We start from the raw sequence: 208075 nt of genomic DNA on the forward strand, positions 1-208075 counted from the left end.
TCCCAAAGGGTGCAGTGCTTCTCAATCCTCCTTGGAAGCTTTTGGGATGAGTAGGATGAGTCTGTTCCTCATGCTGTCCTAAGGAGGGTTTGGCCAGTGCAATAGTCAGCTTTGAGTTGTAGGACCATGTCCCTGTTCAGGTTGTTCACATCTCCTCAGAGGAACCCTTGGTTTTGCTTCTAGCTGACACTGGTGATAAGAGAGCAGATTTGTCAGGGGTTGGAGTGACTAGGCGAAAGCCTGGTCACTTTGTGGTGGGTCTTTGTGCTTGTGCCAATTCCACCTTAGTCAAGGGTGCCCTGGCTCAGGGAACAGCCATAGGGGTGATCTCTGTTTATCCCATGAATCAATATCCTCCTCACAGAGCAACGTGTGTGGAGTGTGAGGAGCAGCTTTGTCAGCCAGCCAGATCTCTGCAGGTGGGTGAGAACAAAGTCCTTCAAACCAAAATAAACATCAGAAAGAAACCCTGGAAAGATTCCTTCAGAACATGGGCCGGGTGCATCCCTGTGCATCTTTTTCTGCAGTGATGAGAGCCTGGAAGTTTTCTCCCCAGTTCAAGCACGTGGATCACAGGTAGCAGTGCTTAGCAGAATGTTGTTTATATCTTTATTTAAAGACTGAATATAAAATGGGTATTTGCTTGAAACAGTATTGAACTTAAGATAAATACCATAAAATGTTTCCATTTCTGACATTTCAGGTATGAACAAAATATCTTTAAACTAGAAATTTCCTTTCCTGGTCAAAATACAAATGAGCTACTGAGTGAATGGGGACAGATCCACCAGTTACCACCTGCTGCATTAAAGAAGTCAAATATAACCAAAATCATGCTGCTGTGTTAGTACAACTGCTTTCTTCATTTTTGAAGCCAGGTCCAGCTGTACCTGTGAGCTCTCCAGAAGGGTTTGGCTGGCTGGGTGTTGTATATCTGGATACAGAAACATAGAATTCAATATATAGAATTACATGATTCTATAAATCACCTGTGTGTTTGGCCCTGAGAGTTAAACTTTTACCACCTCTGGATTCTGTAGCTTCTAAACTTTAAAAGAGTTCAATTAAAATGAGGGCAATCCTTTGTAAAGGTTGTCTCTACTTCAGAAAGGGAGAAAAGAGCAGCAAAACCCAACTCTGTGGGTTTTTTATAGAATCATTAAAAAAATGCATCTTGATGTGTACAAAGGAGTAATAAATTCCAGCACAGGTGCAAGTTCAGTGATAACTAGAGCATCCACCATGTTCTACAAAAGAAATTATATTCAAAGCAGCTAAACAAGGGTATTTATAGCAGCATCTGTTTCAGCTCTTATCTGTCAGCTAAGAACAGTCTGACACAGCTTAGGGGAGGTGGGGGAGGGATTTATCAATGAAGTGTTTACATAATGCAGGCAGGCATTGTATACTCAAGGTGATACCAGCTATAACAGGATAACAAATATCTAAAGACACTTTTATTCTCAGAGGCCTTTGCTCCAGGAGTCACTCTACAAAATTGCCTCCATGTTCCTCTGTGCTCGACTGTAAACACGCTCATAGCAGATGACATTTTATAGTGTCATCGCTGCCTTCTGATTAAGGCTTTTAATGCTGGGGGCATTTTTGCTTTTAATTTTTTTCCTTCCTCACAGGTTTTATTCCAAGGTGTCACTGACTAAAATTTAGAATTGTTTCAGGTTTCCAATTGTTTCAGGGTTTCAAAGTGTTCTTCCTGTCCTGGTGATGGAAATGCAGCTCCTTCTTGGGACAGAGTGGGGCTGTTGCTGTGTGCAGTTAGCTAAAAACCACAATCCCCAGGAACCCTTTTTGCCCAGATCCCATGGACTTGGAGCTGACTTTAATGCTTAAAACATTTCCATGGAGGTGGTGGTGGTAGCAGCCCTGCTTCTGGGAGCTGCTTTTAGAGCTTTGAGGAAAGAAGTTGCAAAGACATCTCAGTGAGCTGGGTTAATGTTGTGAGACTCAGAAGGATGGCCCCTGGAATTTGTAAGTCAATCTCTACAGCTTGTTCAATGATCTGGTCACAGTTTTATCTAGCTGGGATGCTGAGGAATTTTTCTTCCCCGTGTAAAATGACCTTTAAAAACTGAGATGTGTCTCATTTTCATTTTTTATGTGTTTCTGCAGCTACTATTCACCTAAGGAATGATAAGAGGTAAGAGAAAATCTTCAGAATAGGGAAAGTGAAGAAAGGTGCCTTTGCAGAACTCAGTGTATCCCTGGATGCAGCTGGGGGTTCTTTATGTGGAGTAATCCAGTCTCTACCACATAAATCCTGTGTGTGTAACACAGTGAAGGCTCAGCTCATCTCTGTTTTTAAAAATGTCTTTACTCCTCACAAATTTCCAATTTTTTTTTTTCTTAAATCGTGCCATAAGGTACTGGCTCAGTAATTAACTGGTTCTTTAATCGAGCTACAATTACTTTCTTTCACGAGAAGGGAAAAAAAAGAATGTATACCAAGACAGAGCTACTTTCGACATCTGGGAACCTCCTAACAGCTGGCTATCTAATGAATATGCATCTGCTTAAGAGGCTGTAGGCCATTAATAAACCAATAGATATAAAACAGAAACAATCTTTGTCAGCTTCAAATGAGATTGGATGCAATGTGCTGTGAAGTGTCACTGTCACATTGAATCGAGCCGGGGAGGTTAACGGCGGCTCCGCGGCGAAGGCGGAAAAAGCGGCTCCAGCGCCAGGGCAGGGACAGGGCTGGGCCGAGCTCTGCGGGTGGCTGCTGCTGCCTTTCACCTCCTCATTTCTCCTGGTACCACTTGGGTTTGTGGCCTTTTATTTGCCACTCCAGCAGTTGTGTCTTTTTGGGTCTGAGGAGGATGTGGGGCTTCCCACGCTTATTGGAGCAATGCAGGAATCGCTCACATGAATAAATGACTGGGGAGAAGTTACAGGAATGTGATAAAAATGCACCTATTTGACTGAGACCTGGGGCTTTGTAAGGAGGCTCAGAACAGCATGTGTTGCTGTGTTGTACAACAGCATTGTTGTAGGGTGAAATAAATCCCCTTAAAACAGTGACAGCAACCTCATGGGACTGTACAGGTATCTCTGACCCCTCAAGAGTTGTATCTGCACTAGTTGGAACATAGTTGTTCCAAGGAGGGAAGCTCATGTTGTCCCGATCTGTACCACATTTGGTACCTTACAGTTGTTCTGTGCCTTTGTTTCCTGTGGCAGTTCCCATAAGATGTGAGATGGATTTATTTTAGGGCTCTCTATCCCTTCTGCACAGCCTATGGTAGTCCAGTATGTCCTTCCTTTCAAGGGATGGTCACTCCATGCAGTGGCCTCTCGCAGCAGTGAGGAATGGTACCAAGGTGGCATTTTCCTAGGAGAAAATCCATTATTTCAGCTCAAGCCCCACTACTGGAACAGGGCACTGTCAGCTGCAGTAGAGCTGGGCTGCAGGCACCCCTGGGATGGGGGCAGGAGCAGCATTTATTTTTGGGTTTGGGGTCCTGGAGTAACAGTCTGATACCTCACCTGGACTCTGCTTTAGAGCCAGACTTACAGCACATATGTTTCAGTTCCCAGGAAACTCTATAAATTGAGATCTGGAAATTTGGAGTTTTCTTTGCAGCTCAATTGTAAAGGGCAGCCTTCAATTTAGCAGAAATTGTAACATGAAGCTTTTTGCCCACGGATTTACAGGTTTTTGTTACAAGAAAATGGAAGCAAGAGAAGTTAAAATGGGAAGATGAGTGCTCTATAATTACTGCAGATCTTACTAGCAGCTTCTCAAGAGAGAAAATTTGCACTTTGTATCATCACATCAATATAATTTAAACCAAAATCTGTTAATAAGATTGACTTAATTCCTAGAATAGTGTTTGTCTTACCCTTAGTTTTAAGACAGCAGATTACTCAGTCTCTTTCAGAGTTGCAGCCGCACTGGTGACAAGTTTAACTTCTGAGACCTGAAGTTTTACTTCAAGGTTTGGTGTAAAGGGGAGGTGTAAACCTCTGCACTAGAGCTGAGCTGGCTTCTGCAGGGCTGGAAATTTCTCTCCTTGCATCTCTGCTGCGCTACCCCCTGTGAGGAGAGCAGGTTGGTCAGTGAGAGCCGCCCACTGCCCTCCCCGGAGCTCTCCCTTCCAGCCCAGCAGCAGCAGCGCTCTCAGATGCCACGGTTTTATCTTTTTTGAGGCAGACAAAAGAGCACGAGGAAAAGGAGGGCTGTCCTTTTAAGTACTTTCACTTTTCAAGGTCATTTGTGGAGCTGTTATCAATCAGAAAGCTAAATCCATACAAAAAGCATCTATAATGAACCAAGCATATCTCCAACCTTATCCCTTCAGCTGAATACGAATTATCCAGGAAGGTGCTGCAGTAGCCACGTTCACCAAGTTCAACATATCATTTAAAAAGTAAGCAGAGAAGCCAGTACTATTGTGATTTGGCATCTATCTATTTCTTGTCTTTTTTTCTGTAATTGATTTATTAATTACAGCATCTTAATGATCTATTTAAAATAAATAAACCATTTACACCATTTCAAAGGTATTTTGTGATGTTCGGCTGATATTAAAATAGCACCAGCCTTATGTGCTTTTTCAGCAAGTGACCTAATTAGTTAATAAAGTAATTGAATATTAAAAAGGATGTTGCAAGTGATTAAAATTTAAGAGCCTTCAGAACATTATTAAAGCTATAAATCATACATCACTGTTTTAATTTGCATAGCTACAGAATTACTAATGGTCCCACATGCATAAGCTACTTGGCAATTAGTCTTTTAACAAACTGTTGGTGATACTATAGGGTTACCAGAATCTTTCCCCATTTTTGATTTGCAAACAAAATCCGGGATTGGAGAACACTAAGGGTTAAATTCCTAAAAGCCAGGAAATTCGGTTCTTTCAGTTTTCTTTCTACCTGCCCCTTTTCCCTCCACTTTCCGGACAGGAGAGCACATCCTCCCAAGTCCCCCCGAGGTGTGTAAAGGAGATGAGGAAGTGTTTGCTCCCACCTTGGGCTTCCTGAACTGGCCTCCAAGTGGTTTTCCAGCCCAGTCTGATGTGCAGAAATTTCCCTACCTGGTGCTGGGCCATTTTCCATCTTCCTCTCATATACACACAACTGTCACTGAGCCACTTTCCTTCCCAGGAAGGCGGCACTGGGCAGCCGAAGGGAGCTGCTGACAGCCAGCGGTCATACCCGAGCTTTGTCCCACGGACATTGCCTTTGGGATGTGGGAGAACCACACCAGGTGCTCGTCACCTTCCATTCCCTGTGCTGGGGCTTGCAGCTCATAGGAAACCTCAAATATCTGCAAACAAAAAAAACAACAAAAAAAAAAAAATTGGAAAAATGATGGGAGCTTCTCGCCCTGCACCACGGGGCAGCCGTGGCGATGAGGGTCATCTGCCCACGGCCCCTGGCCGAGGCCTCGGGCTGGCTGCAGGCAGGAAGAGAGACAGGATGACAGTTTTCAACTTAATTAGACACAAACTGTACTGGCCGGATGAGCTGCCCCGGTTTCCCCTCTCTCAGCGTTCAGCATCTAGGCAGCGGCGGCTCCCGGGCTCGGCAATGACGGCCGGCAGAGCACGGTCCAGCGCACAGGCAGAGAGCGGCTCTGCCTCTGCCTTCAGCGCTCCAGCCTGACAAGAGGCGAACGGTGCTGGGGCAAAGGGAGCGACCCGGTGTGCGGCGGAGCACAGCCCGGCACCGGCAGCTCCGCTTGCCTCCGGAGAGGGAAAGCGCCGGAGCTCCGGCACAGCCGCGGTGTCGGTCCCGCAGCCGCTCCCCCGGAGCAGCCCTGGGGCTTGGATCGCACTGTCACCTCCTACCCGGGCTCCTGGAACGGCTGCTCTGCTCCTGTCCCAGGGCCAGACTCACAGCAAATGTGGGTGCCCGAGCAGCTGCTGATTATCCCACCGTTCTGTTTGAGGCAGGGCCTTCATAGAATCACAGAATCATGGAATGGTTTGGGTTGGAAAAGATCTTAAATATCATCTAATTCCAACCCTCCTGCTACCCAACCAACTTTCCACTAGACCAGATTGCTCAGAGTCCCATCCAGCCTGGCCTTGAACACTTCCAGGGATGGGGCAGCCACAACTTCCCTGGGCAACCTGTTCCAAGGCTTCAACACCCTCACAGCCAAGAATTTCTCTCTAATACCTAACCTTAACTTACTCTCTTTTCAGCGTGGAGACATTTCTCTCTTGTCCTGTCACTACACGCTCTTGTCCTCTCTCTCCCTGGGAGCTGGGATTTCAGCATCCCAGGATCAGGATCACAGGGACTGTGTGGCTCTTGCTCCCTGCTCCTTCCCTAGCCCCCTGCCCAGCTGGGTCGCTGCAGGTGGTTGCCTGAGTAAGCTGATACCCCTTCATCATATAAGCCTCAAGTCTTCTATTTTTTTTTATAAGTGGAAAAAGAAAAGACTTTACAGAACAGCATTCACAAGCGAAACAAGTTTCACCCAGTCAGCAGAAGCCTTGGCGTAGTTTTGGCTATTAAAGTGCTACACTACCAGAAGAATTTCCTTTTTGGGCAGCAAAAACTTTCCAGGAGTTTCCTTTGAAGCCTTTATTGAGGTCAGGGGCTGCAGTCTTTTGTAATCTCTCCATGTCAGCCTACAGCAGTTTTGAGGAGCCCTTACACTGGATATTGTGACCACCAGCAGCTCTTTGTTCATTAGTTTACACTTGCTAATAGATGTGAGACCAGGGAGGAGGATGCTCTGGGCGAGTGATCCACACTCTGCAGCACTAACACTTGCCATGATTGCAATAGCTGGAGACAGAACCACCCTCTTTTAAGGGTCTCTTTAATTAAAACACCAAGCTGAGGAATGGATGACTTCAGAGCATTTTGACCCAACAAGGAATGACAAGCATATGGCTGCTTTTAAAATAAACTAATTAATAGCCACTATCTTATCAGTATAAAACTGTCAGCACATGAGGAGGGTGGGCAAACCCAGATGCAAAGCATTTGTAAATGAGGCTACACACACACACAAATGTTACTGCAATACCAGCAACACACCAAGGAGCACACTTTGGAATATCCAGCTCCAAAGACAAACAGGAGGGGTCTGGAGTTAATTCCAATTCACACCTCTGGGCTGATTTTAGGGAAAGTTACCCACCTTGACTCCACCACCCAGTTTCTCTTCAATGTTGCAACATCACCTGCCAGCCCTCACAATGTGGGAAGGGGACCAGAGCCCACCTGGGGTGACACACCTGCCTTTGGACCAGCATACTCTGCCCAGTTGAGATAGTACCTTTTTAAATGCCTGGTTTTCAAAATACTACAACACAGGCAATTTCAGAAGTAAACACAGCCGGTGCTCCTCACCCAAACACCCTTTCCTGACACACAGTTGGTAACTGTCCCACATACACTAACTGCTCCTTATTCCACAGGGGATCCCTTCCCTGTGAGACACTCCTCACAAACACAACTAAAAGCCATTTCCTTGCTCTCACAATTACACTCTGGATGCAAAGAAGTCCTGCCAAGAGTATCCCCCACACCTTTTTTCAGCTTCTCACTGCTCTCATTTCCAAGCCTCCAAGGAAACTATAAGTAAGTTTTTCTCCAGTTGGTTTTTCCACCAGCTTTGGGATGGTGCCTAACAGTTGCTCACTTTCCCCCAAAAGAATCAGCAAGCAGCCCTTGTTCCCAGCAGAGGAGTGTAAGATCAGGAACGTTCTGCTTTCTGGTCCAGCTTGTCCCAGCTCACAGAATGGACCCTGGCTGACTCCAGCCCTGCAGCCCCAGCATCGCTCCGAACTCTTTCCTCTGAGCGTGGTGAGTATCCTGTTTGCCATCCTTCCTGCTGCTCTCTGCCATTAGCACGATAGCATCAGCTTTTCCACTTAAGCTCCCACATCCTTTTCCTGATCAACACTTTGTGCAATTGTTCCATTGACCACGCTCTGATGGAAAAAACGTACCAAGATTGAGCCTCATCCTCCGAAGGGCAGGACAGCAAGGGGCTAGTTTCCTTCTTCCAGCCTATTCTGGTGAATTTACCCAAAACTCTACCACATTCTCAAACAACAGCATTTTATAGGATTTACTTCACTGCATCATTGTGTATAAATGATTTGCGATTTCTGCCTGTAAATATGTGACAAGGTAGGGATACCCACAGAGTCTTGTTTTACAGCCTGGACAGCTATGCCAGCAGTCGCTGTTTCCTGATGTGTTCTAGCAGACCCAACACCAGCTCATGCACTCCTCCCACAGCCAGTGATTCCTCCAGCCACATCCTCATCCCTGCTGGACAGCTACAGGGCTCCTCTGCTCCTACACAAAAGACACCCACAGGAGTTCCCTGGCAGAGCTGTGCTGTCGCTCCTGCCTGGCCTGGCTGTGGTTTCCTCCACCAAGTGCTGCCTCCCTGCAGCACAGATTTGTGTCTGCACACTCCCTGTGACAAATCCATTGTTTTGCACATCATGGAGTTCCCTTTGCAGGCTGTGGTGCAAAGCAGAAGTCAACTTGCAGACATACACCTAAGCCAACACACAGGGACTAGGTCTTGACCAATGTGTGCCATCAGCCCCTGCTGTCAGCCCTGACCGGGAGGTGAGGGCTGCCCAGGGAGGTGGTGGAGTCACTGTCCTGGAGGTGTTCAAGGAATGACAGATACGGTGCTCCATGCTCTAGTCTAGCTGTCAAAGTGGGGATCAGCCACAGGTTGGGTTCAGTGATCCTGGAGGTCTTTTCCAACCTCAGTGGTTCTGTGACTGTGTGAGGACTCTGTCCCAGCGACTCCAGCCATGCCACCACTCCAGAAGGGCTGGTTTTAGTGGGGAACTTTGGCCTCTTGCGAAGGGACAGATGATGCTGTGCAAACACTGCTCACATGGCGGGGAGACACAGCACCCGGGGCCTGACCTGGGCCGCGTGCAGCATCGGGGAGCACAGACAGACACAAAGGCACAGATGGACACACACGGACACACACAGGCACAGACAGACACACACGGACACAGAGTCACACACGGATATACATACACACACACACACACACACACACACACACACACACACACACACACACACACACACACACACACACGGTGCCCCAGGAGGGCTCCAGGCCGTGTTTGGGGTCCCGCTGCCCCGCCGTCCCCTCACGGCCGCCGCGGGGTTTCCCTGCCCGCTGCTGCCCCCTGGCGGGGCGCGGGCCCTGTGGCGCCGCGGCTCTTACAGGCCGGGAGCGGGGAGGACGCGGGATCGGAACCGGGATCGGGATGGGCCCGGCCCGGCCCCGCAGCCCCCACACCGCACGGCTGGGGGTACCTCCGGTGAGCCCGAATCTCCCGTTTTTCCCGGAGGGAGCATCAGTGGACTCCTGCTCGTTAGAGCCCGCCTGGCGCTTCCATAGCTGCACAGCCCGGACCTAGGGAGAGGCTCTGGCTGAGATTCCCAGTGGAATAAAGAGAAGCCTGAAGGGCTGTAGCACACAGGGGAGTGTTTGGACAACCTTTCTGGAGCATTTAGTGCCCATGGAAGGGAAAAATCCAGAGCCCTGAAATTCTCCCCCATCCTCTTGCAGAAAGAGGCTCCTGAGTGGGAGCATCCCTCCAGCCTCTGCCTCCTGTCTGGGATGGGGTTGCCAGGCTGCAATGGCAATTACTCCTTCTAGCCATGGGCAGGGACACCTTCCACTGTCCCAGGTTGTTCCAAGCCCTGTCAAACCTGGCCTTGGATACTCCCAGGGATGGGGCAGCCACAGCTTTTCCGAGCAACATGTGCCAGGGCCTCCCCACCCGCAGAAGGGAGAATTTCTCCCTAAAAAGGCATCTCTGACCCAAACGTATCAGCATCACTTACCATGGGATTAGAAAAGTTCCTGGAAGTCAGGTTCCCCACTGCATATGCACACACTGGAGCAGATGTACATGGATGCTGGCTCTGGATCTCCCCAGTTCCTGGAAAACCATCTCCTGATGGCATTGTGGAAGACCACACACTAAGGTAACAGACATTTGAGTGAGCAGGCCACTGGTGGTTACATTTATCAACATAAAGTTCACTTCCCTTCTGCATCTCTAAGAGACAAGTATCATGGTATTGTTATTTTGTAGATTAATACCCTTTTGAACACACAAATTACTGGTTTGTCCCCAGTTATGTGACTAGATAGCAGTGCTTTATTCACACCTGGGAGTCTCCACATCCAGCATCTGTCCTAACCACAGCATTCCCAGCTCCTTCACTGACACAATGCACATCACTGTATTGGTAGAACACAAAAAAAACATGCTTTGAGGCAAACTGTAACATGGAGATATTTATTGCATTGCAGTCTTAGCAATTTTAAATATAAACATTTATATCTGGAAAGCAGAATATTGCAAATTCAGTATTATCCAATATGTTTATAGCAGCATCAGCTTCCTAAGAAACAAAATGTTTAGGAAGACAGAGAAGGAATTGTTACAAACAAGTTACACCCTCATTTATCACCATCTGACCCAAACATGGAACTGCAGCTGTGAAACAGATATTGAAGTCACCAAATGTGACCTTGAAGACATCAGTGATTTCAAGACTGAAGAGTGTTTTTGTACCTGATTCCCCACATGGTTTTTGTGTGCCAAGGTGAGGTTAACTAACAGTCACGAGCCTGGAGAGGGCAGAGGGTTGATGTGTCTGCATTTCCTGACAGACGGAGTTTTGATAACAACGCTTGGCACTTGTATAGCGTTTACCACTTCCCCAGCTCCTCACAAGACAGGCAAGGAGTGCCCTTGGATGTGTTACAGCTGTGGAGTGTCAGGGAGAGGGATGGAAGTGACTTGCCAAGGCCGTTCAGTGAGAGGCAGTGAAAAGAGCAGAATTTGTCAGCCCCTGACTTCCACATCAGTCTGGTGGCTCATGCTGCTCCTCTGCGGCTCCCTAAGGAAGCTTTATGGGTGACTGATTGGTTAACAAGTCCCAGTCCGTGCAACTACAGTGGGTGTGTGCACCACCTGAAAAGAGGTCAACCCATCTGCTCCCCTTGTAATGCCCATTTTAGTTTTAGGGAAACCAAACATTTCTCTCATCTCGTCCTCTCAGAATAATGTGTCAGCTGAAGACACCTTGGCACAGCTGCACTTTGCTCTGAAGCAGTGGAAATCAGAAGCAATTGCTATAGGAGCAGCTTTCATTTCTTTCCTGAGGGAGAGCACTGATCTTTTGAGAGGAAAAAAGGATGGATATGTTTTCACACAAACTGATCAAACTACTTTTCATTCTAAACGAATAGAAGACTGACTAAAAGTCTCAGGTGTACTAATTTTTTTCAACAAAGTCATCCAGGTATACACCAGAAAGCTTAAAGCTAATAAAATAGTTATCCAGGAACATCAGGAGGCATTTCCCTTCCCTGACAGGCCTTCAGATTCCACCAGCTAAGAGCAAGAGCACTTACAGTGACATCTGAAAGGACTTACAAACATCATGACTCAAGCACCTCTGCTATTTCCCCATTAAAGTAGTCCTTTCTCCTGCATCCCAGGAGGCCAACAAGGAAAGCCAAGCCTCCTCCATCCGCACCTCAAAAGGGCAAATTTGTTTACTTCCATCTTCTCCCCCTGGGTTTCCCCTACAAAATGTTAAGAGGCTCAATCATTAGGGGTGGAACCTGGCAGAGATTCCAGGGGCAGTTCAGGTGCTCTGAAAGGCTCACAGCAAAAGGGAGGCTGCACTCAAGAGCTGGCTCAGCATCCTCCCCTTCATCTACAGAGTTCAGCTGCACAGTGCTGCCAGGACTGTGCCCAAGGCACAGGCTAGAAAGCCTCTTCCCATGTCAAGGAGTTATCACCACCTGAGTAATTCCTCTCCCCTCCTTTGCCTTTGCCTAATATCCCATCTAACGCTACTCTCTGTCAGTGTGAAGCCATTCCCTCATGTCCTGGCACTCCAGGCCCTTGTCAATAGTCTCTCTCCATCTTTCTTGTAAGCTCCCTTCAGGTACTCGAAGGCTGCAGTTAGGTCACCCCAAAGCTTCTCTTCTCCAGGCTGAACAATCCCAACCCTCTCAACCTTTCCTGGTTTGCAATACTTTAATTACAATCAGAATTTCACAAATTCCATAAAAACTTATTTTCCAACACTATTTCTAGTCAGCAGCAGCCTTTCCTAAAGTTCTAATGAACTGTCTTAGGATTGCTACTTGTACAAACTTGAATTTTTTTAAGCCAATGTCAAGAAGCTAAAGCATGAACTGAAGTAGTCCTGGGCTGCAGATGCTGCAGACCTCAGCATTCATATTTTACACTTGGCAGTGCAGGCAGGAGAGAAAACATCCTCATATTAATTGGCAGTATTTGCAGATATGCTCTGAGGCAGACACCGGTATATACCTGAGCAGTTTCTCAGGCAAGAGCTGTCCTGGCTGAGGGAGTCACTGCATCACCTCTGATAAGGTGCAGGGCTGTGCCTTCCAATTTTATTCAGTGGCACAGCTTGCAGTGTAAATTGGTGCTTATAACTCTGATCTTTTTAATGAAAGACGGAATTTTACCTGGAGATAAACATCTTCATAAACTGTGTTTTCAGTCCGCTGTCCCTGCTCCATTTTCCTTCAAGATTCTGGATGAAATACTTTCCACCTGTCTCAGTTAGGTCAGTGCTATTAAGAAACAGGGTGAGTGTGAGCAGAATGTTGGACAGAATGTCAAATTCAATAAAAATTAGACACTTTCTTTCTGTTTTTTTTTATCCTGCACACCTCTTCACCCAGTGATTCACATGTGCAAGTGGGTGACTGCAGCAACAAACTAGGAAAACCTAACACTTTGTGAAAGAAAATAAATAACAAAATTATTTTTAAAAGTATTCAAAAAATCAGTTTACTCCAAAAAGTAATGTTATCCAAGATAAATAATTCTTCTGACCAAATAATTCCAAAAATCTAAAGAGAACAGTATGAAAATCAACAATAGCCAAAGGCTCTCTGGACTCAAAACTGGATGGGGTAACATTCCTTAGGGAAGGGTAAAAATCAGTGGGCACTCAGACCTGTTCCTGCTGAGACACTGCCATGCTGAGGGGGAATGCTGCAAAAGAAACAATGAATCCAAATACTGAAGGAGAAGAAGCAGATGGAAAACAGCACTCACTGATTAATTCAGTAATCACCTGCCGAGGACATGCTAAGTACTTCACTGTAGGTCAGAAAAAAATCTTCCAGACAATTAACAATCTGGACAAGTCAGTTGAGAGAAGGAACCAAACCCACACTTTTTTATAAGCCTTTTCTCCCCTTTGGCCTTACCTTCTTTACTACCACAGCCAAAGAAGTGTTTGATAAAAATGAAGCACCTGTGCAAAAACATTTCCTAAGAAATAATCCCAGAAATGAGAGGTTATTTTAAAACTTTCTCAAATTATCCCAGTGCTTCTTCAAAGTTATTGCAGAAAACTTCTCCCTGCAGTAACTGGGTACCTCACCCCAAACACGCTTTAAGAGCCTCTGCTGAGCACCAGGCTGAGTAAAGTCCTAGAGATACAGGACAGGTGGCAACCTGTGGATCCTTTCAGGGAGGATTTCACATCTGCCCAAAGCTTTTGCACTCTCACATTGCTCTCTGTTTCTTACTCTTCCTTAGCACAAAGATTTTGGTGTGTCTGTGCTCACAGCATCACTGCAGCAAGAGAGAAAGGGCTGGGAGCAAAGAACTTTTTGAACAAAAAATTTTATGTTGAGTTTGGAAAAGGAAAACCATAGAAAGAAACAACCAGAAACAATTAAGAAAAACACTGGAAACCAAAGCTCATTTGTTTCCAAAGCTTGTTTTCTTTTTAAAACAGATTTAGGAGGATACTTAATTGAGGTAGAAGAATTAATTTCTGAACATGACATTCAACTTTAAATAAACTTTAAATTATCTGAAGTATTGAACAAGCAAGTGACAACACACCCACAGGATCACTTGCTTCATCACGATCGCAATGCTTTAAAGAGACTAAATCTGTAAGATAGCATTTTATTAATGCATTTTAAAAATATACAATGCCAGAAAAAGTGGGAAAAGGAAGATGTTTTGGAAGATCTGAAGTTGTAGAAAAGGAAGCAGCAGTAATTAGGAAGCAGCTCAGAAATAATGAGAAAGGTGGATAGGAAAGTAGGAAACAAACAAAGAATAAGTAATTAATTAAATCTAAATTGGAAGAGAGCAGTTTAACCAACTTCACAGATGAGAGGAGGAAACTTTTAACAATGAGGTAGTACAAAAAAAGCAGGTAAACTATTATCCTTAACCAGGTTTGCTCACCATGGTGATGATTCTGGAAGAACAGGTCAGGGATGATATAAAAATCAAGGCACAAACTTAAGTTAACTTAAACTTAAGTTAAGCACCAGCATTTTTCATAGAATGTAAACAAAGAAACTCGTAGATGTGAAGCAACAAACATCTGTAAGGTTTCAGGGAAAAACCCACTATGAAAGGAAACACTGAGACTTCCAGCAGCAACTGAGAACTTGGGGAAGTGTCAATGGACAAAGAAGGGCAGCACAGCCACAAAAACACTCATAGTAGTTGTATCTTAGTTAATGTCCAAGACTTAATCTAGGCAGACAAACAGAATTAAGAATATGAAGTGAAGAGAAGCATGAATTCAATGAGTTGTCACTGTATATCAGCCTGGGGGTGATCTGACACCCTTTGGTCAAATATGAAAGAAAGAGGAGAGATCAAAACCAGAGGCCTTTGGTACTAACAGAAAAGGCAGAGAGGAGTCATCCCAAGCAGCTGAAATAAAAACAAAGCTGCCAGACAACAGAGAGGAAATCCCCACAACCAAAACATAAGGAAGAAAATATTCACTTGCAATAAAAGCTGCTGGGAAGTCAGGAGCAGAGATAAGCACCTTGTTTCTAGCTTCACATGTTTCTAGTAATTTGTGAGGGTTCTGGTTAATACATAGAAAGCCAACCAGGAAAAAGTGCAGAAAGCCAGGACAACAAGAACAGTCTTTGTAAACCAGAGTTTAGAATGTCCTCAGGAGACAAAGTACTGACAGGAGAAGGGGGGGGGGGGGGGAGGAAAAATGAAGAAAGAAAAAAAGGGAGAACCTGCAGAGTACATTAGAGAACAGTAGAGAAGGGAGGGGAAACAAGAACCTCCATGAGAAGAATCTTTTCAGTGCCTAGTCTCAGTTCACAGAGGAATGGGATTACAGCAGTAAAGCAATGTTTCAGAAGAAGCTGTGGAGAATGTTTATTTTTTTTTCTTTTCTTTTTTACCCTTGATGAAACTATTTTGCCTCAACAGTACTTTTTACTCTGTCCCAGGCTGAACTTGGCTTTGAGCTCTGTAGCTGAGCTCATCAAACCCCGTGTCATGTGAAATGTTGACATAAATTTCAAGCTCCCCCAGAGGCAAACAGCTGCTTTGTGTGTCCAGAATGCCTGCTAAATGATTTCTGTGATTCACCCAAACACCAGACATATCCCTAATGACCAAGCAAGCAGAATGCTGCACCTGCAGCAACAGAAATCCATGTCACCTACATGTACAGCCACTCAATTTGAGAACTCAGGGCATCTATATGCAATGTAAGTCCTGCTATAAAGCAATTTCCCATCTTCAGCTTAAACACACAGAGTTGCTGCAAAGCACAAGGCAGTTGAGATGAATACAGAATAGCAGCATGAAATCTCCTTTGACAACAAAGGGGACAGGCTACATAATGGAACAGCTTCATTTACTTCTGCAGGTAGGTTTTTTTGGAAAGCAGTTTATACCTGCAGAACCCTGGCCTGGCCTGCAATAATTTAACACCCTTGCAAAATGACACACTGATGAGTTGAGTTTAACTTCTATACTTCAAAACCTTGTCAGGCACATCTCCAAAGATGGAATTAGATGATGCATGCCTCACATGGACAGAAAAGACCCATGAAGATTCCTGTTCCATGAGAACTGCTAGAGACACAGCACCTCTGGTTTCAATAGAGGGAGCCTTGGAAGGTGTTTAAATACAGGACAGGTATGCTCAGCACAAACACACCTGAGAAAAACCCAATCTTTGCCAGCTTCACTGCTACACTAAGTAGCAAATAGGTGAAATATAAAAGGATAGTTTTCCATCTTCACCCACAGATAAACTCCAAACAGGGATGTCTCTGGATCAGCTACATCATCTGCTTGCTGGTGACACAGGGCCAAAGCACAGCATTACAAAGAGAGCTTAAGCTTTGTTACTGGAAACAAGTTACAGTCCTGCCATCACCCACATTAAAAGAGCAGTTTAAAATTAAGAGGTTTTCTATCACACATTACAGAGCTAACTATGGCAAAGAGGCCAGTAGCCATCAGCAGGATGACTCCAAAGTTTTATAAACTATTTCAAAATGGCTGTCAGAATTCTTCCTGGAAAAGAGGACATCCATGTAACAGCAGCAGATAAACTGTTGGTTCCATTAGCAATTTCCTCGTGATATTATTCAGAATGTGCAAAAGAGCATTTCTGATTTATTGCAGGTCCAGATCTTATCCTTAAATGTGTGTCATAAGTAGCTCCTGTAACAGAGTACACCAAAATTCTCTTACAACCCTCCCCATTTAGCTCCTTTTTAAGAAACAGTGGGATCTCTGCTTAACTCCCTCATATCACAGAAACAACTGCTTTGCTGACCTTCTCCTGAGACCCCCAACAGGGATCTAAGGAGGCTGCTTTGGCATCAAGCCCAGGATGCTCAAGTTACAATTCTTTCCCCTACCTTGTGGTGGCAATGGGAAACCAGCCACAGTACCATCCTACTCAATGACAACTCTAAATAGCAATGGGAGCTGCAGCAGCAAGTCATGCTATCAAATAAATACTCTGACAAAGGCTCAGCCAAGTCAATGTGCTAAATGGACAAGCAAGACATTCTCTCCTCGAATAAAGATCTGGTTTATGTGGCGTGTGAACACCTGCTGATAATCCACCTTGGGCCGCCTTCTCCTCCGGGACTGGCTCCTTGCTCGGGCCCCAGCAGCACTGGCCCCCTCTGTGTGGGCAGTCCTGCTGCCCACATCAGCTTCACTTCTGTCACCTGGGGTCTTCTTCTCTCCAGCTCTGCCCAAGTGTTTCTGCCTCTCATGCTCCTCTTCTGCTCTCCCTCGTCCAGATCCAACTTTCAAACTCAGCGTCTGAGAGTCATTTGTCAGGGCCAGCTCCTCTGAGACAGTCTTTGATTCAGCTCCCTTCTTCCTCGAGGATTCCTGCAGCTTGAGTCTGTCAAACAGCTGTAAAAGAACAATTGTATCTATGACCACACTCTAAAAACAAGAGAGGACACTTGCTCCACACTTCTACATTGTATTTTCATGTACCATCCCAAATCAGCTCACAAGACACAGTGACAAATCTCCACCAGCAATAAAGACCATGTTTTCTTACCAAAGTCAAACAGTGAGAGAAGGTGAATAAGTCTCTTGCATGGTCATGACTGTCTTAATGTGAGCACCAAGGAATTTAATTTGGGGCGCAACACTGCTTTGTGGTAGCCTTTAACTTTGGTCAGGAGAAACAGAGATACCAGCTCACTTTTCCCCATGTTCTTTTAATGTTGTCAGACAGTTTTAGAGAGATCTCCATCCTTGTGACATGAATCCCTAAGATAAGGGGCCTCTATTAGCAAAGTCTGTACACTGAAAAACTGAGGGATCTTTTGTGTTCCCCAAAACAAACTAAAAGATGACATGTGGGTATTTCGGGAGGTGAGCAGACCACAAACAACAGAAAAATAATAAAAGCTACAGCAGCAGACCCAAAGCACTGCATGAACTCATTAATCTAAGAATACATGGTGCTGAAACTGGAAAAGAAATTGCTTTTAATCTGGCAACAGACAAGCTTTTATGAAATAATGACAAATGAGATTTTTGGTTAGCTTCTCTCTTCCCAGCAACAGGATGGAAAGCCAACGCCTGTGAGAGTGAGCTAAGGGAACAATGACAACTTGATTATTTTTAGCTAGTCTTTAAAAAAAGGAAGGGTGGGATCTATCAGAAAACAGATTTAAATGGCAGGAATTTGAAAGCAAACTCCTCACAATGAAACAGTTTAAATGTTTTTGTGATGCTTCTCTGATGTTCAAAAAGCCTGGAGCTGCTGCCATTCAACGGGCACTGCCCTGTCACTTTTTTTTCCCTTCATTGTTCAGAAGTTCATCTATCATCTCTTCAGTTGTCAACGTGATAAACAATTCTATTTGCAGTTGGATCCTAGAGAATGGACAGCTTTGGAGATCTTGAGCTTCACAGTACCCAGGCTGGAAGCTCAAGTTACCAAAGAGCTGTGTTGTTTCTCTGGTTGCAGACATAGACTGTGCCATGAGAAACTTCAGTACCAGAGGGATGCTCTGCCATGTTCCCTGGCAAGACAAACACGGACCTGATCAGTCACAGGTGCAATAAAACACAGAGAAAAAATCACACTTCAAAACCCAGAGTGAGCTTCTAGAAGCTCAGCATGTTACATTAAGAAGTAATCTGATCTGATTCTAAAGTGGGGCTTCAGTAACACCGAACTCCCAAAGTACTTTCAGAAAGATCAGAAAACATTTTGGGTATTTTTTTTCTCAGTTCAAATTATTTTATCTGTCATCTGTAATAAAAGGAGGTAAAATATTTCAAATGTAAACATGGGTTCCAAATCAGTGCTCCCCTTTTATTTCTTTGAAAAAGGGGCTCCTAATAAGAAACAAAACAGGAGATGTCACCTACTCGGGTCAGTGAGAGCTGAGGTTCTGCATAGAAGGCTTTGCCCATTACTGGTTTCCTGTAAGTCTCATCCACATCTGTCAGGGCCTAAAAAAAGATAAAAGAAATTAAAAGATTGAAATTAAAATAAAACATGAAGCAGCTTTGGACCAGCTTTGTGTCAAAGCATTATGAAATTACGTTCTGAGAGAAAATCCATCCCAGGAACAAGCTGTGCTTTGGAGCTGGTTTGTTAATCATCTAAATTGTACTGAGGTACAAAAGCAGCAGCAAAGTTCATTCTGAATTACTTGCAAAATCTCTGTGATCCTTGCCTGCAAAATCCTTCCCTCCTTCCCACTTCCAAGCTTTCACACCTCCAGGCTCGCAAATATTTAATAGCTTCTTTTCCATCTATTTCTTTAAGATCTTCACAAGGTAGAAAACAAGGAAAAGCTTTTGTCACTGGCAGCTCAGTGATGTTGTGAAAGAAAACAGAGAAGCACCCAACCCTATAGAAAGATTGGGTTTTGCAGAGAAAGCTTTGGAAGCTTCTGATATTCCTCATATTCCATCTTCCTGTGTTCTTATACAAAACCTCTGAAGATGGTGGGAACTCTTCAAAGCTTCTCTCTCAGCTAAAACCTCTCTGAGATGGTTGGGCACCTCCCAGACGTACCAGTCCAACACCAAGTACCACTTCAGTTTGAAACCCAGCACTTGGTACCGGAGCAAATTCATTTGTGAACCACAAAACCACCTTAACCTTCCCCATATGTCATTTGCTTAAACCTGTTGCAAATTTCAAGATTTCAATATAACAGTTACAAATCAAGGGCTAGAACAGTAATTACCATATTCCAGAATTTGTCAAATGCAACCAAAAACCCTGTGCAGACTCCACGAAGACCTTTGAAAGTGCGGATGTGGACATTAATTCTGACACCGTCTCGGACACAGCGATGAAGCTCCCCCAGTGGGCTCCCTTCATGGACTAGAACAGAAAGAGAACATCACCAGTCTTCACTAAAATATACAGAATCACAGAATAGAATCATGGAATGGCCTGAGTTGGAAGACTGATTAAGGATCATCCTCTTTCAACTCCCTGCCACAGGCAGGGACAGCTTTCACTAGACCAAGGTTGATCAGAGCCCCATCCAGCCTGGCCTTGAACACTTCCAGGGCTGAGGCAGCCACAGCTTCTCTGGACAACCTGTGCAAGGGCCTCATCACCCTCACAGGCAAGAATTTTTCTCTCATATCTAATCTAAAGCTACTTTTTTTCAGTTTGAAACTATTCCTGCTTTTCTTGTCACTACATATTCTTGTAAAAACTCTCTCTTCAATATCCATCTATCTAAAAACCATGTAGAAATACACTCTATGTAGAAGTATGGCAGAGCTTGGCACAACACTTGTGTTCACAACAATAGCAATGACAAAGCCCCAAGCGCTGTAGCACACTGTGGTTGCCATTACCAGACCACCAAAACTCTTCTTACAATGGGGAGAGCCAAGACCTCAGAAAACAAGAAGGTTTTGCTTTACATAGCCCACAGCCAAATCAGTCTTAGCTGAAAATCTTTTTGCTACATTTCAAAAACATGCCAAGTAATCTGAACTGTAAATAAAAGTGGTTGAGAGAGAACAGAAAGCTCATGGGGGCAGAGTCAGTTCCACAGAAAAGACAAAAGCCTGGTTAAAGCTACCTCAGATTAGTTATGAGCTGCAAATAAAGAATTGTAGCAGATTTGTTCCTTTTCTTTACAAGGAGATTTCTGAAACAATGAATGACTCAAAATCCTTCAACTTACTAAACTGGATCAGTTTAAACTGATGAAAATGCATTGTTTCAGTTAAGATTTTAGCAGCCAGCTGAACATCCTTCAAAGCTGTACAAGTCCTTGGCAAGGAAATAAAATTACTCTAAGGAGCAGCCAGCAAACCATGCTAAACCCCAGGGCAATAATGCTTTAACCAGGGCAAAAGTGAAGGAATTCAGTAAAATGTACAGCTTGCCTGGCTCACACAAGCCTTGTCTGCACACCAGAAATCTTTGCAAGTTTAACTTATCTAGAGGGATAGAAAATATTTATGACTTCCACCCATACCTTGGTACCCCTTAGCTTGTGCAAACATGGTCCCAGGACTGCTGTACAATTTCTACTAAGAGTCAGAGAAAAGACTTGGTCTAAAATCTTCCACAGTTCTTCATATTAATAAAATATGTGAGCCAGAGATGATCTCTCACCTTGTGCCTTAGGGATTGTGCATTTAAGGTTTGATTTGCACACCAGAAAATGCTTCCTGTGAGTGTAAAGTGACTGTGTAAAACAGCTGATCTGCAGGACAGGGCTGCAGGGTAATTCATGGCCACAGCAGGGAAATCTAAATCAGTTTCCTCTGAATTAACGTAATCACATTTATTTTTTAGGATCCATTGTCTTCTTGCCAGACCTCTCCAGCTGGATAACTGCAGGAAATTGGTTTCACACAAGGCATAAGCTGTCTCAGCACCTCCCAGCCTTGCTTAGGGGGTCTTTCCATGAGCCTCTGTGTCTCCTTCAGCTGAACTGATAACAAACATGTTCTGGATTGCCAGATCCATCACAGGAACCACAGATGACACCATCACAATATCAAATTGATGCTTCCAATCACAAATCAGTGTTTTTTTCTAACCAACCCTGAGAACTTACATAGTAATTTAAAATCCAGACTTATTTTTAGGTTTTAAGTTCCAGTATTCCCTTTAAGTAGGAACTCTATCTACAACTTTTTACAGAATTCTACATCACTTATTTCCAACTATGCCTCTGCCTCTCAGCACCCAGGACAACACTACACAGCTCTACCAAATCTGCACTCTGCCCACTTTTCTTTGCTGTGTAAGGTTCTGGTTCCTCCACAGCAAACCTCCAGCTTCATCTGAGCAAAAAGGCAGAACACAACACCCAAAAACCCTTCAACAACCTTCACCATTCTCAGAAAAAATAACACAAAGCATTTGTTTTTAGAACACACCTCCTCTGCAAGCACCAAGGGCTGCAAAGAGCAGCCTCTGCTCACAACTAAATCTGCCTGTGCCTTCTGTGTTGTTAAGGTCTGGCATGAACAAGGTTTCGATACATAGGAAAAAAAGTACCCTAGTTGGAACTCAAAATCCAACCCCTACCTGTACAAAATAAGCACATGCTTAATACCAGGACTCTGAAAAATTACTCCAAAACTACTGTAAGTAGAGGGCAAGCACCCCAAAAGGGTGAAAATAAAGATCTAAACTCTGGTTAAGTTCAAGTCCTTGTCCTCAGGGCAGAATCTATTAAGAGGCAAAGTTAGAAAAACCTCAAGAGAAAAGTTGAAATAACTCAGAACACTGTCAAAAGCCTTTCCACCTGCCTTGCACATGAATTCTCTGCCCCTTGGTGAATGCAAAGTAATAATAAATAGCTCCTCCTGAACTGATCTAACACAGTCCAAGTTCCAAACACCTGTTTTGCAGACATACTCCCAGTTACAGGGAAAGCACACAATTTTGGCTGTAAATCACTCTTAAAACACCCCAGGCTGCTGAATAGCACTTTCTGTTACAGATGTGCCAGTCTTCTTTGAAGTCCAGACATGGATGTGTGGATATTAAGTATGTGTTTTTAATGGTTCTTAATAAAAAATATCTCAGTTTGTACTAGTGATAAAAATTGAAGAAAAAAACTGTGTAAAAATTAAGATCTGAAATCAATATTTAAGGTCAGTTTTCTGGAAATCCTGTGCCAACAGAACCTCTGAATTTGTCCAGAGCACTAAGTGTGATACTTAAGGTCATGCAGAACCTATAGCAATGAATACATTGCGTTTTAGTGTCTAAGCAAAAGGTTTTTGCCTTGGGTATTCAAAATTGAACATTTTGGGCTTTGCCTTTTTAGAAAAAAAAATTGAGGTGATGGTGAAAAGATAACTTGATTCCAAAATGAACCCCAGAAGTTTTAATTAAGTGCACTGAAGTTACACCTCACCTGACAGCAATGACATTTAATTCTTGGTGGGGGCACAAGTAGCATAGGGGATGTTTACCCTGACTGCATTTTTACAAGAAATATATATCATCATCACAGCTAATGAATTTACATCACAACTGTCTCTCACCTCAATCCTTTTACCAGAAATGCCACTATTTCTGCCTGCAGGATGTTTGGTTAGCAACCAAGTAACAGCAGTGTGTTACACACTTACCCTGTGGTTATGGTTCAACTACACCCTGGACTGACCCAAACATGACCCTGATATTATCTCAGAGAGCAACGTGCTAATACCAGTCCTGGTTCAAAATAGTACTTTTGAGAATACAGCACTGTCTCATCCTTTTTCTCCTTAAAACCAAGAGGATGTACGGCATGTAATTCACCAATTAACAGAACAGAACATCACCACAACAAAGTCAGTGTCATCTCTGTGTGAGCAGCTCTGTGAAATGCTGTTCCTCATTCCTGCACACCATTTCAGAGAATCAGTGAATGGTCTGGGTTGGGAGGAACCTGAAAGCCCATCTCGTTTCAATTCCCCTGCCATGTGCAGGGACACCTTCCACTACACCAGGTTACTCCAAGCCCCATCCAGCCTGGCCTTGGACACTCCCAGGGACGGGGCAGCCACAGCTTCTCTGGGCACCCTGTGCCAGTGCCTCTGCATTGGGAGATGTCATTTCTCATCAAACTAAATCATTCCCCACAGCACCCACCCACACCCCGTTGTCACCCAACCCTTCTGCCAGCCACCGCTCTCTCCTCACCCCCAAATTCCCCAAACTCCACGCCGGGCCCAGCCGCAACCCTTGACCCACCTCAGCATGACCCCGACCCTCACACCCTCCGCTTCCCCCTCAGCCCTGCCTCCCTTTGCCCGCCCAGCCCGGGCCCGCGCCCTTACGGGGCATCCTGGTGAGGACATTGCGCGGTGCCCGCCGCCGCCGGGTCGCCGTTCCGCCTTCAGCCGCGTCCTGCTCGGGGCCCGCGTTGACCATGAGGCTGCGGAGGCGCTGGATGCGCTCGGGGTCGGCGGCGGGCGGGCCCCGGCGGGACGCGCGGCCGGCGGGGGCACCGCGGCGGGCGGGGGCGGCGCGGCGGCAGCCCGGGCGGCGCAGGCCGCGCTGGAAGCTCTCGTACTCGGCGAGGTTGTTGAAGCAAGGCGCGGCGGGGAAGGGCAGCGGCGTGCGCGGCGAGTAGAGCGCCAGCAGCGGGTCGAAGCGGCTGGAGCTCACGTCCAAGCAGCCAGGGCTGGGCGAGCGGCGGCGGGAGCCCCGCGGCTCCGCACCCGCCGCGCCCGCCTCGTCCTCCTCCATGGCGGGCTGCGGGCGGCCGCACCGCCCAGCGCGGCCGCCAGGGGGCGCTGCCGCGCAACGCCGCGGGCCTGAGGGCGGAGCGGCCGCCATGGGCGGGAGGAGCCCGGAGGGGCTCGGGAGGGCCGCGGGTACCCGCACGGACACCTCCCTGCTCCACCCGGCAGCGGAGAGCGTCCAGCAAAGGCCGCAAAGATGGTCAAGGGTCTGGAGCATCTCTCTTTCCTAAGAGACACTGCGAGAGCTGGGCCTGCTTAGCCAAAAGACTCACAGAGGGGTATCAAAATGATGGCTCTTCGTGGTGACAGGATGAGGAGCAGTGCACGTAAAATAAAACACAAGAAATTTCACCTCAGCATGAGGAAAAGCTTCTTTACGTTGAGGGTGGCAGAGCACTGGAACAGCTGCCCAGGGAGCAGCTCTCCCTCTCTGGAGACATCCCAGACCCAGCTGAACACATCCCTGGATTACCTGTTACAGGTGTCCCTGCCCTGGCAGGGTGGCTGGACTGGATCATTTCCAGTCCCTTCCAACCTTAACAAATCCATGATTATTTTCAGTTCCCCCCACTTGTGCAGCCCTCCTCCTGCCCACTCTGGGGACCATCCCTGGATCGGGGACCAAACCCTCCCTGCCCCAGGCCATGAAATGCCACCGGGGTAACAGGCAGCTGCAATGTTATTTGAAGTTTAGTGCATAAAAGAATACACAGGGCAGAGATCATCTCTTCATTAACAACTGGCCAAGTGCAAGTCACTGTTCTGGGATGTTTCTGGCCAGCTTGGTTAGAAGCAGTAATAGCCATATAAACACCTATAATTATAGCTGTATTTCTACACTGAAATAGGTTATTTCCTTCAAATTCCAATTACACTGGGACAAGCCCCTATCCATGAGAAGAAGTATTTCTGCTCTGAGAGGTCGATTTTGACAAAGGGTCTTAAGTGATAGTTAAACCAGAACAGAACTGTGCATAGAGCAGGGAACATACACTCCTCTCTTCTAACAAACGTGGATTGGCAGCACTGCCCTGTATCATTCCCAGGGAGATCAAAAAACAGCAGCACAAATTGTTGGCTCCCTCTTTGCAGGCACCTGGAATGTTCTATGTTGTGCTGTATTTTTTTTTTAAATATGCTGTTTTATGCACAATAGGAGACAGGTGAATTCCCAGTCCAGGGAATATGAGGAAAGATGTCTTTCCATGTCCTAACAGAATTCCAGCCTGCACAGTATCTTTATTATTAACTTTGCTGCTTGGAACTGTCACCACTTACAAGTCCCAAGAATGAGAAAGGCCACATAATACAACACAGCAGGGAAGGTACTATTATTTATATTTTTTAAAAGTATAAAAATCCTGTACACTTGACAAATACTTTAAAATCAACCATAGAAAACTGCTGGGCTACTCCAGTGCATTTCAGTAAAAATCAGACATCAGACAGTTGAATAGTTTGTCTCTCATCTGACTAAACACACCAGCCTTGAAATTTAATACTAAATCCCAATTGAAGTATTCTGGTCCATCTCAGGCAAAAACAAAAATCAAAATAATTATTTTCTGTTCAAATATGCAGGCTTTTTTATAGTTCAGCAGCTCAATAAAATACCTTATTGTTTTAATCCTATAGAAATACAGGACATTTCTACATACTTTTTTTTTAGAAATACACATGTACAAGACAGGAACAGTCTTAATTCATGATGAGTTCTTAATATTCAAAATATAGTATGATTTTAGCTTTCCATATGGGCATATCCTCATATGTCAGACAGCACCAGTGTCGTCTTTTCAGGCAGCAACAGTGCTAAACCCAATGTAGTTGATGAAGAGGGTTACAGGTCAAACTCTGCCAGCCACCACTTGTATTCCTCACTTGCCAACAACCCAAGCAGAGCAAAATGTAAACTAACAGTTATGGTCATCAGAGATATCAACTATCCTCAGCCAGAATCTCGGGATATTCCTCCCAGAACTGGTCCCCAATGATGTCACAGTGCAAGGGAACAACTTTACTCCTAGTTCGGGTCACTTCCACTTCTTTTTCTTCCTCTTCCTTTGGCAGTTTTATTTTCTTAGTGATGACTTCATTAACCTGAAAATACAGTTGACACATTACCAAACATAAAAGGCTCCAGAGAGTGGATTCAAAAATTCTAATACAAAAAAAAATTAATAAAAAACCACAGGACAGGAATTACTCCCACTAAATCAATGATGCAATTGTAGAATAATGAACATTTCCTTACTACTTACCTTAAAACACAAAAGGACTAAGCCAACTACAAGCTGAGCTACCTTATTGAACAGAAATTTTTAATCACTTTTCCATGGACATACCTGGGACCTAATCCTGGGAAGGGCCTGGCACCAGTGAGACACACATTGTCATCTGCTGACACATGTTTCATCTCAATGATTACAATTTGTATCTAAACCAGACTTCAGAGACTGGCTTTTATATTATGCTCATAGAAACAGCTCTCAAAAACATCTCCAAAACAATAAGTCATTATACACATAATTATATGGCAAATATAGCTAACATTAAAATATATTTATTCCTAGACATACACTGGAGACACATGTGGTGCTCTTACAGTGCAGTCTGTCTGCCACAGTGTATTTAAAATATGAGCCCAAAGGTATTTTACCTTCTGCCATATTAGAACAGTTCCTTTTCTATATATCAAAGGCTCATTGTTGTAGTTGATGTTGAATTCAGAAAATAAGATTTCATTCTTATCTCCAGCCAAAGTTCCCTGAGAGGAAAAGAAAAGAAAAATACTCTTAGAGAAAAACAAATTGTATCTCTAGGGTAAAGGAGGGGTGAATATCTGAAGCAAGACAGACATTTGTAAAGGTTTTTCACCTTTAAATCACGAGGTTTAATTGCTTCTCTCAACAGAGGAATTAATTCCAACTGCCAGATAAGTACTAAAACAGAGGATTTTTATTACATTTTCAAGAAAAATGGAAGACAGTCAACAGATTCCAGGAGAAAATAGGAATAACCTGCTGAAGTCTGCACAAGGAGACAAAACACAACAGAAGGGACTAGCAATCAACAGGACCCGAATTCTGCCACTGCTCCTCGTGTTTGGATATAGAACATTTTGTGACATTTCTGAGATTTCTGAAATTGCTAACTAAGAACTTAAAACACTGCTAATACTTGACCAAAATTACATTATTTGCTAGTGGTATTGATATCTGCACGATGGAAGAAGTTGTTGACTACACCCACAGAATTATTACAGTAAGAATTGGCTGCTGGGCAGGCAAGACACTTTGCAAATCTTAGCATTTAATTTTTAGCTGTAAAAACCCATGACTTCAGCAGACTCTTACCTGGAGCCTCTCCTGTGCTTGCACCGGTGTCAAACCACTTCGCTGTACAAGCATCCAGAACACTGTATTATAAAGGTTATTAATATGGCCTAGAGAAAACACAGAAATGAGTGTGAGGAAGATTTTTACCAAACCTGAGTGACTACTTAGGAAAAACAAGCTTTATTTCCAGAGCTGTATCCAAGAAACAGCCAAGAGTAATGGGGAATTACTAGAATCAGTTTCTAAAGAAGATACAGTGTTTTTACTGTATTTTTAAGGTACTGCATATCATGAGTAGAAGACAAATTTCATAAGTGAAAAGGGCACAGCAAAGGCTGAAGGGTGTTTATGTATCATGTAAATTATTTTCATTTGACAATAGGGACTAGGTAGTGACAAAGATCTAGAGACAAATTCAGTGCTCTGTTCTAACATGGAGTATTCAGCACTTTTGATTACTACCTCCTGTAAATTTGAATATTCACATCTCTTCATTAAAGATTACCTCCACTAAGCCAACTCTGAACATCAAAATTAATTTATTAATTCTATTAGGAGTTGTAATATTTCTTCTGCTGAACTCAATCTCAGGATGCAATAAATTCAGTTGTAGCCTGAACACTTCAAATTTCAGCCAGTACACATACAAAGCCCAGAAGAAGTGTAATATTATTGAAAACTATCACCCTATCTGCTGTTCATTCACTGACAACTGTATATACAAATACACTGGCAGAAAGGACATTTCAGAGGAAGTGAACTCAAGTGCACAAATCTCTCTTTTCTAGGAACACTTACAATCTGCTTGCCTCCAGCTGAGGTAGTCCTTCAAATTCTGGTTGCTGGGATACAACACAATTCGTCCATCAAATCCTGGTGGGTACAGAAGCTGCTGGTCCTTAAAGTAATCCTTCCAATAGAACACGTAACTTGAGGAAAACTGGGAGACCACATGAGTCATGAACTTACTTGCAAACACAGAACAAGAGAAAAAAAGAAATAAATACATGAGTGTGATTATATATCTGTGGTTATCTGAGGTATCAGTAGTGATAGGTAGCAGAGAGCAGCATTTCTTAAATCATGGCCAAACAGATGAGGGATGGCACAGACACTTCTGAACAACAGAGGTACTGAGAATTGTAACATTATCTTAAAAGAATGTCTGTTCATAATGTTTTGATTGTTTATACAGTAAGTTGTTCATATAAACTTTTTACAAGCTCTGTATTATTGAACATATTTTCCTGAAATATCACATGTAAAGAATCCATATGAAAAACTTCAACTAATTGCAGTGTAAGCACCAGCCCTCCTCCTAACCTCTGTGTGTAGGTAAAGTCAAATCTGTGGAAGAATTATAAAGAGATGTTAAAAACATGTTCACTTCAGTATCAAAGCAGCTGTTACCTTGCTCTTCTTTTAAACCACCTGCTCTTCTTTTTGAAAACAAAACTATATTCATCACTCTGTCCATAAGCAATAGCAATATCCTCCAGTTCTTGCATCACTGTCTGGGCACACTTGGTCATCAGCTGCAGAGCACGGTCATCATTTGGCTTTTTGAATTCATGCTGTTCAGAAAACCTTCAAAGCAAAAATGGTTGCATAAGAATCCCTCAAAAAGCCACTAAAAATGCTAAGCCATTCATTTTCCTCATATTTGCTTTAGCTGAATATTGATTTCCAGTATCCTGTCAATACTTACAAAAGAATTCCCTTCTTCAAAAATCCTTGTTATCCACTCTGGATAACCTATTCTCTTTCCCACCAGTATCTGATCCTAACCAGTCTTTCAAAGCAGCTGGCTTACGTATTTTAATTAGAAATGGATAACAAATACTACTTTCTGTAAACTCCCTTTCTCACTTCAATATTCAGTCCAATATTCAATATTCTTCAATATTCCAATGTCTTCAATATTCAGTCCAATAAGGGCAACATTATCAATGAACTTGTCAAAACTCAAGAGCTTTACCAAAACCAGAGATAATATCCCAACAAGAACCTGTGTCATCTACCAGCTGAGGGAACTGTGCCCTATTTATGCCTAGGGAAGGCGAATACCACACAAACACTGACTCCAAACACCAATACGCATCCCTGCATAGCAGCTGCTGTCCCTCCCCAGCACACCCAAGGCGCTGGAACCATTTCCCTACCGGGACCATTCCCTACCACCTGGCGTGGAGCCGCCCGTGAAAACAAAATCCCGGTGGAATTCTGTGCCCTGGAGAGGCCGGGTGGGGAACACGAGGATCTGTAACCCCGCACCCGCAGGACTCACACAGGCCGGACAGGAACAGCCCAGCGCAACCCGGGCACCACCCCGGAGCCTGCTCCCGGCTCTCAGCCCGCACCCGCGGTGTGCCCTCAGCGCCCGGCCCGGCCCGGCCCGCCCTGCCCGCACCTGTGGAAGTTGCGGCCATCCAGCCGCACCACGATCCAGCAGTTGGGCAGGACCGTGTCGTCCGCCTCGAAATCCCGCACGTACTCGAACTTGCTCTTGGCCATGGCGAGGCCGCGGCGGCAGCGCAGGGAGCCCGGGGCGCGGCCGGCAGCGATGGCCGCGGCCGCCCGGCAGCAGCGCAGCATGACCGCCGCGGAAGCGGAAAGAGCAGCGCTGAGCCCTTCTGGGCGGCCCGGAGCAGCGCTCGGTGGTGCCGGGGGAGGGCGGGCGGAGCCGGCGGGCGGAGCGCGGGGCGGCTCCGGCAACGGCGTCCGTGGCGGCTGGGGGGCGCGGGGCCGGGGTGCCGTGCGCCCCGGCCCGGGCGCCCCGAGCAACGAGCACGGGATGGGCGGTCGGGGCGGGCCCAGCTGTGGGCGCGGGACCGGGGGACAGCGCGCCCGAGCTGGCGGGGCTGGGGCTCGGTGCGCGCCCCGCGGTTGGTGCGGGATGCGGGGTCGGTGCGCGCCGGGGCCGCGGGGCCGCGGGGAGCGTTGGCACAACGGTGGCGGCGGCCGAGGAGCGGCAGCGGAGCGATGGAGCGCAGGGTCAGGCACTGCCGCTTCCGCGCCCGAGGGAGCCCCGCCTCGCCCCCCAGGCACAGAGAGGTCGTGGACCACCTCGGAGGGCTGCGCGTCCAAGTTGAGGAGCATCCGAACCGGCCCGGGCCCAGCGAAGGAGCAGCGAAAAAGAGCAGGTGCATCTCGGCTCAGGCGGCGGTTGAGAAGGAGGCCCAGAGTGCTACCAGGAGAGAAAGGGACCATGAAAGGGGCAGCGGTGACCGCCAGAACGAGGAGAAGGTCCTGGAACAAACTGGGAATAAGACCTGGAGAAGAGCTACAGTCCAAACAGAGCGACCCAATGTAACCTATGAGGCCCGCCCACTGAAGATGGACAAGAGCGATGCCCCGGCTGCATCCTTGTGCGAGCTTGGGAACCCTCCTCAAGATCAGAATATTCCGGTCTTGTTTCAGCCCTTACCTCCCAGGTCCCAAGTACAGCTCCAAGGCCCTCTGCCCTCGCAGCTGATGCATGTGACTCCAGTGCCGGTAAACCAAGTGCCAGTTCAATTGCAGCCTCTACTGCAGCGGCCAAAGATTGACACAAGAAACGTTCCCCTCACAGTTCTGCCCTCGGATTCAGGTATTCTGGTCAGAGAGCTTGCAGGGTGGCACGCCGGTGACACTCAGTGGCACGCAGGTGACCGGTCATCAGGCAGGAGAACACAAGTGGAAAGGACATGTTAGAAAACCATCCCTTTGTACAGGCTGGGTTTAGCACAGCTCTTGCACAGCGTAAGACTCAAAAACTTGACGGGAGCACAGAGTTCTGTAGTGGCTTGTTACAATCAAGGCAGTTTTGTAACATTGTTCCCTATCTGCATTGAAACCCTTAGGACAGTGTTTAGAATTACACTGAGTTGTGATTGCAGTTTTAAGGTCAGGAATCTGCTTGATTTTTAAAACTATAAAGTACTCGTATACCTCTCTGAAAAAACCTGGACATGTTAAATGTTGAGCATTTTGAAACATCTCTATTAGAAGCTATTTTTTTTTAATATTTAGACTTTCAAAATTAATTACTTAAGTAAGGTCTTAAAGACTTCTTCCCTTTATCAGTCATGTGAAAAGAGTTAATTTCTAAACATTTTCCAGGAGGAAATTGCTTGCTCAGGGATTGGTTTTAAGGGGCCAGCTCAGTTTAAATGCAGCCTGTGTTTACAAAGAGCCAAAGCCAGGTATCATGTAACAAACGTTTGGGAACGCAGGATCTTCCAACCAAACAAGTGTCTAAATCCAAAAAAAAAGAAAAAAAAATAATCATATATAGAAATATATATCTCAAAAACCACTCAACAGAACCCAAGCAGAAGCCTAAAGCAGCAACAACCGTGGTTGAGAAGGCAGGGACTGCATAGGTGTGGGACTCACATCCTTAGTCCTAGTCCCTGCATCCTTAGGGCTTTGGTTACATAGTTCTGGTGGTGCTAATCAATTTGCAGTAGTGTGGTGTGTGCTATATACTGATTAGTTTATAAATTCATAAGAAAACAAGCCAACTGAAATCCAAACTATTGTGTTAGCAGTCCCTCTTTCTTTTTTTTTTTTTTTTTTTTTAATTATACCTAACGAAAGCCAGGTAACTGCTCCTTGTGCAGTGACTCAGTGAAGGGCACTGGAGGATTTTGTAGGAACTGCTCTCCAAATGTGCACTGAGTTTCATCTGTTCCAAAGCTCCGCTGATGCTGTTGCCAAATATCCTCTGGGTGTAATAGTGAGTGTGACCTGCTGTATTCCCTGGAAGGTGATATCTTTCCTTGCCTTGTTGCACAGGGATGCCAGACACTCCATTCAGCAAGACCAAAAGTGGCCGTGTGAAGCGTCCCATGAATGCATTCATGGTGTGGGCCCGGATCCACAGGGGTCCTGTGGCCAAAGCCAACCCAGGTGCCAACAATGCAGAAATCAGTATTCAGCTCGGCCTGGAGTGGAGCAGACTCACTGAAGAGCAGAAGCAGCCATACTATGAGGAAGCTAACAAAATAAAAATGAGGCACAGGGAGGAATTTCCTGGTAAACATCTTAGCTTTTACCTCAATGCTTTAGAAGTGCAGGGATTTTTGGAAAATTGATCTCTTGCATTATAGCAATTAATAGAGATAGAAAAAAAATGAAAGATACTTCAAGAACAGAATCCTTCTGTGTGCTTGAAACAATGAATTTGTTAAAGCATCCAAAATGCTGCTGCTTAGAACACTGCAACTACAGCAGCTCTTCTGAATGCTTTAGTAGTCTAATGGCCAGAGAGTGATTTTGTTGTGAATGTGGCCTGCTGCATCAGTTTCCTTGCTCCAGGAACAGCTGCCCAGGTGGCCTGTGATGACACATGCATCCATTCCTTAAAAGCAGGAAAGGGAAATGTTACAGGAAGCACAAACAGCGTTGTGTTCTGTGGGATTCTTCAGCATGTAGACTTGAGGTTCCCACATAATGGTGTGGAACACGTTTCTCAGCCCTTTGTCAAGTGTTAAAATTTGTATCCTTCACAAATTCATTTATCCAGAAGATAATGGAGCATAAGTACTTTGAACACTTTTAAAAAGCTGTTGAGATACCAGGTGTTGTGATCCTTTCTTTCTATGTATGCTACTTGTTCATGATCCTGCCTAAGGTGTCATAAACAAGGAGAGGAGCATCACTCTCCCTCTCTCCTTGCATCTTTCAAAAAAAAAAAAAAAAAAAAAGGCATTTCTTTAAAGTTGCTTTAGGAGTTAACCTGTGTAAGAAACCAAGCAGCTCAGTGTAAATTCATAATATATTCTTATGTCTGTTAGTGTTTGGTTAATGTTGTTAGGCAAAGGCAAATGTGCTCTTCCAAAATCTATCCAGGGTTCCCAGTAGGTCATATTTTCTGTTATGTCTTGTAACCTGCAGATATGTGTGAGACTTAAGGGGTTAAGGAAACAATGAGGAAAGACCACATTTTGAATAGTTATGATTTTCCTCCACACTGAAAGCCCATGGTACAGTGAGCGTCATGTTCTCCTCAATGTGGTTTCCTTAGGGCCACATCACTCCTCAATGTTCAGTATTTCTTTGTCTCACAAGCAGCTACTACTTGGTAACTTCTAAACAATACCCAAATATTTCTATTTCATTTCCATTTCCAGTAAAATTCCCCATTTCCAGCTCACCAAAACAAGTGGAGCATTACCATTGCCTAGAGAAGCAGGTATTGGATTTGTCTTACCAGATCCTTCAGAATTACAAATAACATAGGTTTAGGTAAATAATGAAACCATCCAGAACATTGGATGTCTGCATCTTTTTTTCATCTCTGACAGGTTGGGTTTATCAGCCGAACAAAAAGAAATGTTCTCCACCGCCTGGCTCTACTGCATTTCCGGGCACTTCCCAGAGTACCATGACTACAAATCCAGCTGGCACCCTTCCCTTCTCATCACCTACTTGCTCTTTTGTCAACTCCAATGTTAAGAACAGTATTGGACATCCAGTCTGTGAGTTTTCAGCAGTGAATTATTTTAAAAATTCAGAATTTACTTGTTCCAGTGAGAGTTTGTATTTACAAGAGCAGGTAGTGACAGGGCTTCAAAGTGAAAGAGAGTAGGTTTAGATTAGATATTGGGAAGAAACTTTGCTGTGACAGTGGTGAAGCTCTGGCACAGGTTGCCCAGAGAAGCTGTGATTATTTACCAACACTTCCTTTCTACTTAATATGTTAAGCTACAGCCGCTTCTTTCGCTCCTTTGGTCTCCACCTCACAGACACCCTGGAAGGATTTTTCTTTTTACAAAAGATCCACACTGGCAGTGAAATAATGTGAGAGCCCCCAGACCAGTGTAAGAGCTGATCTGCATATCATATTCCTTAGAGAAGGAGCTGTGGCTCTGTCAGTGCCTGGATAGTGGATTTCAACAGCAAATAGCTCATATCCAGGCAATGGCATTTTCCTCTTTAAGCATCCTGGAAAGGGCTGCTTTCTTTGCAATGAGACAGGAAAATTAAATGCCTGATTATGCTGTGTGGCAACACTTAGAGATATTAAAATAAAAGAATACTCATCTTTGTTCTGGTGAAGTTCTGAGTGATGTTTGAAAATTCCTATGCAATGTGTTTTGAAATCTTTCCCTATAAAGGCAGCCCTGTTGATGAAGTGTGATTTGAAAGTGTACACAGAAGTTTGTGCTCTGCAGAGCATTTCAAAGTAGAATTTTTCTAGTGGGTACATTCATGGAGGAAATAGGGAAACATATTGGAGATTAGGGTGCTTTAGGCTCCTCAGCACACAGATTTGTTATCGATTTGGCTCACTTCACATCAGTAGACTTGTGAGGTCTTCTGAGATGAAGGCACACTCCACCCCATATAATTACCAGGGCAAGGCATAGCCTCACCAGAGGCCAGACCCTCACTAGCCACTTCCTCCCGCCCCAGGTTTCTGTGGAACGAAGCTTTAATTTTGGGGTCCAAACCCATCTGTCAGAATGGTGTCACATTAGGTATGATATGAGTTGCTGGGAAATGTTTCAGGGGGGAATTACTCTGTCTGTACCCGGAAATGCTGTGGCTTGCTATGATGCTGTTTATCAGAACTCTGTGTTCATGTCTGATAAATAACTGTTTTATTTCCTGAAGGTGAATCTCCTGCCATCCACCTGCCAGCTTCTTCCATCCAACACGCTGGGCCCATGACTGTTTTCCAGACCACAGCTGCAAGCACCACATCAGTGGCTGTTGCAGTTCCGACCTTGCCCCTGCGCTCTGGGGTCTCATCACAGCACTTTGCTGAACCTGCTCAGACAGAAGCTTTTGTGTCACCTGGGCTCAGTTTCTCCCTGAAGAGACCTGCACCTGTTTTCGCTGAGAGCTTCAGCAGCAGAAACCCAAATAATATCAGCAGCACTAGTGGCAGGTTTTCTGTCTCAAACAGTGAGATCCCTGGGATTTCTGGTTTTCCTAGGGGCATAGCTCTTCCCCAGGCTACCCCTTTTATTCCTTCACCTGCCTATGTGTCTGCTCCCGTTGGACAACCAGCCAATTTGTTTGGAGGAACTCCTCAGTTTCCATTTTGCCACCCCTCCTTTATACCTGGACCTCGCTGTTTCCCCTCAAGGTAATGAAACCATTTCAATACCAGTAAAAAAACATGCTGAAAGGCAGAGAGTCTTTTGACTTGCAGACAGCAGGTGGAGCATTCAGAGTGAAAGGAGCTCTTACCTTCCTGTAGCTGCTGTGTGATGGGACCCCTTGGCCTCAGTCTGCTCATAATACGTGCTCCTTTATTGAAGGCTCCATTGAACTATTGCAGTAATTGGCACTCCCAAGGCCATGGAAAACAGAAGTATCTTCTTTCCACTTCATGGGTCTAAGTGCAGCTGATTTTGTCAGAAGAACATTAGGTAGAGATAATGCAAATATACTTTGAAAACGGTCAGATAGAATTAAAGTAGGTGTGTCCTGAAGATGTCTCCTGGGTACACTATGGTTGCATTAAGTGCTAATGTTTTTGAAACCCAGCCTGGTGGGAAGTGTCTGCAGAATTCTGGTGTAAGTAGCAATTCCTAGTTCTTCCTTTTCAGTCAATCAGAAGTCCCCTAATCAAAGCATTTCCAAGCTAACATATGTAATGTCCTGTGGGTATTTGCTGGGCTGAGCATGCACGGGAAGCACCAGTGCCCTGGTGCAGGGGGCAGCTCAAACACCAGTCACCTGATGCTTATTCTTTACAGGGCATCATTTTTCTTTCATCACTGTGCAGTAGCAAACCTAACAAACTATTATGATTATTAGACTTAAATTTTACCTGTCTATACACTGCTTATTCCCACTAGGAGCAGCAACCAATATGTTCCTTTGGCAATAAGACCACCTGGTCTTTAGTTAGGGCTAATGATGAGCCATCACACTCAGGAGAACTTTAGGAGCTGATAAATGCAATAGAAGAAATTTTTGGTTTTGAGGTCCTTTAAAGAAACACAGGACACATATTTGCAAAATTGCTAAAAATGATCTTTGCACAGGCTTGGTGTCTGAAATGAGATGGTTTTGTGAGGCCTCTGAGAGAGAAGAGGATTCTTGTAGCATAAAAGACTGTTCTGATTTTACACATTAAAGGACTGCTGAAGACTGACAGCTTTACTAATGCCAGGGTCTTTCTAATACAATGGTTTGTAAGTCCTCTGTCCTATAAACTAATTTATTGCATACAAGAGTCATGATTTCTGAACTGAAAGTGCAGATCTATGCACTGAAAATTTAAATATTAGATTGGAATGATGAATTGTCCCCTTGAAGCCTCAGTAGATATTGTATCAATGTCTTCACAATGCCTGCACTGTAGAGCTGTATTACTTCTTAGTATATTTTGTTTTCTTCACAATACAGTAAATTTCTCTAAAACAACTGTAAATTACAATCCCTGTGTCATTCTGCATCAGAATAAAAATTCAAGAATCTGCCACTGGAGGACTACAGTTCCATTTGACATAGTAACTTCCTGCAATTTACTATGTGGTTACTTTTTAAAAATGTATCACTATGAGTTCTTTAAATATTAACATTGAGAACCACATATTGGGCACAAGGATTCTCTGTCCTGTTTGATAACAGTATAACAGATGAAAGGACTCACTAAAATTTATAAATAAGAGCGTTTTGCCCCAAGTCTGTCACAAATTTTGGCATACAGAAATTACACAAATTGGCTTTTGATGCTTTGTTTTATTAATCCACGTATGTTGGTTAACTAACTGCATGCTGGTTTATCCATGGTATTATTTGATTGAAAAATACAGTGGGGTTTATGTTTGTTCTCAGAGCAACCTCGTGTGTGCACGAGGTTGGAGAGATGCTTATGCAAAGAAATGGAATCTGAATGATTCTTGTTATGGCCCTAGTGCTGAAATTAGGCATGGTTTTAAATTTATATGTTTTTAAAAACAGAATAAGCTGAGTAGCACAGAACATCAGTGTCATCGTGCAGCCTTGCATTTCTGAAAGCCAACCTTGAATCTCTTCCCTTGCAGCACATTCCCACTCAGAGCTCCATTTGGCTACGGGAATTTCTCCACCTCAATGCCTCAGTGCTTTGGCTTTTATGAAGAGAGGAACCAGAGGCAGGAGGTGATATTTTCCACTGTGGATGAAGACTATCGTTTCAGGGCATACTCAGAAGAGAGGCTACATGAGAACCAGCATGTCTGTGGGACCCCTGAAATTGTTCCCTGTCAGAGCACCTGCAGTGAGGAGCGGGTTCTGAGCCCCCTGCCACAGCTGGACGTGGAAGTGGTAGAGAAGGTTTTGCCATCCCCTCCATCTACTCCTTCCAGCAGTTACATTGTCAATGTAACTGACAGTGATGAGGAAGAGGAAGTAAAGTTTTTTCAAGTATTGTAATTTTTAAAACGAATAATAATCCAGAGAAATATTATAGAATGGGAAATAAATGTTTTCCTCAACACCACCTTTTCAGTCAGTGTGTTCAATGGGAAACCCATGTAGCTTTAGTAAGTGCCACAGGCCATTTTGAAGAGTCAGATGAGCTGTTTGGATAAGTGCAAAGTCTTATAAATAGCAGAAAATGCCTGTTCATTTCTAAATTCTCATTGAAAGCTGGTCTGGCCTGCAGGAATGCACATGGCCAAATGTATAAATTCCTCCACAAGTATCTTTCAGGGTATAAACCAGCTGTTTGTGAGATTATTCTCTAGATCTAGATCTTTCTTTTTATAGCCTGTGGGGTAGGATATTAGACATATTTCAATGCACCAGAACTAAAATGATACAAAACTGTTGTGATTAATTCTACCAAGCTCAGAGAAAGGGAAGACTGGTTTAACACATCCTGGACATACTAATGGGAAACTACATGTGAGGGTGATCCCTCTTCCCCTCCCAGCTCGAGCTGATATCCTGGAGAGTTTGTTGGGGGTTTGTGTCTGCAGGTTGGTGTCACTGCAGCCAGCCCTCAGCTGAGCTCTCTTGAAGGCTCTCCTGTCTTGTCTACAACAGAAGTGGAAGTTATACAAACACCCCACTCAAACCTGGCTTCCTCTGCACGTCTGGCAGCCCTGCAGCTGGGAAAACATGATCAAAGAGGTTTTTAGTTCCCATTTCTAGATAATTTTCAGCTCACCCACAAACATTCCCTTAATGCAGATTTTCTGAAGTGCCAACTAACTATGTGCTGTTACTTCTCCTGAAATGTGTGGCTGCCAGGGTAGGCAGGGCCAGTGCCTTGGTGACTGTGTGCCCTCCTGCAAACCTTCATGGCAGTGCAGAGGGTAACTGGGACAAAAGAGGAACATGTTCTACTCTCTTATAATTATTTTCTTCCTTACTGTTTACCTTAAACACCTTGCATCCTTCTCAGCTTGAAAAACAGATGAAGATTTTCTGTACAAAAAACATTTTCTGTTTTCCTCCTTCTACTGTAAAAGTGTAAAGACACTCATTGCTGCCCAGTGCATCATTGCTATCCATTTACAGAGACAACTTTTTCCTCCAAAATTAATTACTGGACACTTTTATGGACTGGATGTTATTAAAAAGCCCTTGTGCTGTTGTGCCTGTTTCTCTTATTAGAATTAACTATTTCAGTCACAATCACTGTTGTGTTGGAGAAGTTTGCAGGCAGCACAGAAAGGATTGTAAGTGTTTCACATGTGGAAATAGAGTTAAAAAGATGTCTCTGCAGATATAATCATCTTCTAGTTCACTTTCCTGTAGGAATGAGACAAAAGGCATAGCAGAAAGTGGTAGCAGTGACCCACCCTTAAAAAGAAGCACAGGGAGTGCTTTGATACCCTTTTGCTATCAGCACATCGGGACAAGCCCTTGTCTAGCTCCTGATCATCTTACAGCACTTCTCCCTCTTTGGCAGGACAGCTGCTCCAGGGCCTTCCAAATATTCCTGCTGTCCTACATGGGTGGTGGAAAAGCAAAGCTAAACAGAATATTCTGGGTCAGCTGAAGCTGCTCTCAACTGTTAAGACACTGGAAAAAGGAGTTAATTCTTGAATATCCAGTTTCCTTCATGGATTCACAGCCTCCTTCCTTTGATCATTTCAAATGATCTGAACCAGAAGAATGTTCTGTAAAATGGGAGATTTCACATTCCGCTCAAGTCAGCCAAAGTTGTAACATTTCTCTCATCAGTGAGAGTGTCTGTAATGCAGAGGTCAGGCAGGACAGTCCTCTCCCTTCTCCTGCTATGACTTTGATTCTGGGTAATGTTTCCTTCAGCATCAGCAGGAGTCTTCTCAGAGCACTGTGTTCCACAGCTTTCCCTAAGAGAGGGTCCCAGTGAAATATTACTGAGCTCTGATACACGTCTCAGTCATTCTCTGCTTCTTGAATGTGCACTTTCCTCTCACTGGGTCCATTTCTTTCTAGGTGCCTAATTCCTGATTTACTATGAACAAAGGGAGAATGGTCATCTTTTGCTCTCCAGCTAAAAACAATAGCATTAAATCATCTTGAAAAGTGTCGAGCAAGTGCAGAACCCCTTTTGCAAAAGTTCTGTCATCAGCTTTGCCCTGGGGAGGCTGAAACTGAGCTTAATGAGGGACCCTTGCTCAGAGGCTGCTGCTCCGTGCCTTGGCCACGGCGGATGTGACAGATGAGGGAACAGAGCAGACTTGAAATCCTCAGCTGATACTCTTAATCAGGCACTTTGGATCCTGGAGGAAATGAGTCTGAGCCTGTGTAATTCTTAGACAACCAGAAGTCTGACCTTGTTCTGTGAAATCCAGCAAATGTCCGGCTGACTTTGGGGAAGAGGTTTTGAAGAGGTGGGCACAGGCAGGATCTGACTCACCCTGTGCCAGAAGCAGCATTATAACACCTGAACCCTGTTAATCAGGCTAAAATACCTTGAATTTTTCCATGCAAAAATGTCTCAGTAATGTAAATGATATATGATAGATAGATAGATAGATAGATAGATAGATAGATAGATAGATAGATAGATAAATAGATTAACCTATATATAACCACAGGCTGTTATATTTTTATACAGGGAGTTTCTGGTGGTTTTAAAGTGAGATATCCGTTCTCATATTACCAAGATCCAAAGGTAAAAATATCACTATATAACAAATGCAAATATTACACATATTATATTTTTATGATACTTGAACGCTGAAAACAATCACAAGCAAATAGTTGTTGGCCTAAATATCTTAATATTCTTAAAATAAAGCTCATTTTATTACATTTTGTGCTTTTTTGAGCTGATCTTCTTTTAGAGAAGTGTATCAAGCAGTCCCTGTGAAGATTTGTTATACTGAGAAGATTTGTGACAATCTTTTAGTACAAGTATACATATTCCTCATCAAAGCGTTGTTTTTTTCCCTTTGGGTAGGCAGAAATTTTATGCAGGGATGAAAGCAGAGTAGCTAAATTTGTGTCTAAATTTGGCTTGCATTTTTACTTATTTATAATATAGACATGCACAATAGTGCCATTGTTTTCGTCTATATTACAGGCATCTATAAATAAGTAGGGGAATTCACAGGAAAATAAAAATCAAGAATTCCCTTCAGGATATTCCATATGACTAGGAAAGAGCTGAAATTTTGCCCCCATATTTTTTGCTCTTCAAAACAAGAAGATTTAGTTGTGCCATGAAAATTCGTGACTTCTCCATGGGTCAGCTAAAATGTCACTATAAGCCCTCTCACCCTGATTATTCCCTCTAGGTATCCCTATAGTGCCTGACTTTCCTCTGTCAGGGTGATAGCAGGAATAAACTGACCTTCACAAGATCAGAGAGATTCAGTTTGTGAAGTGCTGGGGGACAAAGGGGACACATGTCAGATACAAACCAAAATGGTATCTGCAAATGGGAACAGTCACATTTCCTTTGGGCAGCTGTGGCAGGAGCCTGCAGAGTCCTTCAGTTCAAAAGAGATAAATAATCCTCTGGACAAGAGATAAAATCATTACTGTTATCTGGCAAACCTTTATTTTGAAGGGAGTATTCACTTCCTACCAGCCTGATTTACTTACACACTCTGAAAACCTACCCACATGCAAATTCCCCCCATTTCTCATTTCCCCGGTGGTTCACCTACACAGAGACTTTAAGTACAGAGATGAATGGAAAGGGTTGAATGGATAATGCAGATCAATGTCTGTCTGAAGGCTGTGGCTAAGAGGTAATGGCTCTTCCTGCCACTCGGAGCTGACCCCATAGAAATCCATGTCAGCCAAGCCTTGCAGCCTCGAGTGGGGCTGCAGTTGAGCTGGCAGTCACACAGGGGATGCAGCTGCTCTCTGTGGGCTCAGCATGTGCAAGGAGCTCCTACAGCACCACAGATTTCCCCAGTGTTTGCAACTGGTAACCTCAGCGTGGCCCCACTAACCTGGACTCTCCTGTCCTGGTGTGACCCCGACCCCACGGGCTAATTCAGCAGTGAGACACAGTCGTGCAGTCCCCCAGGTGCTCAGCTCCCTGAAGGGCAGAGATCCAGCAAAGAGATGATGTGTGGACTTCAACCCTTGGCTCAGCTCTGGAGGATGCAGGAGAAGACAGGGATGCTCCTTTGGGAGCCTCATGGCGATGATTGGATATCCCTGATGGGCAGCACCGGGAGTATGAGCTGTGGATGTTCCCAAATCCTTCCTCAAGCCTGGCCCTCCCATCGACCACAAGGGGAGAGAGGCAGTGAACATCCTTTTGTTTCTGCCCTTTCATAAATAAAAATCTATCCTGCATCCCTTCAGCTGTCCAGGAGTAATGTATTTCCCAGGAAAGGAGAAATTTAGGGCATCTCTAGAACCGCGGGATCAGCTATGGTAAGATTACACATAAATATAGCAAACAAATAAATAAACAACTCTCGAGCTCTTTCCTTCCCCAGCTCTCCCCTTCTTCCTAGCTTTGGAGGCACAATGGATTTCCGTGCTGGCGAAGGCGCTGGAGGGGAGGTTTTGCAGAGAAAGCCCCAGGGAGGTGCTCAGAGCCCAGCGCAGCCCCCACGGCAGGGCAGAGCCGCCGGAGCACCGGGAGCATCCCGGGCTGTGCGGAGGGAGAAGAAGAGAGGAGGGGGCTGCCGGGCGGAGCCGTGGCGTGCTGGGAGGGGACAAGCGGCGCCGGGCGGGTTTATAGGGCGGCGGAGGAGGGAGCGGTCCCTGCCCGGAGCCATGCGGGGCCGGGGGCTGCTCTGCGGCATCGCCCTCTCGCTGCTGCTGCGGCCGCCGCCCCGTGAGTGCGGGGTGCCCGGCCCGACAGCCCCGCGCCAGGGCTCCGGCTGCGGGAGGGAGGGAGGGAGGGAGGATGGATGGATGGGTGCGTGGGAGGCTTGGGGGATCCTTCTCCTACAACCAGCACAGAGCTCCCTCTCCTCTCCCGGCCCGGCTTCGCGCTGCCTGGGCGCGGGGTGCGGAAGGGCCGGGGATGCTGAGGCGCTGCTCTTGTCTCCGCAGCCGCGGCCGCTGAGGTGCGGCTCCAGCCCGAGGTGGTGCTGCCGCGCTGGGCAGCCCCGGGTGGCCCCGGCAGCCCCAAGGTAGGTCGCGCCTGGTTCCTCTTTTGCTTTGTTTTGTTTGCAGACCTGCCTGTGCGGGGGCCGGGGGGATGTCGCGGGTAGCACAGCGCCTGGCAGGGCGCGTTTTGGGTTTGTGAAGCTGCCGGGATGAGCCAGGAGCTGCCATAGCTCCTGCAGATCGCAGGAAAGGCTGTGTGAGCTGGCTGGCACATCTGGGAGCTGCGTTCACCCTGCCCTCTGCCATGCCTTAAAGCCTCGATCGGTATTACCTGATCGGTGTCTGTGAAACGGGAGCCACACAATCGGTGGCGTTTGGGGAACAGCTGGATAGAAGAACCTGCTGTAGAAGATTAGCTCAGAAAGCCATCTGTGTCCTGGACTGAAAAAAAAAAAGTGTGCCCGGCAGGTCAAGGGAGGGGATTCTGACCCTCTACTCCGGTCAGCTGATACCCCACCTACAGCTCTGTGTCTGGGATCCCCAGCACAAGAAAGATATCGAGCCAGGCCAGGGTTGGGCAGGGAGGATGCTCCAAGATCTGTAACACCTCTCCTATGAAGACAGACTTGAGAGAATTTGTGTTGTTCATCCTGGAGAGCTCTCTGGAAAGACCTTGTAGCACTTTACCTAAAAGAGCAACAAGAGAGAGGGACCTTTTACAAGGGTGTGGAGTGACAGAACAAGGGAGAATGGCTTTAAGCTGAAAAAGGGCAGGTTTAGATTAGCTATTTGGCAGAATTTTTTGATTGGGAGGCAGTGAGGCACTGGGAGAGGCTGCCCAGAGAAGCTGTGGATGCACCATCCCCAGATATGTCCAAGGCCAGGCTGGATGGGGCATGGAGCCATCTTCCCTAGTGGAAGGTGCTCCAGCCCAATAGCATGGGGATGGAACAAAATGATCTTTAAGAGCCCTTTCAGCCCAAACTATTTTCTGGTTCTGTGAATCCCAGCTGTGAGGGTGCTTCACTAGGTATGAAAAGCCAGCCAGCAGCTCAGGTGGGTTTGGCTGTGTCTCAGACACTGTGTTAGTACAGATCTCACCCCTGCTGCTGTTCCACGGGTGCATGAAGGGATGTGTCCATAGTCTCCAGACTAACAATCACTGAGGTCCAGACAACATCGAACACAAACCACAGGTCAGTTTCCCAGACTTGGTGTTGTTGCAACCAAGAAGTAATTGCAGTTGCGTGATCAAGAGAAAGAGGAAAGTCCACAGGGTGTTTTTTACATTGTGAACCAAAAAAAGGGAAGTTCAGCATTATAGAGACATGCAGTTTCTCTTGAATGTAGTGGTGTTATTTGGGAATTTATTAATGGGTGTTTTCCATATGATGAGACTTTCTAAAACTTTTCATCATGTCTTATTACACACAAAAAACTCTGCAATGACTCTCTTGTGATCTTTTAGTTTTAAAATGCCCTTGCGATACTGCCTGCAAGTTTTGGTTCCATTATTGATAGTGATGCAAATACATCTGGAGAACATTTCCCCTTATATAAATTTGCTGGGTCTCAGGGGTTGCACTTGGTTTGTTTCAGGCAAGTTCCCACTGGCTCTGGAACGAGTGTTAGAAAAGCTTTTATACAGCTGGGCTATTTCATTTGCACAGCAATTGATGGGCTGAAGCAGTGGGATTACTAAAGGAGAAGGGAGGGGGGTATTAGTAATAATGATATTTGCACAACCTTTGTGAAGAGATTTTATGGTGATGGAGACCCTCAGCTATGGGCAAGGCAACCTTACACTGCTTTCATGTTAGTGAGTGAAGCATAGACCTACCCTGAGATGAACTGAGCACCTGTGATTTAGTAAAAGAAGCTCTTGCCTCTTGCAATTATCCCTTTCTGTATGTCCTAAATGTATTAACTTGTTTTGCATCATCTGCATGGGCCTGATGCCACGTCCTGGAAACTGAAGGAAGGATGAGCAAAACCCAAAATATGAACAGGGAACTGATTAAAAGAGATATTTGTATTTGCAGAAATTGCAAGTGAGCATATCTCCGGGCTGACAGAACATCCCATTCAGTCAGCCTTGCTTTCTTTCACTTTCAATGTTCTGTTCTGCAAAGTCTCCTCCAACAGTGATTTAGAAAATACTATAGATTAATGACTTCATCAACCCTCATGATTTCTTTTTTTCTTCCAGCTGAATAAAGTGCATTGTTATATTAATATGAGCTATTTCTCTTCTGGGAAATTTGTTCATCCATTTTCTCTACAAGAAAGCATTCAGACTTGGAAAACCCAACCTGACTTTACATAGTGGTTCTGCTTTGAAGGAGGCAACACTGCAGACCTCAGAGCCTCTTCTAGCTGCTCCTCTAAAAGTCTTTCTCTGTGCTTTATGTCTCAGGAATGATCCTTTTTTTAAAAAAATGTTGCAGTTAGTGTATGCATTTGCCATTGCACTAAGAAATTGGGGTGCATTCTGTTCAAACCAGCAGGCCCTGGGGAGAAGGGCTGAAATACTCTGTGCAATGGCTGGAGTCTGAATCCAAGGGTCCCTCTTTGTTCCCTGCCTTTTACTGGCACTTTCTGCAAGTAAAGGAACAATGTGAAAATCTCTGGAAGAGGCGTGATTCCTCTCGTCCTGAAATGGGCTCCTAAAAATGTCTTTCTGCTGTGCCAACAAAGGAAGCTTTGGTTAACTAGCTCAGATATTTGACTCTTCAACCTCTGGGGCAAGCTGGGATGTCCTGCGATGGTGTTCTGAGCACAGCCTAGGGCAGAGGGAGGCGCAGGGAGCTCTTCCCATCCAACTGCACCTCCAAGCACTCCAGCACCAGGACTTGTTGCCTTGCCTGAGCATTTTATTCCTCCTGAGACACCAGGTGGTGTCTCTAGCTCAGGTACAGCATCCCAGCAGATGCCTGTGCTGCTTCCTGGCTCTGCATGGCTGTGCTGTGGGATGCAGCAGTGTGCCTGGAGCTGGGAGCCACTGGTGCATCCCTTCCCTTCCTCATCACTCCAGGTCTGAAGCAGGAGGAAGGCAGAGGGTGGTTTAAGGTCAGCTGCAATTTCCAGTTTGTATTTGTGGATGTGTTCATAATTATGATGTATGAGTAATTGGCACCCTCTCTCCTGCACGCAGCATCCACTCCGAGCTGAAGTTACATTAAAGGCAGAAGGTCAGGAGCTCGTCTTGGAACTGGAGAAAAATAGGTAAGTGTGCCCTGCACTGTGATCCCACTTAAATAATGAGTAAGGATTACAGTGAGATCAACAGGAAAACCTCCACTGACTTCAACAGGGTTTTGAAAAAGACAGGATGTGGAAGTCCTTCACTTTTTTCAAGGTTATTGCGAGTCCCCTCAGATGTTAATCAGCCAAGCAGCACACTATAGCAGAGCTTTGTCAGCAAAAAAAACAGATGGTGACCTGGCCCTCAGTGTGTAAACTTATTTTTGCATCATAATTCTTCCTACATTAACTGGAAAATGTTGCTGATATGAAGCTCCCTATTTACCAAGTGGCTCAGCGCTTTAGTCACTGTGACTCTAACGAGGATTTTGTTTGCTGTGATCCAAAGAGGTCTTGCTCTGCTTCCTAGGAGAAATGATCCGACAGTTTCAATTCCATTAGTGCCCTTCATGATAAAGCAGACTGAAAAATTGTTTTTGCATTAACTGAAATGCAGAGCAATGCTGTGTGCTATCATAAGGTGTGATTCATACTGAATTCTGCTGAAGCTGCAGGAGATTAAGGCAGGGAGAAGGATTCTGGTGTGGAGGCCACCCCAGAGCTCCTCTGCCCTGTGAGTACTTTAGTTTCCAGTAGTGGAATAGCAGCTGGAAATTTAGCTGCAAGAAGTTTGTCTTTGCTCAGCAGTCCACTTGCACTGTTGGTGTTTTATTTATTTTTAAATGGGTTTGAAGATTTATGTCTGGAAATACAACCAAAAGTTTGTCTGCTAGAATCAGAATAATCACCCTGTTTATATTTTAAATGTATTTTATGGACATCCCAATCACAGAGATTGAGGGCTCAGCTTTCCTCCTGAAAGAGTGAAGTGTCAGAAGATCTTACTGCTCTGATGGCAGTGCATATACCTAAATGATACTCAGGGTGTTTTGAAGAAAAAGCAGATTTTTTTTGTCACTGTCAGCAGTAAAACCTGAAATGTGATGGCTGATGGAAGATGTGTACCTCCTGTGAGGTGTTTTCTGTAAAAAGTCACAAAACCCACTGAGAGTTCCAGTGCTGCAAAAACAGGATGCTTTCATGCACCTGTGTAGAGCTAAACAGAAACAGCTATAAATTCTGTGGTTTTTAGCATGTTTCAGCTGGGAAAATAAGACCAGGTCCCTGAGCACTGCTAAGCCAGTCCTGTGTGGGGGAACAGCGGCTGCTGATGGCAGTGGTACTGTGCCAGGTCTGAACTGAGCCTGGAAGCAGCACAACCTTTGATGCTGCTGGGGGCCTCCTTCCAGGACTGCCAGGGCTCGTTGAGTCTGCACTTGCTATGCAAAGGTGAATTTTTCTGGCACAGCAGAAGCTGGCCAGAGAAAGGATCCTTGCTGAGTTGATCAGTTTGAGCTCCAAGCACAGTGATGTAAGCTCCAGGTGCTCGCGGGAGCGGTGCCGTGCTATTTTCAGCACAGAAAAACCCTCTGCTGCTGTTAGTAAACAGAGTTATAATAATAGAAGTTTCCTATTGTGTTTATTTCCTGAAATGCATTTTCATTCATTGAGATGTATACACACAGGCTTGGAAGTGTGTGTACATACTTCCACTGCAGGATGGATCTCCTTCACAAGTTCTGATGAAATACAGCAACTGGTTTGGAGCTTTTAATTTTTATTTTCTGTGGAAAATTCAGGCGATTCATAGTCAGCAGTGCTTCATGTGGGAGTCTTGCCAGGCCTCAAGTCCTTGCTCAAGAAAGGTGATGGTACAATCACAAAATGCAGTTAGTGGAAAGGCTCCTCTTCTCAGAGACTTGTGAAAGCTGAAGTAGTTTAGAGACTTAAATTAAAAGAGGAATGAAGAAGACCCTGGGAACCCTGTGTATTTATCAGTATCCACAGAGCACTTTTAAGTGAAGGCAAACCTCTTCTCCTTATTGAAGAGTGTGGCAAGGCAGAGCCCAGCCTGGCCCATCAGGTTCCCAGCCTGGGGTTGTTTCACAGCGCCCAGGAACTCATCACTGCTTGTTTTTCAGGGGAAGCTGAGGTTCTGGGTGAGGTTTGGGGTGCTGAGTAGCTGCAGCATCCAGCACTTCTTCTGAGAATAGTTTGTTTCCCAGGCAGCAGGTGAGAAAGTGAAATTCCCCAAGGGAGAGGTGTTCCTTCAAAGCTGTACAAAACCTGTAAGCTCCAGGCTGCAGATGCACATGGAAATGGGCATAAGAGAACTGCAACTTAAAGGAAGGTACCTGAGGCTTTTTAAACTAAAATAAGCCTCAGAGTACTGGGCCATTTAATTGCTCCAGTTTAGATGAGCCTTTGGAAACCAGTTTTGCTGCTGAGGTTGGTGCTGTGCTCCCCCTCTGTCCCTGGGCTCAGCACAGGGATGTGAATGCACCCACCTGGCCCACATTTTACTCTTGTATCCACATCCCAGACTCCCATCATTCAAGGAAAGCACAAAAAGGTTGGCATCATTTGGGTTTGGCTGGGACATGATTTACCCAGTGGTTCCCAAAACTAGAAAGAAGATATGCCAAGCCACTGAAACTGCTTCAGGTGATGTTCTTGGTGGATCAGGCAGCCTTATTGCACACTCCCCACTCTCCTTCTGGAGAGATAGCTAATAAAATTACTTTGAAAAGTGGGGCAAGTGTCATAATCTGTATAGGGATGCACTAGCTTTGGAAGAAACATTCTAGTTTTGATATGTGGAAGAAATGTTCACACCATCCAGTTTCATATTCCATATGAAAAGGACATCATGTTCATCCACAGAGGTGAAATACAGGAATTACTGCATATCTTGCTTCAGAGCTGTGCCCAGCTCAGTGTTTTGTAATAAACTCATCACACATCTGCATTTGGGCTTCATATATTTGTGAATACAATTATTGCATTAGCAGTTAACATAATATTGCATTATTTCCTGTCCAGGCATTTGATAAGAAGTCAGAAGCACACTGGAGTTTCAAGCAGAGTTCAGACACACTAGCATTTCAGGATAATGACAAAATATATTGCTCAAATGACTCTGGCTTGTTTTAAATGACTCAAATCCATGTCCTGCAGCTGTGGGATTGGAAAGCTCAAAGCTACACAAACAACAAATATATGGAGAGCTGCCTATAAAGCAGCTTTAAATTTGGCTGGGGCTTAGGAGCGGAAGAATCTGAGTTGCAAACCTTGGATGAAAAGTGACTTTTTTTTCAAAAGGCATTTGCAGTTGTTAATAAAAAGCAGCTTTGAGCCAAGCAGGGACAGGCTGAGAGCCTCTCACTGTGTGTGGCAGCACTGTCTGGTGTGAGCCTTGTGTTAGTGAAGACGAGAGCAGAAACCTGCATGGAATTTGTCTTCTCACCTCAGTGAAGGAAAGGGAGCAAAAAGAACCCTCTTCATGTCTCTCATGGGAAGAACAGACTTGGGAAAGGCCCTCTCAGCTGCCAGGGGTATTGGAGGTTCTCCAGGGGGTGTCCCTGCCTGTGGGTGGATCCCTGGGACAGCCTGGGGCTGTTTGTTTCAGCTCCTTATTCTGGCCACTGCACAGGCTGGCAGAGCTCCAGGGGAGATGTGCAGGGGCTGCCTGAGGACGCAGCAAAGGAGGTTCAGAGCTCATCTGGTCTGACCTCAGGAGCCAACAGAAAGTTGGTTTTAGGCCACTCTGATAGGGAGCAATATCATTTCCAAGCTCTGCTGGCCCCACCTGGGTTGGTGACAAGCGCTCCCACCCAGCCTGATGCTCTCAGTGGTGCAGTAGAAGATCTGTGTGTTGCCTGTATTCCTTTGTTTCCTTCTTTTGCACACTTCCAGGGCCTCTCCTACTGAGTGAGTGAGGAAGCTGCTGCCTGTTTCTGAGCAGGAAGGATATATGAGATTATTCCACTGATGGGCTATACATCATCAGTGTCTGATGGGCTTCCTTCATGGGCAGGGGTTAAGGGTTATGCAAAGGGGATAAATTGAGTTTATCCTGCTCTACTGTATCTTGGAATCATCAGAAAAACAGGGGTGGGACCTGGAAAGCCATAGCTGCTTTTCAGCTTCCTGATTCCCTCAGGATATTCAGTGATTCCTCTGTGTAGGGCAGAGAGGAAGAGACCAGGAAATGAAGCCTTTTAAATCTTTTGTGCACTGACTCATTATCAGCCAGTTTTCCATTTATTTCATTTCCTTTTTCCTCTCCAGGCAACCTTTATGGTTCCTATTGGTAAGCTGAGGGTCTGTGTGACAAATCTTGCTTGGGTCCTGCAACATAATTTACACAGTAAATGTCACAGATGATGTGGGTGGGAGAAGTGGATGGAGAGTCTTTAGTCTGTGATGCTTTCCCAAGCCTTACAAATGCCTTGTTTAGTTCCACCTGAATAGTTGGGAAGCCACTTTTTCCTTCCAAACTGCTGTGTTTACACAATAAACATGTTCTTAGCAAAAGCTCTAGAGGAAGGGAGCTTAAGCTTAAGCTCCAGGATTCATCTGGATGGAACTCACCAAGAAAAAAAAAATAATTTTGATTTCATTGGTTTTAAGGAGTGCCAGGTTTTGACTGCAATATTCCAGAGGTTTGAAATCTCCCATTTCCCACTAGTGGTGGATATGGAAAGCAGGCCTGCCTGCTTGTGTTGTCATGAGTCATGTGCTGGTGGTGTTCAAGATGGGGCCACTTCAGGTTTTGATAATAAATTCTGGCTTTAGAGAACATTTAAATGACTGAGAGGCAAGAGTTCACATTCCCCTTCTTACCCTACTTGGATCCTGTTGAGAGGCAATGGAGTGGGACCACAAATTGTAGATGGAAATCTCATGTCTAAAGTTTCTTGGGAAAATCAATTCCCTCCACCCCCAGATGCTGGCAGCCTGGCTGGACAGATTTATTGTGATTTGAGGAAAGGGACAGGGAAGGAGATGTAAGAGACTGCAGGCTTCACTTTTCTTAGTCCCATGACTGAAAAATCAATGTCGATGTTTCTCACGAGAGCTTCATGGACCATTTGGCTTTTGTTTTTTGGGAGGAAATAAAAACCATGTCCATCTCCTAGATACTGCTGGGTGTTTCTAAACTGGCAGCTGTCCATGTAGACTAGCCCCTCTGTAAAATGAACCCAAACAAAGTTGCTGATGGGACCAAATTGTTTAAAGTCCTTCTTGCTCTAATGAGTAAGAACATCAGAATGCTGCTGGGGCACTCTGGGCACCTGTGGGTGATCTCAGGCTGGTGCAACTGAGTGTGGTCATAGCAGCCCTGAGCTCCTCTTAGGCTTGTGCTGACAAGTGATGTTTTATATCTGGGGAGCAAAACTGCTCCCATTTATCAGGAAAATAGGAAAATAGCTGTTCTCTCGAGCAGCTGGGAAATGTGCACTCCCTCAAGAGGACATGGCCATGCGAGCAGGGCCCCAGATTTCCTTCTGCTGTTTTTGGGAGTGTTTGGGTGTGCCATGGAGCCCCTCTTCCCCCAGCTGCTCCTCAGCAGTGGCCACATGAACTGAAAGCCATGTCCTTTCCCCATCCCCAAGTGCCACAGAGGCAGCTGCCTGCCAAGAGAGCTGGATTTGCCCCGTGCCAGCCTGCCTCTCCTGGTGAGAACCACCTCAGTTGATGAGTGAAGGATGTGACCCTCTGGCAGTGCATCCCAGCAGAGCCAGGCTGCCCTGTGTCAGGGCAGGGAGCAGCCCAGGGAGGAGGGCTTTGTGTCAAACAATGATATCATTGACAGGCTAGAGCGGGACCAGGATGGCTCCACGACAGCCATCAGCAGGAACCAGCTCAGGCCATCTGTACATTATGGCACCGAGCCACTCTCCCTCTGTTTGGCTTCCTCACTTGTATTCAGCCTGCCTCCCAAGGCTTTCCGGGGAACAAATCCTGCCAAGAGCATGCTATTCCACCCTGAGCTTGGAGGCTGAGCTGGATCTTGGGGACTGACTGATCTTGCTGAAAGCTGGTCCCTGTTGGAAAGGTGAGGCTCTTTTAGAACATCCCAAGTGCTCGTGTGCAGCTTCCCCTGGCCCCAAACTGACTGCAGCTGCTATCGAGCTTCAGCAAAGGAGAGTGCTCCCATCCCAAACCAGCTTTTTCTCTGACTTCATCAATTCTTCATGCTGATAACTCCTCTAATGGGAGACTCTGTGCTGCCTTTTAGGAAGATGATGTGAGCTAGCGATCTGCCAGCTGCCTGACTGGATCTCAAAAGCCTTTAAGTAATGTTATTTTGCATCCAGGCTTTTGCAGCTTCAGTGTGAGCTGATGGAGAAATGGTCACTGAGGCAAGTAATGTAACTGAGAAGAAAAAATCAAACTGTGCCTTTTTTACAGACTTTCCTTCTCCAGGAAGGAGGCGATCTGTGCTCTTCTGGAAACTTCCATTAGTGCTTTGCCTGGCTGAGCTCCCCTGGAATCAGCTGTTCACCCTGGCAGGGATATTGTCCTGAAATTATGGCAGAGAAGGTTTTGGAGTGTGTGTGTTTCTCTGCTGTTTATCCTACAACTGGTACACGTGGAAAAGAGTCAAGACTGGCTGATAACTCTGGTGCACTCCTACTGACAAGAAGGTTTATTTGCTGTTTATTTACAAGTTGGTGGAAGGCTTGGTGCTTGCTAAAGAAGTGAGTTGGGCTGGGAATGAAATTTTACAGGCTCTAAATAAGACACCAAGGGTGTTGCAAGATGTCCTGTTGTTTTTCCTCTTTCCTCACTGCCCTCCCCACCACACCCTGTGCAATCCCCTGTGATAGCCCTTTCTGGCAGTGCTGCAAGAGCCCCAGGGCCCCCCTGCATTAAGGCTGGGAACTGTCTTCAAAATAGGACTGTTTCAAGCTCAGAATAAGAACCTGGCCTTTTCTTAGGGATGCTGTGGTGTAGAGTAGGAGTCTTGGAAGTTGCAACGTGGAGATGACACAAGCTTTCAGCTGAGCAGCTGTAGAAGTGTCCCTGAAAATTCAGGCAAAGCTCCTCAATCCACTCTAGGAGGGGCTGGAACCTGAGTGTGCAAGTAGGAAGGGATGTGCACACCCCTTGTGCTGTGTGGCCTCATGCTGTGCCCTGGGCTCTGGTGCTCAGCAGCGGGGCTGGGCAGGAGCCACAGCTCTGAGGAGCTTCCTGGGCCATGCTGAAGGGGAGATCAAGTGGCTATTCATGGCTAATGCTTTCCAAGGATAAAGGAGCAGGGGGAAAACACAAGCGTGCTTGTTTGGGAATGAAACAAGCAGGCTGTGCAAAGCCTCAGCTACTGGAAATCCACGGGCTGGTGTCTGGCTTTAATAGCATAGGGCAGATCACACTGCTTTACTGTCTGCCCCTGACACAGACCAGATACCTGCCAGAGCATTGCTCAAGGCAATTTCCTTTGAGTTAATGCAATCTGTTGATTAAATATTTGTTTCATGCATCCTTGCTGAGCAAGCTGCTGCAGTCAGGGAGATGAAGGGAGTTATGTCTTGTGGGATGTTGCTTATCTTGGGTTTACAGACCTAGGACAGCTGAAGGCAGCAGCCTTGCCTTCAGATCACTGACAGCATCTGGTGATAAGAATTAACACATCAGAAAGACACAAAATGAGCTTTTCTGGGCTATGCTGAATTTTAAAAGTAGAGATAAAAGCTGCTGTTTTCCTGACATCAGATGCTATCAAACACAACAGTGGCACAGTTGTCTGTTGTTAAGCTGTGGGTTTAGCTGTCTGGGCCTTTGGACCAGGTGGGTGAAGCACTTTCAAACACTGATAAAAGGTTTGGTTTCCTGTTGTTCTGGCATAATTTAATTAGATATCACAGGGCACCCAGTCCCTTTTTTAAACAGAGATGCTTTCAAGGTTGATAAGATCTGACTGACTGGTACCAAAAGCTGAGATGGAAAAATCTTTGTGCTTGCTTGTGATACAGCTTTCTTCATCCAGCTTAAAGAAATCAGGCAAAGAAAAGAAGAAAACTTTTTTCCTACTTTCTAGCAGTTTATTTCTAAATCCTGGAGCATGACATGCTTTAAACAGGGGTGCAAAGGGGTTGAGCTGCAGCTGCATCTGGCAACACATTGCCCAGGATGCATGTGGCATCCTCATGGATGGCAAATGTGACACTTTGGTGGCCTGACAGCACTGTGGGCTGCTGCAGGAGTGTGTTTCATCAATAGGCCATGTTCTGTGATCCTTCTCCAAATTTTTGCATGACAAACTATTGTTTTTAAAAACTGCTTTAAACCTACATTTTATGGCTGCTGAGATGGACACAGGATATGACCTTCTTGGTTTGGCCCAGATTTTGACTTGCTGTACTTTTTACATCACTGTTTAGCAAATGCAGATGTTTAAAAAGAAGGAGAAGACTATTTCCTCTGGAACAAAATCAAAATGCTTTCTATTCAGTGCACAGGAGCTCCTTTTATAGACTTTTGGTCTGATTCTGGGTTGAAGACAGGGAGAATATTGTGTACATGGGGATGACATGAACAAATTCAAATTGGGGAATCAGCATTTTCCTGTAACAAAGATGTGAAACAGCTTCTGGGCAGCAGTTGAAATGCAGATACAGATTGATTTATGATCGTACTCAGATTTGGGCAGTGGAGACAGTCTAGGTTTGAGCTGAGGACTCACACCAGCACTCAGATGTCCTGAACTGACCTGTGTTGTGTTTGCTATGCTGGACTTGGTGCTTTGAATTTAATCCCAGTATATCTGGGGCATAATTTGGCAATAGAAAGAAAACTCTGCACAGAGAGTTGTACCCATTAAGGGCCAGTGATTAGGTTGGGATGCTGGGTCTTTAAAAGTCCTCATGTAAAAATTGAGTTGTCCACTTGCAGCAGTTGGAATTGGATCTTGGTGCTTAATTGAACTCAGGGACAGGTTCTCTGTTATTTTTTATTTTAATAAATGGCTTGAAAGAGCACTTAGATGGCTTGTGGGGCCCTTCCAGGAGTGGATGTGCTCCTTGAGACATGCTCGGCTCCTGCCAGGGCAGCAGAGAGATGGAAGTGGCAAGGTGAGCTGTGCTCCCACCTTCTGACCCTCTGCCATCACAGCGTGGTCTGCACAGGTAGCACAGCCCATGGTGATGGTCCTGCCATGGATCCCATGGCTCCTGGGCCACCAGGAGCTGTCACTGCTCCCTGAACAAGTGCCTGGCAGGAGGGCTAAGAGCAGAGTGCAGAGACAGAGCACAGGTGGTGTGCTGTGAATCCCTGTCTCTCATCTGCTCTCTCAGGTGGTTTCATGCTGTGAAACCAGTGAACTGCCCCAAATCCACAAATCCACAACAGTGGTTCACAGCAGCAGGAATATTTACACTGACTTCAGAAAGAGCTGCATCTAACTGATTTTCCAGCACCCTTAAGAAGCAGAAATCCAGGTAAAAAAAAAAAGTGATACCATCTTGATTTTTAAATTGACTTTTCTTTCACCCTCTCCACTGTGTCTGCAGAAACCTCTTTGCACCAGGCTACACCGAGACCCACTACAGCCAGACTGGCCAAGCCCAGAGCACCCCCCTGACCCACACGGTGAGTGCAGAGATCCTTCCCTCCTGTGCCTGCATGGGACACCAGGCTGGGGCTTGGAGAAGTAGGTGAACCTCTTCCTCCTGAGCCTTTTTTTTTTTTTTTGAGGGCATGGATCCCCACAGCTTTAAGCTAAAAGGGACGGCATTCCAGCTTTCTGATCTGGGAGGTTCCAGTGGGAAAGCTGCTCCATCCCCCAAAAATGGTAAAAACATCTTTCTGTTTTGCCTGAGCTCTGTTATGAGAGCCAAGGTCAGCCGCCAGCATTGCTCCCCTCTCTCTGGGTGCTGGGGAATTGTTTATTCCTCACACTACTCACCCTCTTGCTTTTAGTTTTGCTGGGGACCTTCCCAGCCTTTGGGGAAAACAGGCCCTATAGCGAGCTCCCGTTCAGTAAAAGCCCCATAAATTACTGATCTCACACAGGCTTGGCTGGCTCTGCTGCAGCAACACAAAGCTATGCATTGGTCACAAAGCAAAAATAAGAGATAAAATCCCCATGAGATCATCTTTCCCACTGCTGCCCCAGGGTGAGGGCAAGGGATATAATGAATATGTTGGCGTTTCTGCCCCAAAGGCTCCTTGTCCCAGCCAGAGGCTGCCTTTGTCTCACCAGCAGCCCTGAGACCAGGGCTTCCCCACTGCCCACAGTGTCACTCTCTCTGCCACATCCCTTGGGACCCGACCCAGAGCCAGCTGCCATCGATGGGCAGCTCCTGTTACAGGCAGAAAACTTTGCAGCCATCCCAGTCTTTTCTTGGGATTCAGAGCTCTCAGTTTTTGCTGGCGACAAGGAGCTGCTTGATGCTCTGGCCCAGGCGGCTGGGATGCCCTGGAATGGCAGCTGAGAGGCCAAATTTCACTCTGGAGTCACAGAGATTTTGTGGTGATAATCAGCTGCCAGAGGCAGTGGAAAGGGAACAATTACTGGAGCTTCAGCAGCGCATGCACGGGGCTCAGAGACGCCTGAACAGGGCCCGTGAGCCATGGCCTGAACAGGGCCCGTGAGCCATGGCCTGAACAGGGCCCGTGAGCCATGGCCTGAACAGGGTCTGTGAACCATGGCCTGAACAGGGTCTGTGAGCCACGGCCTGAACAGGGTCTGTGAGCCACGGCCTGAACAGGGTCTGTGAGCCACGGCCTGAACAGGGTCTGTGAGCCATGGCCTGAACTGGGCCCATGAGCCATGGCCTGAACAGGGTCTGTGAGCCACGGCCTGAACACGGTCTGTGAGCCACGGCCTGAACAGGGTCTGTGAGCCACGGCCTGAACAGGGTCTGTGAGCCACGGCCTGAACAGGGTCTGTGAGCCACGGCCTGAACAGGGCCTGTGAGCTGTGCCTGTGGCGTTTCTATAGCACCAGCCCTGCCTCCCTCTGCCTTGCAGGAGCACTGCTTCTACCACGGGGTCGTGCGCGGCTGGGAGCGCTCCAGCGTCACCCTCAGCACCTGCGGGGGGCTGCGGTGAGTGCCTGGAGATGGGGATGTGGGAATGTCCCTGGGAATGCCCTTGGGAATGCGCCTGCCCAGGTGCTGCCACCCGAGCTCTGCCCCCAGCAGCCTGGCTGCCCTCTTTCTCTCTGAGTGCTCTCAAAGGCCACCCAGCCTGGGCATAAAAAGGGGCGTGTTGGGGAAAATCCAGGAATTGGGGTATCATTAGTAGCCATGGCCTCCTAACCAGCTCCAGGATCCTTTCCCTGTGTGCTGCCAGTGTGGACTGGTGCAATGACCGAGTTTCACTTGAGTCTGCTGCAGCAAGACTCCTGTCAGTGGCTCTGGGCTGCAGCTGTCACAGGCAGGGACAGGATTCACCACGTCCCAGCCCAGCGCTCTACACTTGTAAAGAAACCTTCTCCCAGCCTTTCACAGCTGGCAATTCTCTGTGTGTTTTGGGGCAAAATCTTCAAGTCTGAGCTCCCTCCTGGGTTGTCAGCCCTTCTCTCTGCTTTCTCCCTGGGTGGTGTCAGGGCTGTGTGTGTGAAACCTTTGCTTTGGGAGTAATGGAGACTTTGGCTGAAAAAGGGGGTCTGTATCCTCAGCCAGGAATAAATGCAGCAGTTTGTTGTGACCAAGGAGCTGCATTCATTTACACCAGCTCAGAGTTTGTTTCCAAAACATCACACAGGCTTTATTGACATTAGTGGTCATGGGCTCGGGAGCCCAGCTGGAAGCTGTGCTGATGGGACTGGCTCCAGCCAGGAAATAGCCTCTGCCAAAGCAAACCTGAGACATCCTAGTGAGTGTAGCACAGGCCAAAGGGCCTGGTGAGATAAACAGGACAGTGCAGACACCTGTGGCTTGCAATAAATACTCCAAATGCAAAAGCAGTGGCAGGTGTGCCGTGCTTCTGTCAGCCTGTGTTTTCCTAGGCTCTGCTTTCCAGCTCCAGAGAGACAGAGATGCTCAGTGTGCCTGTGCAGGAACTTCCTGCATCCCTGAGCTGTCAGTGTCTGCTGGCAACTCCTTGGTGTCTTTTTCTAACTGCTGGGGAGGCACAGGAGCTGAGCACACGTGGCTCTTCTCACTCTGAGCCTGCACAGCGTGGGTGGTGCCCATGAAGCCATACATCTTCTAGAGGGCATCACACACAGATTTCCAGCTCTCCTGGCTGTAAGATGCTCATTGAGAAAACTAGAACCATCTGGCTATGTGCATGACCCAGAGGGAGCTCCACTTTTCCTGCTGACAAAGAGAGTCTTTGCATTTTTCAGGTTAATTCTGTTAAAGGCAAATTTCTTCTATTGATAGGAAAGCTTCCACTGCCCCTAAAGAAAAAAACTGTAAGTTAAACTTCTCATGTTGCAGCACATGCTCCAATAGCCTCTCAGTGTCTGAGGCCCACTGAATGGATTTTAATATATGGAAGCTCAGGGATTTCCCCCTCTGAACTCAAAATATTCCCATCCTTTTTATTAATGAGCTGACTGGCCTGGTAAGGATAAGTGTCTTTCCAGAGTCAGATGGGAACTCAGGAGCAGCAGAAGGATTTGTCTCGAGTTGCTGTGATAGTAATTAACTTCTCCTTTTATCGCTTCCCGTTTCAACAGAGGACTTATCGTATTGAACAGCAATTCCAGTTATGTCTTGGAGCCAGCTCCCGACAGCCCAAACCAGCACCTGATTTACAGGGTGGACAACCTGAGGCTGCAGAGAGGAGCCTGTGGCTACCAGGGCACTGGGGATGCAGCTGAAGATTGGCTCAGGGACTTCACAGCTGGGATGAAATCACCAGGCCAGAGGGTGAGCAGAGCTCAGCCCGAGTCCATGCATGATGCTCCAAATATCACACCTGTTCCCAGCCCTGCTGTTCCCTAGGAGCATAGCTGAGAAAGTGAAATGAAGAACATTCAGCAGGGTTTGCAACAAGCTGGTTGTGAAATAGTGGCTCCAGCAGGGAAATAAATGAGTGTTGGGGGCTGCAGTGGGCTGTAGCTGTTCCTACACCCGATACAGGAACAAAAGGTGGGCTGAGGCTTGTGGACACCTGCTGTAGCTGTACTGACCTTGGTTGCCCTAAATGAATCACATTTGGAGGTCCCTGGGTATGATGGGGTGGGGTGAATGGCCAGTGAGAAACAAACTGGGAAAAATGACCTCTACACATATTTTGTGAAGAGTTTCTTGGGGAATACTGGGGAAGTAACCCAATAACCCAGTGTTGCTGCTGCTGCAGGTAAAACGGGAGACTCTGCAGGCTACGAAGTACGTGGAGCTCCTGCTCGTGGCTGATTATGCGGAGGTAAGAAATGGGATTTTTATACCCACAGAGCACTGGGCACAGAACATACCCTGGGGCAGTGAGGGCTGCTGGGGCTCAGCAAGTTTTCTCTTGCAATCCCAATGGTTCTCAGTAGACAGGGAGAGATGTCTTGGTCACTTTTGTCCTGGCAGCCACCACTGGCCCAGAAACAGATGCAGATTTGGATGAGGCCTGAGGGTCAGCTCTGGTCTCCCAGGGTAGCAATGGCCAGTCCTAGTTATGGCTGGGAGAGTCTGCCTTCAGAATAGAGAAATTTGGGGGTTTCCAGGAGTGATGTGCTTCTCACTGCAGTACACTTAATCTCTAGAGAAGATAATCATGATTATGCTCTGCTCTGAGCTGCTAGCAGATATATAAATAGACATTTTTAAGGCTCCAGATCACAGAACAGGTCTGGCAGAAGCCGAGTGAAGTCAGCAATCCCTCCCCCATCCCCAGCCTGGACGGCAGGGCAGACACACTGACAGTGCAAACCACACAGTGTTTTACTGATTGTTTAATCTCCAGCGCAGACGGGAGCCAGCCTGGTCCTATCCATAATTTACAATTTGAAACTCCAGTAGGGAAAACCACACAGTGCTCTGGGCTATAATTTATTCTGAACAAAGCTAAAGAGGCAGAACTTATTTTGGTTTCTCTATTAGGCAGCAGGACACCAGGGAAGCTGAGAAAACACATAATACCCAGGAAGTGCCATATGTTGTTCACCATTTGATCAGACAAACTGGGACAGTCTCATGGTGTTGTGCTAGCTGCCTGCTCTTTGCTGTGTCCCTCATCAGAAGAAAAGTTCAAGGTTTTGTCATCTGTTAAACAAATATCTGAACATTTTGACCCTTTAACTCTTTGAACCAAACAGTTTGCTAAAATTAACTCATTAATTGCCAGGTGGTTTAAATAGGCAAATTGGTTGGATAAGTGAGATGTGATGAGAGGCCCAGCAGCCTTGACCTCAGACATGAAGTCCTGTTACCACACGTTTTACCTGGCATGTTTGCCAGTTCTTTGTCAGCCCCTGGCTCTGGGGGCACTGGTAAGTTTAGGTTGCTGCGCTGTGCCACCACTTGAGTAGCATCACTGCCACAGGGTGCTAGGGATGAATTCTGAATATACATGTACAGGTGAGTTTAAAGTCAAATGTGCAGTGCAGGAGACTTGGCTTCATAGTTACCTTCTTATTTCCAGAATAACGTGGCTTGTTTTAACACATTTCAGCTCTTTGTAGTTGCCTTTGTGCTGCCTGATGTATTCATTTTGTTCAGTTTCAGAAACATCGCTTCAGCATTGAAGCAACAAGGAACAAATTAGTGGAGGCTGCTAATTACGTAGATAAGGTGAGATTGAGTGTGTGTGAAAGGAGGAAAGCAAGGCCCAGATCATGAAATATGAGATTTAATTGGGTCAGAAGAAGGCTGGATTTTTGGGAGAGAGAATAATATTTTGGCAGTTCTTCCCAGTGACTTAGGGGGAACATCTGCCAAACAATTATCTTGTTCCAAATCCAGGACAGGGTGGGGGGATCTCCATTCCTTACCTTGGAGCAACATGAGCATCTTGTGTTTTGCTGCACCTCTGTAAAAACTGTTGCCTAAGTAAAGCTTTTTGAAAAGGGACTGAAGTATTCACTTGAAATGGTAGAAAACCTGGGAAGTAGAGCTGGAAGGAGCCTTCAGAAGTCATCTGTGCAGTGGTATCTAGTGCTGCTGAAGTAAAACTTCCTTGCTTTTCAGATCTACTCCCTTTCTGCTCCCCTTAAACTCCTTCCACCCTCCCTTCACCCCACTACCCATGAATGCTCCTCCTGTTTGTACTTGACATGGGCAGAAGATTATTTCCTTACACTTTTGAAGAATTTTGACATACTGGAAGATGAAATATGATGTCAATCTCCAGTCTTTGTTTCTTCAGATTATGTCTTTGCCATTCATTAAAAAATGAAAGTTCAATGTCTCTTTTTCAGTCAAGTTCAGATTTTTGGGTGGTTGCACATTTCTGTCTGCAGAGCTTAGCCCTAAGCTGAAATGCATTTCCAGAGGCAGCATCTTCTCTGAACATGTGGATCTCTGGTAGCAATTAGCAGTATATATTCAAGATTTAAAACACAGTAAAATAACTTTGTGGTGCTCATTTTATCATCTTTCTTTTCCATATCTTAGTTTTACAGGGCCTTGAATATCCGGATTGCCTTGGTGGGGCTGGAGATCTGGAATTACGGGGATAAATGTGATGTAACAGAGAATCCCTACTCCACCCTAAAGTCCTTTCTGGCCTGGAGTAGCAAAGAGAGGCTGCACAGAAAACATGATAATGCCCAATTAGTCACGTAAGCTCCTTTCTCCTGTTTCGGACAAGCAGGTTGAGTTGGGTGGGAAATCAGTTTGTACCACGATACCCTTCCAGGACACAAAGTGGCTTTGTGGGAAGAGCTCATTCCTAACCCATCCCCCTGACACACAGAGCCCCAGTACTGGGAGCCAGCTGATGATGGCCTGTGACCGATGGGCCACTGATCTCACCAGGGCCAGTAGCCTGGCCAGCAGTGCAGGTGGCGTTGGAAGAACAATTAGCAGCAGCTCTCAGATCTCCTTACCTCTTCCATGGAAATTCATCCACCAGGATGAGTCAGAGGACCTGTAGGGTTGAAATGCCTTTTCCACAGCCTTTTCCCTTGGTTTCTTTGGTTGGGTTTTTTTCCCCTTTAACATTACTGTATTTTCTCTCCATCTGGTCATGTCCTGAGAACAATTTCCAGGGCTCCCATTTCAAAGATGCTGTCAGGGTGGTGCAGAATTCCTGCTCAGAGGCAGGAGCAGAGCATGGCTGCACCTCAGAGGTGTTACCTACTACTCTCTCAAGTCCCTATATCCCCAAGCTGGCAAATATCAGGCTTATGGTAAATTAAGTATTCACAAACAGTACTCAGCTAAGGATCCAGAAATAGTATTTTCTGTGCTTGTTGCAAAGCTCAGCAGGAGCAGTTTTTGGAACCAAACCATTATGAAAAATAGGATTGTCTGGCTGGCCTATAAAACAGAGTAGCAGTCCAAGATAAACAGACCTCAAGGCTTTGTAGTTCTGCTATGATGTCCTGCACTGGAAGACACTACAAAGACAATGTGTCCCCCTGACACTGTGTAAGGAGCACTGCAGGGTGAATTTCTCTGCCTGCCTCCTCCAGTACCTCAGTGCCATTTCATGCTCTTTCTGGGTTGATTTTAGGGGTGTGCCCTTCAAAGGTACCACAGTAGGCTTGGCTCCCGTGATGGCCATGTGCTCTGATTTCCAGTCAGGAGGAGTAAACATGGTAAGTAATTGCCAATACCCAATCTAAAGCTTCTTGCCAGCAGTGAATACATAGGACAGATGCCTCCTAAAGCCCAGGGAGAAAATATGTCCTGTGAAGTTCTCCATTCACCTGCTTTTAGGCAGGAATACCTTCAGTAGATATTTTCTGCATGTACAAATGAGAAGTTCCCCTCACCCCACTGACCCAGAGGTGCACAGGACAGGCACAGGTAAAATGCTGACGTGCCTCTTTGACCTTGCACAGGACCACTCTGATAATGCCATTGGTGTTGCCGCTACCATTGCCCACGAGATGGGACACAATTTTGGCATGAATCATGATTCTGCTGGCTGCTGTACCACACCAGCAGCAGATGGGGGCTGCATCATGGCTTCTGCAACTGGGTGAGTTCAACGTGCATGGGCTCAGGGAGGAATGCAAAGCACTTTGTTACAAGAGTCTTGGTGGAGTAAGAACTAGGAATGTAGAGTGAAGATGGGTTTGTTTCTGCCTGCTGGAGTCAGTGTTTATAGACAAAAAATTGCTGGACAAACCCTGGGCCATGGAGCAGTAGCAATTTGCTAACTCCCAAGGAACAGATTCCTGTCTGAGACTGGCCTTTGGTAATGGCAGCATTTAAAACTGGAGCTCTGAACTGTCTGGCAAAAAAGAAAATTTTTGTGTTCCCTTTTCTTAAGAATACTCCTTGGTTCTGAGAGCCTGTGTTTAACAGGAAAGAAGTCTTTGAGAGAAAGGGGAAGCAAGAGTAGATCTAGAAGCTCATAGGAATTCCAACTTTGATTTTGGATGAGGAAACATAAAGATTACTACAATTCAGTCACGAAACATGCCAGAAGGACCCTTACACTTAAAGCTACATTCACCATTTCCTCAAGCCTTCCTCTGTTTAAACAGATTTTATTTTATTTTTTTTTTCATAGGCATCTTCTTTCATGTGCATCATTTCCTCCAAAACTATTTGGGTGAGAAGTGAAAGCACAGTAGCACGCAAAGTAGAGCACACAAAATCCCATCCATACACATGCACAGCCACACATGGAGTGCACAGGCATTGTAGCAACAGAAATTAATAATTGATGTCACAAAAAATATTCACATTCTTCAAAATGAGATGGTAGATAGGAAAAATTAAAGATTATTTTTAGCAGTTAGGCTCACAGGAAGTTATTCACAGGCCGAGTGCTGGAGTCTCAGGCTTGTTCAAGCAGGAATAAGCTACAGCTCCAGTACTGAGGAGGAGAGGACAGCCATGCTTATCAGCAATAACAGTCAAATGTAACTCAACATATTTTGGTTCTATAAAGTTTCTTTTGTAAGGCAATTATATTATTAAGCCATCTTGCAGTGCAGTCTCACCTTGTCTTCAAGTGTAATGCAGGCACAGGAAATCAATCTGCTTTAGCACAACTCCAAGAATTTCATGGAGAGACCTGTGTCCTTTGGCACTTGCCAGGATTTGCATGTGCTCCTTTTCGCTTCTCTAAAGCACTATCCAGACCTGTCTTCATGTTTTTCCATCCTCTCTGTATTCAGGCACCCATTCCCCAAGGTGTTCAACCAGTGCAACAAACAGGAGCTGGAGAAGTACCTGCAGTCTGGTGGAGGGATGTGTCTCTCCAATATGCCAGACACCAAAAGAATGTATGGTGGCGGGAAATGTGGAAATGGCTACTTGGAAGAAGGGGAGGAGTGTGACTGTGGAGAGGTGGAGGTAACAATTGTTCAGATGCAACCATTTGGGGTTTAGTGGGACACAGTGTTTTTATTATGTATTTTGCAAATATGGTTATGTGATCTGTAATCAGCTTTTCTTTGTGCAGGAGACAAAAATATCTTCCCTGTATGTAAATGTAAATCAAGGTTCTAAAATATGACATCTGACTTCACAGTATGTAGTACAATCCACCCCAGAAATCAGGGATGGAGTGGTCCAGGGCTGAACAGAGGTGATCAAAACTTTGTTTAAAAAGGAGATGAGAAAATGATTTTAGGTCACAGATTCACAGATTCATTTAAATTGGAAAGGACCTCCAAGACCATCAAGTCCAACCTGTGACCCAACAAGATTGAACGCCACATCCAGTCATTTCATGAATATCTCCAGGGTCAGTGACTTCACTGCCTCCCTGGGCAGCCCATCCCAATGCTTAACAGCCCTTTCAGTGGAAAAATCCTTCCAGATGTTCCACTTTCTTATATAAATTCACTTTACCTATGGCTCTGCTTGTTAAGGATGGGGCTTCTCTCAGCAAATCCACTCTGCATCTCACTTCTGCAAATGCATCCTTTGCCTCAGAGAAACAGAAATTAATAATTAATAACAATTAATAAAATTAATAATAATTAATAAAAGAGAAGAGGGAGCTGGAGCCAGCAGCCCAGACTCCCAGATGTGATAAGCACAGCAGCTGTATCCCATCAGCCCATCAGAGGCTGGCTGTGCAGTGCTGGCATTCAGCTTGTGCTGTGTGCCACAAGAGAATGTGGGAGGGAGGATGTTACTTTGTGTGTGAGAACACGTCAGTGCCAGCCTCAGATCTGCCCTGTGAGCTCTGCTGCATCTCACTGTCTTCCAGGACTGCAGGAACCCCTGCTGTGACCCCAGGACCTGCTCCCTGAAACCTGGTGCTCAATGTGCCCATGGCAGCTGCTGCCATCAGTGCAAGGTGGGATCTCTGGGTTTCCCTAAGAGGAAAGGAAATAACAGGGGAGCAAGTGTGAGGCTGAAAACTGGAGGGGAAAGGGGAGAAAACACAGCCAAGTGTGGAGTTTGAGTTCTCATCTGGTTTGATTTTTCTTTAGGTGCAACAGCTATAAGTGTAATCAGACTAGTGGGGTCCTTTCTTCTGGCTGATTAAATTTACTCCTATGATATTTTAAGATGAGCTGTGAATGCTGCTGGAGTGAAGTCACACTGCCTCTCTTAAACACTGAGGGATAAATCAGAGCTGATATTTCTCTCATTGGCTCTAGAAGAAATCTAGACAGAGCTCCTGGAGCAAACATTTCCTCCAGGGATTAGGCTGGATGCTGTGTTTGGTCTTTTCTGGGGTGCAATTGAAGTCCTTCAGGTGTTTGCTGAAGAACTGTTGGCAAATAGTATCATTTTAAATCTCAGCTTTCCTTACACTGACTGGTTAAAATGTGTTTCTGGTTTTGGAGCCAAAGATCTCAAATTTGACTACAAGTTAACTCAAAAACGAACACAGGCAAACATTTCTCTTAAGCTCATCTTTCTGTTTGCACATTGACTGCATGCTCTTACTGACCTATCCCAAGCATGGGGAAAACTATTTCCAGAAATCCACCTGGACTCACTTGGAGCAACCTCCCAAATGCAACTTTGCCAGATGTGAATGCCCTTTGTTCTCCATGTGTGTGGTGGACAAGAGAAGAAAGAACTGAGTAAACTCATGAGCAAGGGAGACATAAGTTATACATCAGGAAAATGTCTCCAGCAGAAATGATAGGCCAACACAGAATCAAACTTCCCAGGGAGGTTTTGAGAACAGATTACACAAACATCTGTCAGAAATGATTCAGGTAAATTGGATCCTACTCTAGGGTAGAGTGAGATGGATCAGTGTCCCCATGAGATCTGACAGTGTTCAGTGTTCTGTTCTGTGCATGATCTCATTGCTGCCTGGGGAAGGGATCCAGTCTTTAATTTTATTCTACACAGTTCACCCAGCTAATGAAGTCCCTGAGGCACGAGTCACTGCTGATCTCAAAAAACCTTAGACAAGGAGGACAAAGTGACACATGCAAGGTTCTGCCTTATCTACAGACATGAAACCACAGAGGAGCCAAGAGATAATTCTGGGTTTTCCCACTGCCTCTTTTCAGCTGATGTCTCCAGGAACTCCCTGCAGGAAGAGATCAGGACTCTGTGACCTCCCAGAATATTGCACTGGCGAGTCCCCATTCTGCCCCCTCAACTCTTACCAGATCGATGGGGCTCCCTGTGACGGAGGAAAGGCCTATTGCTACAGTGGCATGTGCCTCACCTACAGGGACCAGTGTGTGCAGCTCTGGGGGCCTGGTAAGGACACTGCCTGCAGCAAAATGTGCTGTCCTTTGAGCCAGCAAATGTTCTACTCCTGCTGCTCCTCACCCTGCTGTTCCTCACCCTGTGCAAGGCAGGAGTACCTTCCATCCCTGCTGTCAGTAGCAGAGTCTGAGGAGCCTTTTCTCCTGCCTTACTCACGTGGAGGAGACAGCAAAAAATTTCCTATGCTCCAACCATTCTAGAAAAAGGAGAAGTGAGTGGTTGCCATGGGGTGAGATGAAGCAGCCACTTGAGTCTCTTCCATGCAGGAGCACAGCCAGCACCAGATGCCTGCTTTGAGAAGGTCAATGCTGCTGGAGACATCTACGGGAACTGTGGGAAAGACATCTACGGGAATTACAGGAAGTGTGAGATGAGGTACAGAGTGGCAGCCCAGAGTTGCTCACTGGAGAAGACGTTTTTATATGTTGCAAAATTATGGGCCAGGAGATGAAAGTGATCCATGCATTGGTTCACTCCCTCCCTCTGCCTCCTGAGAAAGCAGCTGCATCCTTGTGGGACTTGCAGCCCTTAAAGCTGAAGCTTTCAGTTCACCATTTTCAAACATCTAGTTGGTATTCTTCCAAATCAACAGAAGAGGGGGGATTTTTTTTTAATCTCTAAGATAAATGTGACTTTCTAACTGAGACAAAAAAATTCTTAGTCTTACTTCTGATTTTGTTGAGGTTGGCCATCCATGGGGACATCCCTCATCCATGGGGACTGTGGGGTGGTACCATCACTATCCATCAGACACTGTTGCTTGGGATAATTCATGGGAGGTGCCTGCTCATTTAACAATGACTCAGCACTGCTGCTTTAATTTACATTTAGAGCTCATGTCTGCAAAGCATTCAGCAAGCCAGGCATAACCACTTTAACCTTTTTTTTGAAATCAGAGATGCTAAATGCGGGAAGATCCAGTGCCAGAGCTCTGCTTTCAAGCCCCTGCAGCCCAATGCAGTGCCCATAGACACCACTGTGAACACTCAGCGGTGCCGGGGGACACACGTGTACAGATCCGACAGTGAAGAGAAGGAGATGCTGGACCCTGGCTTGGTGTTGACAGGAACAAAGTGTGGGAGCCATCATGTAGGTACAGTTCTGCCTAGAGTGGCTTGGGGGAGGTTCAGAGTATCACTTTTCCAGCCAGAATGTGCTTTGTGGTTATCAAGCTATTAATCTTTTATGTCTAATGCTTTTCTAGGAGATTTCTGTATTTTTTTGAAAAATAATTCCTTAGAGGCTTTGGAGAAGTGATGGAAGGACACACCCCAAAGGCTTTATGTCTTTGCCAGATGAAGTTCAAGGCCAGTGCTAAATCTGGGATTTGCTAGTTGGTTGAAGTTGTCTCACTTAAAGATGAGACACAGCTGGAAACCAAGACATGTGAGAGCTCCTACAGGGACTTGCCACATGGACATGGCCAAGCTGATGCCAGCTGAGCTCCCACTTCTCTCTGATTCACATTGACTGGGATTTAGGGTAGTGATTAACTGTTTGCTTGGGAACCAGGTTAACTTCATTTCCTGTTCTGCCCAGGGAATTAATTAGTTGTATTTCCAAGGTGTCTGGGACCTACAAGTCACAAAATAGCACGAGGCAGTGACATGGTAGACAGCTCAGAGAGCTAACTCTGAGTTTTTTGGGTGCTTTTTGTGCAGGTTTGCTTCGAGGGGCGCTGCCAGAACACGTCCATCATCTTTGATTCTGAGAGCTGTAGCAAGAAGTGCCACGGGCATGGAGTAAGTGTCTTCTTTTTCATCTCCATTCCAGACTGAAGCAGGATGGGCATCCATTCTTCTGTGGCTGCTTGTTCAGCTCAGTTCTGATACCTTCCTTAGGTTTGCTCTGGACTTTGGCTTCTTGGCTATCAATTTGCATATTTATTTCCTGTTTGATGCATTTTCTGGTCCATGAATGTCCCTTTGACACAGGATTTAAGGAGGTCTGTTGCAGGGATATGAATTGCAATAAATGAAAAACAAGGAGTAATCTTAAAGAAAAATATCCTGGGCTGAGTTTAGGTTGAGTAAAAAGTATCAGACTTACTAAAGAAAAAAACATAGCAAAAAGTAATATTTAGGGCAGTTTATCCCAAATTGCTTTGGGATAAAGCCCCCAGGGGATGGAAAAAAAAGACAAATACCAATGGGCCAAGCTCTTAAGCCTAAAAAATAATAAATCTTAATTTGATGAAAGGGAAAAATCATGTCCTTCAGTTTAGAGATAAGAGAAAGGCATTTCTAAATGCTCCTTTTCTGCTGAATTCGGGTTATTGGCACTTCAGCTGAAGAACCCTTGTATTTTGGAGAAAGGGAGAATTTTTGAGGAAATTAAAGGCACTTCCACTCCCTGAAGAAAAGAATTTCCAGGCACTCAGCTCCCACTGGAGCCTCTCCTGTAGTGTTTAATTCAGCAAGGGCTTAATTTGTTTTCACCTGCAGGTTTCTTAGTAGCTTCCACTTGAATCTCTGAATCTCCCCACTCCAGGTGTGCAACAACAACAAGAACTGCCACTGCAACCCAGGGTGGGCCCCCCCATTCTGCAACAAGGAGGGGACAGGAGGAAGCTTGGACAGTGGTCCTCCTCTGCCTGAAGGTGAGAGGGACCAGCTCTGCTATGGGGCCACTTCAGAAAGATTTGAGTTGGTTGCCAGCAGAGAGTTTTCCTTTTAAAAAACTTCTCCTTTCTTGCCCTCAGGCTCTTCAGCGGTTGTGATAGCTCTGGCAATCCTGGCTCCCATTCTCCTTCTCAAAGGAATCTTGTTTTTATTCTATTATCTGAAATGCTGGAGTAAATTTTCCATCTGTTCTCTGAAGAAAACACCTCAATTCAGGTAAGTTGTCAGTGTCAGTAGCCTTGTCTGTTTGGCCCCCCTCCTGCCAGGACAGAAGGGACATTGCAAGTGCTGTGAGGAATGTCACTAAATTGATTTGTTACAGTCACTATTGGCTTCTCATTTTTCACTCCAGTGAAGACAAAGTAGTAAATACAGGAAAATAAAGGAGGAAACATATCTAGACATTAACACTCTTTTCTTTCTCTCATTGTCAGTGACACCTCTGGAACTGGGCATGCAAACCCTGCCTTCAAGCTGAGAACCCCCCAGCAGCAGAGGAAGGTAGGGGCAGGGGCAGCTTCCACCTGCAGCGCAGAGAGGCAGCTGCCCCAAGGTGTGGGATGTGGTTTCCCCCACGCTGGAGTTAGGGAGTGGTTTTATCAAAGGATGGGAAAAGAGATTGACATCACACATGGCTGAAACTCAGTGCAAGCTGAGTGTAGCACCTGTTCCTAGTGATTTCCTCAAATCCCTGGCTGGGATTTGGCCAGGCCTGTGTGGCTGCTTGTCTCTCCTGATGGATCCTCTATTGTCACATCCTCCATCTCAAAACTGGAGAAATGGCAAACCCTGGGTTTGTTTGCAAGTGTCACACTGATGCCTGGATTATCTGTTCTCTTGATTTCCATTTCGGCCTTATGATCCCAAGTTGTCCCAGCCCATCTAATCAACACCAACCAGACATACACAACACATCCTGGTGTTTCAGGCAATATTTTCTACTCTGTCTCAGACCTCACAGAGATCCTCAGAAGTGTCGCAGCGAGTATAAAGGGTGGTTTGAAGTGGAAATACATGAGGATTTGTGTCTTCTCTGCACAGGTGATTGGCTTCCCTGAAATCCCACCCAAACCTCCTTCTCATCAAGCTCCAGGGCTCCAGATGAACAGACAGCAGCCACCCACCTTCTCTGGCAGCCACAGCTGCAGTGTGGGGCAGCCCATGGGACCGGTGCAGCCGGCACTTCCAAGGGACATTCCCAGGAGGACACCCCCAAGCAGGCCAGCACCTCCTGCTCCCAAACCTCCAACCTCTCAGGTATGGAGTCCTGCTGCTGTCCTGTGGATGCTGTTTAGTGGGAGGTTTGTTCTGGTGAAGCCTCTCGCCCAAGGGGAACTGTTAGTCTTGATCCAGACTGGCCCCATCTGATGTGAGCTTCCTCTCCATGAGGTTATTTTGAGGGTTAAAATGAAAGATTTATTTCTTTCCCTGGCAGCTCTGTTCTAAACTTACTATGGACCTCACATTCTTATTGGGAAGATGGTAAATCACTCAGACTGACTTAAACCCATTTTGCAAAATAGTATTATTATATTGGGTCCCTCAAAGAACAAAGGGCCCAGTTACAGCAGGAGGCTGGCTCCAAGGCAGTCTCTCTGTGAAGGACATGGAGGAAAACAAACACTGTGAAGGAAAATCTTAGCGAATGTTTCTAGCTCCATTGTTCCTGTGAACAGCCAGCACTTCAGCAGGAAAGAAAACTAAAACAAAAGCAGGAAGCTGAGTGTTGTTAATAAGGAATAGGTATCCTTCCCAGCTGCTTGTTGACAAGTTCCCCTTGATCTCCTTTTTGTTCCTTCCCCATCCAGTCTCTTTATCTCAGTCAGCCTTATGAGATGGAACACTTTTCATAGGATTTCCAGGAGAAGCCTTGCTGTTTCTGGGTTAGTGGAGAGCCATGAGTTGGGGAAGACACAGGGGAAATAATTCATGTCACTTTTTGCTAGTTGCAGTGTCCTTCCTAGATGTTTGCAGCATCTGCCAGATTTGCTCTCTTGCTATTCCTATAGGAGCTCTTCAGACTCGGCAGTCAGTGGAATTTAGTCTGCCTTGTCCTTCCTGGAGTCACAGGGCAAGATCCTTGGAGAGCAATACATCCCCAAGCCATCAAGCATTGCATTTATGTATAGTCTGACGAGGCTGCAGGGGTTTTGGGTGCCCTCCAGGTCGTGAGTGCAGCTGTGTTTGTTCATTCAACACCTGTAAGGCAGCAGCTTAGCACAGAGCCTGAGCAATAACAGGCAATTGGCTCTTGTGGGGGTAACTTCTCCCCATGGGACATGCTTTCCACTGAAATTCGTTAGATGAATGGAAAATACAATGCTCTGAGCATCCTATTAGGGACAGCTGTGTGAACAAGCAAATAATAGCTGCTTGTGGGTCTGTGTGTGTTTGTATGGGCACAAGAGCATGCACATACATAGTGTTTACAGGTATTGTATAGGCAAACAAACAGTGAATGTATGTGTGTGGAACTTGCTTCCAGCCATGAAGTGCATCAGTTAATGTGGCTAATTAAAAAGGTTCTAGAACACAGATCACCTATTACTTCCAAAAGTTAAGGCTTAAATTCAAAACTCTTTCTTCCGTAGGATATTTCAAGGCCCCGGCCACCACAGAGAGCTCTGCCAGCAAATCCCATCCCATCCCGATCCAGAGGCTGGCAGGGGAGCAGCCCAGCTGTCCCACTGCCTCCTGGGCACTCCAGAGCCCCAGCACGCCTCCAGCCTGAGGCAGAGGTAGGCACTGAGAGGGTGGTGGGAAGCACCACTCACCCCTGGGCTCTGAAATGCTCTGAAGGGAATATCAGCCTGCAAAACACCTTCGTGCACAGCCCAGGTGGGTGGAGACAGAGAGGCTGTGGGTTGGTCACCTTTGTTGCAGGGGGTCTCTATTTTTACTTGTTTCATATTAAGAATTTATTGAGTTGAGCAAAACAGTGAATTCAGTCCTCCCATGTCCCTGAACACTTCCTCAGGCATTTATGTGAGTGGGGCAGAGCAATGGGGTCAAGGGCTGTGGGACCCAGAAGTGTTAGTGAGGAGCAGCAAAACATGAAGATTCACACAAGTCTTGAAGATCCCAGTAAAGAACAAAAATTCTTTCCAGCTTCTCTAGCTGTGGCTAAGGAGATGCTTTCTCTGCAGGGAGTGTTTCAAAAAATCATCCTGGATACAGGCATTTAATAAGGGACTTCTAGGCACTGTGTTCAGTGGGCTCTTTACCACAAAACATCTCCACACAGCACAGTTACGTTGTCTCCAGCCTGCAATATACTGGAGGCCAGCTGTGGAAAATGGAGAAAACTGCAGAACTTCCTTGTGGGAGAGTTCCTGTGTGAAGCATTGGGTTGTGAATGCAGACAGGCTAACATCAGCTCCAGGAGAGGGTGAGGATGGCACCTGTTCTTCCCTCAGTGCTCACTCCTTTTCCCCTTTTTCCATCTCACCCAGAATGCTGGTGCCTGGACAGCTGGAGCACTGAACAACTTGAAAATGGGACAGCCAGGCTCCCGTGGGCATTCCTGAAGCAGCCTATTCCTGGCTGGCTCTGGTCTTCACAGGGCACTGGATGGCCTTCATCGCCCAAAACCACACTCACACCTTCACTGCCAGGACAGTGTCTCAGTTTCTCTCCTCCTGCCCCACCCCTGTTTCTTCTGTTTTCACCAGGCTGCAGTCAGGCATGGCAGGGCTGCCCCAGGTACACGCCAGGCTCAGCTGGACCCTCTCTGCCTTTTCCACGTAGGGATGACTTGTTTATACGGTATTTAAATATTGTTGTGCAATATCCAGTGCAGGGATGGGGTGATGGGGTTTTCACATGTTTTTAATCAGTTATTTAAGTGTTACCAGGGAGAACAAGCTGTGAGTGCAGGTGCTGGCCCCGATGGGCTTTCATGTGAGCCCTGTTGGCTTCCTCAGCCCCCCCATGCAGCTGCAGGAGCATATTGGTGCTATACAGAACCCACTGCCTCTGGGGAGAGCACAAGGCAGCTGGTGATAACATTCTTCAGTTTATTCTGTTTACAGGGGGTGGCAAGTGGGGCCCCAACAGGGAGCCAACTGTGGAAATATAATTTGTGGAGCCACTGTGGGTTTTGATCAGCTTTAGCAGAGGGGATTGCTTTCCCCACATAACCCTCTTCAGTGTTGCAACCCTTCTGTCCTCCAGCACTTGCTTGTCTTCCCTTGGTGCTGTAAATCCCAAAAGCAGCCCCAGCATGGCCCATGAGCTCCAATCCATGGCATTGGGACACACTCAAGGTACGACAGGGTAGCTCTGGCCCAGATCCAGAGCAAAAGGCCAGCAGGAAGCTCAGCAGAAGGCAGTGCTGAGACCCCTCTGCAGCGTGCGATACCGTGAGCAGATTGTTTTGCATGTGTCTCCTCAGGCTTTGGTCTGTGCTGAGTTGTAACTCAGCTGTCTGCTCCCCAAAGTAGTGAGAAACCTACCTGAAGAATGGCCAGGTTGGGAAACAGCCAAAATATTAACACAACACATGGTGCTTTTGTAGGGCAGCTCTCTTCCTCCAGGCTTTTTCTCCAGGCCATGGATGGAGAGAGCTGTCTGTGTGCACTTTAAGCAGCTGATGGTTCTGACCCTGAGGACCCTCCCTTATGAATTTAGTTTTTTCTTCTCCTAATAGTTTGGCTTTTGTATGTGGTTTTTTTTGGGTTTTTTTTATTTCCTCAGGATTTTAAAAATAAGATCTTTTGTTATGCCAGATTTTTTTTCTTGAAATTATTTCCTAGGAGAACACAGGGAAATCTGGAGCTGTGGTTACAACAGTCCTCTTGTGTCTCATTTATTATAGACAAATCCTCAAAGAGCATGACTGCTGCTCCACATGTGAGAAACTGTATTATTGGCATAAAGAAAATGAGTCTTGTTAGCTGGTTCTCTTTCCCTAAGATCTGCTCATTAAAGAAATCCCAGATAAACCCTAAAAACTCATTAAATCTGTAGTTATATGTAGAAGTGTATCTGTAGGATGACTTAAGTCACATTAGTTTTCACAACTTTACTACCTCTTTCTCCACAAGGAAACAGTTCACATGGTGTGTCTTGAAATTCACACAGATTATTCCTTACAAATTTTAAACCTTCTTACTTTCTATGTGCCTGGAAAACAAACCAATCTAAAAAACTTCTTTCTGAAATGAGGGAGGGCAAGGAAAAGACAACAGCTTTCTAATCTTTGTCTTTTTCCATAGTTGGGGTATATTACATATAAAGATGTGTATTAAAACAACCCCCAAACTTGTTGTTTCTTGGTATGTAATGGCAGGTTTGGCTGCTCACAGTGCAGGGCTGTACATACACTGTAATTGTTGATTCAACCACAAGAACTTTATCTCATATCTGAGCCTGCACTGAGGGCAGCAGCACTTCTTCTCCAACCCCTGATCTTCAGCAAATGGCCACTAAAAGTCACTAAAATTATTTTCACTGCATTTCATGTGAGCATGGGATCAAGGTCTCAAAAAATGCCCCATGACACACAGTGCTCAGAGAACAACTGGACATGCCCAAACTCTAATAGAAAATTTTATTCCTGGAATATCACCAAAATCTCCAAAATGTAATTTTAAGTAAGTCCTTTTAAATTTTCAGATGTGTGCAAGTTGAGTGAATGAGACCAGGGGAACTGTAGGAGGAGTAAAAGATGGTAAAACCTGATTTTTTTTGAAAGATAATATTACTTAGGAGAACTTATAACAAAATACATCTCACTTTCTCCTGTCCAGATGTTAATGGTTTACAATAATGCTCTCTATGCATCTATGCAAATACTTGAAGAATGCAACTCATTGTGCCTTTTGCCTAGTTTTAATAAAATTTGTTGGTTGTCATTAACAAATACTCTTTCACTGTGTATTATTTCATTACCTCAGTTCAAATCTTCATTTTCTACATGGTATTTCTCCAAGGATGGCAGGATTGCTTTAAAGAAATGCACTTCTAGAGTGAAGAAAGATGAGTCCCATTTACAGCCATTTTCTAAAATAAAATGCACAAAGCACCACACTGATTAGGATGCCAAAACCAAAGCTGGAGTGAGTGACTTGGATTATTTTCTGCCACCAAAGGAGGTCGCTGCTGTTTTACTCTGCTCCAGATGCTTTTTGTTGCTCTCAGCTGTCTCAGCCTCATCATCCTTTAGGGCTACACCAGTAAGATGAAGTAATGAAAAACTTTCAGATCCACCTGAAACTATGTTGTTGGTTTTTTTTAAAAAAAACCCTGTATTTCCCTTCCCACATTCCAAAAAGATAGCACTGAAATGTTATTAAAATAGATTGCACTGTCCTCTCTCCCAAAGCCTCACATTGTATTTGCTCAGTGATGCTCACACCCAGATATAATCAGGTGAGCATTTCAGAGGACAGCGGGACACCTCTTAGGGCTCAAAGAATTTGGGGGATTTTGCAAGGTCAAGGTATTTCCTGAGGGAAAAATACTTAACATTTACAGCCACTTGGTCTTTCAGACTGGAAAAATTGTCACGAGAAATCTTGGAGACAGTGGTAGAATTTCTCTTGACACGGGGTTTGCCCTGCCAGAGCTCCCCAACCTGAGCAGGAATTGCCCTTCCTCAGGTGGGGTCTGGGTCAGGCCCTGCAACTTCACCAAGGCCTAGGTACCAGAGCAGCTGGTAACAAACCTCCCATAAAAATAATTAACACTGCTCCAGGGAAACTCCTGCAGTCACAAAAAAACAAAAGCTGGAAAAGATCTCTCTGTAAAAATACTCCATGGCTCGAGTCCTGCCACTGAGCCTGAGTGAGCAGCTAAAATTCACCATATTTTGCCCATATTAAGGTCCCCTTATTTGCAGAGCAAGTGATTAAACATGGATGAGCCGAGTCTGAATAGCACCGTTCAGTCCTTGTCTCCCACCTCCTCTTGAGACGCTGGTGTGTATTTTAGAGTTCATGCAAGTGTCTAGAAAGGAAACAAAAAAAGACAAAAACCACTGATCAATGATCCATCCAGGCCTGGAAACAAAGACATCAGTGGCCACCCGGGGGAAGGAGTGAAGGGTAAACATCAGCCCTGCCAAGAATAAGAGATAGGAAGGGGCCTCAGAGAGGAGCTTTGTTCCAGCACTATCGTATTTCTAGAGGATTTTTGTTTCCAGTGGCTGCATGTATTAGGGTGCAGAGAGGATTAAGCACACCCTTTGCTGCCACACCATGACAGAGATCCCGTCCAAAAGCCTGGAGAAAGATTTGACTTCGGAAAAGACACTGTTAATTTTATCTTCTGCTTTTCCTTTTTAAAATTTTCCCCTGGCACCTGGAATACTGACATCACCGACATCACCCACCCAACCTCCAGTCCCTTGAGTGTAAATCCCTAATGTAGAGCATGAATACTTTGGGTTTATCCTCTGGGGCGATGCTGGAGTTGTCCACCTCTATCAGGATGTTCTTGTCATCTCTGGTGACCGGCGCTGGCTGCTCATTCTGAAGGACTTGGGGTAAATTCCCTAAACTGACATCCATGTCTTTGAAAGCATGGAGTAAAAACACCCCCAAAATGATGGTGAGGAAGCCACAGACTGTGCCAATGATGTCAACCACTGTCATGGTGACCCACTCCTTAAAGAGGATGATGGAAGTGGCGATGACAATGGTGGTGAACAGCACGTAGTAGATGGGGAACACCAAAGAGGTGTTGAAAATGTCTAGAGATTTGTTGAGGTAGTTGATCTGTGTGGTGATGGATGCCACCAGCGTGATGACCAGGATCCAGGTCAGTGGGTGCTGCAGCACAGGCTGGCCAGCAAAGAAGCCCTTGATGGCAATTCCCAAGCCCTTGACTGAGGACACGGAGAAGGCGCCGATAACGGAGCAGATGGTGAGGTAGACGAGGATGTTGCTCTGGCCATAACGGGGGGCGAGGTAGAAGATCAGGAGGAAGCAGAGAGCCAGGAGGATCGCAGCATAAGCCAGGAAACCTGCAGGAGGGAGAGAAGAAGTCAAAACTCCAGCAGTGGGCATGGGGAGAGGTTTGCACTGCCCAGCCCCCAGAGGGAAAACACAGCTGGCTGCATACCCGGCTCCTTCAGCTTGGAAGTCATTTCCTCCAGAGTGGTGACCGCCTCGTCCTCTGGGGCGTGTATGACCATCACAGTGCTGCCCACCAGGCTCAGCAGGCAGCCCAGCTTTCCCAGCAGGTTGAGCCGTTCTCCAAGCAAGTATGAGGACAGAATGGCACTGCACGGGACAGAAAAACATCAGCCAGTGCTTTGCACTCCTTTAAAGAAGGAGCAGCAGCTCTAAGAAACTTAAGAATGTTTCCATGTGATACAAGGATGCAATTTTGGTGTAAATTAGTTGGATTCCAGTGGGTTAACACACAATCACATGGCATCTATCACAGCTGAACCTGGAGGGGTGCAGGTGTGACCTGTAGATCACAGCTCTTGTGTCAGCAAGGTGCAAAAATGCTGAATGTTTTAGCACATCCTCAGAAATATTTTCTCAGGGTCAGAAGAATCATTCAGGAGCTGCTGAGCATTATGAAGCTTTTAGTAATCAAGAAAATGACTTCAAGGGCCAGTGTAACAGAGAAAAAACCTGAACCTAACAACAAAAAAGCTATGTTAATTTTAATTAAATCTTCAGCACTATTAAGCCTCAGAGAAACTCTGAAAGTACTGGGGATACAGATATATCTGCAAAAATATCTAGTTGTCCAAAAATAATCTGGGGAAAGACACCAGAGCAGTCCTAACTCTCAGTTTGCTTATGCATTTCATAATACAGTCTTTCTATAAAACCTTAAGTAGCCAGAGCCATGTATTTTGGTAGGAATCTCCTATTTAGAAAAAACAAAACTATAAAACAGGGTTTCAGCCCTTTTGAGAACAGCCAGAAGAATAAAACCCTACAACATGAGAGGACCCTAAAAGCTTATAAAATAAAAGGCAGGTGAAAGGCAGTTTGAAAACAAGCTCGGTATTTTTGACCCTTTTGAATTTTTAGTACTCTTGATTACAAAAACAAAACAAAACCAACCAAACAAACATTAAAGCCCCACCAATCCTAAGTGGTTAAAGAGCTGGAATAAGGAATGAAGTAATGCAGATATTTGCAATAATTTAACCTGCAGTGTTTGTGGCTGCTCTCCATATCCAGCATTTCCAGAAGGGCAAGCTACTTAGTTCAGTGGTTCCCAAATGATCCCCCAAAAGGACAACTTTTAAGGCATTTTTTAGAAAACACTGAGACTTTTTTTCCCTTTGGACAGAATAAATCATATTAGTATCCCTTCATGTCTATTTTCACAAGTCAAACAGACAGAAAAGAAAAAATAAAAGTCAAATTGCAAATTATAGACACAAAAATCACCTTATGAGCACGCTCAGAGCCCCCAGAGGTGTGACAATAGTTGCAGGAGCAAAGGCATAGGCAGCGAAGTTGGCAGCTTCCCCTCCACCCACTAAACAAACACAAGAAAAATAAATACCAGTGAGTTACAGAGCACCTTCTGCATTTTCTCTTGGGGGTTTGCAAACCAGCAAGATGTCACTTGGAGCGTGGGTTTTATGCTGGGGGTTTCATCCTGCTGCTAAACAGGGGCAGACAGTGGGTGAAAATCGATTTCAAATGAAAAGAGGCATCCCTGGAGAAGGGAACCCCTCCATGGGAAGGGCTGGGGGTGCCAGGGCTCAGCCAGGTCAGGGCTGACCCACCTGGGCTCATGAACCCCCCAGCCCAGCCAGGCTGTGTGGGGTTAAGGGAGGGGGCTGCTTGTCCCCTCCACCCCATGTCCCTGGGGCTGAGGGGTCCCTCTCTGGCTGGGCTGTCCCTGTCCCTGAGCAGTGAGGCTGTGCTGGCTCACAGTGAGGGCACAGCGAGGTGGGGGCACCTTGAGCTGCAGCTGCCACGGTGAGAGCCAGAAAAGAGGGCTCTGAAACACCCTGTAATAAAATCTGCTGCTCCTTGTGCAGATTCGAGCCAATTTTAGGAGATACTCTAAACACTGGAGCAGGAAATGAAGGTTTTAAGTCTTGTTTTAAGGGAAAGCAAGTTTTTTTCAAGGAAAGAGGTAACACCTCTTTGTTATCTCCCTGTGCTGCAGTATGTGTGCTCATTCCTGGAGCCCCCAGGCACTCAGGGGAGGCTGTTTGCCCTATGCCTGGTACACAGGCAGACTGCTAGCTGCCCTATTTAAACCTGGCTTTTCACGCTTTTGATCGGGTAAAACTGAGCTAGCAGGTCCTGCCAGTCCTGCCGGAGGATGGAGAGGGAGATCCTGTGTGGATGACTGCCTCTCCTCTCCCTGAGGAACCACTGCTGAGGATGGGGGAACTGGACAGAAAACAGGCTTCAGGCATGATACTCAGCTTGTTCCACACCTCATTCACAGGGACAGGCCCTGGAAAAGCTGCAAACCCAGGGAAACAGCTCCTACTTACTGGTTAACAAGCCAGCCCACCAGAGCCAGTCCTTTAGGTAGCCGTGGCCTCCATCTCCTGGGGAAAAAAAGCACATGCAGGAGTTAACAATCATATTCTTCAGAGCAAGAGATGAGAATGCCCCTTTGGAGAGGGATAAATTGCAAGGGGAAGAGTGTGACAAAAGAACAGGGAAGAATGGACTGTGTTGGGAGCTAATCCAATACTGGTCCTAAGCCACAGGCTGTTGGACATAAGGAGCTTGAGTCTGCTGACATGGTGAGCCCTGATTTTGCTGGGTCAGGGAGAGACCATGTTTTTTGATAAATCTGACCTGGCTGGGGCTGTCAGTAGCAGCAGTGTTTGGCTTGCCTTGGAGGAAAGTGATGTGCTCACATAGCAGGGGTGACACACAGGGACTGAGAGATTACAGGGTGAGCTAGGACAAGGGTCAATGAAATGTTGAACAGGAAGACTTCAGGATACTTTTGCTAAAGTTCAGCCTCTTCTGGTTCCTCAAGAACTCCATAAATGCTAAAGTTCAAATGTTATGCTTTGATATTCCTTAGAAATTGCTGGTTTATTTGTTTTAGGGTCTTTTTGCTTGGTTGGGGTTTTCCCAAGAACTCTTTTTGTCAGTTGCAATTTTCTGTCATTAATCTCTAATTCCTTTCAGAATGTTAAACATTCTGAAGCATAGGGAGGGGTTTGCTCTTGTTTTACTCACTTGGCTCTGCTGTGGGAAGAGCTCATGGAAGGAAGGAGAGAGACATATCTACAGCTGAAGCAATACTGACATTTCATTGTGCAAATATAACGTCAAAAAGCAAACCCCAAATCTGTGTTCAGCAGCTGCATGTGGCCAGCTGAGTGACAGAGGATGGAGATGGAGCTGGGACTGCCCAGTGGCTCAGCTGCTGTTGGTAGCTTTGCTGGCTGTCTCTGGACAGTCACTTCATCTTCCCATGCTTCTGTGTCCCATATGGGCACAGAGCAAAATGGGGATGGTACATCCTCTGTAAGATTATTTAAAAACTGTTCCTAGGCCAGAAGTGGGAAGCAGCAGTATTTTAATTATCATTGCTCTGTTTTGCAGTTATGCAAGTAGGTCAGCTGCCAGGTAGGACCTACCCTGCTGCTGGAGCATGTTTGCAATGCTGATGGGATGTGTCCGATTCCACAGCGCAATTCTGCTCTAGGCAGCACTGCTCCACCACTGCCCATCCTCACCCTGAGAGCCTGGTGCTAGAGGAAAGTTATCTGCAGGTTGTTGTGCAACACAGCTCCAAAGGATCCCTTCTGAAGCCACAGGGCTCCCACAGAGCCGGCCTGTCCTGCTCACACACGGTTCCTGTAATGCCATCCAAGCACACAGAGCTGCATCCCTGTCTCGGTGACCTCCTGGCAAAGCTGCTGGTGCTTCACTGAGAGCAGGAGTGGGGTCAGGGGCAGTGCTCTGCTCCGGGCTGGGGCAGGCTTTCTGCAAAGGGACCCACTTCAAAGAGCTTTTAGCACATTCCTGAGTGATGGGCATGCATTGTTCTGCTGTGGGGGCAGGTCTGATCTCACAGGACAATCACTTGCAATTCGTGGTGCCAGGCAGGGGAATGCAGCTTTTAGCTGAACTCTTCCAGTGCAGGTCTCTGTAAATTAGCTCCTTTCCAATGCCAAGAGTGTAAATTAGCTCCTTTCCAATACAGAGGCTGTAAATTAGCTCCTCAGCTCCCACGTAGCACTGCTGTCTGGGTCTCACCCGCAAAGATGCATCCACAAAAGCTCCTATTTATATTGCTGATGGAAGACTGACTGTACCCAGAGGTGTTCCCTTGCCTCAGGAGTACTGAAATTTGGACTGTGTGTGCAGTCCTAGGAAGAGGTGGTCCCTCCCTCTCCTGCCCGGTAAGCCTTACCTGCCCTGGTGCCTCCCTTCTCCACCAGCCGTAGCAATCCCTTTTTCTTGAGGATGACGCTGCTCCCGATGAGGAAGCTGGAGAAGACAGCCAAGCCCAGGCCAATGTAGAATCCATAATTGTTTTCCAGCTGAGTTATCCAGGAATTACCTGAAGTCCCATTGTCCTGGACACGGTCAGCTGGGACAGCACTGCTGATCACTTGGCACACCACCCGGTGGGAAAGGCACGAAAGAGTGATCAGAGAGCCTTGGAGATAAAACAGCAAATCACTTACATGACTATCAACACTGTCCCTACTCCCCTGGGCTCATCCAGGTGTCCCCCTGCACTGCCACTCGTGCTGCCCAAAGGTCTCCAAAGCTCAGGACACCTCTTTACTCTCATGTGGAAATGGCAGGGTGTTGTCTGACAGATTTATGGCCTGCAGTTCAGGCATCTCTTTGACACTGAATGAGTCTACATACCAAGCTGGCAGGCCACAAGGACCTCCAAAAAGTGATTTGAATTTCCAAATATATATGCCAGAGTATCTCCACCAAACTGCAAAGTGATGGGGTTGAACTAGGCTTTATCAACACTTAACCTTTTTGATCCAAAGGCTTTGGTGCTTTCCAGCCAACTAATCCTCACACCTGCCAGCTCATCAGCAGTTGTAACTTCGGGTTTAATGTGGAGTGATGCCAACACTTTGCAACTGTGCATCTGTTCCTGCTCTGTGTGCTGAGCTGTGTCATAAGACAACATCAGATTCATCCTGGACAATTCATTTCCTCTACTCTTTAATGGTTTTATTCTCTTTGCAGAGTGCCTGAGTGCCCCCAAAGCAAAGCCAGTCCTGCCAGTGTGGAAGGACTGAGAGCAGGCTCAGTGTCTGCTGTTAACACCAAAAGCTCTACAGCCCTGTGGCTCTGGCCAAGGTGTGTTGCTGCGTGGGGGTGGGAAAATTGCAGAGTTTCTTCCTCCCCTGGCACTCCTACCACACCCAGCACATCTTTCCATCGCAATCTTTACTCCAAGTGTAGTAAAAGCGGTGTGACTGTGACCATGAGGTACAGAGCAGCCAGGTGGAGTACAAAAGTCTCTTTGTAGTGAAAGACTTCAGGTTTGTTGTTTTTTTTTTTTTTTGCCTGGACTCACATAGGAATTATAGAGCAAGTATTTATGTCTCTGCAGGCAGGAGTACAGAATGGCTCCCAGCAGTGTCAGGAGCCTGGGCATGGGCCCCACATTTTTCCTGAACCAGAAGCCTGGCTTAGATCTTAAGCAGCTGCAACCCTGGCCCCAGCACACACAGCTGAGGTTTTGGATCTGAACTGGCTATAAACGTTTTTCTAAAGGAAAAAATACCAGTGACTTTCTAGATGACTTTCCAAGGGTTCCCTAATATTTTTCTTTTTTTTTTCTACTAGAAAAACATTCTTGATCGTGGAAATATTCCCTTGGGTATAAGGGGGTGGAACTTGCCTCCTCGGCTGGGTGAAAATCTCCACAAGGTACTACCGGGCACAAACATAAAGCAGCGGGATGGTGTGACTACTGACCGGATCAAGGGATCCTTAAAGGAAAAAAACCCAGCTCCTGGTTTCTCTGTGCACTCGAGGGCTGGCAGAGCGTGGTGCCGGCTGCTCAAGTGTCCCTATTCCTACACGGACTTCAAAAAAAAGGAAAAGAACCCCCAGAGCCAGGAAAGAACCCAAAGAAGAGCAGTGACAGAGGACAGCCCCAAAGCCGGGGGGATGAGGCCGAGGGGTGCGGCGGGATCAGCCCCGCGGTCCGGGCCGGAGCGGCCGCGCCATCCCGGACCTGGCCCGGTCCTGTCCTGCCCTGTCCTGGGCCGGTCCCGGTCCTGTCCTGCCCCGTCCTGGGCCGGTCCCGGTCCTGTCCTGCCCTGTCCTGGGCCGATCCAGGCCCGGCCCTCTCCTGTCCTGGCCCTGGCCCTGGCCCGGTCCCGGTCCCAGTCCTGGCCCGGTCCCATGTCCCGGGCTGCACCCACCGTTGCCGCAGCTGCTGTTGGTCTCCAGCGGCTCCATCGCCCTCGCTCTCCGGCCCTCAGCACATCCCGGGCCGAGGGCAGGGCCGGGCACACCTGAGCCCGCCCCGCTCCTCCCCGGGCCTGCCCCTCGCTGGGCTGGGAGCGCTGGCAATGCCCTGCCGAGCTTTGCACCGTCCCCTGGGCCAGCCCCCGCATCCCCAGCCCTTGTCCCCATCCTCCCAGTCCTTGTCACCCTCCTCCCAGTCCTTGTCCCCATCCTCCCAGCCCTCGTCCCCGTGCCCGTCCCCGCCTGCCCGGTCGCTGCCATCTCCGGGGGTTCTACCCCTTCGCACAGAGCCAGGACCAGGCTCTGCCGCAGGGGTTTTTCCTCTGGAGGGTGTTTTCGTGCTGCAGAGGCTGGAGGAGGAGCTGGGGCAGCAGGAGGGTGGCTCAGAGGTGTGTGAGCCCAGGTGCGGGGTTAGGGGAGCCTGCTGTGCACAGAGGGGCTGTGCGAAGCCAGGGGCTGAACACAGGTGTGGCGGAAATAGAAATTAAAGGTAAACGAGAGAAATGTTAGTGGCAATGTCAGCTTAGTTGCTGGACTTGGGCTTGGAGGTATTTTTCAGCCTTTTGGACTGAACAATATATGAAGGATATAAAGTACTTAGGGAGCATCCAAAGGAGGACCACGAAGATTGTGAAGGGTCTGGAGCAGAAGCCACGTGAAGAGCAACTGGGGTCACTTGGTTTGTTCAGACTGGAGAAGAGGAATCTCCATCAACTCCCCCTCCCTAAGCCTCCCTTGCTGATTCTGGTGTGTGAACGTTTTGGAGTGTGTGGCACATCACTTTTGCCTTCATCCCCATCCTCCCCTGCCGACCTCCCTCCCCACATTTGTGCTCAGTGGCTGTGTGTACACAGAAACCTCATGCTGATAGAAAAGTCCTTTCCTTGTCATTAGCCAAGTTCTGCTGCAAGTCAACAGAGATAAGTAAAACCAATAGTGAAACAAGAGCTTTGCTTCAGCAAGCCCACATTTATAGGTAAAAAGGATCCCTGTCATAAGGCAATATAAAGATACAAGGTTTGCAGGACCTGAATGTCTGAACATTTGCCTTTTTTTTCCCCCCCTCATAAAATAAATTGCCTGTTACTACAGGAATCACCTTTAAACTATCAGGCTGCAGCATTGCTAACACCTCATGACTCCTTAATTCAGTGCCTGATCCTATCTCTGAGCAACTGTTTTCTCCAGCAAATGTAATGCTCAAGTGCTTTGTGAGTCATTCGATTTTAATCAAGTCTGTTCATCCATCACAGTCCTGTGGGCCATAGGCTAGGAGAGACTGTGCCAGCCAAATCCCACGTCCTCCCCTTTATGCCAGGGCACTTGATAATCAATCCAAATCATATGGCAGCAGGTTTTGATGTAGGAAATGAAATGTGTGCTGATTTATCAGTGTTCTGGGAGCAACTTCTGCTGCTGTTATTTATTATGCAACCAAAAAGGACAAGACCCTGGCAAGATGATGATGGTGGGATTTGGCCTCTGTTTAGTAAATTTCCTGGCTGATGCTGGTTAGGAGCTATTCATGCAATGTGTGAATACAGGGCTGGTTGTGGAAAACCAGTGTGATGGTGAAGTGGAACAAGTATTTGCTGTGTTTGCAGTGCTGACTGCCTGTGCTGGCTGGGGGAACTCACGTACCGTGTCCCCTCACAGGCTGCTCTGCCTGTTCATTCTGGTGCTTGGGGATCTCCTCTTTGCTGGACCTTTTCCAACACCCTGAGGTCTTGCTGGCAGCTGGGGAGGCCTAATTGTTGTGTGGTTATTGGCAATTAAACTGTGTCCAAAACAATTTCCAAGCTTTTTCAGATGAGTGTTGTTGACATCTGTGCTCACTGTGCACAAAGAAGTGTGAAGGAGGCGGCAAATTTTTATGGAAGAGATCTGGGGTTAAAATAATCGTTTTGGCCATGGTGCAGCTTCATGCATTACTGCCACAGCATGGTGCAGACGAAAAGAAAAGGCACTTTGGGCCACATCTTTACCTTCCCCTGTCAGCTTGGTTTCCTAAAGGAAAAGCCTGATGTGACCACATACACGTGTGTTTATGTACTCCTTTTCCCCCCCCAAAGATAAATTTGAGTCTGTGGGCCACTTCTGCCAGATTTGACAAGGGGTGAGACCTCCAAAATAAGCCATTCTAAATCCTAGGAAGAGAGACATGATGAGCAAAAGATCCTCAAAAGGAGGGGACACTGAAGTGTGAGCTGGCTCTATCAGACAGTGGGAAAGGAGCGTGCCTGGGTGACACCACTGAGGGAGAAGTTTCAGTCAGATCTTGCAACCAGCCATGGATACAAGCGTGTCTCATATTTCCTTCTTTCTGCACAGGGACTGCGTGGGGTGCAGTCCATACAATCACAAAGCCACAGGAGTTGCATTTGATGGATTTAGCAAGGCTGTGTATGGCAATATGGGAGTAAAGAGCCAGGTAGAGTTGGCATGGAGCCTTCTGTGCTTAGTCAAGGGCAAGTTGAGACTGATAACAATAAAGCAGGGATGCAGCCAATGTCTCTTTTATTGCTTCATATCCTCATTTTAATGGGAAGGCTGTAATTAAGGGAATTTAGCTCCAAGCTGTGACCTCACGGGCTGATACTCACATCAGATGCTGCCTTAAAAATAACTCATTAGAAATCAGGGAGTCTTCCTTAGCAGTTCATCTTTTAACAATGCAGTTCCTCCTGAAATACTGGTTTCCAGGCCAAAACCTTGACTGGAATCCAGGGGACAGAACAAGGCAGCTTTGCAGGCAAATAACCTCTCCAGCAACATCAATAGGCTGTTCTTCCCCCTGCTCTCCTCTGCTCATCTCTTCTGTTCTGGAAAAAGTGATGGAAAACTACTGAGTACCAATTGTCCTCTGTTAAAAATAATGGTGGAAGTATCCTGCTAACAGGTGATGGAAACTTTTGCCCTTGCATGTCTGCTAGGCATGGTTTCTGTGGAAAGTTTCTGAACAGCTTTGTAATATTCTGCTCTGGCTTTGTGTAATTTTAGAGCTCCAAGGAGCTGTTTGCTGCTTCAAAGAGAGGGTGAACCCTTTTTCTGGCAATGATTTGATAAGGTAGGGGTTAAAGGAATTGCCTGGTGGTGGATGATTGCAGCACTACATGAAAGGATGCCCAAAGCTTGAAAGATTGAACTTTGATGAGCAGACAGCTTTTAATTCAGCCTATCTCAAGGTAACCGTGTCTGCAGTGGCTGAGGCTGTCATTTGGTGCCACCAGAGTTTAGACAGCACCAACAGACACAGTTCCCAAGCCTGCCACACCCATGGTGAGCTCCAAGCCTTGCAGTTCTGCCCTCCCCATGCCAGTGCCCACACCTGTGGGTCTGTGCTGATCCGCTGAGTGATGCAGGGTCACCGGGCCATAAAACACATCCCGGCTTCTTTCTCCCAGGGTTGCTAAAATATTTTATCCAGGTCACTGTGGCCCCACAAAGCCACATGTTGGCAGAGCAGGAGTGGTGGGCTGGTGATGGACAGCAGTGGGTGAAGTGACACGTAATCAGCAGATCGTTTGTTTGCAGACTTCTTATCTGGAGGCGTTTGCATCAGAACTCTAAATCAAGCAAAGCTGTATGTGAAAGGCACTCCTGACTTGCAGAGGGGGTCACGGGAAGGGTAATTTTGTTAAGCTTTTGAAAGAATAAAATAATCATTAATGAACTGTTCTCTGCATTGGTGAAGTGACATTCATCTGGAGATGTAAACATATTTATGAGCATTAGAAAGAAGAAAGATGAAGGCTTGTATCTTTGATACTGCTCCCTCAGAGTTGGTTGTTCAAAATTTAGAGCCTTGGACCCTGACACTGAAAGCAAGAATTACTTCTGGCTCAACTCAGACCATGTAAGCTCTCAGCATTTCATAGGGCTGGTGTGAGAACTGAGGTGTCCATGACGCAGCAGCTAAAATTAGTTTTGAAAAGAAAAAAAAAAAAAAAAAGAAAGAAAAATCTTGATGGGAGAAAGGATAAATCCCAAACAACCTGCCCAGGATCAGTGGCTGATGCAGGAAGGAAGTCCTGCTCTCCTCTCTGCCATTTCCTGTAGCAGAACCATGTTGAAATCAGTAAACATTGGACAATTCTGCACAATCAAACAGTCCTGCACAGCAGGATGTCACCCACAGAGCTGCAGTGCAGCCTCAGGGCACATTGGAAAGATCAACAGAGCTGCCTGGTCATGGTGTGAAGTCCATTCCCAATTTTATGTGAAGAATCATTGCATTTCTGTTCCTCTTAAACTAGGAAGCTGTTCCCACAAGGAAACCTTGGGAAGAAGCTGTGAAAGGGAACAGCATTTACAGTGTTTGGGCTGGAGCTGATGAGCACAGGAGTCCAACTCCCTTAGACCCATGTCAGCTGTTTCTCCCTAATTCCTCAGCTCCCAGAAGATCTTTTCCCCTTGGTTCCCACTTCTGCGGTCAACAGCCACGGCTGCTCCTTGGATGCTTTCAACACAAAACTAAGAATGGTTTCAAATGGAAATTTGGGAAAATAATAGCAAGGAGAATCTCCTGGAATAAAAAAAAAAGGTCCCTGTGGAGTTAACAAGGCTGCAGTAATGAGGAGAAATTAGCTCCTCAGTTTAGCTTTGAGTAGAGCCTGTCAAAATCTATTAAAAATGATTATATGATTTTCTCTTCCCTGACCCTCTTATACTAAAACAAGTTTTAAAATGAAAAATGTGTTGTGCAAGGAAGTTCTAGGAAGTTCTTCTCAAAAATCATTAACTTTTTGATAGGAAAATATGTGTGTTTTGGTGTTGGCCACAAAGACTCATATTTTTTTTCCTTTGGTTTCTACAAAAGCTTGACATTTTTATCAAATTAGCTGATTTTTTTTTTTTTTTTGGTGCAAGGTGCAATTGAAGCCTCTCCCCAAATAACAGTCATCACAATGATGATGACACCACAAGCTAAATTCTGCCCATTTCATGAATGAGCCCAATTTTTATTTCTCTTCATCACAAAAGTCATCCCACATTTGTTGTACACACTGTTGGTTGCTGTGTTACGGGACATATCACCAGGTATCAGATGCTTTACTCTTGCAGAAGCACTTCTAATGGAGATGGAAGTTTCTGTCGGCTGAATTTTAGAACAACAGCAAAAAATAATAATACAAAACCAAAATATCATCTTCAGCTGCATAGCAAATATGGATCAAAAATTTAACACTGTATCAGATCACAAGCGTAAATATACCTCACCATAAATAAAATTCATTGTACAAAATAACTCAAGCAGCTTTTCATACAAATATGGTACATTTGACAACAGTTTTTGAGAATATTTTCTTGTTTTTTTACACCTTTGATTCTTTTCTCTTTTGTTCTCCAATACACATGAACCTACCGGACTGGAGCAACGCAGGAGGAAAAGGACTAATGTTCAATGCTCCTAAGTGCTGTCAGAGTTTAAAAAGAAAACCACTGAAGTGCTGAATTTGATCTAGTTTGCTTCCCCTTTCTATTGTAGCATTGCAAGTCAAGTGTAGAAAATCCCAGAAAAGCATGTGCACTGCCAATAGTGACATTTTATAATGGCAGAGCCAGAGGGAACATTAGAATAACCCAGTCTGACTTGGTGCAGGACACAGGCCATCCTCTCTCCCCCCTGTAATTCCTGTGTGGAGCCAACCACTGGCCTCTGGAGTGGACATTCTAAGTGGTGGCTGGTGAGTGCTGGGGAGTTTGCACACCACTTCAGCAAAGCAGGAAAATACAGGTTAAAAAGCAAGTCCATTGTCAGTGGACTTGGGAGGATTCACACAGGGGTCAACATTTTCCTGAGAAAACAACATTAGAAGTCTGCAGATTATAAAAGATGGAAAAATACAGGACTGAAGCACAGATTCCCAAACTTGGCAGAAAGTCTGCAAGTGTGGGGAATATGCCTGACCCCCTGGCAATCTGCTACTATTTAGCCCTACTCTTACAAATTTGCTCCCTATTTTCATTAACAATTGTGACATTTAAAAAAGTTTGGGAGGAAAAAAAAATCTGTTTTCATGGAGTTGTTTAAAGACTTAAGCCTGGACCTTTCTCATACACAGACAAAGAGGGTGAGAAAACTGAAGATAAGCAGTGTATTAATCCTTGAGATAATCAAAGGACAGTAACATCAAATCTCAGAAATTAAGACTGTGATTATTACTAGCTGATATCTCACACTACTTGAGCAACAAGGCAAAAGCTCTGCATACGCTCTACAGTCAAAACACTTTACATTTTGTTCATGCACTTTGACATTTTGCTCCAAACATTTAATCCCTTGGAATCTGGAGGAATTTTACACTTTTGCTAGCAGATCTGAGGGCAACAAATAGATTTCAACTACCTGTTCTTTCAAGAACAGCCTGTACAACTTTCCAGTGCAACTGTGTTTTGCAGGGTTTCCGAGAATTATGGCAAAACTACAGGAAAAGAATGCAAAGAGATTTACAGATTATTAGGTAAAATATCTCATGACTCACTCCAGACCTAAACTGATGAAAACAGGGATTTAAATTCACCTTACTATATCCCATTTTGTCTAGGTAGCTGAGACTGGGCCATTTGGTAGAGTTCATCGTTTTGTAGCAGCTTCTTGTTCGTGCTGGTTTCCCAGAAGACTCCAGCATACCATAGCTTCTCAGATGTAGTAGGACACTTAATTTGTGCTGTGCCTAGAGGTGGCTCTGAAAGCCAGAGAGGGACTTGTGCCAGCTTTTCAGCAAGACTTCCATACCAAAATAACAAGCACTTACTATTTAGATCAGGAGTAACGGGATCTTGGTCAGATCTATCTTCCTCGCATCTTGTTTTCCACAAAAAATAAAGTGCTTGATTTTTCTCTTCCTTTTAAAAATATATATCTCTAGATACCCTCACTCCAGTAGTGTAGAAGTGCTGGAACATGATGGAATGCCAGAACTGACATTCTTAGTGGAAGAGCGAGTAGGGAGCAAGTCCCAGATGCTCTTCTGCTGCTCTTGCTCACGACACGGAGGAAAGAACTCGCCTTGCTGGGCTGGGTCCTTCCCTGTCACTCCAAGATTTCAGCCAGACTTCCTGAGATTTCATTTTACTTTCAGATTACTGTGCTGCACAATTTCCTCCCTGCAGCTGCAAATGTCTGTCTCAGTAATTAAAGGAAACTCAAGGTGTGAAAATGTCCAGCACTTGTCACATGTGGGTTATTTATTGATTATCAAGCGAGCAGGTGATGAGAGTCTGGGAGCACAAATTCATACCACACACCAAGATCTCCTCTTGCCAGCAGTAGTTTGCTGGCTGCTGTTTTCTAAGACAAAAACTCCAGCTGGGATATTTCTACTAATTAATTATATGTTCCCTCTGAGAGAATAAATGCCCAGGCTCTGCGTTTTAAACATCTGTAACAGCATGCAGTTTACAAGCATGATGAAATGCACGGAAGAAATACATATTATCACATCTGGATACAGCAATTTTTGCTGTGGCCAGGCTAAAGCTGAGGAAACACTGCCAGTGGTGAGGCTGGCATCATTTTCTCTTGGAGCACATGGTTTGATCTCCTTTCACATCAAGCACAAGCTTTTGTATCACTACAATGACACTACTGAGGGGAAGCAGGTTAGACCAGGAGTTATGAAATCCTCCTTGAAGTTCCACCTGAATTTGTTCTCAATATCCAGGGATCTTAGATTAGCTGACTGGGAAAAGGAAACAGACTCCAGTGTTCTCTCTGAACAACTCTGAACTGGGTATTTTTTAAATTCTTGGTATTTTTTAAAGCTTATCCTATATTTTATCTTTTCTAAACAATCACATGATTTCTGAGTGATGGTAAGTTTCCTAAGCCCTGCTGGTAGTCACCATTCTCTGGAGAAAGGTATTTGTTTACTGTGCCACTAGGAATTCGTCTAAACCAAGGGAAAATAGCATCCCAGATTACACACCCTGGCTCTCACCCTTGGCTGAAGAACAAAGATCCCCTATGTTCAAGGTAACTACACCTGCATCCTGTCAGCACCAGTCATTATTTCCACCCAAATTAATATGTTTGAGAGCACATTCAAATGAATGCAGCCTCTTCTGTAGTCCACAGGAAATCTGGTTTAGTCCATGGAAGATGTGTCTTCAGGGGAGAACCTCTGCATAAAAATAAGTGGACGTCCCACAGCATGGAAAAAGCCAGGCTGTTTTCTCTTTCCCCAGCTCTCTGAAGTGCTGAGGAGTTATCTGGTGACTGCATCACTGCTGTTCTCAAGCCCACATGCCAAAGCTCCCCCTACAACTGCTGGAAAGGCCAAGGACACAGCAGAGAGCACAAAGAGAGAGCACAGAGAGACCCCAGCCTGGGGCAGGCATCCATCCACAACCAGCCTGGCAGGGCTCCTCTGCACCCAGCACTCGATCCTCAGGGCACTGCCATGGCTAACACCCTGCCTTCATCCCTTCTTCCCCTCCAAGAGCGGGTCAGGGACTTGCCTTCAGCCCCTCCTGCTCCATGGCTGGTGGCACATGTCACGGGGGCGTTGATTTGTCCCACTGCTGCTGCAGTGGGAGCGGGTTCCCGGCGCCGTGGGAGCGTGGAAATCTCCCACCTGAGGCTGCAGTATGGCTTCAGAGCGACGTGTGGACTGGGTGAATCACAGGGAAAACCGGACCACTTCATGGAAGAAAAGCACATTTTGCCCGCCCACCCCCACCCCCCCTCAAGTCCGAAAGCTACGAGTAAAACCGATCACAGGGATGGGACAGAGGAACATGCACTCAAACGGGGCCGAGGGGAAGATGTGTCCTCGTGTGGAGAGGCAGACCCAGCCTCTCCCTTGTCAGGCCTCACACCATCAAGATTACCCCTCCCAGCTGGTTTGGGTTCAGTCCCTGCTCCCTTCCCAACCCACGCAGGGTCCGTGTCCACACTAGCAGGTGGTGGCCAGCGACTGGTGGATGGGGGGCTGGAAGCAGCGCACGTGCTCCACCGTGGAACTGTCTGTTTCCACTGACTTCATGTACTTGTTCAGGATGGCAAAGATCTCGTTGTTCAGGATCTGGTACTTCCTGATCCTGTCGGCCATCTTCTTCAAGGGCTGGAGGGACGGTGAGGGAGAGAAACAGTGCATGAAGGGTCTCATGTCATCTGACCAGCTCAGAAGTAGCAGAACCTGTGCCCTGCTGCTGCTGGAAAGCTCTGCTGAGGCAAAGCAGCTCTAACACATGTTCCTGTTCCACTTAGCACCTCGCAGGGACCGCTGACTCGATTCATTATTGGCTTTAACGATTCAAGACAGAGCATTAACAGGATCAGTGAGTGGTCCTAAGTTAACTGTTCCAGAGTCTAGGCTCCCAACTGCTTATTGATAAAGCCACCGAGATCACAGGATGGCTGCTGGAAGTACCAGCTCCTCAGGTCCAGCTTCCCAACCCCAGGAAGAAGAGGAAAGCTTTGGGAGAAAAAAGATTTGATTTTCAAGCCAATTAAAACCTTGGCCTCTCTGCTGAGACTGCAGATGGAAACCTTACAGCAAGGGCATCCAGTAGGAATAAGATTGACACTGGGCTTTGTTGTAATTGATGAATTTGGACAAAGCAGGATAGAAAACAGAAAGAAGTGTGCTGGTTTGGATCCTTTGGGACCTCACCCTTCAACTTACCACATTTTTTATGATTTCATCCTTCCCATCCTGCCTCTGCACCTTCAGCAGGTGGTAACAGAAGTCAAAGAGGTCAAAGCGCCGTTGCTGTCCAAGGAGAACGATGATAGAGCAACCTGCCCAGTTCAGACCATCTCCAAAGCACTGCCTGGAGGAAGGAACAGGGTGATGGGTGGGAACAGATGACAGGATAGAGTTAGGCAAGAGAAGTACTACAGCACCAGGAACCTTCCTTGGTGAAATCGGGTTCAGTCCTGCTTCTAGAAAGTGAGTATACACCTAGAGAAAATGAACCCAGAAGGAGATAATACAGAATTACACCCAGGCCAGGCTGTGTAGGGTGAAACACAGGGTAAGACGGGTGAGAACCTAGCTGTGGGTTGTTGGCCCATCTACCCATCTCCTGCCTGTCACCTTGGGCATGTCCCTTTACCCTGCCCTTTCCTCCAGCTGCTCCATAGCTGAGCACAACAAAGTCCTTCCAGCAAGGACCCACATTCCCGCTCCACCTCCACAGAGGCTCTCACCGCAGCTGAGGGCACCCTGGGGGCTGGCCGGCCCCATCAGAGCTGCCTGGGGACACTCACTCTGCCGTGAACTCGTTGGTGCCCACGGGGATGCAGTACACGAACTGCATGGCGCTCCAGAGCCGGTGGAACTCCACGCACTCGTCCACGTGCATGACCCCGTTGGTGGGGGGCGGCCCGCGCCAGATGGGGTCCTGCAGGTAGCTCCGGATGCGCGTCAGGATCACCTCGAACATGGAGAGCCCGCAGCACAGCCGCTCCTTGGTCAGCAGGTCCCCCTCCCGGGCGATGGCTATTTGCTGAGGACAGGGACAGCCAGAGGGACACGAGTGAGGATGTGACCCACGCATTTAACGCTGCCTGGTCTCTCCCCGGCTCCTTCGCCTCGTGGGAGGTCCAACCTTACCTCTGATGGCTGTTCCCATGGCACTTCCCACCAGAGAATACACATCCCTCAAACAGGAGGTTTAATACTGTGCTCCAATCTGTTTCACCGACCTCAGTTATCTTTTGGAGTAGCTATGTACGTCAGAACACCAGAGCTGAAGGCAAAGCTCTGACCAGAAATACTGATCCTTCACTCTGCTAGCACGCTGTTCTGCCCTGTTAGTGCTACTCAGCGTTTGGTTTCAGGACTTTCATTTCATGGGGTTCATCTCATCATTTCTGAAGATTATCAAGATAAAACAGGACAGAACAGGGACATTTTGCTTCCCAGGACACTGCCATCATCTCTTCAAAATGCAGACAGCCTACGGTTTTCTTGATTTCTTTTGTAGTTAGAGTTAAAAAGCTCTGAGGAAGATGAGAAGCCACTGCAAACTTGATACTGAAAGACCTGTGGTTTGTAAGAAAGCCAAATAATTTTTTTCCAGATGTGGAAGCTTTACAGGTGTGGATAATTTCTGTGACATCCATGCTCACATTTAGATACACAAATCTGGAATAGTTCCACTGGATGAAATTATTTTGGCTTTTACACTAGAGGAAAATTAAAAGAGAATTAACTTCATTTCAGACCCATTGCTCCCCAAGAGGACATAAAAAAAAGCAGGGGGGATTTAAAACAAGCAAGTAGGGCCTTCCCTCAAGCTCACTGAGTGGTGCAAGTGTGGGGGTCTGTCACTGCCCTGGTATCCTCTCAGCTGCCCCATTTCCTGCTGTTCCAGCAGCAGGACTGACTTCTCTTTGCAGTGCTGCCAAAAATAACTCAGGAAATGGGAGCTGAGTGCTGTCAGAGGCGTGCAGTGGCTGTGGGAGGCTCTGTGCTCACCTCGGCAGAGTGGCTGCACAGCAGAGCCTTTCAGCCCTGCCACCACTCTGGAATAGGCACACAGAACAAGCATGGCACTGACTGAGACCCTGCCTATCCCAGAGGACCTCCTGCAGCTTTAAGCAGTTTTTAAGCATTTGCTCCATTTCCTGCTGTCCCTGTAATGCCTATAAAAATGTTATCCCAATCAGTCACGATGGGGACTCACAGCAGCAGGGACAAAGGGCAGGCACATGTCCTGGCCAGACATTAAGAACATGAATTATGCTTGGTTTGCTTGGGTCATCTTCATTTCGCTCTGAAAAATGCATGAATGTGCCTGCACATCCCTGTTCCTGATTATCAATTTATGCTGGCAGTAACCTCAAGCATTTTTAGTCTGGTTGCTCTTGAAATTAGAAGCATTTGAATTCTTGCTTGCGCCACCATTTCAAGGATGTTCTGGGGACCTCAGCTCAATTAGTGGTCAACTAATAAGCAAATATCAAGGGAAAGCTGTCATCATGTGCAGAGGCCACATTTGGTGTGGGATCCCTCAGTCTGTTAAAAGCAGGAATGGTATCACTGGTTCCATGGCACACACCTGCATGTGCTTGGTAAGTAAAGGTTTATTTTATCCAGCTTTTTAGCTAAAGGCTGTACACTGTCCCTCTCTCCTCACCTGCTCCAAGCTCTTATGGGCACAGATCTGCACACACTATCTATCATGGCAAAATAAGGACACAGTAGAAACAGAGCCATTTCAAATATAAATTAGGTGTCAGCATTACTAAAACATAGTGCTAAAAGGGATACTTTTGAGAACAGACTTCTCCAGTGATCTTGGTACACGATTTTTGAAGAAATCTTAATTTAGAAAGGGATGCATCTGGCTTTCAGTGTAGGTAGTGCCACTCAGTTATGCACATTCACAGAGTTTGGTTCTAAAATTCATCACAGTAAGACCAGTCTTTGACACAGGACTGCCATCCTAGGGTAGGTATCTTAACATGGGAGAGCTGTTGGTCCTGTGCTCAGAGCTGCCTCACAGTCTGGGGTCCCACTGATTTCTAAGATCAGGAGAGGAAGGATGCTGTCAAGGTAAATTGTCACAGGATGCCACTGTGCTGACTCTATTATTCCTTCTGTCTTCAGAAGCAAAGGCTCTGATTATTGTCAGGGAAGAAACCAGACTGACCAAGCACTTTTGAAAACCCCTTACTAAATACCTTTATGGTCAGCACTAATAGGGTGAGGATTCCTTTAATGAACCACTTTGACCCCCCCCTGGTTCTTTATAGATGGTCCATCAAACAGCAGCTTCTGGATTTCCAATGCAAAGTAATTATTCACAACAATCATTGGCAGTTTTCCTGCCATTGCACAAATCCAGTTTTGATTTTCTAGTTTTTGAACCTCTTTTATAGCCTGTTTACTGGTGAACTTGCCAGAACCCTACCCCCAAAACCTGCAAAAACCAATAGATCCCCACTGTAACATGCATGGGGCCACCTTTTGGGAGAGGCATCGGGCAGGCAACTTCAGCTTAGATTCTGGACAATTGCTACAAGGCATTTATGCATTCTGCAGGAAAAAATCCTGTATGGCCTGTGTCCAAAACTGCATTTCCAAAATGCATGTCCAAAACTGCATAAAAGGAGCAAGCTTAGAAGCTATGGAGGCACCTACAGAAAGCAATTCTTGTGTTCATTTACATTTGAGCTCAAAAAAATTAAAAATCTGGTACCCAACTGTACCTGTGTAATGAATATGGGAACAGTTTACAGAAAAGTAACTTTTTAGGGGGATGTGAATTATCTTTTGTTTCCATCACCATTATAACTACAGCAGAGATAAGCAACGAGTGGACTCTAATAGCAGAATTCAATGATGATTTTGCATGGAAAGAAGGATAGATAGAAAGACCAACACAAAGACACAAAAACACAGAGGTGAATTCTTTTTCTCGAGTGTCTCCTTTAAAAGGAATTGTCTACAGAGTAAGACAAAGTCCTCAGTTATCCAGCCAATTTCTCTGTTTCAGATGATTTCCAATGATGCAAAGTTCAAAATGTCCTTGATCCATGAGAAAAAAATACAGGAACAAATATCAACCACTTTCTGCCTGACATAGATCTGTCACCTCCTACACCAGCTGAGTGTTCGTTCCATTCCCTCTTCAGTACATTACAGGAAAAGGGTGCTGATTCATTTGATACTTCAAAAGATTTTTATCCCATCAACCCCAAGTAAATGGGCACTTGAAGTTTGATTATTATTATTAGCAATGGAGCACAAATTCTGCCCATTACACTGATCAGTCTATGGAGATATTTTAAACAGTACTGAATTTCTGCACAAGAGATCTTTCCCAAGCTGAGACCCATGTCAAGAAGATAACTTAAATGGAGCCATAATTTTAAGCATGTGCTGAAGCTCTAAGCATGTGCTAGGAGGGAAACCATTCTCAGATGTATTCCTTGACAGGGATGAGCTTAATGGACCACACTGCAGTCCTAAAATGGGGTCCCCAAAAGTGATGGCAATTGATTGTTAGGACAGCCCTGCAAAGATTCTCCTCAAACCACTCCAGCAATTCTCCATCCTTTTGAAGTGGAGAAGAGGTTTTTGGAGTTATTCTGATTCAGAACTAGCTTCTAGCACACTAGCCTTACAGCTGTCTGCCAGCTCTCCTGACTGGAGGCAGCAACACATCTCTGGACCCGCTCACAAATTTCCCTTCAGAGTGTTTGCTCAGGCAAGGATTCAGATTTGTTCATCCAATTGATGTTTTGGGGGGGGAAAAAAAAATCAATCAATCAATCAAAAAAAAAAAAAAAGAAAAAAAAGAAAAAAAAAAAGGATCACTCTTCCCAAGGCCAAGCAGGCCATGTGGGGACTGCTACGAGTTTCCAACAGCCATCCCTTCCAATGCAATCCTTACCTGCGGAGTGCCCAGCCTCTCTATTAGGGGAACCAGGTGAAGTGGGGCATACTTGGCTTCGAGACGCTTCATGCGCACCTCCAAGCGTTCTCCTTCTGTCAAGCGAGCAGCAAACAGTGAAATGAGAGGAGGAAGTGGAGACCCGCAACTTTCCGCAGAGTTTGCTCAGAGCTGCCCCCCAGCAACCATCCGAGGAGACTGTGGGATCAGGGAGCCAAACCGAGCAATGAGGGGCCAGTGATGCAGAGAAGGGAGGGATGGGCGAGTGCAGTCTCAGCAGCAGCTTTATCACACATGTCCAAAGCATGTCCCTGTTACCGAGCACTCCTGTTGAGATGGACATTTCATGCTGTCATTCTCCAAAGAGGCTGTGAAATGGCTTCCAAACCTTAAAGGGAACCCCCAAACTGCCTGAGGTTTCAGGTCATGGCTAGGCTACGGGAAATGCACCCCTGGCTTTTGTTTGCACCTGATGTTTGGCTGTATCCACTGATCTGTTTGGAGGGGGAAGCAGGGTCAGAGATAATCCTCAGCAGAGATGGGAGAGAAAACAGCCTCTGGGCAGAGACCTCTGAGTCTGCCCACTGCTTCCCTCTCAGCTTCTTACCTTTGATGTAGACCCTGGGCAAAATATTTTGGAAAGGAGCAGCATGCAGCAAATCACAAACTTCTTCCTGGGACTGAGGCAGGAAGAAAGAAAGATAAAGTAAGTTAAAAAATATCTGTGGGGGAGACTGAATGGCTCAGGGGCCTGGGCAACACTACAACAGCTCACACCTACAACACCTACTCAGATCCAACCCAGCTCAGTAGCAACTCCAGTGGTTTGAACCTAAATGATCTAAAACTGGAAGCAACACTTCAGCTTCAGTCAGGAAGTTTCCCTAACTCAAATAAGTTACTTCCTGCCTGAACAAAGCCAGGCCTTTATACTGATTTTCTGTCCTACTTACTAGCCCTGAAGGTAAGAGGGGATAAAGAATATGGAAGCTTCCATTTCATCTTACCCTGAATGAATTCCTGCAGCCTGTTCTTTAGGAGAGGGCCCAGGCAGAAATTACCTTTTGGTTTAGTTATTTTAGGAAGTATACATGAAAAATATACTGACATGTGGCTCTTCTGCAAATAGGTACATCATAACTGGTCTGAAATGATTTGGTTGTTGGTGTGGTGTTCTCAGCCAGGGCTATCACAATCCCAGTGGTGCAGGCACCAGGAAGTATAAAACAGAAGTCCAGAGAGGAATAACACCATGAGATGCCACCTGAGGGGATGCATGCCAATGCACTTGAGAAAAAAATAATCCCAAACACAGATGCACAAGGAGGAGAAACCTAGAAATAGGCAGGTGGAGACTGAGGAGCGATGGCCGACAGTACATTGTACACGAGTCTGCAATGGGCAACAGCAGTGAGGAAACCAAAGCTGTTCAACACAGAGGCATCGTGTCACGACAAGGCATCAGCCTGCTCCTACAAAAGCCTATCCTAGGACATGCTTTCAGTTCTGAGCTCACTGGAGAGATGTAGACACACTCGGAAGCAGATCATGACAGCGCAGCAGGAGGAACCCGGGGCTGGATGGAATGACTCGGCTGGGCCTGTTTGGGATGCAGGGGTGGACATCCCCCCTTCCAGCCAGCAGGACAGTGGAGCATGGAGCTGCAGGAGGCTGCACTGGCGCATGGATGCTGGGATGAGAGCAAGTTTGTGGGAGTGCAGTTTGTGACACAGTGCTGGAGGGACAGGAACAGTCTGGGGCCCCTCTGTGGGCACAGAGGTGCTGACGTTAACAGAATGGGCCTGTCACCTTGGTCATTTTGTTTGCAAAACACTGTTCACTCCTAGGTAAATGTTCTTCTGTTTTCCTCTAATAAAGTGAGCATTTTCAGCCATTTGCAGCCTGCATTCACCTCATATGTGTCCCAAAATTAGTCACGTTACTAACAGACCTCTTCCCCAAGGCCCATTAACCGAGAGCACAAACTCTGCTTACAAATTTCATCCCAAGCAACCCCTCATTCCTCAAACTTAAACAATAAAATGGGGGTAAAATGCAGCAGACTGGACATCTGCATCAGAGCCATTTTTGCCAGGAAATACCACCAGCCTTAGATCACTCAGACAGCTCTGAAGGTAATTGCAGGATAAAAGCAATTCTTGCTGATGCACAAGAGCTCCATTAGAGGGAAAATCTTGTTCTGTGATGGCTCTGTGCATCTGACATCCTCCAGCAAGTGGGAACCAGAGCCCACTGCATGCAAACGAGTCTATTACCGTGAGGAAAAACAGAGGATCCAAGAGGGAGAGGCTTTGTCTGGCACAGAAAGTAGGCAGATGTGGACTTTGATGGGCAATCTTCCTTAAAGGATCCCCAAATTCCCACCATCTTTATTTTCTGCTATTCTAAAATGCCAGTACGCTGCTGATGTACAGTTCCTGGGACTGAAGGAACATTTCTGCATTGAAATGAAGGAAGAAACCACCATGTCCCTTGAGTGTCCCATTAAAGATGTGACAGGAAAGGCAAATGCAGTACATCCAGCAGAAAACCCAACACTGAGAACAGCAGAAAGCACTGACAAAGCCACAAAAGAAACAGAAACTGCCAGAATATAGTTGGCAACTCTGGTCATTCTATAAAATTCTATAGAAGCCAAGCTGCTGGGTGATACATATCTCTTGTTTTCTTAATCTTATGCAAGCACTGCTCACTGAATGTGTTTGATACACACCATCAAGAATTAAAAGTCTCTAGATCTGGAGTTAAAATGCAAAGGGCAAGGGCAGATATATGCATTTTGAGGACATGCAGAGACTTTTAGTTTTCTCTGTGCTCTATAGCCAGATAAAACTTCAAATCTTTGAACTTCCTTATGGCTTTGCTCTGAACAAAACTTCTGGTTTTGCTTGGAAAGCCTGTCTTATGTTAGGGAAGTTATTTTGAAATACTTCTGGAGAAACAGAAACAACCCTGCCCAAACCATTCTGACACAGTATGCATATTTAATGCACAATTGTGTTGTTGAGCACTCCTCAGTTGGCTCTGGGCGAAATTATAAGATAAATTCGTTGCTTTGTAAATTTGTTATGTGAAAAACTAGAAGCTAAGAAGATGAGTGGCACCCAGCCACAGCCTTTGCCCCCCACCAGAAAGGGCATCATGTGAGCTGGGAGGCTGAGAGACTTGTGCACGTGTAAAACTCCTGTGCAGGGGGCAACACCAAGTTGTTACTCCAGCCAAATTTTCAGTGAAGATGCCCTAGGACATATATACTCAGTAGATTTCCTTCCTGTTGGACTGCTTTATCCATTTCACCATTACAATCAATCAGGCCGTTTCCATTGCACTGGCACCCCAAAAGAGCAGAGGGATCAAATCTACTTCTCACTGTACAAATATGTGTATCAAAAAGTATTGATCCCTGCCCCAGAGAGCTTACAATCTAGAAATTAACTCCAGTTGGTTTTGTTTCTAAGCAGGACAAACAAGGGGCAGCTTTGGGTCCAAGAATGTAATCTGGATCTTCCAGTACTCAGCCATCCCAGAGGCCTGACCGAGTGCCAACGCTCACCATCCCCATGGACATCCCCAAAGACTCCAATAACACAGCCCCAGAGAGTCCCTGAGAACATGAGAAGCTGGAAAATAACATTTCCCAAACTCTTCTGCTGGAGAACCCACTTGCACTTCTACTCTTGAGCTGGCAATTTCGGGTACGATGTTGGTGTGGGGGTTTTGCCTTACCAAAGCCTGCTCGATAAGGAGGCAGAAGAGAATGGCATTGCCCACTTCTCTGAGGCTCTGGAACACGTCAGTCTTCAGCTCTGCATACTCAATGATGTCCTTCAGCTGATGGTGGAAAAACTCCAGGATTCCTTAAAAGAGAAGGAAGGACTGTCAGAAAGAGACTGGAATCACTTCCCAGAAATTTGGATAAAAAGATGATCAGTGTCTGGTATTTCCTTTCACAAACTGCAGCTGCTAAATGGATACACAGAGGCTGGCATTGGGAAGAACTAACATGCAGTGTCTTATCCTGCTTTCAGTAAGCCTTGGGAAATAGGGAGTTACTCATATAAACTCCCTGGATTTCTTCATCAGAGGAGGAAAGAGGTTCCAAACTGTGATGGATGACTTGGTGCTGGCCCATGTACAGCAGCCACAGTTTCTGACTGCAGCCGTGCTGCAAAAAATCTCTTCACCAGCTAAGGAGAGCATTTAAAAAGATTTAAAAAGTACCAGTGAACTCACAAAAGCTTACACAATCCTGAAAACATAAGAGAGGCTATCAGAAGACATTCCTTTATCACCCATCTATGTGTTCAAAAGGAAATTTCCAGCAGGAGATTTCCTCAAAAGGTTTCCTATACACGTTCCAGTGTCAATGGCAGAGCAGCTGAAAGTGTCCCAGCAAACCTGGCTGCAAGTGGCAGTGGCAGGACAGGAGCCCAGCCTGGATTGTGTGGATGAGTGTGGGCCTGAGTAAATGCTGCAGCAACACATGGCTGAGCTCCTGCTCAAGGATCCATCTGCAGCACCCACCTGGAGAGCCATATTCATGTCTTGGCAAGCGGCAGATCTTGGGCATTACTTCAATCAGAGTCTTCACATACTGCAGGATGGTGCCTTGGAGCTGTTGGAGACAAAGGGAGGTTAAACTGGAATGCCAGGTCTCCTGGCACTGGTTTTGCAAGAGACTGGTTGTGGATGGATCCACATCTGACAGCACAGGATGAAACTTCAGCTGGAGTCCGAGAAGAACTTGCTTAATTTGGATTTCACTCAAATATGAAATTCAGTCCAAGTGTAAGGAGTCAGAGTGCTTTTACAGCTTCCTCCCAAAGAATAAATCCCAGCTGCATGGATTTTCCATTTCAAAATACAGCTTGCTGTGTTTGCACTGTTTGCAGCTGAAATCCAAAACAAGGCTCAAGTCTTAGATACAGCTGGACTTGTGCTTCTAACCCAAAAAGCATTTCACCAGAGCTGCCAAAGGACTCACTCCCTAGCAAAGGAAATGCTCCTTCCACCTGAGGAACGATCACTGGACACTCAAGAGTTTAATAAAGAATTTATGTTCGCGTAGAGCAAGTTTCTGCAGATCTGATGTTCTGGACATACATGGATTAGAGCAGAGCTTAGTTTAAAGCCCTTGCTGTCATTTGGAGTCCCACACCTGCACCCTGTGGATACATTCTATGAGATAATGCACTCAATTCCATTTAATCAACCATTAAACCTTTGTGCTGAATGCTGTCTGATCCTGCTGGGAAGGCTCCATCACCCCACAGGACTCGCTGGGATCCCTCACCAGTGCAAATCAGCTCCAAGTGCTCCAGTGCGGATCAAGAGACACGAAGGTGCCCAACGGGAACGCCCCGATCCCAACACCCACACTGCCTGCCTCTACCTATCCAGGCTTTGGGGTTTCTCCACCACCAGGGCCAGGCTCAGAATTACCAGGCTCTTGACGATCTTCAGCAGCTCTTCCATGACCACGGCGATGCCTTGGTAGCCCAGGAGCCGACAGATGGTCTTGAAATGAGGCGGCCCCACAAAGTTGCGGTAGGAGCTGTAGATGTGGCTGTAGGCGATGTTGAGAGGCTGGGAAATTGGAAGCACACTGACAATTAGGCAGGGCCATCGATCAGACCTGCAATGCTCTTACCACAGTATTACCTTCCATCACTACAAATAAGTTTTAAGGAGGGGAAGGAGCAGAAATAATAATACCAATGGTCATTCCCACTTCTGCTTCTTGTAGGAGAAGAGACTACTTTTCTTCCTGTGTGCTCAGATATACTCTAACCTCAACACTGTCATGGCACAAGGTTTTATTATCCTCCTATGTAGCAACTCCACTTTCATTTCCAAGGTAATTTACTCTCCCATAGACTCCCAATCCAATCAGTTCAGTGGCCCTTTGCCTCTTCAAAATCAAATTGTTCTCTACTAAAATGAAAAGTTTTATGTACGTTTAAGCAGACAGATTTTTTTTTTTTTCCCCTATGAGCACTTGCTTTAAATAAGGCATATTAAGAAAAGCAGGAACTGAAGCAACTGAGTTTAAGGGCAGATGGAAAAGACAGAGAAAGATCCTTTTTGCATCCTGCAAAGCTTTACATCAGCCTCTACTTAACACACATCCCATGGGTCCATGACAAGGGTGAGAATCTGACACTGATCTAAGGAGAATGGTGCCCAGGACATTGCCCCCAAAATTCTTAGCAGCAGAGAACAGAAATTGATTTCCAAGAATGTACTCTATCAGTGTCATCTTGGAAATATGGAAATTGCTGCAACATTTACAGGATCCATTTGGTGTGAGACAAAGAGAGGCAGAGGGAATTAATTCACTTGTGTGTTCTGCAGAGAAAAAGTACTGAGAATCAGATTTAGCTGAGACACCACATGCTCGAGAGGGCTCTGCAATGGATGGAAGTGCTGGCATCATGACTCAGCCCAGCAGAGGGGCTGCACTCTCCCCCCATAACATCTCCAGCCACAGCAAAAAAGCCATCCTGGAAAAGATCCTGGCACATAGTGCTCCTTCCAGCAAAACACAGATTAACCCCGGGCTCATGCTCACCTAAAGGTAAAACAAAGATAAGGAAACAAATTAGACTGAATCCCAAATGCCTCCCTGTGGATATTGCAGACTCCACTCCACAAGCATCCCCTTTTCTGCCAGTAATGGAGCCAAGGGAGCACTGGGATGAAGGCTCTGAGGAGGTTTGGATGAAAGGGAGAAAGGGCTGAACAAGGCAAAATGTTGTCTTTGCTCCACCACTGCTGCAATACCCCCAGCTGGAGGCTCCTGTCATCCCCCACTCCTGACTCACTCCACAAGATTTACTTTCAGTGCATCATCTGAGCTGCTAATGGGTTACAAAGTCATTTGCTAAAAATTGGAAATGTATTTTCTTTAGCTCTCAGCTGTAGAATTTCACCAATGTACTGACCACGCTTTCACAGACTTGTCAGTTACTTTAATCAATTAATTGTCCCTCATTTTGTCACAGCCCTACAGATCTGGTCCAGCAGGTTGTTACCTGCTGTAATTCCCAAGTGCTCTTTGAACCAGCAGAAATAAGGCACAGCTAGAAAGTCTCCTATTTTCTGTGAAATGCAATTTCACCTCTTGTTCCTGGTAGGTGCAAATAGCCCTGAAACACTATTAAGTGCAGAAAGACCGCCTTGGAGGCTTGCTCACAATAAGCAAGGACTTTCTTTCCCATCAAAACTTTTTAAATAAAAAAGAAAAAAAAAAGGGCCCTGGGTATGTGTCAGAGTTAAGAATTATTCAGGCAGGCAAAAGCCTACTTTCAAAGCTCCAGCTCTTAAGAGAATTGAGCACCCTGCTCAGGCTTCTGTCTGCATCCTCAGATAACCAAGTCTTTAAAAATCTGGTAGAGACAGACCCAAAGCCACTGCTTCTGCACCCTGATACATTTGAAAAACTGCAATGTGTTTTTTTGAAAAGTGTTTCTGTTCAAACACCAGATAATGCCCAGCCTGGAACATTTTCCAAATGGCCAACATGACTATCTCAGAGGGAAGTCAGTGCCCCAAGGCTCCAGCCCAGCCATATTCCCATAGCTTTTATTGCTTTAACTTTTGCAAGGCACTGTCCCAGTGCCTGATGTCCCCAGAAAGCTGCAGGGGTGATCCAAGTGGCCCAGAGATGGCTCCTTGCACCTTCCTTCCACACCTCCCTGTAGGCTCCTTTACCCTACTATTTCCCAAGGGTTAGTATACTGGGGTTCATCCTAGCGTGGGGGAATAAAAAAATCCTTATTTCAGTGGGCTCATGAATACACATTCATGTCTGGAGGACTCTTTGCTATTCCTCGGCCAGGGGAGTTCTGTCTGTGCATGTTCCTTGTCCCTCTGAGATGCATTGGTAGCAGTTGTGGTGCAGCTGGTCAGATTTTGCCCACAACAGGGCTGATATTTGGCTGTACAGGCAGCCAGCAGCTGGTGCTGCTGCACAGCCCTCGCCTCGCAGCACGCCCTCAACCCTCAGTGGGATAAAGGGGCTGGAGAGCAGCTCCCAACAGCTCCTCTCTTGAGTGGGGGTCTCAGCAATTAGCCTGATTAGGAGAAGACACATTTTAGGATGTACACTGGCTGCAGATGAGCAGGATGATTCACACCTGCCTGTCTGCAGGATGAGGTGGGTTCATGGAGCTCTCTGCAAAGCCATACAGCGCACGAACAGCAGGCTTGTGTCTAATAATAATGCTCTGCCAGCAATTAAAAATATAACTCCATTTAAGGGTGAGATACACAGCTTGGGCTAAAGACTGTAGGATGTAAAAAATTACACCAGTGGGTATTTTAAGACAAAGCAGCTGAAGGCACAAGCTGGCTGCACAGCAGAGCAGAGCAGAGCAGAGCAGAGCAGAGCAGAGCTCACTCCCCCGCGCTGGGTGGCCGCTTCTGACCCCTCAGAGAACCAAAGCCAAAGCCTGACCCTGACATTTCCTGGGAGCAGCAGCTGCTGGAGACACTGAGGAGGTTTGCCCCACCCTTGGTTTGGGGCCAAATGGGCAGGTTTTGGGGATGGGAGGCTGGGATGTGCAGCATGGGGCAGAGCTCTCAGTGTCCTACAGAGCCCACCCTGAACCCAGGGACAGCCATCTGTCATTGTGAGAATGTGGGCAAGGTCCCAGTGCTGCTTTAGGAGCTCAGGAGATTACCAGCAATGCTCTGGAGAAGCTTTAGCAACAAATGAAGCAAATCAAAGCTCTATTTCCATGTCTTTGACCTTGTTGTTTGCCACCACTCAGACCCATCTGAGCTTACCTGAGGAAAGCCAGGGAGAGTTTTATCTGATAAAATTGAACAGAGATAATAGACAGTACTGACTGTTACAGAATTACCTTGGAAAACTGAAGAGCTAATGAAGACCAATATACTCAGAGACAAAAAAAGAACTTGCACACAGCCCCAGACAAGTCAGGGATCCCAGCCAACCTAATTTCAGTGCAACAGCTGAGGGTGTCTTAGAAAGTGGAATGAGTAACTCCAGACTCAGCATCAACATTTCTGGGGAAGTTCCTCTCGAGCACATTTTGGCTTTAGAGAGGAGCAAGTCACTTGTTCAGAGCCTCTCCCTACCAGGCCCATCTGTCCCCTCCTGGCCACAGGCTCGACCTGCTCCCCTGAACACCACAGGCACAGGCTTTGCCCCTCCCTCCTGCCCTCTCACCAGAGTGATACGGGACATCCCCAAGTTGTCTGTAAGTCAGAGGCATTCAAAGGAGAGCGAGTCTTAATCCTATGTAGTTCAGCAGGAGGTCAAAGTCTTTGAAAACCCAATTCCTACTCCCATCACACAGTTTAGAAAATATTAAAAGTCTACTGGAAATTGCAGCACCATCAGGGATCAAAATGTACTTATGGCTCTAACTTAAATCAGTAGTTCAAGTGTGCAAGAAATCACAGAATTAAAGACAAAGCCCCTGAGTCAATTTGTACCAGGATCCCAGATTTCACACCATGTACCAACGTGTCTGTAACCCTGGACCCTGCTGGGGCTCAGTGATGGTTTTGCTGGGAGAATGTGGATATAGGAAAAAACCCAAACCAAATAAGCCAGCAAAAAAACCTACCCAGCTTGTTTTCTCCTGCCTTGGAGACACACACTTCTCCCAGAAGCTTTTAGGGATAACATTCCCAAATCACTCGAAGATGCCTGCCCATCCTTCCCTATTGGTTGCCATGGTGAGAGATGACGGAACCCGTGCTGGGTATAAAGGAGGGAGTGCAGGGAAGGGATTTAGCAGAGGCAGGAGGGAGGTGAGTGCTGGCAAGGCACTGCCTGAGGCCACCCTGTCACAGAGCCACCGCCACAGGGCCACCGCGACCTGGCCGCAGGTAAGTGCTGGCTCTGGGAGGGCTCAGCATGGGCACGTGCAGCCTCATGTAAGGACAGATAAGCAGTCATTAGGATGAGCTTATTCTTGAGTGAATTAAAGGAAAGTTACTGTTAGAGAGAGAAGAAAAAGGAAAGAATAAACCAGCTCAGCTGAGCAGAGGTGCTGCTCTGAGCACTCGCTGGCTGGGAGGGAGAGCCCTGCAGTGAGGCTCAGAGAGCACTCTGGGGACCTAAAGGAGTGATGTGCTCAAGTAGTTTGTGGCTGTTGCTGAACAGCCACACAGCTCAGAGAGTATTAAAAACTACTGGACATTGTCCCATCAGGGATCATAGTCTACTGCTCACTGGCTCTGGCTCAAATCAGTTTAAATGTTTAAATTTATTAGGTGAGCAGTGTCTTTTTTCTGTCTTTGTTCTTATTATTCATATATTTTTGTTTCCCTAAAGCCACTGCTTTTGTATTTCACCAACCTACAGACTTCACATTTGAGATTCTGATATTACAGTGTGAGATTCTGCAGGAACAGAGAGAGTTTATACTTTATTAAGCAAGGAAGGTACAGAAAATGCAGTGACAACTTGAAACAATGAATTAAACATTATGGAGATTTCTAAATGTCATTTAGGCATAAAATCAAAATATCTGTTGATTGTCAGGTTCAAAAGGCAAGCTGGAGCTAGTTTAATGATCACTTTACATTAATCACTTGCAGTTTCTTTTTTGTTTTGTGGGAAACAAAAAGCTAAAAAAGCTTCTGATAGAGACAGGCAGTCAGAGAGATTTAAAAAAAAATATAACCGGAGCAAAAATATACCCTGTACTCCAACTGGATGTTTTTGTTGTGAGGCACAGTGATACAGTAGTCTGGGCAACAGCAGGATTTGTCTTTTGCAATTTTGGCATTATAATAATTTAACCTAAGTGAGCCAGGATAGTCTTGAGTCTAACCGAAGGGAAGGTAGAAGTCAGTGGAAAGACTTCACCGATGTCGGTGTCCTTTGAGCCCTGACACGGATCACAAAACTGAGCCTCTCCCTGCATCTGGTTTCAGGGGCACGATGAACATCGAAGTGCACAACATCACTTACACCAGTGCCACCGTGTCCTGGGCCATGAGCAGCCCCTGCCCAGAGAACTTCTACCACGTCATGTACCGCCCCAACTGGAACAGCGTCTTTGCCGGCTACCTGCGGCAGAACTTCCACCGCGAGCAGCGCGTCCCGCACCCCCTCAGCTCCCTGGTGCTGCACCGCCTCACACCATCCACCATCTACGTCCTCTGCATCACCTGCAAGAACTCCTACCCCTCCAGCAACCACTGCACCACCTTCCACACTCTGGACAAAATCCCCCTGGTTTTTGGCGGCTCCAAGCACGAGCCCACCACGTCCATGTGGATGGTGAGCAGCCTCCTGCTCCTCTGCTTCCTCGCCCTCCTGGCCTACGGCTGCCTGCAGTTCTGGTCTGCACGGTGCCAGCGGGCTGCCAGGCTGAAGCACCCTGACAGCAGCCCTGAAGAAGTGCTGGAAGGAAGCAGCTCACCAGAGGAGCCACTGAGTGATGGACTGAGAGAGGAGCTCCTGGAAGTGCCCATGACCACTGTGCTAATGAGGAGCTCCAGTCTCATGAAGGAGAGCCCCTATCACTCCCCTCACTGCTTTTTTTCCTATAAAAACAGCGATGATAAAAGGGCCATCTTGCCACAGCATGGCCTTCAATGAAAGCAAAAGGAAACAAAATCTTGCTTACAGGTCTGGTATGTCCTGCTCTTTCCCAGCCCTTGCCAAAAGGACTGTCTGTGTGTCCATGGCAGCTGTCTGTCCCAGGGTAGAACATGAGGCATATACATTGGTCACAGGGAGAAAGATTTTTATCAAGTGACAAAAGTACTCTCATTTGCTGAGGTTTTTTAAAAAAAGAAACCAAGTTAGCTCTCTGGGAACAGCCAGGCTTGGCAGACTGTAGTGTCATTAGCTCATGTGCATCAGTGCTGTAGGTTCACTTAAGAGTCATCAATCAATGTGCACAAGAACTAAACTCAAGTGCTTTCACACTTGAGTGCCCCTCCACTAGCATCACAACCCAAGACCTTGTAACCCCTGTATAAACAGTCATTGCAGCCTGAGTAAAAAGCTTTTTTTGTCAGTATTAAGCAGTGCACACTCAAGTATTTTAGTAATTCCCATTTTGAACAGAACAAGGGATTCCCGGAGTGGTACCTTCCTCGGGGAGCATCACTGCATCAGAGCACAAACTTGCTCACTTCCCTGTGATGGATGTGACTCAGTCTCAGTGCCAACACCAAGCAAGAGCAGTGCTGACATCCCTTAACACGGGTATTTTATGGAGAAGAATATGGAAAAGCAACGGGACACTGAATTTGCTTCTTGCATGGCTGTTTGGTTGCACACAGCAATGTGACGCTGTTCATCCGCACCCACCACTCTGTTAATGAACTAGTCCTTGCATTTCTTTCCCTTCCTAAATAAATATTTCCAACATCCACCCCTGCTGGCTGTTGTGGCTCATTTACTGACCTTGGACCCGTAGAGGTAATAGGGCTGGACGTTGGCAGGCTTGTCCCGCTGGGGCTCCTGTGTGAAGGGGATCGCTGTCCTCACAAACCTGCGGTGAGCATGGGAGACAGGGAGGGGAGTGGTGAGAGCCTGGTTAACAGGGCACAGTCTGGGATGCCCTGCAGCTGCAGGCTAGTTAGAATTCATCACATGAGCTACATCAGCTGGAATGCAAAATCTTGTCACAATCTGTTGGTGTACAAGCCACCAAAAGAGAGATTTCTTCTCATTTTTGGCAGGCAGGAAAACAACATCTGAGCAGCTACCAGAGCTCTCCTGCTGAGTAAAGCAATCCTCAGCCACTTCAATCACTGTCTAACTGCTGCTTGAATTTGTTACTAATATTTTCAAGACCAAATGAAGATGGTGGGTTTCAGCTTAATTTTAAGAGTAACTGTTGCATCCCACAGGGAGCACAAACCTCGCCACAAGGCATGTCAGTTTTATGTGGCAGAGGTTTGACGTTCTGGAAAGAAAAGCAGGGTCTCCAGGTGGCCTTGCTTTCCCTCCTCACCTGTTGGTGGATCCATTGTAGCAGTAGTTGGGCAGGAAGTCGAAGTTGAGCTCCCAGAAGACGTGGAGGGTGATGCGCCCATAGGGCGCGGACACGTTGTGGTTGGCCTCGCGGAACATGGCATCGAAGCTGTCCAGAGTCATGTGCTTGCACAGCAGCCTGTGAGTCAGGCGATTGATTTCCAAGAGCCACTCCAGCTCCTGCAGCACATAAAGCAGCAGAAAATGCTTTGTATTTCAACAAAAACAGCTGATTTAATTGCCAGGGGAATGTTTTTTTTTTATCCACATGCACACAGAACTAAAGACATCAATTTAACTCAGCAGCCAAGGCCAATTGCACTTCCACTCAAGGGGGTCCTGGGCCAGTATTTTGTGAACCTGTAGGAAGCAAAATTAATTTGTTCCCCACTGAGCACTGGCTGGCTTTCACCTCAGAATCCTCCAAAGGTGGAAACTGGGAAATTTTACACTACTTGACTCTGATGCTCCTGTAACATATCGAAGACAGCAAATGCTGTACACACATGAAAAATGTCACAGCCCCCTTCATCCAGCTGGGAATTAAAGCCAAGATTTCCTTCTCCCAGCTTTCAGGACTCTCTTATATGAGCTCTGCAAAGTCTAACTGCTGACTGCCACCTTATGATTTACACAGATACTTAATGGTCTGATAATAATGCAATTAAAGCTGCATAAACAGAAATAGTAAAGACTCGGCAGCACAAAGGAAGATACATGACTGGTTGAAACCTACTGCAGGGGAGCACTGCACTCAAAACAGAAGACAGTTGACTGTGTATCCACAGCAGTTTATTAGTCTCCCTGCTCATACTCAAGAGTCAATGAAAGTTCTTACCACGATGGATGTCAGGTCCTCGCTCTCGAAGCGGCTGATGGCCTGGTCTAACGATTTGTACATGGCTGCAGAGATGCGCTGGGTAATGAGCCTGTTCAGGTCGATTGATCTGCCCAGCAACTGGCAAAAGAAGAGATTTGCATGTTATATACTGATGAGGAAAAGGTATTTTATTTTTTAGTCTAACACACAAATGAAAACCAAACCTTGAAGTCCGCTTAAACGTGAAAGCAGTGGCGCAAATGCCCTGGTTGAGTGTAGATTACTTAAGGAGAGAGGGAAACGTGGAGCTTAACTCATTTCTGTGTCACAAACAGATTCAACCCTTCTCAGCCCAGAGCCAGGCTCAACTAGGATGCCCTCCACCACCAGAAGGATAACAGACCAGGAGTGATGAACACTGGAATCTGCTGCTTGCACTGTACCTGGACGTGCCTCTGCTTGAGCAGCGTTTCGTAGCGGTTGGACGGTGGGTATGGAATGATCACCCCGTAATTCTTGCATTCAGCCCGGAAACGTTTGTCCAGTAAAACACTGAAAAAGGGAAGCAGTGTCAGGAAAATAGAAGCATACGCTATCAGCTTCTCTATGCATCTTTCCTGAGTTGTTTTTGATCTTCTTTTAATCTTGGCTCTGAATGCCAAGAAATCTTTGCACACTAAACCACAGGGCAGTGGTTGTTATCTGGGGACGGCCCTGCTTGTCTTTTGTGGCTAAAACATTCAAAAAGATTAAAAAAAACGTGCTGAAAGATATCAGTGCCAGGTACTGGGTGGCTCCCCTGGTGTGCTCCCTCCTTGAAGATCTGCTGTGGGAACATTTGGTTGGTGATGGTGATTGTCCTCCTTCTCTAAGGCCAAATGTGACTAGAGACAGAACTTGCAGTCACGTGGAAGACTCAGTTCACCTCTGGGGCCACGAGAAGAAGACTCTCACTAGATTTCATCCATGCCCTTTAAACTGGAAAGGAGGATATGCCACAAAGGGTCTATCTCCCCAAAGGGAGAACAAGTCCTGCTGCTTTACTAGGATGAGGACAAATGCATATTCCTGTTTTGTAGAGATGGGAGCTTTCCAGTCCTCTGCCTGGTACACAAGCAGAAGTCAAGCAAGGACATGCCTGTCATAAGCTCAGTTTGCTTTTCTGCTGCTCTCACAAACTGTACTCCAACAGCTACTAGAGATGCCAATTATTATTTTTTCACTTTTAACTGTGTCTCCTTAATTAATTTTCCCCATCTACAGCAGTCTGGCATGGACATCTCTGGGGGACAGGGATGATCTATGTTTTGTCTTCTTGCAGTGGCTGCTCCCTGAGGGAAACCTTTTGGTTAACAGCAATTTGAATCCAGCAGTATCATCAGTCACCATCAGGGTCTCCTACCTGCCAGCCATTGCTTTGTAATAGGCAAAGATCTGATCTGCCAGCTTGTACACAAATTGATCAAAGCACAAATTCACCTGGGGGAGAAAAAACAAGACTTGGTGAAGGCGTCACCAGCACAGAACAGCTCCTTCCTACGCATGCAAGATCAATACAACCCAACACAGATCTCTCATTTAACACAAACATGTTTTAAAGGTCACACTATCTAAAAAACACACTGCAGTTCTCACAGTGCTGAAGGTAAGCAGAAAATTGCAGTTACATTTCTCTCTTTATAGTTTCTGCATGTTCTTACAGGTCCTGGTCCCCCACCCTCAATCATCCTTCCCTCTCAGGGAATTCTTAATTTTTCTCTGCTCAACAGACTCTGCCATGTCCCCAAGCTTTTGGCTTTCATGGTTCCCAACAGGTACAGCTGAGCTGAAGCCCTTAATCAGGAGAGTCTGTAGGGTCTCTGGAAATGCTGATCTTTTTTAAAACATCTCAGTCTGATGGGATATTTCTTTCAGGAGAAAGGTGCCTACAGTGAACTGCTGGGTCAAACAGGGCAGTGTGACCCCAGTGAGCTTTTTCCATACGAGAAAGATGAAGAGAACTTACTTCAGCTTCAATTTCATCATACAAGAACTGCTTCTTGAACTTGGTCAAAGCATAGTATGCACTGTCATTGTAGAGGTCCAGGGGGTACAGCACATACCTGAGGGCAAGAACACAGACCACATCTAAAATTAACTTTGGAGCTTATCAGCATAAACTGCAGGCAGTGCATGTCGTGCCCTGCCTGATGCAAAAACAGTGGTTTTGCTCTGACTTCATGCCTATCACTGCCACCCCCTGCAGCCCCTCAAATAGCCCTTCTTTATCCCTGGGTTCTGCAGGAAGCAGCTACAACCAAACTGGAAGTGAGCTAACTATGAGTCGTTCAATCAACACTTGCTTCTTTGCCCTTAAAGAAGTTTTCACCCTGCCCTCACTCCACAGAGTGCTCTGACAATGCCCATACAACAGAAAACCAAGTTTTCCTAACAAGGAAAACATTATGGGGATGATTACACTTGCAGAACAGCAATTCCTCTCATAATTTATCCCACATATAAAAAAACAGTTGAGGTGGCTTAGCCTGGGCCCACCCCCTTTGGTGACACATCTGTCTCAGTGCTGTGTACAGGTGACAGTGCCACCCTGTCCTGCCCACATCCCTACAGTTGCCAACTGCTGTTTATGACACACAAAGAAGTGCCAGTGCCAGGAAGTCGCCCCTGTGTCTGCTAATGAGGTGCTCACACAGCACCATTCATGTGACAGCAGATCAAGGAACATCTATTTACCTCCCACATCAAAAGGACTGCTCATCACCAGCCTACCCTTCCTCCTCAGCAAAATCCCAAACCCCAGCACGTGCACGGTCCCAACGGAGCCCATCAGCTCTTACTCCATCATGGAGGGTTCTTTGGTTTCCAAGATATGGTCCGTGAGGATCCAGGGCATGGACATCTCGATGGGGAACTGGATGCGGCGGCCCATGGTCAGCTCCAAGAAGAACTCCCGGAACCAGAGCTGGGACAGGTCACAGCACTGCTGCAGAGCTTCTGGAATGCAGAGAGGATCCATGCTAGCCCCACACTACTCCCCTGGGGATGGCAGCGAAGCCAGGACACAGGAGGCAGCTGCTGCAGCCACGATTTTGGGTATGGAACATTTTTCTAGGATGGCTCTGGTTTTAAACCCAGACAATGTCCACACTGCCTGAGCACTTGGTAATGCAAGAAGGAGGAAGTGATCACCCCTTACGCTCTAGAGGGCCAGGGAGAACACTCAAATGGCTCAGAGTTATTCTGGAAGACTTCTTCTGTGTCCATTGGCTCAGTTTGTCTGAGACCAAAGGAAAGTCTAGTCCTAGAAAATAAACTACCACCTGCAGCTCTCTGCTCCTGCTGACGGCCCTGCTCACATAGTGACTACTACACAGAAGCATGCCCAAACCAGGCAGGAGGACATTTGGGAAAAATCAAGGAAAATCTTCTGCACAGGTCAATGAGGAGCAAAGCTGATCTGCTTTTGCCTTTCTGAACATGCAAGGGCTGTGTTCAAACCTCCCCCTGCCATAATCTCACCACTGATGTTGAGAAGGTGGGTGAAGAAGAAGGACTGCTTGTGGAACTCCTCAATGGCCAAGACTATTGGCCCATCCAAGCTGCTCCTCAGAGTCTTCTTCGAGCCACTCTTGTCTGCTATGAGGGACTCCAGCATGGTCCGCACCATGTAAAGCTTTGGAAAAAAGGTGTCACACAGTTACCACTCTCCAGACACCGTCACACACAGCCCCGCTGCTCTTGGAACAAAAAAGTAACACTTCTCCCAGGTGCTGACCACCCTCTGTACACATAAACCACTATCCTTGGGAGGTAGAGATAATTAAGCCCCTAAAAGAAGAGTCTTTGGGAATTATGCAACAGATTAGGCACCAAAGCAACATTTAACACACAGCAGAATGAAGACTTTGTGGAACGGAGCACAGAAACCGCTGCTAATCCACAGGGTGGGAGACTCCTACATGGCTCTGAGACCATTAATTCCCCACACAGGAGACAGATATTCACACACCTGTGTACTTGATGGTCCTACAGCTCGTCGTGGGACTTTAATATCAAATCCACCCTTGGGATCCTTCTCCCCTCTCAGGCAAGGATCATTTGGAGGCTCTCGACCTCCCTCCCAGTCACAGATTGTCTTCCGAATCGCCTGCAGGACACTGGAGTGGGGGAGAGGGAAAGCAGTGCTTAAGCTTGATTTTACTTCAAGATGAAAATAGCTATGGCTGTGCACACATGAGAGGAAAGGTATCTGAGGTGGGACCACACACAGCTGGTATTGGTGGGGTTATGCCCAGAAGTTACCTCTGGAGGAGCTGCTGGCCAAGGACTGCTGGCGGTTTGTGTACCGGAGCATACCCAGGGCCACGTGCTCGTATATTATGAAGTGTAACACTAATAAATATATGGGTTTTGCAGTGCATTCAGGGACAGACTGACCTAATCAGAACATTCTTCTTCTTCCTGACAGCCTGTCGGAGAGGCTCCCTCAGGGTGACCTGGGCAAAGTCCTGCAGGGCCGCATAGATGGTGTTGCGGATGGCCTGGTTGAAGACACTCTCCATCCGCCCCATCAGCACTTGCAGGCCTTTGATCATGGCAATCACCTGAAGAGAAAGTTAAGCCCAGATGTATTTGCTGTTTTTCCACTGTGTGAAGAGGGATATAAAATCCAGCACTGACAGAATTTGGGACTGAATTAATTCTGATCATATAACTGGTGATCAGGCAGCTAAGTTTTGGGTGTTAGCTGCTTCACAGGTCACAAAAGGCCGAGGAAAGCATTTATACCATCAGTTTCTTGCGAATGGCCCTTGTCCCTTGTTTCTACTCCATCTCTTGGTATCTTTAACACCACACAAACCCAGGAAACTGCACATGCTCCACGTGTGGGTGCAGCTTGCACAGAGCTGCATCTGACCAGGGCACAGCCCTCCCTGCCCAACAGCACAGTGGAGGAAGCCAAGAGACAACATCCAAACCACCCTGGACTGTGTAAGGCAGGAGAAAGGTGAGGACATCCCAAAGCCTGGCTCAGAGGACTGTTCCCACTGTTCCCAGACAGCCAGGCTGAGAGGTGATGTGTCCTGGGGACTGGCTGAGCATCTGTGTTGGCAGAGTTCCTGAATGCAGCTGCTGCTCCTGCTCCAGATCACACTGCTCTGCAAGCCCCCTGTTCTGGGCTTGTGTGGAAACATTTTGGAAGCAGGAGGATACAGGGGTGACTTCTGTGAGAAGCCCCCCACATGGACAGAGCTGGCTCCACGACAGACCCAATTGCCAGGGCAATTTAAAGCCCAGATTAAAGAATGTGGGAACCCTTAATCCCTTAACATGGGTCACAAGGATGAGGATCTGGCAGAGTATGGTGAGAACACCTTTCCATTCTCTTTCCCTGGCCTGAAAACAAGGACAGGAAACCAGCATGGACTGGCTCTGACTCCTGTGCAAGTGGCACTTACTTCCACAAAGGCAAACTTCTCCTCGCTGGTGTAGTTGTACCGGGTGGCTCTCTCATACTCTTCAGCTGTTCCTGGGCAATCCTTGTTACAGAATTTATCTGTGGGATGAACCAGCTTCCAAGAGTACTAGAAGATGGAAAGAGACCATGTCAACATTGCAATGAGGAAGAAGATAGGTTAGAAAGATTGAATTAGACCATATGCCAAAAAACCATTTCCTAGACATCACTACAGTTTGACATCCTTGGCTTCATTATCACTTAGTGAATTGGTTTTCTTTATCTGGGAGACTGCCAGTCATACCAGGCTTTTGACATCCACAGACTTCTGCTGAGATGTGGTCAAAACTTTGCAAATCAAGAATTCCCATCATCATTTGAATTACAGTTTTAGTTGCTCAAGACCCAGACTCACCCCAAACTGCTTTCAGAGATGCAGGGATGCACTCACCACTTCCATGACGTGGGCACTCCACTTGGACAGCAGCTGCAGCCCCCGTAAAGCCAGGTCAAAGAGCTCCCTGTACTCCTCATCTGACTTCTGGCTGTCCAGGCCTGAGCCAGTGACAACCTGGAAGACATCACATCATGTCAGGGCTACAACCAGCAACTTGCTGCAGGGGCTTCTCTCAGTCAACAGGTTTTTCTACCAAATCCCACCTGAAATGAATTTCTGACCTTATGACCAAGCTAGAATTGAGGAAAGCATATACTGCTCTTCAGGAAAAGGGACTTTGACAAGGCTCTTTTTACACAGGCAGTCAAATTATTCCCTACAAAAAAGAATTAGTGTGACCTGTCACCTCAGAGCAAATAACTGACTGTTTTTATTCCACTTTCCCATTCCTTTGTGATGTCTAATACTGCTGAAATCCTTGAGAATCCTTTACCGATTAAAGTTCAAACAAGCTCTTACAAATGCCAAGAAAGAAGTGCCTGAGAATGCAATGCTACGATTTGTCAAACTGACACTGATGAATGAGGATCACACACACAAAAACCAGTCCCAATGGCATCAGACAGGGCACTGGCATTCAGTAATGAAAAGAACAGAGGTGCCTTCGTGAATTCTCCTCTAAGCCCTGACTGATAGGCCTGTGTAATTGAAAAGCACTATTTGCAAGTCATGGGTGTTCTGACATTTGCTTGATTATAAACATTTAGTTGCCAGTTCTTTTTCTGCTTATTTTAACGAAGCTGTGGTCAAGGAGCAGAAGCTGTTGCTGTAGATCTCCTGGTGCACATGACTTTGTACCTGCAGGAGCCTTTCATAAGGCGTGAGATTTGGAGAGAACAAGTCAGCCACAGCTCAAGGTAGTCATGGGTTTCTTCCTCACAAATATAGAACATTTTGGTCCAATAGACAGTTAACGCAAAACTTGTTTCTACTTAATAACCTATCACTTTTGCTTAATTCTGCCACACTGTGTCTGTCTTTCAGCCAATAAACTGACAGGTCACATACTCATACACATCTCTATTATAGCTTCTAGATCCTTAGCCTACCCTATAAATCACATTATTACAGCTTAAACTTCTCACTATTTCACCTAATATAATTTCTTACCTACTCAAGGCATATTCTTACTTACAATCTAGGAACATAAATTCATAATTTTTCTACTTAATGTTTGTGTACCTTTATCCTTACATTAACTCAAGCTCTTTCTAGGACTGCAGACTGAGCCCTTGAGCATCTGTGGAAGTTTCTCTTTCTCCATTTCCTGCAGTGCACCTGAGGAGCCTGGCTGCAGGGGGTGCAGCTGTACCCACCTCGCTGTTGCTGTAGCGCGCGAGCTCCGAGATGAAGCGGATGTGGTCGTCTCGGATCTGCACCATCTGCTCACAGATGTTGTACTGGGGGCTGATGCTGCTCTGAGTGCACGTCCACCTGGGCAAAAGAGCAATGGTGTCAAGGACAGGACACAGCTTCTGCTCAGACAGCCCAGGAACAGCTGCTCCCTTCGCTTCCACGGGCTCCAGGCATGCCACCCTCCTGGGAAATGTCAGCCTGTGTCGTCTCCCTGGTGTGTGGGGTCTTCCAGAGCTGGTCTCACACAGCGTGATGGGGACGCTTGCCTCACCTTTCAGCCTGAATGTGTCTGCTCCATCCACCCTGAAGGCTGCTCTCAATGTGGGCTCACCTACCCCAAGGGCAGAGATGGCAATTTCCCAGGCCATGATGGGACAAGCTCTCAGGGAAGGATGAACTTCAAAGACCTGCATCATTTGCATCCTTTCTGCTAAACCTAAGGATAATCATCCCCTTAGAGGTCCTCCCTCCAGGTCTGGGTTGTGCTGTCTTCTCCTGCAAAGAAAAACTCTGCAAAGAACTAGCCCTCCCATTGTTTTTGGCTCTGGCTCATGCTACCAGCTCAGTGAACAACCCTCAGTATAAACCACGAGCAGAGTATTACCTGAACTAGATTTTCATTTACATTGAGCCATAGATACCATGTAACAGTGTAATGTCATCCTAAAAAAAGGCAGCACTTCCAAAGGCACAGTTGTGGAATGGGACAAACCAGGTCTATTTAATTTAATATCCCCTTTCTCCCTGTAACATATTAGCCCCAGATGTAGAACCAGAATGGCTCCACCAGAATGTTTTGTTGCAAGCAATTGTCTATCAGTGATATTCTCATATATTACTCTGTCATCACAAGGTAGAAATTCAGATTGAATTTTTTTTCCCCACCTAAATGATTGTCCATCCTATGATAGTCCTATTCTCCAATTTACACTGGCCATACAAAAGGAAGGTGAGAAATGTGCCCCTGACATGGACATGCACATATCCCTGCACTTAACTGCACTTGTTGCCAGCATTTGTGGTGGTAGACAGTCCTGGAAATGCTGGGCCACGTCACCCCTTGTGAAATCCATCCTCCCCCAGTGCCCCTGTTAGGCTCTTACCCGTTTGCAGGTGCTCCCCACCGGACAATTGGCAGGTTAGCAGGGCTGGCCAGGGCTGCCCCAGCCCTCCCTGCCACACACAACCTACTCCACAGTGCAGAAACAAAGCGCCATGCGGGAAAAACACCAATTAATTCCACTTGCACGGAGACAAGGAGGGAGAGAAAGTGACAAAAACAGTATTAGTAAGAAATGGGGATTACATGGAGGCACCTTGGCAGAGTTAAGAGTTGGGAGTCCCATGCAATTGGCTGGGAAGGCAAGTGAGTGAGGAAGAAACATTGGTTAGTAGGGTACGGCACACAGACCTGGTCAGACAGATTTCAAAGACAGACATTAAAATTGTGCACAGGTGAAACAGCCCATGAGCTACCCTGGTTTTGAGATGAGAAAATGAGGAACGATGCTGACACATGTTCCGTTGAAATGTGCTTTCTGAATGATTCGGGATAAAAAAGTGCAAATCTTCTGAAAATTTATTATTTTTTAAAAAGAGTTTTCAAAAATATTCTTTAAATTCACGTCACACAGAATCATATTTTTTTCTCCTTTTTTTCCCCCCACAATTTTAATTGAAAACTTTTTGCTTGGGAGTTTTGCCATGTTGTTTTCAAACCTCTCCTGAACAATTTAACGGGCACTTTTCAACCAGTTTTTGGGAGGGCAGGGGAGGAGGGCTGCTCCTGGCAGGCAGAGAAGGCAGACCCTTGGGGGTGGAAGGGGATGAGCAAACAGAAGTAATGACACTGCAGGTTAGTTCCTGTCCTGCTGAAGGGACAGCCTGGCCTGGCTGCTCCTCACAGACACCAGAGAAACCTGATTTCCACACAACACAGTCCCCCAGGTGGAATCCTGGCTGCCACCCACCACCACAGTTCAGACAGGCTTTGCTCAGGTGTGCTTGCAAACCTTATTCCAAGGATATCCAAACCTAAGGAGGATTCTTCTGGCAGCCACTGAGTGTGATGCAAAGCTACAAGCACAAGCAGCACCTCTCCCGTGCCTGCTGTGACTGAAACAACCTCTGTGGATTCACCTGATGGCAGCAGCCCGTGAACCCAGGCTGCTCCTGAGCTCTCCACTCCTGCTCCTCTCTCACAATTTCCAGAATCATAGAATCATTGAGGTTGGAAAAGACCCCTAAGATCATCAAGTCCAACCTTTGATCACCACCCTGTCAACTCAACCAGAGCACTGAGTGCCACATCCAGTCGTTAGTGCCACATTCAGTCTTTTCCTGTTCATTAATCTCCAGAGCACCCAAGCCTCTGGTTCAGTCCTCACTGCTGCTGTCCTTCTTCACGAGCCCTGCCTGAGCTAGAGGAGACACCCTGGTACTGCAGGGATCCACTGCTGTGTTCATGCTCTGGAGGATTTTGTCCTGGGGGTGCAAACTGCGGATTAAAATCTCCCCAGAGCAGGGACACGCTGCTCACACTCACACAGCTCCAAGCACTCGGCGCTGCCCCAATCCAGGCACCAGCCTCCCTTCCTTCCTCCTGCCTCGCTGCCAGCCCCCTCCCAGCCCTGTTCCTGCCCTCTTCCACGGAGCCTGGCAGCTGGCTGCACGCCCAGGGCGGGTGAGGACATCTCCCCATGCAGGGACAGGGAGGAACACACGGGCACACAGAGCTGGACTCACACCTCACGGGACACACACACGGGCACAGGCCTCGCACACCCGCGGGGCTGCAGCTCCCTCAGGCCCTCAGGACACACACAGAAGCCAAGAGACATTACGGCAGGCACTCACTTGGATTTGTTCTCCTCATAGTGAGCACTGGTCTTAATGTATCTGGCCAGTTCTATCTGCATATCGCCGAATAAAGGAACCACCTGCAGCTGCTGGAAAAGAAAACAAAAGATGGTTGAAACATGGCAGAGAGAGAGGGGGAGAGAGAGAGATTGAGAGCCTGGCCCCAGCACAACACAAGGGACTCCAAAAAGGCATGCTGCACCTCTGAAGCTTTGGAAAGCGTCAGAAAGTCAGAAAGTGTTTGAGGCAAAGTGCAAACCTGAACCCAGGGTCATTTCACACCTAGGAAACGACTGAGAATGATCACAAGGGTTTCTGTGAGAGGAAATCACCCCCTGTGAGTGCTCTGGAGAGCTGGGCTCACTGCTGCCAGGCTGGTTATGGCCAGAACAGTTCAGTGGTGGAGCCAGACAGAGAAGTGTCTGTTTTTGGTTTTTTTTACAACAAAAAGAGAGAAGTGGGGTCCTGAGCAGGCCTTATTGTCTCCCAGCCTAATCCTCCAAGAGAACAGAGGGATGAAAAGCCAGCATGTTTCTATTTTGGACAGCCAGGAAGGGGTCAGCTTTCCCCAGGGACTCAGCACTATGGTTGTTTGAGATGTGTCTTAAAACTTCTCCGTAAAGAGAAAGGCACAGGCAATGTAACATAGCTGTGCTTGCCCTTTGTATCTCAGAAGGTTTTGGATGGGAAATGAATTCCAAGTGCTCTAAAGATACCTCAAGCTCAGACAGGTCCCTCCTTCACTGAACTTCCACCTGCAAACAAAATCCAGCCAAGGGCTACTGATATCAATAAAATATGAAGTTTCAACTTCACCCAGGTACAAAAGCCTTGCCCCAAAATTCAGGGAAGATGGGGGCCAATTCCCTGTCCTATTATCACACACTTCTCAGGCTGAGTTGTGCACAGGATGTGTAATGCTGTCATCAGGGATTCCCACTGGCACTTCCATAAAAGGTTGAAATGAAGGGGTAGTTCATTTTCACTACTCAAATTCCTGGGCAATCCACTAGAAATTTAATCAGAAGGCAATAAGTAGATGTAGTGAAGGAGTAGCTGGTCTTTCCTTATTGAGATCTGATAGTATGGAGTGGTCCTTAACTGATTAGGTGAGACCACAGCATTTGCTGGAGAAGTGCAAATGGAAATCAAGCTGGAAAGGAGAAAGTTACTCCATGCAATGGAAGGTATTTTACCTCATTCTCTGATGGCCCACAGCAATAAACAGCAAATCTGTCTGAATGCACCAAGATGACCAAACTCTACAGATTACACTGAAGGCTTGATTTAGAGATTTAGTTGAATTAGCAAAGCTGAATCAGGGAAAACCCAGAAGACTCTAAAGAATGACATGATAAATCACCTTTGCAGAGCAGTCTCCCCAGAGATGGGAGGGTTTTAAACACATCATCGTCCTGTTCATAAGGTTATGGTGTCTGTGGCCCCCTGCTCTCAGGGCTATCACCAGGAAATGGTGCAGACTGGGGTAAACAGGTCCCCACTCATCAGGGGAGGATGAAGCAGCAGTCACACCAACCTTCCATCAAACCTGAGCTCACCTATTCCCTCCCCTGCACACACCCAGCACATCACCCATAAACTCAGCCTCGGGGCAGTAAGCAGGGAGACATCCTCTATCCAACACCACAACCAATCTCCTCATCCAGGCTCCTCACTCCACTTCTGGGTGAAGTACCAAGGAGAATTCACTGTGCTGGAAGAGTGAGGGGAAGGAAACCCCTGTGCCCTCCCACAAATCATCACCTTCTCATTATCCCTGATCTGGAGCAAGTGTTGGTAACAGAAACTCATCTTTCCATCTCAGGGGAAATATTAATAAAGGACAAAGGAAGGACTGCTCAAGCTCAGCAGGTCTCAAAGAAAACTAACTGCTCCACCTGGGAAATTCTGCTGTCCTCCTGCTCTTTGCCACCAACTCATCTGCCTTTTGCTAGATCCCACCATGCCTCCTACAGCTGACCTGCTCCAAACCCAAAATGCCTCCCAGTCCCAGCCTGTGCCCAGAAGCAGTGGAAAGGAGGCACCACCTTCCCTGAAGTGCTGTGTGGGCTCTCAGCCTTCCTCTCCACCAACAGGGTGATCCCAAACCTTTCCTGTGCTGAGTGGTCCCAGGGCACTGCAGCCTGGCCTCCAGCTGTGGATCAGACCATGGCCAGATGTGCTTCAGCAGAGAGAGGATGTGAGGCTGCTTTCCACCCTGCCACAGGTTTCATGGGCCTTTCCCCAAAATCCACAATTCACACTAGACAAAAACAGCTCATCAAACCACCCTCTGAGTGACCCTCTGAGGATCTTGCTGAGCACCTCCAAGTCCCAGCTGACACAAATTCCCCCAAAAGCTTTTTCTGTGCTACAGGGAGCAGAGTTTATACATGAAATAAAACTGCCAGATCACACACTGGCTCGCCAGCTGTGTCCTCTGTCCCTCAGCTCAGCAGAGGGAAAGAGAAGCAGAACCATCACCCACACAGACCTCAACAAACCAGCCAGGTTTGCTGATGGCCTGGAACCACAGAGGCTGCAAACCTGCCTCAGGAACGTGCCAAGAGAGAGAAGCCATGGCAGTCGGACACATTCTTCCCTCATCCATGAAACAGCCTCTCCATCCTCTGTCCCCTGGCAGGAAGCAGCCAGAGCTGCAGCTCCCACTGACTGCCCAGCTCCAGAGCCATGAGAGCAGAGCCAGTCCCAGCACTGCCCTACATCCCCAGCCCTGCAGGCACTGAGGGTCAGCACTGCTCACCGCACCCCTGCTGCAGCTCTGTGCCCAGGCCTGGGCACAGCAATTCCATTACTCAGCCTTTAGCCCAGATAGTTTCTCAACCCTTGGGTTTTTTTGACCTGTAAATGATTCCTGTGGTTGTATTTTGCTAGCAGCACAGGCTGCTAATCCACTGGTCTGCAATAAACACCAGCCTCACACAGACAGGCCACTGACCTTGAAGAATTTGTCTATTTTGCTAAGGTTGATTCTCTTCTTGGCATCCAACTTGTAAATATTGCTGACATTCCCATCCATGAGATACAGGCCAAACCCCATCACCTGGAGGAGATGGAAAGGCAAGGTTTCATTAGCATGAAGTCAGCAGCACAAGTGAATTTAAAATATTCTCCTGGACTGATTTTCCTCCCTCCCCATTAACTCAGTACAAATCATTACAGAGAGTCAAGCTCCCCACATTACGCTTCAGAGAACCTGAGCTGACTCACACCATTGCAATGAAGTTTTTATGGCAATAGTGACTGCAATCATTGCCAATAACTGACTGATAGAAAGGACAAATACACCAAACAAAGAGAGACTTTGGCATGTTTATCTATGAGGACTCTTTACAATCAGAAAAACAAACCTGGGAGCATCTGCCTTCTGCAGGATTTATTGTTGGGAACAGGCATCAAGAAGAAAATTCTGGGTTACAAAGTTGGCGGTGATTTTACAACATCCTCTGCAGTCACACAGGTCACACCCATGATCCTTCTATGTGCACTTCCATGCACAACAGAAAAACCCCTTCCAGCCTTGGAGGATGTAGGGCACCCACCAGGCAGAGCTGCTGGCAGCATTGGGAAGGATTGTGGGGAAAACAAAGAGATGGAGATGGGGAAGAGAAGAAGGAAGATTTTTATATGGAAATAGGGGAGAAGGCCATAAAGGACAGCAGAGGATTGATGGGAGAAGGTCCAAGTTAGGGCAGGAACAGGGGCAGCTCATGGCACTGGCCAGTAGAGCTGACACTTCAGAGCACTGGGGTGGGACATGCCCAACTCAGGGCCGTGTCCAGCCTGCTCAGCTAAAAAAGGGGCAAGAGGGAGGACTGAGGTACCACAGCAGAGGACACAAAGCACCAGGGGTCAGAAAGGGAACAGGAAGAGGAGGAAGCAAAGCAGCTCTGCTGCTGCCTGCAGAGCACTCACAGCAACTTGTGTGAGCAGAGGACACTGTCTCTGCAGAGAAGGGATGAATGTCAGCCCAAAGGAGCAAAGAAATCAAGACACTGAAGAGAGATGTTGTCCTAGGAGTGAATTTCATTTTGCTAAAACAGTGAAACTATGCAAGCACCCAGCCCTACAAACATGGCCCAAACTCACCTTTAAGAGCATGTGCTTCTCACTGGGGGTTAGATACATCTTGTTTTCATAGTAATCCACACAGATGTTGACAATATCAGCCAGCAACTCCTCATAGCCAGGGATAACCTCTAGTTGTTGGTGGAGACACTGAAACACAACAGAAGCCACATTATCCACATGGGCAGAAGAACAGCAGAAACCAGGCAGGAAGCATTTTAAGGATTAAGAGTAGAATAATAAGAGGTTCCTTTAAACCTCATTTGTGTGTTTTTCTTAAATTACATCTTTTAGACCTTCATCTTTGTCTTGATACAGAGACTTTCAAAGCCACCCAGGATGTCACGTGAGGAGACATTGCTAGAATTACACAGCCTGACCAAAAAACCACCAGAGTCAGCGACAAAGACCCAGCAGCTGCTGCCACAGCCTGGTCTGAAGTGCTGTCAGCCTCAGCAAGATCAGTGCTTCTCTCTGCTCAGAAAGGCTCCATGGCTCAGAGCAAAGGGACCTGCCTGAGTGATGCGGTTGTGGTTTGCCAGGAACATGGAGAGGTTCTGGGACTCCTGGATGGACTGGGGGTCTGCCATCTTCCTCAGGAACTGGGCAGCTCTGCAAGGGACAAATCCAACATCACCAAGGGTCACTCAGCCTGTGTCACCACCCACCTTACCAATGTTGCAGTCCCAGACCCGCCTGCATCACAGCTCTATTTGCCAAGAGGGAATTGAAACACAACAGGCTCAGAGATTTGCCTAAATTAGCAGAGAGAGCCTGGGACAGCACAGAAGCCCCATCTCCAGCCCTGATGTCCTCCTGCCATCACTGCTGGTCACACCAGGCGCTGCCTTGCAGACCAGGCACAGTCCTGTCCCCATTCCCACCACTCCATCCCCTCTCACCTTTTGTAGGCAGAATGATCATTTTTGACGCTGCACTTCATGTTCTTCAGCTCATCCAGGACAGCAAACATGTTGATGAACTTGCCCAGAGTGAGGAGATAGGCCTCAGACACAAAGTCCTTCCTCCTCTCAGCATGGCACAGGCGCTTCACCTCGCTGCAGAACCGCTCGATGGCCTTGCGCTGCGGGGCAGGGGCACAGGGTCATGCACCACCACAGGAACCCCCTCCACCCACCACCAACCAGCTCCTTTAAGAAAAGCATTTTTTGGCTGGGGATGGAGGCTCCAAGGTTCCTCCCCGCTGCTCCCATGCAATGAAGCATTGTTACAAATCACTGCCGACAAACACACTCAGTGCTTGAGGGGAGAAAGGGGCTCAGACACTCCAACTGCACCTGCCCCAAGTGTGGGGTGTTCTGCAAAATCAGGCTGCATTTTTTAGGTGGGACATAAAGACCTCACAGGATATAAAACCTACAAATGGATGTGGAACTCAGCTGCAGCCTGTTGTAACACAGGTGGTGATGGGGAGCCCACAGCAGCTCTGTGACTGCCACATGGCAAAGGAGAATCAGCTCTCCACATCAGCCAACATCCCCAAAAAACGGGAGCCTGTGACACCTTTAGCTCCAAACAGTGGGAGCTCTGGGTCTCCATGAACTTGGAAGGGCTGAGGTCTATCCTAGCCAGTATAGAAGATTTTGGGGCTATGTGAGTGACACACAGATTTTTCTTCACACAGGTCTCAGGTTTCTGCAAGGAAGAGACCTACTGGGGGCTGTCCTGGCAGGCAAGGATAGCACAGCTCTGCTTAGGATGTTAACACCAAAGTAAATACATTATTTTTTCCTCTCTGCTTGACCTCTTACCTGAAAATACATGAACTTCATAAGTTTGGTGACTTCTGGCTCCAGAACTTCCACTGTTTTCTCATAAATCTCCACTCGGTTTGGCTGTTCGTTACATTTCACCTGCATTGCAAAGAAAATCATCTGTGTCAGCATCAGCTTCTAAGGCAGCTGTGGGTCACTGTGGCACCATCTTCTTGTTTCACAGGAGTCCTGTCCCCACCCAAGGACAACGGAGAAGGAGCTGGTTCTCAAAAGCAAAAGGGGATATTTCAGATCTGAAATTCTCTCCATGCATTCTAAACAGGCACAATCCTGACTCTGGGGGATGAAAGTCTCCTAATGCATTTGGCATAGAACAAAAGCAATATGGAGTCTGGACTTGCTGTATAATGTGGGAATGTTGTTATCTGAGATTTGTGTTGCAAGACACACAAGGCACCAGGTTACAGCTCTGCCAGAGCCTCACTGGGATTATTCTGGTTCTGCTGAGGATCCATTAAAAATCACTGGGCTTGTCTGTGGCTGACAGCAATGAACTGAGTCACTGTTGCTAGACTCCTGGGAAGCTAAATTTAAGGACTTACTCAGCTGTCATCCATCTCACTTCCAGTTACTTGCAGTCATTATCAAACTTAGAGGGAAAACACCAGCTGCCCAGGGCATCCTGCTGTCCTCTGGTTTTGTTTGCAGCTGTTGCTCCCAGAAGGCTGTGATGGGGCTGACAGCTCTGGTGCACGTTCAGTAACCCAGCAGCTGATTCTCAGGGCATGGGGGGACACGTCAGCCAGCCTGACAGGGGGAACAACGCCAAAGGAGCCTTGTCCTCTCTGCAGTGGGCAATCTGATCTAATGTCCTTGCCCTGGTTCCACACTGCAGTTAGGCACTACCACAGTATCACAGAATACTCTGAGCTGGAAAGGACTCACACAGATCAAAGTCCATCTCCTGGCCTTGCCCAGCCCTGAGGATCCCACCATGCATCAGTGGCCATGAGGATGCAGTCGGGGCAGGGAGCAGTGGTGCACACTCAGGTGCAGGCTCTGCTCCTCACCTGTGAAGCCACAGCCTCTGATGCAGCAGGGAGCTGCACCTGACCAGGCAGGGAGATTGGGGGGCCGAGCACAGAACCCCCCTGTGCCCCATGGCAAAGCACAGGGGTCACTGCAAGATCAAACCTGGTCAATCTATAACTGAACCCTCTGCTGTGGCATTCTCTGCTCCTCCATCACACACAGCACTGACAGCAGCCCTGAGGGGAGCACGGGGGGAAAGGGCAGGGACCCACAGGCTGCCCAGAGGCACAAATGTCACAGGGAGTCCACTAAACCACATGATTTGTAGTGACTGTAGGGATTTGTAGTGATGTCTTGCCATCAGCCTTCTGCTGGTGTAGCCAGGGGAGGAAGAGCAGCACAGCAGCACGTGTGAAGTACCCAATCAACAGCAGAAATCTCCTCACGGCCACGTCTCAGCATCATCTGCTTTAGTTTGCTTTGCTTTTCCTGTTCTTCTGTCTCCACTCCAAACTAACCCACTGTCAAGACAAAACCAAAGAGGTGCTCTGGGAGCCCCCTGCCTGGGAAGGGCTTGACTACCTGAGGGATGGCTCGTGAGCAGCTCCTCCACGTGTAGAGCATCACGGCGTACTCGTGGCCTTCTTCCAGCATCTCATTCTGAAAGGCAGAGGGGTGTTGGTGGGACAGGGCAGGCACTGCGGGCTCAGCACCCTGGGGACACTGCTGGGGGACTCACCATGCTGGAGTGCACCGTGGCCTGCTCGATGTACCGGGCAATGCCTGTCACAAAGGCGTTCCTGTCTTCAAAGTTTGTGTCAAAATTAGCCTGTGGGCAAAAGGGAGAGATGGGGATTAAAACACAGCTGCTGCTTGCTCACCTGGTACAGCCTAACATGGGATGTGCTGGCAAAAAGCAGATTTAGTAGGGCTCCTGGGGCACGGGAAGAGCTTGTGAACTATTTGAGGTTGCTGCGCTTCTAGGTCTGAAGTAGTTTCATACATACACATACCCTGAGATGCTCTGGAATCACACATGGTCATCCTGCAGGGAATATGTGTGGAAATATGGCAGTCAAGACTGACAAATCCTTGTCAAATCAAGCCAAACTTTACTGCAGCCACACCAGAGAGAAAAGCTACAGCAATAATTCTAAGGATTTTAGCTTGGTAACTCAAAGACAGATGCAGCCTTATTAATTTCTGGTTTTGCCCTGGCTGCTAGGGGAAGACCACATCCTGTCAGCAGGAAGTGCAAGGGATAAACACAGAGAAAGGGCAGGGAATGAGCTGTCTGGAAAACATAAATACGAAAGTCAGCCCTCATCCAGGTGCTATTATCAGTGCTACTGTTGCTCTTGCAAGCACAAACAGTCATTGGGACAAACACTTGTTCTGGGAGCTGTGGTACAGTTTTGGGTTGGAACAGGGGAGCAAGAAATTGCAGAGGCAGGTGGGGGATGGAAAAGCAGCTCCCCTGGCTCTCTGGAGAGCCCTTCACATGCTCTGTGCTTGGAAATTTCCTCTGCCAAGGCTGGCTGATGGTATCTGCTGCAGGGCAGGGCAGACAGAGGTCCCAAGCACCCAGAGCTGCTCCATGTGATGACAGCAGCACTGCAGCCACCACACTCACCTCAGTGACTGATTTCCTGAGTAGGAAAGCTGGGAGCACAGATCTGTGGCCACAAGGCTACTCCTCTTAGTGCCTCCACGACATCACATGTGACCAATGTGACAACAAAAGCTGAGACTGCATGTGCACTTCTGGCTAGCAGGGGAGAGGGCTACACAGAAACCGAGTATGATGAGGAAATAGGCTTGGCCAACATCTCCAGATACTGCTTAGAGGAGGATTTTAGGCCCAGCTGTGTGCACACACTCGTGGCCCTGAAAGGAGGCTGTGCCATAAGGCTGGACCCTGAGCCCCTCCTGAGACACAAGCCAGCAAAGGCTAAAAATTTATTGAAAGAAGAGATAAACAAATAATTACATCAAGATTTTTCAGGGAGAGCTGAAATTTGAACAGCCCAGAATGACCTTTGGGTCTGATAACCCATAGAGATACCAAGGCTCTGGAATGAGCCTGGGGTCTGACCTGCTGAAAGAGACCCTGCAATCCCAGAGCCCTGCATACAAGGCACAACATCACAGTGCTGGTGTATTATACACTGCCAGGGGTGAGCCAGCAGCATGGAGAAAGGAACCCCCTGTTATATTTAACCCTGGGTGTGTGCTATAGGGCAGGGTGTGGTGGCCAAGCAGCCGAGGCATCCCACTGTGGAAGCAAAAGCAGGAGCCCGGCCGTGCCCTGGGTCCCTGCCAAGCTTTGCTTGGTCACTGCAGCTGCAGCAAAATCTGAGTTGCTCAGGGCAGAGAAGTGGTTCTAGCAGCTGCCCTCCCCTGCATGCCAGCAGCTCCAGCTGTGCTAGAGGCACAGGCCAGCCAAAGTCAGGCAGGACTTTGAGCCTGCCCTGCTCGGTTCGATGCACGCACGAGCATGGAAAGGAAGCACAGAAAAATGTGCACAAATAAACATCACTGAGAACTTTCTGCTGTTATCACAAATCTTATCTCCTGCTTCCTACCCATTCATGCACTCTGGTCCTCATTTTTGCTTGGCCTTAAAAGCCCCTTTCACCAACCTCTGATGCCTTCCTCTTAAAGTCCTTGGGAACAGATTTGTGGCTAGATCTGTTCTGAACGCTTCCTTCAACACGCTGAACCCTGGATGTTTTCAGCTGGTTCTCACAGCATTGTGCTTTGCATGAGCCACTGGAACAAGCCTCCCTACCCTGTGCCTCGGGGAGCTGAAGTACCTGGTACATGATGGAGGAGGGAGGAGGTTCGATGCATGGCTGCTGGTCTGGCAGGGGCAGCTCCTCCAGCAAGTCCACGTTGGACAAGGCATCCTCAAGCGTGACGTGGGTCGTCATGGTTGCAGATGTTCAGTTCCCCTGCTAAATCCAAACCAAAAGAGAGGGTGATAGACAAGACAACCAGCCAGCAGGCAGGAGACTGAGTGGGAAAGGATAAAACCAGAGCGGCTACTGGCTGGCACTGCAGGGGACAAAATCCCAATTTATCTGTTTTCCCTTTTCTCACGCATTAAACTTACATCTCTGTGTCATCTCTCCTGCAAACAACAGCAGAGCAGGAATGCAGAAAAAGAGAAACACAACTATCCACCCAGGCACCTCTCTCTTAACTCTATGCAAAACTCTCTCAGACTGAACAGCTGGGTGCTGCAGTGCAGCTTTAGCAGCCCCGGGTGAGAGCATGTGCTCCGAAATGCAAAGCGGTGCTATCAAGAATATCTCCTGAAGCAGCTTGATTAGAGAAGTATGACGGATGCTGACACTCACATGCTCTCCTTCTCACACACATGAACAGCCCTGGAAACTGTGAACAGCCAATTGCATTAATTCCCAGAGGTGAACTGGAAAGGCTCGAGTGCTGTGCAGGCAAAGCTGTGACACTGCAAGCAGCAAAAAAGAAGTTGCTGTTAAATTTCCCTACTTTTACCACTGACATGTCATCCCCTGCCCAATCCCAGCCTGCCCTGAAGCTGCCAACAGCACCAGCTGCAAAAAATGAAAATAAATACACAAAATAAAATCAAAGGGAAACATTTCTGAAAGTTCCCTGGCGCTTACCCCAGGCAGGCGCCCAGTGGGAAGCACGGAGCAAACCTGTGTGTCCCTGTCTCCCCTGGCACTCACCTTGGCTGTGAGTTCTCAGGCACAGGGGGGGGACTGTGCTGTCACCCAGGCTGAGCCCTTGTGTAATCACAGCCACAGGGCTTCCCCAGTTAATGCCTAATCCTGTGCAATAGCTGCGGCCGACCTAGAGCCTGTGTCTCCCAGAAAAACACCCTGCTGCACTTAGACATTTGCAGAGAGACAATTCTTTAAATATTGACACCTCATTCAATTAGCAAATCACATCCCCTCCAGTGCTTCTTGCCTCACTCAGAGCCTGTCTAGTTTGAAATGTGAGCCTTTGAGTTTTGTTGCTCTGATCTGCAGGCCAGTAGAGCTCCCTAAATCAAAGTTCCCAACGAGATACTCACACATTTCAACGGAACACCCTGCAAGCCAGCTAAGCTCTTTGCCTGCCTCATTACAGAGCATGTTTTCAAATCCTTTAATCATCTCTTTGGCTTTTCTCTAAGCTTCTGCAACTTTTTTTTGCCAGACACAAGCAGGCAGGACACAAGGCTCTGGCAGTGTCTGCACAGGCACCAAATACAACAGCAGCAGAACATCCCTCGAGTAAAACCACAGCAGCTCCTTTGGTCACAACAGCATCTCCCACTGCTTCCAAGAAAATAAGTTGGTTTTTTATTTCCAGCACTGGGAGCAGGAAAGATGATGGCTTTGGGACATCCATGGACAGACACACACGCACCCAGCAAGGGCCACAGCCTAGGGGGAGGCACAGGGAGCACTCCTGGGGTGGGCTTCACCTTGGGTCATAAGAGGGAAGGAGTCTGTAGCTGTGCCTCATCATCGTGGGCTGCAGGAATACCTATGAGCCTGGCAAAACTCATTTCTGCTCCATAAATGCCTCCCCAAGGCACCAGGCAGCTGAGAAATGGCTTTGGCTGTACCTGCAGCTGAAACACCATTAAGTGAGTGCCTGGAAAAAAAAAAACCCCAAAATCTCAAGCAGCTTTTCCCCTCCACACTTGAATTTCTGTTTCCTTCTTTACCCCTGTCTGGTAAAATGGTTTCCTGTTACAAATTGTAGCAACTGTCAAACCCAGACATTACACTTCTGCAGCTTCCTCCCTGCCGGCCTGCAGGCTCCCTGGGCTGCTCCGCACAGAGAGGCTCAGCTTGCCCAGCCCCACAGATGGACACAGAAGTGCCCACCATGCTCCACCACCATCCTAAAGCACCTCTGGGCTCGCCACTGGGATCTCAGAACAACACTCCTGGCTACTCACTCATGCTTCATTACTTCAGAAGGCAAAACTTTCCATTTCATAGCTTTGAGGGCTGTGGCTGTTTATTTGGGCTTATTCCCCATTTTCCTCTAAGTCCAATTCTAAGGCCTTTTGTGCAAGGTGTTGTCCATTTGCTGTAATCAAAGGCACTCCCACAACAATCCTGTGACACCCAAAGAGCTCAGCGACTCAAGGGACAAAATTATTGCTTCTGCTTGGGCCACCCCAGGAGAAAGAGTACCAAATCCAGCATCAGGGTCCTGCTGTGCCAGGCATGCACACACCTGGCAGGCTAAGCCAGTCCCTGCCCTAAAATTCTTGCACTCAAATAGGCAGAGAGGAAGGGTGCAGAAATGCATGAACAGAAAAGAATGCATCAAGTCATTGCAAGTGAGAGGTGCAATCAGCCACCAGCCCACCCCATGCTTTGCCATGGTTGAGCAATGCAAGGATCCAGATGCAGTTGGAAAAACTACAGACTTGGAGGGTTTAACACATGAGTTTTTATGGGGACTTCCAGTTTCTTCTCCATGCTTTCTCAAGATCAACTGGGAGCCCAGCAGCAGCTGCAGGGAACAGCGTGGTCAGCCAGGACTTCCCCTGGGCCTCATGTCTGTAGCACACTGCCACAGTGAGCAGCCTCACAGACAGGCTGTGTGACAGAGGGACCACAGGGCCAGCAGGCCTGGATCATCACCCCAGATCACCCAGAGAGGATGGCAGGTGAAGCCCTACTCCCCCAGACCTGTGCTGCCCTCCCTCACCTTCCTGCCAGAACAGTTCTAACACAGAGGTGCAGGGCCCTGTAAATCCTGTAAATCCAGCTCCATCCCCTCTGTCCACAGACAAGGGGGGCAGCTGTGAGGTGATCTGGCAGCAGCCAAGCGGTTCCAGCTCAGGGAATTCAGGGATCCCTGGGGATACCCATCAAAAAGCTTTAACTGCCATCCACCACCGGGGTTTGGGGTTTGGGGTGGCTGTGCTGGGAAAGGGGAGACTCAGTCCATGGTGGTCTGTGACAGTGCTTGGGCACATGTGGCCCTGGGGCTGGGCTCCACACAAGCAGGAGCAGCACAGCAAGTGCCCAGGAACGGGGCTGTTCTCTGTCCTAGCACAGGCTCAGTGGGGCGAGGCTCTCCCCTGCACACCCGCAGCATATCCTGCCCCTCTGAGCTCACAGGCTGCCAGCAGCCACCTCCACATCCCGCCCCTGGTCAGAGAAACCAAAGTTCTCCGGTCCTACGTGTTTTGGCAAAACTGAAGGTTAGCCTGGCAGAAACCAGCCCCACCCCAGTGAAACCCGAGGCAGGGATGCTGCACTGGGCTGCTTATCCCTTCTGCTCATGAGCATCGGTGCTAATGGGTAAAGTTGCCCACACTCTCTGCTCGTTTGCTGCAGAAACTCTCCTTCCCCTTCCCCGTCCCCGTCCCCTTCCCACAGCTCAGCTGCAAACCCTCTGGCCATCTCACACACCTTCTAAAGCCAAATGATCACACAGAGGACCTGGGGCTTCAGACGCGGCGGGGAGCCAGCCAGGCATGGCCCAGCAGCCCGAGATGCAAGGGAAGAGTTCCTGACACAGGGACTGGCAGCAGCCTGGGGACCAGATTTCACAGACAGCACAGGAAGGCTCTGAGGAGTGAGGATGGACATCCCAGATATCTGAAATTGCAGGGCATGTCCTGCCCTCCCCACCAAAATGCTTGCCCAGCAGTACTGATGCAGTATCATCCTCTTTGCAGGGAGAAGCACAAAGGCAACTTCACTGTTCAAGCAGCTTGGGGAAAGAAAGACTTTTAAAAGTAGGGCCATAATGAATATGTTGCATGCACGTGTGCTCAGCTCCCAAGCTGCACAGCCCAGAGCTCTGGGGAAGTGGCATGGGTTGCTTAGGATTTTCAGCTTGCCTGCTCCTACAGCAGACACTCACACTGGGTGCTGTAGTCGGTACCAAGAGCAGGAAAGAAAGCAAGAAAAAACAGGAATTGCCCAGACAGAATCCAAGCCCTGTGAGCCTGGGGTGAGGTGATCAGCAAAAAGACTTTTGCTGGGGAGGTGGTAACGTAGAGAAGGAGGACAAACCTGGTCACCCTCTGAGGATCTGAGATTCTTCTCCAGCTCTGATTCTCAGCCCCTGGGTAACCTGGAAAAGTCACTGAATTTAGTTTTACCCATGTGAAAATGCTTCTCTCTCTTTCTCCAAAAATAGCACCAAACCACTGGGCAGGCACTGTCCTGGCCCAACAAACACCCAGCAGGACAAAGTGTCAGTTGCATAAAAGTCAAGTTTCTGGTACCCACTGCCTGACAGGCAGGATAAAGGATTCTGGCTACCAACATGCATTTAGTAAAAAATAACTTCACAGTGTAAAACTTTACTCCTGCACAGGACTTGTAATTGCAACCACCACCAGAGCCAGGAGGTTCTTTGCAGAGTGAGTGAGGCTGGCAGAGTTGAGCCTCTGCTCTACACAGACAAAGATGTTAATAACCATGAAATTACCCTTCCCCTTTAAAAAAGGAAGCCAAACTGCACGATTCCTGAAGCTGTTTTTCTCTATCTCCACTCTATGTTTCCTGCCATCCCATTAGGGCTGAGTTCCAAGCATCTGCACCATCCTTGTCTCTCAGCAACACAATTATCCTGGAATTTATTTATTTTAGAATAACTAAATAGTATTGTTTTTTTCTGGTGCCAAAGAAAGCGGGCCAAGGAAAGAGACAGGTATATGAAACTATATTTCCAATAGAGTTGAGAAATTTAGAGCAAGTTTATAAGCAACCCACTGCTGACAGTTAAAGCACACAGTTAAACCCAATCATACAGGCCAGCAGTGTTAATAGTTGACCAATTATTGATCTTCCAAAACCAATCTTTCCCATTTCTCATGCAATGTGTGTTAACAAAATTGAATTCAGTGAAAATGAATTCAGCATATTCTGCTTTACTCCAGAGACCCTGGTCAGAAGATGGAAGATTTTCCCCTATTCCTCAGGCTTCATTAATAATAATCAACTGAACATATAAAAGGAAGGAAAAATTTTTCTTTGCAGGGAATTAGCACAGAATTATATGGCTGTGACACCAGAACACTGGGCTAGTCACCCACCTCTGTGACTAACCCCAGACCCCGTCATCATGCAACACATGAGGGTGATTTTTCTTTCGGTATCTCAGGGCAGGAGGGTGCAGAGGCTTCAGCGACTCAGCCTAATTCTTTGCGACCTTTGTGATCCAAAGCCCCCAGGCAGGAACCCCCCGTGGGAAGCGGCAGATGGCAAAGGGGGCCACGCTCTGCTGCTGGCAGTGTCCCCTTGCAGCGCACAAACCCTGCACCCTGCCCCCTTCTCCAGAACAGCCCTGGCCACGCAGGGAGTGTGCTTCTCCTCCTCCTCCTCGTTCTTTCCCGGTCCTTCCAACCCACGGAAATTTCCTGCGGAATCCATCCACTCGCTCCCTCCCCCTCGGCCCGGTGGGATGCGGCATTTCCAGCGGCATCGGGGGCAAAGTTGAGCACAAAGGAGCGCTCGCTGCCCGGCCCCGCGCACGGGCACCGGCGCCTCGGGGCGGGAGAGGCTCCGGACCTGCGGCCGCCGCTCCGGCCCTTCATTCCCAGCGCTGCCTCTGACTCCGGCGCTGCCTCCATCCCCCTCATCCCCCCGGAACACCGTATTTCCACGCCACGGGCGCTCCGGCAGCCGGCCGGGGCCGCCCCTCCATCATCAGCATCCTCTCCGCGCCCCGTTCTCCAGCACCGCCGCCACCCCGGCTCGGGCTTGCGCTGCCGCGGCGGGGCCTGCAGCGCCCGCGGGCCCGGGGCTCGGCCCCTTCCCCCGTGCTGGGGATGCGGGCGGGGGGAGGACAAGGGGGATTTGCGCTATTTTTTCCCCGGCGCCGTGCGGCGGCTGCGGGCAGGCTGAGCGCCGCAGGTAGCTCGGGGCATTGTGGGATACATCCCATACATCCCGGCCCATACATGCCATACATCCCAGCCATACATGCCATACATCCCGGCCATACATGCCATACATCCCGCACATCCCGGCCCGTACATCCCGCACATCCCGGCCCGCCCGCACCTGCCCCGCTCCGCCCGCCCGGGGCTGCGGGGAGATGGGGCTCGGCGGCGGGCACAGCCCCGGGGAGGGAGGGAGGGAGGGAGGGAGGGAAGGAGGGGATGGAGCCGCAGCCCCCGCGCAGCCCCGCGCCCACCCCGGCCCGCTCACCTGCGCTCCGCGGGTGCGGTGCCCGGCGCCGCGGGATGCTCGGCGGGGGATGCTCGGCGCCGGCCGCACAAAGAGCAGAAATGGCTGCAGCAAGTGCACTTCCGCGGCTCTCGCCGGCCCCTCGGCTCGGCTCGGCGCGGCGGCGGGGGGAGCCCCGGGCCCGCCGCGGGAAGGGGCTGGAGCGGCGGGCGGCTCCTCCCCCAGCGGCGGGGGGGAGGCGCGGCGGGGCCGGGGCCGCAGCTCTGCCCCCGCTCCGGTTCGGGGCCGGGGCCGCAGCTCTGCCCCCGCTCCGGTTCGGGGCCGGGGCCGCAGCCCTGCCCCCGCTCCGGTTCGGGGCCGGGGCCGCAGCTCTGCCCCCGCTCCGGTTCGGGGCCGGGGCCGCAGCTCTGCCCCCGCTCCGGTTCGGGGCCGGGGCCGCAGCTCTGCCCCCGCTCCGGTTCGGGGCCGGGGCCGCAGCTCTGCCCCCGCTCCGGTTCGGGGCCGGGGCCGCAGCTCTGCCCCCGCTCCGGTTCGGGGCCGGGGCCGCGTTTCCCCGGGCGGGAGCTCCGGGCTGGCGGCAGCGCGGCGCCGGCGGCTCCCGACGAGGAGGGAAAGGCCTCCGGCACCCCCGGGTCACGGAGGGGAGAGAGCAGGGGCCCCTCGGAAGCTTGATGCTGGTACAGTGGGTTTGGGTGAGAAAGCAGGACCGGGCTGGGATTGTCCATCTCGCTGCTGCTGCTGGGTTGCGGGCGTTCAGCCCCTCTGCCCCTCGGAGAACCATTGTTAGGCGTCACCTACCACCTAAACAGACGTCCTGGTGGCAGAATACATACAGCTTATAGAAAACATACAGAGCCTCGGATGACTGAGGATGTTGGGGATCAAAACCTGAAGGCAATGCCTTTGCTCAGAGCTCCAGTCCTCTTCTGAGTCAGCATCGCACCAAAAGGTCTTCCTTTTGGCATTTTTGGCAGCTGGCTTTTTTATCAGGGACAAGTTTCCAGTCCTTCTGCTCGTACTTCTGTTTAAAGCTCTAATACAGCTGTACTGTGAAATCCAAACTCACAGCTTTCAGAGGGACACTGCCTGATGGCGACTGATACCCTGTATGGAGCTGTCTTGTTCGTTGGAAGACGCTGCTGGATTACCCGAGGATGGACGAAAGTCTAGACACAGGTCTAGGTGTGTTTCTGTGGTGGCCCTGGCAGTGTCCCTCTCCTGAGCGTGAGCCTATGCCAGAATCAGATTGCTACCTGGCCTTTCCTGCATTAGAGTGACCCCTCCAATTCCTCAGAGACTGCTGCTGGTGTCCGTGGAAGTGTGGGGCTGAGCTTGTTCCTGTGGGTGTCTGTTGGCTCTGCAGGGAAGCTTGGACACCAGGTTTGCACTGCAGATCTGCTGCTGTCATTTGAATGGATGCCATGGGCTGATGGCACTGGGGTCTGCAATCTAGAAAAGCAGCAGAACAGTCTTAGGAGCTAGTTTTGTTTTAAAGGACAGGACCACGCCTGAAAAATTTATCAATAAATCTCTGGGCATAGAATATTTCCCTGCATACTATTTCTTCTTTGGGGGTTGGACTAGGTGACCTTTAAAGGTCGTTTCCAACCCCAGCTATCCTATGATTCTGTGATATCTGTGACTCTATCTTACCCTTGGCTAGAACACATTGTAGCCACCATTCCTCTTTCTACTATTTAATACTTGTCAGAAAAATTCAGTAAGTGAGCATGGTTACTGCAGACACAAAAGATTTAACAGCAAATATCATTCTGAGGCCTTGGGTGAAACAAGGTTAGTTCAAGAAAACTGGCAGAAAAGACTGCTGTGGACTTTTTTTTGCAGTTTAATCTGGTCCCATTATCAGCCAGGCTCAGTGTGATGGGAATTCCATGAATGTTATGATACTATTTTAATTTTCTGCTCCATGTTAGCTGTTAGAAGGATAGAATGAGCTGCCCTGCATTTGTCCTGCAGAACTCCCTGCAGGCTGGGGACAGCAACAGCGAGGGGCACCCGTGCAGCTACAGCAGCAGTGTGTGCATCAGGGTGTGAGGAGGAGGGAGGACACGGTGGTGGGGTGACCTGGACACAAGGACACACATGAATTTGTGGTGGCTGCCAAGTGAGCTCTAGCAGAGCCATTCACCTGAATCCTGCTGTGCTGACATTCAGAGAGGGACAACGCCAAACATCACATAAAAACATGTTCATTAAAAAGAACTTCAAGAAGTTCTAGATTTTTTTATTTCTTTCAGGCCTGATTTTAAGGTAATTGTGCACTGGAACAACACCCACATCCCCAGGGGACTGACCCATGCCCAGAAAAGAGCTTTTTATGGCTAATGCTGCCACACTCCAGTCCCTGGTCTCCACTGAGAAGCATCAGCTGTTCTTTCTAGATGAGGTTACTGCTTGGCTGCCTCCTGCTAGCAGGGGCTCCAGCCTGGCTGTGCCTGTGCCTGGCCGTCTCAGCAGCAGCCTGGGGACACGCTGGGACACAGCTCTGGGGCCTGGGGACACGCTGGGACACAGCTCTGGGGCCTGGGGACACGCTGGGACACAGCTCTGGGGCCTGGGGACACGCTGGGACACAGCTCTGGGGCCTGGGGACACGCTGGGACACAGCTCTGGGGCCTGGGGACACGCTGGGACACAGCTCTGGGGCCTGGCTCCAGCCAAGCGTGCAGAGCCGTGCACCCACCCGCGATAACCAGCGGGGAAAAGCGGGGACAGGCACAACCTCCCACCCTGGAGAGACACAGCCAGGCAAAGGGACAGCGGCTCCACCGTCCAGCATGCTGGGAATGCTTTCTAAGGAGGCAGGGAAGGGGTGTTCAGAGAAAGCTCACTCACTTTGCAGTGGGAGACTGATATTCTTACCTCTGCTTTGTGGGGAATGGGTCTGGTCAAGCCACAATCTACCTAAACTTGCCTTAGACACTGCTGTGGTGAGGAAGACTGTGTCAGAGTGCCTTAATATCATGCAGTTACCCCACTCTGGCACTGCCCTTTTGAGATTCCTGAAGTGCCTTGTAAATTTCGGGGAAACATCCTCTGGGAGCACTCAGATATTACCACCCCTAATTTTACAAAGATTCAGAGAATTTAAAGCCACCATCATGGATATTTAGACCTAAAAATCTGGTGTCAATGTAATAAATTACCATATTTGCAGAGATTCTGAATGCTTCCTACCCCCATAAACCCAGCACATTGTATAACCCCAGAACACAACCACAGCTCTGAGGAACAGAGATATTTCAGAAATCCAGAAGATGCCTGTCTGCATCTTGGTGGAGGGGATTTGGGGGAAGATAAGGCTGTATAATTATAGATGCATGGTTTTTGCAGTTTTGCTTGCATATAGTGAAAGTCACAGTTGAGACTCAGCAATTTTATTGTTTGGAAAAGTCCATATTGTGTGCATAGAAAGACTGCAAAATAAAACTGAACATAAACCACCACAATAATGTTTTGTGCAACCCACAGTAGCTAATAAATATTACACTTATCCTAATATAAATATAACCTCAGAAATCTCACCTGTCAGAGCAATACTGCTGCTCCTTAATAGCAATGACCCCATGCTCAGCAGACCCGTGGTTCCTACAAGGATGGTGGGGGCAGTGAGCCAGAAGCTGAACTCTGTGAGCCTGCAGACACCCCTGTCACAGTGTGGGGAGATGTAAATGGAAGGAACTGGTGCCTTGCCTGTATCCATATGCCTGAAAAGATATTCTGGCTCCTAAAAGCCACCCTAGAATGAGGTGCCTGAAAAAAATACCAAAAATTAAGCCTCCTTCTATGAAGAAATAGTTTGACACAGGATACGTGAGATCATGGGATTACATTATTTCCTTGTTCCATTTTTGTTGGCAAACATATTTGAACCTGATTTGTGCAATGACAGAAGGTTGCTGCTGAAAGTTTGCACTTCAGAGTTTTTGTAAGGTGCTGTTGTGTAGGGTTTCCTCGTGTTCTCACCTGCCCAAGGAAATAAGCATCAAAAATACTTATTGCATATCTGTATATATCATCTGTGAGCCCTCTTGACTTCCCTAGTGACTGTTAATGCTTAGCAAAAAGTCCTGATCTTATTTACAAGTTCTGCAGGTCACCAACACCTACACATTTGGGTTTGAAGTCAGTTATGTCAAAATGGTGTCTCTGTCTTGCAGACAAATTACAGATTTTAATTGAAATACCAGGAGATGGGTTTTGTTAATACCTTCTGCTGTCACCACAAAATGTGGAACTCCTTGAGGAGGAAGAACCCAGGCACGCCATTCACACTGGACTTTTTCTTTGGTCACTGCCTTTGCTCACAGAAGAGATGGAGAAGTCTTTACTTGTGGTGATTCTGTTACTTTTTAATGTAGGAGAAAATTCTTCTCATGATCAGTGGTGACTGAGCACATACTCTGCTTGTTTTCTCCTCCTCACTCCCTCCTGAGCCCTCTGGCTCCTTCATTCCCAATACTGAACTGGTGTTCAGGAGTAGATTCCTGTATCTTTCACAGGTAATCAGATCCTGGGGCTCTGTCTAGTCCTGGACTGGGAACACATAACATGCTGCACTGCTCAGTCCTTCATACTTTGTTCAAATAAATTGGGTGGAGATCACATATCAATCTTCTGATGTAGAAAGACTGAAGAAAAAACCAATATAAACATTTAGCTTTGATTTTCCCCCTCCAAGAATGTCTTCATTTGCATCAGAGTCCCATTTTCCCACTCACTGTACAATGCAATTTGAGAGAATTTCAAGACTCTTCAGCACATACATTTCTTTTTCTCTTCCTCCCTCACAAACTGGCATGCACACACAGACACCGCTTCACCTTACCAGGTATCCAAATCCTATTCCTGTTATGCCACAGTTGTGGGGAAAATCATGCAAAGGGAAAACAAAACCACCTTGAAATACCAGCATCAGAAATGCAGCCACTGAATCCAGCATGTGTCTCCCAGGCTTATTCCTGTTCAGAGCTTTCAGGTCCAGCCCGCTCTGAATTAGAGATCCAGGGAAATGTCTAAACATTCCTGCTCACTTAAAGAAAGCTTTTTTAATCTTCCTCCAGGGAAGACCTTCATTTGGGAGTTCACAGAAGTAGAACAGCAATGTCAGATCTCTTAATTTTGAGGCTGTTTCTTCGGGAGAAACACCCTTGCTAGACTGTGTGGTTCAGGACTCCATGCTCAATAGTCACTTCTGGTTTTAAGATGCAAACCACACTCTTGGCCAAACCAAAGCCTGTGTCTGTCTAAGCTCTGGAAGACCTGGGGATATCTTGTTTGTCTGGAAGTACCAGCCTCTGGCCTCTCCTTCTCCCCAGGCATATGGCAGATGTTTATGGTGAGAGGATTCCTGTTAATGCTGTGTTGGGGAAAATCCAGCCTTCTCTCTTCTCAGGACACTCAGCTGTGCTGAGCTCACAGTGCCATGATTACACATCAAACTCAGAGACTTCACTCAGCTGAAACAGCAGAAGAGAGAAGGATGGCCGCTCATCTTTCCCCTGAGCAAGGGAGAGAAGAAAGAAGAACATTAATGTCAGCTGGAGAGGAATGGTTAGCAAGGAAAACCTTGGGAAGAAACTGAGTATTAACAAAAACACAATCTATCCCTATAGAGAAAATGCCAGTGGAAGAACCAAATTCCTTCTGTGCAATGTTTCTTTTCTGTTACCAGTGAATTTGGCTGGGTGGACACTAAATACCTTGTAATGGCTTGGCTGTCATTTTTACCACCGTTAGAACTCAGCCCCACAGATCCACAGCTTTCTTAGCAAGGAAACTGTGGAATTAACTTGAGTTAGGTGCACTAAATGGGCTTCTCAGTGACGTCAAATAAAAAGCAGAGAGCCCAAAGTTTGCTTGCTAGTGCAGGTGAAAGCTGCAATGCTTCAGCTTAAAATCCTCCAGGATTTTATCTTGTGTTAGCATGTGGAGAGTACAACTCTCTCTCCTCCTTAAAGCCAAGGGGAAGGGAGTTATTTTCTTTGGGAAATAGAGCTCTCCAGTACAATACTCACCATCCTCCAGCAGTGGCTCATCACCTCATAAATGGTCTTGGAGGCCAGCTTGGGTTTGTAGAGCCGAAATCCTGCGTTGATTTCTTCCACCACTTCTGCATTGGTGCGATTCTCATAGGGGATTTTACCTTCACTGAAGACCTCCCACATCAGCACTCCTAAAGCAACCAAATGGGAAAAAAATCACAAAGAGGCAAATAAAATCCTCAGCAAGCCCAGGGCCACCTTCCACCTGCTCTTTTCTGCAGCTCAACATTCGTGCCCTTTACTTGGAAAAGCATTTTCACTTGGATTCTCAGTAGACAGCTGAGAAACCAGGCCCTAACACAGCTGTACAGTTTCAGGATGCCAGCCAGGATCTTTGGTGCTCTCTGAAGCATCTCTCTGTTGAGTCTGTGAAGGGCCTGAGCACCCAGCTCCAGCTGTGCTGCTCACATCCCAGCCCAGGAGTGCACAGCTTCAGCCACAGCTTCAGCCAGCAAAGGGCGAGGGAAGGCACAGAATTCACAGGCACAGGCCAGCAAAGGTTATAATCCTGTATTATTTACTGCTGGCCCCAGGGCTGAGTGGCACCCCATTGACTGTGAGCTGTGCACAGCACACTGCCCCATTCACTGTGTGGGCTGGAGAGGGGCCAGGCCCATGAGTGTGCCAGATCCACAGCCCAGGGGACAGCCTTTGTTATGGCTTTGGGGAAAAACACACAGCAGTGTTCTTATCTGTGAGGGTCCAGAAGGGAGACCAAAGAATGGACACAGATCGTAACACGATGCATTGTGGAGCAGGAAATGAGGTGAGAAGTGTGAGCAGTGAAATAACATATTCAGATCAGCATAAAGCAAATGGAGTCAGCAGAGAAAATTTGGAAGGGCCCTGGGACTGACATGCAGAGAGATGGAGTGCCTAAATGTTGTGTCTCTCCTCTCCTCTCCTCTCCTCTCCTCTCCTCTCCTCTCCTCTCCTCTCCTCTCCTCTCCTCTCCTCTCCTCTCCTCTCCTCTCCTCTCCTCTCCTCTCCTCTCCTCTCCTCTCCTCTCCTCTCCTCTCCTCTCCTCTCCTCTCCTCTCCTCTCCTCTCCTCTCCTCTCCTCTCCTCTCCTCTCCTCTCCTCTCCTCTCCTCTCCTCTCCTCTCCTCTCCTCTCCTCTCCTCTCCTCTCCTCTCCTCTCCTCTCCTCTCCTCTCCTCTCCTCTCCTCTCCTCTCCTCTCCTCTCCGACTCTCCAGCTATGTCAGCATGAAACAGTTCATTATTTGGTATTATATAGAGTTTATATATTAATATTATATTATTATATAGAGCACATGTACAATACATTAAATTGTCAATATTTGGAGTGTTCCAAAGTACCTAGGTAGATTGCTTTTCTTTCCTTTCTTTCACTTAAACGATTTAGGCTTGCCTTTTTTTTAAGCCATTATTCAGGTAGAACACCCTTGGTGTCCAGAGGATGCAGTGTTGAGGAGAGTTTACCTGAGCACTGAGCCCCCTGTTTTCCTCAACCACAGCTGTTGAATTTTCTCCATTTTGACAAGAGTTTCTTACCGAATGACCAAACGTCAGATTTGGTGCTATAGTTGCTGTAGGAGAAAACCTCTGGGGCAGACCACTTGACTGGAAACTTGGTACCTGTGGAGCTGGTGTACTGATCATCCAGAACAATCCTGGAAGAGGAAGAGAAGGGGGAATGCTGAGTTACCCCCATCCCGTGACAGCCCCAAGGGAGCGTGCGCAGCCTCGGTGCCTTTACCTCGACATCCCAAAGTCGGACACTTTGACCACGTGGGATTCCCCCACCAGGCAGTTCCTGGCAGCCTGCAAAAAAACAAGGTGCAAAGGCATCAGGTCAGAGCTAAAACACTCTCACAGCCACTCAGGGGCTTTTATTCTGGAAGAGCAGATAGTGCTAGGAGCATCAAAGTGACATTGTGCCATACAAAGAGGACAGAACCCTGAGCTTCTCATGCTTTCTGCACATTTTGCAGCATGGTCCTGTTGGCAGAAAAGCTGTTCAACCATCACTCTGACTTGCAGGCCCTTCTTGCCCAGAAGGGGTGGAGCAAGACCCTAAAATAGCTACAGCTACTCATAGTCATTGCATGCCTAATGAAAGTGCAGCAGTGACTGATGGAGCTTGACTGAAAACCCCTTAATTAAAATTATTTTATCATCAATGCCTGTTTATACATTATTTATGCTAGGACAGGGTTTTTTTTGTCATCTTCACTGATTTTAGACGTGAAGAGTGGTCAGTACTGTGGTTCTTGGGGAGCAAAAGAGTCCACTCAGGAAAAAAACCCCAAATTCTATAGGCTTGTTTCTTCTTTCCCAAAACAAGTTAAGGAGAATGTATTGATCAGTGCTCCAGGGCTTGGTTTTTGGTTTTTTTATCCCTTAAGTATTTGTGCTGTTTTTGCAGTGAGGGCAGATACAGGATTCCCTATAAACAGACAGGCAGGAGTGTGGAAGCTGAAATTAAGGAAGAAAGCAGAGGAAAAAGCCCCTCTGGAGCAAAGGAAAAGTCCACATGGGACCAACATACCAGGTCTCTGTGGATGACAGAGTTTTGCTCCAGATAAGCCATTCCTTCACACACATCCAGGCACATCCCCAGCAGGGTTTCCTTGGAGAAGCTGCCCCGCTGGCTCCTGAGGTAGTCGGACAAGCAGCCATTCTCCATGAACTCAAACACCAGGCAGATGGGAGCATCCTCAAAGCACACACCATAAAGCTGGACTAGCTTGGGGTGAGATAGCTTCCTGAGGGATAGGGAGGGAAGGTGGGAAAGAGGCTGAAATAGGCTCAGTGCCTGTTATCCTCACAGCAGGTGTGTTTTACACAGCAATTTGTGCCACAGTGCTGCAGCCAGCTCGCTGCAAAGGCCAGCTTTGCAGATGTGTAGACCAAGGACTAAATATCATCCCATTTTAATGGTGGTGGTCACCAAAAGATTTTTCTGCCTGGGAAACCATCCAATCAAACAAAAATAACATCAATTTCTGTCTGTCTTGTGGGGAGGGAAATGCAAAAAAATGCAAAAAAGGTCAATAAAACCAAAGACAAATGCATTCAGTTGTGCAAAGCAAAAGATTTTACAGGTAGGGCTTTTCAATGAAATTTCCCTTAAGTTTTATGAGTTTGTTTTTGAGAAAAACCACTTTGCTCTCCAAAATGCACCATCAGTTATCTCTGCCTTCCTGAATAGCAGAGATCTGGAAGACCATTCTGGATATTGATAGATCTGGAAGCACAGTAATTCACTTATACTTGAATTGCCTTCCTTCATAGCCACCAGAGCTCACCAGTGTATTTACTATTAAGATACATAGCAGATAATCCAAGTTTGAATTCCCTAATCATATTCCTGACTTTCATTCATTGTTACAAATCCCACAGGGTGTGATTGTCGTGGTGAATCTACCACTTACATCAAGACTTTGGCTTCCTCGATGAAATCCTCCTCAGACATTGCTCCTTCACGGATGGTCTTTATGGCTACTTTGGTCTTGCCCAGCAAGTAGCCGAGGTAGACCACCCCAAACTGACCACTGCCAATCTCCTGCACACGGGTGAGCTCAGAGGCATTAATGACCAATTTTCCTGTTGATTGCAAAGGAGAAACAGTAAGGACTGAGCAGCAGAATGCCAAACAAAAAGCTTTTGTGGGTAAAACACTGAGGCACGGCTCCAAGTGAGACTTTCTGGCTCTCCCTCAAATTGCCTGTCTGACCTCTGATAGCTCATTTGACTAGTCCATGCTGCAGCTCATGTTCAAGGGTAGGAACAACAACATCCCCTTTCTCTCTCCTTTGTCTTGCCTATCCAGTTCTTCAGGGAGGATTGTTTTTACCATGCTTATGTGCAGTACCCAGCACAACACGGGGCTTGAGTTTCTTTGAAGTCTCCAAGAATTACAATAAAGATGATACCAGCAAAATTCTATTGACAACAATATTCAAATGAAGGCACATTTCAGGAGGGACTCAGCTTTCATTCTACATTCCCATTTCCATCCCCTTTGTTCAGCATTCATTTTGGTATTTAATGCTGACTTCATGTCCCCGGTGTTCTCACCACCTCCCTCAAGGCACTGCACCATCAGTTCGGACATTTCTCAGTGGCCATCACAGAAATGATAATCTGGTGAACAGTGCAGTGGGAAGACCTGGAGAAAACCACCTACTGAGGCTGTAATCACATGAATATTCCTCAATATCCGTGGGGATGTGCAGGATCACCCAGCTGACCTGCCAGGAGTGTGATTCCCATGCAGTCATGGGAGAACCTTACCGTAGCTGAGCCCTGCGGTGATGGGAGCCTGTTTCCTCCAGGAAGAGACCGCGTACCGCAGCCGTGTCACGAGACCTGGGGACACAGGGACAGGTTCCTGTTACTGCCACAGCCACGGGAGCCTGGCTGCCACCACCCCAGAGGTCAGCTTGGATTCTGGAAGCAGATTTATTGCACTGAGTTCTCAGCTCCACTTGAGGGCAGCTGAACCTCTGTGCAGGCTCTGGTTTCCTGCCTGTGAGAAGGAAGCCAGTTCTGAGCACTTCCAGCTTATTTCCCATTTTCACATCCAAAGCTTTGAGTCTCTGTAAACTCTGATGAATTTCCAAATGACACTTGGTATTTATAGGATGTTTTGAAGCCCAGTGCTTCCCTTGGTACTCCTGGACTGTGGGGATGGGAGTCACCATGTCTGGTTATGGATACTGACCATGTCCTTCACTTTGTGTCAAATCAAGGATGCAGGGACAGATCACCTCAAGAAGACCCTGCAGTGTAATTCCAACATATAGCTTGGCCTGGCAGTGGTGATACACCCCCAGGGCTCTCTATAATGTGTCATTATGACATCTGTGTTGGCCATGGTCAGCCTTAGAAGGACAACCAGAGTGAGGATGTAATGCTGGAAGCTGGAAGCTGGCTTGAAATGATCATTTCAAAATAAGTGGGAGAAAAGGTGATGCCATTTAAAGCTTCATTGTAAGGACAGAGGGCTTGGGAGCCTTCCTTCATTCAAAACAGTCACCTGGCAAACCAGCACCTTCTCTGTTCTGCAGCAGCTTCACTCACCTGCTGCATTGTGCTGGTGGTAGTTGATGAGGTCAGGGATGGAGTCAAACACGTGCTTTTCTGCCAGGTAGTACCGCTTGGGAAAGTCAGTTGTCTCATTGATGTGATAATGCTTTATAACAGGATTGTTGTCTGTGCTGGAAAAAGGAGGTTTTCTTTTAGAGGAAATAGCTCGCAGCAGAAAGACAGGGATTTGGGGTATAAACAGAAATAAGTGAGCAAAGGGGAGAACCCTCCCCCAGAAAGAATGGGGGAGTGGCAAGGAGTGAGCTGCAGCTGCTAATGAACTCTGTGTGCTCTCCCTCTCACTCGCAGATGGGCTCATCTTGAGGGAAAGGCTGAGGTCTCCTGATAAGAGAAGGTTGTGTACTAAGTTTCTCTGCCTCTTCTTTGTGAAACACAACTTTCTGCCCCATCACTGAAAGTCGTTCACCTTTCTTGCACTACCCACCTCTGATGAGTCCAGCACACAGCCCATGTTGATCCTACTGACAGTTCAGTTCAGGGGACAATGCCATCAGAATGACAACCCCAATGATGTTCAAGGGACTATTTATAGGCACATATTTAGATTCAGAGAGAAGTGGAGCCTTTAATACACTTTGGGACTGGCAGCTGACTCTTCTGCCTTTTTTGGAAGTGTTTTCCCTCTATCATTTTCATGAGCCTTCTGCTCTCTCATTATAATGCCAAAACTATACAGAGATTACACACTCATAGAAGCCATTTCATTGATGTAATTGATGTGAAAAGCTGCTGAGTTCAGCTGTACCTTAGTGCTTTGGTGAAAACAGAGACTGTGTACATGCCAGGCTGCCTTGAATCTCTCACCATGAAGGCCCCTTCTCTACCCTGGAACAGGAGCAAAGGAAAGAAAACTGGTTAGAGACATAATGGAAAAAATAATTTAAAAAAAGGAGGCTGGGGGCAAAACTGTGCTTATTTCAGCCCTGTCATGAAGATGTGCTAAACATATAGGAAAAAAAAGATCCATCACCCCACTGACAGAGCTTAGTGTGTTCCAGCTCTGGTGGCTGCCCAGGGCCTGCAGGTCTCTCTTGGGTGTTAGGTGCTTTTAACTCAGCTTCCTCTCAGAGCTCTCAGAGGAAATGAGACTTAGGAACCTGTGCTGAGTACATGTGGGTGTGCCTCTCTGTCCCTCCAAATCTCTCCTCTGGAAATTCTGAATCCACTGACTGCCCTCAGCCCTATCTGACAGAACACATGTTCAATGAAATGTGTGGCCAAGTGGAAAGGCAAACCCCTCTGAGTGCTCCCTGTGGAGTGAGCAGCCACAGAACAAATCACAGTTAATCCAGCACCAGAGAATCCACATGGGAGTGTAGGAATGAGAATTTACCAATGTACCACAAACTGGAAAACCTTGGACATGATCCTGCCCTTTTATAGTACACCAGTCATCCAGGAACTAAATAAACTTATCTTTCTGGGTAAGAAAGCAGTCCTCCTGCAGTCTGCCACTCACAGAACAATTTCCTTTTTAACTTTTCACTGTAATTGTTTTCCACTCATCTGAATGCTAAAATGCCTCATAGGGCATGATCCCACTGGCCCAGATGGATCAGATAGCAAAGGAGATTTAACATCACAGTTTGGCTGGAATGTGCTGTACTGACCTTTATATTGGTAATAAACCCCACATTTTTCTTCTGTTTGCAGATAAAGATTTTCACCTGGCATCCTAAGCACCTGATTTGTTCATTCCCTCCTCCTTTGCTTTACATGGTAGGTTTCCTCCACTTTATGTCTTCTACCCACCCACAGCACTTCATGCAGAGCTGATCCACTGAGTGCACCCCGCCTTCCCTAGAGGTGTGATCAGCTCCAGGTGAACACAGAGGCTGAGCTGCTCCTGCATCCCTGGGTATGAGCTGCTGACTGTGCAGCTCTGCCCAGGAGGGATCAGCCTTCTGAGCTGTGAACTTCCCAGGGTTGGCCCTTCAGCATCTGCACAACTACTGCGTCTGCAGCACACAATATCTGGCACAGGAAAGCTCTAAAAAAGGTCTCTCTGCTGCTGTAGAAGCATTTGTCACGCACAGTGAGGGCTTCAGAACTGGAGGTGGGCCAGTTTTGGAGGCAGCATCCTGCCCAAGTTACTCTAAGCTCTATTCTTGCCCTTCTGTTCTCAGCTGACACCAAGCCTGGCCAAAGATGATTCACAAACTTGGCCACATTTTTGGGGGGAGCAGTGAGGTTTGCAAGGCTTTGAACCAGAAGTCTCTTCAGCCACATGGGGTTAATTACCACAGAAAAGTACTGGTAGGACCGAAAGAAAAAATAAGACCACTAAACCATGTGTGGACTTGTCCTCTAGTACTTTGTACAAGAATTTTTAAAACCTCACAAAAATGCTTCTATTTCCATAAAATACTACTGTTCCAAGAAGAAACACAATATTTGTGTTTATTAACAGGGCCACCTGTTAATGTAAGAGCTGATTTAAAAATTAAGGTTGTGTTTGTGCGGAGAATTTGAACAAGAAGCTTATTCTGTATCTTCAGTACAGTTTTCACTGGAAAACTCTGGCTCAACTGAAAAATTAAAGATGTGTGCTTACATCTACCTACACACAACTGAAAAAACAAAACCCACAGCCATACTTTTGGCTTTCACCCAAAATACTTCAGCACAAGATTGGTTAGATTTTCAGTGAACTACTGGCATCCACAGGCCTCCTGCAGAGATAGAAAAGATGAGCTAAAATCAGTTTTCAGCTGGCACAGTGGTCTGAAGCAGTGTTCTCCAGTCCCATTTCCTGTGTGTGTTTGGATGGCACAGCTCCATCCATGCTCAGCTAACCTGGAGATAAGGGGGGGTTTGCTGGTGGTCCTTTATCTCACATTACACACTAAGGACACAAACAGAGCAGGAACCAGGGTTCATCTCTTACACAAAGCAGCCCTTGCAGGCTTGTCATTAATTAATTATTATTTCCCATCCAGCCCATCCGTAACACTGGTTTACCTCATCCCTGAGCAGTGTTTCTGCTTTGCTTCTGCTGATGTTCTTGTTGTACCACCTGAAAACATCGAAACACTCCGAGTCAGCGTCTCTAGGCCAGGAAAGTTTCTCCTGAGAAGCTTCTGAATGGAGCATCCCCAGGGTGGAGTGTGAGGTGGGGTGGGGGTATTTGAGGCTTGTAGCTTCAAATCCAGGGCACAGGTACAAGAAAAACACAGGCACAACTTACTCATAAACTTGTAGATTCTCGGGTGATTTTTCCACCAGGTAGCTGCTTGGCACGTAGCCTTCATGCCTGTTGAGAGGCAAGACAAGTGTGAGTGTGATGACAGACAGGATTTTCTCTGCATCTGTAGGAGTCAGCCCTGAAAGCTTTGCCTGCTCATTGCATGATAAAAGTACTGGTGGGTATGCATTGAGTAGGGTTACTGGAGAAGAAAACAACTGATTGCACCTCTAAACTTAGAGAGTTTCACAATTTTCCCTCTGTGTATCACTGCAAATAGCACTCTGAACTAAGGACTGTTTATTGTTGTAAATTTAACTTTAAGATCCATTTTTTCAGCTGCCTGAAGCAAAAGCAAAGGGAGGAGTTACCCTAAATAACCTTCCATCACTTTTCCCCCTCTAAATAAGAGGATGCTTCACAAAAGCTAAACAAGAGGGAATAAACATATATATTAATGGAGGAACAAACTGGAATTAGAAAGGACTTGCACATTGGCTGTTGAAAAGGGACTTACCCATTCTTATCTTGAATCAGCCACCAATGTTCCTCAGAGCTGTCAATCACATAATATTCCTCATTATATTGTAATGTCAGCTCTTGTGGGTTCTGGGCTTCATAGTCATATATGGCAATGACCACGGCTTCCTTTGGGTCCAGCAACAATTTCTGCACAAATTAGGCAAAAGGCTCATCACATTCATATTAATATTCATATTCATAAAAAGCAGTAGCATGCTCTCTAAAGTGGTATTTTCCTGGCAGCACTGGTGTCCCCTGGGCTCAAAAGCCTCAAAGCACCCAGAGCATCTAGTGGGGTGTGGTGGCAGCATGACAATCTTTGGCACTTTCAAACAATGAATTTCATATAAAAATTTCAATTGCACAGAAAACACCCAGGGAGTGTTATCACAGGTGAAATTCTAGGTCACTGCACGGTGGTGAGCATTAATAAGTACATACTCCCCACTGGTAGTTAATCATGCAGGACAGGACACTAAGGACACCATCTCTGCACTCACCCAGTTATCTTCAGGAGTTGGAGGAAGAGGTTTCTTTGAGGCTGAAAAGAAATCAAGAAAGATAATTTGAAGTAGATGAGGACAAAACCAAGGGAGAAAGCAGCAATGCAATTAATACATACAGGTGATAGAAACCTACTGAATGGTGAGCTTTGGACTTTGAGAGCAAGACCTGCCTTGGAAACTGGGGTACAGATTAGTTAAGGCATCAAGGTAAAAAATACAGGGTAGCTGTTTCTTTGGTGAAGAATGATTGACCACTTGTGCTCATTTTCAGGAGGCAAAGTAAAGATTATGCTTGGCTATTGAAACCACAGCAGAAGTATGGTTTGGTTTGGTTAAAATAGGACACAGAATGTTGAATGCATTTATCTCAAGTTCTTATGGCTTATTTACTGATCACAGATGATTAAGTCCTTAGTTCTCCACCTCATTCCAAAACCAGCACCAAGCATCACACAGAGGAAAATGTGAATTCAAAAAAAGAGTATTCCACATACAGTAAAAGATAAGCCAGAACATCCCAAGAAGCCAGTAACATGTCTCTTTATGGAAATCTAACATAATATTTTTTGATGTCCTGTACAAAAGAGATTCAATTCTCTACTTTTGCTAGGAATAAATATTTTCCATGTCAGGATGGTCTTAACAAGTCCCTTACCACTTTTGGTGGGGTCATATACCACACAGCCAACTGCCATCTTCTCTGTCTGAGCACAGCATCTCCACTTGCCATCTAACCAAAAGTCTGGATGACACTTTGAAGCCAAACTGTTGTTGTATCTGGTTTCTGAAAAACATTAGGGGAAGAAAAAGAAGGGGGGAAATTAATTTATTTGCATCAACATTCATTCTAGAAGTCAACTAGAAATAAATAGAAGTAATCTTCTCTTTAAAGAAGCTTCTGCAGGCTTGTTTCAAGAGACTGCCCATATTGTCCAAAGGAGGGGACAGTTTCCAAGTGTTGAATGAGAAGAGGTGATAAAGTAGAAGCTTGGAGTAGGGGAGTAAGATTGCAAGAGTCAGTGCATGAACTTCACAGTATCTCCATCAGCCAAAATGTTTTCAGAGGGAACAATACAGCAGCAGTGCTGTAAAAGAGAAAAAAGCTGTGAGAGAAGCCTGGTGCAGTTTTTATGTAACTAATTGACACCTTCCTCACATCAAGAACTCTGTCTCTACCCCCAGTGTTGGCTTCTGCAGTACCATGTCAGTGAACCACAGTACAACTCAGGAGGTGAACAGGAAATGAAAGTTACCCACAAAAATATTCCTTAATAATCATGATTCTCTAAAAAGGTTGCCACCTAACCAAAAAAATCTATTAATAAGAGCTGAAAAAATTTCTGTGCAGAAAAGGTTATTAAAAAAATTAGCTACAGGAAAATCTTCATCTCTTCCTGAAGAAGAAACCTCAAATTACAGTAATTTATTAAGAGTTTATTCTAGAAAGACACAAATCAGAGAATCCCAGGATGGGTCAGGTTAGAAGGGACCACAGTGGCTCATCTGGTCCAGCCTCCCTGCTGAAGCAGGGTCATCCAGAGCTTGTGGCACAGATGGTCCTGGAATATCCCAGGCAGGGAGAGGTCACATCCTCCATGGGTAATCAGTGCCCAGTCACTGCACAGGGAAGTTCTTCTTCATGTTCAGGTGGAGCTTCCTGGGCATCATTTCTGCCCATTGCCTCTTGTCCCATTGCTTGGCATCACCAACAGAGCTGGTCCATCCTCTGACACCTCCCTGACATTAAGACATTAAGGTCCCCAAATAAACTATGCCAAGTCCAAATTTCCCATGTCTGCTGAAAACACACTCACCAGATTTACAAGCAATCCGATTTTATAACCCACTACCTGGGCTATAAACACTTTGACTGCTGAGATGGGAGACATTGACTCCTCCTGTGCACTTTCTCTGCATTATTTGTGACAAAGCTGGTCAGACATAAGCACCTTCCACAACTGAGTGGGCAAAGGTGGTTTTTTACCTTCCTTCAGAGTGAGGACCCATCTCTGCCGGCTCTCGTGGTTGGGGGCAAACACGTAGAGGATGTAGTTGTCGTGGACAATCTGGAGAGGGGAGCAGAGAAAGGAGCCAGCCATGAGAAACAATCCCACACACACACTGGTCACAAGGGAGTCACCAAAGGAAAGAGGCAGCAGCCCTCTTACCAACGAGCTATGTGCCAAATGTGGGGAAGTGGAGTAGCAGAGACTGTTCAGAAGCAGCTTTGAACCTCACTGACTTTTGTTTATCTAAATTGGAGTAGAGGTTCTGATCAAGAACCTGGTGTTGGGTTCATTAATGACTGCACTGGGAAGGAAATGCTATTGAAATACAAAATGAAGTGATGTCTCTCTCTGTATGGTCAACAGACTCACCTGGAAAGGGTACTTGTACTGACAGGGAATGATGATGTCACTTTTCACAATTTCCACACATTTAATCCTGGAAAGTTCCACAGAACCCTTCAAAGTCCTTTTTTTCTAAAAGACAGAGAAAAGCACTTGGTTGATGCTAATGATTGTGGATTAAGTGAATAATTAGACCAGACTGTTGTGTCAGTGGGAGACTTAGTTTTAATGGAGCAGAAGCAAATTAACTGATTATGTAAGACATAAAAAAATGTAAAGAATAATTTTTTATATTTGGTGTCTCTATCTGTATTCCCATACACATACATATATTTCAACTCAGCACATGGATTTTAGAGAACCAGTCAAAACCTCTATTTGAAATTCAGCTTTTACTTTTTTTATTCCAGCAAAGTGAAATCCGTTTTTAACCAAAAAATAACTATTTTCATTAAACTTTCAGTTTACTAGCACCCCTGTTTCATACTGAAAAAGGGTAAACCAATAAATATTTTATTAAAAAAAGTTTGGGTACTGAGGATTTCAAAACTCTTCATTTGATCCAAAATGTACATTTTTACTGTATCTGTTTTCCAAGAAACTACAATATATCTCTATTTTTGTTTTGTCTGGCTTTTCAGCTAAGAAAAAAAAAACAACAGGGAATTCTGAAATAAATATTATCCTCAAAAACTTGCCAACAAAGCTGCTTCTCTGGCATCCTCTGCTGCGCTCCCATTCCCCAGGTGTTTGGGTATATCAGGTACCCAAAAAACAGTATGGGCAGCAGGGAAAGAGTAAAAAGAACAGACATTCAGGTATTGCAGCTTCCTTGGTGTACCCTGTTCCCTGCGGAATCCTCACCCCATGGTTCCATGGCCAGTGGCACTCAGCTTCTGTGGGACAGGGGTGAGGGCAGCTGGTAGAAGTGGAGCTGAGGCTCAGCCTCCGGTGCTTCTGCAGTATCCACTACACCAGTTTACTCTTCAGAGTGAGCTGGTTTCCTGTTTTGATTCATTTTCAGTAGGGATTAAACACTGGCTGTCCCCCCACTCCGCTTTGGGACAGCGTGACGGAAATCAGTGAGATTTAAGAACATCAAAATACTGCAAAGGTTCTGTTTTCCAAACACTATCAGCAGGAGAGAGCCTGAACTTCAGCGTTGTACCTGCCACAGGTTATCACTCAGAGAGTCAGCAAGACTTTGGCAACCTTCCGACCCTCCCTTGGGCCCCAGCTCTTTGTGTCTTACACCCTCCAGCTCCCCCTTGCCCTTTTTCCCTCTGTCACCCCCACCCTGCAGCTCTGCCCCACTGGCAGCAGCCATCCCCAGCACTGTGCCAGCCCCACTGCTGCTCCTCTGCCACCTTTCAGAGTGAAATTCAGCCTAAAGCAGGGCAGCAGCTCATGCCTCTGGAGATGGGGGGAGGTTTGCCACAGAGAGAAGAGGTTTGCCTCGAAACAGAGAGGCCCCGAGGCTCCCCAAGTCTCATTCTTGCATGACTGGATGGGTATTTTGCCTTTCTATAATTGGACTTGAGGCAAAAGAGGAAAATTGTTACAGTGTGGTCGCACATTGCTCCTGCTGGCCTTTGCTGGTGCATTTGTGGTTTGTATTTGTATTTGCTTGCAGTTTAACCAGTGTCTCTGGATTTACTGCCAGGACTGTCTCCTCTAGACAACATCTGCCTGTAGCTCTCTGGGATGTGGGAGTCTTCTAAATCAATAAACCCAAGGCTTTAAAGCACCCCTAAATGTAAACACCAATTAACTCTCAAGAGTGCTGACAAGCCATAGGAGGCCTTACTGCACCCCATTTTCACCATCTATTTCCTTTCATTCTTACCTGGTCACTTCTTTCTTTCAGACTTTGCTTCCTCTGTCTTTTCTGCAAAACCTCCTCTATCATTTGTTCTACCCTTGGGACTTCTATCCTTTTGATGAGGCACAAAGCCATTTATATCCTATAAAAACCTTCCATTTTGCTAGTGCTGAGCCCTCCTTCATCTCATTCCTTTGAAGTCCCGCGGTTTACCCACATGCATTCCTCCCCTGAGGCTTCAGCAAGCGATGCTGTGCCAGGCACAGGCTCTGCCCTTTCCTGCAGACTGGCTTTTGTTGATGCTTTTCTGGACTTCGCCGAAAGACAGGGTCCAGCCTTCTCAAGGAGCTTTGTGCAGCTCTCATGGCCCACTGTGTTCCTTTTAATCACACAATTCAGTGATGGAGGCTCCTCATAATCTCATGTTGCAGCACAACATTGGTGTGTGTCTCACAGGCAGAGCATTGCCCAGCGGATCCTCAGCAGATGGGACCCTGCTGATAAAAAGCAATTACAGTCCTCTAGCAGGACAAACAACAGGAATTACCACTCACAAACCAGGCATTACCCAGAAACTGGGCTGGAAACTAAACATATCCCTGCTTTTGTGATGTTCAACCGCACTTTAATCCAACAAAAGCAACAGGGCCATTTGGAAGGAAGGGGAGAGGAAAAGCCTCTTTAAAAATGGCCTCTGAAAAACCTCAGGGACCTGTTCCTAAAAGGGCGAGACAAAACATGCTGACAGATCTCTGTTTATTGTTCCCAGAGCATAGCTGGGTAGATGTTTTAGCTGGTTGGTCAGTAAAAGCATCAGGGGTCTTGCTGTGTGCCATGTGTGGAAAGAACCAGGGCAGGCTGCTATTGTGTGAGGAGAAGCACGCATGCTGCAGATCAGCCCATCCTGCTTGCTTGCTTTTGGTCCATGATTTGCAATGATATCAGTTCTGGGAACAGCTCTGAAAGGAGCCAGGTGCATCACAAGCCCAGTTCATTGATATCTTCATCTTTGGTACTCCCCCTCCTCTTGCCACACAGCTGCAGCAGCTCTTTCCTTGCTTAATCCTTTGCTTTATCTCTGCATTAACCAGATGCCTCTGGTGGCCCTTAATTGCTTTAGATGCTGGGATAATTGACCATGGGACAATGGACACAGCCCTACCCTGCAACACAAGGAGGCATCTCCCTGTGCCTGCTTGAGGAATGAGCTGCCTGGCATCCATTGTGTGCCAAACCCAACCACCAGCACCCAAAAAATGAATCCCTTCCCTCCAGCTCAGGTCTGGAGCAGGGGCAGGGATGTGGAGCTCATGGTGAGAGGGCAGGGAGCTGTCAGGGGCTGCTGCAGGTGACACAGGTCTGCTCGTGATCACATTTCCTGAGCAGGGCCCTGCACCCTCAGGCTTCACAGAGGTCTGAGATCTTGTAAGATATGGGGCTGAAAGGCACTGAGCCGAGTGTTTGGGCTGAAGGTCCCTCGGTGGGTGCTCACAGGTTTTGCTGAGCCCCACTGTGTTTATCAAAGGGCCCTGGCAAAAGGTGCAGCCACCAGTGCTGGGAGCAGAGGGAAAGGAGAGGCAGGGCAGAGCCTCATCAAGGAGCAGAGGAGGAGGCCAAAGGCAGCATTTCTTGGCAGGAAGGCAGCACCCTGGGCTTCAAGAAAGCGGGCTTGGTTCCAAAGTTGCATAACAACTTGTATCTTCTTTCTTCTGTTCTGGTGAGGGGAAAACCAAGCCTGTAAGATTCACGTGGCCCCAGTTCCTCAGCAGCAGTCCCTGCTGAGGGCTGTCCATGCTGCAGCTTGGCTTTCCTTGACCAGCGGTGTTTGTGCTCTCCTGTCTCCCCATCTCCTGTGCATCCCTTCCTGTGCAATGCTGGCAATGCCTCCTTGGTAGGAGGGTAGAGGAAAGCTGATTTATAGCTGGGGTGGAGCAAGGTAGGAAATTCCAGTCCTCAGCAAGCCTGACCACAAAAAGAACATAAATCAAAGCATTTCATGACCTTCTCTGTACATCAGGGCTTTTGCTTTTGGTAAGAATCTGAGCCAAACGTCATTCCCCATTTTCACTTACTGTCTTGACTAAAAAGAGCAATACTTAATTGGTGGTTAAGTAGATGAAGGATCTTTGCTTTGACCCTGTGTCACCTGTTCCCTGTCTCTCTGCTCTAGCTGGGCTCGGTGCTCAGCCTGGCAGAGGCAGCAGCTGGTTTTGAGGGTTGTGAAGGTGGAACTCCCCATGGCAGAGAGCTCAGCTGGCTCGGTCAGCTTCAGCCTTTCAAATGAGTGACGTGTTCCTGCCTTTCAAGGAGTTTTCTTCAGGCCTTGCTGAGCTTCTGAAAGAATTTGGGAAGGAATTTCTTGATGTAGAAATAGCAACCAGAAGCTTATGAGATATCACTGGAAAAAGATGCAATTATTATTAATGGTAGCCCTCCTGCTAAAGTATTTTTCCACCGACCAAAAGACCTGAGCTTGAACTTGAACGTCCTTGAACACTGTGTTGATACAATTACTTTCTATTTCTTATAATATTCCTTATTTGTGGAATGTGCTGTTTTTCTCATTAATAGTTAGGATATTAAGAACTGTTGAATGCTGGATTCATAGCAACTTTGCCTGGACACCATCTTCATTCAGTATTTTGTGAGTTTTCTCACATTAGGAACACCGAGCCTTTCAGGGTTTGTGGTAAATAAAACAATGTAACCAATTTTTAACTTGAATCTGAGAACTAAACTGAGCAAATTGATTTTTAAAAGAAAGCTGTAAGGGATTTTGCATTTTCTGTCATGCTAACTGTTCTAAAGGAAAATTGGAGAGGAGTGGTAATTGATAACACTGGTATTTTTTTGCAGAACCCTGGCTGTTGTGTTATATTTTAATAACTCCAATGTATTTTGTTATATTTGATATTTAAATTCCAAAATGTCTCTGCTTATCTTACCTGTCCATCATGAGTATTTTATCCTTTGGCTTGAACTAAAATAATAGTTCTATTTTTTTATTGCTGTTTTCACATCTAAAGAACATGAAGGTGTTTTAGGGGTGGGCATACCTTGAATGCAGAGTGCAGAGAATTGTGTTAAATAACAAAGCCATGTGCAACTGGTGCTTGAGGTGCCTGCATTCAACTATTTACTATCCTTACACAATCCCACAGACCAGATCCAGTCTTGTATTTCCACCAAATCCAATTCCAAAATTCACTTTGGCTCAAGTCTTGTCCAGGATGGTTATCGGGGTGCCCACCTCTACAGTCAGCACAAGGGCTTGGACAAGAAAATCAATGCCATCATCAAGAAACAGAAGGGAAAAAAAAGGAAGATTCTTGGCTTTCAAATGAGCTTTCTAATATGATGGAAATAAGCCTTTTATGTTACATAAAAGCACATGGAACAACTCCTGAATACTATATTAGTTTCTTCAAAGCTATTCTTGACTCCAGCAAAGACTGGGAGCAGTGGATTGCAGTGAATGAAGGATTCAGTGGAAGAAAAGAAGCTAAATTAAATCAACTATATGACATCACTTTTTCATGAAAAACAAAAATAAATTAAGCTTTAAGGCCAAAATTAAAAAACAGCCAGAAAGGATGAGAGTATAGAGCAACAGGCAAGCATTGCAATAAAATAAGTTACAACGTTGATTACAATATAAAACAAAGTCAAAGGCACTGGGAGAAAAAAATGGCCACAATAGAGAAGTCTAATAAAAGTCTCATATTTATTGTTATATATTCAAATTAGGAAGTATTCCTTCCTTCTTAAAGATATAAAAGAAAACAAAGGTTGAAGATTTTGCTGCATCCTCAATGTTCTCTGACAAAAGGAAGATTTGAGCTTTGTAATTTAAACAAAATGGAAGTATCTGACATTTGCTGCAAAAAGCTCAGAAGGAATTAAAAAAAAAAAAAATTCTTCAAAAACGAAAGACTAATAAATACACAGAAAAGGGCCTAGTAGGCACAGAACTGGGCAGGCGCAGAAAGGGCAAGTAGAAAATTATTATATTCTGGAAGATAAAATTAGTTATTCCAGCAAAAAATGAGTGATTTTTATTACCAGACTTTACCACGTTTGTGTAGCTAGAAAGGCCACAGACACCAGACACAGAGAACCTGCATTTTGCTCAAGGCAATCCTGTCTAGACAATATCACCACCCTGAATCAGGATGCTGCTGCAGGAGTCGTGAATGAGAACAGCAATAGACAGGAACTTCGCAAATATCCCGAATAAGATTGGGTAAGATGGACTGGAATAGGTGGATGAAAGATGTGGAATCTCTGTCCTTGGCTTGGTGGTGACTGTCTTGCTCTGAGTGTTGATCTTATCCTGGCAAAAAGTCCAACTAAGTGAATTCAAGAAGTGCTCTCCAACCAGCATTACCATGATCCTATGACTTCACTATAGAAATGAGGCTCATTGTGACAAACAGCATTAACTTCATCCTCCAGCAACTCCAATACTAAAATTTGGATTATTCAAAATTCCTGTTAGATTTTCAGAGATGTACTAGACATTAAGGCACAGACTTGTACTCTGTCTCCATCTCATTTAGGGTTGTCTTGATTTTATTACATAAAAATTGATTGAAATGCATGATGCAGACAGATGCCAAGCCTGACCTCTTTTTGGGTGATACGTGTATTATTAGTAAATTAGTTGGAGATATGCATCAGAAAACATGTGGTATTGCAAATTCTGGCAAGCAAGCAGTACTAGTTAATAAATACATGGCAGGTTATGAAGAAGGACATATTTAGTCAGATGTATTTATTTGGAAGGTAGTCTTTAAAACCATGATGAAATTCCCTTTATGTGAGGACTGCATGGCTGCCAAGGTATTCAGAATACACAAAGCAATGAGAAATGGTATGAATGGCCACTCTAACTAACAAGACCAGAAAGGAGATCTTCATAAGAAAAGTTTAAGTGTGTTTACATTAAAGTCTTGGGGGAAAAATCAAATTGGATTCTGTGTACAATAATAAGGTAAAAGGGACTGGACTGAGGAGCAAAGCACTGCTTTTTGTCCCATGGGTCGCAGGACTGCTGCAAGCAACCCAGCCTGTGGATAATGCTGCAGAGCAGCTGGAGCATTTTTGGGATGCTGATAAAAGTCTTTTCAGCCAAGTTTATTCGTTTGTTCTCATGTAACAAGAGACTGAAAGCAGATTTCACGGCCCAGTAAAGTGCCATCTTTGCCATCTTTATATGTGACTATCAAAGATCTGAATAAAAGAGCCCAGGACAAGGCTGACTCATTCTATGTGACCTCCTGAGCATCTGAGCAGTGTAGGAAGAATTGTGCTGATGTAAATGAAAAAAGAATTTGGCCTTTTCTGGGTGAGCCTTTCATTGCTGCCTTTATCAGCTGGACTAATAATGGCCCACAAGTGCATGAAGATATAAAATTTCAAAATATTTATGTGCCTGAAGGATTTGCTAAGGACAGTAAGCTGTTGGGTGAAGGGGCTACAGATAATTCACCAGTTCAAGTGCTTTTTCTTCATGTCTAAGGACATTTGAAACTCTGTCCCAGACACCTCCCCAAAGCGATTCACTTCTCTGCTGCTTTTGCAGAGCAGCAGGTGTACCACGACCCTGAGAGTACCACAGTGTCTGAATTACACATTATTGTAGTCAGGATCAAACTCATTGAAATAGTTAAAATTACTACTCCCATGTGCTTGTTTACTCACATGTACAGTAGCTACAAAATCAGACCCTGAAACAAGTAATTTTTGCCTCTGGAATTGATTTGCATGTTATAATAAAGGCACTGCTGATGTCTTTTAGCAGAGATGGGGGCTGAATACATGTGCCTGTTATCAGGGCTTTGCTTTATGTTAAGACAGCCCTGCATTGTGCACTGCATAATGAATTCCAGAAAACACAGCTTCTTATTGTTGTCAGTTATTGGGGGCTCAGTCTCCTAATGAGACATGTAAATATCTTTCATTAACATTAAGGGCCACTGTGTGCTTGGCCTCTGAGGAGAACAGTGCTCTCTGTCAGCTGTGGCAGAAAGACAAAAATTACAATGAAAATGCCATTACAGTTATTGCAAAAAAACCCGTCTTTATGATGTCAGTTGTCTCGACAGCTTTGGATATTGTTTGTAGAAATATCCCTGTAACCTTTTGGCCTGCTTATTTCCTTGTTTTGGACTGATACAAAAAATTCTTTAATATTATTTTATACCTTTGATTTAAAAATGCAGAGAAAGGGACTGGATGTTAAATGCTGTTAAATACAGGCAGAATATATAAATCAGGGCTTAATGCATAAGTGTGTACTTTAAGTCATCCAAGTGAAATCAGTGGGACTTCTCAAACTTTTATGCAGTTCAGGAGCTGTTTTACCTGACTTTTTGCACAGGCTGTTGTTACTGACTGACCAGGGAATGGAGAGATGGGAATGATAGAGAATAAAACTCTGAGTACAGAAATCCACCAGACAGGTTGGTAAAGGTTTCTTAAAGAAACTCATTGAAAACCCTTGGTGAAAAGATCCCCAGAGATCTCCCTTGAAAAATCCATTTAAAGGGCTTTTAAAGCCTAGATTCTTGCTGGGCCCATCCATGTGTCAGTCCATAAAGCACTGAGGATGCTTCTCATTGCTGCAGTCAGCTGTCAGCAATGTCCCTAAAACTCCAGAGCAGGGCCACATGCAGCCTGGAAAGAGTGACAGCCTGCTCTGACCTCTGCCAGCCCCAGAAATTATCTGAGAGTCCCTGTGGAGCAGAGCAAAGCAGTGCCAGGGACTGCACCAGAGAATGAGCACCAGAGCATTGATTTCAACACCTGCACATGGTGCCTGGTCCTGCTGCACTCCTGGGAATGGCACAGCCCATGTGCTGGCCAGGGATGATTGGAATCCTCCCTCCACTGGCTGTGAACCCAAATGCTGTGGGTTCCCTCCATTCTGAGCACAAAACAAGACGGTTCTTGCATTGGCTGCCCTAAGCTTTTCTCTCCAGAACAGCACTGGCCTGACCATGCAGAGGTCTCACCAGCATGCTCTAATTTTAATTACTGAAGAGGTTAATGATCTGTTCTGGGAGTATTTCACAGGATGAATTCTTCTCTCTCTACTTTGTGACAAATTCTTTTCACGTAACAACCTGATTTTGATAGTTTTTGTGAGAAGAAAAATCAGCATATCATGGAAAATCAGCCCTGTGATTACAAATATACCCACCACACCTCAAAAGTGCACAAGGTTCTAAAGTTGCATGTGTATTTACCTACACATATCCACACATAGATAATATATGCATTTTAAAACATAAAATATATAAGTGAATAATACACCAAACCCTTATCTCACCTAAATGACCTTTTGGAAGACCCAGAGGGAAAATTTCTGCAAACACAGAGTGTGTGAAGTCTATGCCCCACCAAAAGTCACCAAGTCAGATTTCCAAACTATTTCATTCCCTAAAGATGCTGACAAGACAACTATTGCAAAAGTATCTAGTCAGAGTTACGTTGAATTCACGTCAAGCCCACCAAGACCTAGAAAGCACCAAAGAAAACTAGTAGTGAAGATTTCTCTAAACACCTACAGCAAAATAATTTAGATGCTTTTCAAACCTTAGCCCTGAATAATAGTTATAATGGAATTTAAAATCTTACACAATAACACTTGAAAAATAGTTTGGAGAACAGACAAAGATAGTCTCGAACCATAGACAGTCACAGTGTGCAGCAATGAATAGTGTCCTGTTTAAAATGGGGGTAAGAAAAACATGGAATACAAAGTAAAAGCAAGAAAAAACATTTCATTGGGTATGTTTAAAAGAAATGATATGCAGGTGAAAATATGACTGTTAACCTTTAAGCCTTTTAACCTTTAAAGCTGGTTTATAACCACAAATAGGCTGCGATAAAATATGAGGGCACATTGTGCTTTTCTTTTTTTGTTGGGTCCTGTTTCTACTTAATTTTCTGCAATTGAGCAAGATCAGATGGTCTGAAGTTGCCAGTGCTGGATCCAAGGCAGCACAGTTCTTCTCTGCCTGCAGGAACAGTGCCTAAATATAACGGATTAACAGCACGTTCAGGGACTGTTGGAAAACAAGCAAGATTATTTACAACCGTAATGAGGCTCCACAAACATCCAGCTGTATAGAAGGAAATAATTCTCACTTCACTAGAGCACTAAACACAATGGGGTGCACAGATTTACTTATAATTTTCTTCATATTTAGCAAATCAGCAAAATGCAAACTAGGGGAAACAAAGCCTGGCCTGAGCCTGGATCTCATCATCACAGCCCACCTGAAGCTTTCTGGAAAGACTGCACGTTACATGTGGCAGCTGAATTTATTTTAAAATGCTTGATGGATCCCCTACTAGCCATCAGCCTGACGGCCCAAAGAAAAGAATGAGAGTGAAGATCTGTGGTGACTTTTTCACAGATACAATCAGGGTGCACTTGTGACCTTCACAATATGCCTCTCCAGGTCACCCTGTCCCCATGTAAGGGGCCAGGAACAGGTTCACTTAGCTCTTACATACAGCCCATGCTAAATTCCTACAATAAAACTAGATCCTTCTAGAAACTGGTAGTCTTCTTCCTCCGTTCACACCAAATGCTCACTGATCAGAAGCTCTAAATGACCCATTTAACCAATTTTCAGTGCATGGTGCTGTAGCAAGGACCAGGTAAGTTAACAAAATTTAACAAAGATCATCCTTCCCACCATTAGCATCCTTCCCTCCCTTAAACAAATTTCATCCTTCCTTCCATTACTCTGAGAGAGAAAATGACTGACGTACCCCGTGGCGATGTTCATAGTAAGCCAGCTTGGATTTGGTCAGGACAAAGAAGCGCACTTTGAAGTTGGAGGGTGAAGTCCTTCTCTTCTGCTGGGATTTCTTGATCAGCAGTTCCTCCAGGAGCACACAGTTATTCATGGCTGAGCCAAGAATATTTGTCTCCCAGGACATGGGGAGTCTGTGCTGTGTGCCCTGTCAAAGAAAGAAATATGAGAAAGAAGACAGTTAATTAAAAAAAAAAAAAAAAGTTCAAGAGGCAGCGTAGGTGCTTTTGAGCTTTATCTTCCCATCTACAGCAAAGCTTCCTTTCTGTCAGCCCATAACCACATCCTCTCTGAAGTCATAAAGCGAACAGCACATGCTGAAATATACACTAAGGTAAATGTTGTGGAAAAAAATAACACTTGAGGGAGATGCAGTAGATGTGAATCAATGATTAAGGATAAATTAAAGGGGTGTGGCATGATTAAGCATCTATCTCCTACTGGCTCATCTGGTAAATATAGCTATAAATGCACACACCCAACATGGATGTACAGGATGAATGTCCCTACTGTCCTCCCAGATGTAGGTCATGCATCCATATTTCTTTTGTGAAGGAATGATGCCTTTCTATTTAGAGTATTTAGCACAGAGATTTCACATGACAGATTTTGAGGGAGTCCCTCATGTAATGATTTATTTGACAAGGTGGTGTTCAGTCAAAGGTTGGACTCAATGGTCTTGGAGGTCTTTTACAGCCTTAATGATTCTGTGATGACATGAAAATTCCTACTGTGTAAGCAAAGACAAATGATATCCAAGATATACTTGTATAAGGAATGATAACTATTTGCAGTTGGCAGATATTTAAACTGACAGATACAATAACCAATAATTAATTAATTATCAATGGCTACTTTTGCTTAGAGATTACTGACTGTCTCAGGTGTATCTGGTGAGGCTGTGGCTGGATGCTGCAGGAGGCACAGGCACAACAGGCCTTCTGTGGATGCAATCAAGACTGATGTCACCAGCAGTGAAATGAGCAGGAGCACCCAAACCAAACACATCTGGTTTCCTCAGGCCTCCAGAGCACTGTTCAGGACAGTCAGCACCAGGCTTAATATAGAATTATAAAAAAATAATGATGTGTCTAATGCAGTCAGTACAACAGCACTGTTCTATTTTAAAACAAATGTAATTCATCTTTCTCTGCTCTTAATTTTTCATATTTTGTGTATTTTTTGTATTATTGATGAATGATTATATTGCTGATGGTACTGGGGCTTGGAGAGATGCAGTCTGGTGGAACATGGGTAAACAGCAAGATAAAAAATGTATTTTCATTAATTTGATTTTTCTGAAAATCATTCCAGTGTAAATCATTTATTGGTGCTGAGTTATGCAGCATTAGGGTATAAGAAGGCAGCTCCATATTGCCAATGCATTTTAAAGTGTTTGCAAACAAAAGATATTAGATTTATTTTAATACAGTTCATGAGGGAAAAAAAAATCAGAACAAATATCAGAATTGCAAAAAAAGTGAAGGCTTGGATTTGTTTTAGGGCACTTCATGGACTGATCTGGGAACCACAGAAAATAACTGTTTATCCCTCCTAAAATACGAAGTGTCATATCTCTTCCTTGCTTTACATTTTTTAGGCAGGAGGCTCCAGGGATCATCAAATGTTCTTTAACAATTTTGTTCAGTGCTAATTAAGAACGTGCATTTGCCATAAAAATACTATTTAAATATAGGACTTAATGTACAGATTTGTAGAGACTTTGCTTAAGACAATGCAGTACCTCAGGACAGAAACAAGGACAACCAAGGACAAATGGAAGATGTCGTGCAGCTGATGCCTATATGTGTATATATATACATATAAAAATAAAAATAAATAAAAATAAATAAATATGGTGGTCTTGCTGAAGACAAGATACAGCAGATATTGTAACATTTGTCATGCTGAAGTCTAGTAAGCCTGTACTTCATTTCTCGGTAGAGTGACTGTGTACCGAGGAACTCTTGTGGTAAGTGATCAAGTGTGTGATCTCCTAAAAAAAGCATCACTGCTGAGAAGGGGGATTTCATACCTATTTGTAGATTAGGATAAATGCTCGGGCCAAATTTCCCAATTTTTCTGCAAGCCAGTCTACCTCACGCAACACACGTGTACAAAATATGCAGAGTTTGATGTGAGTTTTCTGGAATTGAGCCCTGTGTAAGCAGCAGTTTGGATAAATTCCAGACCTTGCACCTCCAAAATATAGGATCACTTTTGTGTGCTCATAAATTTCTTTTTGCTTGAGAATTTGCTGGTTTAGATTATGCTCCAAGATCCTTTCTTGTAATTAATGAACTAAAAAATATGCAGTAGACTGCCCTGATAAACTTATGGATTTCACTGCGCCTGCAACAGTGAATTACCCCCATAAAGGCTTGGACCTTCATCAACAAATATTTCATTTAATTTGAGTCAGTACAGTTGGGTTTATAATGACAATTTTCAACGGCATTGCATTTTTAGCTAGTAACACTTGTTCAGGACTCTTTCTAGTCTCCTCTCCACACTAACTGAAGTGTGTAATTAAGGACTTGGTGAAAAATCTTTGTAGCTTGGGCCAAAGTGGTTTGCAGTTTGCTGGCAGAGATGTACACGTTGTCTTATCAGAAAATTGAATACAAATAGCAATACAAGGGTGTGACATTGCGGCTCTACAGAAGAAGGAGCGCAGGACAGCAGAGAGTTGAGAAGCCAGCACGGAAACCTCTGAGAGGAGAGGTGCTGCTGGAGATGGAGGATGTGGGAGAAGAGAAGATTAACCAAGGTGGTGAGTAGTGGGGGGAGAGCTAAGAAATTCTTTGAACATAGTGACTGGCAGCTTGATTTGTTCATGATATAGGAGATGAGTTCTCAGAGGGACACGGAGAGGGGAGCAATTTGATCAAATACACAGATAAGGGGCTTGGCAACTGAACTGCATTTGGTATAAACATGGCATGAAGTGACACCGTGACAATGATGTGACACCAGGTCTGACATGGAAGGGGCTGCGAGAGGCCAGGTAAAATGGGGAAGAGAGAAACAAGGAGAAACTGAGAATACAGGTTTGATACAACACATGCAGAAAGATGCACAAGGAAATACGAAAATAACTGCAAGAAAATGATCGCAGATCTTAGTCTGGAATACAAGAACTAGCAGGATTTAGCAGGCGAGATCAGCCACTGTGAGTTTGCCATGGTTTAAAGTGAAGGTGGGCCAGCTAAGAGAGTAAACAGAGAAAATATGAATGACCCTGAGGAAGGAAACAAGTCAACACAGCCAGATTTTGTTCAACATGGGATTTGATATAAATGCAGATTTCATATAAACATGGGTGTTGGTTTCAGTGAGAGCTGCTAACTTGTTCTGTTTGGCAATGTCTTTATCAGCTGATAACTGCTGATCTGGGGAGGAAAGCAGTGGCTGATGTATCTTTGTATCACTCTTGCCTCAGATGTACCCCTTCATTTTTCTTTCTTCACTTTAATTCTAAATCCCATGTGTCGCAAACACACAAATACTTGAGTGTAGCAAGCCAAAACCAAAAAGGAATACTAAGGCTACATAATGTACAGCCAGGTTGACATGTATAAACAAAAAATGTAAGGTTTAAGAATTGTATTTATATTTAATTGTACATTTAGGAGGGAGTAATCTGTTTAAGTGTAGTTGAATTTCAAAGATCATTATTTCCTGACCAATTTTTAACTAGCATTCTTCATTCCTTTCAAGACATAAATAATTTGGCATTATCCATCTGGGTGAATAAGGGTTATAACCCTTTTAAAGAAAGCCTCAGGCATTGAAGTGTTTCAAGATCTTTCTACAGTTGAGTAGGATATATATAAATATAAATACATACATACATACATATATATATATATATATATATATATAAATGCACCACTTGCACAGGACCAAGTTGGCTGCAGAGCTGGAATATGAGTGTCTCTGCAGAGCTCTAGGCACAAACTACAAAGCCCTCCTGAAAGGGCTCTGACCTTGTAGGTACCGTTTTACACTGAACACTCCTTTCAAGAATTTTGGCAACACTTTATATTGCAAAGTAGAGAAATTTTGTATCCTTTAGAAAATAATTAAATATAACTGTCCTGAATATCTTAAAACCACTGTAAGACTAAACTTCGTGATGAGGGGTGATGAATTTTTTAGGTATCCTACATCTTCTCTTCTTCAGTGCTTTTATAAAGCTTGCTACCATGTACCCTTTGACACTTTTCTGTCCATAGGCAGGAAAATCTGAAATATTTTAAATTATTCAGACTGAAGTTTGAGCTGTTGTGTGCTCTAAATACTCCTGTGTGCTAGGCAAGTTGAGGTTGCAGATAAAGTTCTTATCAACTGTAGCCTCAGTGGACTCCTTTATTTCTTTCAATCACCTTTGTCCTTTCCTTGCTACGTCTTGCAAACTGCTCTATTTCTGATTTTAAAAAAAAATGTAATTTTATGGATTGTATTTTTTTCATAGGGGTTTTACCCAGATTATGCAGTTCTCACTTTGATTACTTCAGACTGTGAAAATCTCCCCACCCGCACATCCTGCTCCAAGACCAAGGTTTATGTCGTGAAGGCGGCAGAGAAATTTACGAAGTTAAATATAGGTAGTTTTTGTTTCTATAAAAAACAACAGTCCGGAAGGCTGCAGGTCTTTCTTCACTCTCATAAACTGACCTATATCCTTCTATCATATGCAATATTTGGGCCAATTTTACTGCCTGGGTGCCAACTCTTCCTTTACACCAGTTGCTCAATATGATGATTATTACTCGACTTCTAAACTTCCATAATTCAACCCATTTTTCTACTTAGCTCAGAGTGTGAGAAAGTCATATTTAGGTTACTCAGCTGTCTTGCTTCTTTGGCAGTTCATTATCACCCCAATAAACATGGCTCCAGTAGACCCAAAGCACAAGACAGAAAGCTGCAGAAAAAGGGAAGAATTAGCCTGGTCTTTACGAGCCAGATGCATCCAGCTTTCCTCGAAGTCTTACAACTGCACCTTTGAATCCCCTCACACTGCTCCCAGTGACCCAGGGAGTTGTAGAAGCAGAGCAAGATTCCCCTGTGAACTGTTTGGGAGCCCTGGGAAAGCGGATGCCTTGTTCTGAGCATCTGCTGGGAGGATGTAATGAATTATCCATCATTTGTAAAGTGAATAACTCCCAGGACTGGCAGTAACATAGAGAACACATTTTACACTGGAGAACTTGCACAGGGTTAGGACAGACTCTTCTGTGATGAAGGGACAATTAATCCTTTCCTCAGCTGTTCTCTCTCAGGCAAAAATGCAGAAAGGAAAACCTTGTTTCATGGAGGTTGTACCCAAACTGGGATTTTGCTCCAGCTCCTTTTATTAGTGCCTGGCTATCGTTGTTCCTGTCTGTTTCTGTCTCCCTCTGAAGACAAAGGTGGGACTTGCACTGCTGGCAAAACGTGCTGCAGATCCCAGGGCTTTCCCTGGCAGTATGACAAGTTTGCCATACCCAGGTCACTGATGGGTGGACAGGAATTACTTCTTCATGCCATGCAGATGCACTTTTTTGTTCATTCACATGTTTGAATAAGCAGTTACAAGAGCCATGTGAGCAAGAAAACACCCAGCATTAATGTCTGGCTTAAAAATCAGGTTGGGGGGCTGCTTCCAGAGACCATACTATGACTATGGACATAGGAAGGAGTGCTGAGTGATTCCATCAAAACATGGATTTTGAGCTCTATCAGTTTCCTAACAGTAATGAGATACCTGTGTTATTGCTAAATAACCATGAAAGCTCTGTTTTAAGCTCTGGATCTGTTTGATAACAGGCTGTAGAGCAAGAAACAGTTCAGCTGTCACGTGCACTGCACTCTGTTGTGCCCCAGTTTTCACATGATGAGAACATTTAAACTCCTTTCCTACATTAGCAGGTGTGCCAATAGGCTGCAGCTGGTATTTTAGTCTGAGGAGTCAGGAAGAAAAGGCTGCACAGCACTGCACTGCAAATTTATTAACTCCCAAAGCCACAGCGGGAGACAGGGAGATGGGAATTAACCACAGCAGATGGAGACATAAAGCTTGGTTAAGTCTCCTTCACCCCCAACAGGCTCCTTTTCTCTTGCCCTCTTCCCTGGTATCTCCTGCAACAAAGCCTGTAACAATCACCAAAAAAGGAAATTCCTGAGCTCATTGCTTAACCAGGCTATAAGATAAAACTCTTACACCCAGCAAGAGACTGGAACTGTTTGACTTTGGGGTTGTTTTTCAGACAACATGAGAAAAACACACATCTATCTATCTATCTATCTATCTATCTATCTATCTATCTATCTATCTATCTATCTATCTATCTATCTATCTATCTATCTATCTATCTATTATTTCGAGTGCAATAGCAGCAAAAAAATGAAAGAAATCTGTTGTAGCACAGAAGAAAGCAGTGCTTTTCTAAGAGTGTGCTTGAAAATGGGGTTTATATTTACTGTGCTTGTACAATGTTTGGATTCTAGTTCTGCTAAAATAACAGCATACTGCAATGGCACACACTGTACACACTGCTGCTGAATTAATAGAACTGGAGTGCCTGCTACTGAAACATGCCAATTTGCATAAAATTAGTTATGAAGAAAATGAAAATAAACTTAACCAAAGCTGTAAATTAAGATGTTGAGTCTTTGAGGCAGAGAATATCATGGTACTGCTTCACCATCTGCCGAAGGGGTGTCCAAGTTCATTCCCACAAGTTGGAGATGATGTAGGAATTGTGCTTCATTATCAGTGGTAGGTTTGTATTGGATAGTGGCCTTATTTCAATAAAGAGCTGGAATGGAGCAGAAAGCAAACTGTAGTGCTACACTTGACATTCCCCATCATTCTTACTTTCTCATTTAGAACCACTGTAAGGAGAAGTGTCAGCAGCTCCCCATGGGCTGGAAAGGGTCATCCATGGGTCTTCTTAGAACCAGCCCTGCCACCAAGAACAAGACTGACCTTATATCCCCTCTGTCTTGGCCACCATCATACAGAAAATGAGTCAAGGAGATCACAGAGATCAAGCAAAAAACAAGAGCTTGGCTCTCACTGCCTGCTCCTGTTTGAAGTCACAGCATTTTACATCCTTGCTGCTCACTGAGTGCAAGGCACTAGAGAATCAAGCTCAGCTCCTGTAAAAAGAATGTGAAATCAAAGTCTGGAAAGTCCAATAAAACCAAAGGTGTGTTGGTACCTCCTACTACACTGGTGTTATCTCACACATTTCTGGAAGCAATGATTTTTATTCCTTGCCTGTCTTTCAGAGTATGATGTAACAAAATGATTTGGGACAAGATAAGAGCTTTCTGTCACAGAAATGGAGAGTACAATTCCCCACCCCATGTCCCCAACCTCCTCCTTTCCTTCTCCCTATGCACTCTCCTCTCTCAAAAGCTCTCCCTGATGCTCACACTTCACACAGCACAGTGTGTTTTGTCACTAGAAAAGCTGGAAACTTAACCAAGGAAAACTGCAGCAATGTTTTTATGGGGTTTGGGGCTGCATCAGTTTGCTTTGCAATCCAGTGCCCGATGGTGACGGCACAAGCAGTGACAAGAAAGGGCTGCACAGCCAGTACAGGGGCTGGATGAGCAGGGAGTGAAGAAAGGAGAGAGGGATCAGGAATCAGGAATAGGGGTGAAGCAATGAGACCTCCTTTTCCAAAGCAGAAACATTTTAGTTGCAGCATCCTTCTCTGAATTCAGCAAATTGCTCACAAATGAAAAGAAATCAGCCTATTTTGCAGCCAGGCTTGTACTCACTGTAAATTGCAAAGTGTAGTTCAGTTTGGAATATTTAAATATTCAACTCATTGTAAATTGTAAAGTGTAGTTTAGTTTGGAACATATGAACATTCAGAAAATCTGTGCATCATTTCAGGTTTTCTCATCAAATAAACCTAACGATTCTGGATCTTCTTTGCATGTTTTTAGAAATAATTAACAGGATCCAAAGTAATTATCATTCGACTGAATTTTTTTTAGTGAATGATCGATCTGGAAGAGTGAATCTGTAAATGACACTGCGTGTGTGGTGATGGGTCCCAGTCACCAAGGCCATTGCTGCCATCTGCTGCAACGGCACAGAAACAGCCAAGAGTCGAAAAATCCTTCCCTGTTGGCCATTCCAGGGAGAAAATCCTGCAGAAGCGACCCCAGCAAGCCCAGCTCTACGTGACCCGGTGAAAAACTGAAATCCACGGTGTTAAATTCAACTCCTCCCTGAAGAAAACGTTAAGGAAAGGAACGGAGCCCAACCTTTTGACACAGATTTATGGTCAGATTTAGTGGATTCTGCTGCAGGAAGGCTGCAAACTCTTCCCAGGGGGACTTCAGAGGTTTTTTCCAACCTAATTGATTCTGTGATTTCTGTGATTCTGTGTCTCCCAGCAGCGGGGCCGCCCTGACACAGCCCCGTTCCCGCTGTCCCAGCGCAGTGAGGGACGCCAGGCTGGTCCCTCTCGCCCCGGCAGCTCCCGCAGCCTCAGCAGCGGCTGTGGCGAGGGAGCCCCGCACTGTGAGGGGCCTCAGAACGCTGAGGGGTCACAGAACGCTGAGGGGTCACAGAACGCTGAGGGGTCACAGAACGCTGAGGGGTCACAGAACGTTGAGGGGTCACAGAACGCTGAGGGGTCACAGAACGCTGAGGGGTCACAGAACACTGAGAGGCCCCAGAACGCTGAGGGGTCACAGAACGCTGAGGGGTCACAGAACCCTGAGGGGTCACAGAACACTGAGAGGCCCCAGAACGTTGAGGGGTCACAGAACGCTGAGGGGTCACAGAACACTGAGAGGCCCCAGAACGCTGAGGGCTCCCGGCGGCCGCAGGACGGGGATGCCCCTCAGAGCCTGTCCCCCAATGACGGAAACGGATCCCCCCGCCTGGACCCGCCCCCCAGCGAGCTGAGTGGAGGAGCGCCTGACTGCTCTGCCCGATAGCCAATCAGAGCGCGGCACCGCGAGGTCGCGAGCCAATAGGCAGCGAGGGCAGGGAGCGGCCGGGCGGAAGCGGCGGCGGCGCTGAGGGAGCGCGGCGGGCGGAGCGGGCAGGTGAGGGCGGGAGGTCGGTGAGGCGTTTGGGCGAGTTCGTGTCTTCCGCCGGGTCGTGGTTCCGGCTCTTCTCTCTTCACCGCTTGCGAGCTCCCTCCGCGGGGTTTGGGCCGAGCCCGGCGCAGAGCAAGGTGCCGGATGTGGGCCCTGCCTGGTTTCTCTCGTGGGGCGCGGGTGAAGAGGGGAGGCCGCACGAGGAGCGGCTGAGGTCACTTGTTCTGGTGAGCCTGGAGAAGAGCAGACTGAGAGGCGACCTCACCGCGGGCTGCAGCTTCTCCCCGAGGGGCAGCGCCGATCTCTGCCCTCTGTGACCAGTGACAGAGCCCGGGGGAACGACTGGAACTGTGCCGGGGAGATTCGGTGGATATTAGGAAAAGTTTCCTCCAGAAGGTAGTTGGACACCGAACAGGTTCCCCAAACTCTCTTTGGTCGTAACCCGAGGCCTGAAAGAGTTCAAGAAGCCTTTGGGACAAGCTCTCAGGCACGGAGGGGATTGTTGGGGTGTCCTGTGTGAGGCCTGGAGTTGATCCTTGTGAATCCCTTCCAGCTCAGGATATTCTATGATTCTGGGGGGTTTGCCCACCAGGCCCCATCTAGGGAAGGAGGTCACTCCTCTCCCTTTGGCTGCCCAGTTTATAGGCTGGTCTTTTATATTTGGGGAAATGAGTGTTCTGCGTGCTTCTAGTACAGTTAATCTTGCTATAAGTATACCTTGATGAAAAGGTGCTGTGGATTTGCCAGGAGTTTCCTGTATTCTGCACACGGATTTGTCTCTTCTGGCTCATTTTCTCACATCCACCTCCCATATTTTGTCTTTGTTTATGTCTATATTCTGACCTTGTGACACAAATTGTTAATATTTGTTTCTTGGGTCATTCCCTAGCTATTTCATCTGGTAAAAATGGGTGAACCTCAGCAAGTGAGTGCCCTTCCTCCGCCTCCAATGCAATATATCAAAGAATATACTGATGAAAATATCCGTAAAGGCCTGGCTCCAAAGCCACCGCCACCTGTGAAGGACAGCTACATGATGTTTGGGAATCAGTTCCAGTGTGATGACCTGATCATCCGGCCCCTGGAGAGCCAGGGTATTGAACGGCTGCATCCTATGCAGTTTGATCACAAGAAGGAGTTAAGGAAACTTAATATGTCTATCCTGGTCAACTTTCTGGACCTCTTGGACATCTTGATAAGGAGTCCAGGGAGTATAAAGCGAGAGGAGAAACTGGAAGACTTGAAACTGCTTTTTGTCCACGTGCATCACCTTATAAATGAGTATCGGCCTCACCAAGCCAGGGAGACGCTGAGGGTCATGATGGAGGTGCAGAAACGCCAGCGCCTGGAGACGGCTGAGCGGTTCCAGAAGCACCTGGAGCGAGTTGTGGAGATGATCCAGAATTGCCTGGCTTCCCTGCCTGATGATCTGCCTCATGCAGAGGGGGGGCTGAGAGTCAACGTGGACCCCATGGATGCTGATGATGGCAGCAACTGTGCTGGACAGAGCGAAAAGCAGAGGGAGCGTTCTGGTGGCAAGAGAGATCAGGTTTTGGACAAAGATGCAGCAATGTGCAGCATTATTGATGAAATGACATGAAGCAATCACCTGGTTTTGTTAAAGCACCACAGTGAGAGACAGAAGGGATTTTGAGGATACACGTCTTTTGTTTTGCTGTTGTACAAGGAGACAAAGCATTTGTTGTGCACCTATTGGAGGTTATGAGTGACTGGGCAGATGAAAATGTTTTAATGTTTTGTGACCTGTGTTTTTCTGGTAGAAGTGAAAAAGTCTAGTTTTTTGTTAAATGTATCATGTCAGTTGGTAGGCACAGATTAAAGTTGGCTTTTCCTGTTGTACTTTCATTTGTCACTTTCTGCTTGTTTTGGGTATGCTATTCTATAATTCTGTATGCTCTCGAGTCCAGAAGAAAATTCCTACAGAAATGGTGCTCATTTTTTACACAGACAACACACAGCAACTTGGAAAACAGGCTTACAGAAACTCAGATTACATCAAGGCATTCCTTATGGTCTGTGTTTGAGGTGAAATCTGAAGCAAGTGGGTTAACTGTTGTCCTGTAGCTCTCATATTCTTTTATTGTATGACCAGAAAGGCTTTCCTGGGATCCTGGCAGAGCCAGCCTGCCCTGCCTTTCCCATTTTTGCAGAGCAGTTTCAGGATCCTGCTGGTACTTATCGGATTTGTTCCTCTAGCAGCTCCCTGCAGTTTCCTTTTCCTCAGAAAACCACAGGAGCTGAGAGGAAGCCCTTTCTTAAGGAGTTCTGCTTCCAGCTGCAGCATGCAAAAATCACCCTTCATTCCTCTTTCTATCTCTTCTTTCCTACGAGTGTGTTGCCAGTTTGTCTCTCAGCTCTTGGTTTTCCTGATTTTCGCTTAAAAAACCTATCAGTTTGATGCCTCTCTACTCCTATAAGGTAGTCATGCAAGACAAGGTTCCAATTCTAGCATCTTCCACTTAGTCATAAATAACTCGTAGTACTTTATTTCACCTGTATAAAACACTGTGAGGTAGTTCAGCTGCTTCAGCAAAGAACATTTCTTGGCCCTTGATCACAGGTGCAGTTCTAACAATTAAAAAGGCAAGGTATCCTTGAGGAGAGTGGCCAGGGAACAGCATTTCTCACAAGCTGTATTTCAGCATTTCATCACAGTGAGCCTTGAGTCAGTTTCCACACTACTTTTTCAACTCTCTATTATTTTATGTTATATTGCAAAAACCCAGATACATAAGGAATTTTTAAATATGAAAAAAGAGTGGAACTCCATTTGGCTCAACTGTGTAACAATTTTCCAAAACTACCAAACTATTGCTGCCAAAGAAAATTTGCCAGAAGATGCTCTGAGTTGCTTCTAAGTATTAGAACCTGAAACTTACGATGAAAAGCTTGAATCCTACAAACCTGTTACTTGGCCAAGCCCTTTCCACTTAGTACAGTCTGCTACATACTATGTAATCTTTTATCCAGGCACTGTCTGCTGTGGCAAAAGCAGGTGTGGGAAAGTCTGGAGCAGTGAATGGCTGGTAGTCGTGTCAGCTCAGTGCTGCTGTCAAGTTTCACTTACAGTCATCAAAGAGATCTGGAAAAAACAAGAAGCAGATTTTGTGGTGCTGTGAAGTGTTGTCACCTCTCAGTCAAAGCCCTGCCAGCAGGAACTCAGTGCAGCTTGGCTGTGCTGCAGGACACAGCCCAACAGCCCAGCCTCAGCAAAACAATCCAGATTGGACTGAGAGGTGCCCACAACTCTGTCTGGAGATGATGTGCTAAGAAGGAAACGCAGAAGTTCAAAAAGAAGATAATTTTTGGTGAATGAGAAGGGCAAACGGGAGCATTGTTCGTCACCTTCAGCCAGAATGTTGTCTTACATCTGCCTGAACTGGGTTCTCCTGGTGCTATTCACAGGTAACCGAGGGGGCAGGAACAGCTGGATGGAGGTGGGTGGAGGTGACGTGCATCAGGGATTCTGAGGGTAGCAAAGAGAAATTTTATCTTGCAGCAGGAAGCTGCAAGTTCTCTGGGTTAAAATGGAACTTCATCACAGTGGCTCAATAGAGTTCTAATGGAAAACAAACATGCTGAGGGCATGGTGATTTTAAAGATGCTGCTTCTTCTGCTGGCTGCTCATCTTATTAGTGGGCTTTTTTAGATAATGATGATTTGTGCAGAGGACTTTAAATTATTTCAGAGAAGATGTGAAACAAGGACATTTCACTTTGGCAGGCTTTGTGAAGATGAATGCTTAGGTAGACAGGGAAAAGATCAACTGTGGCTTCTGGTATTTTTAGCCATATGAAATACTACTGGGACAAATGGATAATTTTTCTTTTTTAAACCCTGAGGGAGCAGTCCTAGATTAAGGGCAATAACAATGAAAACAACAGGTTGCAAAGTGATACTAATAAAGACAGACAGACATTAAAAACTTGGTGGTAAGATAACTTCAGTAGAAAGAAAAGGGATATTAAAGATACTTCATGTAGTTCTTTATAAAACCTTTTTTGATGAGTTTTATTTTGAGCTTCTTTTTCATATTAAATAAGCTGGTTTCAGAGACTGGTTTTTAGTGTGTTGTTGTGGCCAATTCTCTGTGTGCAAGTTTATTTTTAAATGTAATAGGTTAGGAAAATCTCTGAGCTGGACTGGGAAAACAGCTTTCTTGCTGTCGTGAATGGGCTACTGAGCGTTAGGGTTCACTGTCCTGACCTGAGTAGCGTGACACAGCCTCCTGGAAATGTGACAAACTTAGGGGGAAGCTAACAAGTTAGAAACTGCGCAAGACTTAGAAGAGAGAATAAGGTAGTGGAAAAAAAAAAAGAATATGTATAATATTCCTCAGAAAAGCCCTGAAAAATTTCTTCTGATAAGAATGGGCGAAATCTGCTTTGAAGCAAGAGAAAAGGAAATTCATTCAGTGGTGATCATTCTGATGAAACCTGCAGTTTAGTTAATTGAAAGGGCGGAAGAGTTCCCCACAGTGGTTTTGAGAGAAGTCAATGTCTCACTATTCCCCTGTGTGTGTGGCTTGGATTAAATGTACACAAAGGAAAAAGTTAAGAGTCAAGGGACTGCACCTGGCTCAAGAGAAGCCACAGAGTCTCTTCACTTCATTGCCTACCTGCAGAGGCTGCAGAAAATGTTCTTTCCCTGAATGTGTCTCTGGCCAGATCATTACCCCTCACTGCACCAGTCCTGCCAGGACACATCTGCTTGTGCAAAATCTGATCCAGCAAAGCCTGCTGTTCTTTGAGAGACAGGAGGTTTCAGGACATGCAAGATGCACAAGAAGTTTCCACTTGCTCCGTTGCCAATAACTGTTTCTCTTTTTGTTCACAGGCTCCACAGTATCAGAATTAGTTGTGATAGGAGAGGTTGGTCAGGACATCACTGTGCCCTGCCACTACAGTGTGCGGGACAGAAATGGCATCACATCCATGTGCTGGGGTCGGGACAGGTGCCCCAGCTCAAAGTGCTCCCGGCCCGTTATCTGGACAGATGGCTGGAGAGTGACAGAGCAGCACAGCAGCAGGTACCAGTTGAAAGGGGACCTGCAGAGGGGGGACGTGTCCCTGACGATCGTGAGCGCCAGGGAAGCAGACTCTGGGATCTATTGCTGCCGTGTGGAGCTCCCAGGCTGGTTCAACGATCAATTAATTAATCACAAAGTTGTGGTAAAGAAAGGTGAGTGCAGAGGAGTGCTCTTGTGAGTACTGTTGTGGTGGATCTGCTCCTGGCTCTGGACTTCAAAGCTTGTGGTGGAAATGATTTCTGCAATCATCCATGAGACTGATGTTGAGAACCTTGCACAGCTGTTGTTAGTGGTACCTCAGTTCAGCTGCCTTGGGCAATGTTATCTCACTGCAGCCACTGCATTTACAAAAGGACATGATGCTTTCATGGAGCATTCTTAGAAACACTGAAACATTTGGAAGAAAGGGCAGCACAAAGTATTTATCCAAAATTTTATTGCTGCACCTTTGTCATTGAAAGCTGTGTTTGATTTTCCCTGCTTGATTCTAGATGAAAGCCCAGGGATGCAAAATTGGTATAGAGAAGCTTTTTATCAGTTCTTCCTTTGATTTTTCATTTTTCCCTTGTTTGTGATACTATATAGAACAAGTGGCTGACAAATGTACTTCTGCTTTGCTAGAAAATTTTTATTACGGAAACACTGTCTCTTTCTCACTATACAAATACCCAATAAGGTTAATTATGTGTTGATTTTGTTTTATTTTTTTTAACATCAGCAACGATCTCTACTGCAAGTCCTCACACTTACACCTCTGAACAGACCTCAGGTAACTTTTTCTGGGTGTTAACAGCATATACAAGCCATATTGCAAATGGGGAATCTTAGGAAGGAAAAAAAATATGATGATAGATGATAGAAATGTCTTGGCTAAAATTTATTAAACATTACCAAAGATCAGAGCTTGGATTTAAATTTTGCTTGATATTATACAGAGTCTAACAGAAGGAACATGTATATTTGGGAGGAAGCTGCTTCCAGATGTGATGCTTAAGTAGATGTTTTAGTGGTGCTGCAATGTTTGCCTTTATTTGACAGTTGTTTTGGTTTGCTGGGTTTTTTTGTGGTACAAAATCTAACCTCATCTAGAAATGTATCCCATTGATGGTAAAACACAACTGTATAATCAGAACTGTTTTATTGGACTAGTTCAAAAGAGCATCCAATTAAGGCTCCTGCCTCCTGTAGCAGTCAGCAGCAGATGATTAAGGAGGATGGTAGAAAAATGGCATTAATTTCGTGATACAGTGCCAAATTATTCTTTCACCCTGGTTTAAGGTGTGTCCCAGAGGCTGCCCACGGGCTCTGTGCACATCTAATAATGTGAGGTCCCTCACGGCAGGGGAAGAGACAGTGCTCAGCTATTCCTCACTTGTTTTCTATATTCCTCTCACAAGAGGATAAACTTCTATCATGAACCCATTCAGCTGCATCTTTTCCAGTCTGAAAAAGACAACTTTAATTTCCACTACACAAGAGAAACCTCGTGGTGTAGCAATGGCTTATTCTCTGGATTCTGAAAAGAAAGAATCAGGGATGCCATTTGTATTTCTTCCTTATCTTGGATGTTTCCAGCTAAGCAACTCCAAATTAGTGTTACTACAGTTGCATTTCCTTTCTGGAAGGAGAAGTGAAAACTTTCTCAGACAGTTTCTATTCTAGTTGCAAGTAACATTGATTCCAATCTTAGAACTCGGGGGTTTTCTTATCCCTGTGACCTCTTCTTTAGCTGATGGTGGAACAGTGTTTGAAGTTTTCAGAATACAAGGCAGTGTATGCATGTTCACACAGAGGGAGATTGGAAAAGGCAGGTGGCCATGTGGCTCTGATTTAGAAATACTCCAGAATCTCCAGTGGAAGCTGATGATCCTGTCCTCTTCAAAGTAGAGCTTCTGAGATAAGGGTAGCAATTTCAAACATAAAAGCCACCAGCTGGGGTTGGCATAGAGTGAACAGGAGATTTTGTTTTCAGGAGGTTTTTTATGTCATCTGACAGCACAGGGAGAAACTGAGACTGATGATAGATAAGACAGAAATTTGTAGCTTTTAATTTTAAATGTTGCAAACAGCTGTGCTCTGGGAAATTACCTCAAAATGTGCTGCAGGTCCTTATGCAAAAATATCACATTTTGTTCAGTCTGTTTACAGTATAGCTGCCTAAGGCTTTAAAAGTATCACCTGCTTTCTGTGACTCTGCATCATGTGCTGCTTCAAGGCCCTGAGCTTCATCAGTTTTCAACTGATAACCTAAGTTTGCTTGATGCATCATTTTTTGCTTCAAGGCCAGGTTGGATGGGGCATTGGGAAACCAGGTCTAGTGGAAGACGTGGAAGAAGTGGATCCCACAGCAGGGGGTTGCAATGATATGGTCTTTAAGATGCCTTTTAACACAATCTGTTTTATGATCCTATGGTCACTGCTTCTTGGCTCCAGAACTGACTGGTAACTCCTTCCCAGTGTTGAGATAACAGGGAGAGCCAAGTATTTCTAAGAAAGAGTTCAAAGCTCTGAAAAGGACAGCAGAAACTTCAATATTCAGAGTTTTGTGCTGCCCTCTGAAGGCACCAACTTATGATATGCAGAGCCCAGTTCACTGTCTTCTGATACACACAGAAGTTTGGGGTCCCAAGTCAGGAGTACAAATTCTTCTCTGTTGAGGCAGAGCAGTTATCTGTGCAAGTGATGTGTTTGTCTTGCCTTTGCTCAGCTCCTGACAGCACCAGTGAATCTTCCTTTACTACCACAAGGACCTGGCCATCGGTTTCTGCTTCAGAAGCTCCTCAGACTGTAAGTATCAACCTTGCTGTAGCACACCTAGACAGAGTGGATGGGCTTGAGAGGTTACTGGGTCATCCCTACAGGTCACTTCCACTGCTTTTGTCTGATTGCAACAGAGTATTGTTTTGTAGTCTGTGTTTTTAGTGGTTATAAAGAGTGCTTATGTGCTCATTATTAGAGAGGGGGGGAAAAAAGACCCTGCTTAGCATGCATAAAGTACTTCCCTCTAGAGGAGGAAGAGCTTTAGCAACATCTGTATTTCCTTTCAGGCCTCTACTCCATGCTCAGGACTCTCAGACTGCTTGGATGGTACTACAAACCTGCAGGTATGACATGATGTAGGCAAGAGTGGAACTTGGGCCACCTGAGAGCACAGTGGGGGTCAAACAGGCAGCTCTGTGTGTCCTGCTGAGTCCTGCAGTGACATCAGGAGACATCTTACTCATTAAAAAAAATCACCAAATATCATTAAACCTGAATAAATGGCATTTGTTATAACTTCAGGTCTTCTGAAAATCTCAGACTGTGTTTGACAGCACGGTTCACACAATTGTTGCAGAGATTCTGCTTGAAACTGGGCCTGTTTCTCAAATTAGGCCTTTGGTCTCAGGTGTACTTTTCCTGCAGAGTTGCAAAAGACACAGAAGTTCTTTGGGTATTGCATGGACTTGTTGCTGTCAGTTCCACTAATGCTCCTTGGCTTGTGTTTGACAGAACACGTCTGTATCGCTGCCCAGTCAGCAGCACCCAGAACGTGGGCTGTACATTGGGGTTGGCTCGTGTGCAGCACTTCTGCTCATCCTGATTTTGGCTCTATTCCTCACTAAACGTAAGTACTTCTCATAGGCAGTTACTCAAGGATTGCTCAGGTTTGTGCAGTCACAGCCGTGGCTGATGCCACGTCTCCCACTTCAGAGCAGGGAGCTGAGATCCCTGGAAGCCTCTGAGCTGTGGCTGGTAACAATGGGAATTTCCTATCCTGAAAACATTTGAAGTTCCCTTATTTAGTTTTTTACACTTTAATTTATCTTGGAACCCACTACTTTTCTTCTAATTGTTTAAACAAAATGATTTGTTTAAATTATTGTTTTTTTCTTTATTTTCATTATGGATGGCCCTTAGAATATTTTTACAACACAAAGAAGATGGGTGGTTCTGCAGGGTAAGTTTTCTGTTCCTGCTTTTGCTAATAGGACAAGTGAGGTTGCAGAAAAATAAATGTCAGTGTGCTTGACCATTCCATCACATACTTTGGCTTTATTTTTTAACCTCAAGTTAATAGAAAAAAAAATATAAAAGAAACTAATAACTCCTACTTCTTGTTACTTAATAAGCAAAAGTAAGTGTCGCTGTCATAGCTTAGCATGTCATAGCATTAGGGAGATTGCTAACCTCTGGTGTGAATTGTCTCATAAGTGGAAAGATGATTCATCATCAGTCATGATCACATGTTTAAGCATATTTTACATTTTCTAGTGAGCTGGTTGATCTGTTCCTATGTGGTTTTATTGTCTGTTTAACACCATGGTTTTTACTCTTTTGTGCAGCTTTGTTGTATTTCAGAGGCCACAAGGTGTGGGGAGCCATACTGCCCTGGAAGATGAGAGTCATGCAGAGGAAAATGTTTATATCATGGACTAAGGACTGGATGCATGGCTGCCTTTGTCATTGCTGGGACATTAAATAGTTTGCAAAATGTTGGCTGCTCCCTCTGTTCAGCAGCTGAACGTGACTGCACTACTGAAGCATTATTCACATCCTAATAATAAAACAAATAAAAGCTACTCTTTTAATTAAAATCTTTTTCAGCCTGTTCCAGAGACAGAAACCAAAACTGGCATCAGTGGAACTTCCATTTCCTAAAGAAAGTTATGATTATATTTATTATCTGCTTCAAATTCTCGTTTCCTTTTTGGAAAAAAAAAAAAGAGGAAGTGCCAGAAGGGCACAATTGTGTTCACTGTGGATTCTATCTGCCACCTTCCACAGAGTCTGTGCCATCAGAGGGCAGAAGCAATCTCAGAGTTGTGTGACAAAGATGTCACAGAGCCAATCTTGGTAGTATTAGTAATTTAATACACACTGAGTTATATTTTCATTGAAATCAGGGATGGCCTGTTCTGGTAACAGCTCAGTAATGCAATATACTAATGCCTGTCCACCTGGGTTTAAATCTGGAGGAGCCATGGCTGCTCAGCCCCGAGGGGATATCCTTGAAGCCTACAGCATCAGCACATCAGTGGACAGAACAGTCACAGCTTGTGTACAGAGAATTATGATTAAGTGTGATGTTTTTTGGTAAAGTACATCACTATTTTTCTGTGGTTTTCTCCTCAGGCATATCTTTACCCTGAGAAGCCCTTGGGGTGGAAAGTCTCATTTCCAAATCTCTAGAAAATCTGAACAACCTTCCCACCTACCTTTTTAAAAATAATGAAATTCTTTTCTTAGCTTGCAGAGAAATCATGGGCATTGCACAAAATATTGGCTGGAAGTTGGCCTTGCCTTCACACGTCTCTAGATATCAAACAACTCTTAATTCCTAAGAATGTTGAATGTGTTTGATGGATTTGACCTTATAGATGGGAAATATCTGTGGCCAAGTGCCTTTCCCCTATTGCTCCTCAGTTAGTGATGTGCCTCAGCTTTTATTCTCTGCAAAACTAAACTTTGATTTACTTCAAATAAATAAATAAATGGAGTCAGTCCTGTGAGTATGAGTTGCTGAGGAAGAGACACAACACACCCAAATCATCTGTAAGTGGAAGAATAATTGTCCCCAGTTGTTTATAAGAACACATTTTAAACAGAGGTTGGAGAAAGAGCTGAAAAGCAGCACAGTAGAGACCCCAACCCTTACCTTAAAAATTTTGGTCAAATCATTGCTGCCACAGGAAAAACAGATGCACCACAAACTTTCTACCATTGAGGTAATTTTAAACTCCAAAACGATTTCAACAATGCACTGAGGCATAAAGGCACAATAATAAAACCCGTGAGTATTTATGTTAACAGCTGAGACACCTGAGGCTAGGATCTGGTTGTGCTTTAGGGGGAGCTGGGGTCAGTGGAGAAGTTGTCCCTCCTTGTCCCAGCTGGTGGAGGTGGGAGGGCTTGGGCTGGCTGGGGAGGGCAGTGGTTTCCCCAGGGGTCACACAGGCTCTGGCTCAGGTGAGGTTTTGCAGATGAGTGTTCATGCAAAGACTCACAAAGAAGGGAAATGTTGGAGGTTTTTCTCACAAGCGGGACAGGACTGCTGGGTGATATGTCACAACCTTTTGTTTTGGGCACCAAACTTGTGCCACAGGAGATGGCACAAGCTCATGTCTGCCATGAGCAGCTGATCTCTTTGTTATAGAACATTTTAAAAGTTTTTCAGCCAATAGCATATTGCTAAAGCTCACAGACAATTGTTCTGTCCAATCACTAAAAGTATATGTACTCCTTCAAACAATGCTTGTTTGTTTGCTTTCTGTTTACAGTACATAATACTCTATTATTAAGCTTAAAACCTTCTACTATCTTGGTAAGCATATTTTTCTGCAGTCTTAAGTTCTATCTTGACCAAGCCTAAAAACTCAACTATTGTTTAATGTCCTTGCATATTGTATTACTGTATCTTCTTTACTTTCAGGCTTTGTGGCTGCAGCTAGTTGTAAGTTCTCTGTTTTTTCTTTTCTGAGGCCTATTTTCACAGCTTCTGAAAGTCTTCTTACTTTCACTGTTTTACACAGGAAAGGTTCATCCTGCTAAGGAAGGAAGAAATGGAAAACAAACTGGGACAGGTGACCTTGGGGTGCTTGTATTTTCACTCGTGATCTCTGTTCTTCTGGGATCTCTGTTGCAGCAGGCTGAAAAGGCTGAAATTGAAGGTGAATTCATGGCTGACTGAAGAGTGGGAGCACAGAAATTGGGTGATCACTGATCTCAGGGCCAGGAAAAGTGATGGACAAAACCAGATCTGCCATTTTCTGTCTTCACATTTGTGTAGCTTTGTGGAAGAAGGTACTGAAATCAGAAAGGACCTGCTGGCGTCAGACTGTATTTTTGCATTTGACTATCAATAACAATTATTAACCCAAAGTCTCTGCCCCTGCTGCAGGTGTTGCTTTCCTTCTGCCCAGCTGAGCATGTTGCTGCTGCAGGCTCCAGCCCATGAGAGGAGCTGGAGGAAGTCTGATCTGGTCTCTGAACAGGCTCTCAGGAAACATCTTCAGCAATTTCTGCTTTCTGCAATTTTATGTAATCAGTCTCTACTGGGGTCAGAATTAGACATGTGTGGGATCTCCAAAATCATCTGATTTCAACTTCCTATGCTCTTATGGAGTTTGTGGGCCAGCCTTAAGACTCCTAATCATAAAAGATGCTTGTCCATAAGGACTTTTATATTAATATTAAAGACTAATTCAGGCTAATTCTTACTGGTTTTAATGTAATTTTTTTTTAATTAAAAAAAAAGTTTTTAATGTAAAATAAACTTCTAGAGTATCTGATAACCAAAATCTTGAATCGAGCAAAATCTTTCTGCTTTGTAACTGCTTGGTAAATAGACTTTGCAAAGGTTGTGTGTGGAGCAAGAGCTTTGCCTTGGGCACATCCACAAAGGCAGAAGCTCCCTGGGCTTCTCATTACCTGCACTTGTGTCAGTGGATCTTGGAACTGGCATTTCAAACTGAGCCTGCGAGACAAGCAGGTGGCACTTGGAACCCATTCAGCCATCAGGAGATTGTCTGGCAGCACACTGAGCTGATGAGGCTGATGGGCTGAAAACTCTCTTTTTTGAGACTCCTCTGCCTTTCCTACCTGCACGAAGCCACTAGATAGCAGTAGAGAGGCAGAGAGTGACCCATGGGTCTGTGGTTCTTCCCAGCACACTTGGATTTTGGATGGCCTTTTCCAGTGCACTCTGCTGCTGTTGGCCCAGCCTTGCTATAAAAACAAAGCTGATGGGATGCTGTGCTCATCCTGTGCCTTTCCTGGTTGCCTGTGACATACCATCCAGTCCTGTCTGGACAAGCTTCATGGAAATTTGTAGCTGAATAATGACCCAAGTTTGTGCCTCAGGTGAGATTCAGCTGCTGCCTGCACTGGCATCAGCTGAACATCAGCTCACAGCCACTGCTGGGTGGTGAGTAATGCGAGAAACTGTGATCATTGAAGGGAAAAAATCTCCAGGATATTGGATGCCTCAGGTTTCATTAGTTCTGTTCACAGAGCAGCTGTGCCATTGTATGAACTGTACCTGGTAGAATATTGGTATTTTACTCATTGCCTTTACTGCTAAAATTTTATTTGCTTTTTTCAGTGCTAGCAAGCAGAAGGGTGATATTTTCATGGGCTTGACTATCATGATAAGCCCAAAATCTCATTACTTAAAGTGTAATGCCTGGTTAAAAGCCCATCATTTTATCATTTGAGCTTGGAATTGCACTCCAGTTTGCACTGCGCTACATTTATTTGCACAGAATTTTGTCTATCTGCAATTCTTCATTCCTGACCTTACTGTCCTGAATTACTTTTGCTTTATTACTCAGCTGTTTCAGAGAAGAACTTCCAGAGAACTTATTTGTCAATTGGTCAGAAAGAAATAAAACAGTCAGAAGGAGTGAAGTATATTTCTTGAAGATGATGTTGCATTTCTTTGGGAAGGATGTGGTTTTGACAACAAAACATTTGCAACTTCCTCCAAAGCTATCTTTGCAAACAGAAAATACAAAGTTGGGGAAAGAGAGGGGTCTTCAAGCAGAAGGCAGAAGCATGGGAAATGAGGGATTAGACAAATGTAAGTGAAGAGAAAGTCTGAGGGGAGATTGTGCCAAATATTTAGGGGTGTAAAAGCACAGAATTTGTTCTCAGGACCCTGGAACAGAAGGGGGCCTTTAAAGTTCCAGGCAATGGCAAAGCAAATAGAATATTGAAATTTCTGGTGATAATATCATGCTGAGTGTCTTGGAAGAGGAAAGGTGAGAAGGGCAGCCTGTTCCAGAGTTTACTGCCCTCTTGGTAAACACTCCCCAATGTCCAGTGTAAACCCCCCTGGTGAGCTTGGAATCATCCCCACGTGTTCTGTCAGTGGATACCAGGGAGGAGAGATCAGCACTTCCCTGTCCATGTCCCCTCCTCAGGAAGCTGCAGAGAGCTCTGAGCTCCTCTCAGCCCCCTTTTCTCCAGTCCTGGATCCTCAGCTGCTCCTTGACGTTCATTCCAGCCCTTGCCACCTGCTCAGCTGGCCCCATCTGGGTACATTTAAGTACCTGAATGTCCTTAAATGGTGCAGACAGAGCTCCAAGTGGGGCTGCAGCAGCGCTGAACACAGTGGGAGATTCCCTCTTTGGCCAGTTCCTATCCGGAAGCGTAGGAAAGAAACGCAGCGTGTAAAATCTGGAAATGGAGAAATGAGACTTCAGTGGGACTCACTCAGCGCCTCTGGAAAGGAAAAGATCTGGTTTTCTCTTCTTCCACTTGCTGTCCTGGTGTCTCCGTCAGCCAGAATGTCCCATTTTGTGCTGTTTCACTGGATGATGATACAGATCTTTATAGGTGAGTCTTCAGCTGGTTTTTGTGCATTTGCTCAGGAAACTAACTTTTCTTTTTTTCAAATGAAAACCAGCAACACTTGTTTTGTGAAAACTGAACAGTGAAAAAGATCATAATTGTATATAGAACTTAAAATTTTTTCTTAATTTACTGAGTTAATACTGCTTGAGGTTTGCGGTTTTTTCACTTCTAAAAATTTTTGCAGTTTCTTCTGTGTTAGTGCCCTTGTTCTCTTCCCTTGCAGAGCTCCTGAAGGATGAGAATGGCTTTTTGTTACCTGCTTTTAACTCAGCTCCATGCTGAGAATGTGTTGTCTTGAGGTTCAATAGTGAGTTAAGTGCTTATTTTCTGTTTATAGTCATATCCTCTGCAATCTCATCAGCAGAGAAGCTTCAGTAAGGAAAAAAAAAAGAAAGGATTGATAGGGCAAAGATTTCAAATATCTTCTGTGAAGTAGGAAAATTATTCCAGGAATAGATCAAGGGGGAAAAAAATCTTATCAAACATTTGTCTTTGCTGGAGGATGAACGTTTTTGTCCATCCACTGACCACTTTATGGGAGAGAAGACAACTACAAGAGCAACTATTGGAATTACTGCTTAGTGCCAACTGCCTCTGAGGGTGGGTTTGAGAGAGACTGTACACAAATATGAGTATACCTGTATGATCTAACCAATTATGAATACCTCTTTCTATTTTGGATGGGATATTAAACATCTGGAGTCCATTTCTCTCTCACTGATGAAAGACTTCGAGTGGCAAACCTAACAGACTCCAGTGGGAACACCCAGGCAGAACCTTGGGTCAAATCTGGATGCCTGGAAAATCAAGGCCTTGGAGAAGGGCAGGATTCCCTTCACAGCAAGAGCAGGGTTTCAGGAAGCTCTTCATTTCAAAGACCTGTTAATTCCCTCCTATTTACTATTTCCTTTGGAAAATGTGTCTATAGAAGAGGCTGCACCTGAGAAGTAAGTTATTTATTCCTTGCAGAGGTTCATGCTGCTGAATCCAGGCTGCTGCAGCATTGAAGCTCTCCTTGCCAGCCTGCAGTGCAGGCAGATGTTGGCAACATTAGCTTCACACAAATTGAAAGAGGATTTGAAACTGCAAAACCTGTAACTTTCTAGCAGGACTACTAGAGGGAAACGTCACTCAAGACACTCTGATGTCTTGTGTCTTTCCTCTTCCTCTTCTAAATTATTTACTGATTTATTTACTAAGTTTAGGGCTCTCTTTCTCTCAAAGAGAAGAGCAGGCAAATTTTCATTTTTTAAAGGGTTGCTTTCCAAGGCTATTTTTGTGCTGTGCAGAACTGGGCTGAAATAGCAGAAGATGAACCCATTTCTTCTCAAGCAGTGACCTGAATTCTAGCAACACATCTTTGTTGGGGTGACTTGAAAATATGTGTTAACCTGCTCATGACTAACCCCTTGCTCCCACATAATACTTTCAAGATTTCAATGCTGCATGTTCTGTCCTCATAGAGAGAGGCTGTTTTTTCTGTTTTGCTGTTTCAAGGCAAACAAACCTTCCCTTTCCAGGGGCCAAAGCCACCATCTCACAAAGCCTTATCCTGTATTCAGGAATTCAGTTTCTGGCATATCCTGCCTTCATTTCACTGCAGAAGCTCCTGCCCTTCAGGCTGTATTGCCTGTTGTTTTGTCTGCCTCTATTCTTTCAGCATTTGGAGCTGTGGAAACCTGAATGGGTTGGCTTCTCTTGCCAGTGGGATAAGCAATAATGGATCTGAAATGTCATCCCAATAACAAGTCATGAGGCAGCCTGCCACAGACTGAAGCCTCACCTAGGGAATAGTCCATTAAAGAGAAAACAAAAGAGACACGGACACAGTTGGAAGCATCTGTTTGCTATCTGGGAGTGGTGCCAAAAAGGAAAGGCATTCAAACAGCTGGCAAAATAGAAATGTTTGGCAAACCAGGGCTGGAGCTGGTGATAATAGCAGTGGCAGCAAGTCCTCTTTGGGGTGAGCAAGCTGGCCATGAGATATCAGATCTGCAGGGTTGGAGGACAGGTCTGGTTGCTGCCCAGGTCCCTCAGTTCCTGCTCCACAGTGTGTAAATGATAACATGGGGACAAAGGAAAGGTAGGAAGACTGATACAGACCAGGTGAATGTGAACCAGGAAAGATTTATTCCTGTCTGGGAACTGTTTTTGTATAGTGACTTTTGTGAAGAAGAAATCTCTTTTAAGGCAATCTGGGAAATCATAAACAGTTAAGAGGGAATAAAATATAGCAAAGATTCAGATCAGATGCCAAGATGGACACTGGCTGTAAACACCAACTAAAGCTGGTCACTAAGAGTAAGAGGACAAGGGAAGCATGTATGTGCCCTGTTTAACATCAATATGACACCAACAACTAAAGCTTCTGTGCAGAGAGTTCCACAAGGTAAGTGGGATGAGTTGGCAGGGCTTGCTCAGTGCACTTTCTGAGAACAGGTTCCTACAGACAGATCCCACTGCTCTGCCAGCTTAATTAGGCCCTAATTTCACACATGAAAAGGTATTTTGGACCCTGCTTTTGAGACAGTCAGTGAAAGGCAACTGTGACAGCATTTCCTTTTCGAAGGAGGTGATGGTGGGCTGGGAAAACCAGATGTTTTTCACAACAGGGTTCTGAACAACTTTCAAACAGCCTCCCAGGAGAGGAGATGGGAAGGGAGCAGGGTTTTCAAATTCCATTTGCAGAGGTCCCACCTGTGCTTGGGCTGTCAGCGACAGACCCCAGCTTTGCTCACCACATGTCTGATGCATTTTGTGAGCCTCCCTCCGGCAGCTGGCCAGGACCAGAGCAAGGAGCAAAGCAAAGAGAGCTGTTGTCTGTAGTGCCTCAGGCCATCAGCTGCCACAGGCTCCAGGAGAAGCCGTGGGGATCAGCAGCTGCGGCCTGCCTGCGGGCAGGAGCGTTTCTTCTCACGCTGCTCACTCCCTGTGTTGTGTGGGCAGAGTCACCATCAGAGACACACTCAGCTCTCCTCGTTCTCCCCTGCAGCACACACGGTGTCTGAAGCAGTTGTGAGAGGAACAACAGGACAACCTGCGACACTGCCCTGCTCCTACCGCGTGACGCGGCGCTCGGGCATCTCCGACATGTGCTGGGGCAGAGGCCCCTGCCCCAATTCAAAGTGCAGCAACAAAATTTTGCACACCGCTGGCAGTAAGGTGACGTTCAGAGCGTCGCAGAGGTACAACCTGCACGGCTCCGTGTCCTTCGGGGACGTGTCCCTCACCATCGGGGCGGTGAAGGCGGAGGATGCGGGCATTTACTGCTGCCGTGTGGAGATCCCCGGCCTGTTCAACGACATCAAGCGGAACATACGGCTGGAGGTGGCCAGAGGTGGGTCTGGGCACCTTGGGGAGGTCCCCAGCACGGAGAAAACACTCCCTGGGTAGTGAAAATTGGGGTCTATGTGTGCTTTTTCGGTTTGTTTTGGCCAAAGGTGTTTTTCCCAAATTACGTATTTTTCAAGGGAGATCCGCAACCGGTTGCCAATTTGAGTCACAGTCAATGTGCGGTTTAGATTAAAAAAACCCCTAATTTTACCCTTTTTTTACCTTACAAATGAATATTTCATTTCTTGTTGTGTTTCTCTGCTTGACTTTTTAAAAGATGATGGAATTAAAAAGGGATTTATAATTTAAAGAGCCCTTGGAATGAAATTCAGTTTCTCATTTGGCGTTCACCCCAACACTGAAAAAACTTTTGTTTTATTCATGTCATAAGGAGACACATTAGGATGACCCACCCTTAAGGGTGCTTCCTTCCCCTTAAGGGTGGGTCCTCAACATCCACATATTTGGAAATTTTGCCTCAGAGTCTTGAAGGTCTTCTTCCCCTTCCTATTATTTTTCTGAGCTGCAGGATAAAGCAAGGTCTCTCACAGAAAAGAAAGAGATGATATCCACCCTCCACAAAGCAGAAAGATAATTTTTCTCTGGCTTTCACAGAGTGCAGTTGGTGTTCACAGCACATTTATTTGTCTTTTTTAAGCAATACAACAGGAGAGAGGGTGAAAAACACTGCAATTGCTTGTCTGCGTCTGAGGCTGAGGGCAACACTCCATGAAAGAAGTACCAGTTGCAGAGATTAGCAAGAAGATTGTAGCTGAAAAACCAAGCTGTTTTATTTACTGTATTTTTATGAGGATATTGAAAAGCAAAATAACAAAGTTTTCAAGCTTTGGGGTTTTACCACACAGGGTTCTGACCCTTAGAATTCTACAAGAGGGTTAAGGAGGGGGTGTTTGAGACTGGTAAAAGAAAAGCAAATCTGTAAATCTGTATATTTCTCTGATTGTGCTTTCAGCTAATTAAAATAGCTTTATGAATAGTAACTCTCCCAACTTCATTGTTAGCATTTTAGCAGCCAAATAATTTTTATTCATTTCTGCATTGGCTTCCCTCAGGGTTGGTTGTGAATGCTCTGACCGTGCTTTTCCCTTGGCTGTGTTTTTTCCATGCAGCCCCTCCGGTGACCACCACAACCACCACCACCACAAAAGATCCTGTTTTCTCCAAATATATTACAGAAACAACTTTTGCTCCTCAAGCAACCTCTGATCTCCAGCCAACACCAGAGACTGCAGTCTGGCTGACAAACAGCATCCTTCTACCAGAAACCACAGCTCCCGAGTCTCCAACAGTGACTACAGGGGAGATCTCTTCTCCCTCAACAGTTGCTAGCACAGAAAATGACATTTTTCCTGTAACTATGGTGGAAACGAGTGCTCCCCCAGATTTTCCAACTACTTCCCAAGCAGCTGATGTGATGACTGAAGATGTCATGTTCTGCTCCACACTCCCTGGAAGTACAGAGGGTAACCGGCACCAATCCTTTCCTTTTTCTGTGTAGCAGAGATAGTCTGTGCTAGTCTGGCTGGCCCCACAGAGACTCTTCAAATACTTATATTTATACCTGGGAAGTTCTCTCTGAAATGCCTGTGGGTGTGTTTCAGGGGGTTTAGGCAAACACAGATCAGATGTTGTAGATGATGCTAAATTGGGGTGAACAGCCAAGGCAGCAGAGGGTCAGGCTTCCTGCAGAGGAGCTTTAACATGGAGAAATAATGTGCCAGAAACTTCATGAAGTGCAACAGAAATAAATGCAAAGCCCAGCACCTGAGGTGGAGTACCAGAGATTCACTTAACTGTGCACTAATTTTTTTCTTGATTTGGGAAAGACAATTGAAATTGCCTGGTAAAAAGTTTAGTTTAGAGTATGTACTGCTTGAAAAATAGTGAGAATTCAAAACATGTTTAAAATTGAGTATTTACATTCTCATCTCATATGAAGGCTGCTGCTGTTGTTAGTGATCAGGGTGACCTGTTATCAAACCATTTGTAGGTTGCTACTTTATCCACATTACTGACTTAATATCCACAGATTGATGTCTGCACAAGTTTGAATGCTGTGTGGAGACCCTTCTAATTAGTGATCTTTATAAGCTTTACTTTTAATTTTGTTTCAGTGACTTCTGAACTCCCAGGTACACTTCCAGCTTCAGTGATTACTGAATTCCCAGGTACACTTCCAGCTGCAGAGGAAACCACCAGCTCTGTCATGATGGAAGAGATGTCAGTCATGGGTGAGTAGGATAACATTACAAGGTCAGAAGTTGCTTGCTCACAGAAATTAAAAAGTTGGCAGAAACAGGAGTGTTGAGTGTTCTTAAGAGTGCACCAAACCCGTACTGATAGTTATTCTTTGCAGCTGGCATTGAGAAGTATCCAGGATTGACACAGAAATAGTTTGAAATCATAATGTAACAACAGCCGAGAAAAACATGTTTTTATACCTCCAAAGGAAGTTGATTTTGAATAACTCATGACTGTCATGTATCTCAGAGCTGAGAGAAGTCAAAAACTGAATTTTTCAACATCACTGAATTCTCAGATATCTGATTTGTCATCACTATGAGCTCACTGAGATTAGATTGGATATTAAGAAAAAACGCTTCTTTATGAGGCTGGTGAGGCCCTGGCACAGGTTGCCCAGAGAAGCTGTGGCTGTCCCATCTCTGGAAGTGTTCAAGGAAAAGTTGGATGGGGCTTGGAGCAACCTGGGACAGCGAAGCTCTCTCTGGGTTTTCCTGTTTCTTGATGAAGGCTGACATTTTCCCCGGCTTCCTCAGCCACCACTTGTGGTGGAAACTGATCATTCTCCTTTGGTTGCAAGGTGCTTTTGCCCTTCTCATTCCCTGAGAGTTCAGTTCTTCTTGACTGAAGTAGTGAAAGCCACTGCAGCCCTCACTCCTTCAGGTGACTGTGCCAGAAATAATTTCAATCTTTTTCATTTTCAGAGGTTTCAGCAAATTCAGATGGCAGTGCTGGGAAACATGAAGATAGACGAGATAAGGTAAAACCTCCTGTAAGTTTCAAGAGTGTTTGGGTAGAAATCAGTCACTACAGCAGGACATGCTAGTGATTTTCAGTGTATTCATACTACAGAAATTGCTTTTGCAAACAGTGGCTTGAACTTTTATTTAGAAGCTCAGGTACCACCTGTTCCTCTTTTCAGTGGATAGAGCCAAAGCCTGAGCATTCCATCTGACTTGGACACTTCAGAAAAAACTCATCCCCTAGCATCCCTGTGAGAGAGAGGAGGTAACACCCTCAGGGTGTGAGCAGGCAAAATGCAAAGTTAGGAGGGCATTACACCTCCCTGTCTCTAAGAGAAGGATGGGGGTGACTGAGGTCCTACTTCTACTTTGAACACCTCATGGAGAAATTCATGTTAAACGGGATGAATCTGGTTTCAGTATCTCAGAATAAGGTTTATTAAGTACTGAACAGGTAAATTAAGTTGTTTATCAGGATCAGCTAGATGTATCTTCTCAACACTTTATACAGGCAAGCTCAGAACAGTATTTCTAACTGCAGCCCAGTGCTCTGAGCCACCAGTGCAGCCCCTCCTGTGCAAGTAGCTCTAAGACAAACCTGCTCCCAAAGCCTTTTCAGTTTCCTTCTTCTCCCTTCCAGTTTCCCAGCTCTGCCATTCTCATTGCCTGTGTCATAGGGGGGTCAAGCCTTCTCATACTGATGATCTCGTTGGTTTGGAAACGTAAGTATCCTTCAGCTAAATGATTCTAATGCTGGCCTGATGCACATGTCCTCCTGAGTCCCTGGTTGTTCTGGGAACTCTGCCATGGTCCTGCTGACAGTGCTGTGTTCATTTTGTGGGAGTTGCTGTCCTTACTCCAGGACTGTGGCACCATCAGGAGGCCAGGGAGGATGAGTTGGTGAGGATGCAGCAGGAGACAGGCTGTGCAAAGAATCTGTTCCCTCACTGGTTGCAGGGCTGGCTCATCCTGTCTTTTTATACTTAAGTGGCCCCATAGTTTCCTGGAAAAGCTCCCAAAAGACACTGGTGTAACTGAAATCAGGATGGGATCCTTTCTTTCCTGCTTAGCCCACAGAAACTTTGCAACTTGCTGTCATTGCTTCTGAGCTCATTTGACAGATACATTAGAATTATAGATTTTGTTTTGCCATTGTAACATTAATATTATTTTGCTTCCAGGTAAACAGGCAAAGAAGTTTATAGTAAAAAGGTAATCCATTTTGTAATTTCCTATTAAAAGTTCCAGTGTAATTTTTCTTAGAGACAGGAAGGTATTGGCCACTGATTGTAATGGGTGCAGTATTGGCTTGTGGTGCTGATTACCAAAGTTGTATTTGGAGGAAACTTCAGGTAACTTCACTCCAGAAATTCAATAATGGTTCCTGGATGCTGCTTCCACGTAGGAATGAACAGAAACCCAGAGCAATGGAGAAATTAAGGAACTGTTACTGCAGTGTAGTGACTACAGCTTAAGGAAGTGCTTCATCTGCTTTTATTTTTGATTGAGTACCAGGACATGATACCTTGTGCAAATGTAATTGATAAGTTCATATTTTCTGGCCTATGTTGAAAAAAAATAACTTCCGTGGACAAACCACAGGGGAATCCAGTGAGGTATCACCCCTTTTCCAAAGACCAATAATTTTTCAATGGTAGCTGGTCCTTCACTGCTTGCTCTCCCTGGGAGACAGGGACTGGGGAGAGACTTTTCTGAATCCCATGGTGGTTACCCTACAGCTGCCTTTACAGGGTTTAAACAACCTTTTCCTATCCATGAGAAGAATGCAAGCCAGGTAAATACCTCCCTGGTGTAAAAAGCAGGAGTCACTTCATTGCAGTCATTGGACTCAGTAGCTTCAGGTTTCCTCTTTCATGGGAATTTGCTGATGTTACAAATGAAAAATAATGCTCTAAAGCAGTAATGTCCTTTTTCCCCATCCATGGTGATCACTGCAGTGTTGGACCACCAGAAGAGACAGACAAAGTTTTCAGTGGTGCTGAAGGAGAAAACAACATTTTTTCCCTGTGAAGAGCTCCTACATCATCTGCAGATGCCATGGGAAATAAAAAGGGCCTGTTCCATGCTGCACTGAGAGATACTTGTGAGCCCTCAAAATATCAGTGGGTATAAAACAAAGGCCAAAGCTTCAACTATGAAAATTTAAAATCTTTGTGCAAATTTTCCCATGTCACCCTTAAAACTCATTGCATAAAGAAGCTTATTTGAGAAGGGGCTTTATGCATTATTCATGGATGCTTCTGGCATCTGCCTTCTTACTAACACCATGTTGCACAATTGAATTCATTTTTCTCCATTTTTACTAATGCTCTTCCTTGAATGCAACTTGTACTGTGAGGAACAGCAAAGATCACATGGAAGGCTGCCTATCTTCAAATTCCCATAAAGAAAGAAAAGGAATCATAAAATACAGTTTTTAATGCTTTTATGTAATCAACAGAAAAATTAGGCTACAAGAATGCTGCGAGTTTAAATAAAAATTGCAGATTATTTAAGGGGTATCACTACTGCCTGTGATTCAGCATATTTGAATAACCCTTGGAGAATATATTAATAAACTTTGTAATTTGTCGCTGGCAATTGGACTTTTTATGCCATTTCCTGAGGCATTTCAACAGGAGTTAGTTATTTCCCAGGTGTGGAAATGACTGGTGTGCCGTCTCAGCTCTCCAAAGAAATACTGCAGCATTTCCAGAGGTGGGAAAACACCCAAAAGACCAACCTGGAGGGAAATTTCTCTACCCTGCCTCCACAAATCCCTGTACCACTTATTTCTAAATCCATTAAGGAAGAGGGATTGTCCATGGAGGCTGGGGCATCATTGATGGGATGTACTGCAGAGCTTTTGTGTAATTCCCTGGGGTCCTCAGCCATCCTGCTGCACTGACTTTGGGAGAAGATCCCAATCCATGACAGAGTTTGTTCTCCCCACTGCCTGGAGCTCATCAGTGCTTGCCATGGCACCTCTGGGCAATGAGAGCCTGAAGTAAGAGCACATTGTGGGAACAGCATTGGATCAGAAGCCAGCAGGGTCTGGCAGCTCTGGGTTTCCCCGCTGGCTGTGCTCAGGGCTGTGGTGAGACTGTTGAACTCTCCAGTGTCCTCTCACAGGCGGCGAGCTGGGGCAGGCAGGGGAGGTTCCTCTTTGGGGTCTTTCTCTGTCTCATCTGGGTTCAGAGCCCTGCCCTGCACCCCGGTCTGGTGGGGCTGTGGGAGGCACAGGAGAGTCCCCAGATGTTGGACGTGGTCTGTGGGCTCCCAGGCTGGGTTTGCTCAGCTGACATCTGTGTCTGTGCCACACCAGTGACTGTCACCACCCGAACACTGAGCACAGAGACCTGGCATCTGTCACTTCTAGGCATGAACCCACACAAACCTGCATGGAATAAAAGGAAACAAGCAACAAAGGAAATCCCAAACAATTCTGATGTACTCCTTTGAAAAAGCCAAACTTTTCTTTATGCCCTTTTTTTCTCCCACCTAATTAAACCTGCTAATTAAGTCAACAATATCTCCAATTGGCAGAGTTGGGCCAATCCTTTTGCTCTTACTAATTAGCTCTTCACTAATGACTTCTTTACAGCAGAGCTGGCTCTCACTTGGGAAGGTTCTAGAAAATTTGCAGTGGTGCTGGCTGGACTTAAAAGCCCTGGTTTTGGGGAGTTGCACAAGGGGAGAAGAGATGGGAGCCAACAAAGTGAGTTTGATCTGATCAGCCATGTGGAAGTGCAGCCCTGAGAAGCTGCAGGGTAGCTGTAAGTGTAACTTATGCCACTGAGAATTCTTATTTATCTTTTTATTCAGCCCAATTATTGAGGCAGAGCCTTGGGTTTAGAGTGGCAATTGGAAGCAAGGATTTGGGGAGGGTTTCCTTTAAATGAAAATTCATTGAAGTTATTTGTGAGGACTCAGGCTGTCAGTATGTTCAGGGAAAGGTTAAAGTGAGCCTTTTAAATGTAGCTGGAGGAAATGCTGCTTTCCAAAAGCAACAGAAGGCCCAGGATGCAGTCTCTGGGTCTAGAGGAGAAAAACTGGAAGAAAGCAGAAAGTCTTTAGAAAGAAAAGGCTGTCAGAGAGGACATCATTGGCATCTGGAAATGTTGGCCTTTATTTTTAAGACTTTTACCTTGGAAGGTAAAAATAATACACTCGAGTAAAGATAAAGCACTGTAGCCAAAAAACCCTCTGGTATGGAATTAAAGCAATACATGGGGCAAAGGAGCAAAGCTATTTGCTTTAAAACCACCCTTCATTTTCCCAAAACTCCAGTCCCTCCATCCTGGCCTCCCACCATCTCTCAAACTGCCAAGCACCACGAACTGAAATCACCCAGGTCTGAGGCCTCTCCCCAGCACTTGGAGCTGCTGGAGTTATCTCAGCATTTATGGACTTGCACAGGGAGCCTGTGGCAGAGCAAAGCAGGTTTTAATTTGTTTAGAGTCCATGTCAAGCCTAAATGTTGTTATATCTGGAGAGTGTGTCTCAGCTCTGTGGAGCAAAGCAGTTAATTAATGAAGGATTTAGCTTTTGGTCCAAGTAATGATTTTTATGGGTCCCCAGTACTTTGTGGACAATTGTCTGTATCAAAATGACTGATTAAAGATGGTAAAGGAGGTCTGACATGAGGAGATAATGACTGAACTGCCAGATTAGTATGGAGGAGGTACAGAAAAGCAATTAAAAAGGGAGATCTGAATATTTTGGGATATGGGATTGCCTAATGAGGAAACAGAAGGAAATACTGAAAAAAAAAAAGGGCAAGCATTGACTTAGGAATACAAATCCTTTAAAGAGAAACCAGAGGAATGAATTAAATATAATTTTGAGTTTAATAAGAGACCTCTCTTAATAGACTTTATTGGAGCTGACTGTTCTGATGGTCTCTTTCCATCTCAGCAGCACATTTCATTATGTTTCCAGGTTTGTTTCTTTGCCTTAATGTGCATTTCCAGGCATTTTTTAAGGTTAATATAAAAAAATCTCTTGGTTTCAAAGGTGAAATGTAATTGGGGCTTAAGAAAGAGCAAGCAGAAGGGAAGAATGTGGCTGAGTACATAGGAAATTAGAAATAAGAATAAATAGCATCATGGGACTTGGGGAAAGAACAGAGATAACCACACAGTGTGAGATGAATGCATGAAAAAGTGGAAAATTTTAGCTCGGTAGAAAGAGGAAATGGAACGTGCTGCCACAGACATGACAGCAGATGGCAAAATTGAGCTGCAAAGACTGAGCAGAGAAACATCTGGAGAGGCTGTAAGGTGATGCAGATTTGCTGACACCGAGCAGAATCAATGCAGCCTCCTCCAGTGGTGATGGAGGTCCCAGCCAGGAGTTCAGCTCATGGGCTGAGCTCATGGCTCCAGGGAATGCTTTCAGCACACTTGGTCTGGGCTCTGGTGGTCTCCAGCAACACAATTTCCAGCCAGTCTCAGTAACACCCTGGTTTTCTTGTGCTCCTGAGGCTGTGGTGACCATGCACTTCTTGGTTTCCTCTTCCCACTGCTGCCTAACCCCAGCTGGGAGCAATGTGGTTTTGGTTTCTCTTGCTAATTTAAAACACAAACCCCAAGACTCAGCAGCTCCTGCAATCACACTGTGGTAACAGTGACCTGGGAAAGGAAATGTCAGCCCTAAACAATCCCACAGCTCATCTCAGCACCCACTCCCTCCTGCCATCCAGCAGGACAGGGGCTCTTGGCAAGGAGCCCTCCAAGGAATCACTTTGGAGTGTTTAGGAATTAAGAGAACACTGTGATTGGAGTGGGGTTTTCCACAGAGGACCCTCATCTCCTCACCCTCATCTCCTTACCCTGTGGTGTAGAGTCCCAGAACCAATGAGGTTGGCAAAGACCTCCAGAATCATCGAGTCCAACCCACGTCTGATCCCCACCTTGTCACCCAGAGCAGAGCACTGAGGGACAGTTCCTTGAACACCTCCAGGGATGGGGACTGTACCACCTCCCTGGGCAGCCCCTTCCAATGCCCAACAGTGCTTTCAGTGAAGAAATTCTTCCTGATGTCCCATCTGAACCTTCCCTGATGCAGCTTGAAACCATTCCTTGTCCTGTTGCTGGTTTTCTGGGGGCAGAGCCTGATCCCCACCTGGCCACAACCTCCTTTCAGGGAGCTGCTGAGAACAAGAAGGTCCCTCCCGAGTCTCCTTTGCTCCAGGCTAAACACCCCCAGCTTCCTCAGCCTCTCCTCATAGGACTTCTTTTCTAAGCTCAGCTAAAGAGCTCCAAGTAGTTTGAAACTGAGACAGGAAAGACCATGAGGACACTGGGAAGAGAGAGGCAAATTGGGGTGTGCAGATACCAATGGAAGGACTGGGGAGAAAGGTGTTGGGAAATAATCTCTGGTGAAAGTTCATTGCCTTTCTTTAGTCTTTCAAGCACTGACCCTTTTCCAAGGGGAAGGGAAATCTACCACTTCCACAAATATTTTTTTTATTTTAATTTAGGAGAAAAGAAGCTGAATTTTCTCTGACTATTTTGAAATGCAGCTTCTTTTTTTAAGTATCTAGAAAAACAGTAAAATTTTGTGGGGGTGTGGTTTGGAGTTTTTTTGGGGGGAGTTCTTGTTTTTTTTTTAAACCTAGGTGGGTTTTTTTTATACTTAAGGAGAAGAGGTGTATGGTAGGTAATCCAAACTAGGGAATAAATCCTATCTGTGGTTATTTTTTCTAAAATAAAGTATATTAAGGCCTGACTCTGTTATCTCATATACATATTCTGTAGTTCTACTGATGTAAGTATGCACTGCATCCTGGAAGGTAACTCCTTTTCATGCTTAAATGCACATCTAATGAAGATTCATGGCTTCAAAGGTGCTCTCAAGCACTAGGGCTGGTGTCATCCTTAACTAAACCATCCAGTAGTTAATAAACATCCCACAATCATCTGCATATTTAATGCAGGACAGAGAATTTTATGGAACAATCTCTATCTTTTAATCCAGCGATGCATCATTTATGGGATTTTGGATTATTCACTTTGTGCTGAATTAAGTTGTCTCTTTTCACCAAGCGAGCCCCCCAACGTGGGCTGTGTCACTGGCCAGGCTGCCCAGTGATGGATGATGCTGGGATGAATTATTTATTGGCCATTTTAGATCACTTGCCCAGCAGTGAACTAAGCCAGTTAATTTTACATCTGTTCATCTCCATTCCTAAGTGCACAAAATGATTTCCATGTACATGAAATTCATCTCACTTCCTTCCTCCCCCTCCTTCCAGTGCCCTGGTGAGTTACCCATGAGGTTTGGGTGAGTTTGGGACGCAAACTGTCCCTTAGGGGGTGTGGTGACAGTGTCCTGGTGTGGGGGGCTGTTTGTCCAGGCTGGTTCTGGTTCTTCAGCTCTCACTTGTGCCTTACTTTAAAAGCTTACTTTTAAATGCATGTGGTACAATCCTCTTTAGTCCACAGAGCTGTGCAGAGAGAGTGTCAATGGAGCCAGTTAGGGTGAGGAAACTCCTGGAGGCTGTAATGATCAAGCACTGATTTGTTTTTTTAATTATTTTAAGTTTTATTTCTACCTGTAACCTCAGCCAGTACTTGGGCAGAGCCCTCTCCCAGGGCTTTCCTGTGAGCTCTGCTTCAAGGACAAGGGATATTCAGTCCCTCAGTGGAGCAGAATCAATGCTGCTTTTGAATTCTGCTTGGTGTTTTATGCCCTTGGTCCATTATCTAATGGGGAATATGATGAGGTAATTATGGAAATACACAAATTGCAACCTCATGAATACCAAAGAAATTCATGATGATCCATGCTAAAAGAATGCATAAAAATGCAAATCATTTGTAAATGGGGAGCAGTAAATCTTGTTAGTATTAATAACTTAGAGCATTTAATTGCATGATGTCTTGATGAATTCTAACCGAAGCTGTCTGAAGAGATGGTTTTAGGACTCTTATCCTGTGAACTGTGCACCATGAGGTCAAGGGGAGCTGTAACTTGGATCCACTTGGTGGATCTGCCTTTGGCTCCCTCTATAAGCACTGCTTGGCTGGTTCTTTTGTGGGCTACTGAAGGGATTGGGATTTATCCTCAGGCTGCTCTCTGGTTTTGTCATATCACACTGTATCTTGCTTTGGTTTTTGGGAGGTGCTCCTGATGCCTTTTTGGGCTACCTAAAAAAAGAGGCCAGACAAAATTAAGGGTGTAAAAAGTAAAAATATTTAATGAAAGGCCTTTAGGTACATTATGGGCAGATGAAACACCCAAAAATGGATGACAGGTTATGAGTTTTCACATTTTATAGGTTTGGTCCATTTGCATGTTGAGGGTTAATGTTCCAATTACAGCTTCAGGTAATGAAGTCGTTTACCCCAAGTTTGCTCCTCCCCAGCTCACTTTTGTTTTACATTTCTCAGGGCCTGAGACAGTGAGGTGTCCTTTATTCCCAGGCCTGGAGAGGAATTGTTGTGTCTGTCCAAAATGTGAAGGCAGCAGCTATTGCTGTGCATGGAATCCAGAGCTATACACTAAAGAATTGCAGGATTACAAATATATGAAAAATATACAAGCTAAAATCCAAAGGCCTCACTCCCAGCAGCATCCTGGGGATGAAAGGGAGAAAAAAATTTCATCTTTGTTCAGATTTTTGTCATTTTTTGTGCTGCTGTTTTGATACATCTGACCAGGTATGAGGGGCTTTTGTTGGGAATCTGCTGGGTGAAGATTCCACAAGGAAACACACTCACTGAAGCTTTCCTGAAAAGAAAAGTTTTTTTTTCCTTAAACTTTGCCAGGCTTGCCAGTGGCTGGGTGTTTGGTGGAGCTCCTATTTATCAGCTCTTCCTTTCTCTTTAGTTCATCCATCCCCTGTCTATAGCTGAGCTATTCTGCCCTAATCAAAGATACTGGATGGCACCTCCATACATGAGCCCTGCAGCTTCATAAAACCTGATGAAGGAGAGAGGAATATTCCAAGAGAAAACAAGAAAAGGTCATGATTTATTGCTAATAAACAGCTCCTTGGATCTTATTATCTTTGCTGTGTAGAAGCCTGGAGATCTAGATTGGGCTTTATAATTCACATTGAAATTCAATGTATCACATGTCTCTTGTAAAGCCACATTTTTGAATGATACTCAAACCCTATTAAACCGGTACTCATTAAACCACAACACCCTATAAATTCTTCCTGGGTTTTGTTGACAGTGCACATCAAACACGAACCGTTAAGTGCTTTTCATTTTCCTGGTAGTGGGCTATCATAATGCATCACATGACAAAATAATGTGTTTACATGACAGATTTAATGCTTGATCTGCTGCGTGAAATGCTTCAGAGCACCAGAAGACAAAAATGTAACATTATACTTCCAAGTGTCTATTAATTCTTAACTAATAATAAATTACAGTGGGATGCTGATAAAAATGGATGAGAGAGGAACATGCACACGGGAGGAATTCATGAGGATCGGTGACATGGCAATGAATACTAAATGCAGACATCATAGCTAGAGTGGAAACACAGAGTTTCTGGGTTGGGAAGAGAACTGCTGATGCTCCACGGGGCTGACAGACCTCACAGGCTTGTAGTGAAGGTCACGTTAGCTTTACTTTCACTTTTCCCTCCTAAATGGTGCCAGCAAGGAGTCCCAGCTGGTGCTGCCCTGGGAATTGGCCAGGCATGTGAACAGGACTGGAACTGAGCCCCAGCTCTGGGGACATGAGGGTGCCCTACCAGCCCTTTGTGTCAGCCTGGGGCTGAAAGGGTCACCCACTTGTCCCTCTTAAGCCCTGTGAGCTAGGCTTTGCCTAGCCTGGTGTATTTCTTTGTGAATTGTCAGCCTGTGCCTGGCCTGACAGCTGAGGGGCCGTGGGATGGCTCCGGGGACCTTACAGATCCACAGCAGGCCTCTGCATGGACATCTTGTAGGGATGAGGGGTTCACTGAGTGCCAAGGGCAATCACCAATCCTCCTGGGGCTGGGAGAGACAGAAATCAACCCTTGCTTGCAAACTGCCTCCCACCAGCAAAAGAAAGTAACCAAATTTCACTTTTTTCCAGCCAAAAACTCTTCTCCCCTGCTCTCTCTTGCTCCATCCCTGCACGTCCTGTGCTGATCCATGTACCCTGCCCGTGGCACTGGGCATGTGGCTCCCACCCTCATCCTGCCTGTCCCAGCCACCCCAGCACCTCCAAACCAGACCCCAAGATGTGCTTTTCTCCCACATGAATCAACTGTTGTGGTTAGAGCAATGATTTCATGCTTGGGTTTGAGCATCACTTCCTACTCTCCCTCAAAGCAAAGCACAGACAAGTCTCAAGTCATTCTGTGCCAAATTGTATTTTGTTTTTTCCTATTGTAAACCTCTATGCAGACCATTTTTACTTTTGCTGTTTGTTGCTTTCATCAAAAAGGATTGTTAATTCTGGAGTTTCTTTATGAGGAGTTGTCCCTCAACAGGTCTCATTTCTCCCCAGTGCCAACTCCTTCCCTCCACGCAACTCTACCATAATTCACGACATCGTTGACTTCCAGCCCCGGCAGAAAAGTGCCAGAATTTGGAATTTCAAGAGAGATCTCCAGCCACTCCACAAGTTTAGAGTATAAGGGCAGCTGTGTCCATTAATCTTTTAAAAGAACCCAAATCTCTGGTTTTTATTGCAAGTGGGAGCTAGGAAGGAATTGGTATGTGAGAAAACAATGCTGTAATGATGACATACAATCAAAGGGAGGGTAATAAACCTGCTATTCCTCCATACTTACTGGGGGAGTTGGCTGGGGAGCAGGAGCTGAGGCTTGTTTTAACTACAGACAGCTCTCTCTTTTCAGTTTTTATAGCTTTCTCAATCACTTTGCTCATCTGCTGCTGGAGGCTTTTATTTGCTGATAAGGGCTGTTAAGCAGTTGGAAAGTCAGGCCAATGAAGTTATATAAAATGCAGCAAAGGGTTTGTGCCAGGTTACAGCCAAGGTGCTGGAGGAGGGAGGGAGAGGGGAAGGCTCCAGGCCATCCTCTTGGCAAGGGAAATGTCCTGAGAAGGGGACAAATTATAGTAAAACAGAGAGAGATGTAGTTTATTGCAATTTGTCACTCAGGAGGGGTCATATATACATATTTAAGTGTATATATACACCATCTTATATTTGTCCCTGCTTCTTGTGCTGATGGGACAGTGGGTTCCTCTTTCTTAATATTTTTCCTTTTTTTCTGGGAAATTTCTGAAGCCTCCTTCAACAAGAAAATGAATTATGAATGAGAAATCCCACTCAACACAGCTGTGCTGAGGTTGCTTTGCCCCAGTCCAGTGGTCTGAAGCAGCATCTTTTAGTGAGGAAATGACCAGTTAAACCCCAGGAAGTCTTGGAGACACATTAAAGGCTACTTCCAAAGTGACTTTGTAATACATTTCCTTATCTGGAAACAATCAATGATAGAAATAGAAAAATGAACAGATTTTAACACTACAATTTTTCTTTGAGCAGTCTTCAGGGCTGTGTCTCTGCAAGCCTGAATGCAGGGGATAATGTTGGGCTGCATTCATGGTGAACCTGGCTTTTTTGGTTTGGGTTTAAAAGATTATTCTATATAGGGGTTTTGTGGTTGTTGTTTTGTTTTGGGGTTGGTTTTTTGTGGAGGGAACAGTGATTCTGAGACTGCTTTGTTCTGCTTTCTCAGCCACTATTTATTTATTCCAATTTGCCCCTTTATGAGGAACTAAAAATTAATCTGGAATGTCAGGTCTGGAAGGTATTATATATATATAAAGAAACTGATACAATTTTAGAATTTAAAAAACCCCCAACCAAACCCAAAACAAAAAACCTGTTCCCCATATCCAGCTACTACTATCTTTCAGGTCACTCCTGCAAATTGTTAACATAGTTCAGTTGACTTGTGGTCACTTTTAACAGTTTATCAAATTTTCTGATTTTTAAAAGGTTCCTAATTTGCTCCAGAGTTGAGGATTCTCTTTAAATCCTGAATTTCTCATCAACTTGTTTGCAGCATCAGCTATTGCAGTACAACAACAGTTTGTTTTCAAAGAAATTCCTGGAAAAGCAGGCATCCTTTACAAATGTCAACTCTGTTTTGGTCCTGACCTGAAAAATGA

General features: G+C 45.9%; 10 protein-coding genes across 18 annotated transcripts; 5 read left to right on the top strand and 5 right to left on the bottom strand.

Moving 5' to 3' along the window:
* Window positions 1–13962: 13962 nt before the first annotated feature.
* LSM11 (LSM11, U7 small nuclear RNA associated) lies at window positions 13963–24114 on the bottom strand. The gene is made up of 4 exons (XM_005523766.3): window positions 23613–24114; window positions 19541–19680; window positions 18711–18794; window positions 13963–17228 (listed from the first exon to the last, which is right to left on the bottom strand). The coding sequence occupies exons 1-4, from the start codon at window positions 24112–24114 to the stop codon at window positions 16842–16844; spliced, it is 1113 nt and encodes a 370-aa protein (XP_005523823.2). The 3' UTR covers window positions 13963–16841.
* A 1227-nt stretch (window positions 24115–25341) lies between these two features.
* On the bottom strand, window positions 25342–29956 carry THG1L (tRNA-histidine guanylyltransferase 1 like). Of its 2 annotated transcripts, XM_005523619.2 has the most exons (6): window positions 29769–29956; window positions 28769–28945; window positions 28157–28326; window positions 27377–27465; window positions 26680–26787; window positions 25342–26120 (listed from the first exon to the last, which is right to left on the bottom strand). In XM_005523619.2, the coding sequence occupies exons 1-6, from the start codon at window positions 29951–29953 to the stop codon at window positions 25959–25961; spliced, it is 891 nt and encodes a 296-aa protein (XP_005523676.2). In that variant the 5' UTR covers window positions 29954–29956; the 3' UTR covers window positions 25342–25958. The 2 variants fall into 2 exon arrangements, with proteins under 2 accessions (XP_005523676.2, XP_087919708.1); XM_088063582.1 differs by lacking the exon at window positions 29769–29956 and having other exon boundaries at window positions 28157–28322; window positions 28769–28906.
* A 361-nt stretch (window positions 29957–30317) lies between these two features.
* On the top strand, window positions 30318–37787 carry SOX30 (SRY-box transcription factor 30). 2 transcript variants are annotated; one of them, XM_005523765.3, is made up of 5 exons: window positions 30318–30947; window positions 32138–32377; window positions 33649–33822; window positions 34961–35438; window positions 37351–37787. In XM_005523765.3, the coding sequence occupies exons 1-5, from the start codon at window positions 30341–30343 to the stop codon at window positions 37718–37720; spliced, it is 1869 nt and encodes a 622-aa protein (XP_005523822.2). In that variant the 5' UTR covers window positions 30318–30340; the 3' UTR covers window positions 37721–37787. The 2 variants fall into 2 exon arrangements, with proteins under 2 accessions (XP_005523822.2, XP_014108526.2); XM_014253051.2 differs by lacking the exon at window positions 32138–32377.
* Window positions 37788–42220: 4433 nt separating this feature from the next.
* On the top strand, window positions 42221–76055 carry ADAM19 (ADAM metallopeptidase domain 19). The gene is made up of 23 exons (XM_088063737.1): window positions 42221–42617; window positions 42755–42834; window positions 45906–45976; window positions 55354–55432; window positions 56816–56892; window positions 58476–58668; window positions 59102–59167; window positions 60451–60522; window positions 61345–61511; window positions 62408–62492; window positions 62739–62878; window positions 64029–64206; window positions 65072–65161; window positions 66342–66537; window positions 66813–66921; window positions 67443–67635; window positions 68208–68288; window positions 69037–69145; window positions 69248–69383; window positions 69602–69668; window positions 70209–70424; window positions 71759–71905; window positions 72620–76055. Exons 1-23 carry the CDS (start codon window positions 42221–42223, stop codon window positions 72692–72694), a joined length of 3024 nt encoding a protein of 1007 aa, XP_087919863.1. The 3' UTR covers window positions 72695–76055.
* Window positions 75981–83606, bottom strand: NIPAL4 (NIPA like domain containing 4). Its single transcript, XM_088063442.1, has 7 exons — window positions 83485–83606; window positions 81489–81737; window positions 79600–79656; window positions 78530–78620; window positions 77232–77392; window positions 76550–77133; window positions 75981–76115 (listed from the first exon to the last, which is right to left on the bottom strand). The coding sequence occupies exons 1-7, from the start codon at window positions 83519–83521 to the stop codon at window positions 76104–76106; spliced, it is 1191 nt and encodes a 396-aa protein (XP_087919568.1). The 5' UTR covers window positions 83522–83606; the 3' UTR covers window positions 75981–76103.
* Window positions 83607–92223: 8617 nt separating this feature from the next.
* Window positions 92224–138029, bottom strand: CYFIP2 (cytoplasmic FMR1 interacting protein 2). Of its 4 annotated transcripts, XM_014253250.2 has the most exons (32): window positions 137866–138029; window positions 135721–135781; window positions 131506–131646; window positions 129429–129518; window positions 129272–129349; window positions 127694–127795; window positions 126824–127005; window positions 126437–126533; window positions 125943–126071; window positions 124792–124896; window positions 121830–121921; window positions 118934–119051; window positions 117612–117731; window positions 117162–117287; window positions 116140–116306; window positions 115712–115859; window positions 115222–115375; window positions 114540–114696; window positions 113708–113804; window positions 113105–113181; window positions 112146–112254; window positions 111721–111840; window positions 110863–111062; window positions 110310–110397; window positions 103349–103492; window positions 102431–102521; window positions 101633–101763; window positions 98493–98565; window positions 97886–97980; window positions 93750–93988; window positions 93163–93310; window positions 92224–92598 (listed from the first exon to the last, which is right to left on the bottom strand). In XM_014253250.2, exons 3-32 carry the CDS (start codon window positions 131620–131622, stop codon window positions 92431–92433), a joined length of 3762 nt encoding a protein of 1253 aa, XP_014108725.1. In that variant the 5' UTR covers window positions 131623–131646; window positions 135721–135781; window positions 137866–138029; the 3' UTR covers window positions 92224–92430. The 4 variants fall into 4 exon arrangements, with proteins under 4 accessions (XP_014108725.1, XP_087919612.1, XP_087919613.1 ...); XM_088063486.1 differs by lacking the exon at window positions 135721–135781 and having other exon boundaries at window positions 131506–131643; XM_088063487.1 differs by lacking the exon at window positions 135721–135781 and having other exon boundaries at window positions 121830–121918.
* FNDC9 (fibronectin type III domain containing 9) lies at window positions 107682–110277 on the top strand. Its single transcript, XM_005523617.3, has 2 exons — window positions 107682–107770; window positions 108824–110277. The coding sequence occupies exon 2, from the start codon at window positions 108831–108833 to the stop codon at window positions 109491–109493; it is 663 nt and encodes a 220-aa protein (XP_005523674.2). The 5' UTR covers window positions 107682–107770; window positions 108824–108830; the 3' UTR covers window positions 109494–110277.
* A 3197-nt stretch (window positions 138030–141226) lies between the features above and the next one.
* On the bottom strand, window positions 141227–166342 carry ITK (IL2 inducible T cell kinase). Its single transcript, XM_005523616.3, has 17 exons — window positions 166157–166342; window positions 155575–155679; window positions 155181–155262; window positions 153852–153980; window positions 153191–153231; window positions 152686–152837; window positions 152172–152237; window positions 151946–152000; window positions 149730–149809; window positions 148958–149094; window positions 148169–148243; window positions 147307–147478; window positions 146421–146637; window positions 145629–145693; window positions 145424–145542; window positions 143883–144040; window positions 141227–143366 (listed from the first exon to the last, which is right to left on the bottom strand). Exons 1-17 carry the CDS (start codon window positions 166325–166327, stop codon window positions 143295–143297), a joined length of 1896 nt encoding a protein of 631 aa, XP_005523673.2. The 5' UTR covers window positions 166328–166342; the 3' UTR covers window positions 141227–143294.
* An 8870-nt stretch (window positions 166343–175212) lies between these two features.
* Window positions 175213–177126, top strand: MED7 (mediator complex subunit 7). 4 transcript variants are annotated; one of them, XM_005523615.3, is made up of 2 exons: window positions 175213–175266; window positions 176150–177126. In XM_005523615.3, the coding sequence occupies exon 2, from the start codon at window positions 176168–176170 to the stop codon at window positions 176858–176860; it is 693 nt and encodes a 230-aa protein (XP_005523672.1). In that variant the 5' UTR covers window positions 175213–175266; window positions 176150–176167; the 3' UTR covers window positions 176861–177126. The 4 variants fall into 4 exon arrangements, with proteins under 4 accessions (XP_005523672.1, XP_014108525.1, XP_087919832.1 ...); XM_014253050.2 differs by lacking the exon at window positions 175213–175266 and adding an exon at window positions 175275–175397; XM_088063706.1 differs by lacking the exon at window positions 175213–175266 and adding an exon at window positions 175280–175487.
* A 121-nt stretch (window positions 177127–177247) lies between these two features.
* LOC102103134 (uncharacterized) lies at window positions 177248–198585 on the top strand. Its single transcript, XM_088063739.1, has 16 exons — window positions 177248–178686; window positions 180118–180462; window positions 181029–181079; window positions 183018–183097; window positions 183358–183414; window positions 183803–183917; window positions 184211–184250; window positions 184636–184726; window positions 189214–189628; window positions 192639–192983; window positions 194110–194463; window positions 195115–195231; window positions 195946–196013; window positions 196625–196706; window positions 197166–197196; window positions 197943–198585. The coding sequence occupies exons 1-16, from the start codon at window positions 178638–178640 to the stop codon at window positions 198013–198015; spliced, it is 2313 nt and encodes a 770-aa protein (XP_087919865.1). The 5' UTR covers window positions 177248–178637; the 3' UTR covers window positions 198016–198585.
* Window positions 198586–208075: the final 9490 nt, after the last annotated feature.

This window comes from Pseudopodoces humilis, chromosome 17, assembly GCF_049639895.1.
Source record: "Pseudopodoces humilis isolate 2021_Gansu_Grassland_sample_001 chromosome 17, ASM4963989v1, whole genome shotgun sequence".
Lineage (NCBI taxonomy): Eukaryota > Metazoa > Chordata > Aves > Passeriformes > Paridae > Pseudopodoces > Pseudopodoces humilis.

Coding starts and splice junctions, on each gene's coding strand:
- LSM11 (XM_005523766.3), bottom strand. CDS start 24,114: ATGGCGGCCGCTCCGCCCTCAGGCCCGCGGCGTTGCGCGGCAGCGCCC. Junction 19,681..23,612: donor TGTCCTCACCAGGATGCCCC/GTAAGGGCGCGG, acceptor TTTCTGTTCTAG/TCCATGAAGGGAGCCCACTG. Junction 18,795..19,540: donor TTGACAAATTCTGGAATATG/GTAATTACTGTT, acceptor ATCTTTTTTTAG/GCCCTGACAGATGTGGATGA.
- THG1L (XM_005523619.2), bottom strand. CDS start 29,953: ATGCTGCGCTGCTGCCGGGCGGCCGCGGCCATCGCTGCCGGCCGCGCC. Junction 28,946..29,768: donor GATGGCCGCAACTTCCACAG/GTGCGGGCAGGG, acceptor TTTGCTTTGAAG/GTTTTCTGAACAGCATGAAT. Junction 26,121..26,679: donor CTGTTCTAATATGGCAGAAG/GTAAAATACCTT, acceptor CTGTATTTTCAG/GTTAATGAAGTCATCACTAA.
- SOX30 (XM_005523765.3), top strand. CDS start 30,341: ATGGAGCGCAGGGTCAGGCACTGCCGCTTCCGCGCCCGAGGGAGCCCC. Junction 32,378..33,648: donor GCACAGGGAGGAATTTCCTG/GTAAACATCTTA, acceptor CATCTCTGACAG/GTTGGGTTTATCAGCCGAAC. Junction 33,823..34,960: donor CAGTATTGGACATCCAGTCT/GTGAGTTTTCAG, acceptor TATTTCCTGAAG/GTGAATCTCCTGCCATCCAC.
- ADAM19 (XM_088063737.1), top strand. CDS start 42,221: ATGGATTTCCGTGCTGGCGAAGGCGCTGGAGGGGAGGTTTTGCAGAGA. Junction 68,289..69,036: donor AGAAGTGCCACGGGCATGGA/GTAAGTGTCTTC, acceptor TCCCCACTCCAG/GTGTGCAACAACAACAAGAA. Junction 70,425..71,758: donor CCAAACCTCCAACCTCTCAG/GTATGGAGTCCT, acceptor TTTCTTCCGTAG/GATATTTCAAGGCCCCGGCC.
- NIPAL4 (XM_088063442.1), bottom strand. CDS start 83,521: ATGGAGCCGCTGGAGACCAACAGCAGCTGCGGCAACG. Junction 79,657..81,488: donor GAAGGGAGGCACCAGGGCAG/GTAAGGCTTACC, acceptor TTTTTTCCCCAG/GAGATGGAGGCCACGGCTAC. Junction 77,134..77,231: donor TTCCAAGCTGAAGGAGCCGG/GTATGCAGCCAG, acceptor TCCCTCCTGCAG/GTTTCCTGGCTTATGCTGCG.
- FNDC9 (XM_005523617.3), top strand. CDS start 108,831: ATGAACATCGAAGTGCACAACATCACTTACACCAGTGCCACCGTGTCC.
- CYFIP2 (XM_088063486.1), bottom strand. CDS start 131,622: ATGACGACCCACGTCACGCTTGAGGATGCCTTGTCCAACGTGGACTTG. Junction 129,350..129,428: donor CCACGGTGCACTCCAGCATG/GTGAGTCCCCCA, acceptor TCTGCCTTTCAG/AATGAGATGCTGGAAGAAGG. Junction 112,255..113,104: donor TACAAAGCAATGGCTGGCAG/GTAGGAGACCCT, acceptor TCCCTTTTTCAG/TGTTTTACTGGACAAACGTT.
- ITK (XM_005523616.3), bottom strand. CDS start 166,327: ATGTCCTGGGAGACAAATATTCTTGGCTCAGCCATGAATAACTGTGTG. Junction 153,232..153,851: donor ATATGACCCCACCAAAAGTG/GTAAGGGACTTG, acceptor ATTTCTTTTCAG/CCTCAAAGAAACCTCTTCCT. Junction 152,238..152,685: donor CTGATTCAAGATAAGAATGG/GTAAGTCCCTTT, acceptor GCCTCTCAACAG/GCATGAAGGCTACGTGCCAA.
- MED7 (XM_005523615.3), top strand. CDS start 176,168: ATGGGTGAACCTCAGCAAGTGAGTGCCCTTCCTCCGCCTCCAATGCAA.
- LOC102103134 (XM_088063739.1), top strand. CDS start 178,638: ATGTTGTCTTACATCTGCCTGAACTGGGTTCTCCTGGTGCTATTCACA. Junction 184,251..184,635: donor AAGATGGGTGGTTCTGCAGG/GTAAGTTTTCTG, acceptor TCTTTTGTGCAG/CTTTGTTGTATTTCAGAGGC. Junction 195,232..195,945: donor GGAAGAGATGTCAGTCATGG/GTGAGTAGGATA, acceptor TTTCATTTTCAG/AGGTTTCAGCAAATTCAGAT.